The sequence below is a fragment of the Anser cygnoides genome, chromosome Z, assembly GCF_040182565.1.
Source record: "Anser cygnoides isolate HZ-2024a breed goose chromosome Z, Taihu_goose_T2T_genome, whole genome shotgun sequence".
NCBI classification, from domain to species: Eukaryota; Metazoa; Chordata; class Aves; order Anseriformes; family Anatidae; genus Anser; species Anser cygnoides.
The window spans coordinates 80061008-80349365 of NC_089912.1; the positions used below are offsets into that span (position 1 = coordinate 80061008).

The 288358-nt window shown below is 41.2% G+C and overlaps 5 protein-coding genes and 1 long non-coding RNA gene across 18 annotated transcripts; 4 read left to right on the forward strand and 2 right to left on the reverse strand.

The window, feature by feature from the left end:
* The first annotated feature begins 75991 nt into the window (after positions 1 to 75991).
* FAM169A (family with sequence similarity 169 member A) lies at positions 75992 to 113264 on the forward strand. 5 transcript variants are annotated; one of them, XM_048049862.2, is made up of 13 exons: positions 75992 to 76010; positions 92927 to 93064; positions 94507 to 94606; positions 95670 to 95755; positions 97136 to 97307; positions 99572 to 99751; positions 100905 to 101033; positions 101261 to 101370; positions 104840 to 104894; positions 105233 to 105371; positions 106987 to 107152; positions 108005 to 108211; positions 108954 to 113264. In XM_048049862.2, the coding sequence occupies exons 1-13, from the start codon at positions 76002 to 76004 to the stop codon at positions 109497 to 109499; spliced, it is 2037 nt and encodes a 678-aa protein (XP_047905819.1). In that variant the 5' UTR covers positions 75992 to 76001; the 3' UTR covers positions 109500 to 113264. The 5 variants fall into 5 exon arrangements, with proteins under 5 accessions (XP_047905819.1, XP_047905821.1, XP_047905820.1 ...); XM_048049864.2 differs by having other exon boundaries at positions 106987 to 107137; XM_048049863.2 differs by lacking the exon at positions 75992 to 76010 and adding an exon at positions 76076 to 76290.
* Positions 113265 to 115487: 2223 nt separating this feature from the next.
* On the reverse strand, positions 115488 to 119844 carry NSA2 (NSA2 ribosome biogenesis factor). Its single transcript, XM_048049865.2, has 6 exons — positions 119604 to 119844; positions 118916 to 119103; positions 118110 to 118260; positions 117610 to 117789; positions 116420 to 116612; positions 115488 to 115758 (listed from the first exon to the last, which is right to left on the reverse strand). Exons 1-6 carry the CDS (start codon positions 119604 to 119606, stop codon positions 115691 to 115693), a joined length of 783 nt encoding a protein of 260 aa, XP_047905822.1. The 5' UTR covers positions 119607 to 119844; the 3' UTR covers positions 115488 to 115690.
* Positions 119845 to 119938: 94 nt separating this feature from the next.
* On the forward strand, positions 119939 to 140448 carry GFM2 (GTP dependent ribosome recycling factor mitochondrial 2). Of its 5 annotated transcripts, none has more exons than XM_066988950.1 (21): positions 119939 to 119957; positions 120387 to 120476; positions 120988 to 121072; positions 122841 to 122886; positions 123865 to 123962; positions 125019 to 125144; positions 125523 to 125611; positions 126764 to 126852; positions 127100 to 127160; positions 127268 to 127453; positions 130683 to 130763; positions 132718 to 132866; positions 133399 to 133539; positions 133619 to 133718; positions 134496 to 134685; positions 135942 to 136018; positions 136532 to 136670; positions 136839 to 137024; positions 138494 to 138609; positions 138858 to 139040; positions 139527 to 140448. In XM_066988950.1, exons 2-21 carry the CDS (start codon positions 120414 to 120416, stop codon positions 139653 to 139655), a joined length of 2334 nt encoding a protein of 777 aa, XP_066845051.1. In that variant the 5' UTR covers positions 119939 to 119957; positions 120387 to 120413; the 3' UTR covers positions 139656 to 140448. The 5 variants fall into 5 exon arrangements, with proteins under 5 accessions (XP_066845051.1, XP_013047570.3, XP_013047569.3 ...); XM_013192116.3 differs by having other exon boundaries at positions 119946 to 120085; XM_013192115.3 differs by lacking the exon at positions 119939 to 119957 and adding an exon at positions 119964 to 120105.
* A 21-nt stretch (positions 140449 to 140469) lies between these two features.
* Positions 140470 to 157438, reverse strand: HEXB (hexosaminidase subunit beta). Its single transcript, XM_066988955.1, has 14 exons — positions 156945 to 157438; positions 156687 to 156838; positions 154325 to 154390; positions 153497 to 153543; positions 153175 to 153285; positions 150800 to 150901; positions 149305 to 149434; positions 147327 to 147507; positions 146138 to 146224; positions 145467 to 145539; positions 144715 to 144889; positions 143794 to 143884; positions 143506 to 143610; positions 140470 to 140825 (listed from the first exon to the last, which is right to left on the reverse strand). Exons 1-14 carry the CDS (start codon positions 157421 to 157423, stop codon positions 140762 to 140764), a joined length of 1863 nt encoding a protein of 620 aa, XP_066845056.1. The 5' UTR covers positions 157424 to 157438; the 3' UTR covers positions 140470 to 140761.
* An 83-nt stretch (positions 157439 to 157521) lies between these two features.
* Positions 157522 to 198804, forward strand: ENC1 (ectodermal-neural cortex 1). 5 transcript variants are annotated; one of them, XM_048049875.2, is made up of 9 exons: positions 157522 to 158220; positions 160613 to 160681; positions 162704 to 162924; positions 163417 to 163594; positions 175289 to 175348; positions 175788 to 175836; positions 176394 to 176534; positions 190155 to 191967; positions 195643 to 198804. In XM_048049875.2, the coding sequence occupies exon 8, from the start codon at positions 190167 to 190169 to the stop codon at positions 191934 to 191936; it is 1770 nt and encodes a 589-aa protein (XP_047905832.1). In that variant the 5' UTR covers positions 157522 to 158220; positions 160613 to 160681; positions 162704 to 162924; positions 163417 to 163594; positions 175289 to 175348; positions 175788 to 175836; positions 176394 to 176534; positions 190155 to 190166; the 3' UTR covers positions 191937 to 191967; positions 195643 to 198804. The 5 variants fall into 5 exon arrangements, with proteins under 5 accessions (XP_047905832.1, XP_047905830.1, XP_047905833.1 ...); XM_048049873.2 differs by lacking the exons at positions 157522 to 158220; positions 160613 to 160681; positions 162704 to 162924; positions 163417 to 163594 and adding an exon at positions 166118 to 166178; XM_048049876.2 differs by lacking the exons at positions 157522 to 158220; positions 160613 to 160681; positions 162704 to 162924; positions 163417 to 163594 and having other exon boundaries at positions 175035 to 175348.
* Positions 198805 to 280026: 81222 nt separating this feature from the next.
* LOC106042909 (uncharacterized) lies at positions 280027 to 284980 on the forward strand. Its single transcript, XR_007158778.2, has 3 exons — positions 280027 to 280953; positions 282437 to 282525; positions 283057 to 284980. It is a non-coding gene; the product is annotated as an uncharacterized lncRNA (long non-coding RNA).
* The last annotated feature ends 3378 nt before the right edge of the window (positions 284981 to 288358 follow it).

Below are 288358 nucleotides of genomic sequence, written 5' to 3' on the forward strand. Positions count from 1 at the left end.
TCCAGCAGCAATCATCAGAACGGCCATGCTGCAGAAACGAAGGCCCTGTGTAGAAGTGGCTTTTTGTGCAAGTCTTACAGCCTCACACTGCCACGACCCCAGGCTGACGTGTCCCTGCTTTAGAGCAGTTCAGAGTTACAGCAGCTGTACTCCAGGCCACCCATGCTTCCCAAGGCCCATGTCAGGCCTGCTGGTAGCAAAGGGGTTGGGTGGCTTCCTCTCAGCTGGGCCGCCACACCACAGGCTGAGGGAAACCTTGGTCAGTGCAGGACTCTTGTGGCTAAGAAATGCCCGTTGGCATTTTGGGGGATTCTCTGCAATGTTGCTGTGCCACCAGCTCCGTTTTGGTGGTTCCAGAGGACTCCGCAGTCTAGCTTTCTCTGTGTTACTGTCCCATTTCTATGCACCTGGCTCTTATGAGAGGCACCCTCTCATGGGTGGCTTCAGGATATCTGGTTTTACTGACCCACAAGCTGCCACAATAATCATCATGCCCTGCATCCACGAGAAAACTTTGGTTCTTCTTTGAGTTGAAGGGACCAAGTCATTCCTTGGTCGGGGATTTTGTTTCTAAGTGCAATCCTGGTCAGCTTGTTTGTGGCTTGAGGATGGGTTTGAGTCAATAGTTGTGGGCCTTTTCCCCCATTTGTGACACTGATTTCCTACGAGTCCTCAGACAAGTCATCTGATTTTTCTGTTCCAGCTGTAAAATGGGAACAACAATGCTCTACTACCTTGTTAAGCACTTACAAATGTATGGATGATGTCTGTGGTAGGTTGTTTGCACAATAGTAATTGCTGATCAAAACCATTTATGAAGTTTGTGTGTGTGCAGGTCAAGTATCTCTTTGATGTACTGTTTCTCAAATAAATGGGGATTATTTTTAAAGTGTGTGTTTGCTATTTTGGTGATTTGCCATGTCTGCCTAGAGCTGTTCTGACTTGACTGGAGTTATAGAAATTTTGTAGAATATGAGATATTGGCAGTATGTACAGATTCATATATCAGTTTATATATATATAAATGTAGAGAATTCCACATGGAAAAAGGTTAATAAAACAGGATGTTAGGATGCCAGAAGAACAGGTCTTAGCCTTCTATACACATACATTTATGTTTAATGATATATATATATATTTTATTTAGTTAAACTGATTTTTTATTTACATGTATGTACATACACGTATCCCAGTTTGTATTTGAGTGGTTTGCTCTGTCATAAGTTGATAAGCCAAACTGACCAGCATGTTAAACTTAGCTGAAGTAAATAATTTTAACCAATGTGCAACTTTGCACTACTTTTACTGAATTGGGTTGAGTGATATCTTTAATATAACCAGTCTGAAATAAGGCAGTGTGTGCTTCGCAGCTAATAAAGAAGTGGATGACACAGTATAAGGCAGCATCATCCAATACAGTGGTATGTTTGATAGCTGAAAAGGTACAAGTTTGCATAGTTGCAACTTCATGAAATGCAAATTTTCTACTGAATTATAAAGATGCCTGTTTTCTGAAGGCGACTTTAAAGGCCAACCAAGCCTGTAGAAAGGCAGTTCTCAAAATCACAGGATCGTTCAGGCTCGAAAATCATCTAATGCAGCCTCTGGCACAACATGTCCCAGTGTTTCCAGGTTCAAAAATTGACAAAATATAAGTTCCTTAACTTTTGAAAAATATTATCTAGTTTTTGTTGTTGGTGGTTTTGTTTTGTTTTGTTGTGTTTTGTTTTGTTGTGTTTTGTTTGACATTGCTTTTAGCAAGGTAGATACCGTGTTGATGCCTCTGTCTTTGTTTTGTTCAGGATGTCCCACACTGTCTTTCTTTCACTCATCCTGCCCAGTGCTGGTCACATGGAGCACCTGGACTATCAGTTAACCTGATTTTCCTGTGCAGCAAGGATGTATATGCAGGGCACTAGTGTTGCTCCTCACTGTCAGTACAGATCCAGCCCACTATTTTTATTTAGTGTCTGGAAACAGTGAAGATGCTAAATGTGTCCTAAAATGAAAAAGTTGAGGGGACAAGAAAAAGAACTAATGCACTGTGGGGACAACATTTGTACAGCTTCTCTCACTAATGAATTTATTAGGCTGGACATGGAATCAGGAAGATAATATATACAAACATAAATGCCTCACTACATGTTTTCTTTGATGTTGGAATAAAAGGATTGGAAAGGAAACACTAGAAACTAGACACCCAACCTATAACTGTAATTAAAATACACTTGGTCTGTTAAGCATTTCTTTGACTGCTGTGTCACTACCATGACATTGGAATCAGAATGTATAAACATGAGAAAAACATTTTTGGGTTAGCAAATATGGAGTTTAAGTGTCAGATAAATGCATCTTTACAGCATGACCTCAATTTTTAGTTCAGGTATAACATCTGTGTGTATTTGATATTTTTATAGAACGCGCTTATTTCTTGGTGTGGTAGTTTCCATTTATACAGAAATCCTATTGCAGAACAATGTGATCCATTAGTAATGTGGTGTAAATCTTCACTGGAAGTACCCCAGCACTGTTCGGTCTTTCAAGCCAACAGTTGAGTGCTATTCTGATCCTTTTTTTCAAGACTACCAGACTCCTGGAGTTTTCTATGGCTAAAGTACACTAATCCTTAGAGCAGCAATCCTCATTAGAAAGGGGAGAAAGGAAAAGCCATGACACCTTGGACTGGAAATTTTCTCAACTGAGACAGAAAGGAGTCAGAAGGTGTATTGAAAAGGGAGACAGGGAAAATACGTCTTTTTGCTACAGAGCTGCCACATAGATGTCTTAGCAGAGATTTGCTTAGGTGGAAATGCTTGCCTATAGCATGGTTTCTGCTGCCATCTCTGATCAAGGCATGAAAGACTTGCATTAGTATATTTTGAAAATGAAGGTAATTTAGGAGAAAATGCCCAGAGCTTGTATCAACTTCTATTCTTGTAAGACGTGTGCTTTGAAAAATCTTGAAAGTTTACTGCAGCTTGACTAGATTTTAACAAAATTACTCAGAATATTGTGGTATTTCATCAGAAAGGGCTGAAGAAAGAGCCTGCGATTTTTTTTGCTCAAGGCAGGTCAGTGGTTTTTAATGATGTTTTCTGCATTATCTGTAGAAATCAATTTAAACAATGTGCTAATGCGAAAAATTTGTGATGGACTTCAACCTTGCATCTCAAGTGTTTGCTATAACACTTTCGAGTTTATTTAAAAGCCTCTTCCCTGGGCTACTATTAGAGACTTCATTGTGATTTAATTAAAAACAGCAGCTTTTCTATTGCTGAGCCTTTTTTCACTGCCTGAGTTTGTTCTCTCAGACTGAAAAGATGGCAAGTCCAAGCTTTACCTGGGGCAATGAGAAGGAAACTAGAGAGTACAATGAGATGCGGCAGGTGGCATTATTACCACCACAGCTGGGAAATGAGAACAATTGCATCATAGACCATAGAGGTTCAAATCACCATTTATTCACAAACATGACAGGAATTGGAAATCATACAGTTGGAATGTCTACCTGCAAATATTTTAGCACTAAATTGCTAGTAGGTTTAGGAAGTTAGGACACACACCTCCCTCCTCAGTACAAGAGAGACCTGGACGTACTGGAGAGAGTCCAGCATAGGGCTGCCAAGATCATGAAGGGACTGGAGCACCTCTCCTGCGAGGACGGGAAGAGAGCTGGGACTGTTCAGCCTGGAGAAGAGAAGGCCCAGGGAGATCTTATCCATGTCTATAAACACTTGAAGGGATGGTGCAAAAAATATATGGCGCCCAGTGGCAGGACAAGAGACAATGGTCACAAACTGAAATGCAGGAGGTTCCCTCTGAATATCAGGAGGCACTGTACTGTGTGGGTGATGGAGTACTGGCACAGCTTGTAGAGTCTCCATCCTTGGAGATCTTCAAAAGCCACCAGGACATGATCCTGGACAACCTGCTCTGGGTGTCCCTGCTTGAGCAGGGGAGTTGGAACAGATGGCCTCCAGAGGTCCTCTGCCAGTCATCTATTCTGTGACTCTGTGATTCTGTGAAAAACATAGGCAGGTCTAATTTTTTTCTCTGATACATGGAAAAATTTGCTGTAGACAAAGAATTGTAAGACTATTCATTTAGCAGAAAAGTAGAAGCCATCATCCTGAAAGAGGTTTAAATGGCAGAATTGATGGCATCATGTTTTTATTTTCTACAAGAGATATTATACTTGCTTTTGTTTCCTACAGTATTTCCTTGCTGATTAATAATGCAACCCCAGGTCCTTTGTGGCCTTAAGAAAAGCATATCAATTAGTTTTTGCTTCTCATTTATTCTAATTTTCTTTGGAGTCCAGAACTTGCTTTCTGTCCAACAACAGGTCTAAGGGCTCTCAATAAAATCAACATGTGGCATGGCTGAATTTCCATTTAGTGGGCTTTGGCAGGATATATGCATGTGTTCAGCTACTCTGGGTCTGACCTGGTACAACACTTAGGAGCTTCCATCACCAGGAGATTGCCCAAATTTTATTCTGCTTGTCTTTCAAGAAAAAGTAATCCGTTGTTCATGTGCCAAACAACCTCTTTCTCTTGCCCCCGAATTCTGCTTGGTACAGGCAGAGCTACACGTAAGAAAACTGTGTCAAGAAGGTGCATCCAAAAGAGTATGATTATGTACATCATCAGAAAAGAAGGAAAAACAGTTGGTTTAAAAAATTTGTTCCAAGTTATTAAGAAATGGATGATGCTGGGACTGGACAAGGATAAAATACATGCAGCTGCATTATGTGCAGTTAGTTGGAGACTTACTTCTCTGACTGCTATATTTCTACTAATGTTTTCAAAAAGCATTCTTATTTCCAAGCTTTTGCTTGACTGGGATATAAATACCAGCACTTGATAAAGCTTCATCCCTCTTCTTCGCAGAACAGAGATGTTCTGCAAAACCATGAGCATATTTAGATGGTTTATTTCTTTGCTAGGGCAAATTCAATTCCAGCCTTGCTATATGGCGGAGAAAAATAACTAGAGAATTAAATAGAAAAGCCTCTGGCCATCTGCACACAAGAGATCAGACAACACACCTTCCCAAGGATGGGGCTGCCTCAACAGACCAGGCTGGAGCAGGAGTCAGCCCGCTCAGACAGTGGAGGAAACACTGCCTCTCTTTCAATTCCTTAGAGCATATCAGCATTTTAATTTTCAAAATCAGTCAGCTAATTGTATTACCTATGTGCTATTCATTGGCTGAAGTTTGTAATCCTGGAATTCTCCCTCACGGCTTTCTTAAATGAAGATTTACTTAAAATCTCTGTACATACATTTTGTGAATAGACACAGTAGGTCATCCTGTCCTCATTTGAAACCAAGTTTGTGGAGCTGCTGAATCCAGCCCTGTGTGATTAAAATTGTTTCACAACAAACTGGTCCCAAAGCCTTTCTACAAGTGTATTTGTTCTCGTTTTCTGTCTGCTGGGTAAAAGCTCCTGAAAAATCTTTGTGGTATATTTTCTATTGAGCCTGTTGTTGTGATCAACCATTTGATCATGTTCTTCCTTTTTGTGATTTCTGTGGAAACACAAATCCATGTGTGTCTCCTTGTTCATCGGTGCAGTTGACCCTGCTGATGCAGATGAACAGTGTGCTGAATGTTTAATAAAAAATGAGTTATGGATGAGTGACTTGACCAGATAAAAGTGAAACAACCCCTAAAGAGAAGGGAAGGCAGCCAAAAAGAAGTTATGTCAGTGCTGCTGGTAGATGGAGATACCTGCATTATTTTCTCTCTCTCCTTTTTTTTTTTTTTTTTTTCTTTTTACCCCTAGGCAAAAAGCAACTTGATCTTGGGCCATAAATGCAGAAAGTGAACAAATCAGCTACTACAACATTGCTTAATCTAGCAGACAGAAATTTAGTGAAGGTCCAGGGGCTGGAACACAATGCTAGACATTAGCAATAAAATTCAAATTATGATTCTTTTTCAGCAAGGGAATTTGGCTTTGGAACAAATTACTGAGGAGCATGTTTGATATGGTGTAATTTGGAGATATTGCTAGTTAAATAGTAATACTTACTTGAAGGCTTGAAGTAGGAATTACTCCAATTTTTCATGGTCTATACTGTGCAGCAGGCAGGTTTCATTCAATCAGACCTACAGATAAAGTCATAGAATCAACTTAATAAAAAGCACAGCTAAATTCAAGTGGGAGTATGAATTGCTCATGTTGACCATTGCAAACATAAAGGGCCCTCGCATTGATTAGCACCAGTGATGACGACCTACATGTAAAAATGGCTATCTTTAATTATTCTTCTCTTGTTGAAGCACCTGAAGACCCTACTCGTAGGAGCAGTTACACCTATTTAACACGGTTTATCTTTATGCAGTTTATTCTTGTTAGGAAGGAGGACAGGCAGTGGAGGGGAAGGTCATGTGTACGCCACAGATAGAAAGAGCTTCATCAGTAAGAAGTCATCAGCCTAATCAAAGATGTTATGCTGTCACATTGCACCGGCTCAGAGCCCTAGCATACAAGTTTACAAGCAAAGTTAATGGTCAGTGATGCAAACCCATCCTAAAAGTCAAGATGAAGATTTTAGTGGGACGTGCATTACTGAAAAACATCTGCAAGTGGAGGTTAATGAGAGGTGCCAGTGCTGCATGGTTGCACCATGAATGCTCCTTGGTGTACAGCAACTGCTGCTTCTCCCAGCTGACTCCTATGTCAGACTTCACAGCGTTTATCCTTGCTGCTCCTTGCCTCCACTGGAGTCCCATTCCTGCCACCAGGCTAATCTAAAAAAATTACAGAAAGGGGCTTCCTGAAAGGATTTCTGAGAAGCCTAATTCTTGACAGTCATGAAACAGTATTTTCTGTTCCCCAAATGAGATGTCTCCAGTCTCCTTGCAGCTCCTGAGACAGGCATATTTTCTGCAGACAGACAGTTTTCTCCTTGTTTTCCAATGTCAGGAAAGGCCTCTACAGCAAATCAGTGTTACACTTCTTCTAAAAATCTGAAATATTTAACGACTCCTTTATTATTATTATTATTGTTTTGTTTGTTTTATTAAAGCAACAGGAATGCTCATCAGTAGACCACGATCCTGCAGCTGCATTGGGCTGAACAACTTGGGAAAGAACTACATAACCCTACATCTATGAAATGTTTGTTTCATAATTAAACAGGCAAAAAGGAAACAACAACAACCAGTTTTTAGATGCTGTTCTGGGAGCAGGGCTACTTTATGAAGACAGCAGTATCTTCTGGGGCTGGTGGCAGAGCTGGAGGGCCAGGAGCTGGAGAGGGGTTATGGTAGGGAGGTCAGGAGGGACACGTACCCTGGGCACAGCCCTGACAGACCCAAACAGTGGGAGCTGGGAGGCCTTGGCTGGGAGGAGAGGAGGGCTGGAGAGGCCAGCTGGGGAGGCTGGGTGTAGCGAGGGACATGTGGGACTGCTGATATTGCAGGGTGAAAAGCGAGGGAAGGGGAGAGGTGGTGGGGAGCAGCTTGTAAATTACAGATAAGATCTGAAGGGCTAGAAGGCTTTCTTTTTTCATTACGCATTTTGTTGTTTCAGTTTCTGCCAGTATTTTTCCATTATAACTTCTATTGCTTTGAAAAGTTCGTGTTATCTAGGATAATCTCCAATTTAAGATCTCAGCCAGTGCAATAATCACATGCCTGAGGCCTTATCTCCTTCCTAGATATGTATGTAAAGAAATAGCAATGTCTGAGGGCCCAAATATAGCCAAAATTGTGCAATTTTGTGTACGAAGACTTCATGATGTTTATGAGCCACTCTTGAAGCAGTATTGCTTTCGTTGTTGTCCCATCCCATATCCAAACAAAGAAGTAAATTCATGCAGTTCTGTGTTTTGGATACTGCAAGCAACCAGGAGTGAGACCGAAATGTGAGTGATAACCATGACAAAGAAGAGACAAGGCATCAGAGATGTACAATATCTCTGGAAAAGAACTCTAAAGGTATGCAAAGTGAATTTTGTCTGGGTTCTGTTATGACAAAGACATTTAAATAATGACAGTTGGATTTAATTACATTTTGATTTGAAGCAAAGCTCTGAGCTTGATATTGAATTACTATGAGGCTTTGTGTGAGTTACTAGTAAACTTGTCAGAAAATATCTGCTGAAACTGCTTTTCTACAGAATACTGGACTTTTGATTAAGTTATTTGTTCTGCAACCATATTTACTTTCCTTTGGGGGGAAAAAAAAAAAACAAAAACTTCTTCTTGTTGACTGAATGTGAAATACTTTCAGATTAAACATTTTCCTAATTTTTCAGTGAGGATACTTCTAGTCACTGTAATATATAGCATACTATTGGAAGTGGTTAGTTAATGTTTGCAAAATGTTTAGAAGGACAGAAGTGCTAATGAAAGTTATGCAAACAAGTCTCAAGGCAGAGTTTCATCAAATGCTAGTAACTTGATGGCATATATAAAGTCTTCAAATAACTTCCAAAATATACTCTTTCTTCTGCTGTCTCTTCTTCTGTTCTTTCCCTTCATGCTTGTCTTCTGTGGCACTCTTTTCTGCATCTGCACCTAGGTAAGTTCTGCTTTGGAGCCTGTCTTTAACAACGCTTGACCCTGTAAAATCAACGATGAATGAATTACTCAGGTGTGTACTGCCTTTGATGGATAGAAGGAAAACCCCCTTGTCGTAGTCTTTAAACCTGTGGTCTAAGATGAATAAGAAAGCAATATAAATAGGAGCTAAGAGTTTGGACTTAACCACCCATCCAGCATGCACAGAACTGGAGTGTTCAGGGCACGTACTGAAATTCTGAGACTTGATGTCAGTTTTAGTATGAAACGTTTACATGATTCTTGTGGAGTAAGCTAGCAACAAATGATAAACAAGCATATTTCTAGTAGGAAGTAAGCTGCTGGTAAACAATTTTTAAGTCTGTATATGCGTGCATTTGTCCTTATTACCTCTGCCATAAGTAAATATTTGACTCACCGCTTGGCACATAGCTCTTCAATATGTAAGAATATGTATGGTGCATGATACAGCAGTTACCAATATGATACTTGCTTCTGGATGCAGAAAGTTGGTTTTGGTTCAATAATTTATAAAAATGAAATCATGCTTCCTCCATCAGCTTTGCAAATATCTGCAGCCCAGATAGGTCACTCTGAGAATCCTTCTCTGATTGCTTTATACCAACTTCCTCCCACAGTATTAAAGTAAAAAAACCTCTGATCAGTATGTTCATATGGTTAATATAGACGGGTATAAATAGATGGATATGGAAATCCCTCTGTATGTGCGCATCTGTGTGTGCACAGATCCTGATTAGGGGCTTTCTGTCCTTATTTGACCTGTCTATTGTTTATTTTGTGCTTTCCTTTCTAGCATACATAATTGTCATGCAACCACCAAGAAACCCACAGAGCAGTTCTTGTGCTGCTTGTGAGCACAGAGTGGCTGAATAGCAGACTTTACGAAGACTGAGCTTGGTTATAATAAACATTATTTTATGCTTCAGAATCTGGGGCCAGCAGGACTGGTGAACATGAGGTCAGTCAGGGAATGCAAGTAAGATAGCAAATGCATTAAAGCCTGCTACAGCTGTTTACACTGCACAGGCAGATCCTAGCAACTGTATTTAGACAACTAATGAAATTATAGCCAAAGTAATTTCCTAATGGTGATTTGCTCATCTTTTCATCAATTTACTTTCAGCTTACTCATCTGCACTTATACACATTAGCTGTGTTCTTATAACCTAAAAGGTACAAATCCTTTTCCTCATCCAAGGATCTGCTCACTGATTGAGGAACCCATTCTGCACCTGTCCAAGGATCTGCTCACTGATTGAGGAACCCGTTCTGCACCTCTGCAGATGCATGCTGTAATGACAGGGAGGTTGTTGCTCTTCTGCTGACAAACCAGCTGTGACTTATGTTTCTTTAGACCTTCCTTCCCTTAGGGGCCAGTAGTAAAAAAGGTATGTATTACAAAAAGGCATGGGGAAGAGCACTTGAAATTCCTGCATTTGTCCGACACATTTGGAGGAGCTGAACCATTATTATGTCCATTAACTGTTGTAATGGAAAGTGTTTACTTCTGAAATACAGTCTTTTCCAGAGTAAAGAAAAGAGATGTTTTGTAGTCCACTGGAACAAAGAAGAGCTATTTGGGATAGATAATAATTTAGAGAAGTGACAACTCTGTAGTTTAGAGCTTGTTGGGGAAAAAAAAAAAAAAAAAAAAGACAGTGCCCAAAGAAACTCAGTGCTGGTACCACAGCACAGAGGTAAAAGGCTTTTTACAGAGCAAGGGTTTCTGAGCCATCCTGATTTGTTATGCTAAAGCAATCCCCTCAGACCAAAGCTTACTCTCCCTTTCCCTATGGGTTATGTGTCTATATGCTGGTAAAGTCCCATTTGGGGAATACCATGACTGTGGGACTCCAGGATAAGAGCTATCTTTTAATTCCAACCTTTTCATGAGGCTAGTAGTTAGCAGAAGATAGCATAGGAATTAATGTATGCTAGTCATCAGTGGCAGAACAGATTAAGAGTTTAAAGAGTAGCTCAGCACATATGAATAAACCTTACAGGGAACCTAGATTGATTTAATGATAGGCTAATAAATGACGACCAAAAAATATTAGAGGTGAATGATAGATCTGAGCCTGGGCTTTCCACAAGTGGTAGGAAGCAGAAGCATAAGTACCAGGTTCCCAGGAAGCACAATTTTTATCTTACTAAGATGATGTGATCATATGCATTTACCTGAAATAGAATAATATATATTATTAATTAAGATAATAATAACTGGTATGGCACCATAATTGTATTCCTCTGTCTTTGAATATAAAGGTCCATGTTTACACACACTCAAACCTTTGTTGAAGCTTAGATAGATATAGTAAAACTTCTGTCCTAAAGGGAATTTCTGCAGTGTTTCTTTGTTATAATTTTTGCTCTTGATTTTAGGGATCTATATTCCGTCTTTTTTACATTTGCTGGTATTTTCATTCTGTTTACACATAACCATTAGCATATGTTTCCTACCACTGTAGCAGACTGATTTGTTGTGTCATATCCATGTTGGAATAGATTACTTGAGCTCTTGTGATTTTCCAGCTGACATCTGTGTGCAGCACTGTTTTTTCTCATGTACCAAATGATGTGCCTAGAAATCTTGGATGAGAAGATAGTGATCCCTTTCAAGACAATATAATATGTATCTTACTGAATGGATTTTTTTTAATTGCTGAATAAAATGTGTCTTGTCATGATGGTTTTACTCTGCTGGGTAGCCAAACTCCACCACAACTGCTCTCTCACTCCTCCTCCTCAAAAGAAGAGGGGGAGAAAAGTGTATGATGGAAAGTAAAAAAAAAAAGGCTCATGTGTTGAGCCTTTAATTTAATTTCGGATAATTTAATTAAAGGGAAAGGAAGGAGGGAAAAACAAGTAAAGGCTGCATGGAAACAAAGAAGGAAGGAAAAAAAAATTATTCTCTACTTCCCATCATCAAGCATGTTTGGCCAAGTCCTGGGAAGCATGTCCTCAATATGCATCGCGACTGTCCAGGAGGACAGACATCTTCATAACACAAGCCCCCTCACTCCTTCTCCTGTTATCAGTTATCTCTCCAATGTTTCACCAAGACTCATGAAAACTGTTATTTTAAGAGAGCATTTCTGCCATCATGTCAGGAGACCGGCTACATCTGAAGAGTGAATATTTCCTGGCATGGTGTACCTTTACCAAAAAATAGGAAACATCAAGTTTTCCACATCCACCTGCAGATGTCTGATCATCTTTTCCTACTCCAGAAATGTAGAGAAAGTGATGTGAATTCAAAAGTTACCTTGAGTCTGGGTAAAATTCACTCAGAGGGACTGGTAGCACAGAATCACAGAATGGTTAAGTTTGGAAGGGACCTCTGGAGATCATTCGGTCCAATCCCTTGACTCAAGCAGGATGACCTAGAGCACGTTGCACAGGATCACATCCAGGTGGGTTTTGAGTATCTCCAGAGGTCACTCCACATCCTCTCTGGGACCTGTTCTCATGCTCTGTCACCCTCACAGTAAAGAAGCATTTTCTCATGTTCAAACGGAGCTTTCTGTGTTTCGGTTGGTGCCCATTGCTTCTTATCTTATGGCTGGGTACCACCAAAAAGAGTCCAGCCCCATTGTCTTGATGCCCTCCCTTAAGATATTTCTATACATTGATTAGCTTCCCTCTCAGCCTTATCTTCTCCAGGCTGAACAGGCCCAACTCTCCCCACCTCTCCTCATGAGAGAGGTGATCCCTTCCCCTAGTCATCTTCGTAGCCCTCCGCAGGACTGTCTCCAGGAGCTCCATGTCCCTCTTACACTGGGGAGCCCAGAACTGGACACAGTACTCCAGGTGAGTTCTCACAAGGGCTGAGAAGAGGGGGAGGATCACCTCCCTTGACCTGCTGGGAATGCTCTTCCTAATGCACCCCAGGATACGTTGGCCTTCTCGGCCACAAGGGCACAGTGCTGGCTCATGGTCAGCCTGCTGCCCACCAGGACTCCCAGGTCTCTCTCTGCAGAGCTGCTCTCCAGCAGGTCAGCCCCCAGCCTGTACTGGTGCTTGGGGTTATTCTCCCCTAGGTGCAGGACCCTGCACTTGCCCTTGTTGAACTTCATGAGGTTCCTCTCTACCCAGCTCTCTGGCCTGTCCAGGTCTCTCTGAATGGCAGCACAGCCCTCTGGTGTACCACACCTCACAGTTTTGTGTCATCACCAAACATGCTGAGGATGCACTCTGTCCCTTCATCCAGGCCACTGATGAGTGAGTTGAACAGGTCTGGACCCAGTACTGACCCCCCTAGGGACACCGCTGGCTACAGGCCTCCAACCAGACTGCATCGCTGATCACAGCCCTCTGAGCTCTGCCATTCAGGTGGTTCTCAATCCATCTCACTGTCCACTCCCCTAACGCACAATTCCCAATCTTACCTATGAGTATGTTGTGAGAGACAGTGTCAAAAGCCTTGCTGAAGTCAAGGCAGACAACAGCCACCGCTCTCCCCTCATCTACCCAGCTAGTCATTCTGTCATAGAAGGCTCTCAGATTGGTTAAGCACGATTTGCCCTCGGGGAATGCATGCTGACTACTCCCGATCACCTTCTTTTTCTCCACATGATTAGAGATGACCTCCAGGATGAGCTGTTCCATCACATGTCCAGGGATGAAGGTGAGGCTGACTGGCCTGTAGTTTCCTGAGTCCTCCCTTCTTGCCCTTTTTGAAGGCTGGCATGACATTGGCTTTCTTCCAGACCTCAGGCACCTCCCCTGTTTTCCACAGCCTTTCAAAGCTGTTGGGTAGTGGCATAACGATAACATCTGCCAGCTCCCTCAGCGCTCGTGAGTGCGTCCCCTCCAGGCCCATGGATTTGCGGCTATGGTGTTTGCCTGAATGATCTCTAACCCGATCCTCCCCAGCCAAGAAAAAGTCTGCCTTTCTCCAGAGTTTCCCTCATGTCCCAGGGGTCTGGGATTGCTCAGGGCTGGCCTTAGCAGTAAAGACTGAAGCAAAGAAGGCATCTGGTAACTCTGCCTTCTCTGTATCCTATGTCACAAGGGCACCCTTCCGTTCAGCAACAGGCCCACATTTTCCCTAGTTCTCTTCTTGTTGCCAATGTATGGTAACAGCCAAAGAGTATGTTCCCAGCAAGGCAACACATCTTTAAACTGTCAAAGTACTTACACTGACAAATTACATTTTATTACTATTTAATAAAGAACACAAGCAAAATAGTAAATAGTACTTGATAAGTTATTTTATTGATCAAATGATTTTATTTTCTATCCTTTTATCACTTATTATTTCTGTTTTATTTTCTATTTTAATTTATTCATTGTATTAATGTCTCTGGAAGTATGTACTGCTTTCCAGCCAGCCACCCTGAGAATGTGCTCCCCAGACAGAATGTGTTCATGAAGTTCACACGGGCCCACCTCTCAAGCCTGTCCAGGTGCCGCTGGATGGAATCCCATCCCTCCAGCATGTTGACTGCACCACACTGCTTGGTGACATCGGCAAACTTGCTGAAGGTGCACTCAGTTATAGCTACATGCCAAAAACACCCAGTAAAAAAAAAACAAACAGAAGATTCACCATGGATTTTATTTTTATTTTTTTCTTTATTTGTAGAATTATGCCAGTTCTTATGTAGAAACTTCCAACTTATTATATTCTTGTATTTATTTAATGTTTAAAAAAAATAATAGTCAAGTGGCTGGACTTGCCCCAAACCTGTCACCTTCACTTTCCCAACCAGAAAGACAGCACATCTTTAAACTGTGAAACTACTTATATGGACAAATTTCATTTCATTACTATTTAATGAATAACATGAACAAAATATTAAATAGTATTTGATTTTTTACTTTATTGATCAAATGTTTTTATTTAATATCATAGTTATTATTTTTATTGTTTTATTTTATATTTTTTATTATATTTATTTATTCACTGTGTTCATCTACATTAAAGTATTTATTGCTCCTTAGCCAGCCAGCCAGAGAGTCTACTCCCCAGCCAGCCAGCCAGAGAATGTGCTCCCTGGCCAGTTATCCAGAGAGTTATTTAAATTATCCCTATTTCCCAGTACTATGGGCACACAAAGAGTCAAGTACCTGGGGTCCTGGCCACTTGTTACCCTGGTGCAGTCAGCACAGCGGTGCCTTGATGTACCAGGAGGCGATGGAGCACTTCCTTGTGTGGATTCAGTACTCACAGGATCCAGTAGGGCCGCATCGTCCCACCACACCTGCAGCACGTCACCACCGTGTCCCTCTGTGGCAGGAAGCAAAGGCAGTGCTTTCAGACCCCTTGGCACCCTCTACTCCTCCCCAGCACCCCTGCAGCACCCCCACTGCCCTCATCCACTCCATCCACATCCCTCCTCTCCTCCCCCCGCCATGGGCACCCCTTATATATGGAGGAGAAGTCCCACCCACTATTGTGAACGAGACAATGGAAAAACGGCTCACAGTCCCTCTGCGGCCAATCCAGCTGACAAGCGCCATGTCACAGGGGCCCCAAGGGTTGTAGAACCCAGCACCCACTGCTGCTCTCTACCACAGCAGTATTTCCTACCATTCACATAGTGTTTTTGATGAAAGTATATCTTCACAAGCATCTTCTTGTCCAAAAAGAGAAAGTGCACCACCAAACATTAAATTAAATTAAAGAGCCAGCATTCATATCATTACTACTGCCATCACGTTAATTTCAGGACTGATGCATATGCACAGAAGCAAACAGCATAGGTGTTCTATGTCAGGAAGGAAGGATGTGCTGGAAGTCACAAAGACAGTTGAGATGTTGTCCTGTAGAGAAAATGAATGAGCTGTTCGAAGTGTGCTATCTTGGCAGCCAAGCAAATGCTGTGGTTTAACCTGGCAGGCAGCTAATGGCTGGCACACAGCCATTTGCTCACTCTCCACCGCCCCCATTAGACTGGGGGGAGAACCAAAAAAAGGGTTAAAAAAACTCATGGGTTGGGATGAAGATAGTTTAATATGGCAGAAAACAAGGGACAATAACAACAACAGTAATAATAATGATAAAGATATATACGAAGCCAGTGATGCACAACCTTATAAAGTTCAACAAGGGAAGCTCAGGGTCCTGCACTCCAAGAACCAGTACAGGTTGGGGGCTGACCTGCTGGAGAGCAGCTCTGCAGAGAGAGACCTGGGAGTCCTGGTGGGCAGCAGGCTGACCGTGAGCCAGCAGTGTGCCCTTGTGGCCAAGAAGGCCAACGTATCCTGGGGTGCATTCGGAAGAGTGTTGCCAGCAGGCCGAGGGAAGTGATCTTCCTGTTCTACTCAGCCCTGGTGAGGCCACACCTGGAGTATTGTGTCCAGTTCTGGGCTTCTCAGAACAAGAGGGACATTGAGCTACTGGAGCGAATTCAGATGAGGTCTACAAAGATGATGAGAGGGCTGGAGCACCTGTCATACGAGGACAGGCTGAGAGAGCTGGGCCTGTTTAGCCTGGAAAAGAGAAGACTGAGGGGAGACTTCATTAAAGTGTGTATAAATATCCAACGGGAGGGTGTCGAGAGGATGGAGCCAGTCTCCTTCCAGTTGTGCCCAGCGACAGGACAAGAGGCAACGGGCACAGACAGAAGCACAGGAGGTTCTGGATGAATATGAGAGGACACTTCTTTACTGTGAGGGTGACAGAGCACTGGCAAAGGTTGCCCAGATAGGCTGTGGAGTCTCCTTCTCTGGAGATGTTCAAAACCCACCTGGATGCCATCCTGCACAATGTGCTTTAGGTGATCCTGCTCAGCAGGGGGGTTGGACTCAATGACCTTCAGAGGTCCCCTTCAACCTTGGCCATTCTGTGATTCTGTGATTCTGTGGAGAGGCAACATCTCGCATTTGAGTCATTACACTTAATCCAACTGCCGTTTGTGTGACAGACACAGGTGGCATTCAAGTGATTGGAACAATTTTTGGAGTACAGTTCCTGAGGGAACAGATCTTCTGGTGGACAGCATCCAATTACAAACACTTTTTCCTACAAATACCCCGTCCTTGCTAGTTCAATTTAGACAGTGTTCCCCTTTCTCTGGGAAGTGAATTCGCCAAACAGTAGCATCTGGCTGCCAGAATTCCATTCCATTATGTACCTCACTTCTGTTGCTAACCCACCACTTGGGCTGGATGGGCTTAGCCAGCCTTCATAGCCTTTTGGTCCATGTTGCTGGATCGCAACAAACATGCCAATCACCAAGGGAATTTTTGGTGAATTTAGTGGAATTTACCACTAAACCTCAACTATTAATTTCCTTAAAACAACCAGTAAGAGGGAGATCATGTTGATACTGCTACAGTAAGCCAACTCAGCAGACCTTGTGTTCAGCTGCACCTTCAGAAGACTGATCTCTGTCTTGGCCATAGTGCATGTAATTTGAAGTCTCTTTGTGTTGGCTTTCATGTAAACTTCAAGAACCAGGTCCTGGCTGATTGAGTCTTGCTAGCCATCATTCACCCACACAGGAATTCAGTTTTGTTCCCTCTTGTAAGTACCTCCTGTGCTCTGTAAGTCAGGATGAGAATAAAGCTGCTAATACACTGATGTTTCAGTTGTTGCTGAGTGGTGCTTACACTAAGTCAAAGATTTTTTGGCTTCTTATACTGCCCTGCCAGTGAGGAGGCTGGGGATGCACCAGGATCTGGGAGGGAACACAGCCAGGACAGCTGGCCCAAAGGGGAGAGAGGGATGTCCCATACCACATGGCATCATGCTGGACAATAGGAACAGGGGAGTTGGCCTGGGAAGGGGTGCCACTGATCAGGGTCTCACTGGGCATCAGTCAGCAGATGGTGAGCAATTGCATCGTGCATCACTTGCTCTGCATATCCTTTTATCTCTGTTATTATTACTATTATTATCCATTTGTTTTCTCTATTAAATGGTCTTTATCTCAATTCATGAGGTTTTTTACTCTTTTTTTTTATTTTGTCCCCCATTCCATTGTGTGGGGGGACGAGTGAGCAAATGACAGTGTGGTGCTTAGCTGCCTGCCAGGTTAAACCACAGCATTCCTTTTTGGCACCCTATGTGGGGTGCAAAGGATTGAGAAAATGATAGAAATGACCAGAGCATGTTAAAATAAATAAAAAATTATAAGCATTATATTAGTTCAATAGTTGCTGGTCACAGTGTTAATTTATGAGCTCTCGCAGTTGTGCCTGTTCTCAGAGTCGTCTTTTATAATATCTTACTTGCTGTCTGTGCTCCCGGTCATGCTGTTCGTCACTTCTGGGGGCTGGTTTAAGGTTACCATTTTGCTGTACTGTGTACCTCTGATTTATGATATGAAAAAATTACCAGTTGTGAGACTAATCTGATATTTGTATAGCATTGCTGTCATCTCTGTACTTCAGGAGCCATCTGGAACCCGACCCGGAATTCTGGGATGAGGAGCAGAAGAACACCCCCACGCTTCAAGTGGAAACAGTTAGAGACCTGCTGCTCCACTTGGACTGTCACAAGTCCATGGGACCAGATGGGATCCACCTGAAGGTGCTGAGGAAGTTGGTGGATGTGATTGCTGGGCTGCTTTTCATCATCTATCAGTAGTCATGGTCATCCAGATAGGTCCTAGATGACTGGAGACTTGCTAATGTGACGCCCATCTATAAGAAGGGTCGTAAGGAGGAACTGGGGAACTACAGGCCTGTCAGCCTGACCTCGGTGCCTTGAAAGGTGATGGAACAGGTCATCTTGAATGCAATCATGCAATGTATGTATATGTGGAACAACTAGAGGATCAGGCCCAGTCAGCATGGGTTCATGAAAGGCAAGTCCTGCATGACGAACATCATCTCCTTCTATGACCGGGTGACCCACCTGGTGGATGAGAGAAAGTCTGTTGACATAGTCTATCTAGCCTTCAGCAAGGCTGTTGACATGGTCTCCCACAGTATTCTCGTGGAGAAGCTGGCAGCCCTTGGCTTGGACATGTACACTCTTAGCTGGCTTAAAAACTGGCTGGACAGCTGAGCCCAGAGAGTGGTGGTGAATGGAGTGAAATCCAGCTGGCAACCAGTCACAAGTGGTGTTCCCCAGGGGTAGGTGTTGGGGCCCATCCTCTTTAATATCTTTATTGATCATTTGGATGAGGGAATTGAGTGCACCCTCAGTAAGTTTGCAGATGACACCAAGTTGGGGGGAAGTGTTGACCTGCAGGAGGGTAGGAAAGCCCTGCACAGTGACCTGGACAGATTGGATTGACGGGCAGAAGCCAATGGGATGAGGTTGAGTATGGCTAAGAGCTGGGTCCTGCACTTTGGCCACAGCAACCCCATGCAGTGCTACAGGCTTGGGGCAGAGTGGCTGGAAAGCTGTGCAGAGGAAAAGGATCTGGGAGTGCTAATCGATGCTCGCCTGAACGTGAGCCAGCAGTGTTCCCAGGTGGCCAAGAAGGCCAACGGCATCCTGGCTTGGATCAGGAATAGTGTAGCCAGCAGGACCAGGGAGGTGATCGTTCCCCTGTACTCAGCTCTGGTGAGGCCACACCTCGAGTACTGTGTTCAGCTTTGGGCCCCTCAGTACCAGAAGGACAGCGAGGCCCTGGAGCATGTCCAGAGAAGGGCTACGAAGCTGGTGAAGGGCCTGGAACACAAGTCCTCTGAGGAGTGTTTGAGGGCACTGGGGTTGTTTAGTCTGGAGTAGAGGAGGCTCAGGAGAGACCTTATTGTTCTCTACAACTACCTGAAAGGAAGTCATGGGGAGCTACAAGTTGGCCTCTTCTCACAGGTAACTAGTGATAGGACTAGAGAGAATGGCCTCAAGTTGTGCCAGGGGAGGTTTAGGTTTAAAAATTAGGAGACATTTCCCTCTGAAAACGTAGTCAGGCATTGGAACGGGTTGCCCAGGGAGGTGATGGTGTCACCATCCCTGGGGGTGCTTAAGGAAAGGTTGGACGTGGTGCTTAGGGACATGGTTTAGTGGGTGATATTGGTGGTAGGGTGATGGTTGGACCAGATGTCCTTGGAGGTCTCTTCCAACTTTAATGATTCTATCATTCTATGATCTTTCAGAGACTATTAATGATTGCACTCTCTACTTTTTCTCCTTGGGGAGCCAATCTAGGGGGAATACAAGAGGGGGCACTTTCCTCTGCTTTTCCCCCTTCCCTTTCATCTTTCCCTCCCTCTTCTCCTCCAAGCTAGCCACGATAGTCCTTGAGAATTATGAACATCCCTTGGATGTTCAAACCAGTGTGTTCATGTTGCCATTGTATCCAATGTTGTCATTGATTTTGAGTAGGATTTTACTTGTAATTTTAAATTATGACTCCAGTCCTTACTTTAAAAATAGATTCCTGTTTATTATATTCTCATATTTATGTCACGTTTTAAAAAAGCCCAAGTCAACCAGCCAGACATCACCCATACCTGTTACCTTCACATTCCCCAGTCAGCCAGCCACAAAACGTGCACCCCATCCACCATGTCCTTGAACTGACAAATTCCATTTTATTCCTATTTCATAAAGAACACACAGAAGTTGCTAGAGAGTACTTTATATAATTATGGTATTATTCAAAAGTTTTTATTTCCTTTTATTTTTTGTTAATATTTTATTAATTCATGGTATTGATTTTTCTGGAAATATTTAGTGCTCCTGAGCCAGCCAGCCAGAGAGTCTGCTCCCCCACGAGCCAGCCAGAGAAAGAGCTCCACGGCTAGTATATCTTAAACAGTGAACCTATCTACACCGACAAAATCATTTTATTCTGAGTAGCAAAGAAAACACAAAAAATACTAAAGAGTATGTGATTTATTATTAATTTTATTGATTAAATGTATTTATTTTATTTACTTATACTGTTTTCTTTTCTTTTCTTTTTTAACCATAGTTTATTTTTATTTAAACATTTATTGGTTTAACTGGAAATATTAAGTTCTCCCCAGCCAGCCAGCCAGAGAATCTGCTCCCTGGCCAGCCAGCCAGAGAGTTGGTCCCTGGCCGGCCAGCCAGCCAGAGAGTCTGCTCCCCAGCAAGCCAGACAGAGTGTGTTCCTTGGCCAGCCAGCCAGAGAATGTGCTCCTCGAACAGCCAGCCAGAGCGTCTGCTCCCTGGCAAGCCAACCAGAGAGTATGGTCCCCAGCCAGCCGGCCAGAGAATGTGCTGCCCAGCCAGCCAGCCAGAGAGTCTGCTCCCCTGCCAGCCAGCCGGAGCTGGTCCCCAGCCAGCCAGCCAGCAAGTCTGCTCCATGGCCAGTGAAGTACCTGGGGTCCTGGCCACTCCTTACCCTGGTGCAGTCAGCATAGTGGTGCCTTGATGTACCAGGAAGCGATGGAGCACTTCCTTGTGTGGATTCAGTACTCACAGGATCCAGTAGGGCTACATCTTCCCACCACACCTGCAGCACGTCACCACCGTGTCCCCCTGTGGCAGGAAGCAAAGGCAGTGCTTTCAGGCCCCTTGGCACCTTCTACTCCTCCCCAGCACCCCTGCAGCACCCCCACTGCCCTCATCCACTCCATCCACATCCCTCCTCTCCTCCCCCCGCCATGGGCACCCCTTATATATGGAGGAGCAGTCCCACCCACTATTGTGAACGAGACAATGGCAAAACGGCTCACAGTCCCTCTGCGGCCAATCCAGCTGACAAGCGACATGTCACAGGGGCCCCAAGGGTTGTAGAACCCAGTGCCCTGGGCCCGCCTGGTTCCAAATGGCGCCCAAGCCACGCGGAGCAGCCGGAGCACACGGCCAAACCCTGCCACAGAAGCCGCCTGCGCACACCCGGCCCCTCACAGCTCTCCCCGACTTCACTGGGTCAGATGGCGCCGATGGCACTGTGGCCTGTCAGGGGGCTGGCAGCGCAAGGTGTGCCTGGAAGGTCCTGCAGTGGCTACATGTGAACTCCAGCAAAAGCCCAGTCCCTCAGCCGCCCCTCAGGGCATCGTCTCATGCGGCCTCTGTCCTGGGGCTGGCATTTGGGCACAAGATGGGGGTGGGCAGGAGCAGCCGTGCTGAAGGGACATGAAACCCCAACGAGGCTTCCGCATCGCTTGCTGCTTAAATTGGAAAGTCTTCCTGACTTAGTGTAAAGAAACCCTTTGCAAACCCAGAGTACAAAACACCTCACCCTTTCAGATGAGCACATAAAGCTGGCTTTCCCAGAGGCACAAGGATGCTTGGGAAGCTGGGAAATGTCATCACTCAAGTCTAGAGCCACAATTACTCCATCCTTCACTGGTGCTGCACACCTCCGTCTGCTGCATGAGCACCACTGTAGCTCAACACCAGCTACCTGCACGTTTCTGTCCAATGCAAAGCCATCCCGTTCATGTAGATGATGCCACAAGCTGTCACCGACACATGAGCATGCCTACTGCTTGCCACAGATCTTCTCCATACTGATGCCTTTCAGATCCAGCTTGATCCAACAGAGTTAGCGTGCACTACTAAGGTGTCTCAAGAACTCCAAAAGTATTTTTTTGCCTGGCACAGAATTCATCCCTCCTCTCTACCACATCAGTATTTCCTACCATTCACATAGTGTTTTTGACGAAAGTAAATCTTCTTGGACATCTTCTTGTCCAAAAAGGAAAGTGCACCATGAATCATTACTTCACTTAAAGAGTCAGAATTCATATCGTTACTACTGCCATCACGTTAATTTCAGGACTGATGCACATGCAAAAAAGCAAACAGTGTAGGTGTTCTATGTCAGTGTTAGAAAAATCTCGATATTATTTTCTTCAGACAGGATCTTCTGTGAAGCTATTTCATTTGCGATTGCAATGGCGGCCGCAAGCAAGCAAGTGGAAGCAGGAGCACCCAGTAAATGTTTATCATAACCTTATATTGGCCAGGAGAGCCAACTGTATCCTGGGGTGCATCAAGCACGGCATTGCTAGTTGGTTGAGGGAAGTGATTGTCCCACTCCACTCTGAGCTGGTGCGGCCTCACCTCAAGTACTGTGTGCAGTTCTGGGCACCACAGTACAAAAAGGACATGAAAATTTTGGAGAGTGTACATGAGGGGTACATGATAAGGGGCATGATACGCCCCTTCAGTACCATGCTCCTTAGCCCAGGTGTCTACAAGTTTGTTTTTGAAATTGTGTCACTCAGCTGTTTCAGGAGTGCCATGTTACCAAAAGTCTTCATTTTCAAGGCCCAAGGTAGTGTTCTGGGTGGTGGCGTGGGGCATGGGATGCATTTCCAGCCATCCAGTGGTTGCTTCCACTATTATAAGCACATGGCACTTGCCATGGTAGTTTTTCTTGGAGTGTGACAGAGTCAATTCACCTCCTCCTTCAGCAGTTTCTTCCACTTGTCATGTAGGACTCCATACAGCAGCCTTCCACTCTGATGCTTTCCCACAATACGGCAGGACCCATAAAAATATCAAAAGAGAAGTGAGAGTTAAGAAAGGAGAAGTGATAGGAAAAGTATTGAAATATAAGCAAAGGTGTCTTATAGATTTCAAGAGATGGTCACCGCCATGGATCCAGTGGCAACCCACTGGTCCAGTGTCTTCAAAGATGTGGTAGGGAGGGTCCCTGGTGTCTTGAAAACGCACTGTCTTTTTATAGTGTCCCCTTGTGGTCTTTTTACCTGGTTTCCAAGGTAGTGGCACGTAGCCAGTTCATCACTGCGCATGTTCTTATTTCCAATTGGTCGAGACCACTGTCGCTGGGCAGGGAGAGCTCCAGTACCACACGCCTGCATGTGCAGCACTGGCATTTTTCTCCTGCCCATGCATTCTGGTCTGTTCTGGCACCGGCCAATGAAGGAGAAATGAGCTAGCCATAGGGCTGGGTAGGTCTGTGTTGCTAGGCAGGAAACTCTGCAAACAATGCTTGAGACAGAGCATAACAATGTTTAAGACAGAGCATAAACGCCATCTTCCACACGACCCCGTGGCTGAAATGTTTGTCATCTGGTCGCCTTCTCCCATGGTGGTGATATGAATGACAGAAATAGAGTGGGAAATTTCAAGCAACGGTTTTTATCATAGCCAATGCAAAGTAAGAACAGGACAACAGTAACAACAACACTGTACTTATCAAACAATTACCACAGTTGAGTTTTTTGGCTTATATACTGCTCAGATATGAGTTACACCATCCTCCATGGTCAGTGGTATAAATTGCATGCCAGAAACAACTTGCCTGATAAGCTGAATGAAACAAGGGATTAAACATGGAATAAACACTCATATAACAATTACACATAAAAGATAAAATACCGTTGATCCAGGGTCCCCTAGGAGCCAAGAAAACATGTCAAATTCCCAGCCTTTCCATGTTTGGCTAGGTACGTGGGCCAGTTTTTGCATTTCTTTTGTTATTTGCATCACTGGTTTCCCATTGTCGTCAATTTGCAAACAGCAGTTGAAATCATTAGACAGCCAACAATGTGGACATTCTGGTGGGGGTCTGTTATAGACCGCCAAACTAGGATGAAGAGACGGGTGAGGCATTCTGCAAGCAGCTGGTGGAAGTCATGCAATTGCCATCACTTGTTCTTATGGGGCATTTTAACTTCCCAGACATGCTGGAAATACAATACAGCCCTGAGGAAGTAGTCTAGGAGGTTCCTGGAGTGCGTGGAAGACAGCTTCCTGACTCAGATGGTTAGTGAGCCTACCATGGGGGGTGCCCCAGTAGACCTGCTGTTCACGAACAGAGAAGGACTGGTGGGAGATGTGGTGGTAGGGAGGTGTCTCAGGCAGAGTGACCACAAAATGACAGAGTTCTCTATTCTTGGTGAAGTCAAGAGGGGTTGTCAGTAAAACTGCTACCTTGGACTTCCAGAGGGCAGACTTTGAATTGGTCAGGACGCCAGTAGGGAGGGTCCCTTGGGAGGCAGTCCTGAAGGGCAAAGGGGTCCAGGAAGGCTGGATGTTCCTCAAGAAGGAAGTCTTAAAGGTGCAGGAGCAGGCTGTCCCTGTGTGCTGTAAGATGAGACAGTGGGTAAGACCAGCATGGCTGAACAGGGAACTTTTGTTGTGTATTCAGTAGAAAAAGAGAATCTATGTCCAGTGGAAGAAGGGACAGGCAATTCATGGAGAGTACAAGGAAGTTGCCAGCATATGCAAAGAAAAAATCAGGAAGGCTGAAGCCCAGCACGAGCTCAACCTGGCCACCATAACTAAGGATAACAAAAAATGTTTTTACAAATATATTATCAGTAAGAGGAGGGCCATAGAGAATCTCCATTCGTTACTGGATGCAGATGGAAACATGACTACTGAGGATAAGGAAAAGGCTGAGCTTTTAATGCCTCCTTTACATCTGTCTTTATTAGTCAGACCACTTATCCTTGGGGTACTCAGCCTCACAACCTGGAATTCTGGGATGGGGAGCAGAAGAACCCCCCCACAGTTCAGGTGGAAACAGTTAGAGACCTGCTGCTCCACCTACACTGTCACAAGTCCATGGGGCCAGATGGGATCCACCCGAGGGTGCAAAGGGAGCTGGCGGATGTGATTGCTGTGTAGTAATGTAGAGTAATGCTGAATGGAGTGAAATCCAGCTGGCAACCAGTCACGAGTGGTGTTCCCCAGGGGTAGGTGTTGGGGCCCATCCTCTTTAATATCTTTATTGATCATTTGGATGAGGGAATTGAGTGCACCCTCAGTAAGTTTGCAGATGACACCAAGCTGGGGGGAAGTGTTGACCTGCAGGAGGGTAGGAAAGCCCTGCACAGTGACCTGGACAGATTGCATTGGCGGGCAGAAGCCAATGGCATGAGGTTGAGTATGGCTAAGAGCTGGGTCCTGCACTTTGGCCACAGCAACCCCATGCAGTGCTACAGGCTTGGGGCAGAGTGGCTGGAAAGCTGTGCAGAGGAAAAGGATCTGGGAGTGCTGATTGATGCTCGCCTGAACATGAGGCGGCAGTGTGCCCAGGTGGCCAAGAAGGCCAATGGCATCCTGGCTTGGATCAGGAATAGTGTAGCCAGCAGGACCAGGGAGGTGATCGTCTGCCTGTACTCAGCTCTGGTGAGGCCACACCTCGAGTACTGTGTTCAGCTTTGGGCCCCTCAGTACCAGAAGGACAGCGAGGCCCTGGAGCATGTCCAGAGAAGGCCTACAAAGCTGGTGAAGGGCCTGGAACACAAGTCCTGTGAGGAGTGTTTGAGGGCACTGGGGTTGTTTAGTCTGGAGAAGAGGAGGCTCAGGAGAGACCTTATTGTTCTCTACAACTACCTGAAAGGAAGTCGTGGGGAGCTGCAAGTTGGCCTCTTCTCACAGATAACCAGCGATAGGACTAGAGAGAATGGTCTCAAGTTGTGCCAGGGGAGGTTTAGGTTGGAAACTAGGAGAAATTTCTTCTCAGAAACAGTAGTCAGGCATTGGAACGGGTTGCCCAGGGAGGTGATGGTGTCACCATCCCTGGGGGTGCTTAAGGAAAGGTTGGACGTGGTGCTTAGGGACATGGTTTAGTGGGTGATATTGGTGGTAGGGTGATGGTTGGACCAGATGATCTTGGAGGTCTTTTCCAACCTTAATGATTCTATGAAGGAAGCTCCTGAACAGCTGCAGTACATTGATGACTTCATCGTGTGGGGCCACACAGCAGAAGAAGTTTTTGAGAAAGGGAAGAAAATAGTCCAATTCCTTCTGAAAGTTGGTTTTGCCATAGAACAAAGTAAGATCAAGGAACCTGCACTAGAAATCCAGTTCTTGGGATTGGCAGGTAAAACGTTCTTGGTAAAATGGCAGGATGGACATTGTCAGATCCCCATGGATGTGATCAGCAATATAACAGCTTTGTCTCCACCAACTAGCCTAAAGAAAACACAAGCTTTCCTAGGTCTTGTGGAGTTCAGAATAATGCATGTTCCAGGCTACAGTCGGTTTGAGCCCTCTATATTGAGCAACTCAAAAGAGGAACTATTTCGAGCAGGGCTCTGAGCAACGACAACCTTTGAACAGCTCAAACAGGAAATAGGTCGTGCGGTAGCCCTTGGGCCCGCCCATACAGCACCAGCTGTGCAAAACATGCTTTACACTGCAGCTGGGAAGCATGGCCTCACCTGGAGCCTCTGGCAGAAAACCCCAGAAGAAACTCAAGGTCGACCTTTGGGGTTCTGGAGAGGGGGTATTGAGGGTCAGAAGCCCAGTACACCCGAACTGAAAAAGAAATACTAACAGTGTATGAGGGTGTTCAAGCTGCTTCAGAACTTGTTGGTACAAAAGCACAGCTCCTCTTAGCACCACGGCTACCTGTGTTACGTTGGGTGTTCAAAGTGACAATCCCTTCTATACATCATGCAACTGACACGATGTGGAGTAAGTCAGCAGCATTAGTTACACAGCAGGGAATGAGAAATGGGGAAACTCAACTGCCCAGGAATCCTGGAAGAGATCATGGACTGGCCAGGAGGGTGAGCTGTCCTTAGCTTGATGGGCCCATGAAACATCAGGACATCTGGAGAGAGATGCCACAATACAGATGGGCTCATGATCGAGGGTTGGACCTGACCATTGAGGCCATCACATAGGTCACCCATGAGTGTGAAACTGTGCTGCGATCAGGCAAGCTATGAGCGTAAAGTCTCCCTGGAATAGGGGGTGGTGGCTGGGATTTCAATATGGTGAGGCATGGCAAATTGACTATTATCTGACCACTCCCCACCAAGGCAAGCACTAAATACTCACCATGGTAGAAGCAACTACTGGGTGGCTGGATGCATACCCAGTAAATCATACCACTGCCCAAAGCACCATCTTGGGCCTGGAAAAGCAAGTTCTGTGGCATCATGGTACCCCAGAGAGAATTAAGTTCGACAATGGGAGTCAGTTCAAAACAATCTTGTCACCTCTAGGGCCAAGAGACATGGCACTGAATAGTTGTATCCCATCCCTATCACCCACAAGCTTCTGGAAAGGTTGAGAGGTATAAAAAGACTGTTAAAGCCTATGCTATGGGTATTGGATGCTGGGACATAGAAACACTAGGACATGAATTTATCAGAAGCCACTTGACTGGTTAACACCGGGCAATCTGACAACCATCTCATGGTGGAGTTCAGCTGCCCAGCATGGTAAAACCACCCCACCCTTGAGCACAATAATGCTGACTTTTAATAGCTGAGACACAGCTATTGGTGTGGAGACACATATTGGTGAGGAGGAAGAAGTATGTCCTTCAAGGTGGTGGACTGGTTGGGACAGTTTCTCCACAGTCAAGATGCAGGCCTGTAGGGTGACAGAGAGATTGTCTCCATATTGCCAGATCTGTCTGGACACAAGATCCACTGCTGGTCCCATCTTATCGCTCCAATTCATTGCTGTCAGCGTGCTGGTGTGTGATGATGGTGCACTCTGTACAAACTTCTGCCACAGGGACCATGTGCACTGGACTTCATTGGGATCTTTGGGTGTCTGGTCATTGTCCAAATCACTATAAGCCATCTCAAGCACAGCTAATTCCCTCACGTGTTGGGGACCTTTCTCCATGGTCCCCATGGTCTCCTTTCTCCACTTGTCTATTTGATATACAGTATCTTCCTTGAAGGGACAGCTTTCCTTCAAGCCTGACAGGACTCACCTCCAGAGGCTGAAAACCTGCACCTCTCTCCCCATTTCTCTGTCAATGAGCCTTTCTCTAGAGAGGGATCCCAGTTGCTTGGCTTCCCTGCTTTCTAATTCCTGGCTACTGGCCCCATTGTCCCAGCATCGAAGCAGCCAGGTGAGAATGTGCTCACCTGGGTGACGACTGAAATCCCTTAGTACATCTCGCAACTGACTCAGGGACAGGGATTGGGTGGTTTCTGATTCACTTATGATTTTTGTCTCTTCTTCCTCCTGTCTTTGTGATGGCTCTGCATTAGAGCTGCCTGCCTTTTCCACTTCTCCCTCATGGAACTTCCTAGCAGGAGCTTCTTCCCTTACTAAACAAGCTGACTTCCACTTCCATTGTTTTGCCTTGACTGTGGGGGTGACTGATACCATAGGTGGGTCCTCTGGTTTAGCTACAGTGCGTGTTATCTGGTCATTGGATTCAGAGACCTCCTTCTCCCCTTGAGGGTGCTGGGTAGTGTTAACTGCCTCTGATAGGCACAGGCTATCCATTGGAAAAGACAACTGTGACATTTATGTTTGCTGATATCAAGAGGTCTCTCATGCAGTGAAGTTGAAAAGCAAGCATTTGTTGTACCAAGAAGCAGGGCAACTGTGGTGAAAATGAATCTTGAAAAAATTATTGCACAAAAAGCAGACACAGTAGTAGGTATATATGGTAAGAGTAATGAGAAATATCAGATGGTTTTATTTCCTGAAAATTGCTGTCTTTTGTTTTGCACATAACGTTCCTGTGAATTTCATGCAAAGAGGAAGCTGTGTTACACTGTCTCCAGGGTAGTTTATCTAACCAGAAGCTGCCAGCAATAGAATTTAGAGTAAAAAATATGTAATTCAGTTAGTTTGCTGGCTTCTACAGCAGCAATAGAACAAATGCATCATAGAGCAGTTTACTGATTTAGCAAGCCTAATCCTCCACTTCACTTTTCATCTCAGACAGCCCTGGTATGAAAAGCTATTAGGAAAACTCCCTGAAAAACAATGTGTCATATTTTGTACAGATCACTTGAGAAAAGGGTACTTACCGTGCCTTCCTGAAAGGCACGGTAATGACCTGAAAGAGCTGCTGAAAGATTGTTTTAGGCTTGGCCTTATTGCAGAGAAGACAGATAGGGAAGGTCACTTACATTCTCTGTACTGTGGTGATGATTTTATTCTTTGCTGATGGTTCATGAGAGCTCCAGGAAGAGCTTTGGTGCCTAAATCTCATCTAGCAGTCTCTTCAGACACTGACTTTCAGAGCAGTGAGTCAGCCAGTTACAGACACAGTTCAGGAGTGCAGCTTTCCTTTTAACAAAATCACTGCCTTTGATTTTGTGAGTGTCAGTGCTTCACGAAGGACAAAAAAACTCTGGGACTGGGCACCTGAGGCATCACTTCCATGTGGTGAGCGTGTGACTTGCACAGAGCACCCGCATGGTTTGTGCAGTGACTCAGAAGGCAGGTCTGCAGCTGCAAGGCTTGTGACAGAGGGGGAAAGAGGTTTCCGCTACAGCAGCTTCTCCACAACATGCAGCAGAGGGGTATATTTGCCCATTTGAATGTCAGTCACCTTGGTGATTTATATGGGGTCATCTTTTTTTTTTTTTTTTTTTTTTTAAGTAAAGTTGAAATCCATCCCTTTGGGCTATTCCTTGTACAGAACATGAGCTAGACACTCAGATTGGCAAGCAATGCTGCTTTGCAGAACCCTCTACAGCTCACCTGATGTACCATCACTATTCATCCAGCTGCATTTATGGGTGTGGTAAAATGGAGGAAATGGGCAGCTGTGCTTGGCCAAGCTGCTCAAATTCAGAGACACTTGTTCTGCCAGGTCCTGTGCCTTTGTGTGTGAACCTAGCACAAGCTTTGCCTCTGTTGGAGCCATTCTATAGCATGCAGTGCTCTGTGCTGCTGCCCAGTGGTTCTGCAGCTGCAGCTCTATGCACTCCCAGGAGAAAAGGATATGGGATCTTTAAAGATCATGAGTGCTAACACCTCTGATTTTCTTACCTGCAACTGCTGCATCTTCTTTAGTAAGAAAGAGGTGCAGCCTCCTGAGTTCCCAACCACTGTTGTCATGGTACTTGGTGATTTCTAGGACATATTTGGTTCAAATCTGAGATTAACAGTCAGGCAAAATGGTTTCAGGAAGAAAAGAATCATGCAGTCTGCCTTGGTCAGTGATGCTGGGCATTTTATGTAGGCAAGATGAAGTGACCAGAGTCCTGGAAGCTGGAAGCAAGATGTGATCCCTGCTGTTCATTTGCATTAGACATTGCACAAACAAACAAACATTAAGCTCCAGCGTTTAATATCCATTTGTTTCATATACAAGCTATTAAGATATTGCTTAGAGCATTTCCAGGACACTTTGATATGCAGAGATAACTACTGACCTAGGAAAATCTTTCCATTCTGTGTAATCCAACCCCCAATAATTAGGTCTTCTAACAAATGAACCAGTTCATAATCCTGTCAGCGCAGAGGTAAGAAAGATATGATTAATTTAATGAAAAATTACATTAAAATTAGAACAGGGTGCTGCAATGTGGGGCAGCTAGTCATACGCATTTATAATCACTAAGATTTCTGCCAAATGACATGAGAATTCCACAGCTCTCCTCTTCTTCTCCAACACAGAAACCCATTCATTGTTTGAGGATGAATGATACAACACATTTTTCATGGAGATGGTTCTTAAAAGCAGTCTGCTGTCCTGTTGCCAGCATTTGTCTGACAGTGACAGGAAGTGACTTGTGTGATTCACCAAACTGAAAAAGAGGTGTGGTCTCTGGTGAAAGTAAAAATGCCAGGAAGGTGCTGCCCAGTTCAGCTAACCATGACACATTAATACTTGCCCATTAAAAGCAATGTAAATGATGGAAAATGGGGCTGTGCTCAACTGGATAACCAGGGGAATATGGGGAGTGGTTCATAGCTGGGAGATGACTGAGATTCAAGCAAGTCAGTATCTGTAAGAAAATGATTTAAAGCTCAGGACTGCGTTGGGCTGGGAAAGAGCAAGCCAGTCAAAGGCAGCAAAGTAATAGCAAAACCAGTGACAGAAATGGATAGCAATAGGATAAAGCTAGAGAATAGGGCAGTGCTTGCTATCTTGATTGCATGCACATAAGGAACATGTCAGAGAATGATTGATTCCTCTGTAGAAATTGAGGAAGCCCAATTTTCCACTATACAGTTGAGTTAGACTGGATTTTCTTAAATAAATTGGTGCCCAGCAGCCTGTGGTTTTGTCTCTTACAACCCTCAGCAATGAGTCATGTTTATTGCTACCCAGAAACCTGAATTGCTGGCAAGGGTTGCCTTTGTTGTATTGTAGACCATCATCTTTGCTTGTGGAAAGTGGAACAAAAGATTGTATTTCAATGGCACTCATCCACTGTCCCTGGGAGCAAGTGGCTCAGGTTCTGTATGGTGCCTGGGAATATCAAGAGACTCAAATGTTTACATGGTAACTTCATATATAAAAGTCCTTTAGGGTTTGTCACCTAAGAGGTCTTTCTGATGGGTGGCTGAAAGTATCCTATGCAATAAATATTAGAATATCCTGCTGTAAAACTTTTTTTTTTTTCCTAATATTCACAGAAATGCTACCATTGTCTGGGACAGAGTGTTGTCTGTAAGAAAAAATGTTCACTGTCTCTGTCTTGTCAGTAATCAAAGCACTTCCTTATTTTTGGCTGCGTTTTATGCCTCTTTTGCCTGGCTGTAAGCAAAGATAAAGCTCTGTAACAGCCACAGCAGAAAAGGCAGGCAGTAATGGTAAGGATGCTGCCCTCTGATGGGATGCCATCCATGGATCCACAAGCAAGTCCCATCGTGATATTGTTCTGGAGGGGACAGAGGCAAGCCTGCAGACTGGAGGGAATACTTCTGCATATTCCCCATGAGACTCGAGGTTACTCTGCTCCTTTAAGGGGTTGCTGATTGCTCGCAGCATCAAATGCTGTGCTTTTGATTCTCAAAATCAATGAAGGTGCTCAAAAGTACCTCAGCAGGATCTGTAGTGTTGCAGGATGCAGCCTTCTGTGCTTGGCTTGTATTTTCAGTTGTGAAGTGTTCATCCTTTCAGAGAAGCATCATTTTCATTTAGAGCTAGCAGTGGTAAGCAAGGGACTAAACTGTTTGTGTTTTACAGGGTGAAGAGCACTCTTTGAAGAAAGCAGCACAGACAGGAAAACAGAAAAGAGGAGGCAAAGGGGCTTTGGCTTGAACTTGGTGAGTTCATATTATTGTGAGCTGAGCAGCAAAATCACAGTGAATCCTGAGACCGTGTTGCCAAGACTGATCTCTCTTCTCAGCTGTGGATGAGAAAACTTAAGGATGATGTAGGGAATCTGTCTTGACAGACAGGAATGGTTTTTGAAGTCACATTCAGGTGGGTGCACAGGACTGAAAACTGTGTCCAGCTGGGGGGCTGTGAGAGGCCGACCCACAGTCTGTGGGATGAGGAGGGGAGGCTGCTGGAGCCCCTCCGTGACCCCCAGGCACAGCCCCCGGCAGACTGCCTGCTCCTCCCTGCAGCTGGCTGTTGCCTCGTGCTTATCCTGTGCTGCTGGGAGCTGGAGAACTGATAAGTGAGAAGTGGGGTCTGTGTCTTTCCTGTTGCTTTGCAGAACTTCCTTTTGCTCTAGGCCAGCTCTGCACATTGCAAAGCTTGGTGAAATCAGAGGCTGAAATCTGAGGAAAGAGATAAGGATGGGCGTTTGCATTGCAGCCCGAGGAAGAAGAGCTAATACAAAAGTATGTCTTCAAAGAAATCCCACAAACGGAAAAAAAAACTCTTGTTTTTTCAGAATTAACAGCAACCTGGGGAAGAAAAAAAAAAAAAGAAACTTGCAAAGGGATCTCTTGCAGGCTGACTCTTGAACAAACAGTGGAGCAGTCTGACATGATTTGGGTGGAGAAAGCACAAGGGAAACCATGAGGACTGCCATCTGTAACCAGATGCTTGTCCTCTTTCCTGATAGTAATGGTTAACCAAATTGCATCTGTGCTAATGAGATGTTCTCTGAGGAAGCCTGCCAGGAAAGGAGCTTTAGCAGGCTGGGGGGAAAAAAAGAAACTCTTTCAGAGAATAACCTGGTAGATGTCTGCACAGCAAAAGAAAAATCTGCCATCCCTCTTGCCTTACCAGGCTCAAGCACTTGGCAAGAGGTCCCAGGTGCCTAGTAGACAGGGTGTGGGTGGCTCCTCTGTGTTAGAGGCTGCAAGGAGGCCTTCAAGTTTCTGATCCAGCCAACTCTGGATCAAAGCAACTTGCATTTCTGCTGCAGGATTTTCTGCATCCAGGTGCTCGCTGGAAGGGACAGCTTAGTCAGGCTGCCTCTGGTCAGTCACCATGCCAGAGAGCATGTACCGTGTCCCTCTGTAAGCATTTATGTGTGTATTTATGTAGCATTATTGTGTGTATTTATGTACGTGCACATGTGTCAGTGCACAGCTGTCTGCAAGCACAGATATAAAATATATATATTCTAAATGCAAGGTCTTACAATGACCTGTGAATCAGCAGAGAAAATATGTTTGTACCTTTCAGAAAGAAAATACTACCGACAGCATGTACAATTTTTGCCTTTGGACTCTCCTTAAGCCTGTCTAGTTCTTCTCTGACCTTAGGTAGGTGTTTTCATGAGTATAAAGTGTGTTAATGACTCTGTCTGGCTGATTTCTTCTGTTTCACTGACTGGCCACTAAACCATTTTGTGGTAGTTTGCTCAGATAAGAATGAACTCGTCCTTTACGCTGTCCCCTTACTCCTGCTGGCTGTACTAGGGCATTGCCTAGATTTGATCTTTGGGATCTTCCTTTGCTACTTACCAGAGTTTTCACTGGCAATTTTGAAAATATGTGTTAAAAATAGAAGAACAGGGGTTGTGAATTTTCAGCATTCAGACTCCACTCCTTTGTGCTTTTGCTGGCCCTATACAACCTATATCCATAATCCCCATGCCCCTGTTGCCCTCCTCTGGTCTGTCAAAAAGACTCAACTATTTCTTCCCCTTCTTACTTCACATATGCTTTTCCTGTGTCCCAGATAGCAGAAACCTCCTCCTTCACAGAACATTTCTTCCATGAGGTCCTAATCATCTCCTAAGGCAATAAAAATAAATCTCCCAGAAACTTAAAAGGTTGTGATTGCCTGGCACATCTATAAGCTCTTGTTGCTGACTACTTCCTCTTGCCCTAGCAAATGCTTTCCTGCCGCAGCATTGGTTATTGCCACTCATTGAACAATAGTTTAATTTACAGTGTTGTGGGTCCTATGGACATGAGCTGGCTTTACTTGTGAATTAGCTGAAGAGAAATTGGTGATTCAGGTTGCATTTTACATCAAAGAAATCTACAGTAGCTCTTTTTACTCTAGTGGATCTCCCCTGTTTTAATACTAAAAGAAGTTAATTCTATGGAGAAAGATCATTCAGAAGACTGAGGAACACAAAACGCAGCTGTTTGATTGTAAGCTCATTGATAAATACCATATGCATAAATATCTACAAAATACCTTAGCAAATTCATCATTCCTTATGAGTACCAGAGGGTGAAAATTCACAAGACATTCTTTTCAGTGCTTCTAACAGTTTTGTTAGATATTAGAATATTTGTTAGAATATTAATAACTAAGCAGAATCAAGAAGGAACTATCTGATTATAATGGTATTATATATGAGAAAATGTAAGAGGGAAAAATCAATAGACTGGGTTATCACTGAGGCATTTCTAGCCTGTGTCCTATTAAAAGCCTAAGCTGCCCATTTGCAGAACACGAAACTTAAGCCTGTGTATGAATGTGAGCAGTCCATGGAAATGTAACTACAGGTTGCAATCAATCAGCTGTGAGTATGGCAAATTGTTTTCTAGAGAAATGTTTTACAAACTTGTCTGAATGCTGCATAGGAAACAATGTTTTTCCAAAGTCCTTTTGGACCTCTACAAAAAGGAATCACCAGCAATGTCAAGGGTCCAGAACCCCAGTCTTGGTGCATTGTTTAACGTTACAGATTATGCTGGCCATTTGGGAGACCCAAGAGAGTGCTGGAACTGGCCATGGAAATAGAAAATTAGGATATAGAAATTTTCAGCCTCCAGAATTTGCATATTTATCTGTCTAACTGCATAGTCATAAATTTCTGAAATACATTTTGATTATTCATTGGGAACAAAGTTCATTATCATACTCAGTCTCAGGCAATTTTCAATGGGGAAAATACTAATTACTTAAAATGCTTGAATATGCTGAGCTTTTTATTGAGGGCAGTTTTTGTTATGGCATTGAGCTTCATGCTCAGAGGAGTTCTGCATTTAGCTGCCTCCCAGAGGTCCTGTCTGACTTCTGCTGAAATCTATCATACTAACAGTTGGTCAAAGGAACACGTACAACAAAATCCTCCTCGATCAGCAGCTGTATTGGGTGGGAGGCCACAAAAGTGAGCAGAGTGCATTTGCTGGATTTCACCTTTTGCTGGCAGGCCTCTCTGTGTAGTACCATCCTGATCTGTGTGCATCTTGGTTTTGTGCAAGGCACAAGGCAGGCATAAAATGGACAGAAAGGTGAGAGAAGATTTTCCACACTTCAGCTTGAGGCACAGGGCACACACAATGACAACGGCAAAATTAGTCAGATGAAGTTCTGCAACACTGGAATCTCATATTTTGTAACACAACCACTGAACAAGATATATGGGAAAACAGGGATAGCTGTAGTCAAGTCAAAGAAAGAAATGGCCTAGGGCAGCAAAATGGCATGGATTTGGTTTTGCCTATGCCAGATAGTTGGAATGCTGGGCTGGTGGTGCTGCTTCTACCAATAAAGTGTTTGAGGTGTTCCGAGTTTGCTCCTCTAAGTGGCAGCACTTGTTTTTCCAAACTCTCCCATAGCTGATAGCAAAGGAACAGCAAAATTAATGCTCCACAGTTACTTTTCCACTACTTTTTCCCTTCCTGGGTGAGCAGCAGCATGACCTTGGTCTAGCTCTGGCCCTTATTTCTGACATGGCTAGGCAAGACTCGATGTAGTTCTACAGCAAAAATCTGCAGTGCTGGTTTACCTGGGCATGGGCAAGTTTGTGTCCTTGAAGGTAAAAATAAAATGAAATGTAGATCTGTTGTGCTTGGACAGGAAATAGAGTATTTTTCAGACTCTTTTGCACAAGAAGAGAAGCATCTCATCTGTGTAACTGCTGGTCAGCGAAGGCATGCAGAAAAGTCTTCACAGTTCATCAGATACTGGGTTAGTCAGGAACGCTGAATCCACCTATTATTAAGAATAATCTGTATTAATGAAGTGTGCAAGGCACTGGGCAATGCCTTCTGCAATCCAAACCTACCTATCTTAGCATAGTAGGCACAAAGAAATTCTGTAGCCAAAAAGATCACTGCATCCAGGAAAATGAGGGTGTGTTTGCTTCTGAGTTGTTCAGAGGTACCCAGCATTACACTGCAGTGCAAAACAGGGCAATCAGTTCAAGGACAATTCAGTGTTGCATTGTTCTATCACTACCCACAAATAAAACCCACCCTATAAACCTGGTCCTGTTTGGCTCTGTGGCCAAGTGAAAAAATGTGGCATTACTGGGCCCTGTTTAGACGGTTAGTCTTAGGGAGAATAGTCTTCCCATGTAGTTTGTTGCCCTCTCTATAGGGAACTTAGGTGTTCACTTTAGGATGATGGCTTTCTTACAGACCTAGAATTTAGGTATAACTTAAGGGTGTCAGTCAAGTAGTCCAAGCTTGGGATCCAAACTGTTTGACAGAGCTTCTGTATGGATTCATTGTAGAGAAGATGGTACTTGCTAACAACCAGGAACAAAAGGGTCTGATGAGAGACAGCAGTCTGGAACACAGGCGTTCAATTTTATCAGTAGAAATGTCCTGCATGCTAATTAGATTCCTCCTCAAATCATTTATAAGTAATCTTATTTTACCCACCCTTAGGTGAAAATTGTAAGCTCTTCAACACACTGTGACTGATACCATCATAACTTGGTTTGTGATCTATATACAAAAACCTGTGACCCTGTCTCATCAGATTATGCACCAGTTTTGTTATGTCTACCCCTTATACCCAGTAAGTCTTCACTGTTAACATCACATTGTGGTCTGATGTATGACCTGTTTCTTGAGGGAGCAGAGCAACATCCGCTGTGAGTGTTATCATAGGTTCTGGTGAGAAGTATGCTAGGGTGGTATTTCATAGCTGTTTTCTGTTGTTGTTGTTGTTTTTTTTTAATTCCGTCTTCTTCTTTTTATGTTCATGGCTGATTGAAGTGGTAACATATCTTGTAACCATGGTGTGGGCAAATTTGTTCAGAAGAGGTGGGGACAGAAGGAAACTAGAACATATGCAGGGCGTAACTTTCAGGTTTTCCTTTTTTTTTTTTTTTGTAAGTAGGAAGGCAGATTTCTGTGACTCTAGCTAAAGAAGTCACAAAGTTAGGTTACGCTAAAAGGTTTAGCAACATATAGAACACTGAATAACTTACGAAGGGACATCTTTTGACTGGCTGAGAGCCTACTGTTCCTTACTTAGGTAGCAGTGTTTGTTGCCATCCTTTCTATGATCCTGCTGCAAAAGAAGTTTATAAAAAGGCCCTTCAGGTTTCTTACCTCACTGCTGAGGCTGTGGATAAATATGAGCTTTAGACAACAAGTAACTTGATTAGGGAATATGATTCACCAAGCAAGTTTCATGTTTCTGCAGCAACGCAGACAAATCCAAACCAAAGCATGCTACCCGCCATGTTCACCCTCTGTTTTTCCCTTCTGAAGAAAACCAGGTGTTCATCTCTCCCTGAGGGTAGCAATGTAAAAAGGAAGGAATTGTCATCATTCATCAGGTTTCCTCTCCTCAGAAGATGGTTGCTCAGTTTTTTTCTTCCTCTGGGTCTTTCCTAGCCCTGGAAGGAACGTTACCCTGTAAGCTTATGGGTTTTAAGCTGTGTGTTTTGGGATTGACTAACAAAGGTAATTAACCCTAACCCTGCTGTAATCTACAAAATCCACACAGCTTGGTAGAACAGAACAAAGCTTGGGACTCTCCTGGATGGCTGTCTGGCTCTGCAGGCCCTCTGTGCTTCTGAAGTCAAATGAAGCACCTGAGTCCCAGCTGGTGTCCTCCTCCATTTGTTCAGCTTCCCTCAGCTACACTCTGAAGCCTGACACTGGCTGAAATGTGACAGGAGGTCTTGCTGGAAGGGAAAATCTGCCCTGGAGTCTCCTCAGTGACCCCTTTGCATGCCAATGTACACCTTGGGACTGGAGGGGTGCTGGGAGGGCTCCCCAGGGCCAGTCCTCATGGTGCTGGGACAGCACATCTCACATCCCCATGTGCCTGATGTGTCTTACACACAACTCTGAGGTTGCTCAGGGTGACAGCAGACAAGCGGGGCAGCTGACTTCAATCCTGTTTGGCATTTTTGTCTCTTATTATCTTGGTCTACTGGGTCCAACAATCTGATCAGACAATCATTTTCATTTACTTATGCTAAAAGAATAAACAGGAGTCAGGCTTAACATGGTGAGCAGCCACTGGCATTTAAGCAGCTCATTTGGTATGTGAAATCTTTTCCAGCAGTATATTTTTTTTCCTAAGGGGGAAAATACTCAAATATGTACACACTTAATTGATCTTCAATTCTAAAAAGACAACAGGAGTGTGCTTTATCAGCTCTCTTCTTTTTCTGTCTGCTGTCTGTGTCCCTCATCACCAGGAGATGGGTACAGTATTTTACCGGTGCTGAATATCTCTGCAAATCCTGCTTTTCATCTCATATCTCTGGGTAGGGAGCTGGGGACCAGATCTTGAACTTTGATTATTATTACTGTATGCGTGTTACTTGATCTCTGTATGCCTCTACTCTAACTATCTCCATGGCTAAATGAAAAAAAATATACTTTTCTCATAAAGTACAGCTCCCCACCTGCTTTTCTAACTTCCTGCCTACAGAAAAGCACATCAGCTGTGGGAGGAGATCAGCTTGAAAAGGCCAACATTTATCACTTGCTAGAAAGAGGGGAGCCATTAACTGCGAGTAGCAGAGTGCTACAGCTGCTAGGATCAGGCAAGACACAAGATCAAATACAAAGCCAGGATACATCACTTTCCAATCAGAAAATTTGGTGGTGGTTGTGAGTGTTGCGAAATGGACCTGTTGAATTTAGTGATTAGGCTTTCATTGAATTTGATGGAAGAGAGTTCTGGACAACCGTTGTGGTTCAACACTGGTAGGTAGCCGAGTACCACCATGCCACTCTCTCACTCCCCCTCTTCAGCAAGATGGAGAATAAAATATGATAAAAACACATGTGAGTTAAGGGCAAGGAGATCACTCTCAAATTACCATCATGAGCAAAACAGACTTTGCTCTTTGACATGAGCAAAACAAACATTAATGTAATGTATTGCCTATCACTATCAGCCTAGAAAAGTGAGAAACTCAAAGCAAACTACAAACACCTTCCCCCACATCCACCCTCTTCTACCTACCCCCCCAAGTGGAGCAGGGGAACAGGGAATGGGGGCTGCGGTCAGTCCCTAGTGCTTGGTCTCCACCGCTCCTTCACGGTCACTCTGCCCCTGCTCCACGCGGGGTCCCTCCCACGGGATGCCGTCCTTCCCGAACTGAGCCTGCGGGGGCTGCCCACAGGCAGCAGCTCTCCAAGAACTGCTCCCACACGGCTCCGTACCACGGGGTCCATCCCCCAGGAGCAAACTGCTCCAGCACGGGTCCCCCACGGGCGGCAGCTCCCCCCAGGCCCCCTGCTCCTGCGTGGGCTCCTCTCCACGGGCTGCAGCTCCGGCCCGGGGCCTGCTCCTGCGGGGGCTCTCCATGGGCCGCAGCCTCCTCCAGGCCACATCCACCTGCTCCACCGGGGGCTCCTCCACGGGCTGCAGCGTGGAGATCTGCTCCGTGTGGGACCCGTGGGCTGCAGGGGGACAGCCTGCTCCACCAGGGGCCTCTCCACAGGCCGCAGGGGAACTGCTGCTGCCTGCCTGGGGCACCTCCTGCCCTCCTGCTGCACTCACCTGGGGGGCTGCAAAGAGGGGCTTCTCATTCCTCTCTCCGGGCTGCTGTAGCACACTATTTTTCCCTTTCTTCAATCTGTTCTCCCAAAGGCCCAACCAGCATTGCTCCCTGGCTCAGCTCTGGCCAGCAGCAGGTCCCTTTTGGAGCTGTGTGGAGCTGGCTCTGATCTGACATGAGGCAGCTGCTGGGCTCTGCTCACAGAGGCCACGTGGCAGCCCCTCACTACAAAATCCTTGTCACATAAGCACAATACAACAAGGCAAGAAGTAAGCAAGAGTCCAAGAATGATTAAAATCAGTTTTAAAATATACATGAAAACTGATAAAATCAAATATGAAGTGAAAGGTGTCTTGTTCACCTTCCTTTGAAATAGTTACTCCTTGATTCTCTCTGGCGGGACTTTGAGGTTCTTGGACCCCACCAAGGCACAGCAGATCAGCTGTGTGTGCTGTGGGGCTGGTGTGCGCTGATGCTTTGCCCTGTCCTGTAGCCAGCCTGGGCACTGCATTGCGGCCAAACCTTGCAAGGCACTTCTGATAACCAGTGGCAAAGGTCCTCCGTCCTCCAGCTTATTCCAGGGTTACTGGCACTTCCACAAGGAGAGCTTCAAGTCTGCCAGGCCACTTCCATAGGCTCTGTAGGCAGAGACACAGTCTGTAATCTAGAGCTCAATACAGCTCAGCCCAGGAGTTGTTCTGACTGACGCTGGTGCCAGATAGGCCCAAGCTCAAGGCAGAAGAAGACAGGCTAAGGCTGTTCCTCTTGTAGAGTGCAGTGCAGAGTATAGGCGGACAAAGCCATAGATATTTATTGGTTTTGTTATCAGAAGTCACCTCTGAACCCTAGGAAGAAAACGATCTTTTACTTTCAATAATATTTTATCAAAGTTGCCTTTACATGTAAAAACATCACTTGTGTTGTGCCGGGACTTATTCAAAGCATGCTATATGCTCCAGTGGAAACTTCTGCTTGCCAACTTGCCATCAATATGCACAAGTAATTTTAGTATTAGGGCTTATATACACTTCTCTCTTAAAATTGTGTTTATATTTAGGTGCTGCAGCTTGTTGTAATTGGTTGGAAGATCCCCTCTAGTGTAGATGAAATACATTTCTACTTTTTCAGTTCATCTGATATTCACCTGGCACTTCTCAGAGCTCCAGGCTGGGAATTTTTAATTTCACTTTCCAAATATGAAACCTCAAATGCACATTTTAGGAGGTCAAATTCAACTGAAACAAGAAGGAATTAAGTTACCATTTAGATTTGTCAGTGGAACACTAGTGACTGGATGATCCATTGGGAAAGACTGGGTACAGAGAAAGGTGAAGTCACTGTCTGGAAGGCAGTATCAATTTTAGGAAGGGGCTAGCAAAGGGCTAGAACAAAGTCCTAATGGGAGAAATGGATAGAGCAGAGATAGCTTTATAGTCTAAATGCAATATCTTTTGCTCTTAGAAATATGGATAGGAGATATCAGCATGTCTGCTTTTGGTTTGAATCAAAGCAAACAAAGATACTGGTTGTAATTCTTGAACTGTAATTGCCTCACTTTCTAATCTCTTGGATTTTTAAGTAACTCTGGAGCACAGTGTGCTTCACATTATTGGACTTTTTTTGTTGTTGTTGTTTAACCATTTTAGGTATGTCTTTTTGGCCTGAGACCCACCATTTTTCCATTTTTGGGAATGCTAATTTTCTTTACACACAAGTCCTACATTTTCTTCACTTACATGTTCTGTGTTCCAATGAATGAGGAAAAACTTCACAGCTTGAAAACCACTCCTGTTGTTGGTAATGAAGCATGTCTACATGGATGAAGCATACCGTTGTGGCACTGTTTTCTGCTCTGTTTCTCTTACATTATACATTTCTACTTTCTGTCCCACAGCAAGCATGCAATGTTTCTCTGTGCTATTAAAACCTGCTGTATTCTACCCTAGAGGTGCCTGCCTGTGGAAACCAATGTGTGAATTGATTTTGTGCTGTTCTCTATGTACCTGGGGAACTCTCACATAGTCTGTGCAAGATTTTACATTTCCTTCCTTTTTGTAGTGTTTGGCACTTTTCTTTAATTTTGTGACACAATATGATTGGCTTTAGTCACATGAGGTTCCTTCATTTTCACTCTACACAGAAGATTTTGTGAGCTTATTCAGATGGATTTTTTTCTCTCACTTTCTGTCTCATGCCATGTACTTGGCTTGACTGGAAGTAGACGAGATTGAATTACTTGCAATTACATAGCATTTTGTGAAAGAAATGCATGTGGTCCTCTTGAGGGGTCTGCTCTTTTATATAAAGCTGTATTATATACTGTGAGTATATAGATACTTCTGACCTTATTAACTTACTGTTGTGTTCAGCCAAATCAAATCCTCCATAAACATCTGCAGAAGAGATGAACAAATTGTGAGCTATTTCAGTTTCCAGGCATCTTTCTGAATGTACTGAATATTTCAGCTACCTTGTCATGTTATTGCTGTTTGCCTTTCATTGGGCTCAGCAGAATGTATCCATTCCAGATTTACAGCAGTTTAATATTAAAGCATCTCTGTACCAACATAGTGATTTGCTGGCTGTATAAATTATTTAAGCATCTGGGTGCAGGGATATACTTCAGAGAATGCTTTGCAGGCCTCTGGCATTAGCAATACTATGACAAGATAATCAGGGAGGTTTTGGGTACCTTAAGAAATGCAACTTGCTTGCAGAACCCAGACTTGAGCATTGCCTGACCTGCAGTGAGCAAAAGCCCAGAAGGACATACAGGAATGAGGTGTGGAAACAATGTGGGATTTCCAAATTCATGTACCCATACTTGCAGAGCAAGTAGAGGAGTCCATGAAATCTTTAGGAGTGAGAGCTGCTGTGTGTGTCTCCACTGCTGAGTGTCCCTACATCCAGCCCCTCAGCCCCTGTGTTGACGGGGTCACCAGAGCCTGCTGCCCTGCTCAGCCACCTCGGGGCTGTGTGCTGAGTGTGCTGGTCACCACCTGTAGGGCAGGCAGGGATAAGGGTATCCAAGATCCAAGATCCCCAGGATCACCAGGATCTTGGTGAGGTGAAGAGGTCCTCCCAAAGCACGGAAATTTCCAACACAAGGAAGAAGACACAGGAGCATCCAGGGAAGGGGTCACAACAGGCAGCCATGAATGTTTCTAGTTCTTCGTGGAGTGATATAGTATCTTCTGTTATTTAATCCACTGTTTGTAGCAGACATTTGTGGAAGACCAAGTCCTCTTCAGCATCCAAGCAAAGAGCAAGTCTTCACAACAGAACTCAGATGTTCTGGGACATATTTGGATTTAAATCGGCATGGAGCAGCTCAGGGCAGGCAGCAACCTGCTGCTGTTAGTGTCTCCCTAGCTGATTTTCAGCCAGTGGGTTCCTGTGCCAGCTGTTGTAACTGCCAAAAGAGACATGGCAGTAGATCTTCAACTGGGTTGTAGCCAAACCTTCCCATGATTTAAAACTGCTTTGTCTGATAAGGTTTATGAAGGGAATTACAGGCACCTAAGCAAAAAATTGATACAAGCCCTAAGAGTCAGACTCCAGGGTGGAAAATATTGAACATTCTATTTTCTGTTTTATATTTTGAAATATGATCCCATTAGTTTACTGATTGAATGCCACATTAGGTATTTAATTTCAATATTAAAATTTTAATTTAATCTAGATTAACTGTGGAAGCTATTTAATTTCTATATTTAGTGTCTCTTGCAAGCCACATAACGCAGAAGGTCTTGTAGATGTGATGTGCAAGTTGAATTTCCATCTTGCTCTCATACAATTGGACTACATCTTTGAATGATGCATGTAGTCAAGAAATAAATTAGTACATTGGAGAGGGAATAGATTTTCCCTCTTATATTTAAAAAATAATGAAGCTAGATGAGATTTTAATAGAAGAGGCTGAATACCAGAAGGCCTGGAAAAGGGATATGAAAGAACGTGCCTGTTCACGGCAGGGTTATGAAAAAGGAGGACAGAATGCAAGTGAGAGATAATGTGTAATCAGACAAAAAAACAGAAAGCAGCCAACTGCAGAAAGGATGTTTTTGTGCTTTGGGGAGAAACTTCTCAGTTTAAGTGCTAGCCAGATAATTACAGAAATCCCCTTGAACCATGCACTGTGGAAGGCTTGCAGTCCTGTGCCTTTTCATAGTACATCTATTTTAGTACATCCTTCTTAATTGCTCATTTCCTTAAAAGTGATACTGGAAGGCACTTCACTACTCTGGCTCTTTTGAACTTTAATCTACTTGTACGTTGTAAGGAAGGCAACTACTGGCTCAGAATGGACCATCACAGTAATGTTAAGAAGTGCACTTGGTGGCAAACACTAAAAGGCAAGGTTCCCGGGTCTATTCCTGACTTTGTGACTTGAGCTGAAGCCCATTAAAGTCACTAAGGGCCTCTGACCTCACTAGAAATAGGAATGACAGGTTGGCCAGCCTCACCTTGATCCCTGGAATCTGCAATCCCTGGTTATGGAATAACTAATAAATAATAACTTATGGAATAATTAATCATGGTAAACATTTCCAGGCACATGAAGGACACAGATATCACTGGGAGTCACCAATATGGATTCAGCAAGAGAGGATTCACAAGCTGCAAAACAGGAGGTTTCATCTGTACAGAAGGAAACACTCATTTACTGTGAGGGTGAGTGACCAACCACTGACACAGGTTGCCCAGGGAGGTTATGCAGTCCCCCTTCCTGGAGACATTCAAAGGACATCTGAAAATGGTCACCTAGGTCAGCTAACTCTTGATGTCCCTGCTTGAGCAGGAGGGTTGGACCAGATGACCTCCAGAGATCCCTGCCAACCTCAACTGTGGTTCTCTGATTCTGTGAATTCTGACAGCCAGCATTCAATGACAAGCAAGAGACAAGCAGCTGGGTATCAGGAACTACGTAACTAAATCTGTTTGGGGCCTTAGTGCTGACCTGATTTTTTTATTTTTTAATTTTTTTTCCCGATGTTAAGACTATTCTGGACTAAGTGCATCGGTTCAATATTTCAGACATGGACAAAACGTGTGTTGGGAGACTCTCAGAAGCATCTAGAGGATTTATGATCAGCACGTAAGGTCTTCTGGAAGTCAATAGGGCTTCTGCCCCTAAATCTTTCATCTAATTTTTAAACTCACTACTGTAAACTGTAAATGGCCAGGGTGGAAGGAAGGAGCTTCTTGGCAGGTGTGTTAGGAAGTCAACAATTATGCCACTGAGCGGGAGAAGCTGCATTGATCTTCTGCACACAGAAACCTCTGCATATTTTGCAACTGTTTTATTGCAGATTGTATCTCAGGAATTCTTTCAGTAGTGACCCACTGACCCTGTTAATTATTCAAGAAGTTACATGACTGATGAAGACTGTATTTCTTTGATTGCTGTTACTTGCAAATTCCCCAAAGTCAGCCTCTGTTGAGACATAAGTTACCTGTCTCTTCTGTGTGAGCACCTGTGCTATGGTCATGTCCATGCTCATTGTAAGTAGAACCCAGAATGGCTATTATACATACTGTTTCATGGAGAAAAACAATTTCTGGGCTTAAAATTCATCTGCAACACAGCTTGTGGCAATCTCAGATGACTGACTGCAGGTGAGACAATCACACACAACTGTGGGTTAACTTGTGTCAGAACAGCCAGTGCAATATTACTGTCTGGGGTAGTAAAGACAAAAATCTTCTGAACCAAATCATCCGTAGTGAGTTTAAAGCTGCACTTAGCTTTCATTTAATTTGGAGCTACATTTTCTTCTCTGTTTTTCAAATCATTTTTATTAATTCAATTTCTCTTCATCACAGGTATGTTCAGAAGTGGTTCTTGAGCACAGGCAGTAACTAGCTGTTCTTCCTGAGCCTGGATAAACCCATTGTGATCACAATGACCTGTGTAGTTCAATTGAATAAGAACAAGCTTTATAATGAAGTAAGCCACAAGAAGACTTCAGGTCCATTTGAAATAGAGAAAAACTATTTAACAGTCCTTCCTTTTTAATTCTTAGAAATGAGCTATTTTCTCCATTTCACAAGACTGTTATTTACACATTGGGACAGGCTGACCTTTATTGAGCAATGATTCATGTTTTAAGGACATAAAAAAGTAATTTTGAAACTGTAAAAAAGCAGAAGATGAGTTACAAGTCTTTAAAGTTCCCACAACAGGTTTCTAGGTAAGTGAACTCTACATCAGGATAAGTATGTCTGTTTTGTTATAAAAAAGCTGCAGTACAGCCCTCTCATACAAATCATGCGGTAGAAAATGTGTTGGCATAGTCATATTTGTCATAGATTGTTAAATCAGGGTAGGGGTTTTACAGGTAACTCATACTAAGGCTGAAAAGTGGGGGTCGAGGAAGTTCTAAGTGTGGTGGAAGAAGAGAGAAGAATTGTTATTACCACTCAGAACAATTAACTATTGATCAACTTTATGAAATCTTTTTATCTCCCTGAGGATTTTTCTTCACATTTGTGGGCTTTGTACTGAGATGGAAAATGTTTTGAGAAAATATGCTATAAATGTATGAGGATTTTTTGCTTTTCTAACTACTTGTGGACTCATCTATTTTTTATTGTACAAGAAATCTTATGACAGTAATTTTTGAATCTATGAATTTGCTCAAAGTTTCTAACTAGAGTTTATAAAATGAGAGACTAAAATCAGTTTCCTTTATCTTGGATCTTGAACAAAATTCCCTCTGGTATGGTCTCCTGACAGAAGTTTCGTGATGAAGGTAAAAGATGAATTTGTTTAAAGAATTGGTCTGTTGGGAGTTTGGATGACTTGCAGACATCAGAAGAGAAGACAGGTAAATTGGAATTAGGTTTTGGAGGCAAATGCAGAAGAAAATATAGGAGGAATTAGGAATGAATAAACCACAGTGATATGGCTGACCGTATTATGTAGGTTCTGCCGCAATGCATGGGAAAGGTTTCCTGTCTCTTTATTTCCATTTCTGTAAATCAAATCAAAACCAGAAGGAAAGCATACCTGGGATTTACACTTTCTTTAATGCTAAAATTTCTTGAGATATTCCACTTAGTATTTTAAGTATTTCTCTATTATCATTCATACTATATTTCCTTTAAAGAAATGGGTGATAAGGGAAATAGGTAACTCCAATGTTAACTTGAAAGAAAGCTGAAATTTCACATTAGCTGAAAACTATGATGAATTTTATTTGTACAAGCATTGCGTTTAGGGTCTGCGCTTTTACGGCAATAGAGGTCATTTGTTAAGACCAGGGCCTAGTGGTTGACTCACAGCAGGTATAGTAATGCCTTAAATACTGTAACAAAAGAATGATGCTTCATTGCTTACATGAGACTGGTTGCTAGGAACTTTTAAGAGCGTCTTAAATAGAGATCATGATTGTGTCTGAAGGTAAACTAATTCTGAGCAGTTCAAAATTCAGTAGTGTTCAGATGTCAAATTATTGTCAACCATTAGAGATTTCCTCTGGGTTCTGTCATCTACGCATTTTCTTCTTCCGTTACAGGAAAAGCTCTGAGCAAAGATATCTGAAAAACACAAAGAATGCTGACACCATCCAAAATAGTCACCATTTTCTTAATTTGGCAGGGTAGTCTAGGACAGCCTGAGGTCTCATGCTCTGTAGGAGGAGCACATCCAAGACCTTTCATGCCCCTGGTCCCTTTTTCATCCCACTGACTCCATTTCTCCTCCCCAATATACATCCACATCTGCCAAATCCTCTGTGTATATACATTATACCCTCACTTCCTTCAGATGTCTGTGGCACCTTTCTTGTATTTCTACATCCCCTGCTCTGCATATAGGATGTCCAGTTGCTGCCCATGTCTCCAGGATTAGAACAAGAATGTGGAACAAAAAGAGAAGAGCTCGTGTTTGTGCTTTGCATGTAGCCTGCACATGGAAATGCCCATCATCTCTTCCAAATACAGTGAAATGAATCGATCTACTTATCTCAGAGTTAGATGATCTTCTTCCCATGCTTATTTTCAGGAGAATCAGGGAGCTCATTTCAGATGTTTTCTCATGGCATCTAATATTGCTGCACATTGTAGCAGCTTTATAGAAATACTGTGAGGACATACAGGAAGAGCAAAACCAAGAAATATTATTCATTTCCATCAGTCTGCATGTTTGTGGCACTAAAAATGGCAAATTCTGTGGCCTTTGTAGGGATGAAAAGTGGAATTAGTGAGAACTCACTTCCTACAGATTTCTGTCCCTTTCCTTCTCCAGTTCTCCTCATGTCCCCAGGACCCAATCCCCAGGAAAGTGTTAGGTCTTTCCCACACTCCTAGACCTTCTTACCTGCCCCATCACCTCCATTTCCTCCCAGAGCACCCCCAGCTACTTCGCGTCCTCCCACTGCACCACATTGTAACTTCTCAATTTTCTTACCATGTCCCTTACTGATTTGCCTAATGATGGTTTGAAAACCACTCCACAGATAGGCAGTACCTATGTACATGAATGATTAGTCAGTGGTTGGTGTTGTTTTGTTGTTGTTTTTAAATTCTGTTCATTTGGGAAGAATGTGTAAGAACTTCATGGACCTATGCACCTTTTTAAACCTTGGATGAACTTGGTATATGGAATTGAAAAAGAGTTAGAAGAGGACTTAAGGGGGCAAACAGACTATATGAAGTGGAGGTTTTCTAAAGCACAAGGGAATTTAGAAGCACTGTCTCCTTGTGGCGAACTATACATAAAAAGCCCAGACATTTGCCAGAATGAAATGTTGACTAGGGTAGTTAGTTTATTTTTAGACATTTTTACTCCAGTAAAAGTAAGTTCCATGGATACTGTTAGGCTATAATGGTCTGGCAGATATAATTTCTTTTATTCAGGATGGGTAGAAACAAAACAGGCACTGGCAATCTTTCATATTCTGCCATAGAAATTTTCTACAGTAGGAAATCTTACCTGTATTTCTATGCTGGCAAACCCTTTCTGGTATATGACTGTGTTCCCAAGTGTTTTCAGTATTTCTAGAACATTCCCTGTCTCTGTTTTTAGTATCATCTCAGGCCTCTGTGAAAGCATCAATGATCAATTGCTGTGGCTTCTAAGTTTCATTTTCAAGATCAAATATTTCACTAAGACAAGCCTGGTATCACAAGTAATAATAAGTTTTCAGAAACAGCAGCTCTTAGACGGGTGTGTGGGATTTACAGAGAACAAATTGCTGGGGAGCTGCTGAGACTGGAGCAAAGAAGGTGGCCAGGAAAATAACTGAGTATCATTTCTTGCATCTGCCAATTCCTTCAAAAACATCCTCAAAAACATAGTGTCATATGGTGATTACATCAGAGAGTCCCTGTTCATTAGCATTTATCTTATAAGGGTTAGCTCATAAGTATAACTGTATAAGAAAAGTCATCTTTTTAAGCATATTTAATACAAATTTTAAGATTTTGTTTAGATTACATATCTGCATGCACTCTGCACAGAAAGGCACTTTATAATTTTCAAAGAATTTTTGCAGTGTCATTAGTTTATAGTTAATCTGTCAGCAAAAGTCAACATCTGGTGCTTTCCTTAAAACCCCATCTGTGTGGAACATTATTGCTTGTAGTTGAGGGCTTGAAAAGCCCACAGACCAGGAAGCTGGCATAAATACACCTTGTTGTTGTTTTATGTCACGATTTTTTTAAGCATTTCTTCTTATGAGTAGGAGGGCACAGACAGGCTTTTTCTCTTGGATCAGTTGGTGGGCAATAGCGCTTTGGGCTTGTTCACTCTGTCTGATTGACATATTTGAATGCTGCCCGGTGGGTTTCCATAACAGTACCATTCATAACTACCCATTCAGGCTGACCTGTTAAGTTTTCTTGATACAAAAGGAAACCGTGGAGACCGGACCATTCCTGCTCCTTCGTTTAGCAGAGTAGTTCTTTCTTGGGGACTAAATAAATGGCTAGCAAGTCTAATGGGAAACCTTAAAAGCTATTAGGTTGCAAGCCAATATCTGATAACGGGAGTACCAATAGATTATTTATAGTCTGATGGTTTCAGACTCCGTTTGTGGTAGTGTCTTGGCATTGATCTTAGTGTGCAGTTGCAAAACACATTAGCAAAGGATTCATTGTTTAAACATCCATTAAAGGCCAATGAAATATTTCACCAATTAATGTGAGCCTTGGTCAAAGTATGTCTTTGGAACAAACACAGCCCAATGTCTTCCTAGAGGAAGAGGTCTATGTAGCAAAGGATGGGCAGGCTTATGGTTGCTGGAGAACGAGAGCTTGGGATGTAATACCACCCTCCGACAGCACTTGTGCCACATACCTGTGAGCTGTGTTCATAAACGTGCATGACCTTATCTGCTCTGGTGGAGAAAAATGCATCCCGGTTCTGAACAAAGAAAGAGCTGAACTGGTCAGAAATGTTTATCAGGAAATTATTATCTCTTCTGTATTCCACTAACAACAGCATGAAATTTAATTAAATATTTTTTTCTGGAAATCATTCTTCTAAAAACCGATTTAATGCACAAACATTTTCAGACTACTCTTTTTACAGCTATTCAAAATTTTCAGTCTCTCTGACCACTTTTAATTTATTTTTATAAATCTGACCCTAGTTCCCAAATCCAGGGACTTAGAGCACCAGACCAATTTGTCTGTTGATGTGGCACGGAAGGAAGCATTTTGTGTCTAACAGTATTAAGCACAGGACTGAACATTATTATTTTTAAGATTCTTAACATTTCTTATTGCATTTTTATTGCAATATCTTAAACAATTCCTGGTTATACCACCCGGCTAACTAAATTTGATGTGCTGCTCCCCAGTGAAAGCTGGGACACATCTCAGTTCAGGCAGATATCACAGCGCATTTGGTCTTGACATCTATTAGTGGCATTATAGCTGAATATTATTTATTATGGGTCATAATGGTAGGATTCTTGCTGTCCCCTAGTGGCTAGTTCATTTTCTGAGTTCTGTATGTCCATTACAATTTCTGTCATCCTATCATGAATTATAAACTGGCTTGCAGTTTGATTTACACCATGAACCAAACACAACCTTAAAAAGTCCATTAAAATATTTTCCAGCATAGAAACTGGCCTCCTGATAAAAGCCTCATGAAATAATCACCTATTGCATCTGTGCAGCTTAACTAGTCAAGAGCATTCCAGAGACTGAAAAAAAAAAAAAAAAAAAAAAAAGCTTAAGGTGAAAGAAAGAAGTTGTCAAACGTGATTTTATTGAGGCAGTTAGTGATGTTTTGACAGCGTGCTCAATTTGCCTAACCTGCTGATACAGTGAAATACACCAGACAGTGCTTTGAGGGGTCAGGAGTGGCACAGAGCAATTGCCATTCCTCTGCATCCTAATATCAGGCACAGCTCCTACACCTAGCCCCTGTTACCTGATGGTTTGGAAACATTTACACCAACATAGCTGAACAGATGCCAACATTGCCTTGCATGCAGCACGGAGACTGCAATAATTTCGTGAGATGAAATTAGAAGGAGCTTTCTGAGTAAGCTTCATGTCACATTACTGGTCCCAAACTACAGGATGAGTCCTCCTGCTGCTGCAGTGAGAGCAGGGCCCTGCCCAGCTTCAGCAGAAGCAGACTAAGGATGTGGATAATATGTGGAGTCTGGAAGATGACTGCAGTACAGAAATCGCTGTTGAAATGTGGTTCATAGAATCGTAGAATCATGGAATATCCCGAGTTGGAAGGGACCCATAAGGATCATCGAGTCCAACTCCTGGCACCGCACAGGTCTACCCAAAAGTTTAGAACATGTGACTAAGTGCACAGTCCAAACGCTTCTTAAATTCAGACAGGCTTGGTGCAGTGACTGCTTCACTGGGGAGCCTGTTCCAGTGTGCGACCACCCTCTCGGTGAAGAACCTCTTCCTCATGTCCAGCCTAAACCTCCCCTGCCTCAGCTTAACACCGTTCCCGTGGGTCCTATCACTGGTGATTACGGAGAATAGGTTACCTGCCTCTCCACTCCCCCTCACGAGGAAGTTGTAGACTGCGATGAGGTTCCCCCTCAGCCTCCTCTTCTCCAGGCTGAACAGGCCCAGTGCCCTCAGCCATTCCTCATATGTCTTCCCCTCTAGGCCCTTCACCATCTTCGTCGCCCTCCTCTGGACACTCTCCAACAGTTTCATGTCCTTTTTGTGCTGTGGTGCCCAGAACTGCACACAGTACTCGAGGTGAGGCCGCACCAGCACAGAGAAAATCATTTCAAAATGCTTATGTAGAATGAAGAAGTCCTACAAGACTCTGTAGAGTGAATCTGGGAGGAGTATGGAGTAGACCTCCTGTCTTTGCATGTTTCTTCTCAATCAGTTAATTGTAAGAATAACGAACACTCTACAGTGAAAAAGTTTCTTGATACCTCTACCCTGCATAAGTATCCTTTGAGGATCCTCAAATGTTTCTCAGGACTTCTGGCCTTTAGAAAGCACCCATAATATTCTGCTACACTTCCTCCAGTCAGGGGAGTGTTTCCAGGACTTAAAATATGCCTTGTTGGAGCTTCATTTCATGAGTGGAGATGGGAGTCTGCTAGGGCAGCTTTTCCTGTTAAGCTTACAGAGTAGAGCTTGGAGCCAGAGTGTCTCATGAGCTCTGCTCTGAGAAGCTGGAAGTAGTCAGTGCTGCCAACACTCAACATTTCAATGCAGGCCTGGCACTGTCTGGTGTTTTTCATGATGTCCTCACCTCCTGGCATCACATTGCACTGTTGGCCAGCACTGAAGAGAGCTGGCATCCATGCCCATGGACACGTAGGGCATCAAGGCCAGTAGGTGGCTCCACGTTGGTGAGAACTGAACTGGGACAATGAAGACTCACTGGATTTTATAGTCCCCTGGGAGTACACTTCTTTCTAGATGGTGAAAGGACCTCTTATCTCATACTCAACCCTGGACTCACGCTGGTCCCACAAGTTGGCATGGTGATTATGCATGAGGCATGTTCACCTGTGTCCAAAATTTGGAGCATAGGGAGGAGGATCTGATTGTTTTTCTCCTTAGCTTTGAATGGATTAAGCTGTGTGTTCAGGAATGAGAGTGTAGGTGGAATGAAGAAAGGTGTTTGGCTATGTGAGGGCATGTGAAGAATCTGACCGGCAGCACAGCAGCGGGAACAAACAGAGCAAAGATGGAAAATGTAAACAATTTGGCAGTTTTCACCTATTTGCTTGAGGTTAGAGCACGTGACATAGGAGGGGGCTGAGAGATCTAGATTTCTTCATACTCAGAAAGACCAGGCTAAGGGGACGGCTTCTTCCTGTGTTTAGCTACCTAAATGGGACCATGTGGGGACTTTTCTTGGGGGTGCACAGTGACAGGACAACAGGTAATGGACAGAAGTTAGGTATGGGAAATTCTGATTAGGTATAATGAAAAAAATTCCACCACAAGGGTGGTCAAGCACTGGGACAGATTGTCAACAGAGGGCTTAGAGTCACCATCCTTGGAGCCTTGCAAATAGGCGTGTCATATATGTTATATTTTTCATATGAAAATTTTCAGATTTTCATATGAACAATACATTATTAGTGGAAAGTCTTTGCTGACGCTTTCAAAGGAACTTAAATTGTATTCAAGTTCAATGGAAGTTGTACCCGAATCTCTGTGAAACTTCCCTGAAAACAGGGCTAGTTTTGCAAAGAGGTTCTAGTTTAAATGATAGTACTGGCACAAAAGGGAGTTAACTCTAGGCTTCCCACATCAATGTAAGTCCTGTTTATTTTAATGAAAGTCCTATGTAATTATTAAACCAATATGCATATTGATGTAAATTGGTATAAAATGCCCAGTCAGGAGGGGAGTGGTGGGGGCCATAATTTGGGCTGGGAGGCCCCGTGTCTTCCCTGTACCTCCACATTGCTCAGTGCAGAGGGCCCTGACAAGCCTGTGCAGGTGCAGTTGTTCTCGTTAGTGCTGTGTGTTGCAATACTGGAGCTTGCATATGAATGTGATACATATAATATTTAACAGATGTCTGCTGTGAATGCTTTTTTCATACAATTCCCATTCTTGCAGTTGGTTCTTTGTTACAGACCCTAGTTATTTTTTTGTTGTTGCTGTTATTTCTTAGCATCAAAAATGAACTTTGTGCAAGCTGGCTATAAAATTTTCCATCTGCTAGCCACATCAATAATAAACAACAAACTCATTTGTGCTTTAATTTTCCTACAACAGCACAGGGGAAAAAAAAAAAAAAAGGGAAAAAAATGCTTTGCTCATTTACCCACTGCTCTGTTGTTGATACAGAGCCAAATGCAGACCTTAGTTTTAAGTCAATGGAGCTATTGCGTGGATGCATTTGAGCATATTGAACAAATCACACAAAACAATCTCTTATTTTGTTTGCACATTTGCACATGGTGTAAGGAGCAATACAACAGAATAACAGATGCTTCTGTATTCTTTTTTTTTTTTTTCAGTAAGTCTTCAACCAAGCAGTGAAACTATTTTTACAGCACTAAAACCCAGTGCAACTAACATATTCATAATGGATTTTTACGATCCACTCTTGTATCCCCAGTGGCTCATTTGCAGAGCTTAATGCAATTTTCCAAAAGCTGAAAAATGTAATTCAGAGCAGCTTCCTGGTCTAAAATCACATTGATTCACTAATTCACTGTTTATAGCTTCTTGTTGCAGACAAGGGAGATTCTTTCAGACAAGACATTTCTTGGTAAGTAAAATATAAACCAGCTAAAGACCCCAATTCTTTAGCTGAAATAATCACAGAAGTGTTTAACCACAACTGCAATGAGCTTCAAGCACATTTTAAAACTAAGCATATGCTTAAATATTCTTACAGAACAAAGAGGCATTTCCAAATGAGCACCAAAGAAAGCTGAGAGGGGCTTGTCTACTTTGAAACCGAAGGAGACAAACTACAATGCACCTGAATTGGATCATGTTTAACTATTCAGTGAAAACTTTCAGAAGTAAAATGGCTGTAGTTTTCCATGTCTTGAGCTTTCCTGAGTGTCCCAAGGCAAACGTGGGCCAAGTCCCTGGTTATAATCTTTCCAACAAGTTAGCAAAGGGGGAATGAAGCATCTAAATTAATTATGAGAACAGAAGCCAAGAATGTCTACTGTACACACAAAAAAAAACAGCAGAAAAAAATACAGTGCATGTAATACAGAAGTGACCATGAGAACAACAGACTATCTGTTTAACTCATCCAAAAAATGCTCAGTCAGGGGACACTAAACATCCATGAAATACAGGTGTGTTTTGCAAAGCCTGTTCTAATGCTCAGGTTAAAAAAAAAAATGCTCAAATGAGGATTGTATGTATTTTAAAGGAAATTGTGAATTAAAATTCTGAGACTTTTGTAAAAAAAATAAAAATGTTAGTGTTTAATAGTCATGGAGATAAAATTATAGTTTTCTTCAAACAAGACTAAAGCTTGCGATTTTTCCTTTTTAGGTGAAACAACACACAGTCCTTCCTCCAGAGCCTGAATGCTGCTGGGAAAAGAAAGCTGCGGGGCTCTGCTTACCCCAGGCCCAGGATTTACATCCAGTCCTGCCACTGCATTTCCTGGAGCAGTCCAATGACTTTGGTAGGATTGGTAAATTATTCAAGCATGTTTTTCTCTCAGATAAACATCACTTTAATTTTTTTTTGACAGCTGGAAAAGCAAGTCTTAGAGAGATCAGAAGGCTTAGGTAGTGACATCTGAAATCTAGCTGAACCCTTGTCTGCTGTCTAAGCCTGCCAGCACCTGAGACTTTGAAATTTAAATTGCTCTGATGCCTGATGGACTTCTCCCCAGGCATGTCCAGAAGCACTCAGCTCCTGCTGCTGCATGGATCAGCTTGTACATCAAGCCTTAAGCTGTCAGGATTCACAAACCTGCTGTTTCCTCACCCCACCTTTTTAAGGAGCATTTCTCATGTGTGCCTGAAGACACCTGCTTCATCACCTTCCAGGTAAAATGCAGGTTCTTCCTGCTGGAGCAAGGTGGGGCAACACCTCTTCCTCATCGCTAGATGTGGGAGATTTGGTCTTAGTTCCCTCATTTGCTTGGTAGCTTTGCTCTACTCACTAAGCCAGAGACTCTTTGGCTTGAAGCACAAGTTCAGGAAAATGCACCAGCTCTCCACGTGAAGCCATGCCAGAGCCAAAAAAAAAATAAATTAGATGAAGACTGATGTAGGCTGAGAGCAGGAGCTTGACTACAGCCAAGTGGTTTGGGATCTTCTCCTGGAATGGCCATCAATACTCCAAGGCCTGCTTCTGCGTTTTTAATATCACATTTCCAGCTGACTACCCTAACCTTAAATTTTAGAGTAGCCTGTGACAGAATTATTGCTTAAGTTAAAAAGGAATAGAAAACCAGCTTCTGTCCTGAAAAACATCCTGTAGTAGGTATTTAGGGCACTTTTTGGAGAGATGTTTGTTGTAGTACCCTCAAGGAAAAGAGAGAATAGGAGTCAAGTCGTCTGCAGCCTGTGTAGTGGCTATTTCGCATTGAAGGGAAGCCTCCCAGCCTCCATGAGCTGTGTTGGAGACAGGAATGAACCACACCACAGCGTAGGCTGTGAAGGTTCAGCGGGGACAAGTATTTGAGATGCACCTCTGTACAGCATCGCCTTTCAGGCTGTTTTTGGCATCTCCCTGCCCAGCACGCTTACTGTTGTGCTTTCCAGTTGGAAGGATTTAATTCCCACAGCATTTAAGTTCCAGTGAGGACTCCTCTGCGGAGGTGAGCGGTTACAGCTTTGATGCTGTGAGAATGGTTATCCCTCTCCCATAAAGGATCTGGACTGAAATTTCTTGTTTAGAATAAGGCACAAGTGTTTGATTCTGGAAAAGAAAAGCAAAGAAAAACAAACAAACAAAAAAAACAAAAATCCACCACCCTCAGGTTTATTCACTTAAGTGTCCCTTTTCTGGTGGAGACTTGCAAGTGATTCTCCTCATGTAGATTCATGAAGTCTCCTTCTCCCTGAGCAAGAACCTCTGAAGGCTGACGGTGCAGGGCAGCTCTTCAGAGGAGCTCAGAGATGTGGGCCTATCAACATGCAGTTGTGTAATTCAGAAAAACAATCTAACTGGTTATTATTTTAATGATAAATGATGCAAAAATTGATCTTACCAGCGAACATTTTCCCAGAGAAGCTGCAAAAGGCTTGAGAACAGCTCCATCTCCTGGAAATGCCTCATGATCATACTGGGGAGAGCATAGATTTGCTTTGCTTTTATAAGTTGGTTGAATGTATGTTTTTTCTCCTAAAACTGCTGTCATTCAAATTGGTGGTAGCCGAACATCTTGGCTTTGGTTAAGGTATCCCTGTACTTCAGCAATATTTCCACAGCATGCATGCATGTTTTTTTTCAGTCTACCCCATGTAACTATGAACCAAATAAGATATATGCATAGCACAATTACATCAGTGTAAAAGCTGAGGACATTCTTTATTTTTTTATTTTTTTATTTTTTTTTCACGGAAGCTATTTGCATCTGAAACCTAAAGGAAACTTTTTGGGCTAGTAAGCTGTAATTCGAGACAAATTAGTGTTTTGGGTGCATGTGACAAGGTTTTGGTAGTGAGGGGCTGCAGGGGTGGCTGCTATGAGCAGAGCCCAGCAGCTGCCCCATGTCAGGTCAGGGCCAGCTCCAGTCAGCGCCAAAGTGACCCGCTGCTGGACAGAGCCAAGCCAGGGAGAGACACTGGTTGGGCCTCTGGGAGAGCAGGCTGAAGGAAGGGGGAAGAAAAACCTGCTGCAACACAGCAGCCCGGAGAGAGGAGTGAGAAGCAGCCCTGCAGCCCCCCAGGTGAGTGCAGCAGGAGGGCAGGAGGTGCTCCAGGCAGGCAGCAGCAGTTCCCCTGCGGCCTGTGGAGAGGCCCCTGGTGGAGCAGGCTGTCCCCCTGCAGCCCATGGGTCCCACACGGAGCAGATCTCCACGCTGCAGCCCGTGGAGGAGCCCCCGGTGGAGCAGGTGGATGTGGCCTGGAGGAGGCTGCGGCCCATGGAGAGCCCCCGCAGGAGCAGGCCCCGGGCCGGAGCTGCAGCCCGTGGAGAGGAGCCCACGCAGGAGCAGGGGGTCTGGGGGGAGCTGCCGCCCGTGGGGGACCCGTGCTGGAGCAGTTTGCTCCTGGGGGATGGACCCCGTGGTACGGAGCCATGTGGGAGCAGTTCTTGAAGAGCTGCTGCCTGTGGGCAGCCCCCACAGGCTCAGTTCGGGAAGGACGGCATCCCGTGGGAGGGACCCCACGTGGAGCAGGGGCAGAGTGACCGTGAAGGAGCGGTGGAGACCAAGCACTAGGGACTGACCACAGCCCCCATTCCCTGTTCCCCTGCTCCACTTGGGGGGGTAGGTAGAAGAGGGTGGATGTGGGGGAAGGTGTTTGTAGTTTGCTTTGAGTTTCTCACTTTTCTAGGCTGATAGTGATAGAGGGGAGGGAGGGAGAGAATTAACAGATGATGTGACCCTGCAGAGATCTCCTGGAATTGTCACAGTATAGGACAATCCATATTTCCTTACTTCTTCCTTGTATGTGCTTCTCATGGCACCGCCTAGCACAGTTCCATAATAAAGGCATTGCACTGCCGCTACCCCACATCACAGAAACAGCGCGTTCAATCTGCAGTAAAATGTTAGAGTATTAATTATGTCAAATGGCAAAATTACTTAACAAATATGTTTGCCACTTGCAAACTGAAAGGGAAGAGTGACTGTAGCGTTATGAAGTTTGTAGAATACTTGGCTGAAGGTAAATTGGAAATTAGACGTTTCCTGTTAGGAACAGATTTAGAATTCTGATAAGGTATTTCTTGCCATAAATACAGATGTAACATGTATTTTCTCTGTCTTCTCAAACTGCTGCATGAACATGCCCGTCTTGTATCACAGTAGTAGTTTTTCTTAAGGAGTATCAGTATTATCTCACTTGAACGAACATGGAAGTAAATAACATAATCTGGATAGTCATGTTTTTTAGATAAAGCCTCTGGCAAACTTTGTCATACCAGTGCTTTATCACATGTAGGTTAACATACAAAGATACACAAACCTCTTGGAAGTTGACTCGTAGCCAGTTAACTATGTGTAGGTATGTTGAATGTAGTTTGAATACAGATGGAAGTGTTATACCGGGCAATCCTAAGGATTTTACTATTAAAATCTAGAGTTCCCTATATTGTCCCTAGCAGCTATTGTATTGTATCTTTTTTGTTTTTATGGTCTTAGCTGAATGCTAGCTAAACACACACTGTACTCTCTACTAAAGAGTAATTTTCTTGGTAGTAAACTGATATGCTCTAGCCTTTTCTTTTGCAGATATCTTATGACTTTTACTTAACATCTTTACCTTCCCTCTAAGTCAAAGACCATTCCTTAAAATCACCCACAAGGCTTTTTAATGCTTGAGACTTGACTGAATCTTTTTCTCTCAAGACTAATCAGCTGGCTGCAGAGACAGAGCAAGTTGCTCTGCTTTGTTAGCTTTAATGCTTCAACCAGGCTGTGTTTCAGGTATTAAATCACATAAATCTGCATGTGGGCTTTGCAGGGGGTTGACAGGTATTTGCATGGCTCTAAATAGTACCTTGGGAAAAAACACAAAATCAGTGTCTTAAGGCCTATCATTTAAATACTGTCAACTCTGCTTCTTCTAAAATAGGTGAGAGAAGAGAGTGTAATTTCCATCCTAACCTTTTGCTATGAATCACTGGTGATGTGTGGGAACTAGCTCATTTGGGATCTTAGCTTATACCTACAACTTACAACCTCATAATCCGATACTGTGTCTTCTTTCTGTTTTCTCCTTATTCTATGATTCTTAGCCTGACCCTTCCCAGAACACTATTCTGTTCTCACATCTCTCCCACAAAATGTTAACAGTATAGAGATTGAACGAGGGACTTTCAACAAAACTCACTTTTGTTGTCATTCAGGAAAGGGGGGAGCAGCTTTGTTTAACAGAATAACACTCCAGTCAGTCTTAGCCTTTTTTTTTTTTTTTCTCCACTAAGCCAAGCTCAAACTATCTGTCTTTGTTAAATCTGGTTAAAACTAAATCCGAGGTAAATACATTTAGACCAATGCTTTCACTGCTGTAGGTCTTATGTGCTGCACTTGCTACTGCTCATAAGCCATGGCTTGCAGAATGAAAAATGGATTGTTTAATAAAGCAATACCCTTCACATTCCACTGCTAACGGATTATAATTTCTCACAATTTATGCGGTGGGATGAATGTGGAGTTCAGACTGCTGCCAGTGCAGGACTGTTGTGGTTTCACACCATCAGGCAGCTAACCACTACACATCTGCTTACTCAGCCTCCTCAGAAGGATGGGAGAAAGTGATATGGAAAAAAACTTGTGGGTTGCGATAAGAATCAGCTCAATGAAAGAAAAGCAAAGGCCGCTTGTGGAAGCAAAAGGAGAAAAATTATTCTCTACTTCCCATCAACAGACAATGTCCAGCCACTTTCAGGGAAGCAGGGGCTCAATACACATAGCAATTGCTTCAGAAGACAAACACCTTCATAATGAATGCCCCTTCCCCTCTCCTTTTTCTTAACGTTTTTTTCTTGCTGATACTGACATCACATGGCATGTCACATCCCCTTGGTCAGTTTGGGACAGCTCCCCTGGCTGTGTCCTCACAATTTGCTCACCCCAGCCTACCGGCTTTTGGGGGTGATGGGTTGGAGACCCCATCTTGATGCTGTGCCAGCACTGCCCAGCAGTAAACAAAACATCGGTGTGATATTGATGTTGTTCTAGCTACAACTGCAGAGCACAGCAGTGCGTGGCCTGCTGTGGGGAAAGTGAACTCCATCCCAGCCAGACACAAGGTACAAGAACTAAGCTGAGTTTCATTATAGGTGAAACAAAAGTATTTTAAAGATGTACCAAGTTGCTATGGTGAAATCCCTGCCTATGCCAGGGGGATTGGAACTAAGGTCCCTTCCAACCCAAGCCATTCTATGATAAAAATCTTTCTAGAAATGATTGTCCTTTTTTGAGGAGGCTAAATGTACAGTCATTGAGTAAACAACTGTATTTATTGAAAATAATAATAATAATAATATTTTTTTTTTTAAAAGAAGAAAATTCTGTAGCTGCAGAGCCATTGTTAAGTAGCAAAAAAATGACCCTTGTGGCCTCTGTGCCCTGGTGCCCAGAGGGAAGGGCAATCCCTCTGACTGCGTCTGTTCAGCATCTCCTCCTGTGTGGCATTTGAGGTTCTGCTGCCTCAGTATCCTGGGGGTTGTGTGTCCTGTTTGCACATAGAGAAGCCTGGAGTGGGTACAGTAGTCACCTCAACATATATCAAGATATTCAGGGTGCTAATGAGTGTTATCATCTGCTTCTTGTTATTGGTAGCCTCTTCCACCATTTTTCATTAATGATTAAGTCTGTCTCTTCTCAGTTAGTGACCCAATTAGGAAACTTTCAACGTGGATGACGGTGCATGGAGAGAAGTTCATTAGATGTTCCTAGATGATGAGCAAGCAGCTGGGTGCTGGGTGTGATGAGTGATGCTGGGGCTCCAAATTCTCTTCACATCATGAATCCTCTTGCAAAGTAGATGTGGTTTGCTTGCTTTGAACTGAGGGAGGCATGGAAAAAGCAGATTGAAGGTTGAAGATTCTTTTTTTTGCTACACTTTAACATTTTTTTTTTGAGATATGGTAGGTACACTAAAAGACACTGAGATATCTGTTCCTAGGAAACAGCAGCTTGTTTGCTCCCTGACCTTCCTAATCTAGGCCAACTGTAATGATATTAGAGAGAAAAATGATGTTTGTTTATTTACTTTTCTTCAGAATATTTTACAGTAACAGCAAAAACAGCATCTGTCTCTCTTCCTCCCTGCACTGTTCTGTTCACCCACAATCCTCTCCCTGCTGCTGCCCTTAGAGTCTGGCAGAAGAGACATGAGCTCTGGAAGGTTCCCTACTGAAAGAAAAATACAATTTAAAAAGTGTGGTGGTCAGATGGTTCAACAGAACATACTGATATGATTATTATTGGTTTGGGGTGGTTTTTTTTGTTGTTGTTTTGTTTTTTTTTAATGGGAGAACAGTATTTTGAAAGATTTTTGCTTCTTGGTCCATGCAATTTCAAGCAACTGGCTTCAGAAAATGATGTACAAGCAATTAAATTGTGATATTGCGATATTTTAAATATAATGGGGAAGTCTGTAAGCATTCACTTCTGTGTTCATGGCTTCTAGATTTTGCTGCAATCAGTGAAGAGATGTGGGCAGTACATCCAAAAGCAGAAATACCTGGTTTTCCCCTCTAAGAGGAGTGTATAGGAAGTAATTCAGGTATATATCTTTACACAGTAGACAGTTAAGGTTAGATGAGATGATTTAATGTAATCATAGAATGGTTTGGATTGGAAGAGACCTTACAAGTCATCTGCTTCTAACTCCGCTGTCACTACATCAGGCTGCCCAAAGCCCCATCCAGGCTGTCCTTGAACACTCCCAGGGATGGGGCATCCACAGCTTCTCTGGGCAACCTGTGCCAGTGCCTCACCAACCTCATAGTGAAGAATTTCTTCCTTATATCTAACCTAAATTTACCCTCTTTTCATTTTAAATGGGATATGGTTGGCTTTCTGGGCTGCAGGCGCAGATGGCCAGCTCATGTCAAGCTTCTCATGCATTAGTAACCTCCCCATGTCCTTCTGCTCAGGGCTGCTCTCAATCCACTCATCACCCAGCCTGTATTTGTGCATGGGATTGCCCTGACCCAGGTGCAGGACCTTGCACTTGACCTGGTTGAACCTCATGAGGTTCACATGGGTCCACCTCCCAGGCCTGTCCAGGTCCCTCTGGATGGCCACCCTTTTCTCCAGTGTGTCAACCAATAATATTCTTTTCCTGAGTGTAAGGAGTATCACTTCACAAATATGAACTCCAGTAATCTGAAATATTTATGACTTTGAGGAGGGGGAGGAAGGGATGTGATGTATATTGCTTTCGTGTAGGATTATTATGCTACAGGCAAGGCTATATCCTGATGCTTCTGACAATTTCTTGGGAGCCCAACTGAACTTGGGAATGATCAATGAATTACTGAAATCAACAAAAATATGTGCAGGCATTATTTCAGATTTTCTCATGTATATTTGAAAGCCTCCGTTTAGATTAAAGTTTGTAATGCTAAAGACAAATTTACTATTACGTTTGATTCATAAATACTGATTAACATAACATCGACCTACTCTAAAAGACCATGTGTGGACATGGTGTTAAACAAGGGTAATATTTTGTATTAATACTTACACTTCATTTTTTGAATTTGAGAATTAATTTTAGTTAACATTGAACTTTACTATTTGATTTTAAGTGTATAACAGAGCTTATCATTTACAAGGTGGTAGAGATCTGATTTGTAACACACTTTGTTCTGTTTAAGAAAACAATAATTATCTTCTCAAATCAGTCTCTTTAGACAACCCATTGTGACTTTCAAATATAGTATTAGATCATAAGCTAAGATTTGTAACTATTGTTTTACACTTGCATTCAAATAGCATCTCATAAATCTAGGAAACCCTTAGAAAAATCTAAAATATAAAAGCAGAAACACACTTTGAAATTTTTGGCAGTCTTCACAAAAGCTTTTAGATGCCTTCCTGGAAGAATATTTAAAAATTTTTTTAAAAGCTGTGTTTTTCTTGCTGGTCCACTCTGCTGCCAGTTTAGATAGCTGAATTCTGCCTGTTTAAATTCTGCCCCACAGCTTAAGGATGTTAGCCACTTTTTGTCCTAAATTGCTGCTTGTGTTCATGGTGTACTGTTCTCCCAGCTTCAGCAGCAGCAGGGTGTTGTACATTCCTCTGCGTATCAGTCCACGTTCAACAGAAATACAACATCAGAACAGCCCGTTCCTCATTTATTACAGGACACTAGGGGTGTTGTAATATGGGAAATTATCCCTGGGACTAATGAGCAGAGTCTTAATTGCAGTGGAACTAGAACAACAATATTTCATTTGCAGCATAACAGACTGAGGTAAAATGAGGATATTCTCCTCAGATCATCCCAGGCCTTTTGAAATGATCAGGGACTCGGATGCCAGTACTTCATAACTGTATTGTGAGTTTGTTTGCATCGTTCAATCTAAGACAATTCTTTCTGATTTCACGTGTAGCCTAATAAGCATATACAAATACAAAATTTCTAGCAATTTTTTTACCTTTTCTAGAATTTTTAGAGCCTCTCAGAGATATATTAGGAATTATTTTTGCTCATTAATAATTCCATATTTGGATTTCCTTTTTCTGAACTGGAAAGAGAAGACAAAAAGATTCTGAGATTGAGGTAAGATTTTATTTTTGCAAAAAACCTAAAAATTCTTTGTTTGCAATTCAATGAAAACACTGTTCATACTATGTCAAAAAATTGTAATGCAGATAATTCATTTAGTACTCCTATGTAGGTGAAGCTGTCAGAGCTCCACACTCCAACCAGGAGTGATGCTGAGCATGTAGTTCCCATAGGCACACATGCTGACAGATCTATACTATACACATACACATATATACTTAGTTGGTCACATGGATGAACACAGACAGAAAGCGCCGCACAGGCAAATGCAAACCACACCAATGGCCTCATTCTGCTGCACTCTCTACAAAGCTGCCTGAGAGGGAATTTGCTGCTTCCAGACATTGATCCAGCTGGATCTGTGCAAGCAGAGAGAAAAAGTAGAGGGGGATCACAACTCCAGAAGGGAAAGACAGTGTGCGTTGACAGCATCATAGGCTGCCACACAGGAGCACAGGGAAAGAGGAGCATGGGTCAGTGGGTATTGGCTGTGGATGTGGCACTAAGGGACATGATTTAGTGGTGGTTCTTGGTAGGCCAGGTTGATGGTTGGACTTGATGGCCTTGAAGGTCTTTTGCAACCCAGATGGTTCTATGATCCTAGGATTCTCTAACTGATTGGCATTAATATCTGCTGATGGGAAATATATGTATAAACAAAATCTGAGTTCCTCCAATAAATGTCCAGGACCCTTACGAGCTGTTCCTGGCACCTCAGTCTCCTCAGATGCTGTCACCAGTGTGTACAAGCCCCTGTGGCCTGCACCCCCACTCCTGCTGGTACAGACCCCCACCCCCAGGCGCACTCCCATGCACACTATGGTTGCATACCCTGGTCCCTCCAGTAGCCAGCTCCTGCTGTGGGCTCACTCAGGGACTCACATACCCTCCAGCTCCCCAGCCACCTCTGCTCACTGTTTGGCCCACCGTGACCTTCACAAACACACCAAAACTTTTACACCTGCACTTGCTCCAGTCACTGGCACCAGGGACGCGTGGGTCCCGGTGATGCCTGGTCCCTGCTCTGGGTGCTGGCACTCAGACAACCACACACACACGTGCACATGGAGCAGAGTCCCTCCCCCAGCAAACTGCTTAGAGATGAAGTTTAATGGGAAGACAAGACAGACTGTGGTAAGCAGTTGCAGGGCATGGTCAGAAAAGCATACTGAGCAGCAACATTTAGACATCACCACCCCTTTTATTCCCTTTTCCCTCTATTCTCAACACTTACTCCTCCACAAATCACCCTGATCCCTAGCTTTCCCCACCTTCGGTTCCTCTCTAAACTTCCTTTAATAAGTCTTAAACAATCCTGTATCCTCTAAGTCCTGTAGCCCTAGGCAGTAACCCTCAGCCCGAGAGCTGTCCTGCAGAGCCTGCGCATTGGCTCACAGCGGTGGGTGCCATCCCAGCCCACGGGGCTGCTGGCCCTCCTGGGACAGCCCTGGCAGGAGCTGGGACAGGGGCTCTCTTCCTCAGCCTGGTGCTCCTGCGTGTTTGTGGATATATGCCTTTTACTGAATAACCTAACAGTATGTACAGTAAATATCAACCAAAGAAAAACTCTAAGCGAATAAAGGATTATTTTAGCTCAGTTCAGGTGGGGCGGGGTGGGGGCACCTATAGATTCTGTTGAAAAATTATCCCATAAAATAAAGTGTTACCATTAGATATTTCAATTTCAACAAATACGCATTTATGAAAGTTCTGTTCAGACTTTTTTTTAGGGAGCAGCATCTCTTTTTTTTTTTTTTTTTTTTGCCTTGAATCACGTTTGGAATTCATCTGGGTGATAATTTTCACTGAAATATTTTGACTATTTTGTAACTGATAGTATGATAGTATGAATTAAAGTCAAACTGACAAATATGCAAAAAATAGCATTTGTAAGCTAAAATAATATCTTGCTGAAGAGACATTAATTTTCTATGTGGATAATATAACTGTTATTTGTACAATAAGTATAGCATAAAGGATTAAAACTAATTCCTAGTCCTGATCTTGCAGGAAGTACTTACTTATGTACTATTACCCACTCTGAACAAGTAGAATGCTAAACACAGGTGGTAAATCTCTACCTGCTCCTGGTAATCAAGAAAGTTAATTTTCTTTGGATTCCCATGAATACTGACAGAACAAATATCCCTAGGGATTATCAGTGGCCTCCTTTGTAGAAAGAGCCTTGTTTTAAGGAAATAGCTTTAATGCAGATGAACTGATTTCTTGGTCACAAATTCTCCAACACAGTTTCTTGCCGATCACTGTTTTCAGAGAGCTGAAAAATATTTCTTGGCATGTTGTGCTTTGTCTTTTTCCCAAGTGAGTGGATTCTATTCGAAATATCATTAAGAGCTTGTCCTCAAAAACAAAGACCTGAATTAAAGTTATGTGTATTATAGCATTATAAGGTAAGATGTGCTCAGAGTCAGTTACCCAGCAATTTAATTTCATTCCATATTTACATTTGCTCATCTTCTTGAATATTTGATATTGGGGTTAAAATCTCAGACTGATATTTGGAAATGTCAAAGGATGTGTGCAATTTGAAGAGAGCAGAACATGAAAATCAACCTGAGACTGGAATTCAAGTTGTTGCCATCAAAACTGGGTCACTGAGCCCACAGACCCTACCTGCCTGTGAAAGTGTTCCTGCCTCTCAGAAAACTCTGTAGGGTACCTCAGGCCGACATACCCCTCTGTCATCACGCTTCAAACACTTCCAGACCTGCTGAGCTGACTTAGAAAATGGCTTGCAAAGGTGTCAGAAGTAATGCAGTACTGAAAGCAGTTGCTTTGCAGTTTGGGAGAAAGCTCTTCCAAACTGGCAAGTGATTCTTAAAAGCAGAAGATACAGCAGCAGCAGGGTGGACCTCAGAAAAAAAGCAAATGTGAGCAAACCTCGGAGATGGGAGAGAGGAGCTCTTTGGGAGTGGTAGTAAAAAGAACAAGTAGATAACAAGGAGGAGTAAGAACATTTGTTACACAGCACAGTATTGCAAACATGACTGAAAATGACTCTTGGACACCTTTGAGGGTGATCCTTCTCACTGACCTTTACTGTCTTAGGTTGCTATAAAGAGGGCTGGCACGAGTTATCTTTCTCGATGGTCTAGTCTACACAGTAATGTTAGGGTATGTGGCTAAATTACGACAAAAGACACAGAAGAGACTGAAGTATTCAGTGCCTACTTTCTTCAGTCTTCATGAGACAGATAAATGTGATAAAATATTATGACTACCATTAACAACAACAAACAAAAGGAACAAAATAATTGAAAAAGACTTAATATTTAAGGAAACTGGTTGTGTTTGAGTTAGTGAGTTAGGTGAAAATTATTCCAGCATACTTTAAAAAATCATTGACCTGCCAGCATTTATCTTCAAGGATGGAGAATGTGGTAAGCTCCAAAAAGAGCACCAGTTTTCAACAGGAAGAAAAAGAGGGAAGTGGAGAGCTGTAAACTATCTCCTTGCTTTGCCACCCTATTACTGGAATAAAATCTTGTATGACCTGTTACTAAACAGCAAGTGATAAAGAATCACCCAGTCAGGATTTTTCAGGTACTACAAAGGTAATTCTTCTTTGGCATGATAGCTGTCTAGCAGATGAAGAGGAAACATTTGAAGTGATGGTTTTCCACTTTAGCAGGACTCACAAATTAGTTTTCACCTCATAATGCTGTAAAAAAAAAGTGTGGAAACATGTTTTGTATGAAATCTGAACATAGTGTTCCCACAGCTGGTAAAAAAAACCACCTCTGCTCAGAGAGTGTTTATCCACAGTCTGCTATCTAGCTGTAAACAGATTTCAAATAGGGCTCTTGAGAGAGCTGCCTTACCTCTGGTTGTATTTCATTATTTTCAATGGTAACTCATATGATGCAGTAGAGAGTATGATTATTGTATATGTGGGTGACATCTTGCTAGGAGGTAATTCAAGGGTAGGGTATGAAGACAGGAATTCAGAGTGAGCTCACAAATTGCAGAAGTTGCTCTGAATTTCCCTGTACTTGTTTTTGAAAACAAATAAACAACAAAAACAACAGTACAAGCACAGTATTTGGAAAAGAGAAGTCAAAGGCACACCTATAACATAGGGACTAATAGAGCACCTAACAGTCCCTAGAAAAGGACCTGAGTGTTACAGTACCTCACAAACTGAATATAGGTCATCAGCAGTATATTACTGACAGAGAAACAATTCTCCTCAAAAGACCATAGGATAATTCAGGTTGGACCTCAGTAGGTCTCTCTTTGAGCAGGAGGGCTTCCTGCTCAAAGTAAGGTCACCCACGAGGTCAGATCTGGTTGTTCCGGGCCTTATTCAGTCTGGTCGTGAAAACCTCCAAGCACTGAGATTACACAGACCCTCTGTTCCAAAGCTTGACAGTCTTCGTCATGAAAAAGTCTTTCCTTTGTATATTCTGACTAGAATATATCTAGTCAGAATCTCTCCTGTTTCGGTTTTCCAGGATGTATTAACAGAAGTAATGATGACTATGGCCATTGTTTTGAACTACTTGGGGAGGTGGAGTCAGTTTTCTGGCTTGTAGTTTTCCTACTATTTTTTCCAGCTTGGTGTACTGTACTTAAAAAGCATAGTGACAAGTTGCAGTGTCGGGACAACAGCAAAGGGTCAAAAAAAGATTAGAAACATCATCTTTGAGGCAAGCATGAAAGTATGGGGTGATTGGTGAAGAGAAGAGAAAAAAAAGTAAAGCACTGCATATGAAAATGTTCTTAGGCTGTAAGGGAACTGTGGTCAGTCATGATCATGGACACAATGACAAGGGACAAAAAATAATTGACATTTTGATGTGAAGCTTGGTAAGATATCAAAGAAGGCGTGTGGTTTGTGGGGTTTTTTTGTTTGCTTGTTTGTTTGTCTTTTTATACAAGGCCAATTTTGTGGATTCTTCACTAGAGGTTAAAAGAGCAAGTTTAGACAAGTATCTGCTAAAGTTGTGCCTAGGATCAGTCCTCCCTCAGTACAAAGGGATGGACTAGGAGTTTTCTTCTAGTTCCACATTTCTCAGAGAGGGCTTCCTGCTATTGGAGAAAAAGAAATTGTAAAAAATCATTCTAGATTGTCAGACAGCCTTTCTGCCCTTCTTATGCCTCCACAAAGGTCTGAAATATTCATCTCTGTGACCTTACTGCTCCCTGTCCATTATTAGAGCTGTGGTGGGTTCCTTCACACCCTTTGGTGACCTTCTGCCCATCCCATGAACCTGTGATGAGACATTACCATCTGCAAAACTGTCTTCTCTACCTGTTGCAACCTAAGTGACTCCTCTTTGTGGTGCTGCTGAGGAAAATCCCCCAGTTTTCCAGGCAGAACTTTAGAAGTTCTTCCTATTATCTCCCCATCAAATGCTCCTTCTTCTTCCCCACGCAGAATGCCCTTCAATAGTGACAGAAAGAAATCAAGACTTGACATTTGTATTCATCCACTTCAGAAACACACTACAGCACCTGCTCCTCACACGGACACTTCCTTTGGAGTGAGTGGGAGAGGGTCGGCATGGTCACACAGCAGTGAGTGCCGATGCCACCACTGTCCTGTGTGTCAGGACTAAGCCTCAGGAGGTACAGACAGGCCCTGTTCGGCTACAGGGGAATTAGGCTATAAAAAAAGAAAAAAAGAAAAAAAAAGAAAACAACAACAGCAACAACAAAACAGTATGTAGGGAGACCTGCGAGTGAGTTTTAAATACTTTTTTTTTTTTCCTCTGAGTTTTGGGAGTAGAAAAGCAGAAGATAAGAATTTACGCTTGAAAATGTGACTGGTAGGTGAGGTCACCACTTCTCAAGTAACAGAACAACCTGAGTAAATAAAGTAGAAAGAAATAATCAGAACAATTACTGGATTCATGTTTTGTGATAAGAAATACATACAGATATCTGTAGATGAAAGTTACCTCTTGTCTAAGTCATTGGCATTAAATGTGTTCGACTAGAACAACTGTTCTCAGTGTTTTCAACATTGCAGACCTCTGCTTCACAATGAATACTTTACTGTAAAATTATCCTAAGAACAGCAAACTTGCTTTTCATAATTACCTTTCAGAAAACCCTTTAAAAGCTGTCAGGAACCCACAGGGATGCATACCCATATGTTAAAGATCACTGTGTTGGACAAATGAAAAGATAAGAGACCTTTTTACCTGCAAAACCATAGGATAGGCAATGTTCCTGTTCACATACAAAAGGACCTGCGTGTCTTTTGTTGAGTTGAAGCTATGGGATGAAATCCTGGCTTCAGGATTACTGCTCATGTGTGGTAATTTGTGCATGGTATTTCAGGACAACGACTGTCTTTCCATTTTCTTCTCTGCTGTAAAATTTTAATCCTGCCTTAAATGGGGAATTGTGTAATCTATGACTGGAAGTTGATTCCTGTTCCAGAAACCTGGCAGTTCCATGATAAAAAAGGAAATATGTGGGTTTATGGGCTAGCAGAAGCAGCACAAGGTAGCAGGGACACAATAGTGACCAGCCTGAGATGGTGTGGTTCAAGTCCATCCAAAATCTGTACCTACCCTTCAGCTATCCAGCATTTCTAGCTACCACAGACCACCTATCCCCCCACACCCACCCCCCCAAAAAAAAAGAAAGATTTGAAGGAAGCCACTGAGAGTTACATTGGTATTTCCTGAAAAATTGTCTCTCTGTACTTCAGAGAATTATAAGGGAAGTGTACGTATTTCTGCCAGAAGTTAAAGTGCAGTAGAATTATTATTATTATTATCAATTGAAAGGGATAACTGTCTTGTAATTTTCTTTATACTCAGCACTGAATAAAGGTATTATTATGGGTAGCTACTGTAGATGATCTAACAATGTAAATACCATGAATTTCTTCGCACTAACTTGTCCTTGTCACTATGTGCTAAAATAAATCCAGCTTGCTGAACATAACCCTTTCTGCTCTTACCTGTTTGAGCAATGTCTTGCAAACTTTTTCAGTGCAATTTAGCCGCAAACTTTTCCATCTGTGTCTTTCCCTGCCTTACCGTGTGTGCCCTCCACATAGCCCAAAGACTGTGACTCGTGAGTGCCTGGCTGACTTTTTGCTGCACGGGGTTGAAGGGATTGCTGCAGTATTTCATTTCACACCAGGAAAGATGTGAAGGGCCATAAGCCTTGGGGCCAGCAAGAGGACGAAGGCCACAGGGCAAAGTTTAAAATTAACCGCATAATAAGGGCATTGTACAGGCAAATGGGGGATAGGGGATATGCACCCTGCAGAGGCCAGGCTACTGATTGCAGGCAGTCCTAATACTGGAAGATGTAGAGGGTGAAAACGTAAAGAGTATATTATATATTTGAGGAAGAAAATTTAAGAAGTCTCAGAATTGTTTAGAGATGTTTTTCATCCTTTGTGGAGTGTCCTCTTTTGGGTTACTCTGTGATGGCAGAGCATTCTTAGAGCACTTTCTAATCTAAAATTTCCACTCGACACCTCCTTCAAACACACAGTTTCCTGAGTTACTAATGCCCTTTTGCTACAAATAGCAATACTGACATGGTTAAAGGCCTGCACACTATGCACACTAATATGTCTGCCTGTGTGGACATCACGCCTCTGACTGCAGTATCAGCATAGCACAAGAGGAGGTCTACGCAATTCAGTTCTACTGGCATGAGGTAAAAATATCTCCAGCTATGTGATGTGACTCCTCAAAACAATGTAACTGAGGAATTATCTAGATTTAGTCTCATTTTCCCATTTTTTACAGGAGAAAGCTCTCTGTTTTTTTATCTATAGAACCTTTGGTTTATCTGTTTCATTATCTATTTATCTATATTTGGTTTATCTATACTATGAATAGCCCATTCTGTACTTGGGAAATATGAAGACTTTGTCAAGAAATGGAGGATGCAGATGAATGAAGCATATGAAATAATCTTGGACTGCTCCAAAAATCTTCATCCCAGTAAAACTTACTATAACTGCATAATTTTATTTTATTTATTTTTTTTTTTTACCAGAAAACAGAATATATGTCCGGAGTGTTTTAGAGAATAGGGGCCAGACAAATTAAATTCTGAGTGGGAAAATAGAAGCTATACATTACTTGGAGGAAAAAAGTAAAATTTCAGGCAAAAATGTAAATGGGAAATAGAAAAGGAGGTGTTCATGTAGGACATGTTATTTCTGTTACATACTGTTAGATAATGAAACTTCTGATGACGTATAAAATCATTTCGCATGTGGAATAAGTTGACCAGAAAGGAAGTTTTCTATCTTTACTACAGGAATATTAAGAAAGAAACACATTTTTGTTAGAGGATTGTGGAACACACAGAATTTTACTAGTAAGTCATGTGGATAGACCGAGTATCTCACAAATAGAGATGCTGAGATGACATCACTTTTACTAAAGTGAACACAGCTCTGCAAAGGATGCCACGGCTCTCTGTGTCCATAATGTGGAGATCAGTGGGGAAGGTTGAAAAGGAGAAAGCGGGACACATCTCTTTAATGTGCTCTTAAAGACTTTGTCAGAAAAGGGAATTGCAAGATGCACATTTCTGTCTTTACACCTTTCTTTCTGTACACCTAATTTAATAATACCCCTACTATTAAGGCTGACCTTTTCTAGGAGTGAAAAGAAAGAAACATAGCAAGATGTTGAGTGATTTTCATGTTATGTATGCTTGTTTTGTTATGTTTTCGTCCTGTTACATAAATCTTGCAAAGAGCAGATTGTTCCTTCTTCCAGATGGGTTAGGCACTCCTGATTCATTAGTGATAAACAATTAACTCCTTCTTGGCTGGCAGATCTTGCTGGCCTACCCGTGCACTTCAACAAGCTTGTAATCAAAGCTTCCCCAGGGATTTCTGCCACCACTCGTTTACATGTCAAACCTTTTCACTGGTACACCCCAGTACTTTGGCTGTTAAATTCTTGATTTTCTCTAGTGATCGGTGCTAGGATCACTAGCTGCAACATCTGCTAACAAGTACATTTCAAGTACATCATATGCTGCTGGAACATATGTTTGGAGTACAATTCACAGAAGCTGTTTGAAATACACGATCAGACATACATGCTGGATCTACACGGAAGGCTTGGTCATTTAACATAAGATATTCATGAATATAGTACCACAAGAAATTTTTACCTTTCCTTTGACTTTTTTATTGGAAAAATCTTTAATCTAGAAGTCTACCTAGACAGGCTGTGGGCATCTCCCTCATTGACTTTTTTTTTTTTTTATCAGCTTAGGCAAACATCTGCCAGGTTTGGTCTTGCCTCATTGCAAAATCGGCTAGACACTTCATTAAGGTTCCTTCCGATATGACATTTCTTGGAAAGTATCAGTTGCTCTACGACACTGGAGAGAGATGATGTGAAAATTGAGGGTAAGATGCTAGACCTTCTACATCACCTCTTCAATGCAAAGGTTCTGTGAGAATATTTAGTTCTGAGAGCATCTCCTTTGCCTGCGCACTACTACATCTGTGATGAGATACGATCTTTCCTCTACAATCATGGCAACCCAAAATGCCAAAGGAGAGATAAAGTCCTGCTGTGGGAGTGTAGTAATGTGTGTACAAGCTACTGCAAATCATCCCGATCCTATGGAATTTAATCTGTGAGATCCCCCACAACATATAGTTCACGCCACTGGTGTGAGTATTTGAATTAGTAAGGTTAAACATGCTTTTAAATTTTTGCAAGGTAAGCATGATATAGGAGAGAAAAAACAGACAGACAAACTCACAGTGAGATTTGTATGATTACCAGAAGAAGCACTAGCCATGACATAGCATCTTTTGTCAGCTGTTCTTTAAGACTCAAAATGTAAATTAGGTTGGAGAGAAAGCGGAAAGTGAACATTTCTTTGTGCATTTTGCAAAGAGGTTCCTCCACACATAAAAGATGACATAAAAGGAATAATAAACAAATGAAATGCAAATCTGTTTCTAAATACTAGTGGAGGTGACCTGGGAAGGCAATTATGTACTGGAGGATTTTTGTCTGAATTTATTTTTCTGCCTTAAGATCATATCTGTCTTCATATTTCTCAAAAGATTTTATGACCAGGATTTCAATAGCACATCCTTATCCTAAGCAACCGAGGGAATTATTTTATTATGTTGCATTGTGTATTGTTAAGGTCTCCTTATCTCCTTTGCAATATTATAATATCTAATAAATAGGTGTAAAAGATGGATGAAAAATTTTCCACCAAAAAGGGCTCAAGGGTTTCTGGTCCTTTCATGAAACTGTCAGCAAAAATGAGGAAACTCAGACCCAGTTTCTATGTTCATTTCTTCATTTATCTTGAAAGCAGAAGAAATGCAGGAGGTGGGTTACTAATTTTGAGAATTTCATGACAGGTTTAAACTGTCATGTCTTATTTTCTACTACTATATATATACTACATATACTGCGGAACAATTTTCACTATATAATACTGTGTAAATATTTTTTCTGTCTTTCTTTCAAACAGAAGTGCAAATTATAATCACTGTTACTTTAATTAGGAGAAAAAGGATGTAACAAAAACCTTGGTCCAACTATGTGGACCTGCAGGAGTTACCTTTGAGCTCACAAGGCTTACTGATGGAATAAGCGTATTGTAGTATGACCAAAACGGTATTCCCGTTTTAAACCCATTTTTCACAACCAACAGACCTTTGTCAAAGCTTGGCCATAAGTGGATTTATCAGGCAATCACTGCATTTACAAAGCACCATTCACGCCATCTCCCCAGGCTTGTCCTGTAACTTAACAGCTTCCCCGCAGTGCTGCAGGCATGCAGGTGGTGAGCAGTCACCAACAACACCCCACGACCCCTCTCCTCTGGCCCTGGGGCTGATGAAGAGCCAGCGGGATGGCTGCTGTCCCTCATGAGGGGCGGCCACACTGCCCTGACACCTCCCAGCAACCCATCCACCCACCCATCCATCCATCTGTCCATCCATCCATCCACCCTTCTATCCGTCTGTGCATCCATCCATCCTTCTGTCCATCTGTGCATCCATCTGTCCATCCATTCACCCATCCGTCCATCCGTCCATCTGTCCAGTCACCCACCTACTCAGTCACCCTTCTGCCTGTCCTTCCGTCCGTCTGTCCATCCATCCATCCATCCATCCTTCTGTCCATCTGTCCAACCACCCACCTATCCAGACACCCTTCTGCCTGTCCGACTGACCATCCATCCATCCATCCATCCATCCATCCATCCATCCACCCACCCACCCACCCATCCATCCACCCACCCATCCATCCATCCATCCACCCACCCGTCCACCTGTCCATTTGTCCATCCGTTTGTCCATCCGTCCACCCACCCGTCCACCTGTCCATTTGTCCATCCGTTTGTCCACCCATCCATCCATCTGTCCGTCCATCCGTCTGTCCACCCAGCCACTCACCCACCCATCCCCCCACCCACCCACCCACCCCACCGACCCTCCGGGTGCCAGGAGCCCACGCGTGGGCCCCGCTCCTTGCACCCCACCGCCACCCCCGAGCTGCGGGGCGGCGCCGGGCTCCCTTTGTGCCGGTGGGGGTGCGGGTACCGCCACCACCGCCACCACCACGGCGGGCGATGGCGCAGGTAGGGGCGGGCGGGGTGCGGCCATGTCGGGGCGAGCGGCGGCCGGCGGCGCAGCAGCGGGAGTGCGTCAGCGGCTGAGGGGCGGGGAGCGGCGGGGGAGCCGATATCAGGCGCCGGGCAGGGGCACCGGGGCAAGCGTGAGGCGAAGCCGGCGGGGTTCGAGAGCGCTGCCGGGGAGCCCGGCCGCCTCCACGCACCCACACACCCACCCACCCAGCGCCGCCTCCCTTCATTCCTCCCTCTCCCCTTGCCGCCGCGGGAGGCTGCGCGGCCGGCTGAGGTGAGGCGCGGTGGGGGAGCCCCGCAACACCCCGCATCGCCCCGCAGCCGGGCCGGGCGGCGGGGAAGGGCCGGGCGGAGGGAGGGAGGGAGGAGGAGGAGGAGGAGGAGGAGGAGGCAGGGCCCGGCTCCAGGTGCCCGGCTCCGGCCGCGGGGGCCGCCGAGGCCCGTGAGGGGGGCGCGGGGGGCGGCTCTGTCAGCGGGGGGCGGCTGGGCACGGGCCGGGACCCCCTCCGCTGGGCACGGATCCCCCGCCTCGCCCCGGCCGCCCCCAGCCCCGGCGGGGCCAAGTTGTGCGAGTTGTGAGGAGAAGGGCCGCCCTGCCGCGGGCTGGGGCCGGCGGAGCCAGCCATCTTTTGTGGAGGGCATCTATTGTAGCATGGCCATTTGCATATCGAGACACAGGGGCGTGTGGAAGGTCTGTCGCGGGTACGCACACATTTACATGTGTTTGGAAGTAAAAGATGGCCATGCTACAATAGGTGCTGTTCCACAAAAGATGGCTGTGCCTGTGCGTGTGTGAATTACATGTGGGGACACGCACGCGCTCCATCTCTTCTGTTTTCCCATACGCGATGTGTTGGGGTTTTAAAATTTCATCTTGAGGTAGGGCTGATTCCTCCATCATAGAACAAGGGGAAGCGTCCTGACTAAAATACGCATTCGTGTAGCATCGCTGTCGTGCTTATGGCGTGTTAAATCCAGCATGAGAAGGTGGTTACTCTTGAGAGCTTGGGTTAGGGAAGGGTTTTAAAGGGTTTTACTAGCATCAATGGAAAATAAAATATATTAACTTTTTTTTTTTTAATCCGTGTTAATATCCTATTTAGCAGAAGTGATAAAAGAGTGATCTTCAGGCTCTCCTGGGCTGTGGCATTTTCACGATTACTAATGAGAAATTTGGAAAAGCCTGTGGTGTGGAGACACAGTCCAGCTACTTGGCTTCATGTTTATGTGCATGTGCAAGAGGAAGGAACTCTTCCTTTTTCCTTAGGTGCAGGTACTTGTTTTGGGTGTTGGGCAGCACCGTTGGTCATCGTCTTGTAAATGAGCCAGTGGTTTTTAAGGGGAGTTGGTGTGGTGTCAGAGTGATCAGTGTAATGAAATCGATGCTGGAGGACCCCTAAAAGATTGCTGCAGATGAGTGATCGTGGTCTGTCTTCTTCAAACTCTTTCCTATAGGTATCAAGTGCATTTTCTCCCTGGTTCCTTAAAGACACCAGCATCTTTCTTGTTTAATTGATCCCTGTCTGATTTAAACGCTGAAGAACTTCTCACTTCTTGTCTTAATGTTGGGTAGTAAGAAAACATTTTAGCACCTATTCCATGGAGGAAAACATCAGGGCAGGAAGAGTTTTATACTATTAACACTTAAGTTCAGGTGTTGTTAACCTCAATTTCAACACCATTTAATGAATGAAAGCACAGCCTGTTGGGACTCTGATACAGCAGAGATGTTTAAGTTGCTTCCCCATTCTCCTTCCCCCAGTCTGATCTTACTTAGCGTCTGCTGGGTGCAGAAACAAATGTTTTACAATGTCTTTTTCTACTGTTGTGGAAGATGAGTAATTAAAATGGGATTCTACTGTAGCTTTCCAATGAACTGACTCCAGCAAAGCGTGATCAAGACACATGGTACCAAGTCTTTTGGAGCGTTTCATGACCCAGCTTCTTTACAGAGAGGCACCACTCTGACAAATGACTTGTAAAATATTACTGATTTCTTTCATATACATATCAACATAGACAATGACTCTTTGTTTGAATTATTAAAACATATTTTTATGTCTATAAGTGTTACAAAGATAACACAACTCGGAATGAAATTAAAACTTGCCTTACTTACCCAAACATCCAATCTGTGCAAGCCTGTTTAAATAGCTTTAATTGCACAGCTCTTGCAGTTCAGATTCTTTGCCAGTGCGTAGTGGTTGGACTTCATTTGGGTGCTAAGGCCGATGTTTAACAATGCTTCTCCATTTTTAACATTGAAAAATAAAAAATCCCAAATGCTTGACATGGAATTCCAGGGTAATAGAGAAACTTGGAGTAGAACAGTCTGTTACTTGTTTACTTTCTTAGGTATAAGACTTGGTATATCCATATCTCTAATTTGTATTAATTGATGAATATCAAGTAATGTTAATCATTTAAGGGTGATACCAATTATTATACTTTATAAACCTAATATTAGACCTGAAATGAAGTGTACATATGCTTGTTTTCACATTGATATCCCTCAAAACATTTTTTGTATTCAGGTTACTAATTTCTTATTTCCTGACTGAGAAATAAATATCTTCCTCCAGCCCCACCAGGTCCCTTCTCTGATTCGAGGTTTGTAACCTTGTCACTAATTGTATAAGCTATACATTCCAGAAAGCCTAAGCCATCCGTTGAACTGAGAAATGTAAAGTTTTGGGAAGCTATAGTAGGTCTGTATGCCCAACAACAAAAAAACTTTTTCATATCATAGAAGTAGGTATTTTTAAGACCAAACAATTGCCAGCCTTCCTCCTAAACTTCTAGTGGCTTCTGTATGGGCTAAGTAATTCTGAATGCGAAAGCCTGTTTTAATGTTGTTACCCCTGCCATTGTTTTAAGTATGACTGCAGTGGTGTGTGCAGGAGTGTCATGATAGCTGTTACCTCTGGCGTTCTTGAAGTTTTGTTTGCTATTAGTGACTTTTTTAGTGTTGGTGGGGGAACAATGGAATGTGACAGCATGTATTCATTTAGTCGTTATAAAGTTAGTTGGTGTTCTTCAGTGAGTCTGAGATTTAAAAGAATCTTTTAAATAGTTCCCTAAAATATGTAAAAATTCTTCCTCAAAAAAGTAACAAGCTTTCAAATCTCCCTTAAAATCTCACTAAAATTTACTGAGAATTATCAGGACTAACATGTCTTCCTTTGTTTTCAAAGTTGACTGGTAATCTAGTAGTGTTATTTTGACTTTTCTGTGTATATTTAAAGGATTTCTTGAGTTGCAAATCAGTGAGATTAATTTGTCTGAATTGTTTGAACTGTTTGTTGTACAGCTATTCAAAACAGCATTTTAGGCTTTTGATTTTTCAGGTGCAAGTTGTTCCTCTCTTAGTCCTGTACTTTATTTTTTTTAGTAAAACAATATCTTAGGATTTTATTATTACTGTAGAACAGGGGATCTACATATTACTTGTGTCTGTATCTCCCCTCTTATGGTTAGAGGTTGTTTATGGGCCATGGTGAATTCATTGTTACTCTTTTGTCTAGGTTTCATCAAAATATGTAAAGAAAGGGAAGTTAAATAGGTTTCTTACTTCTGTGGAATCAGCGGAGAGGAAGGATAATCAGGAAAGGTGTGGTCTCCATCAAATCAGCAGCCCCTGAGGCAGTGCGAGGAGAATATACCTGGTTCAGTAGTCCTGGCACAGCAGTGGCCTTCAGCCTGCTGCTGCACTGGCCAGTCCCAAACAGTGAACGTCAATAAACTTCAAATAGTTTGCAATGCTGCATTAGCCGTAGCTAAGTTCATATTTTTCATATACTGGACACAAAAATATAAAATATGTTTAGGTTAGCAAATGTATTGCTAGAAGACCAGTCTTTTGTCTAGCTCTTTTGCAGGTAGCAAGTCCTGCAACTGTGAAGGCTTGTTCACAGCTGTTGCAGAACGTGGTGGTTTTACTCGGGTGGGCGGCCGAGCTTCACCGCAACCGCTCTCTCACTCCCCCTCCTCAAAGAGGAACGGGGAGAAAATACAATGAAAAGGGCTCAAGGGTTGAGATAAGGACGAGGAGATCACGCAGTAATTATTGTGACGGGCAAAACAGACTCAGCATAGGGAGATAGTAAGATTTATTACCTATTAGTAACAAGCTAGAGAAGCGAAAAATGAAGGAAAGAAACCAAAAGCACCTCCCCCCCATCCACCCTCTTCCACCTCTTCCCCCTGAGCGGCGCAGGGGAACGGGGGAATGGGGGCTGTGGTCAGTCTATAGCGCTTCTTCTCCGCTGCTCCTTCTCGGTCACTCTCGTCCCCTGTGCTGTGGGGTCCCTCCCACGGGATGCAGTCCTTGCTGAACTGATCCGGCGTGGGCTGCCCACAGGCAGCAGCTCTTTAAGAACTGCTCCAGATATGGGTCCGTACCACGGGGTCCATCCCCCAGGAGCAAACTGCTCCAACCTGGATCCCCCACAGACAGCAGCTCCTGCCAGGTCACCTGCTCCTGCGTGGGCTCCTCTATACGGGCTGCAGCTCCGGCCTGGAATCTGCTCCAGCAGGGGTCTTCTGCAGGCCGCAGCCTCTGTCAGTGCAGGTCCACTTGCTCCACCGTGGTCTCCTCCACAGGCTGCAGCGTGGAACCCTGCTCCACCGTGGTACTCCATGGGCTGCAGGGGGACAGCCTGCTTCACCATGGTCCTCACCACAGGCCGCAGGGGACTTCTGCTCCGGCGCCTGGAGCACCTCTCCCCCTCCTTCTGCACAGACCTTGGTGCCTGCAAGGCTGTTCCTCACTCCTCTCACTCTCCCAGCTGCTGTGTGGCACAGCGTTTTTTTCCCCTGTCTTAAATCTGCTGTCACAGAGGCACAAAACAACCTCACTTATTGGCTCAGCTCTGGTCGGCAGTGGGGCCCTTACCAAACATGGGGCAGCTTCTAGATCCTTCTCACAGAAGCCACCCCTATGGCCCCCTGCTACCAAAACCTTGCCGCATAAACCCACTACACAGAATTAACCAGCAAAAATCATTTGAGGGAACTTGAATGAATGATTTTTGAATTGATGATGATAAAGTAGGATGTTAGCAATACCCACAACATTATAAATGTTGTTACAGTGCAGTAAGACAACTTAAAGGGTTTCAAAATATTGGTGTATTTTATTTCTTTTGATATGGCAGCATTGAGAGCTTATGCTCTCAGCCTTTACTCTGAAGCTGCTGAAGTGAGTTTGCTGAAGAAGCAGGAGGTAACAACCTGATTCCTGCAAACGAAGTTTGAATTGAGGCTTAAAGTTCCGCAAATTTGGGATTAATATGATTAGCAATGCTGATACTGTTCCAGTAGTTCATGCTGTACGATATGGTGATTTGTTCAGGGGTACGATTAACTAGCTTATCTTTGTTCAAAACCCATCTCTAAAAACAAGTAACATCTGTATTTTTAGAGAAGAACAGTTATTGATTTTGCTTCACAGGTGAGGCTGTTTGAAAAATTCGAGTACATCCAGAGCAGGGTAGCCTGGGTAATATCAGGTATGGCTTTGAGGTTTGAAGTACACAGATGTATTGCAGTGAGAAGTAGGGGAAATGCAGTATGTTCACAGAAGCATGTAAGTTCTTGGAAGGATGTCAGAACGGCTGATGATGGAGATAAGAGCAGGATGACACCAGGGAGGAGGTTGTATATGCATTCCTTTCTGCTATTAAAGACATTCTTGCTGACATTCTCAGATGCAGAAATTCAGTCCTGTGGTAACACGCTCGCTGATAGCTAGTGAATGCTTGTTAAATAATGGTTTTTGTAATACAGCTGTGGCAGGCTAACCTAAAACAAAGCAGTTATACCCAGACAATTGTGGGGAACCAAAACGAACTAGCTTCAAGTATGAGACCGCTGAAAGCAAAGACAAACACAAATGCTCAGGAATTTGAACTACGTGATGAGGAGTTTGCTTCATATTGGTTTTTGATAGCGATAGGTATGGACAGTAAGGAAAAGAGGGTAAGACTGTGTGCCGTGAGCTGCTGCTCATTTCTGTGGTCTCCTTGGAAAGCTTGGAGAAGAGGGATGTAAGTAGCTGATGTCTAAACAGATTCTTCAGAGCTTTGAGTGATGAAGTGCTCTTTTGATGTTTTATTCTTCCTTTGTTCTGGGAATAGGACTTTTACATAAACGAGAAATACCGGACCTTGCCACTTCTGCTTCTAGCTGGAACAGCCTACAAGATGCCTGACTTTCTGCTAGCTTCTCAGTCACATTGAAATGAGGTTTGAGTTTGTGTTTCTCAAATACTACATCAGACGATGGATTTAAAAACTTTTAGTTTGAGTTCATACTTGCTGTTTTTCCATCCTTTTGACGATGGGATGACGAAAGCAAACATTCACCACTGAATCCAGCTGTGAGCTGGATTAGAGGTGGGATGGTCTCTCTGTGTGGTGTTCGTAAAGGTGGGAAAGCATTGGTGCTGACATACTAAAATGCTTTTGCCTACATTTTTGCCAAAATGTATTTGCTAGAATGGTGTCTGTCACCTGTGGTGGTAACTTGAGATATGTTTTCACAAAATGACTGGGCTCAGGCATACGTTCAGTAATTACTTTCTCATCATGCCTGTGGCACAAGTGTGGTGGCTGGAAGCCCTGATAGTTTGCTTTGAACATTGCTCTTATTGTCTGTGGTGTTCGTGTCATCCGGATTTCATGCTGCCTTTCTCTTAAACTCTCTTTACAATGTCTTTCCAGTTGTCTTTGTCTGTAGTTCTTCTGGTTTTCTTGAATCCCACGGAGTTTTGGTAAGTGAAGGTCATTATTTTGTTTTACATCGTCAAGCCTTCAGCTGTGTGCAGCTGGAAAAATTTGCTACTGTAGAACACAGTGCAAGAGGCACTGAGGTGAAAATTCAGAATTCACTCTTATTCAGCAACATGTTTTTAGCCGTCTGTCATCTTCTGAAGGTAGTTGTAATAACGATTGGAAATACCTGCCTATTCCCTTTCTGGGGAAAAAAAAAAAGGTTTTAAAGTATACTGAGGTTTAAATTCTTACCACTCCAAATATGTTGTATCTATTGTAGTGTCAATATCCAGATCATGGTCCTCAATGTATGTATGGTAAGTGGGCCATAGAGTGGTATATGACCATATAGTCAGACTCTGAAAAGTCTCAATTGCATGTTGGTCTGTGAGAAAGCTTAAGGGTTGACTGACAGGAACCTGTTGTTGCAGACTTGTTTATCAGCTTTAACTGCCTCACATCCTGTGGATTCTTCCTACTCCTGGGAAGATCCCATGTTATTTCTGCCCCTTCCCTTCTGTATTTTCATTTGGATCACCTGTAAAACCAAAGCAAATCGTGCTCTCTGTTACAGGTGTCCTGCTGCTAACAACAAACAAAAATCAATTTTTTGCAATTCCCTTCTTCTTCAGAAACAACTTACAGACAATAATAAAAAAAAAAAAGACAACAGGAGGTGGGATACTACTAATTACTTGAATTTCATGCAGCTCCTCTGTTGAAAATGGGAGCATCCTCAGGCTTCATGAGACCTAGCAGTAGTAGCTCAGGCGACTGTTTTAGCAATTCCTTAGGTGTGGAGGAGTTAATGCACTGCTGCTCACCATTAGTAACCATGGCCACCATCACATCCGAATTTGCATTTGTAATACTCTCGAAGCACCCATAAAGAGAGTTGCTGTTGTTTAGCTGATGTGCACTAACTCATTAGACGGTGACAACGGGTATCTGCAATTGGCTGACCTAATCTGTACAGCTTTGAAGTCTGCCCCTGTTGTGGGGATAGGGAAGAAGACGGCAGAACCCTGTTAAAATCAAATGCCTAACATAGGGTTACTGCAATACCGGTCTCACTGCTGTGTTAGGTTGGTTATGTTAGGTTTGGAAGACTACCAGCTGCCTAGTGTTAAGTGTGTTTTTTCTAAGTATGTTCAAGAGGAGAACTTTATTGTTTTTATTTCTGAAATGACTGGGTGTATGTATGAGGTGGCCCATAAAAAAAATGGAGGGATAATCTTAGAGTATTAGAGTTTGCAAGCTGGCAAGGAACATGGGCAACACATGGGTGTGGGAGATGGTCTTCTGACAGTGAGTGGTAAATAATAACACAGAAAACTAGAGAGGAGGCATATCTTATGGATTTCTTATTTTAGAAAGGCATGTCTTACGGAACAGGCACCTGGAGAAGCAGGGGACATGGAGTCGTGGAGGATGAGCAAGCAGGGAAAGAGCAGCACAGCTGTCAGCCTCCCAGAGGGAGGCTGGACGTGGGTAGCAAGTGCTGAGCTATATAGGAGGGCTGTTAATTTCTTAATAACAGAAGCTGTAGGGTATAAAGTGCAGGAGCAACATCAGCAAGCTGAGGGTGAGAGCTGGACAGCGGCACAACAGTGGCTTGAGAGCGCTGAGGCATGGAAGGGAGAGAGAGGGGTGACTGGAGGGGAAAGGTGGGTCATCAGGGGTATCTGTGTGGTGTTTGGCGTTAATTTTTGAAAACAGTAAGCGTGTCTTGCAGCAAAGGGGTGATAGAGGAAAGTGGGAGATGAGAAAGACGACTGAGTGCTGAGCACCGAAGAGATCAGATACAACTCAGAGATGAGGATCTGGGAAGAAAAAAATACCACTTAGTCCCATCTTTCTGTCTTACAGGTGTCAATTACTTTCAAACACAGCTGGAATTGATTTCATTTTGTGTATGGATATATTCACTTCAAATTTGAGAGGCTGAAAGGAAAGGCATGAAAGGTTCCTCTAAGAAAAACTTATTTTTTAGATTTATTAAGTATTGCTATTTGAAATCGTCTCAAACAGAATGTGAACTATATCTCTGAAACAGTTTCCTTGTAGGAAACACTTGTACGTTTTAATTTCCCTAAAGTCTATGCTGAAGAAAGTGCTCTTCAAGCAGCCATATAATAGTCTCGTTAAATGTGAGGCTGTGGAAAGTGTAAAAAAAAAAAAAAGTTAGTATTTTGTGTACTGAAAAGCACAGTCCTTGATTAAATGGGCTACCTAATAAAATGCTTAATTTTAATCACTTGAAATAACTAGTAACATTACATAGGTTTTTAAATAGGCATCTGCTTAAGAACCTTACCACCACCTATGTTTTAGAGTGAACTGGCATAGCATGGTCTCCTAGTACTGCTCTGCCATATCATATTTAATCACTGGCAAGATTTCAGTCCTGTTTTCATTAAGGCCATAGAATTTTGTAGTTGTTAACAGAGATCATGTTTACTGCAACTGCCAATTAATTAAAGGCACCCTGTAATGTTGTAGTCAGTTTACTTTTACCAGGAGTATCTAGTTTTGTATCAGTACATTCTGTGGCTGTTTAGTCTTTCATAGCTACTGAAATTTAATATTATTTTAATTACATGCTAGAGCATCCTACATATATTTAATTGCAGAAATGGATTTTCAGATGCTTTTATTAAGATTGCAATTTGCTGTAATGAAGCTAGTAGGCTTTATTCAAACTCCGATAATTTTTAAAGTAAAAATAAGTAATATACTGATACTTTTTATGTGGAAAACTTTTTTTTTTTTCCCTATAGTGGTCAGAGTTTCAGTCCACAAGAGACTGTTTGAACACAGTCACATAGACCTCAACCATAATTCTCGCTGATCTCCACTGAAGTGTTTTATACTAGGACTGGAGAGTTGGGTCCTCTATGTAGATTTCATAATTGTGTGCTATACCATACAAGTAAATTAAAATAAATCATGGTGGCTAATTAATGAATGGAAAATACTGATTGTTTTTGTTTGTTTATTTGCATTCAGATCAACAGCTTTGATTTGTGTCTCTGATGGAAAACCAGAGCTGCATAAGCTGCTTCAAGCAGATTATGGATATTGTGGTTGACACATTAATCCGGAGTTCTTGGTGGATTTTGACAGCAATTTTTACATCAGTATCTTGTGCTTCTTTAAGAGATTTTTTTATCTGGGTCTTTGTAAGGTTTGAGTAGATGTCACTTCGTTTATATTCCTATTAAAAGCAAACAAACAAAACAGATTAAAATTTTTTTTTTCTTCTGTAGAGGGAAAACAAAACTAAAAATCAGAGCAAATTTATCTGAGTTGGCAAGCACTTATGCTTAAGACGAATGTGCCAGTGTTCTCTAAAAATGTGAACAAAACCCACACATCAGAAGACAGTATTTATATGCCTTAGTGGTATGATGCAGATAATGGTTTGAAACACACCTAGGGAATATAAAAAAAAACAAAACAACAAACGTTTTTGAATTAGAATCCAAGAAAACCTCCCTTCAGATATGTAGTTATTTGAATGGGGAGAGTTTTTAGTCTATTCAATGTGGCAGATCAAACAGTGTATTCTTCCAGCCTGTAAGGTTTTCAAGAAATACTAGTATATAATTTATTGTTTAAAAAACAACTTCCATTTCCTGAAATGTCTTCTTTACTTAGTCTACATACATTACATTACAAACTAAAGCAAACAGAGTTTTAAGAGATGGGGTTACTTAAAAAGCATGAAGACTTTGTTAAAATAGTGGTCTAAATTGGTAGTTGTGGTACAGATTTCCCCTGTGTATTTCAAACTTCAAAATTCCTAATAATCCAGATAGATGATTGATCATTTAAATATATATATAGGGGATACCTTAGCATAAGCTTGAAGTTTACTTTTCTTATATTATAAAAGGATGAATAACCTTTTAACCTATTTCCTTCAGATGGTTTGGATAGAAGTGAGATAAAACTTTAAATGCACAATATGTTACAAACGCCCTCCAACCTCCACTTAAAGTAATTGATCTTGAATAAAGAAGAAAAAAAAGATGAAAATGTTTTGAATATTTTACAGCTGGTAGTCTAAGCAAAGAAATACTTACGTAAGTAAGTTGTCTGTTAATAGAATTAATGTTAGTAGAACTTAACAGATTTCTTGATTTTAGAAGTGGCAGATGTCATGCTTTTGTTTTCTGTAGTTTAAGCTAGAATACTAAATATACTACTACTTTTCCTCCTTTTTATTCATCTTTCAACTTCTATGTGGTTTCTGGACTTCTGGATTGGACCTGCAGTGTATGTCCTGTGTGCTGCAACTGGATTAGTTGTTCTGGTTTAGCAGAAATGTACTGCAGGTCATAGCTTGAGCATCCTGGTTTGTGTTCTTGTAGTTTCAAAATTTTAATCTAAAGAAAAGCTAGTTAAACGTTTTCTAAACACAAATTTAAATCTGAACATTGATCACCAGCTATGTAGTTGATACAGTTTTGCACATATTTATTGTATCATGCATGTTTATCTGTGCCAATTATTTTATGTCTATGATTTTTAGAGGAAAATCAGCAGTGCAGTTAAGGTGTGTTGTATAAGTAATTGCATACTTCCAGTATTTGAAAGTTTCAAAATGATTCTGTTGGAGTATCTCATGGTCTTGCTGAAGTCTCATACTGGTCTCTCTGAGGTAGTGATTGTTCCCATTTTATAGGTGAGGACTTGAAGCAGATCAAGTAACATGTTCTTGCTCACATGAAGTCTCCCAGAGCTTGAAATTTATCCTGATTCCTCTACATCTTTTGCTAGAGCCTAACCACTTGGACTTCAGTTCCCTTAAGATAAAAGCACCCAAGACCAGTTTTAAAAGGTGTTTAAGCCCTGCCGTCAGACATGCTGTGAGAAACAGCATAGCTTTTGGCTTCTTATTTTTGCACAATTTCATGGCACTCGGTACTGAGGGTCTGCAGAGGGGTGACCACATCTCTTGATTCCCAGAGCCCGGTGAGATTCTCTCGTGGGCTAGAAGCTGCGTGGACTGAGCTTCCTTCCTTTGTGTGCTTCTAAGGTGAAATAGGGTTTGCAGCTATAATTTACAATAAAATCAATTGGCAAGGTTGCCCACTTAGAATTTTTTTTTCACTCTTAATGCTTACACTAGCAAAGATTTTATGAATTAAGAGCTATCTTGGTTGCACAGAAATGTGTTTGCTCATGCTGTTAAATCCTTTTTGTTGCTGTTCCTTGAACTGATCTGTTATCCTCTGTTACTGCAGATGTTCATAAAAACGACGTGCCGTTTCTAGCATAGTAACTTGCATAATGTTGAGAAAGGGGAACAGAATACAATTCCACATTAAAGCAAGTATCGCTTATGCGAGCTTGTTATGTACAATCTTTAATGCTAATATGTGAAGTGATGTGGTTATGAAGAGTCTAGAACTCACTTTCAGTTGAAACATGAAAAGCATAATATGCCCCATTTAAAAAAAAAAAAGTATTTTTTCCTCCCCTTTCTTTCATATGTGTTTTTTCTGCAAAGGGTTGTGATGAGTTTGGTTGCTTAAGGCTGTGTTGTGTATCCATAGTCATTGTGACCGCTCGATGGCCAATTGGAGCGGTTCCTCGTGAGCAGAGCACAGTCCCACAGCGTATGACAAGGATTTGACCTGACAGTTTTACAGTCATGCAACACATGGAGGCTTAGAGCAACAAAAAGGGCATGATGGATTTCATGGCTGAGACCTGTGCTGTTCCTGCTGCCTCTATGGAAAAATGTGTAATGCTCTCGTCAGGAAGAACTGGAAAGCTTTTTTTCTGTCATGCATCACTCAAGAGGGTCTAGATCTGGACCTGTCTGTATTTTTACCTTCTTTAAAGACACTGATAAACCAAGTTGTTTTTTTTTTTTTTGTGAGGAGAGTTTATTAATTTATTATTCTTAGGAGTCATTTAAACTGTCTTTCAGTTAATTTGCCGTTCAAAATTAAGATGCTTGCACTTGCTAGACTATTTTCATATGATCTGCTGTAGATTGGCATGGAGCAGTCTTCTACTATCAGCTATTAAGTGCTTTTAATGTGATTTGGTAACTCTGTATAGTTACTGATTTATTCGTGGATCTAGTGAATTTAGATGTTGTGAGTGTTTCTGATCTCATCAACACTAAGGTACAAATTACATCACAGAGAAGTTTGAGAGCTTGTAACCTGACATGTTTAATCTTTTGCACGGTAGAAAGGATAGGTTATTAATCAGGGATGCTGAACAGGTTTTCTGGTTCACTCTTGAAGACGGGCCTGCATTCTGTTTTCTGCATAACCCTTTCTCTGTAAATCATATTAGATGAAAAAGATATTAATATAATTGAGTTGGGAGTGGATAACATTAATGAAATATGAGCTATATGAAAATAGAAAATAACCCAACCAGCTGAACAGGAAGAAGGTCTTGACTTATTTTTGAGAGTAATTCTGTGAATTTATTGGTTAGCCGAAAACAGTTTTTGTCCTTTTTTTTTTTTTTGCATATAAGCAAAGATGTGATTGCTGCTTTAATTTTCTTTGTTTTGCAGTGACTGGAACTCAGATAATCGCTGAATTTCTTACTGCATGTTTTCTGGTTTGGTCCTGCATTATTTTATTCCAAAAATGTCAGGAATTGTTACCTAGAGGCTTTCATTTATAGCTTGTGGTTTTGCATGTCTTTGTCATGTAATAACAAAAGCTCAGCTCAAGTCATCTGTTATTCTTAGAGTTATCCAAGCACTTAGGCATTTCTTTAATCTTTTTCTCGTTCTTTTGCTGCCAGCATACATAAAATTAAAAATTATTTTTCTCAGGTGTCTGTATTCTCTTAAAGCAGAGTATAGCTGTTCTGCTGCAGCTGACCAGGTGCAAAATCTTCATCCTATTGTGGAAGCAGTGACCTGTAATCTCACGCCTCATATCAGTTCCTGTTCTGACTGTGGCTCTTGCAACAATACGTACTTAAGTTAGTACATTTATTAAGGGTCCTAAATGTCTTCAGATATTTGGTGAGGGATATTTGTTTGTCTTGTTTCTTGGTGTTACAGAACAGCATCTTTAAGTGCTGTTTCATCCTGAACAAATGTGAATTTAGGGTTGGATTCTCCCTGCCTTACCTTCAGTAGTTAAAGGTATCAAAGTTCGGAGCTGCAGTGTTTGTCGCCCATCCATTGGAAGATAAATTTAACCAGTATAGGGGCCTGTGTCTGCACGCATCTGTAAGAAAAGGAGCTGAGAAGTTACATACCTGACATGGAAGCCCCAGTTAAGAGTTTTATGTCAGTGGGATGGATCTGTACCTCAGCACAGAAGGAGCTAAAGCCAGAAAGTGGCTGCAAATTGAGGTGCTTAAGTCTGTCTGCCCTTGACATTTGACCATGTTAGAGTAAATTATGATAGAATGGAATAGTTCAGCTGGAACGGGCCTACAAAGATCATCTAGTCCATCAACCTGACCTCTTCAGGGCTAACCAAAAGATAAAGCACGTTAATGAGGGCATTGACCAAATGCTCCTTGAGCACTGATGGGCACGGGGCATCAGCCACCCCTCTAGGAAGGCTGTTCAGGGTTTGACCGCCCTCACAGTAAAGCAACTTTTCCCCATGCCCAGTCTGAACTGGACATCCTCCTGGCACAGCTTTGTGCTGTTCCCTTGTGTCTTGTCATCGGTGACCAGGAGCAGAGGCCAGCACCTCCCTCTGCACGCCCCCTCCTCAGGAGGTCACAGAGAGCAGTGAGGCCGCCTCTCGGCCTCCTCAGCTCCAGACTGGACAACCTGGGTGTCCTCAGCCTCTCCTCACAGGACAGGCCTTCCTGCCCTGTTACCAGCTTTGTTACCCTCCTCTGGATGCTTTCAAGTACCTTAACAGCCTTTTTATTTTGTGGAGCCCAGAACTGCATTCAATATTCGAGGTGAGGCCACCCCAACACTAAATACAGCAGGAGAATTGCCATGTCTGACTGGCTGGCCATGCTGTGTACATTGCACCCCAAAATTTTTTGCACTACTGGCTCATGCTGAGCCTGCTGTCAACCAGCACCCCCGGAGCCTTTTCAGCTGAGCTGCTCCACAGCCACTCATCTCCAAAATTTGCCTGTGTCCAGCATTACTGCATCCCGGGTGCAGAACCCAGCATTTTCCTTTGTTGAGCCTCCACTCTACCTTGCCTCTTCAAGGCCTCTTGTCCCTCCAGGGAGCCAACAGCACCTCACAGTTCAGTCTCCTCCGCAGACTTGCTGAGGGTGTATCCCACTCCTGCACCCAGATCACTGATAAAAATGTTGAACGGGACTGGCCCTAGAACTGGGCCCTGGAGAGCACCACTGGTGACTGGCTGCTAGTCAGATGTTAATTGTGAATTTATCACATGTACTACAACATTGCTAGTGCATTTCAGAACAGGTGAACTGTATTGCTGTCTGCTAGCGGTGAGGAGATCACTTGTGGATGAATTATATGGTGGCAGCAACTCCTCTCTGGCTGCTGTGTGTTACTGCTGCAGCCAAAGGTATGCACGCTCTTGAAGTGCCCTCATCTGCAAGCAGGGATGGCAGTGGAATTGGCTGGTGTCAGGTGTCCCTGGCCTGCTTCTGTCCTGTTTGCAAGGCTAGCATCTGGAGGGTGGAGGATTGAGAGGTGCAACTGAGCATCTGAAAGGGGTGGTGAGTACTAGTAGGAGCAATGGGAGGGCCTAGAAGAGAAGGCAAGGGAAAATCCAAATAACGTGTAAGTGAAAGGAATGAGCTGAATTTGAAAGGAAATCACTGTGGGGCATGTTTGTGTGTATCTAAACAATAACATTTGTGGAATGCATTAATGCTTCCATCAGCAAAAATGTTGAAGGTAGCAGTTTTAAATACCAATGAAACCATCTGAGACTGTTTTCTAGTTTTAACAAACTTCTTTGCGTGTGTGTAAGGAGCAACCTATCCAAAAAACTTTAGGGTAGTATATTATTGCCATTAAACTAAGTTCAGATGCAGACTTCTTAATTGCCATTTGGTGAGTTGCAGTGAAGGGGTTCACTAGCTTGTAGCATATCCTGTTCACAGCTGAAATACTTTTGGAAACAGCCAGCTGGTAGGCAGACTGGCTGGCCAGTTGTGTAGAGAACTTGTGAACAACACATCAGTTTCTCTAGAGAGATCTAGATGCAAGCTCTCCAAAATAAATGAACTCCTTCTTCCTGTTGTTATTTTTTGGGCTGTTTACTTTTTGTTTGACCGGCTACTTGTTGCTTAATCTGTGGCCTCAGAAACGTCAGCTGTGCAGCTCTGCCCATTGCTCTGAAAGCAGCTGGGCCACCCATCCATGTATTGCTCTTGCAGTAGGTCCAAACGGGTCTGTGGCTTGCAGCTGGAGTTACTTGCTTTGGGGGATGTAGCACAGAGTCAGGAAGGACTTCTGTGAGTGCTGGTGTGAGAAGAGACAGAAGCATTGCAGAAAGTTGCTTCTGGCACAAGCAGCAAAGCAATGAAATGAGTGGTCTGGTCAGTTGTGCCAGTAAACTTGTGAGATACTGGTGGATTTATCTGATATTTAGATTTGTTGCCTTGAACTTCCAGTCAGAAATGATGAATGTGAAGAGCTTGTGAATGAAGCAGGGTTTTGTGGTGAAGACATGCAGAATGAAAGTGGGAGCTTGCTGTGTTTCTGCCTGCTTGTCCCGTACAGAAACATAAATGTGTGTACACACATACACAGGCTGAAACCTTCCTTTTCTGCTTGAAAGCACAGTCTGGGTTCATATATTGTTACAGACTGGGTGTTAATAGACACCGTCCTAATGAAATGCTGGGAGCATTTCTCCTCTCTGGCTTAGATGTGTAGGACATGGTTCTACCTTGTGCCAGTTGCAAATGACACATAGGTAAGACAGGGCAAAGGAAGAAGAGATAAGAGTCTGTCTTTTAAAAACCAGACCTCAGTGTCCACATCACCTCAGCCTGTTTATGTCTGGAAAACCAAGCTGTGTAGCCAAGGCTGAGGGATGCGTTCAGCGTTGCTGTTTCACTTGAACAGCAGAAGGGGTTATTTAGAAGTTTTGGTTACAATTTTAGTAGGTGTATGTGATAGATTGTGCGTGGTATCCTTCAAACCATCTCCAGTAATAATATTGCTCATTTATCAAGATGATGGCGTTCCCCGTGGATATGTTGAGCGGCTACAGTCATGAGGACTTGGAGAGCTCTGCAGAGGACTACTTGTCTGACCTTCGGTGTGGGGATCCAAATCATCCGGAATACTTGTCCCTGCCAGACCACAGCAAAGTAAGAACCAGCAAATACCTCAGTCCCAGTTTTCTTGACACACTTGTGAATTTAAAATGTTTAGAAATAAATAGTTCCTAACTATTGAATTATATTACTATTTTAGCAAAGCTTTTATTTTTTTCCAAATTCCTGTTTGTGTATTAAGTTCTACTTTGTTTTATTCTGTGATTGCATTTAAATCTGGGCATTAGTGACTATTTGCTGCTTCTAGGCAATGTATCTGTATGCATTAAATAACTTTAAAAAATCGCAAATCTTCAAATCTAAGGTCACAAAAACCTAGCATCATAACTAAGGGGATCATGATTTGTTGAAGCTAACTGCCTCTATTTGTATCTTAGTCTTTCAGTGATCTTCGTGGCTGAGTTCAATTCCTGATACACTCAAGTTTCACTGATTTCAGAAGTGATTCTTTCTTTTTATGCAAAATACTCCATGCTGTTGTTGGGAGTTCTGGTAGAGGCTGGCTATCACATTTCATATTTCAAACACTTATCCATTGAGCGCTAAGTTGGCCAGTGTTGATGCTGTCTAGATGAACGCTTCTATTATCTATTATAACTAGTACAAATATAAACAGTGGTGTGTAGCTTTAATGAAAAATAAATTTCTGAGAGCATTCTGTGGGGGAATAAAAATCAATGCTGCAGACTCCATTGCAGAAGCAGTCTTGAATACTTCCCTGCATTTCTGCAGGTGTTGTATACCTAAATATCTGTCTGTGTTAACATCATTGTTAGTGGCATAGCATATCACAATCTTTTCAAATTGTTTTCTGGGTAAGCAAGTCTACTTACCGCACCATTAACTCCTGTCCATTTTTTTGTGCATTATTTAAATACTGAAAACGTGAATCTAACTAGCAAAACACGTTTTCAAAAAGGGCATCACCTCCAGAAAGGTGGATTGATTTGACCCTTCTTACATTGTTTGTGAAGGAAAATCAAGCAAACAAATATGGAATTGAAGTGTGTGAAGTTTCAGGGAAGAAGACCCTTTTGAATCCAGCTTTCCTATGTTGGCACATTAGGACTCATGCTAGCAATGAAGCTGTGCCAATTTGTTTCTGTGCCTGCCTGCCTGCCTCGTTCTTCCATTGGCAGCTGGTATAGCTGGGGCAGCTGAAGTACTGCTGGCTCTTTGCACACCTTACTTCAGTTGTGCACAATAATGCAAACTGCTGACAGCAGAGAGCTGTAACAGGAAAAATTACTGTAGCAAGGTCTGCCAGAGCTTGAGTCAGAGCTCTTTATAATGTACTCCCTTTAGGAAGAAACATCTAAAGTGAGGGCCAGGGTCTGATGCTTGTCTTTTACAATTAACCATTAAGCACTCTGTTTTCAGCACTCATCTTGCTTACCCTGCTAAACATTCTCTGTATATTTTACTAATGTTGTATTAGCAAGAGTCTATTGAAGTATTGTACGCTCTTGTTTCAGATTCCTATTAGCTTGTCAACTGTGGGCTTCGTTCCTCTTTATGGTGGAGAGCAGACACACAAAGTTCTTGCTTTGTTTGCACCAGAGGACTCGCTCACAGGTTTCATTTTAAGATTCTAATCTCTGTGTTGCTGTTTCTTTTTCTGTGATGAACACATGTAACCAGGCCCTTGCTCATTCCATGGTAGTGTAACTTTGCGACTTTTGTATTTGTTATTCACTGTCTTCTTGTTCCCATACTATTCTCTTTGATGTGAGTTCATGTACACAAGTGGTTGAACTTTGCACACTAATCAGAGTAGAACTGGACCCACTGAGTACAGGATATATGTAGCAAAACAGCACAGTGCTCATCTGAATCAAAGCACAACATGTCTCTTGATCACTTTAATATACACATCACCTTTCTAAAAGGAATTTGTTGAGCATTCATAGAATCTCTCTATTTGCCTATGGATTTAGATATTCTTTATTAGAAGTGATTGATCAGTATCAAGTGTAAATTTGTCTTTGCCTTCAGGTCCTTACATAGCTCTGGCCAAGGTGATGCCACACTGTTTTTTTCATTCTTCTCCCTTCCCCACCAGTCCTCAGTGTTTCCTTCCCTTTCATATAATGCTTCATATATGACTTCTAAGTGTGCCACAAATGCTAGTAGAGCAAACTCTTCCTGATCACTAATCACATGGCCACCAGCTGTTTTACATTCATGTGACTCCCTAAAACTTGCAGGTTTTGCTATTGATATCCATTAACAACCCAAAACTAAAATACACGTGCATGCGCACATGAGACTCCTCTTGGCAGGCCCAGTTTTTAGTGGAAGGAAGTACCAGAGCACAGTGATGAAGAATAGTGCTTATATCTGAAAAACAGTTCATGTATATCATACTACACAAAACCTTCATCTGGTGTTACTGGCTTCACTCTTCAAACAAGTTTTGGACCAGGGACTGTTGCGTATTGGGTGGGGGTTATGTAGCACCAGGTATGGTTGTACTAAGACAGTAAAAGCTGCATTTATCTAGTGCCAACTAGTAGACTCTTAACTTGGTTACTAGGTTACTATAGTGGTATTCCTAATTATTTATCAGCTATAATGAATATGTTCTTTTGAAATGGTGAGAATCACTAACTTTTTGTTTCCCATTGTTTCTCTCAAGCTGTAGCTCTGTATCTTGCTGAGCGGTGGTGGCCAATTGATGACATTTTGAGGACATCTGTCCCTTCTAGAGAGGGGCTTCAGCAGGTAAAGCTCTCCAACATTCACCTAGCAGCTGTTCTTATCATTCAACCTAATGCAATGTAATGGCAATACCTAGTGTATGAGATGCTCCGTGCCTTTATTTCATTTGGAAATGGGTTAGCTGCCTTGTGGAAAAAGCAAGGTCAGTGGGAATAAAGGAACAGGTACTTGAGGAAAGGGAAATTTCTTCTAAAAATATGTCCAGAGAAAGTGACTTTTGTACACTAGCTTCATATGCAAGATATAATTATATGTTAATGATGTTAAGATGTTAATTAAGTCCTTACTCCTTAGAACACAGTAAGTCTAGTTATACTGAAACATCTCAGTAGAGTGGTGAATTTTTTTAACAGGAATATATATCATTCTTACCAGGAGACTGGTAAACTAAAAATACTGAAAGGAACCTGTTAGATAGAAGAGAGCTGGAGTTGGTGCCCTGCAGGAGACAATATGTGGGGTTTGGGGAAAAATAGTTGTCTAGAATCTGCCTTTTTGTTCATCACTGAGCTTTGTTACTGATTGCTGACACCTGTGTAGTACGGAGTTTTGTTTTCTCCAAAACTGGAAACTTGTATTTTTCCAGGAACGTCATTCATATCTGGTCATGGAGTCTGGGCACTCTTCTTTGATTCTTGAATTAGATTTACTCTAGATAATTTGTCATGTTGCATTGTTTTCTGTGTGCTCCATAATGATAGGACGGTAAGTACTCAGAAAAGCTCAGTCTTCTACAAATAAGGTAGTTGAGACTTTTCCCTCGGGAAGGGAGAATGGTTCCTCCATTCCTACCTTTACAGTGGTTAGGATAGTGGTGAACTTAAACTTCATTTGTGAAAGGAGCCCTGCAGGACAGAGAAAAGGATACTGAATTCCTTGTTTCATGCCACAAACTGTTGTAACTGATTCTTCCACTGCATTGCATCCCATTGTCTGCTATTCTGTGAGCAGTGATTGAGCTTGATAAATACTACTGCCCAGTGAGATTTATCCTGCTAGGTTGGAAGCTCTGAGGCTGGCATACTATTATAGTATCAAAAAAAAAAAAAAAACAGCAGTTGTCAGTTAAAATCAAAACATTTCCTACCACCACACCTAGCACTTCTATCAGATTTTATCAATTGGATTGGAACTATCATTGAAAATATGAAAGATCATCTGTCTGTGGTAGTGCCTTGTACGTAACCAACTACTGTGGTTTCAGAGCATCTCCTTGGCCTGAAGCCTCAGAGCTTTATCCTGCTTTATACTTATTGCCTCTCTTGACTGTAGTTGTGCAGTCTGTAGTTGTGTTAGCATGTAACTTTGAAAATTGAGATCTCTGCAGTGTGAGGATCACCTAAACCGACCACCCTTCTAAAATGTTCTTCTCTGTTTCCTTAGGTGAAATCTGTGGGGGAGAGAGTGGTTCTCTATATTCTTAATCGAATTATCTATCGCAAGAAAGAAATAGAGAGAAATGAGGTCCCATTTCTTTGTCACAGCATCAATGACTATGCTAAGATCCTGTGGAGAAAAGGAGAAGCTATTGGATTCTATTCTGTTAAACCTAAAGGTAAAACACTTAAATGTAGTGGGATTTGGGGGAAGATGAAGGCTGGGGATAGGGAGCTTCCTTGAAAAATAATGCATTTAGTAGACCTTACAAGCCTTGCAGGCCTAGTGAGTTGATGTTTTCCTGAATTCATGAAAGGGCAAATTGCAGTTAAAATTTCTCACTTAAAAGCTTATGAGACTTAATTTAAAGCAGTAGTTGTTAGCTTTCATACTATACAAAATATATTCAAAGCCACAGAAATGAGATACACCTGAAAGCTTTATTTTCTTTGTAAAACATGACTTCCTGTTGGATTGGAATGTATGTAGTTTTTTTTTTCCTTATTTGAATTCTGGAGCTAGGTCAAAAAAAAAAAAGCACACAGAAATCCTGTTTATCTGAAATGATTGTGGAATATGATGTTACTTTCACTTAAACATTTTATAGCATTACAGCATAGAAACCTTGCTCGCAGGCACAAGGTTCATCTACACTTGGTGGTTTAAAAAAAAGAGATTCCCTTTCATTCTACACATGTATTTCCTCAGAGAATGCTATTTAGCTAGTAGGTTTGTGCCCTTTGTTACAGATTTCAATATTGTTTTTTTTCCTGTTTTTCAAAAACATTAGAATTTCATTTTGGTTATTTTGGGTTTTATTGTGTTTTTCAGTTTTCGCTGAATGACACTTGGTAATAGAAGAGACTTTAGCGTGTTGATAGTGCTTTATTAGAATATCATTTTTTTGATCAAAGAGGAACAATCAGGCATTTTTGTTTTATCTCTAGAAGGGAGTGAATGGATTCTGGATTAATCAGCAGTTCTGGAGGCTAGTTTCCCCATCTCTGACATACATGCATGCCTTTGCAAACTGTTAAAAATACTATAATAATCTGCCTGGGTCACTGACCTTTCTAGTCTGACCTTAAAGGTAGGAAAGCAGCCAGCTAATTTGTTCTGATTGTCTGTTACCTTCTTGTGATTTTTCTTATTATTTTCTTAAAGAATTGAAGCATTGCATAATTTGCATATGTCTCTTTTGTAATATGGTAGTCACAAAGAGGTATTTGCATTGCAATGTTTTTTATTGTGGTCTTATAAAGGTGGAAATGAGATTAGTGGATGTATTTTTAGTCTAGAATAGGGACAGTTGTTTGTGACACTGAAGTTTTGATAAGCTTGTACACATTTATTATATCTTTCGTGATCCTATGCCACTTATTTGTCCTAAGTTAGCAGACACTGAGAGCTAATCTTTCTAGGTGTTATCAATATTTCAACTGTGTTTGGTTGTGAATTGTACTCTCCAAATGAGTAGCTCATGTGAAGAAAGACTCCGGATACAGATGGTCAGGAAAGCGTTGGAGCTTGACTAGTATGCCAAAGGGTATCCAAGTAATGTAACTCTGCCTTCATTTTCTTCACTTTAAAAATGAGGTGTGTTCATTAGTCTCAAAAGAAAGTATATAGGCAACTAATATGCTTCTCTCTCCTTGTTAGAGGAAAGGGTTGTTTTTTTCTAAATGGTTCACACTAACTGGCAAAATGAGGGCCTGAAAATGGATTGGATAGTTGTAGTGCTGTCCTAATGGCATTATATGCCATCACTCTGTCACCACTGAGTTCACAGATGCCCTTTGAATCCTCTGATACTGAAGCACTTACGGGTTATGATAGTCTGTTTCACCTCAAGTATGGATAATGTGTTATTTAGGAGGGAACTTCTGTGTAAAGTGTCCTAGGATTTTTGTGGTTTCACTTAAAATTTGAAATTACTGTTTCAAATCTTAAATGAGATGAATTGTCATCCTTATATTTGTCCTGAGGAGTTAGGTATTCTACATAAAATTGTAGTTATTTTCTTTTCTCCTTCTCTCGTCTCTTTTTCATCTTCATTTTCAGTCTGGTTTCCTACTGGAATTGTATAGTGAGATTTCAAAGTGAGCGTTCCACTTCCTTCTCTCCACCTTCATGTTCTCCCCCATTTATTCTCTTTTGGTACAACCAAACTGCTTTAGAAGACTTTTCCTAACATATTTATCTATGAGATATCTTACCAACATTGTGGAGCTTGCCTAAAGAGCTAATAAATGGCTGATAGCAATTGCGTATTGTTAATAAATGTTATAAATTATTTTTATTATTCTAATATTGTATATGTGACTTTTAAAAATGTCAAATTACATAATTATTAAATCATTATTTGAATAAGCTGAAGTCTGTGCTGTAGCATGTCAGTGTTGATGTAATGATGTTGGTTTTTTTTCCCTTCTATTATTTCAGGAAGTGTTTGTAGCTCTTATATTAGTAAGTGTTACCAGCTTCCAGTGCTAGACACAATGTTTGTAAGAAAGAAGCATCGTGGGAAGGACTTAGGGCTAATGATGTTGGAAGACTTCGTGGATTCCTTTACTGAAGACACTCTTGGCCTACGGTACCCACTGTCAACCTTCATGTGCATAGGCAAGCTCTTTGATTTATTTGTCTGGTCTTCTTTGTTTTCTTTATGCATCCAAATTATTACTGTCATTGAAGCTACATATTTGTGGCTTCATCCTCAGTTTGTGTTTCTGCTTTTCAGTGAAGGTTGAAAATCTTGATTTGTTTAAGATGGTGAAGTATTTCCTGATTAGACCAATCCTCTGTGTGAGATTAAATTATTAGATCTTTGCTGGTTTTCTGCTACATCTGGACAGTTTACAGATTCATTTCTTCCACACTGGACTGAGTTGTTCCCATATGTGATCTTTCTACGTATTTAGCACCTTTTCCTTGTTCACTGCTAAGCCTCACAAAATCATTTAATTTTCTGGTCAGGTCAGCAAGTTTAAGAAGGAAAAATCTTAATACACAAAGAAACCAGTTCTGGCTCTTTCATTAACAACCCAAGAGGGTTTTGTCATCTAGGAAAGACAAACATTCTGGAAATGATGTTGCTTTGGGCTGTGCAGGTGAGAAGCATTTTCTTTCTCCAGCTGAAAGAAAGCAAGCTGGAGAGGGACTTTTTACAAGGACTTGTAATGGTAGAACGAGGGGTAATGGCTTTAAACTGAAAGAAGATATTGAGGTTATATATACAGAAGAAATTCTTGTCTATGGGAGTGATGAAGCACTGGCACAGGTTGCCCGGAGAAGCTGTGGATGCCCCATCCCTGGAAGTGTTCAAAGCCAGGCTGGATGGGGCTTTGGGCATCCTGATCTAGAGGGAGTTGTCCCTGCCCATGGCAGGGGGGTTGGAACCAGGTGGTGTTTAAGGTCCTTTCCAACCCAAGCCATTCTATGATACTGTTATTATGTGAGGCAGGGATTTTGTCCACTGGGACTATCCATTAGTAAGGAATCAGGTGAGAAATAAAAGGTTGAAGTTGTAAAACTTCAAAGTGAGTTTGCAGAGAAGAAGAAAAGTCCTTTCTAATTTTTATTTGCAGTTTAAGACAGTAATTGGAAAGTAAAGCAGTATTATGTTTATTTAGACTGAACTGATCTGATGAACAGTTCTTTCTCTGGTGGTTTGTGTATGATGGAAGATTGCAAAATAATTTATTTCAGAAGAAAAAAGAGGTACAGTTGAGTATATAGTATGCATAATAGGATGTTTTTTCTTATGTTTGCTCAGCTTGTAAGCAGTATTTTGAAAAGTACCCTGGGGATCATGACCTTTTGTGTGAAGCAGAAGGAGTTGGATTTTGGTTCCAGAGAACATCCATTGCCACTGTACTGCAAAGGGAAGAGCTCAAAATTGAAGGTATGGATGTTTTGTTTTGATGTTCTCTTACAGTCTGTAAAAGTTGTATTGTAGGGCATGTGTTTGACTGTCAAACTAACTGTGACTTTTATGAACTTTGCCCATGGAGACTAGTAGAAAAATCTTTGTTCTGAGATCTGTGAGATCTTATTAGGAACAGTTAATTCTTATTTAAAGATACTACATTTTTTTTTCCTGTTGCCTCTTTTAAATGTTCTTAACAACAGAAGCCTCTGAGAAAGAAAAAATGAGTTTCCAGACAGAGGATCATTTTTGGCAATCTGCAGCAGAATCTGAAGCAAGTGAACAGAAGACTGAGCTAGAACCACAGCTAACTGTAGGTACACAGACTGTTTTCCATATATTAAAAAAAAGCTTGAGAGCTTTTAAGAGCCTTCTGTAATCATATAATGTATTTTGTCCTATTTTTCTGACTGTAATTACCAGTTCTCTATGTTCAGTAAACATTTTTAAATTCTACAAAAGAACAACTTTCTGAACTTAACAAATGAAGGATTTTAGCACATCAGTGTATTTGATCCCAGTGTATTTTATGTACACTGTATATTTCTCTTTCAAATTCTTGAACAGTCCTTGATTATGTAGAGAACTTGTACTTCCATGTCTCACCACTATGTCTGTGGCAACCCGTCTGACACAACCTATGACATTTACCAGAAAGCGATGCTCCTCTTTTTGATTGGTATATTACTAAGTAAAGCATAAAAATAAAGTATAAGAAATTATTTTTGTCTGTGTCAGAATTGAATCAGCTCAAGTCTCCATTATAAAAGACGAGTGCTCCTGTTACTTTTTGGGTGGATGTAAAGTTTCCCACTGAATTGACAGACTAACCTAGGATTAAAAATACACCTTTTCATGGAGGGATGGGGAGAGAGGTCTCTACCTTTTTCCCCTGTGTGCAGAAGGTCTATGTCACCACTGTTAGTGTTTAATAATTTGTTCGCCAGCGGCATAGAGGAGGAAAGTGGCTCAGTTGGCTCTGAGATTGAACTGTCTAGAAAGGCTGTTGAACAGTAGAGTCATTGCAGGAGTGGAGGGAATGAGGAAAAGTGCTTATGGAAGTACACGTTCACATCACAGTTTAATACAATGGAGAGTGTTGGCATTCTAGGTTATGCACCACCTATATAGGAAGACTGCAGCTTTCTGCAGCAAAGTAGTCATGTTTTCAGTCTCTAACTGACCAAAAGCAGTAACGCTTAGTTGTCTTTGTTACGTACACTTCTTTAAATTATAACAGTCTTGACCATAAATCTAGAACTGAGTTTAAGATTCAGATTCCAGTAATGGTCATATCAGCAAAAAGATCTTGATTGCATATTTTAGTTGTAGAGCTATATTGATATACTTGGAGAAAATAGCAAAGGGATATTAGTAGTTCTTAAGACTCTTGTGGCTGTGAGTTAAGAATTCAAGCCCTGTCTCTTCTTTTCTTCAAGAAGAGTAGAATAATAGATTCCAAAGTGTTCCAACTCCTTCCAGCTTGGTAGAATCACTGGCATTCCTCTCCTTGGCACCTGTGCTGTCAGTAGGGAGCTCTGCAATGCTTTGAGAGCTGGTGGATCACTAAACAAAACAAAAATAAAAAGCCCACCTTCCCCCCAAACATGAAGAAAAACATTTTCCAAATACACACTTCCACATTTCACATCCTGTTTTGTGTGTTTTAATGTTATAATAATTTATCATTAGTCTATAAATTCTTATGTATTTAAAGCTTACTTGAAACTATTTCAAGGAGCAGAACCTGGACGTAGCCACTTGTTGCTAGCTTCCTTGGGTAGTGCTTAAAGTGAGGCTGAAAAGGCAGCAGAAAACCTGGATGCAGCTTATTGTGAGTCCTAGATTACTTGCAGCAGCTAAGAGAGCAATATATATACTTCTATTTCAATACGTATAGCTTGGATCCACTTCGGTTGCCAAGTGCTTCACCACTGAATTGTCTTCTGACTTTCAGAAAAAAATGGAAATATGGGGGCGGAGTGAGGCAAAAGAGCTCTAGAGAGAGAGCTCTGATATAAGCAGCATCTTGTGCTGATGCACTTGTAACCTGCATCACTGCTGCATCACTATGCTCTGTTTTTCCTTGTCTGATCTCTTTTTAATGATAACTTATGGGTTGCCATATTTTATTGTATGGCATGATAAAAATTAGACTACAAAACTCAATACAAGTATAAAGATAAGTGTCCTGTTACATTTTATCAACTATTCTAGTGTAGACCTTTCTGTTCATAGAGAAAAGAAGCAAAAGACTCCTAGCATACAGTGGACACCTTATATGAACTTAATGGTTAGGAAAAACTTGGTAGTGTTAATTATAATGTCAAATTATTTTCAATCTTGGGGCCAGAAGTAAAATTCAGGAAAAAAATCATGCTTGTAGTAAAGATGATTTAAAAAAAAAATCTGTTAAGATATACCCATAAACTACTTAAGAAGAAACTGTTTGTTAATTCCATCTCAGTCAGATCCATTACAGTTTTTGGCCAGTCGTTTGAGAAATGACTTTCTATTCTTGATTTGAAATACCTCTTCATGGACTCCACGCTGCCTGCCTGTTAGAGTGCAGTCTGTCACTGTGCTTTGGCAGGTTTCTTATTAAGCCATGTAGTATACTTGACCCTTCCTCTATCAAAGTGTGTTCTGAAGTGTGCTATTTCAGCGGTGAAGCACTTCTGTATGCCTTCCATGACAGATTTCCTGCCTTTGCTTGGTCATCCAGCTTATACCCTCAGGCTCTGCCAGGCCCTCTTCACACTCACTGCTGCTCTCACCGTACGCTTGCTTCCACTGTCCTGCTGCACAATTACCTTACCAAATGGGAAGGCCTTCAAAGCTGCCTTTGCATATGACTCTTGCTTTCTCAGCCTCTCCCTAACCTGTTCCATCTGTCTCAGTCCTGACATACACAGACACCTGTTATTCCCATTTCCATGTGACAGAGACAAGGGAATTATAGTTAATACACCTAAGGATAGACACGAGGCATAGGGGGCCTCTGTTGAAAGAGGCCAGTGCCATTATCTGAACATATCTGCGTTTTGTACCATAAGCAAGTGATATATCAAATTTCTTCCTAGTCAAAATAAAAAAATATTTAGAATAGGAAATTGATGTGTTTGAGAAGTCTTTTTAGGGCAGTATTTGCATCTGAGAATATTTTGCCTGCTGTCTGTTTTTGCTAATCCAGTTTAGACTTGGATTAACAGTGATTATATATAGATATATTTAAAAAAAAAAAAAAACCTTCCCTGTTGCATTAAAACCATTCTGGCCTTCAAGAAGTAAAACAATTACTATAACTAGTATGTATGCCTTGTTCACTTATTTTTTTGTCTTTTGAATCTGTTTTAGAAGTATGTCCTAACAGGGGTGGTAATTTATCTGCAATTCAGACCGTACCTTAATGTGGAAAGCTCTCACAGTTTATTAGGACAAGAAAGTAAATGTTCACATTCAAAAATTCTTGTTAGCTGCAGTCCTCTTCTCTGATCAAAATATGTTTGCTACGGCAATGCAAATTGCTTGCAGATTTGTCTTGAATATACTTTAAGGTGTATCCTTTGTGCTGCAAAAGGTTTGGGTACCTTTAAAGGAGATGCTTTTAGCACTGCAAATATGTAGATATATATTAAATTAAAGATGGTTGTAACCACTCTTCCATAGGGTCACTACCATAAAATTGTAGTTTAGAAACATGCAACCACAGCTGGGGAGGTGAAGGTATTTTGGTCAGTTCTTAAGTTTGTAGAGTAACATTGGTATTGCTTTTATTTTAGATTGACTCTCAAAAAGGCAGAGAATCATTCGATGTCCTTGCAAGCACATCTGAAGGTAAGAATAACTGATTATCAGTGTTGTGATTATTATGGATTAGTAGGTTATCAGGCTCTTCTACTGCTTTTCAGCTTAGTGTGCTCATCTGTAAAGTGTATGGAAACATGCCTTCCTCTAAGGTGTTCTCGCTCAACTCAATTTTCTCCAAAGACTTCCAAATGTTTATTATGAGTATTAATAACAAATCTATGCATGTATATTCAGAGAGTAAGTGTCAGTGAAATATTGGTTTACTTCCACTCAGTTGTTTTAATGAAATATTAGGGAAAAATTATTTGCAGATCTTAGACTGCATTTGTTTTTGTGTTTTTTTTACTTATTTGTTTTTTCTTAAGACCCTGATGTTGCACTCATTTCTATTCGGACACGAAGCAGTCATTTAAAACGTCCCAGGATAGGAAAAAATAGCCAGGATTCTGGACATGAAACTTCCCAAGGAGATGAGGAAAATGTTCATCATGTGCCAGACCGCAGGTAAGGGAGCCCATATTTTATTTTTTTTGTTCTGTTGCTTGGGTAGTCACACACTATAGCAGTCTCTCCCAGTGTGTTGATGTTTGATGTTTCTTCTCCTTTATTTCTACTTCTGCTTGCTTACTTGATTTTTAAAATTATTGAAAATAAAGCATGGTGTGAAAAAGGAAATTGAGACCTCACGTGAAGAGTGATTGCATCTGCTTCACTGAAATCTCAAAGGACATGGGAAATGGCAGTAGGAAAATAGCAAGGAATGAGGGTTTATTTACAAGTTCTATTATAGCTTAGCCTTCATAAGGGTAAAAACATCTCTACTCACACAGCATAGTTTCTTGCAATAATGTAACTGGACAAATATTCGCAACACTATGTGCAGTCCTGATTAGAGTTCCCTTTCTGACCTTATTATGGCGGCATATTGCTGTGAAATAGTCTGACTGGTTTGGGAGCTGGTTACTACTTGTCATTTAACAGAAGAGTTACAGGGAGCCACCCCTATTCAAAGGAAAGCTCTTGTTCAGACAAATCCTGATTTAAAACCTTCATAAAAGAAGAAAGTCATCTCCAGCTTAAAGAACATTCTCCTGTGTAATAACTGTGAAAATGTGCACAAGATGTAAATAAGTACTATTCACGTACTATAACAGTTCGTGTTAGACAGGGCCTGAAGTTCTAAATTGCAGTGATTTCTATCAAGAAAGCAGAGATATGGCTATTATTTAAAAACAAAACCAAAAACACTCCATCGTCCCCCTTTGTGTGTGTATATATATATATATATATATTCATAGTTACACACTGCTTTTCTCTCTCTTCCTCCTTCCTCTTCCCCTCCCTTCACCAAATCAAAACAAACAATGACAAAAAAACACCTCTTTTGAGCAACTGAAGATTTTTTCACTGTGAGATTGAGAAGCAGTCTCCTGAAAATCTATTAATGTACCTGTGTATATTGCGTGTACGGTTGTATATAATATTTTCAGTATGTCTAAGTTTCAGCATATCAGAAAAAAGAACTGAATACTTGGGATGGTGTTACTGCCTTGCAGGTGCATTAGAGTTTCATCTTTAGCTTTTGGCTAATTTAATATATAGTTCATTTGAATCTTCTTCAGCCATGATGTTTGTTACCTGAAATTCTTTTCCATTTGTGGTCTTTGTAGAAAATGTATATTTAGTAATGATACAAACATACTTGCTTACATAGCTCCATAAATTTAAACTGTTTCTGTAGTGAGGCTGTGTGAAATTGATTTCTTTTTTATCCCTTTATAGCTTTCAAATGTGTAATGCATTATTGCTTTCTAGATTTAAAGTAACAAACTTTGTTTAAAATAACATATTTCTGACTTTTCACATAAAATGGAAAAGAGATGACTTCATTCTATAACTGCTATAGCAACTTTGCCTAGTTGAGATATTTCTCCTAATTAGGAATTTGTCATTTTTAGATCTGTTTAGTTTTCCGGTTTCATACTTCCTATGGCAAGTATGTGATATAGAAATTCAAAATCAGTCATGACAGACTTTCCCTGCTGATTTATGTATTAATCTAAAATTATTGTGTATTAATCTAAAAGACTTAAGGGGCATATATTAATACCTGCTGCAGGCTAGAAGTTCGTGCCAACCTTTTCGAACGCTTTGAAGTCCTTGCAGAAGAACCTGAAGAGAATGCTGACGAAAGCGATGAGGAAATGATCACTGAAAATGAGGACCAGTCTATATCAGAAACTGAGTTACATATATCGCCATCTGAGAAAGTGAGTGAGAAGGAGGTGAGCTGGGTGTAACCGCCATAGAGGATGGGAAGTTTGGAACATAACTGCAGTTTCTGTTAAATATGGTCCTTGCTGCCTTGATGAATGTGGTTATTGACTCTTCAATTTCTGTACCAATGCTTTGTTGAGTAGTGTATCTGAGAACCTAGAGATAGTATAGAATTAGTGCCGAGGGAAAATTCCTTGCAACAATAGGGTTCATAGGATCTTCAGAAAGGTGAATAGCTTGTCTATCAATCTGGCTTTCTTAATTGATTTTTTCTATTTAAAAATTGGAGAGAAGTGGTGTAGGGTCAAGACTTGATCCCGTATTTCCAGTAAGAGGGGGGAAAAATGTTTCAATGAAGAATTTAGTAGCTGATAGGCTTCAGTGGCTACTGTCGGTTTTTTTTTTTTCTTCCTGTACAGCTTGTCTGACTTTGTTCAAATCCATCTTTGATCTACAAAGCCTTGTTGATTGATTTTTAGATCTGGGAGTGGTCTCTGTGCCTAGCAATACATCCAGGATTTTCAGTTCTTACTGATTTGTGAGAAAGTGGACCACAAACTATGTTGGGTTCACCAACCTGTATTTCAAGGAATGACTCTAGTATGTATGCTGCTTGGCTTGGCTGTTTATCATATAAGCCATGGTCAGATATTCAGTGCAGGTAACAGCACCAAGCTAATATGCTGGTTAGGTAATTGGATAGCTACTCTACGCTGAGTTCTGTCTTCTTGATGCACATTTCTAGGTACCCAAGTTAGCTGCTTTTCATATCTAAAATAAAAATTTAGATTACAGATATACCAACCAGTGTTTGGGAACGAGGGCTGGGCATAATCTTGACTTAGAAATGTGTTTTTTAGGAAACTCCATCTGAATCTCTTAATGGTGAGGTAGCAGAAGAAACTGGGAAGACCTCACTTAGGGCCGAAGAGGAAACAGCAAATGAAGCTCTAGGCAGTGAATCAAAATTGCAGTCTGAGAGTCAAGGAGAAGAACCTGTAACACTGCTTGTTCCATTAATCCTTGAATCTCCAGCAAAACCTGCAGAAGATACTGTATCAGATAAGGTAAGGGCATGGAAACAAAATGTTTTTTTCCTGAAGGACGTACATATCTTGCTGTTTTTTCTTTTGTTACATAAAAGATAGGAGGTGGCCCCCCTCATCATATGAAATTTTTGGGAGTAGCAATTCTTAGGCAAGATGTTGTAAATCCATTAACAGAATATACTAATATTTCTGTTATAATATGCATAAGTAGGACATATATTTGTGATACCAAAAAGAAAGCTCCTTTGCTCCAGTTTGCCATGGCAGTAATGAAACAGCTATTTCTCACCTAAAATTTTAGGTGGATATAATTGAAAGCCACATCTGTATTTTATCTAGTAAGTCTGCCCTGATGAAGTATACAAGCAATTAATTTCTAATAAAATACCCTTCTAGAACACAGATTTAACTTGTTGTTATTTATAGTACAAAAGTGGATTGTTATGCTAGTGAAATAAATGTCTGTCTAAAATAAAACACTTCCTTTTTTTCCCTGAGACTAATTTCAGAACATGTTTACTGAACAATTCTTTGAATAATTTGTGTATGAAAATAAAAGGGGGACTCTTAATATCAAATGCAGTTCACGAAGTAGCTTTTTGCAACGAGGAGGAGAGTATTGGTTTGACTATGCGTGCAGTACCAGGAACTGCTTAACACTAAAATATCCTATGTAGATGTTAGCTAGGGGTGGTAGTCATTCAGCCGCTTGTATCTTAAGTTAATTGTCCCTCTGTTTTGCTGCCCTCCCACCCCTCAGGCTGTAAATGCAAATGATTCAGAAGCACTAACTGAAGAAAGTAGATCAGTAGAGAAGAAGGGTTCAGAGGAAGACCAACAAGAATCTGAAAAGAAAAAATCATCCACTGAAAATGCAGTTGCTTCAGCACCAAAGGAAGAACCCTCAGACAATGGCCTACCAAACAATGTGATAACTGAAGCAGCAGAAGAATCTGTTTCTGAAAATGTGTCACCCAAAACAGCTTCCTCAGTGGAAGATCAAAATGAGGAAGCAGGGCACAACTCACAGGAGGCCCCTGATACCTTGGGTCAGAGCTCTTTGATAGTGGTGGAACTGGAGGGTGTTTCTTTTCAGCAGCCTTCTGGACAAGAAGGACAGAAGAACCAGTTGGAAGAGCACTTGGAAGAGTCTGCTGATCAGTACACACAGACAGCAGCAGAGCGGGCTGCTGACAGTAGCTCTGAGGAAGCAGAAGTTGAGGTACCCATTGTGGATCGGAGAAATTTGCGAAGAAAGGCCAAAGGTTACAAAGGTCCTCCCAAGAAAAAAGGAAAGCCAGCTTAAAAAATGAAGTATTGGTTGTTAATTCATATATTTGTAAGAAAGTTGTTATTTTGCGTAAAACACTAGGGTGTAACTAAACCATCTGGGACACAGGACACACATGTTTAAAATGCTGGGTTGGATGTCATTTGGGGATTCATCACCTTTGCTCAAATTCTCTTGAATTTTTAACCAGTAGACATTGAGCTTCATCAGAGTATGAAAGTAAACAGCCAGTCTCCTCCTTTTATAAAGGATACATGCAGAAAAAATACAGTTGTGCTAGTAAAGGAACAGTTTGCGTATTTGAGGTGGCAGTCTTGGAAGAAAAAACAAAGTGTGAAATCCTGGCTCTGTTAAGGTCACTAAAATTTCCATAAACTTCCACAAGGCCAGACATCACTAGCATTTTTTTCCTAAATCTTGCTTTCTCTACTGTGGAGAAGAGCAGAACAAGAAACATCTTTACTCTCTTCTTGTTCCCTTCCCATAGGCTTTCTCAGATGAGATTAAAAGAATGTAAGATTCTGTAATTCTAGATACCAATATACTAGAAGGTACATGTCATTAGATCAAAACATGAGCAGCATTTGTCTTTCACTAGAGTCAGACAGGAGGGAATGGCTCTACTTCTGATTCCCAACTATTTGCTAATCACTGGAGACAGCTGAGTCACCCATAACACCACCAACACAGCATCTACCATAGCACACAAAGATAATTAAGTTTTTAATGTGAAGATTTAGAGATGCCTATACAGTAAATTGTATTTGTAGCTTCCAAAGTGAGTGTCTTGCTAAGTGTAAGTTTCTCCAGAATGTATGGAGTGTAGACTCCAGTACACTTATGGAATTGTTTGACAGCCTTTCTACCTACTTGCATGTATTGAATGGCTACTTGATTACTTTGTTACATTACAGGACAAGGATATGACAGCTTTTGATCTAGTATCAGTCTGAATGGAAGTGATGGTTGTATTTTCCAAGTACTCAGCTGATGCTGTGGAGTAGCTGTTGAAATGTTGTCTCTGCCAGGTGTGTGACTCCTGTGAGCTCTGGCATTTCAGGTGGTTGTGACATTCATTAGTGTGAATATTAGTGGATGTTTCAGCAATTTTTTATTTTTTTTGCCAAACACTATGCCTTTAGGAGTTTTGAGGGGATAGCTGAAAATACTTATGATTCCCACTTTCTTTTTATAACTTGGGTATAATTCCTGGGGTAATATCTTCCCAGTTTATAGCTTTTATTAAAAGCAGGAATTAAACTTTGCTATATGCAAACAGAAATGTAAACAGGCTATTCATGCATGTTTCCCTTCAGAGGTTAAGTAATTTGCTATGTGCTTCTTTCAATAAATGAAGCTCCTCTTGTAATGGGTTAAAAACTCAGGAGTAAGAAAGAACAGTGGTTCTGATAACAGGAAATCACACGGCTATTTGCCCTGCTGTATACCTTTTCCAGGATTAGTGAACTAGTCTCCCACAGTGTCTTGAGAGTAGAGGGTTTCTGGAAATTGCTGTTCAGGACTTCTAAGGTTCACTTGAATAGTTGCAATGCTGTCTTAATTCTTGTCCCTCTGTGAAGCTAATTTAAGAATCTGTTTTTCGCATTTTGTGCTTATACAGTTTAACTGTATTTATAAAATATTTTAACTGTATAAGGTATATGCTTACTATTTATTTCAGCTGATGAAGTGCAATGCTTTTTATCTGTTCGAAGATTATTGGGGGGGGGGAGGTGTTTGTTTTGGTTGTTTTTTCCCCATTTTCCCCAGAAACAGGTATTACATAATCTTTAGATTCAGGGTGCATGGGATCAGAGTTAAATCTGGCTTTCTTGAACTGCTGAACACAGTTGTAACTTCCTGTCAATGTACATTTACTCCTTATGAACCCTGTGACTGATAAATATTCAAGATCTTACATGACTTTGTAAACATATTCAAGTGAACCTTAAGCTTTTCTGAAACTAATTAAACATTTTCTATGAAACACTTGAGACAGAACTTATCTATACTATGGTTTCTCCTTTAGTGCTAAGATTTATTGTAGAAAAAGGTGAGTAATAGTTAGAAAAGCATCTATTGCATTGCTAAGGATGGGATTTGTGAAACTTAAAGGTTGGTTGTATACAGTATATCATCACTCATGTTCTGTTTGTTAGACCAAACTTTACTAGACCTTAATCTGTTAAATACTTCAATTGATACAAATACGTTTGCTTTAAGTTAAGGATTCTGTTGTTCATGAACAGTGAATCCCAGTTACTTTTAGGTAGATTTTTAATGGATACGTAATCACTTGTATTCCCTGTAAGGTTGGAAAACACTGTGAGAAGGTCATTTCATTTACCAGGCTCTTTCTTTTCGTGGCCAAATTTGAACTAATTTCAATTAGTATCTTACTCCTAGGACATTTGCATATTAAATGTAGAAATACTACAACAAGACTATTAGATGTGGTCGGTCTTGGTTTCTACTGAGAACAGTTGGATTTCTGATCTTATTTCAGTGAGTCAGAGTCTTAAATATTGAGCTTAAATTCATATCTTTAAGTGTATTCTTGAGTAGCTACCTCTATATATCTGGGGTACCTGAGGTAGTAGCCAACGTCCAGATTATTACCTACCTAATGTGGGCAGTTCTGGTATCATAAACAGTTCTGGTAACAGCTGTCTTGAAAACTAGACATAGTTCTTAACTGTGATTGCAGCAGTACTTTGAACTAAAAGGCAGTTTACTTCTGTAATGACTTCTTTGGCATCAATCATCTTGCAGTAAATATTTAGTAGCTAAATTGAACTACTGACTTTAAATAGTAGTTTTCTTTGCTATACTGACTGTCCAGTAGGGGAACAGTAGCTTAATAGTCTGTAACTGTTAGGTTAACTTACCTGAAAACTGTATTGACTGAAATGTTTTACCTTGGGGAAAACCAGCGTTTTTTAGGCTCAGACAATACTTGTTAGATCTGTTAACTGTCTGGCTCATTACCATTGAACTGTTAAAGAATTTTTAGGATCGCACCAGCAACCAATGATTAAAACATCAACTTTATACATTTGTACCAAATACTATTACAACATGCTGTGGAACTACATGTGTATGGTGAAAGCGAACAGTATTTTTGAGCTTTATTTAGTCTAGGAATAAAGTTTAAAAAACCTTTTGTGTCTTCAACCTTACACTCAAAGAGTAAATGGTTTTGTATTTGAATCCAACATTTATTAAAATGTCTCTTGTCCTGCTTGTTAATTTTTAGTGGAATTTGCTTTGCTTATCCCACAGTTTCTTTCAGTCTCTTCATTTCAGACAATTCTTGTTTGCTGTTTTCATGTTTCGTAGCCCTTTACATGAAAATGTCTCATTATTCAAATGTGCTTTTAATTCTTCTAAATGATGTCTGATGCTAGCTTTTCTTTTTTAACCATCTAGCATTTGTAGATGTGACGAATCAAACTGATCATCTACAACTTATAAATACCACTAAGTTGAACATAGCAATAAAGAGCCCTAAGTTAGATCTTCTGTGCTTTGAGTGACCATTATAAAATTTTATTTCAAAGAGGATACACTTTGAAATTTATTTTCATAAATGTGGTGTGAGATGTTTTTAAACTAATGATAACCTGTTTATAAATCCTATGAAAGATGTGATGCTATTCTAGAGTACTGTACTTAAGTCTAGTTACAGTGTGTTTTAGGTTTTCCTTTTTTTTTGTATTGTCTTGACTGCTTTTGAAATGTTTTGAAGTAGTAATTAAACTTATTTTGTGATTTATTTTATTTTTTAGTATTTGATTTATTTCTGCTACGAGAGGCATCTTTTAAAGTTCACTAGAACAAAATTGTGTAATTATATTTAGCCTCATTTTACAATCTTATTTAAAAGCTCAAAGATTATAAATTGAAAAATCCTTTACCTTTATATTAAAAAAAAGCTGCATATAATTAGTTTATTCATCAGACTTTTTAAAGAGCTGTAGAATACGCTGTTCTGTATGTTTACCATATGCATTCTGCAGTTTGCACCATACTGCATGTTTGGTGTAAGGTTATCAACTCCCTATAGTGTTACATTAAAGTGCATTTTGAATTGCAACAATTGTATTATTCAGCCAACAAGTCATGTATTTACAACATAAAATGTAGTAGTGTTCTTGAGGTAGCTGTACTTTATATGGAGGGAGAGGGGGGCAGCAGTACAATGCAACAGAAAATTATTGTGTCCATGTTATTAACATGCAGTAAAGGGTAAAGCAACAAGAACTGCAGGCTTTTCTATTTTGACAACGTCCTCTCTCCAAGCAAATGACTACCTGGCTTGTAACCTTCTTTTAGTTCTGAATCACTTCACTGCACAAGTAAAAATGACAGTAAGTTACTAAGCCCAGACTAGGGCAATATGTTAAGCTGACAAAATAACCTGTAAGAGGAGAAAACTAAGGTATACTTAAAGTATTGTTTCTCCTAGATGGTGTAAAAGAAATCCCAAACCTAGTACAAAAACATCAAACTTGACTTCCTGGTGTGAGTTCCAGATGGAAATGGTGTTATGGTCATGAAGATGATTATGGGATTGGAGTATCCCTCATATATGAGGCTGAGAGAGCTGCAATTGTTTAACCTAGAGAAGAGAATGTGTGGGGTGGGGGGAGCAGGCATCTTACCCTTGTGTACAAATACCTGGCAGGAGGGCATAAAGAAGATGGAAATAGATTCTTAGTGTGCCCAGTACCAGGATGAGAAGCAGCGGCTACAAACTAGAATACAGAAAATTCTATTTAAACTTAAACTGGAAGAGTGGTCAAACACTGGATCAAGCTGCCTAGAGATGTTGAGTCTCCATCCCTAGAGACAGTAAAAACCTGACTGGACACAGTCCTCAGACACCTGCTGTAGTTGACCCTGCTTTAAGCAGGGGAGTTAGACTAGACAATCTCAAGCGGTCCCTTCCAACCTTAACTATTGTGTGATTCTATCATCTGCTATTCAGTCATTCTATCATTCTGCTATTCTGCCTTTCCCTGTGGCCTGTTGCATGTACGATAGGTGCAGACAGCCACCTTTGGTCTTAAACTTCCCTCTATGTTCAAAAACAAACCCCAAACTATTCACATTTGGGCTTCTGAAATACCTTATGAGCTCTGTTTGAAAGTTTTCCTCTTATGGTGCGGGGGAAATAAGATGGTCTTCATAAATCAGAAGTTTATAAGGCCTTGACTTTATGTTTGGGTTTAAAAGCTCCTTTGCTTTGAAGTGAAGTACTGTTTAAGAGTAGGACTATAAAATGCTGTGTGTCTGTAGTGAAAGGTGGTACTTAGTTCACCACCAGACTTGACTAGAAGACGACTGATGCAGTATACAGCATCAGAAGAAGTCAGTGTAAAAGCAGCTTGTTTCCTGTATTTTGAGGATGGAAGCTAAATATACCTTGATCAGGTGATGCTCGTGACTTTAAATCACCCATGATAGCTACAAGGAGCTGCAATAGCGGTGTTACCATGCTGTTTTCAAATATCACATTATCTTGAAAACCCTACAACTTCTTGAATTTTACCTTATGAAACTGTTAATCTCTTGCCTGCCTGCTCTACAGTCATTATCCTTTCCACAAACACAGTCAGGGATGCAAAGGGGAGAAATAATGGAGGTAATAAGAAAAAAGTCATTGCCCTTCTAGTAAACTTCCCACACCCTCACAATGCGGATATGATCCAACCCCATCCTTCTGTAGGAGCAAGTACCAAACTAGAGTGCTCAATTTCTGATGTCCATCTGCAGTAAGTCTGCATCCTTCCACCACTACTACTTTCCCAGTAGCTGAGTGCAAGTCCGCATGCTCCTCTGCAACTTTAGCTTTACAGTAGGCCATCATGGGAGATAATGGCTTTATTTCCTATTGATAGGAATGTGAGCTAAGAATTTATAGAATATTATCTAAGCCAGGCAACTGCTACTGTAGAGTTGACAAGATTTAGTTCAAATCCACACCATGTCAGCCAAGCATGAAAATCAAATTACTTTATTTAGACAACGTTCAGCAGAACAGGTTAGAAATCTGAACAGTCCTTTCTGGCACATTTAAATTCCTCACCAGCTTCTGGGGCCAAAGTTCCTGAATGGTTGAAGGTTCCAGAGATCTTCCAAACTTGTTGAAACTGCACTGATTTTGTAAGAGTCAGTGTCCACTGCTTAGTATCAAACACAGCTTAGACGAGCAGAACTGCGTTAATACAGCCATCATTTTCTGGATTGTTTGTTACTTGTGCGTATTTCCCTAAAGAGAAAAGGAAATGAAATGTCTACAAAAGCTTGAAGTAGCCCATACAGCAAGTAACAATTTTGCATGTTTGCAAGTTTAATCCACGAGTCTCCTTAGAAGGGGAAGAAATTCCTGTTCCCAAACTGAAAGCATTCTGAAATCTAAATGCGCTTTCTGATGAGCTGCAAACTTCCGTTCTCAATATACTACTCAGGCTGTTTTTATAAATGCATTCTTAGGAGTTCTAGGTGCATTTAAAAAAAAAAACATAAGTTCGGCTACACGTTCTGCTGTCCAAGTCAACCTCACTGTTAAAAGAAGTTAGCCTGATGGAATGAAGACACTTCTACATACAACTTTCACTGAAAACTTAGTTATTCATAGTCTACATGGTTAGGTCTTTATAGCCTTTTAACACTTCTTAATGCAAGACACAGGCAAGCAAGTTAATTCATTTTTCTGAACTTTGCCTAATTTGATGTTGAAAGTCTGAATTGAAAGCCTAATGTTAAATAAAACTAGTGTTTTTATAGCTGTCCAGCAATTGCTTCTGTTACAGCCAAAACCTAACATGGATAAATTACAATGATCTATTTTATAGGACAGAGCCTTCAGAATACACCAGGCAATAAAGACTTAAAAGTAGTTATTCAGTGCAGCTAGTTTAATTACTTACCCCAGATAACTTTGCCCCCTTGCGTCACCAGGCCGAGCTCGCTCACGTTCACTTCAATGACAGTACCTTTGGTAATTACCCCCAACGTTGTATACAAAGGAGAAGACGGATTCTTCTTTACACCAAGGATAGGCAGGCAAAAAGTAGCTTTAAGTTCAGGATGTGTCACATGTGCCTTCTTGAAACGTAAGCCCTGTTGCACAAAGAGTTGGAACAAATTAGTTTTTAAGTTCTCACATCTGATTTAGCACATTACATCCTCAGCTTTACGCATTTTAACAGACTGAAAAGAATGAAACAATCCATAATATAGAATGTCATCTGCCTAGTATAGAATGCCAGGATTGTTAAGAACCTGATAAAAAACAAGAGTAGCTCAAGAAGAATACTTGCTACCACAGGTTCCATGAAGAAATGAGGAGTTTACAGTAAAGCATTTAACAGTCCTACTGGTTTTTAGACTTGAAACGTTTCCTTTATTCCTGCAAACCTGAGAAAACCTTTCACATATTACAAAATATTAAACACCCATCTATTACACCTCTTTCTATCTAAGAACCCATGCTCTTTAAAGGGGGCTTTACCACTAAGTACCATAACCCTTTGTGTGTCAATAAAAACCTACTCAAGGCTTCTACTTTGTATTTATATAAAAACTCTGCTGCCTTACTAAATCTGATCTTCCCTCCTGTGCACTGCTAGGCAGGCAGAGCCTAGACACTGTTCTTTGCAGCTGTGTTAAGACAAGGCCAGGCAGGAACAGCATTTCCCTTGCATACTGTCACCACTGTGCTTCAAGCTTTGTTAGCAAACCAGGAGGACAGAGTACTTGAGTCCTACAACCAAGTCAGGCTCTGCAGCTGACAGAATCGCAGTAGCTTGAAAAAGACAGAGGTTTCCAAAGTACCGCTCCTACAGACCTTCCTGATTTGAGAGTTCATAGATTTAACTCATTCGTGTCATCCGAGTAAGAGTGGAAACATTCCAACGCAGGCAGTGGCTGTGACTGCAGGGGTATCTCCCCACCTGCCAGTTATTCTAAGTTGACATTTCTGCAGGAAACTACTAAGAACACTCTAAATCAGCAGTAATCAAGTGCATTATCACACAAGGAAGTTTCCTTGCCAAACTCAGAACAGCAAGTCAAGACAATTATTACTTAAACATTCTTTAAGTCTCAAGAACATTACCATTGGTCGAATGAATCGTTCATATTTAGGAGGTTTCCTAGTAAAGCCATCTCCAACAAAACAAACTTTTGTAACCATTCTCTTCCAGGCCTTCTTCTTTCTCTTCCCTGTACGAATAACTTTTAAAACTTCTGTTTCTCCCTGTGCACGGACCTTTGGCACAGGAACCTCCCATTTCCCCTGCAGAAAACATAATTGTCATTAAGTCATAGATGTGCCATTGCTAAATCAAAGGAGACAACCAAAGAATAAAATAAAATATAGTCTACAGGTACTCTCTTTGGTTATATTTTTTTATATACCTTATAGCTACTTATTTTAATTAGCATTTAAATTTATGAAAATCAAGACATTGCATGTGCTTTGTTCAAGACTGGTAAACTATTCAGTTTCAGCTTTCATATAGTATTGATATTTAGAGTTTGCTTGAGCATCAATGCCACAAGGTAATCATTGTCACAAAAAATACCAAGTATCTGGCTTTTTATACAGTTACTTACCGCTTTCTCTTTTCTCTTCTGTTTGATCATGTTAGAGAGAACCTTAGCCCGTGACTGGCCTTCTCTGTCCAGCAGGTATGCTGGTACAGCTCCTTTAGGTGTTTTTTCATCATTCTTTTCCTTTGTCTTTCTCTTTTCATGCATTTTAATGCTGCAAAGAAAGAAACACAGTATTTTTTAAAACCAACTCAGTACTAAGAATGGAAAAAAAAAAACACATTTTGAGATATGATAGCCTCCTACCTCAGGTAGTGCCTACTCAAATTTTTTTTTTTAAAGAGATATTTGTAAACAATGTAATGTAGTATGTATTTAGATTTAAGGAATAATCCTAAATATTTTTCATGGAAAACTAGTTATTTCTCTTAATATAACGGCTGACAGATTACAGAGTGCATCAAAGCCTGTCAATTCCTGACAAGACAGGAATACAAGGCATGGCTCTTACTAAGGAATTTCTGAATAGCTTAAAGCAAAGAGTCTAACTCTCAAAGCCAAGCACATCTGTGCAGTGCTAAAGCCAATACAGTATTTTTGTATTGTGTCACAGCTACACGATTGTCATTGCTACTGCTAATTAATGCTTATTTTAACGAATGTTTTTAGGAACAGAATCGTTAACTGCATTGGTAAACACATGAGTTGAGAAGGGGGGAGGTCAGGTAACGCCTTAACCATTCCATCCTAAAAATTAAGCGATATTTAAGTGCAACGTATGACCAAACAATAACTATCTCTTTATAGCTCTGTGAACTCCTCCAGCGCCAGGATGACCGGCCGATGCCAGGGGAGCAGTGGCTACTCACGTCTTCTTCATCTGGATCTTCTCGGCATGCCGCTGCTTGTGGTAGAGCTTGGCCTTCAGCCCGATCATCTTCTTGGCCTTCCTGGACCGCTCGTGGGCCTCCCGGCCCTCCTTCTTCCTCTTCTTCTCATGGTAGTCCAGGCGGTACCCATACCGCTTGCGGTGCAGCTCGATGTACTCGTTCTGCGGCTGTGGGTGCGGGGCAGCGGGGTCAAACCCAAACCCAACCCTGTCCCCATATCCCATACCCCAAACCCTGACCCCATCCCCACACCCCATGCCCCGTCCCCACACCCCATGCCCCGTCCCCACACCCCATGCCCCGTCCCCACACCCCATGCCCCGTCCCCACACCCCATGCCCCGTCCCCACACCCCATGCCCCGTCCCCACACCCCATGCCCCGTCCCCACACCCCATGCCCCGTCCCCACACCCCATGCCCCGTCCCCACACCCCATGCCCCGTCCCCACACCCCATGCTCCGTCCCCATACCCCATACCCCGTCCCCATACCCCATGCTCCGTCCCCACACCCCATGCTCCGTCCCCACACCCCATGCTCCGTCCCCACACCCCATGCCCCGTCCCCACACCCCATGCCCCGTCCCCACACCCCATGCCCCGTCCCCATACCCCATGCTCCGTCCCCGTCCCCGCTTTCCCCCGTCCCGTCCCGTCCCATGCCCACCATGGCGGCCTCCCCGCGGCCTCCCCGCGCTGCCAAAAGGGCGGTCCCCCCGCTCGGCCGCCCCGGCTGGAAACGCTCCCCCGGCGGCGGCTCTTTGGTTCTCCGCGGGGCCGGGCGGCCTCCTGCGCGTCCCTAGAGCCCGGCGCCCGGCTCGGCGGGGCGAAAAAGGGGCGAAGAAGGCGGCGGGCAGGGCCGGAGCCGCGGGCGGGGCCGCTGCGTCTGCTGAGGCCGGGGCGGGAGGCCGGGGCTCGGCGCGGTTCCGGGGAGCGGCGGGGAAGGGGATGAGGGGAGCGCCTTCCGCCGGCGCCTCAGGACGGGGGCGGACCCGGCCCGGCCCCGTCAGGAAGTACCGAGGTTGTCTGTGGTATTTTTTTTTTTATTTATTATTTTTTTTGTTGTTGTTGTTCAAGGAATGTACTTTTCCCTGCCTCTCGTCTTCAAGATCAGAAAACGGTTTGTGCTTCGCTGATCTGTAACCAGAGGTCTGGAGCTCGATTGTACCGTGAGTGCGGATTGTGCTATGGGTTGTTCTGCTTCGTTGGTTGTAAAATCATTTGGGAAATGTGCTTTGCGTTTGTGGACGCACAGTTATGCTGCTGCCTCATAAGGCCTCATAACTTGTCGTTACAGATCTGTTGATGGTTTAACCTGAAAAACAGTAACCTAACTTGAAAATGAACCCAGTTCCGTAATAGCTTTCTGTAGAAGTATAGTTACGGGTTTTCTGTTGTAAGCATTTGGTATGTTTATTTATTTATTTATTTATTTATTTATTTTTAACAGGGAACAGTGTGAGACACAGGAGCCAGGATGTTGAGAACTGTGAGGAAACTTCCGATGAGCGCGTTGAAGTTAACAAGTTTATGCAGTGAGGTAAACTTTTTTCCTAAATTTTGATACTTTTTTGGTGAACAAAAGAAAAAAAGTAAACGTTTTCTTTCACTTGGAGTTGGTATCTGAACAGCATGAATGAATTCATGTTGAAATTGGGCTTCTCATGAGTCAGAATGGGGAAGCTGTGTTTTTTTCTAAACCTTTTTTAGACACGTGGTTTGAATTACATAGTATTTTTAACTGTTAAATTTGAATTATTTAAACAAATACTTAGGCATATTTAAAATACTGTGGCTACTGTCAACTTGTTTTGATAATATCATAGATTTTTACAAGAATTCCCAAACGATACTGGATTTGGACTTGGTTTAAACAGTGACATTACTATCTTCATACTTTTGCTTCCAACTAGGTGGCAATCTGAGTTTATGTAAATATCTAGTGAATATCAGTTCCTGCAATATCTTATTTGTATTTAGATCTTAGTGTGTTTAGTCATTACTTATGCTGATGACTTTTTTTGTATTATTTGTTTTCCTTCCATTTTTAGCATGCCTGTTTCAGGAAGACAAAAATCAGAGTCCTAAGCCTGACATGGCAGAACACCGGTCAGAGAAACTACAGTTATTCACCAGGTATAAGTTTAAAATATTTTGTCATTTCTCTCAATTTAATTTACGACTTAGTAGTAGGAATTCATTTTAAAATGAGTAAGATAATTTCTAAGTTTTACTGTATTTTTGAGTCGTTATTTGTAAAATTCGTGTTTTCAAGTGCAGAGCAGTTACTAGGATCAAAGATTGAAAAGAAATGCTTTGTATTTCTTCTGTTTTCTCTGTAGGTGTACAGTATAAAGACCTTAGGAAATAAGAAAAATTAAACATAGAGATGGGTAAGAAATCAGGTCAGCTGTGAAGTGTGCTGGAACCCCTGTCCAACTGCCTGAAGTATTAATCGGTTATCAAGTCGCTGATGATAGCCAGCATGTTGAACAAGGGGTGGAAAAACAGGAATCTGTGATTAAAGAGAAGGAAGTTCTAAGTTATCATTAGTCTATTTTCTTCGCAGAGTTAGGGTAAAAGAGAATAAGAAGAATATGATACCTGGAAAACAAAATTTCAATTAAAAGGAGTTCTTACTGTTTTTTGAGTAGCAGCGCTGAGATAGAATGGAATTCAGTTGATACAAATTAGCATTAGGAGTCAGGCAGATATTTTTCTGCAGTGTTTTAGAAGAAAGTGGAGATGAAAATATTGGTCACTGGTGGGTAGCCAACTTCTATTTAAAAACAAAAATATAGTTAATGTATTTAGCCGCGTGTATGTTATTAAAAGTCTTAATCTTCAGTCGTGTACCTGAGGATTAGTCTTAACTCAGTTAAAAGTTGCTAATGGCAATAAAGTCTCTGTATTTTTTTTACTTGAAGTTGTCTGTGCGGTGTCCCTATTGCCTACTGTATTTATCCCCAGTTACACTGTGCCGAATACCTCGGTGTGTCATGTGGAGGCGGAGTTTTGCTCTCCACATAACTTCTTGTCATGACTTAGACAAGCAAGAAGACTCAGACATACTAATGTGTTATCATATGTGTTATTTTAGGAACTGGAGGGAGAAAGGCAGTGCTAGCTGAACTTACTTGGAGGTGTTTGTGTTGGTGTGTGTTTTCCTTCTTGTGCGTGTGTATTTATGTGAATGGCTAGCTTGCAACCTTGTTTCTTGTAAAATCAGTCTTTCTCTTCATCAAGATGCAAACTAATGGGTTGCCTTTTTAATGTTATCTCTAATAAAAAGGATGATATGTAGATGATGAAGAAATATTTAAATACACTTGAATTCTGTTTGGCGTATCTAAGATAAACTAGAAAAGTGAGTTACTGAAACAACTTGTATGGCTTGAGTAACTGAATTATATATCAGTTTCATAAAAATGTAGCTTTGCAGCTTATTTTCCAACTAAATAATGTGTGAGAGAGGAAGTATCTTTCAAGAAAATACAAATTTAAAACTCTTCTTAGTCTAGGTCAGTTTGCTTTCTCCCCAGGAAAGATGTTCAAATTAATTTCAGCATTGCAATTGTCTTGAACTGTGGCGTGTTTTGTTACGGCTTCTGCAGAGTAAGATTTTGCTGTTCTGATGATACTTTTCTGTGTTGGCTCTTTCATGTTGTTTCTAAGCTTTGAAGAGTTTTGTGTGTGAGAGAGAGCAAGAGAGTGAGAGGTTGGTTGCAATTTCTTTAGAAGTTTGAGATGGGTAGGGATTAGGGTTTGTCATGAGTTGTGGCTTTGTCTGAATAGTTTTTGGCAAGCTTTGTAGGAGTTTTCTTAAATATACCTGATTTTGTTAAAAATCTGTCATTTCTGTGTTGGTATCAGTCTGACAAATCTTGGTTTTGTTTGTTTCCAGAAGATGTTAAATCTCTACGTTCTGTCATTAATCCTCATATATCCAGGTATGTCATGCCAGTTTACTCTCCCTACGTAACTGAGAGGAAGGGGAATTGGTGTGGTACAATATCAAGGGTTGTTGCTATTCCTGTTAAGTGCATGCTCTAAATAACAGTTAATACTTCCTTGGTTTTAGATTTCTGACATTTTGGTGTAAAATGGTTGTTAGTGTCAGAAAGGTCTTGGATTGGTAAATACGTGAGTCTTTTGTTTATAATTGCAATCAAAATTGGCCTTTTAGTGAAGCTCAGAGTCCATGGTGGTCATTGGTACGTAAATGGGGGGGAAGGAATTTCTTGTAAACGGGACCACCACCGCGGGCAGGACTGCCTACTTTGTGTTTACAGGAGTGCTTGGCCATAGAGATAAGGGCCTTCGTAATGAGGGGCTGAGTTGTCAAAGGAATGGCAGAGGGATGAAGCTCTCATGGGAGACTACCTCTGTCATTCAGCTACCATTAATGGTGAATACGGGGGCTGACCACAAGCCTGTGATGTGCAGTCAGTGAAGTAGCTTTGGTAGCCTCCAGGCAAGGTACTTTGGAAAAGAAGATTTGACTGAACACAATCAGAGACAACTTCATGAGAAATTGGTTGCTAGATTTGGGGCATAAAGAGTATATATGCCACAGACTGCTTTAGTCACCAGGGCTTAGGGATAGGGATGGACAAGAAGGTAACAGGGCTGTTTCCCTCTGTGGAGAGGGGAGGTGGGTGTAGAATGAGATGAAACTACTAAAGAAGTGAAGCATGTTAAACTGTTCCTATACTCTCAAATATTACCAATCTGAAGAAAATTCGCCATTTCAGTGCTAAAATGCTTCAGAATCAGCATGTACGTTATATCAGTTAAGCAGTAGAGGAAAAATGTTATTCATCCTGTGTGATTCATCTTCATCATAATGGATATGAATTGTTTATGCAAGAGCCAACATCACTGGAAAAAAAATACCACAGTAAAGGTAATGTATTTGTTTTATGCAGAATCCGCAACATTGGCATCATGGCCCATATTGATGCAGGGAAAACTACAACAACAGAGAGAATGCTGTATTATTCTGGATACATAAGAACACTTGGAGGTTAGATTTTATTTTTTTTTTATTGTTTTGTTTCAGTGGCTTTGAGAGACTTAACATTAATAGCAATCATACACAATGCAGTTAGAAATTGCTGGTAGAATTTTTAGCGTAGAAATTCACTGTATCAAAATTATGTCACAATAAAGTGAAATTATAATGCATTTTCTATCATGTCCTAACATGGTTGCACTTACATTCTAAGGCAGTTAAGAGCTCACAGATTCAATTTTTTTCTTTTATTTTTAGTGCACTTTGATTTTCTTAAGATTTAATCAGAAGCTGTCCTTGTTTTACATATTGTTCATTGGCTGTTTTGGGAAAGCTGTTTCTACAGTTCCCTTTTGATGTGTCAGGGAACCAGATTACCAAAAAATAACCATTTATTTTGGAAGCCCTAACACAGGAAGAATTTCTTGCAGCATCAACTCTCTCAGAAATCGTCAATATTGAAAGTATCACAGCAGCCTTTATTTATTCTGCCTTTTGATCTTTTAAATTTAATTCTGTTTTCTCCACTGTATATGAGAGTGTTAGAAGATATTTGGCTAGTGGATCGATTGAACTTGGTTCAATCACAGGCTTGACTGCATCTTTTTCTATTAAAAATAAAAATAATAAATTGTAACTTTTTTTAACATGTCTACTTTTAACTTAATTAAGTTTTAACTATTAAATTTTAAAATATCAGGTCATATACAATGAGTGCAGCCAGTCTTTTCAAAAGTGTGGTTTGTTCATGGTTTTGGACTTTGCTTTATTTTCTTAAGCTTCTCACAGCGTCACTTTAATTTTTAAGTTTCTACATAGTGTTGTTTTTTGATTAATAACATCAAATGTTGTTGGAATTGTTGGTCTTCAACTTGCAAAGCATTTGTTGCTTAGACAGGGAGCCTGGGTATGAGCTGACATCATTCTATGAATTAGGGCAGTTTTCATGGCTTGTACATGTAGAAAAGGGAGAGTATTTCCAAATCTCTCTCACCATCTTTATTCCAAGACAACTTCAGCCTTTGAGTGATTTAAACACCCAACTGTAATCCTGCTTTCTGTTCACAGATGTTGATGATGGGGACACAGTGACAGATTTTATGGTACAGGAACGAGAACGTGGTATTACCATTCAGTCTGCTGCTGTTACTTTTGACTGGAAGGACTACAGAATCAATCTGATTGACACCCCAGGTACTATGCTTTAGTGATACTCATCTTACTAGGAGGGAGTAGATGAGGTGAGGTGTTGCTGTGCCTAGGTCCTAGTTTTGAATATGGTGCAATATTTAACTGGTTGAATTGATGCAGTAAATAAACCTGTACTGAGCTGTGTTGACCTTGATGAATTATTGCTTCCTGGAGCCTGATCTGGCTTGTTTAAAGTTAGCTCAGGTACAGTCTATGTGTTTCAAGGACTGGTGGGTATATTTCTATGAAAGTGGAGACAAGGTCATTTTGACATGTTTTTGAGCATTAAAAAAAACTGTAGTGACCTGTAGATGTTGCCTGTTCCAATTATGACAGTCATAATTCAAATTATGAGTTTAAATTCTTTCAATTGTTTTTTAGGTCATGTAGACTTTACACTGGAAGTTGAGCGTTGCTTGAGAGTGCTGGATGGAGCAGTAGCAGTGTTTGATGCTTCAGCTGGCGTTGAGGTAAAAATGACTGGTAATGTTTTGTTTTGTTTTCTTAATGACTTAAAAGATGCTGAAATAATAACAATAATACATAGATGTTTCTCTATGTTATCTATGTTCGTGCTTTGTTCAAAATTGAGCTTCAGAAAGCTGAACATTTTAATTTTAAGTTATATAAGTGTACAGGAATTTCTCTGCTACTGAGAAGAAAATAAGGAGGATTGCCACGTAAGTCTGTTTTTGATTTTTGTAGGTTTTTTGTTGCCTTTTTATTTTTTTTATATATAGATGCAGATTGATATGAATGCTTCTGGCTAGCTCTATCGCTAGAGAGAAATGAGTATCTCATTAGAGGATTCCATGTAAAGAAATGAATAATTTTCACCCAGAATTTCTCCCTCCTCAGTGACCTGTTTAAATATGCCCATTGGAGCATAGTGCCTAAAAGGTGTAGGCAGGCTGGAATTTGAATTTATAGCATGCATGGTTCAATTCTGTAGAACAGTTTCATGTTTTGAATTCAGTGTTCAGTTTACGTACCATCGTATACGAGCCTGAACCCTTCCACACCCAACAACAAAAAATGACAGCAGTGTTTTTTTTTAATTTATTTTTTATTTATTTTTTAATGTGTGGGAATTTCTTGCATTATTTCCATGTATTGATAGGAGACTGCTTCTGAACCGGAGCTGATTTTCATACATACCAGTTTTAACTTTTAAATAAAAATGACTGTCACAAATGGCTCAGCTGTACACAAATTACCAGTGTAACCACAGTAGTTTTTAGTGTTGTTTGTGTAGCAACAAATATGTTTGCTAATGTGTACTTAAGTCTTGGCAATAAAGTTTTAAGCCTAAACATTACTGAGTTTCTTTCGGCATAGATCCCCTGTAATGCCTATCTTCTCTCTGTGTTATCTTTGGTATGTTCCTTTGTGCCCTTAGTGGAGGAGGGGAAATGGTGACAGCTGAGGGAAGAGCTGTGACAAAGTTGCTTGTGAAGTTCATCTACTTTGCTAGATAAGGGGGTGTCATAATGCCTTCAGCGCAGTTCCCTTCTCTACTCTGAACTCAGTCCCTCAGCAGAGGCAGTATAAGATGAAAAGATATTGGGGAGTGTATAGTTCAACTCTTAGCGTTAATGTCGCTATTTTGTGTCTTTGTGTAGGCACAAACTCTGACAGTCTGGAGACAAGCAGACAAACATCAGATACCACGAATCTGCTTTTTAAACAAGATGGACAAAAACAGGGCAAGGTATTTATACAGTTATTTTAATCACTGTTAAAAACCTTGTAATAGAATGTATCTAATCAAGTTAAAGTTGTTCTGTTAAGTACAGAGATAGTAAATTATGTTAGTATATATTATACGTATCTTCAATTATGCACATGCATTTTTTTTGTAATCGTAGGAGTAATTTTTACAATAAATAAGGAAAAGTAAACCAATTTTACTGTATCATTAAATTTATTGTAACTTAATATCTGTTGTTTTGATACAGCTTTACGTACGCTGTTGAGAGTATCAAACAAAAGTTGAAGACAAAACCTTTGCTTTTACAGGTAAGCTTAGAAATTAAGTTTAGAAATTAAGCTTAGAAATTTATCTGCTTTTCTTTTGAATGGAACTTCCTTCTTAATTTTCTGCAACTCTCTAATTCTATTTGCAGTTGCCCATTGGGGAGGCCAAGACTTTCAGAGGACTGGTTGATGTTGTGACTAAGGAACAAATAATTTGGAAACCTACTTCTGATATGGATGACGGAAAACATTTTGAGCAAAAGCCGCTGCTAGAGACTGATGATCCCAACCTGTTCCAAGAAGTCCAGGATGCTAGAAATACCTTAATAGAACAAGTAAAGTTCTAAAGTAAATACATAATACATTTAAAACTGTTACTTAGAACAGTAGAAAAAATTAAGCTGAAAGGGACCTCTGGATGCATCTAGTGCAGTGGTCTGCTAAAAACAGGACTAACTTCAGCATTAGATCATGTTGTTATGGGCCTTGTTCAGCTTAGTTTTCAAGGTCTCTAGGGGTGGAAATTACAATCTGTCTAGGCAGCACATCCCAGTGTTTGATTGTCCTTGTAGTGAAGCGTTGTTTCTTTTTGACCAACAGGAATTTGCCATGTTGTGAACTACGGCAGTGCTTCTTGTCAGTTCCTTGCGTGCCCCTGTAAAGAATCTGGTTCTTTTCCCTGACACAGTCCCACCACCATTTCAGGTTGTAGGTAGTAGGAGGCAGCATTTAACATCCTTCGTTTTCCTCTTTAGATGAGCTTTTTAGATGGTCATCTCTCTGGGTCTCCAGCTGCAATCCAACATACCACCTTAGTAATATTCCCCTGGATTTCTCACCATTTATCACTCTCTCTTGTGCGAGGGAACCTAAAATCAATGTCTAAGATGTGGCTTCACAAGTGCAAAGTAGAGGGTGGTAAGTCCTTGCCTTGATCCACTGGGTGTACTCCTGCAGTATGCAGTTAGCATTTATCACTGCAAGGGGACACTGCTGACTTAAGCTTGCTGGTCCAGCAGGACCCTCAGGTTGTCTTCTGCAAAGCTATTTCCTAGGTAGTTCATCCCCATTCTGCATCAGTGCATGGATTTGTTTTGTCCCAGGTACAAAGTTCTGCATTTGTCCTTGTTGAATTGATTTCCCATTTTCTTCACTTAATTTACATCTGTCAAATGTGTGATGGCAAAACACGCTAGATATAGAGAGTCAGACTCCCTGGCTGCACAGTACATTTGCAAAATGGAAAATACTCCTTGCGTCTTAAAATTCATAAAAGCTAGATTTAGTATTAAGATGGCTAACATGCAATCTAAGATAGCAATCTTTTGCTGTCTTAGTTGTGAAAAGATACCTGGGACATTCACATGAGGCCTGACACATAGAACCCAGAACCTGTGGGCTATCTGTATCCTGGAGTGGCAGCTAGAAGCTGGATGGGATGTCACAGTCTGTTCAGAATGACACTAAATGCTGTGCTAGAGGCAGCTGAATAAAAAACCATAAACCTCACCATAAACCTTGTCCCAGATCCATCCAGAAAGTCCATGATGACTTATATGAGATAAGAAGAATATATTTCTTTTCCATAAATTGTCATACTGCAAAGCTAAGAAATTGCAATAGAAACATGAACTACTTGATACTAAGATCCTAACATGTTTCCCACAGATGAGACAGTGTAGAAGAGGTGAAGAATGGAAGAACAATAAAGTAGGAGTTAACTGCCTGTTAAACAGTGGAGAACATTTGAAATAGTCTGTCCAGATTGTTTTTCTTCTCTCAGCTGGCATAAAATCCCAAATTGTTCTGTGTGATTTATGTAATGATACAGAAATGTTGGTTGCACTTGAGAGACTCCAAGCAAGACTTCTCTCCAATTAAAATGAGTTATTTTGCATCCTGTTTGCTTTTATTCAGTCTAAAACTGCAGTTGCTTTTATATGGCCTACAAATGTAGTAGTGATTATATTTGACTCTATACTTCTATAAATGAAAATATGGGAAGTTTAACAATTACATTTGCCTGAGGCATTGATCCATTTTGCTGGAAGACCTGCCTTCCATGCAGCTTTGTAAAATGTTGTGCAAGTGCATAGACAGGGGATGCTGGACGTTCAATTTCCCTTTAAACATCAGTCAGAGGGATGCACTTAGTATTGCATCAAGTTCAGTAAAACACGTATACAATCTAGTTTTCTAAATACGCGGGTTTTAAATGGGAGTGTTATTACTCAGTCTGTCCTTTCAAAAAAAAATCTTCTTAGTTGGAAAGCTTCATAAAACAGTGTTGGTTTTGTTTGGTCCTGTCCCGCCCCTTTCCCCCTTTGGTTTCTAGTCCCTTCCTGAAGCAGGAAGAGGCAGGCCAGGAATGTTATAATTGAGATAACTTTGTGTTCCTAAGGTATTTTTTGTTCTGCTTTCTATTCTATTAATATTCTTTTTATCACAAATAATGTAAAATGTAGTAGTTTGACTACTAGTCATATTGTAAGCTTGCCTTTCATTTGACTAAATTAATGCTTTCCTTTATCTCTTAAGTATATACTATTGGCTTAATTAGACTTCAGAATGAATTAATTTCAGAAATCATTTCAGACTTCTGAAATGAATCATTTCAGTATTTGGTTAATAGCTGTCGTAGCCACTAGAAGGAGTGTAGTGCCTTAGGCTTGTAGCAAGTGTGTGGTAGTGCAAGGGTGTATTATTTTAAAGCTACTTGGAACAGCTTGAAAACACGAGAGATCCCTTGGACCTTTGAGCCTCTGACATGAAGTTCAAAATGCTCTGAAAGCTTGCCTATTTCTTTCCAGCTGTGTCTGGTCTCTCACAAAAGTTAATTGCTGGTTACTTCAGATTTTGCCTTGTTTACAGGTCTGAAATATATTCAGTTTTATCCTTGTGATGATACTGTATGGCTGCAGGCTTTTTCAGTTTCAGGGAGATGTACGAGCATTTTCTTTCCCGCTGATGTTTTGTCTGACAGCAGCTTTATGAAGTTGATAATCCTCTACCCACCCCATGCTTTCTTGAAACCTCTATTTGCATAGATTTCTTTGTAAAACTGATTCCCTAAAGGCTCTTGCTTTTTTCTTCTGGGGAGATTTATTTTGCAGAAGTAGTTTAAGAGCCCTGAAACACTGGAAAGGACTGTAAAAGCTTATCCTATCTAGCATATGCTGTCAAGCAGAATATAATTAAAATCTCACTTTTTTTTATTATTTAACAGACTTTACATAGCTATTACAATAGTTTCATTATTGTTGAGAGAAGGGTAAACTTTTATTGTTTAAAAGTAACATTCAGTAATATAAAGGAAGGATTTTATTTTTTCATGTGAAAAGGCTAATGACTTTTGTAAAACTGGGAAAAGGATCTATAATAGTTGGGTTGGAATCTGAGATATGGAATGCATCTTCAGTATTGCGTGGTTTGAGTTTGATATCCGGTGTCTTTAAAGTCTTGATTCCTGTTCTGTTTAGCTGCATTTTCTAAATAACTAAGACTGGTGACTTATCTGTGAAACTGATATATACTAAATAGTAAAGCAGAACTATTCTGTTGAAGGTTGCAGATCTGGATGATGAATTTGCTGAACTGGTTCTAGGAGAATACAGTGAAAATTTTGACCTACTACCAGCTGACAAGGTAACTTTTACCTTTCATTATCTATAAATAAGTTATTACTAGCTGCCTTTCTGAATATCAGGGCTATTTATCTTTATTTTTTGGCACATGCAGATTATGATTTTGCAGATGTGAAATTTTTAATCAACAAATCACTAGCTTTTATAGTACTTTGAATTTAAGACAAAGTACATTCAAAATTAGTATATCTGATAGTGAACTAACAGTGATTCTCAAACATGTTAGGCAAAACTACCAAAAAAATAGTTTAACCTTTGTTAAGGATGATTTTTATTGACAGTTAGGCTGGTGCAAAAGACTCTAGGGAAAGGTGAATGGAATTTCCAAGTGGAGTCAACCCAGTTTGTCTGAGCTCCTGATTCTTACTAACAAAAGTAGCACTTCAGTTGCTGTAAATTAGTTGGGCTTTCAGGCATTGCATGTTGAAACTGGTGAAGTAAAACTTTCCAAATAAAAAGGAATATTAGAAAAAGAACATGAGCAGATGTGCCTCGAATGTTTAGAAATCTTAAAACCAGTGTCTTCTATTTTAGCATCTAAACATTTGGATATGTTGTTCATTTGGAGTTGGGCAAGTGATGTTATGTTTGGAAACGTGCTTCTAAACTTTTGGGGTTTTATATTGTTAAATAAATATGGGACTGTACAGCAAGTACGGGAAGTGGCACACATGGGTAGTCTTGTTGACTCTAATAGGGCTTCTCATGATTCAGGCTGTGGTCCTGCCTTGCTGTTTACAGTAGCAGAGCTGAGCTACATTTCTATCCAAAACATTTACCCTTTTAGTGTAAAATCTGTTGTTTCAAAAGAAAATTTCTTGTGTTTGTGCTTTAAAATTAACTTTTAGGTACACAAAAACTTCAAATATTTTTATAATAAACAAGCACTAAAAATAAACAAACTAACTAAAAATTAAAAGCAAACAAATCCTGTTTTAGCAAACTGAACTATAATTTTACCTGCCCAGTATGGATTTAGAGCACAATGAAGGTGAATTTTTGTAGGCGAATTGAGGAACACAGTCTCACATGATCTGATTGGAAAAATGGTAACCTTGCTAAAACACTTTAATGGTAAAAGTGAATGAATGATTCTTTTTTTACTATTAATATCATATTTATGCTTGTCAAGGTTGTGTTGGAATACATGGCCTTTCACAGTAAGGTTGCTATGGAAGAGTGGCTTACATAAATAAAATGAGAACTTAAATATTGTCTGCACTAAAACAACAGAACATAGGAACTCCTACAAGTTGAGGAGTGGAAGCTGACAAAACTCATCCGCAGTGTGACAGTAACTTCTTTAAATGAAAAGACAGACAAAAATAACTTTTTTTTAAATCCTGACCTTGGGAAGCATTGGGCACTACTGTGTGTGCAAGAGGAGTTGCTGCAAGCAGTTCTTCCCCTTCCCATTGGAGGCAGAGAAGTAGCTTAGCTGTACATCACCTGCTCGTGTGCTGCAGGTTGCAGTGCCCTGAGAGGGCAGAATGTAGTCTGTTACTCAAGACCAATGCGGGTAGCTAGATTCATGTTTATGACCTGTTGTGCGCATTGCTTGCCATAGCCCAGTTATTCTCAAGCAGTTGCTGGAATCACTTTCTAAATGCTTATTGCTAGCTGCAAAGGCTGCTGATTACATGATAATGATTTATACGTCAGTGGAGTTTTAGTACACTGTTGAAGGTCCGTTGGTTTGTCCTTGTGCTTTTTTACACGCTGATAGACTCACTGATAGACAGACACACTGATTTAATGAAGTGAAAAGGCACTCTTTACCTATAGTAAACATTTTATTTTCTGTCTTTCCTTTTCTATAAATAAAAGGAAAAAAATAAATGAGCTTGTCATTTCCTAGGTGTGTGAACAATGAGCAATATCTAAGAGCTGGAATACCATTTAAGGTTAAAGTGTGGTTTGTATGTTAACAGATTTATTTATTTTTTTTTTTGCAGCTACAGTCTGCTATACGCAGGGTCACACTAGCTCAGAAAGCAGTACCTGTACTCTGTGGCAGTGCATTGAAGAACAAAGGAGTACAGCCTTTACTGGACGCTATTACTATGTACTTGCCTGCACCTAATGAGCGGTCATATGAGTTTCTGTGAGTACAATGAGAAGGGGAGGGTCAGCAAAAAGGAAAACAAGTAGGAGAGCATAAAAGCAGAAAATTAAAAAAAAAAATTAGGAAACCATTAATATCTTTAAAAATGCTTACTGCTGTTATATGTTAAATAACAGTAAAGATGTACAGACTTAATATACACAAGTACTGAACCTGCTCTGGCCAGTGCTACTAAAATTGCATGCATTTATCTCCAATTGCCAAACTTGCAATTTTAGAACTTAAAATCTATTTTTAATCTGAGGATACCAGCATTTTACAATGGGGGTCTAAGGATCATCTCTAATATTGGCTGAGTTATATGTCCTCTTACGTATTCTTCTGGAGGTGGAACTGCTTAGGTTAATATGTGTTGTATAAATTATTTTTTTGTTTATTTGTTTGTCTTTTAAAGAAAAATCTGCCTCTGCTAATACTGCAACTTCTTAAGTGAGTGGGTATTTATCTAAATGTCAGCCTGAAGAATATTAATCCTACAAGTACACTTTTTGTTGTGGTTTCTGTTTTGCAGGCAATGGTACAAAGATGACCTGTGTGCCCTAGCATTTAAAGTACTTCACGATAAATGTCGTGGACCACTGGTTTTCATTCGTGTTTATTCAGGTTCACTGAAACCTCAATCAGCTGTATATAATATTAACAAAAGCTGCACGTGAGTAAGAGTAAGATGTGGTTTAGTGTAACATCGTAATGCCTGGTAGTCATGAAATATTCAAGAATTTCATTTGCAGGGAGAGAATAAGCCGTCTGCTCCTGCCTTTTGCTGATCAGCAAATTGAAATACCATCACTAATGCCTGGCAACATTGCCCTTACTGTTGGGTTAAAACAGGTAATTGAAAATCCGTGATTCCGAAAGGAAGCTTGTTTCACTAGTGTGCTTTCTACTTCTGTGATACTGTATCTCAAATGTGTTCTTGTCTTGATTGTTGTGAAATATATAAGCTTGCTTTATTTGAAGTATACATGTACTTCCTCCTAAAATGAAAAATTACAGTGTGCAAATGTTGGTAATTGACCTGGGAGATGCAGGGCTGATTACATGGAAGGAATTGGACATTGAAGCTGTAGGGTTCTGACCTTGTGTTCGTATTGCAACTCTCGCAGTACCAACGCTGTGTAATGCCATGGAGAGACCTCAGTGGAAAACGGGAGTGATGTTGCAAATAAGTTAACCAAAATTAACAATTTAAGTATGGGTTTTTTTTCATACTTCTATTAGGTGGCTTACTAGTATAGTGTTTCAGTGTCTGAACAGGCTGCATAGGTATCATTTGCACAGATTTTCTAAAATGTAACCAATTTTAGCATGCATAAGCAAATTTCCTTTTACCAACACTGTCCTTTGTGGCTTTATATCTTGACTAATATGTTAGATTTAAAATCTAGTGAACAAGACAAAGAAACATCAGTCTAAGCTCAAGCATGTATTTTCTTCTTCCAGATCAGTCTAATTATTTGAGTAGAGAAGTTACAGTAATTGTTTATAAATCAGTGGAGTGTAGCATAGATGGTTTTGAGGAAGAGAAATGATCGGCTTTTGGTTTCATTTTCATGTTCCCTCCTCCCCCTTCCTGTCACTTCTGGGTTACTGGGGGTTGATATATAGAGTGCCACTGGAGATACCATAGTGTCATCGAAGGCTTCAGCTGTAGCTGCAGCACAACGAGCTGGAAGGGATACTGGGAGAGAGCGAAGGAGTAGCAGTGACGTGGAGAGCCTTCTGCTGGCAGGTGTTGAGATTCCTGAGCCTGTCTTCTTCTGTACCATTGAACCTCCTTCAATGGCCAAGCAACAAGGTACAATGTAGATATGTAAAAGTATTTTAGATTGTGGTTGTCAGTATCCTGATTTTATCATTACTTTAATGTTTTTTGTGTCAGGGAAAAGTATTAATTATTCATTTTGAAGGAAGACATGGGGGCATTTGTCTCCTCTTTCCTATCTTACTATCATGCTTAGTTTTGCTACAGTCATGCAGATTTGCTCTTCTTAGCGTCTCTGAGCACAGTTAACCTTGAACTGTCTTTTTCAGTCAGCGTTTGCTGTTATATGCTATAGTGTAAACTCTCCACTTAGCAAGACCTTTCTGAGTCTAATTAGGGTTCACCCATGCAGTGTGACCTTTAATCTTAACTGCCCTTCCCAGAGAATCTGTACCAGAAAACCTGGTTGCTTCACTCTTTGAAAATACACCCTCCAACACTCTGTATCTTCATTCCAACAAAGCTGAGCATGGTTGAGGGTGAAGGGAAGGGAAAACCAAGTCCTGCTGTAGCATAGTGGAATGGAGCGAGGCAGGATGTAGATTTGGAACCACCTGCCCACAGGCTGAGCCAATGGGTTGTAAGGTGTCTCAGTTGTTCTTTCCTCAAAGTCTGCAAAATGAATAAATGCAGTTTCATCTGTGAGTCTGTTATTTTGTCACTGCTTTTTTATAGCTACTTTCTTTTGCAGTTCAGCAACATAATGGGGAATCACAAAAAAGATTGGCATTTGAACCTTTTATTGTTGAGCTCTTCTAAATATGTAGATAAATCATGTAAGAGTTAGTGGACAATTTTTCTCATCTATAAAAAAGGAGCAGTACTTTTTACTGAGTTGTTGAAGCACTTATATGTTCAATCATGTCTTTATGCAAGTGCAAAATATGACTTGGAAAATTGTATTCTTATGATTAAATTTTAACAGTTCTTTTCAGTAAGCCAGTATTTTTTAGTGAGACTATAATTTTTTATTTGAAAAGCTCCTTTCTCTGAAAGTTGTACAGAGTGTTAAGCTCTTGCTTGGTGTCATTAAATTTTGCTATTTAAGAAGGTAAATCAGTCACGGAAGCTCTCTTTAGCATGCGATTAATTTATTGGAGAGAATAAGAAGTTACAAGTTGCTTGTAATTTCAGTTGTCTTTGTCTACAAAAGATATGCTTCTCCATGGTCCTTTTGGTTCCTTCTGAGAATAAAATATGACCCTAGGAGGAAAGTGATGTTTAGGCTTTATTCTGATTCTCAAATTACTGGAGTCTCTTCAGATACAATGTTTGATGTTTACGTACAGACTTGGATAATGCATTGAGCTGCCTTCAGCGTGAAGATCCAAGCTTGAAAGTGAAGCTAGATCCTGACACAGGACAAGTAAGATAAACCTCCTATTCATCATCTCATAGTCAAACTTCATTTTAGAACTGTCAAGACCACCCTGCGATTAGTTGTTTGTTTGTTCGTTTTTTAACATATTGAGATTCCCTTGAATGAGAAGGACTCTCTGAATGTCTTCATATCGTGTACAGAGCTGTGTGCCTCAAAACAAACTAAAATCGAGTCATGTGCACTTTACAGAATAAAGGAGGTCATCCTATGCTCTGCATGTTTTTGACAGTTCTTTATGAGTTCAGAAGAGTTTGAATTATGTACTCTCTAAGCTAATGTAATATGTTCTTTTTTTTGTAGTGGTCCTACAACAGTAATTGCTATTTCACTTAGGGTGTTTGGATGACTTAAAGTAGTCCTGTTTTCTTCTCTCTAGGCTCCTTAGAATTTGAAATACATTTAAGAAGCTATTAAAAGCCTGTGAGTCCTTGTTTAAACAGCACTTTAAAAACTTGAAAGGTTTGCAAGATTTTCCACCTCTCTCTTTCGTCTTACTAGACTATTCTTTGTGGCATGGGAGAACTACACATAGAGATCATTCATGACCGAATCAAACGTGAATATGGAATAGAAACTTACTTGGGACCTCTTCAAATAGCCTACAGAGAAACCATCCTGAATGCTGCACAAGCCACAGGTAAAAGGAGTGAATGAGTGAATGTAAGAAACATCTTGTACCTGGTTCTGTTTCTTGAAATGACCTTCAATTACGCTTAACTACATAACTTTCATCTGAAAGTTACTTACACGTATTAGTTTTTTCTAAATGTGTGTTTCTTTTTTTTTTTCTTTTTTTTCCCTGCAGATGTATTGGATAAAACAGTAGGAGATAAACGACACTTTGTAACCACAGAGCTTGAGGTGAGGCCCAGGTTAGGGGACAAAGCAATGACAAAACCTGCCATTGAGTATGCTGAAAGTGTCATTGAAGTGCTACCGAAAGAACTTCAGGGAGCTATAGAAAATGGAATCACAAATTCATGTATTCAAGGTAAAGGAAGTGCTATGACAGCAATACTGGTGTAACTTTTCAGCATGTTTCTGTAAGAAGCAATTCAGTATGTTTCTAAGAGGGGAAAAAACTCCTTGGTAGCTTGAAAACTAAAATTAATTACCTATTAATGCTGTTTGCAAAGGAATATTCCAGGATTACCTTAACTACAAAAATTAACAAAAAAAATTTTTTTGCCATGCTTGCAACTGAAGTCAGAATGTCTTTGGTTTTAAACTTGATTTCTTGTAATTCATTCAACAATGAGCTTCATTTAGTTTGATGTGTTTTTTTGATCTAGTTTTTTGATAACAAATAAGGCTTTTGCTTGATGGACATCAAACCACAGCAATGTGATCGGAACTGGTTTCAGAGGCCAACATGTAAATATCATACTTTTATTAGTTACTGATTTTTTTTCCTGATTTTCACTACGTTAAATCAGTGAAAGTATATGATAAATAGTCTTAACGTAATTGCAAAGTATTCTCTAAAGAGCTGTCTTTTACATTTAATTCAAAACAAGATGTGTTTAATAATTTCTGGCCTAAAAACCCTCCCTTACAGCAAAATTAACAGGTAGTGGATTAATAAATAAGAATTAATATAGAATAGGTAGCATGTGGTGTTTCTTTTCCATGTTGCTTTGAGCTGGAACGTGTTTCAGCTCTAGCTGTGGAGTGAGTCTTGGTTATGTGCTTTCTTCACACTCCTTGAAGACCCTTCAGAACTGTGTAGTCTTTGTAGTCTAGCGGTATAAAATTCATACCACTAAGGGCTTTCTTCCTTTTTAAATAAATAAATCTGGCCATGTTTTCTGTAGGAAAAAAAAGCTGTTTTAGTTTTCCTTAGATGCAGTTCAAGCCTTCCATCCTGTCTAACACAGTTTGTGATCTGCTTGAGAGCCCTCGTTTGGAGGGAAATAACCTACCTAGGTTACTAGAGAAGCAGTTCATCTTTTATGGAATTGAGTTAACCTTGCAGTGGGTTGGTATTAGGCATTTGCCGTGATCACATTCTGTTGAAAATAAAAGTACAGAAGATACTCTCGCTTTAGGTTAAACAAAAGATTTCCTTACTTTTTCAGATGAGGTCTTGTTTCAACAGACAAGTTTTAGATATTTTAATGTATTAAAAAAAAAATCATTTGGGAACAGCTGTGTGGATGAGTGCACTCAGGAACTTTCAATTCTGAAAACTGTTAACTGTTTTTGGTAAAGAGAATAAGAAAGTATAAGTCTACATTCCTTTTTCTCTTTTGGCAAAGCTAGGTAATGATAAAATCATGAAATGAGGAATAAGACAGAGTCATGCCCTTAGGCATAGCAAAGAGAAGGGGAAGGGAGGTAGAATTCACGAGAGACTCCAAATTAATCCTGATTTTTTTCCCCTCTGCGTGTCCTAATACTCTGAAAAAAAAATAAAAGCGTGTTTTTTTGTATGCTTTTTTTCTTTCTTTTCCTTGCCAGGACCTTTGCTAGGATTCCCAGTTCAGGATATAGATGTGACAGTGCAATCACTGACAATGCATCCTGACACCTCCCACACAATGGTATCAGCTTGTGTCTCCCGTTGCTTGCAAAAGGTACAGCAAAACCTTAAGTTGTTGTTGAACACAGTAGCATGAGGTATCACTGGGAAAATACGTGTATATCAATATCTGGTAATTGTTCTTCTTGGATGGTGTAAAGCCCTCGCTTGGGGATTTTATAGCTTTTGGAAGCAGAGACTCAGAGTGAGTGGCAGTATTAGCTTACATTATGTAAGCATTTCTTATGTCATTTTCTAAAAACAAAAAAAGATTCAGCATAATTCTCCTTGCCTTCCATGTAGGCTTTGAAAAAAGCTGGTATACAAGTACTGGAGCCCCTGATGAACCTAGAAATCACAGTAAGTGAAGATCATCTCAGTGCAGCACTCGCTGACCTTGCACAACGGAGGGGCAGTGTTCAGGAAATCCAGAGTCGTCAAGATAACAGGGTTGTGGTTGCTGCTGTTCCACTAGCAGAAATGATGGTATGTGGTTACCTTAATGCACAAAAATGCTTCATAGGCTTCAGATCACTTTCCTTTTTATGGATGACTGAATTTGGAATGGATTTTTTTATTATATTTCAGTTATTGAAAGACTAAAGGAAGTTATTTGGAGGGGTTGCAGGGAGGTACGGCCTATTTGGCTACTGCGCTTGCAAACCTCGCAGTATTTTGGGCCTGACTCAGTTTGTTAACCAGCATGTTTTCAATCTTAAGTCAGAGAAGTAGTAAAAAGTAAAAAATTGGTTTTAAAGAGAACAGTAGTTTTTTATAAAAAAATGAAATTACTAGGTTAATTTACTTGTGTGTGTTGCACTTTAATACTGTCATATTTAAAAATATAATATATATACTATGTTGCAGCATACTTATTACTGTTTCTTTTTTCTCTGGGACCATAACAATTCTGTGATAATTTATCTTCTGTTTATCCTAAATTAAATGACATATGTTCTCTATTTTGTCCAGGGCTACTCCACAGTTCTGCGTTCTCTAACATCAGGCTCGGCAACCTTCACTTTGGAGTTAGCCAGTTATCAAGCCCTGAACAGCCAAGAGCAAAGTGCCCTTCTGCAAAGGAAGATGGGGTTGGTGTGACCATTCTGCTCTGCGGAAGGAAGAAGACTGTCCGATCTTCCCTGTTAAATATTTTCAGGAGACTGTTTACTTAGACGAGTATGTTCTTCTGTGATGAACTCATTGTGATAAACAGTGAATTAGCTGCTGTACGAGTGGACTGTGCTTTTGACTGTCCGAGGGAAGGTTCAAGAGACTGTGTTCTTCTGGCACAGCCTTGTAATTGCAAAGCAGCTGAACCAGAGACGGGGCTACAGTCTGCTGCTTTGGCAGTCCTTATCTTACAGACATCTACAACGAGAAGTAATGGTCATTCCTATGAAGAGGATTTATATTATTAAGTGCTATAAAGATTGACTCTTACTTTACTAAGTAAAGTTTGTGAAGCTTATGGCTACAGATGAATACAGTTTTGCTAGGCGGTATTTGAGTTTTTTTCAGCTGACTACAAGAGTATGGTTAAGAAGCAATTTGAACTCTACAAATATAAATATTCCTGTAGTGTTAGAAACCAACTTGGAACAGAGTTCAGGACACTGAATGTAACTTTTGCCTGAGTTTTCTTTACCAAGTATGTGGAGTGCAGGCTTCTGCACGTTGAACAAGAGCTGTTCAAAACACTACAAGAAAGGCAGAGTTCTCCCCCAGCAGGAATCCCTACCTACCATCTTGGATATGTTCAGGGAGGATTTCTTTTGACCTTTAAGAATGATTGATATAAGCTTTAAATGGTTCTGATTTGCTGTGTATTACAATTACTTTGTGATTTGCAATTCTGCAATTACCTAGAAAAGTAGCAAATGACAAGACACTTTTAAATAAAAATGGTCTGCTCTTTATCTAAACAGTATCTTTATTTTTCCCCCACCTTTGGTATGTAAAGTATCAAGTTTCATGATTTCACAGTGAAGAATACCTCTCTCATGAAAGCATGCTATGGGATTAATCGCATTATCCCCAATTGAAAAACCAAAACACCAAAAACATTGTTTTTACTCCAACAAGAATGCCAAATAACTTTACTCAAAAGTGAAAATTTTAAGTCTTTGTTCAACAATCAAACCACGTGTACGCATGTTCACACTCCAGAGGCACTTCAGGTTGTTGAGGAGAAGGCTCTGAAGCAGTTACCACCCTCTTGCTTCATGGGCACAGTAGCCAACAAAGAGAGGTTCAGCTGCTATGCCACGTCTGTTAAAAAATAAAGTGGAATATGTATGATTAACCAAATAATGGACTAGTGATATAGGCAGGAAGAGAGATACCGGCAGTCTGCTTTAATCTGCTTTGTGTAAACAAAATGGATGGCCTACTTAGGGAGTCAGAAGGGCCCTGTTCGATGGCTGATTGTGCTGAAGTATCAAGCTAAGTACAGTTCTCTGTTTCAGTCAGTTGTACCAGAATACTAGAAGATGGGTTGAAAAGCTTAAATTCAGGGCCTGTGAGTTTTGCTATGCTGAAAAAGTTATTGCTTTTATTGAAGATGAGTAATGAATGTAAAAACACAAAAATTGTTTACATTTACACACTCCCCTCCCAACCTAACATTTCCTTCATATGCAGCTGTAACTGTCCTTTCATTCAATTTATGACTTTGGGCAGATAGTTTAATAAAAGGTCTCTTGCTGGACAGATGCACTTAAAACACACACACACACCAAATCCAAAAAATTAGTAAGATACTATGAAAGATGTTTCAGAATGAAAATAGTGGTAGTCAAAATTCTGCTAAAAGACGTCTAGGTCTCTGTTTCCCTTCTCCCATCACTACTCCTCTGTATTTTGTGCTTCTGTATCCTACTACAGGAAGCTGAGTTTAGATCTGAATAGCAGCTGTTTTTATAGTACTATTTCAGTAGCAGTAACTCTGCATTTAGATACGAAGAGTTACCATTCTTCCACTGACTTTGATCTAGATGTTAAAAAATTTCTACCTACTCTTTTCCTCTCTGTCTGGTATCCAGATGTACATAGTGAGCCACAGCTGCTTTACTTGGAAAGGCTCCTCAGCCTGCTAGAACTGCCACGTCTATGGCAGTATATACTGTCTGTATATACTTATGCTATGTACAAAAACGTTGGTAAACTCCAAACTCTTTCTAACAGCCTGACTGATAAAATCAGCTCTCTGGAATTCAAACAAAGCTCAGGAAGCCTTGTGGAGGGTCTGTATACATGAAAGACAATGTGCTTGCAGACCCAAGGAGGGCTCATTTAAGCAATGTAAAGGGGGTGGTTCCTCTAGTGTTCCTCTAGTTTAAAGCCTACATCAAACGAAGACTTTTAAGGGGGACAGGTCCTTTTATAAAGCTAGTCTTTTTATAACAGGAATTGTTCACCATGAGTTTATATGCCAGCAAATTGCCTGACAGTACCTTAAGGGAAACGTACAAGTGCAGGGAGCTGTCTTTATTTTGTCCCCAAGTTCCCCATCTCTCATGCTAGCACATGAGTAACTCGCCACAGCCATCTGGACCAGCTCCCTTTGCTGCAGGTACTGCACAAGTACCGGTGTTAAGGAAGAGGATGGAGAGGCTGCACTAACTAACCCAGGTACAGGAATAGCATGACTTAGTTCACTCTAAAACCCTAATCCTAGTAGCACAGCCGCCGCACTGTTCAGTTTTATCAGCATTCCCTCTGAGCCCCAGCAAGAGATATAAGATCCTGTTAACTGATAGGTGGATAGGATGTAAGTTTTTAATGCCCTTTAATCTTGTTTTTAACATGTGTTTGTTAACTTCCTCTTAATATATCTGTCTTTCTCAGGACTGAGGGAGATAATGCAATTCATGCCTAACAATATTTTCCTATAGCATTCTTTAAAGCCAGCTTGAAATAAACCCAAGAAGTCAAAATTACATTGAGACTTTCAGTTACTCTATAAAGTTAGTTTATACTCTAAGCTTAAAGTCGGTGATTGTGACAGATGATCTTGCTGATATATCTACAGGAACCTGAGCAGAATGCTTGACTTTTGGGTACTGCCATGCATCTTGTCCTTTAAAAGCCTCTCCCTCAAAATCCTGTTTCTCATGGTTGGTATTTTCTATGATTTGTCATAAACTACTGTAAAGCTAAATGGCATGTTGCATTCTTGCTGCAGTCCAACTTTGCAGCAACATTTGAGAAAATCTAAATGTCTCTCTGGCTGTGTACTTTTACGAGTGGAGTCGGACTTGGACTTCAGACCTGGAACTGACTCATTTCTACAGCCGTGAATATAGACAAGACAGCACTGGCAATAAAAAACTAACAACTCGTCTGGACACTTTTTGAGAATGAACTGCAGAAAACAATCTGTTACGAACTGACTTGGTTTACCGTAACCATAAATAAAGTTTAATTCTACAGGGTCTCCATATCTACCTCTCTCAGTCCCTACATTAAGGCAATACCTGAAATAATAGGACATTCAAGCTCACCTCTCGCACAAGAAACTCCATTGGAATGCCTGTGCCAACTCTTTAGTTTTTATTCCCAGCAATTAAAAAAAATGTATCAGTCTACTTTTTCTCCGGTCTGTGTATTCCTCTTGTATGCCCTTAAATATCCTTTGTAGTCTGAAATAAATCAATCTTGGGGTAGGTTTTTGTCTTTAGAGGAAAGAGGAACAAAGATGAGTTCTAATATTTCACTGCAGAGGGTTAATGGTTTTGAGAATGTTATTTGCAAAACTCTTTGAACTCCTGTCTTACTGCATCTGTTCTTCCCCTTCTGAAGATACAAAAAACACATGGGATGATATCTACGTAGACTAGACTGATAGGTCTCCTCCCTTCATTTCTGAGCCAGCAAGTTAGGCCTGTACTTCAGCACCACTGTCTCTAAGGCATGAAAACCACAGGTTTACTAGAGCTATTAATCTTACCTGAGCATGCGGCATCGATGATTAGACAGTCTTTTATAGGCATCCTGCAAGTCAGTCACGTTGCTGCTGCTCCAGAGTCTTTCCCCTACAGCACTTGCCCGAGGCCTGTAAAGGTAAGTTTTAGAGGAGATACTGTCTACAACCAAGAATGGATTAAAAGTTTTTTTATATCAGGTCTTATATCCAGAAGCACCAATTTTTATAGCTGCTCAAGGTCAGTATACAGTCCTGCTGGATTAGTTCGTGCTCCTCGTAGCTAGCTTTCTGAAATCTAAACAAAGTTCTTACCACAGTCTTGGTGTGAGGTTAGTTGCATCCACAAATTCTCCCCACAAGCAAGCTTCTCCACCTATTAGGAGCTTTTTCTGTTTTTCAGATCCTGAATTCAAAACAGAAAGATAGAATTTGCATTTGTCCAGAAGAGGGGCATGTATCAGAAATTTCTTTTTTCACTACTCGGATTGCTGTTCAGCTGATGTTCATTTTATCATATAACGTAGCTATCCTGAGCACAAACTTAACATTTTGCTAGTCCTGTTATTGAATGTGATAATGATTAGCCCATTTGACTGGAAAGCCTGTTTCCCTTCTCTGGCAGAAGAGATTTTAACTTTTAGCCTCTGAAGACACACCCCAGCCTCTAGACCTTCTTCAGGGATTCCAGTCCTGATGAAAATTGCTCCTTCTACTACACACAGAACATTTTTTGAAGAAGCTATAGAAGTCAGGTGTTCTCCCTAACACCTCACATAAAAAAAAAGCCCAGGGAAAACCCTAACATCTTTGTATCAGCTTCAGCCAGAGGGAGAGAACATACCTTTTCTAGAACAGTCTAACACTGTAGAAGGTTGCTTCAAAATCCGAATTCAGAGTCTGTCTACCAGCAGCCATTTTGCACAATTCTGTCCCTAATGCATGACACGTCTGTCCACACAGTCCAGCACACATACACCAGTGCCAGATGCAATTCCATTTCCAATTCCATTTGAATTCCAATTCAATTTCCATTTGAAAAATAGAAAGTTGATATTTTTTACTTAAGAGTTTTGCAGAGTTCTAGCTGGCAAACAAGTCCTTTGATTACAGAGTATCTGATCATACTGACTGCACGCATCGCTAAACAACTTTTCCTTCCCATTTTTACCTGATTACGAACCAAAGACTTTCACACAAAAAACATGCATATAAAAAAAGAGTAAGATAACAAACCAGGGAAGTTGAGTGGTTCTACGCTGTAGTATTTCTTCCAGTCTTGTCCATAACTAATGTAATCCAAATACCAGGGAGCTGCCAGGATAGCAGTGAACCCTGCTTTAGTGACACTGCTTAGTTCATGAGCATAGTTATTTGCCATCCACACTTCAACTACAGTATCTGGTTTCAGCTAAAAGGGAAAAATAAAGGAAATTTACATGAAAGACAATCCTAATTGCTGTTATCAGGAAAAGGATAATGGATTTCAAAACTTGGGGTGTGACATTCTGTTTTGAAGAGGAGTATTTTGGAAGCTACCTTTGGTTGTTTTCTTACATAGAAAATCTAAAGCTGATTATTTGTTTGTTTTAAACAGAGCTCACGCTAGAAGTTTAGTTTATAGACAGTTAATGCCCTGAGATGGGTCCTATATGCACCAGCTGTCTGACCGGCTTCTAAAAGCTGAGCACCAAGTGTTACTAGTCTAGGTGGACTGTTATGTCAGAAAACTTAGAATAGATGAAAAAAGAATAGAGACTTTCCTACTCTTTACTCTGTTGCTCTACATCATTATATTATCTGTCTTCACTTCAAAGAAAGTGCTGCAGTGCTGGTGTTCCTGTTTCACCTATTTTGCCTGTCCTGCTAAGGTCAGCAGATTTGCTTTCAATTCTTAAAAGACACAACCAAAATTACTTAATACTTTGGAAGCCTCCCACAATACCGTGCAGTTATGCAAAAGCACCTTACTTACTTCCCAATCTTACCTGTGCTTTGTTATCGAACACTTCCTGCCAGACCACGTATCCTTTGTTGTAAGAGGAAACAATATCCAAGATCCTAGAATTTGGGAATAAGATGATGTTTGTGAACATCAGGTAGCTCACGTACAGACACAACATAGCAATATTTCCTACTCTAATGCACGTCAGGCGTTTCCAATGCTGCATGAAGAACCAAACAAACCTTTTTTTTTTTTTTCTCTGGTTTTGGCTTTCAGAGCTCTGTCTAGAAGGGCACATGTATAAGGATATGCAAGTGCAGTAACACAAACTCAGGTAAAGAACATAACCGGTAACTCACAAAGGTGTTAAAATCTACATTATTTAAGAACAAATGAAATAAGTGGCCACAAAAGCCTTAGGACTTTCCCTCCCCACCTTGTGTATTGACATTTAAACAGATACCTAGCTTAAGATACTCGATACATTCAGACTGTGCTTAGAACTAGCCTACATATCCTTGTTGTGTCCCACATCTTAAAGCAGTAAACTTTATATTCAGTGCATTAATTGGAAAGTAGTAAGTGGGCAGTACCCCATACACGGGAATTTTTGAAAGCTATACAGTCTAAAATAGCTTCTGTATCTGCACCCCAACATTCCCCTCAGATAGTGGCTGTGATAAGCTGGGTAGGAAATAAAAACAAAAAACATACTTCTGAATGTAGTACGATTCCAGTTTAGCATAGTCAATGCCAAACCCTTGCTCCTTCATGAACTCTTTCACATCAGGGTTAGATTTCCTTAAACAGTAACAATAAAACAAGTTATAAAAGAAGAATAACTGTTTGTTTGTTTTAAACCTGATTTCCCAACTAGTTTCACCTATGCACAGTACACTAGATGATGCCTTAGACATGACATAGCCTGGAATGTACAAGAGAGCAGAAGCAGCAGGATAATATGATTTAGGTGTTTTGAAAGAAAATTTCATCCTGATTTGAAAGAAAGCCAACAGTCATCATTCTCTGGGAATGCTACTGAAGTCACTGTTTTAAAGCAGCCTCTGGCAGACTGCCTAAACTTCCTAAAATCTCTGGGGTTCCTGGTTTCTCAGTGGTTTTGTGGGAAGATTGCTAGCAGGTCTAGAAACTGAGCAGACAGGGAGTTTAGCAGTACCAGGAGATCTGTGGGAGTGACATCAAGAACCAAGCTTGAGAAAACTTCCCTAAAGCAATGCAACATGTTGTGATATGAAATTTGTCAGAACTTATCTTTATTTTAAAAATTAAACCAAGTCCTGAGCGTTCAGATTTGATACTTCAAGAAAAAGCACAATATTAACTAGATCAATCTAAATACTAATTCTATTAGATCATCTCCAAACCCTGTATTATTAGTTTCCTGATCAGAAAGACTCCCAAAACAGTAAAAATCTACAACTTGAAGAACTGTATTAATACATGCCATACTTGTAATACAAGCACACAAGAGTCAGTGTTCTAATTCTTAATGTTAGCAGATCTTCTGGAAGGCAGAACTCAACAGAAAGGACTGCTTTTCCTTTAACACAAAGCACTTAAATGTTAATTATCTTCTATAGTACTTTTCTCCCATAATTGTTCTCCCTTCTGCATGGTTTGTTTCCTTAAAGGATTCCTTTTTAATAGCTGAACGTTTGTGAAACTACTGGTCAAAATAAAATTCTGCACAACTCTAACTACTACAACACTTGCTTGTTGAAGATCACAAATGCTCTGCCTGTAAATTTTTACAGGAGTAGGAATGGTGAATATCTTTGGGTTAAGCAGTGAAAAACCATCTCACATAACTGAGTGCTGTAATTGATGTATTTAGGCAAGTTTAAGAGACACTAGCTATTTATTCTTTGAACTGTGACCGTACCAACAATCGAAGCTCACTTCATCTCCTCCTAGGTGAATGTAGGCATCAGGAAATACACTGCTGATTTCTTTGAAGAATTTAGTCATGAAGTCATAAGTTGAATTCAAAATGGGATTTACAGGTCCAAAGGACCCACTTGGCTGTTCTCCATTGTAACAAGGGGTGAGAAGATCTTTTTGACCTAATAAAAACAATTAATAGAGGATATTCATTTCCATGCTGGTGTGCTAACTCTTCTAGCAGGAAATAGTTTACCCTATTACAAAGGTTAATATTCGTGACTAAAGTGCTCATCTATTCCATGTACAGTGAAATAGAGAAAAGTTAAAATATAACAATTTTGCCCAAGGTTGAGCAACCCTCTAACTGGAAATCAGGACTCTGGCTTTTAGATTTGCAATTTAGAAACATAGATTTATAGAACATGTCCTGGAAAGCAGCTTCTGGACAACTACTTGAATAGGTAAGCTTTAAGGGATTTATGAAAGAAGCCAAATAAAATGAGTGTGCTCTGGAGGTCTCTGTTCTCTTTTTATTACTCTGTTCTGTTAGCACCTAAGTAGGTAGTTGTTGTTTGGCTCGAGGTAGATGTTCTGCCCTGTATGCTAGGAAGCTGCCTCTACTCAAGAAAGGAAGGCTAGACAAAAAAATAAAAATAAATAAATAAACAAAACTAATAACAATAAACTCAACCAAACAAAAAACAACCAAACAAAAAACTCCTAACCAGTGGTTCTTGAGTCAAGCCACGTGAAGCAACATGAGCTAGGAGAGCAAAACAGTATAAAGTTTTTATACGTAGGCTGGAGATTCCTAAGTTCAGTTTACTCTGTTTATCATGGTTGCAGCAGCAGCACCTTCCACCTGCATGTTTTCTATTCTATGCACGTTCACCCAAACAGGGCCGTGCTAGTACATTGCTTCACCTACCCTCCGTGCATGCCTTCAAGCCTCTCTCCAGCATCCTGAATTTAGAAGCAGGCAAAGCATAACTACAGTTCTCACATTAAAAAAGCTGTCATACACAAAGCTACTGGGACCAGCTAATTTCAGGCATGAGAGCTGAACCTTCCTCTCTTAGTATGAATGTAGATCAACCTATGTATCGCTAGGCATGCCACTGGCTTTTGTTAATACATCATAACAATAAAGACTATATGAGATGAAAGACTGAGAAAGAACGTTTACAAATTCAGCTTTTGTGTTGTTCCTTTCCTTCTCATTTAAGGTTAGTGAGACAGTCTGAAGCACTTCCAATGTTCCGGTCACGCTTCCCACAGGATGAATACAAGACAGCTCTAGCTTTAGCAACAACATAAGACGGACTAGAAAATCTATACTATTCCCAGTTTGGCCAAAAATATCTTACCCTAATTGCAGTGAAAACACAGTCTGTACATTTTGAATTAAAGTACAAGGTTCCCTGGTCCTTGAGCACAAGCAAACACCATCACTCAGGATTCAAGCATCACAATCAAGAATACTACTACTCTGAAATGCAGAAGATGGAGTGAAAGCATCCAAGTTCTCTGTATTTTGTATACCAGCAGAGTATCGCTTTACTAACAGACAGAAACATCAACCATTTTGAAAGAACCTTCTCAAAAGAGAACTCTCTACCCCAGAGACAGCAGCTCACTATTTCTAGCCACTGCCCTATTACTCTAAACTCAAGAGGACTGGATGGGGTGATAACATCAATATGAAGTCCAAGGCAGACAGAATATACCATGCCTTTGCACACGCATCCAGCACAGGAAACGACTGCTTGGTTCCAGCTTCCTCTATGCACTTTAGTTCCTCTAACATGTAACAGTCCTGATCATCATCGATTCTTTCCCTTGCTTATCTCATACCAATGGCCTTTCAAAATACTTCAAAGGCTGCCTTTAATAAGTCTATTTGCTTTTATACAGGAACATTATGCTGCACTTTACTTATCATAATCTTTTAACTATTAGTACTTTCTTGGACATACCTTTTCCCCAAGACTGCGTGTGTCCTGGGGTATCAAACTCTGGGATAACTCTAATGCCTCTTAACCGGGCGTACTCAATCACCAGACGGACGTCAGTAGGAGTATAGATGTGGTTATAGGAGTAAGCTCCCTGTGAAGTGTTCATATTTTGAGAAAGTTTACAAAATGTTATATCAGCAGCTCACAAAATCGGGATTAAAGTGTTATTTTTTTTAGACTGCAGAGCATTTTTTCAAGTTGGCCTTTTCTAGGTTATCACATGTGCAGCTGCCCTGACAGAACTTTTCGGCTGACTAGTGAGAAATATGAACCACATTTTCACCCTAAGATAAGTCTCCTGAGGAGATTCTCCTTTCTTCTTAGGTTCAGTTACTGAGGAAAATAAAAAAGTTGGATTCTATTCCATCAGGTTTTTGAAAGATATGTTTTTCACTTCTTCTGCTGAGAAGCAAGTTAGATTTTTCCTCCATCTCTGCATCACTGACTCTGAAACAGAGGGCCCTTGTTACTTGATGTGCAAGGCTAATGGAAAAGTTCTGCTGAGCCAGAAAGAATGGCGTTTTCTTCTGATACCTCCGCTTGGCTGTTTTGATACATTGCCCAATTTAGCATCGGCGTGTGTTTGTTTTGTGATGCTGTATTTGCGTATTATTCCACTTCCACACAGCCAACAAATGTCATGAGTGACCACATTTCTACAATTTGATAAAACACACACTTGTCAAAGAGCAAAACTACTTAAGAAAAGCATCGTGACTCCTCATGATTGATTGTGCCTTAAGCTTCCATTTATCTCAGACTGGTTTCCACAGCTGAGTGACTCAAAAAAAAGGTAATGGTAAGCATGCCTTCCGAAAGAAGATTATTCAGGCAAAGGACATCTCTCTCTCCCCAGCTGTTACTGGGGAATAGGACAGAACTCCACAGCCATTCCTAGGAAAACTAATCTGACTGCACCATCCAACATCTACAGTTTCTGAATTTTAAAATTCTTCATTGACATCTGCTCTAAGCACTGCCTGTGTAATTTTCATATGAAGGTCAGAGTCTATCAAGCATTTTAAAACAATCACAAATCTTATGCATTAGCTCAGTCTGCTTCAGCATACTTGATTTGGCTGCTACTGTACTGCTACTGAGCAAGAACCTCTTGATGGCTTTCATTAATTAGCAAAAGCTGCTGTGAGTCAGGGAGTAGAGACATACATCACCCTGTATTTTTTTTCAGAAAACTTTCACTTTTGGATCTCTTATAGAAGCAGAATGTCTTGCAAAGTTAACTAGATCTCTAAAAGAGCAAAAGTACTATTACAGTGGTTCCAAGCGTATAGATTTTTGGAATCTCTCGTACTGTTTCACAATCAGCCTAGGCAGGCGTATTCACCCATTCACAGGCTCTCACTTTTGTATTTTATTTTCACAAAAGATGTGCCAGAAATACCTGGCATGTATTCATTCCTGCCCGTTCACCCCTGCTCCAAAGATGTTTACTCACCTTGTTACTTAGCTCAGGAAAATAAATACTCTGGTAAGGAAATGACTGATCATCAACTATATGCCAGTGGAGGACATTGAACTTGTTAAAAGCCATGGCATCCTGTAACAAACAAAGCAATACAGTCCAGTTAAGCACTTTAGTTTCACAAAAAAATACGTAAAAGAAGGTGGTCTTCTCCTATTACATCCTGCATGCCTAAAGCAACAACTAAAATGAAGGAAAAGCATACTATTTTTCACTGAACTGTAGAATCATACGCTAAAACACACCAACCTCTTTATAACCTTCTCCTTTCCTCCATCATCTATTCTCTTCAGTCCTACACTGCAGAGTCAACAAGCACTTCATCTGATCAAGCTGTACTGGTTGGTAGACAAGGAACCACTATAAATTCTTATTAATTTCTTCCACTTCACAACACGTTTACGTGATTCTCTACACAGAATCAGCTATTTCACCTTACAGGAAAGCTTATACTTTTCTACCGAAATACTTTGGACTTGAAAAGTAAACAGCATGAGAGAGATTCCTACCACTGAGTACATCCTTACTTCCTAGTAACCCTTCCAGTACCCATTTCAAGTGCAGGCAAGATAACTATGCATTTTTCTGTCAATACAGTGTCAGTATTTCTATTTTGTACACTGTACATTATCAAGATAAATGTAAACACATTTATTATAGAATCATGACTCCAGCTGGGCAGTTACAAACGTATCATGAGTTATACAAGTTTGTCACAGTCACTTTAATTGTTGTGTGCTTGGAGTGGAAGGAATGTGTCCTCTGCATTCTTCTGCTCCAAGTAATTGCAACACAGTTGCTCCCAATCTCTTGCCACAATTCAATTTTTTCCCCTTTTTTCATCCAAGCTGTCTTTTCAGAAGCAACAAAAATCTCTTCAATGAACTACTGCCAAATCCAAAGAAGATTTATACTTTGTCCATTTGCCAAAGTTACTTCATCTCTTTTATCAGAGAGCAGTAGTTTTAATTATTGCTCGCCTTCATGCATTTCTACCAACTACCATCTTTCCACATAAAAATTATACTTCCTGGCCCTCCCCACGGTCTTTCCTTTCTCAAGGATGGTGTCGTTCCTGGAGATACAGTGCAGTAGCCAGACACAAACAGGAAATGTATTTAAACTGCTGTCTTAAGCATCTAATTACCACATGTCAGTGAAGGGATTACTGCTGCTTTTTATTAGGTTAGCCTGGATTCAAGCAGGCACACTTTTTCATAAGCCAGTAAAATGGCATGAAACATAGCTCTGGTGAAGTAGTTGTGCCACAGAGATAATTTAAGGAAAGAAAACAAAAGAGCAACAGTTATGAAAATACAATGATGGTTAGAAATACAAGTCTCAGAAGTCAAGTTACACTTTGGACATACATCTACCCTTTTAGAAAAGTCAACAAATACTGACAACAAATATTGACACAGGAACTACTTGAGTAGTTGAAGCATTCTCAGTTTCAAATGACTAGCTGCACGAACACTAGTAGCCAAGCTGGGACTGATCTTAAAGGTGAATACAAGTTGTAAATACTCATAGAAGGGCTAGTTCTGAGCACAGTTCAAGGATGACCTCAGAAATAAAGGCTGGTTTTACCTGTTCTCTTTTCCTGCCCATCACAAGCCTGCCCTGCAAAGTTCTGGAACATGGAGGGAAATATCTAAGAAAAATTTCTCTTGGAAAAGCAAGACAGAGATAAGATAGGAAACTGCATGTTCCTTCATTCAAAAGCTCCCCCACTTCAACCAAGTAAGCCCTGCTGCAAGTTTTTTTGACAGGGGAAAAGAACAGTATGAAATAAGAAAACCCACAGCTTTGGGTGCTGTAATTAGACAAATTCCTCACCTTTGCATCAAGGTGGGAGTATACATTTCTTACTGGGCTTGCGCTGTTTGAAGAGAGTTTACTCCTTTTTGAGTGAAAGCAGTGAAAGAAATCAGTAGCTCCCAATGAACCCCCCTTTGTATTTCATTACTGAATTGCTCTTAGCAACACAAGAATGGACTATGTGGCTATTCAAAAGCCTGTAGCTTTCCTGCAACCATTGACACTCAAATTAGACCTTGAAATACATGAGCATGAGCTGCTGTAAACAGAAAATACTGAAAACCCACAGTGCACAAATCCCAGCTTTCTTTACAGATTTACATGGCAACCGCACACTCAATTCATCACCAGCGTATGCTCTGACTGTAGGCTCTGATCTCCACTTAGAAAATTTCACTCTGTTCTTTTAGAAGTCAGACAGGTTTCATTCATTTCATTTCATATCAACACAAGTGCTATTTACTTCAGGGGACAATATACAACAACAGAAGGCCTTCCTTATTAATGATACATGACAGTCCACTTACCAGGTTTGTAAGAATAGATTTCAATGGCAAATAGTGCCTTGACGTGTCAAGTAAGATTCCTCTATGAGCAAATCTTGGGAAGTCGTAGATATCAGATTCGTTGACAAGAAACTACGAGAATGAGATTTTAAAATTAGAACTCTCATTTTGTGTTCATCACTACAAACAGGAAATACTTCTCAGTTTGTTAACTGCCCTCCAACCATTATTTTCTCAGAAAATACTTAATGAAACTCTTAGATCTGCTGTTTCTAGAAAAGCACCTAACACAGAATGTGGCTGTCTCATCAGAACTGTGGTTTTAGTTAATAGCTATACTTACACTTCCATAATCATCTTCATGAACCAACTGACTGAAGGTTTCCAAACCTGGAAAAATCCAAGAAAGAGATCTAGAGTACAACACAGTACTTGTCCTTAAACTTATAGTTAAAAACAGGACCAAAACTATTTCCAGGCATGAACATAGTTAGAAAGAATGCCTTGTGACAGAGTTTCTTTCTTGTTATCACATTTTCCTTAGTTGCTCAAGCACAACATTTAAGGAAGTAAGCTTAAACATGTAAGGACAAGAGAACTGTTCAAACTCTCCATTATATACGAGTATTGAATATTATCATTACAGCTCAGCTGTACCAAGTTAATCCTTGAATAGAACAGAAGCTACTGAGAGCAAGGTAGCAATGTCTGGTGTTGATATGCATATATTCCTGTCATTTCTGGAACAGGTGGACTTTCTAATTCAGCATAAAAAAAATTCTAATTTAGATAGTAAGCACAGAAGACCAAGACTTCAGCGTTATGGTCTTTTTGGTGATGTGTTCTGCATGTTCAGTTATTAGATGTAGTCAGAGAATAATTTGTTCACACTGTAGATGAAAGAGGTTTTTAGCACCCAGGATTTGTTTGGCTTGGATGATTTCAAACACAGCAAGAGTGGAGGTACAGTGTGCCACTGGATCTAGGATGCTGAACATACAGACTGAGGTGTCCAACGCACACCTTTGTACCCTTCTGGCCTCCACGACCAAGTTTACTTCCCATAAAAATCTGAATGAGGGCAGGCCTTAGTGGTCAGATGATTCCTACTCTGCAACGCAGTCTATATAACCTCAGAACAAACAGCTCTATATGGGAAGTATCGACTTACCTCTTAAAGCACCCCATACTTCATCTGCTTTCAGTATAGCCACAGGCTCAGTTATAGTTAAATGATCTAAAGAGAAGAAAAAAAAAAGTTTATTCCTCAAGAAAGCATGAATTGATATGACAGTATTAACAGGAGTTAAATGATTCTTCAGGTCCGCCTTTTTTTTGTAGATTTTTTTTTTTAATTCTAATAAATGCTATTGCTGTTTTTAATGGTGATACTGTGCAGCTATTTTTCATTTATGGGCTCCCAAAATTGAGCAAGCTACTAGTCAGACAGCAGTTAACCACTAAGATGTTAAACAAATACAGTTTTAATAATGGGAATGTTCAGTGTTGCACATGGGCCTGAATTTCAGACTAGTTTAGCTCATTTGATTGAAAACACAGCAAATGATGTTTTTGCATTTAATATGGAGACAACAAGGGTTAGGTAACTAAGCTGGACCTAACCACAGAATTTTACTTCTCCTTTTACATTCACTTTAGATACTTCATGCTTACATATTTTTAGAGGTATAATTTGTCAAGTAATATTGTTTGGTGCTTATCATAAAGATCTCATTAAAAAGGAAAAAAAATACCAAAACATCTAATGAGCACATGTAGGGCACCAGTAAGATGAAGCAAGGTAAGCAAAATGAAGAATACTATCTGAAGAGATCCATAATAATCCCCCCTTGTGTTTGAGGAAGTGTTACTGACCACAGAGTACTGGGGGAAAAAAAGCACAAGTCATTTCATTTTTCCATGTAAGATGGTTCAACAAATTCTAGTAAAGAAACAAGTATTAGAGGGGTAGATTGTTGCATCTGCCTCAGTCTGAAGGAAGAGTTGGTTACAAATTACATGGTTCAAACTTTTGACTAAACTACCAGAGAAAAGCAATTCAGGGACATGAAGAAAGTATCCCAGACTTCAATTTTTACCTAAACACAGACAATTCTGTGTACGTTGGAAGTTCTAGGTAAGAAACAGAAGACGACAACTGCAATCTCTCTTTTTTTTTTTTTTGTGGTAAACTGTAGGCCAGTCAGGGATTTGCTTCTGAGACAACATCTTTTTCTGAACGTATGTCTTAAATGAATGCAGAACAACAAGTTTTGTAAGTCTATATGGAATCTTTTACACAAAGAGGAAAGAAGCCAGCAGGGAGAAAGGCAGACAACCTGTACTTTGATTAGGTATACAATACTCTTGCTATGGGATTGCCACTGACTAATCCAAACTGTGTCTGTTAAGGAAAGGAACCAAATTGCTCCATCCAGCAACTGAGTAATTCCCTTACAGAAAAGAAGAATCAGCGTTGGTTCAGAACTCAAGTTCAGAAAGCAATTCAAAGTTCACCAAGTAGCAAAGCAATGTAATAACCTGACCATGGCAGAAAAAATCTGAAACATTAACAGTTTTGCTGCTGTATCCTGTCTGCATTGAAATGTGTGAAAAATTTGCACAGCAAAATTACGCTACTTGGCTGTGTGTACGAAAAGGTATAAGTAAATTTAAAATCAACACATTCTTTCACAAGTCAGGTAGAATTAGTCCTGCTGTTAATGTATGACTTAAGATTAAAAGGATCTTTTCCTAGGGATCTGTATCCTGGATACCAAACAACTGCCCAGACGATTACAGATTATCTCCAGACAGAACCAGATGAATTGAACGTGCTGAATTCTGCGCTGTTAAGAAACTCCTGTAGTGATTTTAGAGTATTTCTCCAATCTGGACTTCAGTCATGGAACTAAAGAATTGTTGCATACCAAATACAATATAATCGTTGTATTTTTAATTCTGTCTTGTATCTCTCAACAGAATGGAAGTGTATTTATAGTACCACAAGATGAATGACGAGTTTGCACGCTTTCTATTTTTCTTGGAGAAGAAGAAACATCAGGTACGTGAGCCAGTACAGGTAGCTTCCCTTCAGACTTAGATATCTCAAAGGAGAGCAGACGAACAAGCAAAGCCAGCCTTCATCCCACACCCCTTACTGAGAGAAAAGACGGTGCCTTGACTATGTATAGATCTCACCCCACGTAACTGGACATAGCACAGCATAGTACCTCTGACTGTTAATAGTTACTAGAAAGGACAGCAGCAGGTAAATGAGTTAAATGCCAGTCAAACTGAGGAAATCACAGATTATGCTTCTAACTAACTTCACAACTTGGTGTGGACTGAAGTTCACCACAGCGCTCACAGCGTCTTGTCCCCAAGACCCTCAGTGAGCCTTAGAAAAAAAAAAAATAATCGGTTGGCTTCTCCACTCGACGACAACGTGAGTGGAAGACGAGTGCTGAGGCTGCCCGCCCAGCCCGGGGCAGGAGCGGCGGCACGAGGTGGCTGCCGGGCGAGGTACTCACAGGCCTCGCTGGACGCCAGGCGCGGGTAGCTGTCACAGCCGGGCTCCGGCGCCGCGATCACCACCTGCAGCTGCGACAGCTCCCGACGGACGAACGGCCACCGCCGGCCGGGGCTCCGCCAGCGGGAGTGCCCGAACATGTACTCGTAGTACCTGCACGGGGGGGGAGAGAGCACAGGCACCCTGAGGCGGCCGCCGGCAACGGGCGCCCCCCGGCCGGCCCCACCTCCGCCCCAGAGCCCCCCCGCCCCCCGCTGACCTGCGGAAGGCATCCTGCAGGAGGCCGCAGCCCGGCCCCGCCGAGGAGCCGGCCCCGTGCACTACCTGGAAGCGGTCGGGGGCGAGCTGCAGCTGCCGGCGGGACGTGCGGAGCCACTGCGGCAGCGGCCACAGCGAGTCCTCGCCGGCGGCGACGCCGCCCGCGGCCGGCGGCCCCTCGGCCAGCTCCAGCTCGGGCTCTGGCGGCGGGTCGCCGCGGCCGGGGCTGGTGCTCAGCAGCACGGCGGGCACGAGGAGCAGCCCCAGCAGCAGCCCTGCGAGCCCCATGGCTCTGCCCATAGCACTGGGGAGCCGGCCCTCGGCTGGGCCACCACCGCCGCCTGCCGCCGCCGCCCCGCCTCCGCCATCACGGGACCGCCGCGGGCGGGCTGCGGCGCCGCCCCCCGCGGCCGCCTCATGGCGGGGCAGCGGAGCGCAACGGGCGCGGGCTGACGAGAGGAGTTGGGGGGGGGGTTTCATGCGTGTGTGTGTGGAGAGAGGTCGTGGCAACTTGGGTTGCGGCTTTCTGTAGTAAAATCTTAAGAATCGCTTGTGTTGTCGCAAAACAGTTGCAGTCCTGGGGGAATTTTTTAAAAGGGCTTTCTGCAGAATGCACCGTAAACTGGGCAGAGGGGTAAATGTAAGCACAGGTCTGACTTTCGGCAAAGTGTCTCAGGTTTTAAGCGAGCTAGGTGTTCTGGCAGATGCCAGTGTAAATTTTGGAAGTTGGCGTGAGGTGTTCAGGAGGCAAGTCATGCACCTGAAAGCTGGAAATTCCAGCGGAAAGCCACCCTGACTTTAAGCCACCACTAATTACATGGTGAATGCAAACAGTGGCGTGCCATCACTCGTGCTCAGGCGGATACGGCAGTTACACGACAGCAGTGGGGAGTTCACCATACCTGCATGCTGCTACTGCAGGGCATCTGCAGATTCAGTCAGCGAGTGCTCCCTCGGTCATCTTCCTGTTGCGGGAGGTCAGCTCTGGGGACACACTCTGTATCAAGAAGCAGACTCTTAAGGCAAAAAAATAAAAATAGCATTTCCATAATGAAGTTTATAGCTGTTTGCAAAGAACACAGGCATCTTGCTGTGGGATTATTAAGAAACAAAATCTCTCTTCTTTTCTAGGGCTTGTCCTCTTTTAGGCTGTGTCACTCAAGGTTTTGGAGAAGAAGCTTTTGCTGTTGTTGAGGTTGCTTGCCCGGAAAAGCGCTGAAGCCTCACCCATTTCGTGAATAATTACAGGGTGGGGTGGCACGGGTGTGTAAGAGGAGGTGAGTCCTCGCTGCTGTCCTCAGTACTGTGATATGGTCCTGCTGCCTTGCACTAAAACTGGCACAATGGCACAGTCAGCAAATCCAGGGAGCTGATTGAACACCTCCCTCATCAAAGAAAAAGTGATGGCATGTGGGAAGGAGCAGCATCAAGGAAAGGCTGAGACTATGCCAGGCCTGTTTAGACTGTGAAACTGCACCTGAAGGGAATAGATCACAAAATAACCCGTTCTTGTCATCTGCTGTGCCTGTTTATGCAATTGGAGTGTAATGCCTTGATGGAAGCTGTTTGATGCAGGTTGTCCATGGCAAAATGTTATGATGTGGTACCAAACTGGCACACAGCACCTAACACTTCCAAATCGCCCCACTGCATGCAGCAAGATCAATGTGGAAATGGCCTTGGGGTCCCTTCAGGCTGTCTCAGAGGCAGATTTTGCACACTGCTATTCAAGTTCTGTCACAGGTTTCAGGTTGATTGTTGCTCTCTTCCAATTTCCTAATCTGACTGTCTCAAGTGTGCTGACTGAACTGCTTGATTTATATACCTCTGTTTGTGTTTTTAAGCATATTTAGAAAATACAGATTATTTCATGTTTCCTCGGCACAACTGAGAGATCAATATACTCTACTTTCTCAGTAGAGTACTTACTTAGAGTAGTCAATGATGGAAGTTTGGAAAAGCTGGAAGTTTGTGGTCAGCTCTATGCTGCTAAACTAAGCCTACTGTTTGGAGATAAGTGTTCACCATCCTAATCATCCCTAAAGACTGGTTGGTGTAGATGCAGCTCGGCTTATTTTTGCTTTCAGTTTTGTTTTCTGTCATTGTAGCTTCAGTATAGCAAGGCTGTTCCACACCAAGTAAGTACATTTATTTATTGATGCCACTATTTAAACAAGCTGTTTTGTGCACAACTTTGTAATGAAATCAGATTTGCATTTTTTTCTTCACTGGGTGGATTTTCTGGTAATTAAGGACAACAGGTGATCTTTCCTCATGTAAGTGCATGAAGTGCACACTTCTTTCTTTTGCTTGTATGCTTTGAAGCAAATTCTAGGAACTTGGTATCCCTGAGACATCTACCTCTGCTCGTTTTGCTTGAAAATGACCACTGGAATTTAAAAGTTATTTGATGGAAGTGTGGAGTGGACAGATACAAACATGCTGTCATTTTCTGAGGAAATCTGTCTAAAAAGACCTGTAGTGTCTGTAATAACTACAAGCAACCTGAGTTTGCATTGGTATTTTTAGATGCAGTTGTGTTTGAAGTGCTGTAATATAAACCAGTTTTACGTTACATCTGGTGACTGCTTCAAAGTTCACAGGGAAGAAACAGAGGTTAGGTAAGGAGCTGTACTATTAAAAGTGCTTGACTGCAGGCTGCAGTCCCCTAGCGTGTCGGCTGGCTGACGAGCCGCCAGGGGCCTGCTGAGTTCACTGCAGTTTCCACTGAGCATAGGACACTGCAGAGCTGGGACTGTAATTGTTTGCAGCATGTGCACGAGGCATTGGAGGAGAACGCATAATTGTTATTCAAGACAACAAGCTCTTTAAAGAAAAAAAAAAAAGTCATTTCGAGGAACACATCAAGGGGAAACAACAAAAGAGGCTGGGTTGGTGCTGCAGAGATATGGGGTGTGAGGTTAGACAACAATAGGTTGATGAGTGCCCTTGCTTTTCCTCTGTACTTCGTTGGTAGGGAAAGGACATGAGATCTGTAAGATTGAATGGGTCCCAAACACACGCAGTTCCACCTTTCAGTTCCTTAAAGACAGCTAAAAAGGCAGACAAAACGTACGTGGCTTAATTCAGTTGTCAATATGACCTTGGAGGTCTCTTCCAACCTAGATGATTCTGTGATTCTGTGATCATGCAACTTTGTTAGGTTAATTAAACCCCAAATAAAATTCTTATTCAAAAGGGTACAGGGAAAATAGCCACACTTAAATTATTACTTGAGCCAAGGATGTGACGGACTCTCTGTCCAGACAGCACGTTTTCATTATTTTGTCTCTTACGAACTTCATAACTACACCCCATAACTATCCAAAAAGCTTCTTTCTGTTTTCCCCTCCCCAAATACATTACGCCAGCTCTGCAGCCTGAGTCACAAACCCTGGTATCAGTTGGTGGTAACGCATCCACATAACACCAGCAGAACAAATGGTCCCATATGTTCTTAGGGAAGGTAGGACACCAATATAAGGAATTTTATAAAGTATTGTATTATTTCCTATTAGTCTGTGGGAAGGAATCTGAGAGATAAGGAGTTTCTTAGTGAGATTTATTAATAGAACGTGCAAATGGCAAGATGTGTCACGATCATTTCTTTGGCATGAAGAATATGCACTGTTGGATTTAATTCTCAACTAACTTTTCTGTGTTTTGCAGAATCACCTTTTGTCTCTACTGTGCCTTTTTCAGAGAATCAAGTATGAATGTTGACAGTGGAGGAGAGAGGTAATATGAGATACAGTAAAAGGACTAACAGTGAATAAAGCAGGAGTCTGGGAAGGATGGAATTTTTTCTTCTATCTGTAGAAATGTCAAAATGGGGACATAACATTTGGGAATAGGGATGGAGAAAGCACCTCAATTAAGACATTTTAACCTCATTTGTGCAAGGAGGCTTTGACAATGGAAACACGTTTCAGGTAGGAGTTACACCTTATGTAGGCACTCATTGTAGTGGGGCAAGGAAGTGTCACAGTTAGAGAGAGAAATGTTCTGTTTTGGTTTTCTTTTTCAGCTTTGTAAGTAGGCTGATACATCCAGTGATAATCAAGGCCACCTTTAATGATGGCAGATGGTTATGCTTCCAGACTGTACTGCTGCTAGCAAATGCAGCTTTGAAGTATCAGTGAAGTGTTTATAGGACAGCCTGGGGGAGCAATGAAAGTATTTCTCAAAGATCACTGTGCTCCATTAGCTCCAAGTCTTGGGCGTAGAAAGCTGTCATGCTTTATCCTTATCCTGTTCTGTATATTTCATGTAATGCTTCTGAGAAGTACAGATTTTGATTATTGCTCAAAGTCTTCTCTTTTATTGTAGACATTTTGCTTAGATTGTAATTTGTTCTAAACAACCAGGAATGTACTTTTACCTATGTCTGTAAAGACTTACGTAATAATACAGCTCATAAATACCTACAAAATGAGTACTAGATGTACTACTATGTATTTTTGTGGAAATTTTAAAAAGAAGTGCAGAAGTGAATCATTTCTGAGGTAAGAAACCTGCATCCCCTATTCTATTAGCAATGCCTTTTGCATTCTGTAAGGTAAAAGTTAAGTGTTAATTAGTTTTAGTCTAACCCTGTCTCCTGGGAAGTCTTAAAAAGTGAAAAGATTGCTAAACATGACATGACATGACATGAATCTAGCTGGGCTTGACTTCTGCAACAGAATTGTTTGCAGAATTCAAGGAACAGATTCCTTCACACAAACACATACACACACTCATTAGATACGGAAAAAAATGTTTTTGACATTAAGGAATCTCAGATGTTCACCTTACAAAATGGTGGAATAGAGTTGGACAGAAATATCTTTTATGGGAGAAAATGGTAAGGGTGTTTTCAAGTTATTGAATCTGGCTTTCAGATCTTCCAATTGTACTGTGGCTATAGTTGGCACTTACAGTGATGAGAGTTCTCTCATCAGTGTTTCCAGGTGTGCAGAGGGTTTTACCATACAGTCTCTGCAGTTCACTCCCTTTCTTACTTGAGAAATAGCAAAGTTGCAGAGAGGAAATAGTGACTTATCACTGAGTAATATTCTGTGGCCACTGTAGTCTGGACAACATGAGGGGAAGTTATACCCGGGCTGTGAATTTACTATACTGATAATTGCACCCTGGTGTCTCTTGAAGATGTTTTTAGAGTATGTTAAAGGGCTGTCCAATAATTTTTGAAAGAAATTTTGTGGAAATTAGCAGAAAGTGTGACTTTCCTTTTATTTGGAAATCAAGTGATATTTTACTTGCTGCATTTCCAAGCTAAGCTAAATCTCTCAGTTAACTGAAACTGACTTAAATTACAAGTAAATGTTTTCACAGTGGCTGTAAGCAGTTCAGCTGTTCCATTGTATGAGCTAGATTGTTTTGCACGAGTCTGAATAGTACCTTCACGTGTGATAGCTTACTGTCTTGGTCAGTGGCATAGGGTACTTCAGCTGAAGTATTGCTGACATGGAGGTATTTTGGCAGAGTAAGTTAGAGTCATAATTTTGGAGTACAAAGAGCTGATCACATTAACTCCCTGCAGGGAAAGTTTGTGAAGATTCTGCAGTTTGGAAATGGGAGTAAACAACTACCAGGGTGTGACTTGCTGCACTGTGAATTCCTAACCTGCACTGAGATTTCCTAGCTCATACATGGTCTTTTGTATGATGTATGTCCAGTTTTTTCTGGACATATCTTCTGTTTCCTTCTGGTGACTTTTTGTAAAGATTGTCCTGTTTTGCTTTTTTTTTTTTTTTTAAGGACAACCTTTATATACCAGGGGTGTAAAATCTAGTAGGCTGGAAACACCCAGCAGCCTAGAAACTCTGCAAGTGACCACTGAGTGCTCACACTTCGTGTGCTTAGGACCGTCAGACTTCAAGTATGTTTATTGGCCAAGGAGAATCTCAAAATGGAAGGAGATTACATGCGACCTGTGTGTGAGCTACATGCTGAGAATGCTGGTACTGATGTTGACATACGTAAGTAATTAGGAATGAGAACTAACCAAAACAGGATGTTTAACTGATGTAACTTGATGTGAAGAAAACTCATAGGCCAAAGCTGCTTTGGATAATAGTGAGGACAGTTTGTGAATGAATGCAGATGCCAGAAGCATGAATTATGTAAGCATGTGAACTATCTACAAAGCAAAGTGTAGACACAGCATATGTAATATATATGTATTTTTTTGTAAAGGGAATTGTGGTTTAGGTTTCCAGCCTCTCTGTGTGTTACTGTCTGACTAGTGTTTCAGTGTTTGCTCTGTTACGTGAATACAAGAAAATCTGAATGACATGTCTGGTGCTGAGTCAAATCTGTGGCTTCAGTACTTAAGCCCCTGGAAGGTGTGAGAAACAGATGTTGGAAGAAATTGTCAGCATATGCCAGATGCAGGAACATTCTAGTTTACTGCATTTATTGGATGACTTTAAAACTCCTCATGGCCTTCTGTTGGTTTGTCTTTTTCACAGCTGTCTGGGAATTCTGAGGTCTAGAATAGTGCTGACTGCAGACATGAGGACTTTGGACTGATGGAGTCTGCTGTTCTGGTGCAGAACTACTGCTCCAGAGTCTTCAGTTTCATCAGTCCCGGTTCTCTGGTGTTCAGTGATTGCATGAGGTATCAGAAGAGGAAAAAGGCTGAATCAGGTAATCAAGTACAGGCTATTCTTTAGTAATGATTTGTGCCGGATCATTACCTGTTGTTGCTTGCTCAGGTCATTGTCCATCACCACACACATGTTTTAGCAAGGTAGGACAAGGGATGAGGATTTGCTGGAATAGAAGGCGTCACTATTTTTAGCAGACATGAATAAGGACTATTCAAGCAGAAGGAGAATTTCTCACACTTCTAGTACCCATACCTAGAGATCCCCAGATCTTTTAACACAGCCCAATTATGTAGTTCTGGCCTTCTACTAAATAAAGTTGTCCTTAAAAATAGCTCCAATTGTTCTCCATGACTCTCTTCTGGGCAGAATTCTTCACAAATATGAACAATAGACTCCAGCTTCTTATCTTTCTATCTTCTTGCATCTGCATTCCTTCAGTCAAAGAACTATGAGCTATTAAAAGGTCTTTTAGTGCAAAACTTATCATGTTGGAGCTTCTTTGTACATATACAGAGAGGGTGAGAGGAGAGAGGACTCTGAGAGGATGACTAGGTTGTACAAGACAGCTATGATAGCAGAGAAAGACAGTAATGACCTCAAAAGATTCCTGATGTTAAGTATTTAGGGCGTCCTGCCTCTTTGCTGCAACCTGGGAGAAATAAAATCTGCGGTCTCAGCACAGCTCCAGCTGTTAATATGACAAAGCAACATAGCACACAGACCAGGTGTTGAATTTGCTGGCTAGATGCTATATCTCCTGAGCTGGAAGATGGAATTGGACCAAATGTGGGTGCCTAGCAGCATTTAGTCAGGTGACATCAGGCTTCTGAGATCTCAGCACAGCAGAGCACTTCCACAGAAGCAGACTGGTGAATCAGGAAAGAGCTGCAGTACAGAAACGCACCTGCACAACTGCTAATCTATTATGAACAAAAGACAGATCCATACAAACGTAACTACTGTACATTTGAGGCTAAATTAATGTCAGAACATATTAGTCACATTGCTGTTGCATCACTGTAATAAATTACATATTGCAGATCCTTTTGCCTCCATTGTTTCGCATTAGTTTAAACTGCCTGTTTTTACAAGCTCTGAAAGATGTTTCCTTGAGAAGCAACTTGTCAGAGGAATGTGGTAGAGTTATAGAATTGGCCCAGAAACACCTAGTAGCAGTCTCCACACTGTGCTCAAAGCATAGAACTCTTGCAAGTTTTATGTTAGAGACGTCTTTAATAATCAAAGAGAGTGAGATCTATACAGAGAGGTAACATATTTTTTTCCCTTAGAAGTAGAAATATTAACTGGCGAGATGTGAAAAGCTGTTCTTCCCTGCTGAAACCTTCTCTTCAGCAGAAGGTGGTGCTGTGCTTTCACTGAATCAGCATTTGGCTGTCATGCCTGGGGGACAATACGTTTAAAGTGAAAATACAGCATGATGAAAATAGCAATTAATATCATCTGCATCTTTTGATAGCTGATTAGAAACTGCCCCTGAGTTCCATGTGCATAGTTTCTTTGATGAGTTCCTCTATGCTGTGTTGCAAAATAAATATTACTCTATTTTGTCATTGAGAAATGACAACGAGACGTATGCAACTCCAACAAGAAGTGTGCAGGGGTAGAATTGCTTTGTGCATCAATACAGGCTGATAAACTCTCTGGGGCAGCACTAGAGCAAGCTCTCTAGGGAGGTCATAGTATCTCATCTGGAGAGTTTTGAGGCTTGGCTAGGTAAGCCATGGATGACCTGCTGTGGTGTTAGTCTACCCTGCACAGAGGAAAACGTCTTTTCCTGCCAGTGCTCTATAATCAATGCCGCTGTAGCTTAGTGCCAACTACAGAAGAACTATTATTATATACTACAGTTAAATTAAATATATGTAATGATTAGTGAGGTAAATGGATGTGATATCACAAGTTAGTAGGTACAGTGCTCTAATGATACTGTCTTCTGTCCTCCTTGGATACCCTTAAGTAGGTTCAGCTGCTCTATGCCACCTATCTGTGTCATGCCTCTCCCTTCTGCCCTGCTACAGCTGGAGAGAGAGACCGTGCAGCTCCATTGTGACCGTGCCTTGCTGTGCTGGGACAGGTAGGATGCAGGAACAGCTGACCTGGACATGGAACAGAGCTTCTACTGCATTTTTGTCATCCTGGAAGGGGAGTAAATCTTGTACAGAGGGCAGAAGAGAAGAAAAAGGGTTTTTGTGTCACTCAGTACTCCAGATTTCCCAGTGAGTTAAAGTCACGTGAGCGAAATCCTGGCTCAAGACCAGGCAGGTCACCTAGATAGAAAGGGGTTAGCAAAAGGTGAAAGGCAGAGATGCTCCTGAAATTTGTTGTGACGCTTGTGTTATCTGTATGTCCAAAATCTCAGGTAGTGTAGCCTGCCACTAACATGTTCCAGTGCTTTGCTGAACTCGGTCTGGTGCATTTTTTAGTGCTGGCAAATTGTTACTGATTTTCCATATTTTAAAACAGGACCACAATCCTGAAAAGCAATGAGCTGCATGCAGAGTAGTCTATTAAGAAGAAAATAATCTAAAACCTTGTTTTGCAATGTTAAATGCAGACTCCTGAATGCAGGATGGAGTGGACAGTGGATATAGAAGAAAGAGGTAAAAATGAGCCTCCTTAAGCTCGTTTCTTTTTTATCACAAACTTTGATTACAGAAGAGGCATACTTTATGGAGCAGTAAAAAAGCCAGTGAATACAAACTCTTCCACTGGTCCTTATAAAATGAAACAAGAACATGTGTTAGGATTACAGCATGTATGCAAACTGGACCCAGAGTACATCAAGACAGACATATTTTCTAGTCCAGAAAATCAAAGATAGATGGATATTCTCTTTTCCTTGGATTTCTTGAGAACCACAAAAGGAATAACCTATGTTTTGGACAACAATATAGGTAACAGTATATTGAAAAAATCCCCAGAGGGGTAAAATGAGGATATCGCTTTGTTTTTAACAATGCTTTTCTTTCTCTTGGAAAAAAGAGCATTGTATTGAGAGCTTGCAGATGCTTTCAATAAAAAAATGATAGTGGGACACAGGTGAATGCATTACTGTAAAGCCTGAGGATGAGGCCTGTTTTACCTGCCATATAATTTGCAGCTGTTCTGTTTTAGCTTGGGGTTGTTCCATCTCTGTGACTTGGTTACCGTGTTTTTGGCTAGCATGTTATATATGGAGAGCCATCTCCTTTGCAAAGTATTTGGAGACCTCCTAACATAAACACTACTATTAGTTTTTATAGTCCTTATGTTCGTAGCTTTGGAAAAAAATCCATATTGAGCATAAAGATGTAGGTCTTGTGATGTTTGTAACAAAATGCTTGTTTTGGATTCTCTCACTATTATGTGTTTATATTGCTGTAGTCAGTTAAGTTTAATTTTATTCTGTTAGATACAGTACAGACATATTCTAAAGGGCAGATTTGATCCCTAGAGGATCAAATATTTAGCAGCACAGAGAAGCTGGGTTGTTTTTACTCTCAATAGCAGGAGTCATGTAGAGCCCCCAAGATTAATTTAACTGGTGTTTCTTTATGGGATCCAAACAGGAACAAGCACAGAATCATTGCATAAGACGTGCAGTGCTGCAAGAAAAATATCCTGTACAAGTGCATTGTCTCTCTCTTTTTGGTGTTGTTCACACACAGGAGGCTTTTATGTACTCTATCCTCTCTGAGCAATTGTACAGAGAATCAGATATGTTCTCTGTCGAGATTGCTTTCCATTTACTGTGAGAGAGCAAACAGTTGGAATGAGAAGGGGTGGAAATCATGCAGTAGTGATCAGATTAATGCATACATTGAGAAATATTAATTATCTCCTTAGCCTTACCACAGTAATCTCAATCATTGTACATAAACCTTTTGAGAAAGGAGGTGAGAAATATCCTGGCTTTGGCCACTTGGCACATTGAGAAGTCATTCAGCTGGCTATTCACTTCCACTGATGGATCTTCTGTTTACCAATGACAGTTTCCTGTGCACAGTTGCACAGACTCATTCCATAATTTAAGATGTCATGGTCTTATAGTTGAAAGTACACTGAACCACAAGCTGTCTGACTGGTCTAAGGGGCCTGCTGAAATCCTAATCAATAAGGCAGTCATTGGAGCTTGTCTTCAGAAAAGAGGGATAATGTCTGTAGCAGGCCAGGCCTTAACCTGAGAAGTTGGGTGTGTTATTGGTGATCATCCTAACTTGTGTCTGAGGAACTATCAGCGGTGGTGGAGTAACCATCATATTTTTTATGGACAGCATGATTAATACTTTCCCATTTTTTAATCCTATGTAAGCCTTGGGACATGTTAATAGTCAACGCTAGGTTTCAGATAAATACAGGATCATGGTATTCATAGGACTGAAATTGAATTTACAATCCTTTTTACGGCCTTTATGTATCTCAGATGATTTGGAAATGTTTTCTAAGTTTTTAGTGGATATAGTGTAAATCTGTTTGAAATGTTAGTATTTAGTAAATCTGAAGTGAGGTAATGAAATAAATCATTCAACTGGAATTATAGACTGGAATTATTAACTAAAATAATAGATTATAGCCTGTTGGTTTCTCTGAGAAACTATTAGGAATGTCTCTATTTAGCTTATCATTAAGACTATTTATTTATTTATTTTTACAGGGACATGTTACTGCTCAGGATTTACTAAGAAAGCAGTTAGGGTGTGAGAGGTAGTATATAATTTGAAACAGAATCCACAGTGAACTGTGGAGAGGAACACCTAGGTTGTCAATGATGGTATAGGAAATGTTGCAGGACAGAAAAAAATCTTGGGGTCAATGTTACTTCTTAGAAACAGAAGTTATGAGATTAAGTTATATGATGCTATTGTAAATGGGATTCCAAAGCAAATTTACTGTAAACATTCTAAGTTTTCTCAGAGATAAAATCAGAAATGTCCCACCGAAACTCTAAATATTCTAAAAATCAGTATGTTTTCATGGGTAGTTTTCACATATCAGTATAGTTTGTGCTTTGCTAAACCAAATTGTGCACTTAATGAGGTATATTTTCATTACAAAGAAAACCAGTGGTTACTGTCCAACCCTTGTGTTAGTGTGTACTTTCTAGTGGCGTTCTTACAACATGTTCATTTCTACAATGCTGTACTCAAGCTAACCTTAGTCCTGTCTCTTCTGACATCTTGGTGAAACACCATTTTTATGATATAGTGCCTGCTGCTTTTCCTTTACTTTATGTACTCACCTACATCTTTTCATCCCCTCCTTTACTTCATACTATGCATATCTTTACACAGCATTCACAGTTCTTACTGTTGCATTAGTCACCTCGCTCTTGTGGGTGATCCAAAAAAAGGTCCTCAGATGTCATGTGGTTCCTTGAGAAATGTCACTTGCATTTCAGATATAGTTTGGAAACACTTATCTGTTCCTTATGGAGGGGAAAAAAAAAAAAACAAGAAAAAACGGAAAAAGAAAAAAAAAAGCCCACAGCCCAATTCCACATTAGAGGAATTAAAGTATGTTCATTCTGAATATCCAGAATCTTTAGCCAACTGCTTGATATGTTGCCAGTTCCATATGTGGAAATGTTGCCAGTACCATTGTACTAACAGTTTCCATTTCATTTCCATTAGTTGCTTCTTCTGTTTTTTTGTAAATACTACCTGCAATTATGTGCCATTTACTGCTGGAGGAATAAGTGGCTATTTATAATGCAGTCTACTGAAATTTTAGTCTGAAATTGAATTTTTAAGTGCATCACTTTAAACATGATAGTACTGATGATTCAGTCACATGATTTGCCATTAACTGTATCGCAAACGTTTCCTGTAGCTTAAGTTGCTCTCCCTGTACCTTGCCCTCTTGCAATAAATGGACTTCCAGCAACAGTTTTGACAATACTCTTGTCTACAAGTAATAAAACATCTGGAAATTAGGCTAGATGGATAAAACAGTTCCATGTAATAATATGTATCTGGCATTCATACAACCTCTGTATAATGCATGTTTTTTATGGACCAGATGTGGTATTTATGTGTTATGAGGAACAGAGGCATGTTCAGTCATGCTTTTTATTGCATTTAAATGCAAGGTATATTTTAATAACTCTCAAAGGGAATTGTCTCCTATTGATTAGAAACTGTCAGTGTGTTAGACATAAACCTGAAAAAGCAAATGAATCTGTCAGAAAACTGTAGATATAATTTAAATTGACATTAAGCTGTATACTTATTGTGAGCTGGCTTCAAAAAAAAAAAAGAAAGAAAAAGAAAATGGTAACTAATAAATATCTACTTATTCCTCCAGTGAAGGTGATCTATGAATCCTTTGATCTAGGAGCTGTTTATTTCTTCTCTAGGACTGTGTTCTGTTAAATTTACAGGTCTATGAAATAATAATTCTTTTATGTTTATTCATCAGACTTTCACATTTTCTAATTAAGACAACAGCTTTGCATAAAAGCCAGCTGCACAGTCTCCACTTTTATGCTCTTGCATGGCATTTTCAAGTAAGGTAAATTTAATGTATAGTGGGTGGAGAAGGGCTTCCACCGAACTCTGTCCATCTTGCTTTTGTCATTGTTACTTTCTAAACAGCCTTGAAAAGTATGCAGCTGTGCTTTTACACCTTTTCTTCATCTAAGTTTTTTACTATTTTCAGGCTGAATTATCCCTGCTTTTTCAGGAATGGCACCCATGTTTTACTTTCATTTACCGTTCTGATTTCTATTGAGCCCATTAGAGTCTGTCTTCATGAGATGTTCCTACAATATTCTGCGTTTGCTGTAATCCTTCTGTTCCATGTCCTTTTCCATGATCATCACCTGTAAAAGAGCTGTCAATGTCAAATCATTTACAGTTTCTTTAGTTGTTCTTTTATTCTGCAATGTTTGTTTTATTCACAAACAAATTAATCATCTGCATGTGTATTTCCAAATATATATTACAGATTATTTTAAAGCAAGTATACTGAGTCCAGCCTTGAACAGGTATCAATACTAGAATACCACTGTAGTACTTCTAGTACATCTCCCCTTACCTTAACTTTTATTGAAGGGGAGGAAAAGATTGCAGGGATGCTAGCTTGACAACTATGATTTTTTTTTTCCACTTTGTAAGAGCAGTCCAACTAATGCAATAATTTACATAATTACCTTCTGCAGTATCGAAGGCCAGAAATCTTGAAATAATTCTTGAGCCTGAACTGAACTGATTTTTCAGCCCACAACACCTCTTACAGTTTGGTTGTGTGTCATTGATCTCTCACAATCTCTACAGCACTGCCAGGCTTCTTCCTTGCTTCAGTTCTGGCTCTGCTGAAATTCTTATTCATACTTGAATCATTTCCTGTCCTGACTATTTCAGCTTTTTCTTTTATAGTTCTTCTAAATCCCTGTACTCTTAAACTTCAGGAGGCCCAGAATACTGTGCTTAGATTACTTTTTTATCTATATTCTTCATCAGTCCTTCCAACCAGGCATCCTTCAATTTAGGTTTGACATCAGGCTTCTCCTTTTAAGAACTCTCCCTGGATTTGTGTCTCCTTCTTTTTTGATTTGGAGTCTGTAATGAGTGGGTATATATGCTTGTTCAGTAACATCATTGAGTCAGGCAAAAGAAAACCATGGCTTAGAGGAAAAGGCCTGATATTCAAGTCCAAGATTCACATAGTGCTTCTGTCCTTGACTGTAGTAATAAGTAAATGGTTGCATGTGGGCTTAGTATGAAATCTACAGCTCTGGCAAAGATGAGCTAAGGCATTAAAATGTCTCAGCCTTTATGTATTATTTAAATATGCAGGACAAGATGAAGTGGTTCCATCAGAAAAATAAAATTAATTCTAAGCCAAAATACTAGAGTCCTCTAAAAGCTCAGATCTGAATCTTTTTTTTTTCTTTTTTTTTTTTTGTGGAAAAATAAGACATGTTGACCCCCCCTGTTTTCAAGTAGACTCAGTCTGCTTGTGCCTGACGTTTATTGGTTGATTAGATTATCCCAATGTGCAAATCACACAGTAGGAAAGTAATGTAGTCAAACAGGGACCTTGTGACTGAGCTCAAACACAGGAAGGAAGCATACTGGAAGTGGAAGACAGGATATGCTGTCGAGGTGGAATACAGAAACATGCAGGGATGGCGTTATCAACACCAGCGTTTGGCTGGTATTGAAGTAGGTGAGGCATGTGAAGAGCAAAGAGGGCTTCTGCAGGTACACTGGCAGCAAAAGGAAGACCAAGGAAAATATGGACTGCTACTGAATCAGGCAGGTGACATGCTATTGAAAGACATGGAAGAGGCTGAGGCACCCAATGCTTGCTTCATTTCAGTCTTTACCAGCAGAATCTTCTTCCAAGCCTTCCATGTTTCTCTGATTACTAGCAACCTTTGGGGAGAGAGATACTATCCACAGCAGAGGAGGATCAAATTAGGAAATAAGTAAGCTGGCCGTATACAAATCCATAGAATCTTAAAAACATAGTCATTAAAGCTGGAAAAGACCTCTGAAGTCATCTAGTCCAACCATTACCCTACCACCAATATTGTCCACTATACCACATCCCTAAGTACCACACCTACCCTCTCAAACACCTCCAGGGATGGTGACTTCACCACTTCTGTGGGCAACGTGTTCCATGAAACCTTGAACCCATGGAACAAGCAGGAACATTCTGAATGTCAACAACAACAAACATGAAGTTCTGCACATGGCACAGAACCACCCTATACATTGGTACCACCTGGGTATTGACTAGTGAGAGATCAGCTTTGTCGACGAGGACTGGGTGTCTTGGCAAACAGCAGGTTGAACCCAAGTCAGCAAAGTGACCTTGTAGCTGTGAAGGCAAACAATATCCTCAGCTATACTAGCAAGACCATTATCAGTGGGTTGAGGAAAGTGAATATCCACCATTCGTGGCAATTTTCAAAATTTGCATGGAAAGGTCCCTGAGCAACCTGATCTAACTTCAAAAGTAACCCTCCTCTGAACAGGAGGTTAGACTAGATACCTTCAAAGACCCTTTGCAGCCAATATTCTATGATTTTGACACCAAAAAAAAGATAATTGAATGTACTATAGTCAGATGAATCTCAGCTCTCAAAATTAATCACTTTGATGAGAAAGTGCAGAGTAACATGGAATTTATGAATTTTATATTAAAAGTGCTGTGTGTATATAAGGAAAAACTTTAGCTTTGAAATACTTAAACTTTTTGTGTGTTGATGAAATTAATAAATGATCCTTTAATGCATAATCAGTGTAGCTATTGATACACCCCAAAAACTAATGTGTACTGTGAATGTTTCATTTATTGCACTAGTTTCACTTACGGTACAATGTGAAACATGAGCGTTATGATCTGAATGCTGTGACTATGGAGTCTCTCAAAGACAGGTTTAAGTAAACATTGAATCATGACTGAAAGAGCTACCACAACATCACTAAAAGGCATTTATGAACAGTATTGCTCCATGTACAGAGTAAGACCTGTTGAAAGAATTTCAAGATTTATTGTGATTTCAAGATTTATTGTATTTTGGAGAAAAGGTTTTTCTTTAAGTGATAAAGAAAACCTTACAAAATATCAAGTTTCAAATAAAATACAATACATTTTAAATGAACTGTGGATTTTAAGAGCTGTGGAATGGTTTTGATTGCAGTTAAACAGTAATATTTTCTCTGTATGGACCCCTGTAACAGATGTTGCTTTCTCTTTTGGCAGTCTGTAAGTAATCTCTTTTGTTCAGTGAGCTGTAATGCAGCGTGTATTGTATTTGTAGTTTAATTTGTCAGCAGAAGTGGTCACATCATGTTATTTAGCTCCTGCTTCTTGTACTAATTAGTAACTCTCATTACCCAGGATGCTTTGTGTAAATGTTCTTCATGCTATTTCTATGAAAGAATTGTGTTTACTCATTTAATACCTCTTTCTATCATCATTTCCAACACTGTGCATGGTCAGATGAAGAATGATCAAAAAGCCAGCTTCGTTCAAGTCAATTGTGTGGTTAGTGGTTAGGGGGAACGTGCAATCAGATCGGACCTAGTGCTTAGAACTGTAATCCTTCAACCCGTGCTGATAGTGCAAAATAGCTTTGAAGCAAACCCCTTCGTGAAGGAGACCTGTGCCACTCACATGTTGTGTTGCTGAAGTTCAGCCATTTTCCTGCTTTCTCCTCCTAAGAGCTCTGAAGTATAAACACTGCAGAAAGAAGTTTAGAGGTGGCTTTTGCCTTGGCTGTACTCCTTGGAAATGGTAAAGGCAAAGAGAGGAAGAAGCTTGAAACCATTACCCTGTCTACTGCTTTCAGTTCTGCCAAGAGCTGCTGTGCCAAGGTGCCAATACTTAAGGAGATTGCCTAATTTGATTAGTCATATGTTTTGTCATGTGTAGATTTATTATTTGTTTAAAAAATAGTCAGACAAAAAAGACACCTCAGTCAAAAATACATACCTCTAGGCAAAGAGTCTGAAGTAATAACTACACATTTTTTATAAAGCCCAAGTTGATTTTCTGATGAAAATAAGATCTGGATTTTTTATTTATTATCTTATATTTTCTTGACACTCCATATTAGTTGTGCAGAATAATATAACATGGAATCTATCATTGTCTGGTGTACAGGCTTTGCTGTTCAGAAGGAAACTCAAATACTGAGCTCCTGAAAGAAGCAGAAAATGGGCTTGCTGACAGGAGTTTGAAGCTACGTGTACTTGATGGCATAATGTTTTAGTGTATCACTACAGAAGTCATTGTTTGAAGTCAAGTTATTTAGAAATGAGTCTTCCAACAAAAGAAACATGTAGGGAATTTGGTGGTTTGCTGAAGGCGCCTGATTCTGTTGCCGGCAAAGGATAACTTGTCTCTACTTTGTGGAAATTATGATTGGATGCCTAATAATTTTACTGTGTAATACAGCATGATTGGCAGTTCCTGCTTAGGAAGCCAAGGAATAAAATAGCAGAGGCATCGGCATTCACTGGCAAGGCTCCCATTGACTTCACAGTAGCTGGATTTTAGCCTTAAATTAATAATGTTGAGAAAATGTACTTCAGAAACTTTGAGTTAATCTGTTGGTTCAGATCGGGGTAGAGTGGACAACCGTGCCTGCGGGCATTAACAGGTCAGACCTATCTTTGCATGGTTGTCGGATTTACTGAAATAAGTGGATCAGATAGGGGGTGTGGTACCAAAACCTATCGGGGTGGAATCTGCAGTCATTCCAAAGTCAGTCCGTTACCAGGGCGTGACTGAGTGTATTTTGGCTGTGCAATTGGCAGGCTCCCCTCTCTGCAGCTCCTTTTACCTTCGTGGACAAGTACTGCTAAGCAAGGAGGGCAGCAGTGAGAAATATGTTATTAATAGCTAGGATATGGTCTGAATGCACCATCCCAAGAAGGAGCAAGATAAGAATGTGCACAGATAAATAAATATATGCAGAAAACAAGAAGGGAAAAGGTACCACTGTCATGAGTTCCTTAAGAATGTGTTTAGCTATGAAGAATAAGTAATTGTATAATAAGTAATAATAAAGGAGTGAGGAGGGAAGTATTTAAAGAGGGAAGGGCAGAGTTAGTTTTACAGCCGTGAGCCTGGGATATATAAATGCATATCTGCTTCACTGAACATAATTGTGCTGCTCTATATTAAATGCTGAGACAAAACTATGTTTTCATTTCAATTTTCAATTCATTCATTCATTCATTTCAATTCATTCATTCTCCATTGTTTTCAGCAAAGCCAGAATTTAGCCAATACCTCCTGAGTTATGTCGATAACAAGTGATTGCCTAACGGTGAGTTTAAGATTATTTCTCACAAGCTCTCGGCAGTTTCTTGCGTTGAATGGTGCCAATGTGTTCGTCTTCCAGCTGGAGCCACGAGAGGGTGTCCGTGTCCCACCCAGCCTGCCGAGGCTGTGACTTGAGGCAGGCATCTGCCACCTCACTGCAAGGGAGAGGGAGAACAGGGAGGGTTGGCTGCAGAACAGCTCAGGCTTTATGACTGCCACAGTTTAAAAAGCAGCGTCTAAAGCATTACATCTTGGAAGTACATGTGTGAATGTAATGGTAATTCCACAATAGTAGTTGTGGGGCAGTACCCGTGACCATCTAATGCTTGGAGAAGCATGAAGGTTTGAAGAGATTTCCTCTTCTTATAAACCTTGTTGTGGTAAGAAATTATTCATGGATTTATTTTATTTTATTTTGTTTTATTTTATTTTATTTTATTTAGGTCCCTTAAAAAAACAGACTGGATCTTTTTCATACAGAAATACATTAAGGTATGATAAAACATATTGAATATATATAGAGATAATATTCAGAATACACTAAAAGCAAAAAAAACAGTTAAGAAGTCTAAAGATTAGTCTTTGTTTTAAGTTTATTCTGAAGATCAATGACAAAAATTTTATGGTTTATATTTGGATGGGCAGGGAGCCCTGTATTTTAAATGTATTTTCATTTCTATAGCCTATTTTTTGAGATGCATTAGCACAGAAAAACTAAATCACACCTCATTACTTAATGCACCTTTCAGAACTTCACACTTTAATGTCATTTGTAGGGAAATAAAAAGTAGGAACTCTAGAAAATTTAAAACTGTTTCTTTTTGACAACACTGCTCTCTTGCAGAAGTATATCTTCACTAGAACTTCTCTGAGAGGCAGCCTAAAATAATTTATTAATTTTAAAAGAACTGTATGGAATATGCTGTGTCAATAGTAACGGAAAATTCTATGCATATTTTTCTTAGAGTCTTTTCTTTCTTTCCTTTTGATCAGATTTTGATCTGGGAAAATCAATGATATCTCTTAAAATTACTTATGATTTTTTTCAGATATTTTGTACCTCAGCAATTTCTCCTCATTTAGCATACTGGAATCTCAGTGACCCCAGCAGAAAGAAATCTGTTTGAAGTGTACTTGAGTGGAAGAAAAACAGAAGGTGTGTCCGAAGTATCTTAGTCATAGGAGCTCAGGTAATCCTCTAGGCAAATTTTAGGACTCTGTTTGCATATTCACAAAGCTTTCATTTGCATGAAAATCTGGCAGTCATGTTAGCAGTTATTGAGGTTTTGAGATGTCCAATCTTCATATGAACAACGAATATCTAAAATTTGCTTGAGAAATTTTGAAGCCAGATTTCCAAATCTGATGAATTTTCATAAAAGTGATAATCTAAGGTACTTACATAATTTTCATTTTTATGCTTCTAGCAGAGAAAATGAGACTACACATGTACAAACACTACACATGTACAAACACAAGTTCTGGCTGGGCTTTGTGCATACCATTGTAGGTATACTGACATTTTACACAACCTATTGGGCACTTAGAGACGTCTGGTTAGATACTTTGAACCAATACTTTTGAACTACAAAATCCATTTATGGGTGCTTGACAACTGCTATGTGAGGAACACTGTCGTAAAGCTGTTTTCCCCTGCCTCCTTCTGTTTGTTGTGATATGACAAAGCTTTTCAAGTATTTTTCGATCCTATTCTATAATATCTATTAAGATATGTGCAGTTTATTGCATTAAGCAATGAATTTAAAAGCCATCTAGAAAATGTACTAGTAGGCATATTCTAATCTTATAGCCAGGATAAAATTGCTTCCACAGCTGAGTTTGCATTCATCCTTTAAAGAGACCCCAATGTTTCTTCCAATCAATTATTTGGATGTGGTTAATCACCAGGCTTTGTTAGTCTATGTGAGCAAAATTCCAAGTTTACATACAGAGGAAAGTAAATTCTGAAGAGGAAATTGCCTGTTAACTAAAACCCTAAATACATTTCTTTAAGAAAGCCCAAGTGATCAGTTAGCTATCTTGCAACTATGCACTTCAAATTCTTCGTAATTTAACGTATTACCTCTTTTACATATTAACACACGACCTATTACAAAAGGCAGAAGCTGTCTTTTGTATTTCCAAACTACTGTCTTTTCTTAAAGCCAAAATATACATATGTTGACATGCCAAGTGTTCCTTCTTCAGGTAGGAAAATAGAAACATGTTCAGACATGTCCTGGAGGTTGGGAAAAATGCCAGAAAATGTTTAGCTCGAATAAAGCACCAACAGTTTCATTTTTACTACTTTCAGCAGCAATCAGATCTCTAATTAAACTCCATTAGCCTAAAATAAAGCAGAGCTTTGAAGATGCAAATCAATAACCAGAGTAAATGCCGCATTGTATTAAGAAGGTTTTGAAGCTTTGCCCACGCTAAGCATCCTTCCAAGTTTAAGCCCTCCGAATTGTTTCAGGCTTAACTAAATCATCCAAATTAATATTTAGAGTGGAGAGGTAATAGGCCTTTTTGGAAAACAAGTCAGCTAAGAAACCAGGTTTTCCCCTCACTGTTGAACATGGAACTTTCAAGGTTTTGCCTATTACGATGCAGGTTTTTCTTCACTCTTAAGTTTTCCCTTTTTAAAAAAAGGTTTTTCTGCAAATCTAAATGTACCACCATTGCATTGCACCAACAGGAAATTCATCTTCTACAAAGACTTGCTTAAAAAAAAAAAACAGACCAGCACCATGAAGGATTTAAACCTCACAAAGAAACTATAAGTGTTTGTATAATACATGGGCTCTGTGGCAGCATACAATTCACTGGTTTCCTTTGTACACAAGAACAATAAAGTCTCATATAAATGCTTTGAGAGAGTACATAAACAAGTCTTTTAAAACAAGTAAATGTGTCCTTTTAAGTCCTTCTCATTAAACAGACATAGGCTGATGAGGATACTGAGGCTGCTTGTGCATATAAGAATGCCTGGGAAACAACCCCTGCTGTAGGCAACATGTTCAAAAGTTTGATCTAAACCACAGAAATACCAGCTCAATGGGACACATTTCATCCTGTTAAAATGTATGGAATCAGATTACTTAGTCCTCACAATCATCAAGCTTCACAGAATAAGACTAGGTAACAGATTATTTTAACCTTTTCATGTTCTGCCAACAGCCTTCAAAAGTGTTCCTTTCTTAAGTGTTCTTAAGTAAAAAATGCTATTTAAGAACATCCAGAATTAATGCGGCCTCAAAACTACTAATAAGGCTGTTCCAGATGTTTGTGGTGAATTGTTCAGCAGGAAAATTAATAAAGCCATACTTACACAAACAAGCTTGCTTTAAAATACATGTCTGGATCTGTCCTAAACTCATAAAAATCAGGAAATTCTGTACTCTCTGTCTCTTTAAAGCAGTGGTCCCCGACAAACCACGTTAAGCTTCCAAATTTCTCGTGTATTCTTATCATCAACCTTTTTGAATAGGAAACACTATAAACTTTACATTTTACTATGGTTCTGTGGACCACTTCCCATGACCTCACAGCCTGTAGTTTGGAAACTAGTGCTTTAAGATGTATGTATATGATAATGGAAAACATGACTACAAGACATGAGCCAGCAGTTACATGAGCCAGCAATATGTCCTTGCTGCAAAGAAGGCTAATGGTGTCCTGGGCTGCATTAGGCAAAATGTTGCCAGCAGGCTGAGGGAAGTGATCCTTTCCCTCTACTCAGCACTGGTGAGGCCACACCTGGAGTGCTGTGTCCAGTTCTGGGCCCCCCAGTAGAAGAGAGACATGGGCATACTGTACAGAGCCCAAGGAAAGGCCATGGAAATGATGAAGGAACTGGAGCACCTCTCCCATGAGGAGAGGCTGAGAGAGCTGGGACTGTTCAGCCTGGAGAAGAGGGAGCTCAGGGGGGATCTTATCCATGTCTATAAATACCTGAAGGGAGGGTGCAAAGAGGATGGAGCCAGGCTCTTTTCAGTGCTGCCCAGTGACAGAACAAGAGGCAATGGGCACAAGAGTTTTCTCCTGAACATCAGGAAGCACTTTTTTACTCTGTGGGTGACTGAACACTAGCAGAGGTTGCCCAGAGTGTTTGTGGAGTCTCCTCCATCCTTGGGGATCTCCAAAAGCCCCTTGGACATGGTCCTGGGCAACGTGTTATGGGTGTCCCTGCATGATCAGGGGGGTTGGCCCATATGGCCTCCAGAGGTCCCTTCCAATCTCAACCATTCTGTGATTCTGTGAAAACGTGTGTTGGCCTTCACTTTGATTTGGTACAGTGGATGCTAGCAGCAGTGATACATAGGTTGAGCAACCTGAGCTTCTACCCAAAGTTCTAATCTATTTACATATCCATAAGGACGGTTTAGCTTAATGTCTCCTAGGGACTGAGAAAGAGAAGAAGTAAAAAGTTTTCTTCTCTCATGCTTTCTCTTACCTACCTGACAAAGGCTGAAACTCTTTCCTAAATTTGTGACAGAAAGCATTCGGCTTCTATGCATTGTCTGTTTTTGTTTGTTTGTTTGTTTTGGTGCTGTCTGTCAGTATCTGGCTCGACAGTTCAGCAGGCCTGAAGAGTTCAAGAGAGCGTTCCCTTCTAATTTTCAGGCAAAATAGTATGTAAGTGAGGGGAACGGTGTAACAAGTCCCCAAGCTAAAACGTAAATTTTTGGATGCACAGATGTCTGTGTTTTCAAACTTCAGTGACTAAAAGTTTCAGCACCAAAAATATATGTATTTCCGTATGAAGTCAATAGTCCTTATCCTTACATACCTTGAATAAAAGACCTTAAATGGTCCTCAAGTATTAAAAGACCTTAAATACCTTGTATTTCAATGTGTACTGCTACTTAGGAATGTAAGCATAGCTGCTTAGATGTGTACTGCTGTCCTTACAAAGCCAAATGTATTCATTGTCTTCCTGCTTTTAATGCTAGTGTAAAAGGTGAAAACAAGTAAAATACTCAGTCGTTTAGGGGTTTCCCTCGATGACACACTGTTCTCTGTTTGAATCACCTAGTCCCTTCTAAAAGCCTAAACATTTTAACGGATAATGTAAGAAACAGCCACGTTCTCAGAGACTGATCAGCACTGGTTGTTTCCAAGTTTAGGCGTGTAGGGGTTGGAAGGGATGCGAAGGAACTGGCCCGTAGTCCCAGCAGAACTGGAAGATGTGGGGAACTCGCTAGTCCTTAGGCCACGTTCCTGTTAGAGCATGGAGGCTGTTCAGTACAGACTGGAATAACCAGAAATGGGAAGCCGGCGTAGCTGTCACCACTGGGGGCCACTGCTACTTAGGAAGAGAGAAGCAGAGGGAGGCTGCTGCAAGCCTGGAGTCTGCACTGAGACCGGAGATAGCTCCTGAAAGGAAGCGAGGAACTACCTACCTACGTGGATTCACTGTGCAGAGGGGGGAATAGGCAGCAAGGATATGCACAGAAATCTCCTGAATGTATGGATAAGACGCTAAGACTTTTGCTGAATGTGACAGTGATGATGCTGAATGTCACAAGTGGTGACAGAAGTGGCATCAACCTCTCTTTGCAGCGGTACTCCCAGTCCTGCTCTAGGCCACATGTCTGTGGGAAGTAGCTTGCATACCAGAAATAATTGGGACCCCTTGCTAATCCAACTCGGTCAAAAGTGGGTCATTATCACTGTTGTCTTCACTGACCAAGAGTGATTTTTCTTGCTAAGAGAGAGCACAGGCAATACGGAGTAGACAAAATATAAAAGTTAGGTAGCAGAGACTCTTTTGGGGGTATCTAGAGAGCAATAAGAACTGGAAAATGATGAGATGCATAAAGGGACTTTACAAAAAGCTGAACTGGAAGGCTTTTCCTCATAGCCTAAGACATATTTTCTCTCAATAGTGATATTCTGTATATACGTACTGCTGGAATAGCACAGAGTTGTGAATTCTGGACTAGCTGCAACAGTAAGACTTTTCCCAGGGTTTCTGCTAAGGATTAAGAAATCTTAAAAATCTTTGTAGTTTTCACCCAGTCCACACATTATCCACATCTATAACATTATTTGAAAGTCACAATGACCCTTTATGAAAACATTTTGTGCAAAACATACTTACTTTTAAATCGAAACCAAGACCTGACGTGTCCTCTCTCTTATACATTATATAATGCCATAGCTCACTGTCTACAAATGTTCTGGTGTTCATATTCTTTCCAAGAGAGAAGGGACTCACACCTTACAACCATTTGTCACCGCAAGGCAGTATAATTGTTTTGGAGAGTAGCAGTTACATGTCATATACACAAAAATTTGCCCCTTAGCGGTGCTAGTTTCTAGACAGCAGTAGACGTTTTCTTTTCACGCTGAGCTGCCATGCCATGGAGGAATGACATCTAAGGGATGGTCTGAATGTAATCCTTTAGAAGAAAGCAGCATACAGAGAAGTGAGGAGAACAAGGCAAAGAAGGATTTCTCCTCTCAAAACGAATGGAAAAGCTGGCATAATTGCTGCTAAGAATTGTTGGATGTTGACCTCACGTCAGACACTTCAGATAGTCTCTGGGACTAAGCAAGCACAATGCCACGTTGGGCTGTATCAACCAAACCTCTGTTTCCAGGCCAGGCTGGAGAAGCTCATCAAAGACAAATGATAAGAAAAGCAGGTGTGGGTCACTGAGGGGTGTTCCTGGCCACATCCCCCTGAGAGATCTCTGGCACTGGTACTGCTATTGTACAGTGTTAATTAGATCATTCTAATTAATTCATTCGAAGTGTAAATTAGGAAGGAATGAAGATAAATTACACTAATACATTTAACCCCATGCTGTTTATTTAGCAGTTGAACAAAATAATGTGGTTAAAATAGTCTAACAAGGCAAAAGCCCAAGACACAGCTGTTTAATAGCATTAAAAATGAGATCTCAGTCTGTGCTGCGGGCGCATACAGCTTGTTTGCATTTAAAAGGGTTGCCAAGATAGCTGTACTGGCAAACCCTGCTAGTGTAGATGCAGCTGATACTAACAAAACAAAACAAAAATTTCGATCTCCTGAAAGTAATAGGCTGCACTGGTAAATGTATTATTTTGCTGGTAGAGCTCTGTCTGCGTTAGAACTCTTGCTGGTGTGGCTAGGGTAGTCTGGAAGATGTTTTAGCTACAAAGGCATGCCTGCAAAACTTTTAAGTGTCAATAAAGCCATATTATAAAGTTTGCTATACATTCAAGAATCCAAGAACTTGTCTCAACACAGAAGCCAAGCCAATTTAAATAAAGTGTGAGGTGAAACTCATTTAGTTAAACCAGCAGTGCTTCTAAGCATAGCAAGCTGGATTTGAGCTGAACAAAGAAGTTTTTGCTACCCCAATTGTTTTGGAGTCAAACATGGCACTTAAAATTCCAGAGATTAAAACAGAAAATATTTGGGGTTTTGTACGCCTTCTGTTTTTGAAGGCCACACTTCCACTCCACATAGTCATTGTTAAATCTTTTTTATTAAAACAAATAAATAAATAAATGCAAACCCTAAGAGATTATCAATTTCACATGACTCTAGAAGCTGAGGCTTTGAGAAAAATGCCAGTTATATTGTGATTTGTGATAAAATCATGATATTTAGCAACACTTCAAAGATCGTGGCATACAAATACTGGGAGAAACATGTTTAAACTAGTCCAGTGGGCATGTTAAACTATGTCCTGGGATAGGCTAGGCCAACGTTGTTTTCAGCGGTGTCAAAATACAGATTGGCCCATCTACAAACTGGCTCAACCGGAACCATGTTTAAATGTGACCTGACTTAGACCAATTTAAACTGGGCCAAAGATTTGCTTTGGACCTGGTTAATTTGTTGAGCATTTCTCCCATGCTAACCAGGCAAGCATTCTTGTTATAAATGTGCTTTAAGCTGCATTTACAACCAGAGCTGCCTGGTGTTAACCCCTGTGCAGGGAGGAGCAGAGGTGGTATGGATGCTCTTTGTCACCTGGTATGAAAAGGAGCTCGTGGAAAGACAGTCAGGAGAACCACTGTTGTGGCCTGTAAGCCTTTCAGGTGTGGAACTGGCAGAGGACTACAGGGTTACTTTTTGTTCTCCTCCTCTTTCTGCTCCCACCAGCAGCCCTGTTTCACACAGTGCATGTGCACTGACTTACATGCATGCAGAAGGGGCTGTCTGGCCGTGTAGCTGTTTCCCCAACAGATGATGTCTTGCCTCATCCAATTATTCTGCCCTGATTAACTTCAACAGGTTCCTTGTTTTATGGAGGACAAGGAAGACCAGTACTTCATCTGGTCCCTCTGTTACAGGATTACTAACTCATTCTAGTCACCCAGAGTATTGCTCAAGTATGTGAGCTGTGAGCAGCTGTGTAAGCCTTGTATGTTGTCCTCTCTACAGACTTCATTTTTCACTGACCGTTCCTCATCATGATGAGCAAAATCAGTCCTATGGCACAGATGTTGTCGCTGAGCAATAGATCAGTAATGTTGCCATTTCTGTTTTTCACTCATGGTGATCGTGTGCCTGTTTGAAGGGAGGAGAACAGATCTGACACTGCAGGAAGTGATGCATCCCTTGTTTTTTTGTTGTATTGGATGATAAAATCTGACTTTCTGATACCAGACTATGGAGAATTCACCATAGTGGAATTAGCACTACTAGGGCAGGATTTGGGTGGAATCCCTGCAGGCTTTGCTGGGGAAAACTGGGAGAAAACAGGATCAAAATATTTTATGGGAAATGTTATGATGAAAGGAAGAACCCAGACTCGTGATATGGACAATCCATGGTGCAAGAAAGGTCAAACATTCACAGACTAATTCAAAATCCACTGGACCTGCTTGACTCGAGTGAGCACGGAGTCCATGAGTACTCCTTGTGTAGGGTCATTTACAGTTTCCAAGAGCTTCTCACACCTAGATAGCTTTGAAATACACTTTATTACATAGTGATACGCAACATTTTCAGACCTTGCAAGCTCCAGTTCTTAATGTCATAATCAAACAGTACTGTAAAAAGAAGTACCCTATGAAACAAATTACTCTTTCGTCTGCTCTCTGCTTAGCCATGCTCTCTGTGCTTGCATACATCCCCTGGCCCTCTGGAATTTCAGATGTGTCCCGCTATACGCTGAGTGCATGCTTATCTGCAGTCTTTGGAGTCCAGCAGCAGGAATACAAGTAACCGCCTGCAAGTTGGTGAATTGCTTACAGGGCTTCTTTCCAACAGGAGAGATGTAGGTGACATATCTTTATGAGGAACAAATGAATTCTCCAGACTGTTACGTACAGCTAGGAGTTTCCTGCTGGTGGGTGCAAATAACTGCGCTTATCTTCCTTGAAGGCTCTTTAGACTAATGCTGTTGCTGTAAGTTGTGTTAGCAAATGGTAAATCAGCATTGTTCACAATGTGTGGAAGGGTGTCCTGCATTTTTAATTTTGTTGTTGTTGAGAGCTGCACAACACCACTGTGTAAACACCGCTAGAAGATGTTTATTTCCGAAATCGGCCTTTTTGCACAAGAGCCTTTTTTCTCGTACTTGGTTAATCGGCAAATAATTAGAGCCAGGCTCCAGCTTCCAGGCGGCGCGGTGCAGGGCCCGGCGGGGCGAGGGGCAGCGCGGCGCTCGCAGCCCTCGGGACCCTTCGGCGCCGGGCTCCGCGCATCCTCCGCGGGGCTCCGCGCACATCGGGAGCCCGGCTTCTCGTCCCACACCCCGCCCGGTTATTTTCCCGGTCTGCCGAGCGGAGCGCTCCCCCTCGGCCGCTGCGGGACCCGCGGGAGCCCCGCGCCTTTCCCCGCCGCCCCATGCGGGATGCGGGCTTACGTGACAGCGCTGCTGCTGCTGCTGGTGTTGGTGCTGGCGGTGCTGGCGGTGGTGCTGCCGCCCGCTTTCCCCACGTCCCTCCCCCGGGTGTCACCCAGCCACTTTGCATGCGCTGTCCGCCCGCCCCCCGCCCATATACCCCTTCCCCGCTCCGCCGCCGGGGCAGAGCCGCGGCCCGGCGGTGCCAGCAGCAGCAGCAGCAGCAGCAGAAGCAGCAGCGGCCGCCCCTTTCTTCTTTTTTCCTCCTTCTCCTTCCCGTCCTTCTCCCCTCCTTCCCTCCTCGGCCCGCCTCCCTCCGGCGGCACCACCTCCGCCCGGCAGCGCAGCCCGCCCGGCCGCCCCTCCGCGCCCCTCCGCGCCCCGCTGCCCTCCCATGCGCGGCGCTGCGCCGGCCGCGGAGGCACAGGGGACGCCGCGGAGCCGCCGCCGCTGTAAGTCGGTGCCCGGCGACCTGTTGCGCGGCCGCGGAAGGGAGGCGGGAGGGCTCCGCACCGCTCCGCACCGCTCCGGGACGGGGGGATTGGGGTAGGGGGCTCCGCGGCCGCGCTGCGCCCCGGGCACGGCCTGTCCCCGGGATGCCGGTGATGGGCCGGTGTCGGGCACCGGGGGTCTCCGCCGTCCCCGGGGAGCCCTGCCGGGGGTCGCGGCACCGCCCGGCGGCGGTGGGGAAGGACCGTGAGCCGCGGGGCTGGCTGCGGAGCGGCTCCGCCTGCCCCCGAGCAGAAAGTTTTGCACGTGGTGGTGGCTCGGTAAAGGACAGCGCAAGGCGGCCGGGCTCCTCGCGCTGTTTCTGGGGAGGAAACCTGAAGTTTTGGTTTCAGAGGGGGAGTCGCTTGGGCATCGCGACCGGGTGAGCTGCGGGGAATCCGGAGCCGGGTTTCTTTGTCTGCGTGCGGTGAGCAGCGCTGCATTCCTTGCGGGAGCAGCGTGCTCTGCTTTCCGTCTCGCTGCAGGTCCCAGGAAGCCGCCAAGGTCCTCCTGGAGGAGCTGGGGCAGGATCAGGGTTCGGCTCTGCGGGGCTGGTGGCAGCGCTGCGGGGTTAGCGGCTGAAAGCAGGACCGGTTAAATCAATGGGACGTACAGCAGACCGCCTCCCCTCCAGCCGCTTCACTGATCCTGCACAAAATTCAACCAGCCCCAAGTAATTACAGGGTCGTAGTAAAATGACTCTGCACCGTGGCTGTGTCAGTAATTTGAAAATACCTATTTTCACACTTGATTTAGGCTGAGAGCTGCATGCTGCAGAGCTCCAAAGAAGTAGGGCAGGGAGTCTGTTGTTTAGCCTTAAAGTAGTGTTTACTACTGGGCTGCTGTGACAAGTAGCCTGTTGAAGTGTAATTATAAATCAAAGTCTTGGTTGAACCTCTGTTCCTAGATAAAATCTATATCTGTAATTTGCTGACCACTTCTTGTCTTTTACATACAAATATTATTATTTCTAAGGAAAAGTTGCCTGAAGGGAGTTGACTCATTTTATTCAAGATGAACATTTGCTCACTGACTGTAAATTACCTCCGCTGAAGAATTTGAGGCTTGCATAATTTCCAGCAGCAAATAGAGAAATCAGAGATGTCATTTATGCCGTCTAATATTCTAGTGAGATTCTGGACCAAGCTAATTGTTAGAACCTGCTAAAGGACGCGTACAGAAACCCTGCTTGTCAGTAAATTGTGATAATTGCCTTTAAGGGTGTTTGACTAGTCCATGTGTGAGCTAATCTCAGCAACCACAGCGGAGGAAAGAGATGCGTATAGATATGTATCTTTGTTCTGTTTGGGGAAATATGTTAGCTTATCTTAAATGTGAATTGGCATACTTTGAATTCTTCTCAATAGATGACATTGTGATGATAAAAGCGATGTTACTGGCACAGTTAAAGACCAGGGTATGTGAAAGGGGCAAGTGGTTCATAAGACATGACATCGCTCGCTGAAAGACACAGTCTTCTGTTTTAGTGGGGTGAAATGCTGAATGCCTTTCTCAGGAGCAGTTTGAGAGCGTATCTCGCTGTTTTTTAAAAGTAGGGTTTGTTACTGTGGCTGTGGGTGGGCTTGGGAAACGCGCAGTGATCTGTTCCTCCCCTCTGCATACGGTCTGTAGCTCACTAGCCTCCAACGTGTGCTTAGCTGCAGGGTGGGTTTTTTAAGTTTGCATCTATTTTGTTGTGGTTGTGGGCTCATTCTGAGCGATCCTTCACAACTGGTGCTTGCAGGAGTGCAGAGCCCCGTGAAAGACCTGAACGCCTGGGTTTGCAGCCTTTGACGTGAACTTTACTAGCCCTGTTTCTGAGCCCTGTGTGCATGGTATAAGAAAGTTTTCAGTGTACTCTGAGTTCCTCCAGCATATAGGGGTACAGGAGGAGAATCGTGTTTCCTGGCATGCTGTAGAGATCGTGGCACGCTTAGGCTGTGGTGTCTACACAATCACTTAACTGGGAGAGAGAGGAAGGGGGCAGTGAGCATCTTCAGTCTTCAGATCCTGGCAACGCTATTGTCTCTGATCAGTAGGTGTTTAGCTCCCGTTCTGCTCCCTGGCAAAGGAGACCTTGCAGGATTAGTTCCTCAGAGTGAGGAAAGCCAAACTGCAGAGATCTAGGAAATGCTGTGCATTGCATGGTGGTGGCATTTAAAAAGGTAAAGTCTGTGGAAGTTCTAAAAACTTGCAGGGGATTCTTTGCTGGTGAAGGGTTCCCCTTCCCATCTGTGTCTCCCCACAGTTTGTGTGCTAATGTTTCGAGCCATGACCCTTTCTGTAATCCTTCAGTTCCAGCAGGTTTCAACCTGAGAGGGTATGGTCAGTGTAATCTTTTTGGCTATAGATTAAGTGAGTAATTTTAGCCCAAGATTAGTGCTCAGGATCCTTGAATGGCATCTCAGTCTTTATTTGTCAGACTCTCTGCCAGTTAATACAATTGCATTAAAGATGATTTCATTTTTCTTTTAAAAGGATTTGTGCTGTGAGGTTGTGCCATCCTCCCTAAGTTGTTCTGTGCTGAGTGTTAATGCATTGCATAGGCTGGTCTAGGGAACATTGTTTTAAAACACCTTTCCAAACTTTTGCATGGTAGAGTGAGCCAGATACTCTGCCATGTGGCTCTGATGGGAAGTGTTCCTTGCAGTTTTGGAGGAGTTTGGATTGAGTACTGTTTACTGAGCTGTATTGCTTGCTCTTTTCAATCCCAGTTAAACTGCACCAGGGAAGTCGTTTTGCGGATTAAAGGAAATGGGTTATGGTAGTTTTGCAGTAAGGTGTCTCTTTGTTTCTTAATTGGTGTTGGCTTGAGGGTGGTTCATTTTTTTTCCCTGTGACTGAAGTGAAAGGTATATCAAAAACTTGCTGTTGTATCTGACAAATTGATTATTCTGTATATTATTTAGGGAGGAGGATGGTGCTGACTATGCTGCATCTAATCTGCATTTGTTGAAGAGTGTGTGTATATTCCATATGCACGAACAGGATATTCTGAAATAGAGTCTGTTGGCCAAATGAATCATCTATGGTGTTGATTTTGTTGAAGGTTCTGGTCATCTGAACCTAGAAAAACAAATGTATTTAGTAAAGTTTTTTGAGGGTTTTCAACCTCTTGTGTCATCTGTAAGTGTGAAATGCAGGAATAGAGTTGTACAGTACTGTACTGCTTAAACATCCTCAGGAATATAAAAATGTTTGAGTCTGTGAGAGAGGGAAGTGTATCCACGTTAAACACCTCCACAGGCAGCCCCGGGTCATGCTCTGACTTTGAGCACTGGGAGCTTCCCAGGTAGGCTCTCGCCCCATTCCTTATTTGAAAGTGCAGTAAAAGAGACTCTGAGCATAAGAATATCATAGTTATTAGGGAAGTCTGGTTTTCTTCTTTCTCCAAGCTTCCTCTGCAGAGAGAAGTGAGACGATTACAGTAGCAATCACAGCCATAGCTTGCACTGGGCTCCATATGCTTCATCTCTTATTTGCACTGTGGCTTTTTGGCCATTGTCTTTTAATGGTTGCCAGTATTCCTCCGTTTCCATGTACTCCTCTCTGTTTTGGCTCAACTCTTAATTAAATCTGGAATCTTGCTCCTTTAATCACACGTAAGCCTACATATCATGGCAGATAACAGGAATACTCATCTCCAGAGAGAGACTGAACAGCACTGTGTTAGTGAGGAGTAGAACAGTATGGGGTATGCCTTGTGTTTTATGTCTCCTCCACACCTCAAAAGTAACCAGCAGCTGTCAATGGCTTGTGCTCTGAGTACCCGACTCTTAATCTTAAAGTAGCTCCATCACGGCGATGCCTCAGTGGCTTCAGCTGGCAATGAAAACACGTCTTTTTGCTGACTCTGGCCACATAAATGCTGTATCACTACAGCAGGCAGCTGCTGTCGGAGTTCAAGATGTAATCTCTGAAATACAATCATAATATATTTTTTTAAGGGTTTTGCAAGTTTAAACCTATGATCCTTGCTAGGTTTTCCTTTTAAGGTTACCCTTTTTCATTCTCTGCTCTTGCATATGGAATCGTTATACCGAAGCGAAGCTTCCTAATGGGATTAGTAGTTTTTTTGTTCCCCATACAGCTTTTGACATTCCTTAGGTATTCTGTCTGGTAGCTCTTCCTGCTATGATTCAGTACAGGAGAATGTTTCAAGCATGTGCATGTGTACATATGTAATGAATCAGCTGGTCTCGGCTGGGGAAGGGTGAGAAAATCAGTCCTGGTTCCTTTTCTTTCTCCTCCGACTTACATGCTTACACTATATTGCTATGAAAGTTGGAGATCAGGTTTCCCAAGATAAACCTGCTCTTGGGCAACAAATTTGGAGTATGTCATTTATGAAACTCATCTAACAAAAAATAAACACATGCCAAAGGTAGATGCAATTCTCTGACCACTCATCTATAAATTAGGGCTTTTTCCCATCTTATAGTAAATAATAGATACGCTTTTTGATTTTGAACAATGAAATTATTTGTCTCATTAATCGTATTAATTTTTTTGTTTGTTTGTTTGTAGGTGTAGAAGAAAATGTCAGTCAGCATGCATGAAAATCGCAAATCTAGGGCCAGTACTGGCTCCATAAACATATACTTATTCCACAAGTCATCCTATGCTGATAGTGTCCTTACTCACCTGAACCTTCTGCGTCAACAGCGTCTCTTTACAGATGTACTTCTCCATGCTGGAAACAGGTCATTCCCCTGCCACAGAGCCGTTCTGGCCGCTTGCAGCCGCTATTTTGAAGCAATGTTCAGTGGGGGGCTGAAAGAGAGCCAGGACAGTGAAGTCAACTTCCATAACTCCATTCACCCAGAAGTCCTGGAGCTGCTTCTGGACTATGCGTATTCCTCCAGGGTTATCATCAACGAGGAGAACGCGGAGTCGCTGCTGGAGGCCGGCGACATGCTGGAGTTCCAGGACATTAGGGATGCTTGTGCAGAGTTTCTGGAGAAAAACCTACATCCCACCAACTGTCTCGGCATGCTGCTGCTGTCAGATGCTCACCAGTGCACCAAGCTTTATGAACTCTCTTGGAGGATGTGCCTTAGCAACTTCCAGAGTATTAGTAAAAGCGAAGACTTCCTCCAGCTGCCCAAAGACATGGTAGTGCAGCTCCTTTCCAGTGAAGAATTAGAAACAGAAGATGAAAGGCTGGTATATGAATCAGCTATCAACTGGGTCAACTACGACCTGAGTAAGCGTCACTGCTATCTGCCCGAGCTCTTGCAGACGGTGAGGCTGGCCCTCTTGCCAGCCATATACCTCATGGAGAATGTGGCAATGGAAGAACTTATCACCAAGCAAAGGAAAAGCAAAGAGATAGTAGAAGAGTCGATACGATGCAAGTTAAAGATCTTGCAGAATGACGGAGTAGTCACTAGTCTGTGTGCCAGGCCCCGTAAAACTGGCCATTCGCTTTTTCTTTTGGGTGGCCAAACCTTTATGTGTGACAAGCTGTACCTGGTGGACCAAAAGGCAAAGGAGATCATTCCGAAGGCTGACATACCGAGTCCGCGGAAAGAGTTCAGCGCTTGTGCCATAGGCTGCAAAGTGTATATCACTGGGGGACGGGGATCAGAAAATGGAGTCTCCAAAGATGTGTGGGTGTATGACACTCTTCACGAGGAGTGGTCGAAGGCTGCTCCCATGCTGGTAGCTCGGTTTGGGCATGGCTCTGCCGAGCTGAAGCACTGCTTGTATGTCGTAGGAGGACACACCGCAGCAACGGGTTGCCTTCCAGCTTCCCCTTCAGTATCCTTAAAGCAAGTCGAACAATATGACCCTGTCACCAACAAATGGACCATGGTTGCCCCGCTGCGAGAGGGAGTGAGCAACGCAGCTGTAGTCAGTGCGAAGCTTAAGCTGTTTGCTTTCGGAGGTACCAGTGTTAGCCACGACAAGCTGCCCAAGGTTCAGTGCTATGATCAGTGTGAAAACAGATGGACAGTACCAGCCACCTGCCCCCAGCCCTGGCGCTACACAGCTGCAGCTGTTCTGGGTAACCAGATTTTTATTATGGGTGGAGATACCGAATTCTCTGCGTGCTCCGCTTACAAATTCAACAGCGAGACGTACCAGTGGACTAAGGTGGGAGATGTGACAGCCAAGCGAATGAGCTGCCATGCAGTGGCATCTGGAAACAAGCTGTACGTTGTTGGAGGCTACTTCGGCATTCAGCGATGCAAAACGTTGGACTGCTACGATCCCACGTTAGACGTATGGAACAGCATAACAACCGTGCCCTATTCGCTAATTCCCACGGCGTTTGTCAGCACGTGGAAGCACCTCCCCTCATAATTGTGTGTGTGTTGCAATTAGAAATTATCAGGTAAGAAACAGCACCTTTAAATTCCACAGTAATAATGTTTTTCACAAAGCTTTTCAGCCGCAGCTCTGGGGAGGGTGAGTATATGCAATCCACGGGCGCAGCCGGAGCGATGAGGAACATACGTTCACGGGCTGCTGTAAGCCAGACACTGAGGCTGTGACAAAGCCAGGTGCTGCAAGTAGTTTGCTACATTCTCTGCATCCACTGCTCTTTATGGAGCCTTTTGCTGCATGATTTAGATGTTGAAAAATGTTATTTTTGCTAGATCCTGTGCTAGTGGGGAAATGCAGAGAATCTTTTGAACCCTGAATCCCGCTCTGCATTTAAATACCAAATGCATGCTAAGCAAGGGTTCCGTGCTATTTTCCTGACTGCACAAGCCAGGTCGCTGTATATCCAGTAGCAGGGATTGTAAATCCTGATCTGAAGCATGATAGTGAATTCACTTGCATTTCCAGGCAAGCAGCGTGCTTTCCCCTTTGGGGAAACTTGCTGACTTACATCCATGAAAGGTGTTTTACGAGCACTTCAGGCCTGGATTTCTGTCTCACCTAGACAGCAAGGTCGCACCTGCCTGGACTAAGGTTGAATTTGGCCCACTGATACACTTTAAAGTACATATTTTTCAAAATATTTATGGACATATATGTTGGACTAGATGTAGTGTCAGGAAGACATATAATTAATATTGCTGGCTGAAATAATTACCAGTCTATAGCACACACTGTTCCAAAACAATTTAATTATACATAATGGGCCAAGCTCTTACCAGATGCAAGTTCAGCATTGTGCCTTCTCACAAGTTAAGTCTCTATTTGGCCTCGCTTGTTTGGTTCTTGTAAATTTCTGATTTTTAGGAGGAAGGGAGAAAATATTCATTAAATAAATAAATAAATCTGGGTACCTACACATATTGCCAACATCTTTTAAAACTTTTTCTCGTTGTAGACTGCTACCTGTTTCAACTATTTCCCGCTTTTCCTAATTTTTATCCTTCCAAGTGTTGCATCACATAAAATTATGTTACTGACATTTTCCAGAACTGTTAGTCCATGTATTTTGCAACAGATCTGGCAGACTCCTGCTAGTGTTGATGTATTGCTTTTCTCCCCCCGAGAGACTTCAGGACAGAATCGCAGTTACCACCAGCCAACCAAAGAAGCGTAGTGGCGTTCTTAATCCTAAATAATCTGTGTGCCCTGTGAGTGGTAACTTGGTTTTGGATTTGAACTGTGTGCAATGGGACCATGAAGGCAGGCTGGTTAGAATGTACAAGACAAATAAATGCAGCTGAAATAATTACATGAGTTTTGCATTTGCATCTAAGTTACCTAGAGGTGCAAATGAAATAGGTTCTCCAGAAATTAGGAAGAACAGCTCATGTTTAGAGACTCCCTGGGTTCAGACCACGGTGGTGTGTTTTTTTTTTTTTTTTTTCCTGTTAAGTTTTGCAGCTGGAGACTTTTGCCCAAGTCTTGCAATAAATGTCAAGCCCAAATGTCTTTGAAGCAGTGTAGATAAAAGAATACACTCAGGAATTTAATGGTAGCTGTGAAGTCCCTTTCACTCTGTAATATTCCAGGTAAACTGAGGATTTGCCTTGCAGTTGTCTTTCAGCTGACTGGGAGCTTTGAGTAGAGAATACAGGCCTGCGAAGCAGCAGGTCAGCACAGAAATCTCATGTGAAATTGGGCTGTTTTATCTCCTTTGTTTTTCCCAGACCTAGTCTTGAGAAGGCAGGGCAAACCATTGAGGCTCACCACATCCGAGGTGCTGGGGTAACCGCACCGCCTGACGGAGAGCAGGCAGAAGGCTTGATTTCTGTGCAGTGGCTTCCCCGCTACCTGGGAACAACATCCTTGGTCAATTCCTACTACTACTCACTTCCAGCAGTTCTCAGTGTTATCAGAACAGTAGTATTGTATGCCCGGACTCACGTCTGTGCCAAGAAAAATATTGACTTATTCTTCAGAGACTGACTTAATTGTTCTAACATTTACAGTGCATGAGATGGCGTGTTTTATTTTGAAAGCACGTCCTCAGAATATAGCGGTGCAAAAAGCTTTCATTTGCTTTGCAATATCTTGTTAAAAGCCATTACTTTAGCTTCACTAACACACAAGATAACTGAATGAATGCAACTGCAGACTGAAATCTCTCCAATTCTGTGTGCTCATCCAGCAAGTAGTTTTTTTCTTTTTTTTTTTTTCCTCCACTGACTCCTGCTGCTTTGTCAGTGGGTGGGAGGGACAAAAAGGAAATTACTTCTGATTACCCTCTGTTTTCATGGCGCTGTGTGGCCCCAGTCTGACAGCTTTTAGGAAGACTTTAGTCTGCTTTGTCCCTTTCCTCAAACTTGGGGCTTTTGAGTAGGTTGGGGATATTTTTTCTTTGTTTCTGAATCATTTTATATATATATATATATATATATATATATATGTATAAAGTTCATCCCATAACAGGAAAGGTTGTTTTAGCTTCAGTGTTTGTGTGTGTGTTTCAATGGGAAGAATGACATGTTACCTTGAAGAAAGTCTAGAAAGCACTAATCAACACTAAATGCAGAGACTTTTTTCTTTTTTTTTTTTTTTGATGTAATAAAGATAGTCTGTTTCAAGCCCCAAACTGCAAAAAGGCATGATTCTTGGGGTTGTTACATGGGCTGCTATGTTTCCTGTAAGTGTTCCCTTTTGTGCCTTAAACATAACAGCTTGAGAGATTTGGTACGTTGAAATGAACTGTGAGTTCACTGGGGCTTCTTTGCATTGTAGCGATGGAGGATTTGACTCTGAAAATGCTAGCAGTGCTGTCAGAAATGACTGTTAACGAGCTGATGATGGTTTGGAAGCTGGCATTTTAATATGGCTTCAAAGTGAAAAAGGAAAGCACAATCTCAGCATCCAAAGGCTGAATTTTTCATTGAACAATCAATTTTTATAAAAGACTCCAGGATAGAATTATTGATGCATGGTGCGTTGCTGTGTGAAAAGAGATGAAGCAGATTTCTGCTGTAATGAATAGCAGAATTGTTTTAAGTAGGGGGATTAATATGACCCTTTCTATACAGTGAATAAATTCAATTCAGAGTTCTTCATGGTAAAAAGGAGGCATTGGGGTGAGACACCTTCACCTCTCCTTCTGCTTTATTCCAGCCAGGTTTGCTGTGGCCCAGTGACAGAAAAGCTTTGTGTGCAGCTGAGCTTCTGTAGAAGAGAAATGCACAAGCTTATTTCACTTAAAACAAATCCACAGACCCTGGACGCTGAAGTGTTAATCCTGGGGTAACATGGAAATGTTAAAGTATGCAGGACGCAGAGCCCATCGTGTGAAGCAGCATTAGGCCAGTTTGATTTAGCTTTCCAATGGCTGGATTTATAGCCAAAAAATTAACTGACCCCTTTCTGGGGGTCAGTGGGATGGTTTGCTAAGTAGGTCTAATAAGGCAGAATCTGACCCTAAATAATTGTGTCATGGCTGGTTTATTTATCAGTAGTTGGCTATTACACATGAACACTAAGGTGGCAGGGGGCGGGGAAGCCCATCAACTGGATTGTGTCCTAAGCCTAGCTTTTAGATTTTCTTTGACATCTAACAAAAACCTTATGGTACATTGTCTCAGCAAAACCTTTTAAGCCTCCTCTCAATCTCTCTCTCTCTTTGTCCCCATGCTTTTAGTTTACTCCATTATTTGGAGAAGAGAATTGGAACCTCAGATCTGGAGAAATGGTTTTAATGAAGAAGAATCGTTCAGCGCCTCTTGCATTTGAAGAAAATCATCTGCACCTTGTAAATTACCTAACCTAGACATGAAGGAATGGGAGGAAAAAACTGTCTTCAGTGCTTCAGCACGTGGTTTAAGTATGAATGAATGAACCTCTGATCTGGTCCTTGTGCTAGTAATTGTGGATTAATGCCACTATTAATCAGTCCTTCAAAAGAGACAGGACTTCTCTGAGCTGTGCAGCACACAACTCTTGATTTCCGTGGACTCCGCTGTTTGTATGTGAAATTTGAAATGGTTGTCACCTCCCTTTGTGACGGCTTGAAGTGCCAGCTCCAGCTGCAGGGGAAGCAGGCCAGGTCTGAAGCAGTGCGATGCCGCTGTGGGTGAAGAGACAGCGGTACGGCTGGAGAACTCCGCTTGCTGGAGTGTGCTGGTCTGTGGGCAGCGCCTACAGCATCTCCTGGACCCCATGCTGCAACGTGCAGCGAGCGACCTCCCACTAGATAAGGAAGAACACAGTGGTGAAATGTTCTTGCAACAGTGGCGAACAAAAGTGACATCCCCCAAATGCTCATTGTTCCCTTTCCTCCCTGTATTTATAAGTAATTCAGACTGTCCCATTCCTGTTATGTTACTTGTTGTAGATATAGTTATTTATTGTTCTGTGCTTGCATGCTGAAACAATGCCTGCAATTGTCTTCATGTTAAGGGCTTGTGTGAATTGTCGTATGTTTTGCACATTTTGTGATCGCTGACTTGCTCTGCTGCACAAAGAAAGAAAACTGCTGGGTAATGGTTGGAGGTGGGAGAGAGGGAGGGAGGGAGAGGTGGCTTCCTGGTCGGAAATGGAAGGATTACAAGGCAGGATCTTAAATTACACCCATACTAAAGGAAGAAGCCATGGAGGTCACTTTCTCAGGCCACCAGCTCCCCAGGTTGCTTGCGGTGTGTCTTGTAGATGGTGTCCTTGCTACGTGCCGTTTGCTGGTCATGCCTTTCAATTTCTAATCTGGAAATAGCCAAAATCACTTGCAGCTCTCTCTTTGTGCAGCTACCTGATTGCAACGCAAATACTGTGGAATAGCTTCTGGATACCAAGCCCAGGTGAAGTTGTTGTCCAAAGTTATTTATTTATTTATTGGATTAGCAAAGGGGATACTTTCAATATTAGCCACATCAACCTGAGTAAGTGGAGTGTGGCTGATTCAAGAATAAAAGCAAAAAACCTCAAGATGTCTTAGTGATGAAGTCTTTTTTTTTTTTTTAAATAAAAAAATAAGGAAAAAAGAGCAGCAATTTTGCACTGACCAGATTGCCTCATCAACTTGGATTTCAGATGATCATCTGAGTGGGCAGGTGTGAAAGACCCAAGTGCTTTAGCAAAACTCTCATGGGGATAGAAAATGAATTTCAAAACTCCTAGTCTTAAAAACAACCCTCAGACTCTTCTGCCTTTTATTTTCCATAGTCAGGTATGTATGTAAACACTTGGTTGCTCAGGAGCATCAGGTACAGTCCTGAGAAACTAAACTTTTACCTTTAAATATATTTTTTTTTCTGTCTGCTCTTGAGATAGACACAAACCTACTCTTTTCCTTCTGGACTTCAGAAGCTTATTTTTCACAGGTGCTTTCTTTGCCAGATTCTGTTATGAAGCATGTATTGTACCGTGTTTTTTTCTAAATGTTTCTGGAGCCCAACTTAACTGGCACATTCAGTAACATGGTTGGTGTGTGCTGCATTATAAGTAAACAGCTGCATGCGTGCATGCAAAACAAAAATAGTCACATTGGTGATGCTTGCCTTTCTCTGTGTGACAGTGATGTAGCTGTAGTTGTGAAAGCTTTGTCATCTGAAAGTAGTTACACTGGTCACTGGAAGTTTCTCTGTGCTGCCTTAAGTTTGACTTGGTGTTTGGAGTAGACCCTTACATTTCAGAAATAGAGTACTTGGAGTTCTGTGAATACTGAGACAATATAAATTAGCAAAGGCATTAGCAGCTTTTTTTTTTTTTTTTTTTTTAAGGGTGAGGCCCAGCTAGATGCAAACAGTTATAGTTCCTCTGGTTAAATTGGTTTGTTGAAATGATAGAATAAAAAAGCGTGTAAACCCACAACCTCCCTCTGCCCATCATTGGTTCCTTTCTCCTAGCTGGCTTTCAAGCAATAGGAAAACATCTTATGTAGGGTAGATCTTCCCTCTGTATCCATCTTAGCTTGCACAGGTTGCCCTGCTGAAGGCTTGAACTGCTGGTGCCTCGCATCTTGTGGGTTGCTCCCGCGAGTGCAAAGTGAGCTATCACATCAGACATCCCGTGTTTTGCATGTCCTCTCCCCGGGTGCTAGTGACTACATGAGATACAAGGAAGTGAAGAACCAGGTCCCCCAGGGCCCCCTTCCTTGAATAAGGGCGTACAGGTTCAAGACCTGTTTTTCCCCGTCAAACTGATTAGAGTACAGACGTGGAGCTGCCCTGCACCTCTCTGCTTAGCTTGTAGCACAGATGCTCCGTGGCACCGTGCAGCTTCTGAAAGCAGGATGAGTTTTCTGCAGCTGTTTCCAAAGTTGTGGTCTGCTTTCAAGCCCTCGATACTAATTCCTGTGTGTAGGCTGAAGGAAGCTGGAGCCAGGGTGGGCCTCTGGCTCTGCAGGGAATAAATACGCTGGGCTCTTGCTCTGAACTGGTGTGGGAATCCTGGCTGGCTGCTGGACCGTTCCCGTCCTGCTGAACACCCCGCGCTTTGAAGTGAGTGCAGTTCACAGCGGAGTGCACACAAAAACCTTGGCATAAGACGAGAAGGTTCCTCTTATTTTGCAGGCTGGTTGCTGTAGAAACATGTAACAAAGGACAGCCTTCCTCTTCTGGTATAATTGTGCAGCCCCTTTTCTCTAGGTCTGACACCTGTCTGAATAAGAGTGATTAGAGCAGAATAATGTTCCCTTTCCTGGCTATTGAAGATGTGGTTCATGTACTAAAAGAAAACTGTACAAGTGAAGAAGTAAAATGTTTATGTTGTGTCTTTTTGTTTGCTACTATGTCTTAAGGTTTTGTAAAACTTGCATTTTTTTTTTCACAATGTGAAACTGAAGGTCAATAAATTATTTGAGATTTTCTCTCCATGGAAGTATGATTCTATGACTTGTTTAAAGTGTTGTCTCTTCCCCCTTCCCCTCACGCCCCCCTTTCCTCTCCATCCCCCAATGTTTTGAATCCATTATAATGTTCTTTTCATGTCCTCTTAATAAAAGGACGTCAACAACATGCAGTTTACTGCTTTGGTTTAAGCTTCTGCTTCAGTTGCATTTCCCCTCCCTTTGTTCTGTTCTGCTGCTGTTACTATGATCTGTATCTCAAAGTTCAGCAGCTAAACCTCCGAGAGCCTCAAAATATTTAAGAACAGGAAATGCAAGTTTGCTGGTGCTTGCTGTACAGTTCGGCTAGTGCTTGATATGACTTGGAAGCAGTATTAAGGATCTCGAATCCTTCGTAATTATTTGCCAGGAAAAAAAATATGCTGGCTGTGTATAAAACATTCCAGTTGTTATATATAATATACACACAGAACCAAAGTCTTTGATCTATTAAGCTCATTTACATGTTTTTTATATATATATATATTTATGCTATTGATCTTCTATGTTGGCTTGGCACCTCTCTGGCCATAAGATGTCCCTTACCTTTGTCCAGATCTAAAATAACATTTTACTGTAATAACGTACCCTGGAAGTTCAGTTCCTCAGGTCTGCTAACTACCGGCCTGCTTTCCTGCCTAGAAGAGGGTTTTTCTCCAGTACATTGCTTTGGTGTGAAGGGGCAAGACCTTTCTTACCTGCTTTTTTATCCCCCCCCCCCCCCCCCCCCCCCCCCCCCCCCCCCCCGCTACCTGCTCTCCAGTTCCTTTCCTTCTACAGCCCTAAAGAAGGAAAAAGAAAAGGAGGCCTCCACAGGCCACAGCGCAGAGCAAAGAAGACACTGGTGCTTCAGTTGCTGTCATCAGCCTGTATGGCCTGGATTCTGGCCCTGAAAGTAAACTTGCTGTGCTTATTCAGCATATGTAAAGAAAGGTAAAGAAGTAGCAGGAAGTATAGCTTTCTGCAGGAATTAACTTTTCTGAAATCTTCTAATTTTATTTATATCAAAATTCCTGTAGCTACCCCCTGAAAGTCACAGAATTCTTCAGGGTGTTTTTCATCACCAAAAAGTCAGGATCACAATACTAAGTGGCTTACAAGGCCTAGGCACTGCTCACTTTCCCTGTGTTTGAGGTATCCACAATCAGTCTTGGCTGGGGGAGTGGATGCTTGCCTTAGGGAATCTTGAGATACGAAGGGTATTGGAAGAAATCAGCCATCTCACGGAATAGGGAAAAGTTACATTGATTACTGTGTTCATTGGAAGCTCTTTGCTGGACAATAAACTGTGCATTTTTTGGATTTACATTTTGCCAGGGTCTGGGCTAAGCAGCCTTGGGCATGAACAGACTGATGTGCCCTGACTCGCTGGTGTCATTTTAGGGTGTGTGGGTCCTTCCTGGGGAGCTTTCATACCACCGTGGTTTCAAACTCCCTTTGCTTGGTTCTGAATGGAGAAGACTCACACTGGACATCCAATACGTATGGTGAGAATTTGAAACAGATAATTTGCATTTAAATTTGAAATATAGCTGATAATCTGGAAACTAGACACCTGCAGGGCATCAGCACCTGCAGGGCATGATGAGTACGGACAATAAAAGTCTTGAGTGAGCAGAAAGGTATCAATCTACCAGCACTGCGCAAGGCTCCATCAGGCACACCTGGATGGTCAGCCCTGACCTGGACAAGCCCCAAAGGCCCTGTCTGTGCTGGCTGTGCCTGGCATCAGTCTCTGGCCCAGGGCTGGCTGGTGTGCAGCAGCCCACAGCTCTTCCAGCAGCCCCTCATGCTGGCAGTGGCTCAGGTGGCTGCTGGAGCGCTCTGGCTCCCGAAATCTACTCAGAAAGCTCAGGAGTGCAAGTTTGCATGGGCCAGAAACATGCTGGGGGTCATTCAAGCACTTAGCAGGCAGGTGATGGTGTTCCAGTGCCTGGGAATGTTCCTGAGCATGGTTTAATACATTGCCGCAGTCATGGCCAGCGCATCCGGGTGGCATCATGTTAAGGGAAAAACGGGTCCAGGAGAGGTGGAGACATGCTGCTCCTCCAAATGTTGTGTCATCAGAAGTGCCAGGAGGAGAGAGCACAGCCACCCGTGAGTGTGTGAAGAACAGTTTGTGCTCCTGAAGGCAGGAGATGGGAGTACCCTGCGGGCTTTGTGGCACCAGGCACAGTGTCTTCTCATTCTGATTTCCAAAAATGAAAATGGAGTGAAAACTTGTCACAAAGAGACACCTTAAGTGTCCAAGCAAGAACATATATCCGCGTCCTTATCCTCAACTAGCAAATACCAAATGAGACAAAGTTACGGCTCTTTGCTTTAATGGACCACCAATGCCTAGCTCTACTGGCACAGCTTTCATTTCTGCCCTTACACCTCTAAGAGGCAGTGACCTGTGATGATAAGCTGGCCTATCATGAGCATGTATATGTGCATGAACCATACAGGAAGACGCATAAATATCATAGAGAAATGTACAGTTTATTCAAATCCTTACATTTGTACATAGGCATGGCATGAAACAAAATACAAGCTCCCTCAGTGGATAACATATGCACATACACAACAGGACCATCTGCCCTGTGTGTGCCTTTAATAATGGCCCATGAATTTTGAAGTATTCGTACGTGTTAGAAACTGTGCATTTGAATATGAGAATCACCCTTAAGACTGAAAAAGTGCATAAGGCAATGACTGAGAATTAAAATGTGTGATTAAATAAACTACAAATCTCTTTTATAATCATTTTTAGGCTATGCTTCTGGCCAAGCAGTCCTCTGACAGTCTCAGAAAACCAAATTAGACAATGCGTCCTTTTTTGTGTGTGTCCATCCAGTTACCCTGGAAACCATCATCTTTATCTCTGAAGCGATGGGGAGCGGTGAAGGAGGCAAAGCCATAGGAATTTCTGCCAGGACCCCTCCTAATCCTACTCTTACGTTATCAGACGTTTAGTAAAATACTTCATGCTTGTGTAGATGAAATGAAGTTCATTTGACATTTTGTAATTGCTGTGCCAAATTTTTCAGTCACATCCCATGCTCTGATCCAGAGGCAAAGTTTATGGTTGGTTGTGCTATTCAATTGCAACTGAACATTTATATAAGCCAGGGTCACAAATACAAACTAATACTTTACATATCTGCAGATATTTCAGATATTTCACAGCATTTCAGGCTGCTGTATAAGACCGGCTGTGGCAACCTGCATTTGTATTCATGTTGCTGATCAACTGGCTTGTGAAGTGTTTAAATTATTTACAGGGATGTTGTCTCCCAGGGCTAACAGAAATAGAGGGGGCTTGCCACAAGGTAAAGATAAGTGGTCTGGTGTTTTAGATAGTGGTCTCCTGTAAGGAACAATAGCTCTTCCAGGAAGAAGGTTACTGTTTAGCTAAAGAGAGCTGATAGAAAGCAGACATGTTTAGAGCACTCTCAGCAGCAGTTGAATCAAGGTGTTATCCTGCTCTGCAGTGTTGAGAGGTACTGAGCAAAAGAAAGAAATATGTAGGTCTGACTTTAAAAAGCATTACATTTTCTTTTCAGATCCCAAAGTAGAACCGCCTTGCCTCACAAGTACTTTAAAGAGTAGTTCAAAGCCTGGCAATCACTGCAAAAGGCCTCATGCAGTACAGATTTTCTTCTGGGGCAAACTGCTGGCTGGGACAGCCTGGCTTGGCCTGTGGAAAGTGGCAGAATAAGCAAAAGTTAGTGAATGGGCTGGAAAATGTGTGCCTGTGCAGGCAGAATATTGTCAAGGTGTTCATTTCCACACCAGCTTAGTCCTCACTTTCTTCCACTTCCATCTTTGTTCTCACAGACCCTTCCTGCCTCTTAGATCTGTTGCCCCATCCCATCTGAAGAAGTGGAGAGCACTGAGTCAAGCAAACATGAGGAGGACAAAGGGAGATAACAGAGTTGGAAAGCAAACCAGGCTGAATTCAGGGTGTTTGTGCTGCCCGGTGGCCCTAAGACCACCCTTTGGATGTATGAGGATATATAAGTAAATTTAAGAAGTGAGGCTGGGTCAGTGGTCTGCTCCAGCTCCCACCTGCAAGCCCTGCCAGCTGTGTGAAAGCTGGTGCAGGACATGCAGGGATTTCATCCCAGTGGGACAAAACTAAGGCAGGGAGAAGCCATCTCCTACAAACTGCTGTGCTAGCACAACTTGGGTTCACAGGTGATTGCTGTTGATGGCATTTACTTACAAACTGCTGTTGAATGTGGCCCAGGGCCTGTATCCCCCAGCCTGACAATCCCACAGAGGATCTGCCTCTGTCTCACTCTACCTGAATAGAAGAGCTTTAGCCCCTTTTTCACGTGGTGATCAGCTGTTTGAAGCTGTGTTTGGCACTGGCCTGTGTCTAGCTGTTTCTGGTTAACTTTGCAAAACCCTGGAAATACTCGTGTCATAAGGTGAGATCGGATGTGTTGCGTTAGCTAGTGTTTTGTCAGCTTTAAAAGGGTTAGTCATCAGTGCTGATGCGTGTCCTCCTCTGTTTAGCTGAACCATGCCTTTCATCTGTGATCCTGAATAAAAGGCTCTGGGACAGCTGGGTGCATACACTCTTGGTAAAAGTGGCAGGAGCTGCCCTGTGCAGTTTGCAGCCTCAAAACTCCATCTGTGTTGCTGCAGGTGTTTTGTACCAGAAATTATTTGTGACTGCATTTTCAGCAAATCAACTCAGGTTGACAGAAACACCTCCCTCCTCCCTGCCTCCTACCTGTATGAAAATACCACTCCTTTAGTCACAGAATATTTTTAGCACCAAAGTGACAAAAGACAAGCCACAGTTCCAGCCAGTGATGCTGTTTCCCACCCATTTTGTTCTTTCCTCCCATCTATTTTTCCTCACATGATGTGTATCTGCAGGTACTTTTTGCAAATCCCCTTGTGATGGACACTTGTTTTGCTTGGTCTGCTGTACAAACAGGGAACATTTTTCAGGGTGTGACAGGAAAGCCACCTGCCTATGTCCCAGCTGCAGCATGACAGCGAGGGAGGCACTGCTGTAAGGAGGGAACTGCTCGGGTTCAAAGCCACTTATCATGGGAGATGTTCTGGGTAAGCAGCATGGGCTGTGTGGACAGAGGCTTTTATAGCACAGGCGGTGACCGTGACACCTTGAGAAAAACAGGAGGTTTTTTTGCAGCTTGAAGGTAGAGCGAAGCCTCCAAGCTGCTGAAGAAAGGGACTTTCCTGGGGACCTGGAAGACGTTTTTTAATTTTTTTTTAGCACTTACAGATGTTTGACTATAGAGCAAGCCTGAAGAAAAAAATGAGTATTTCTCTACCTCTTGCTCTTTCTTCAAGAAAATCCACTATTTGTTTCCAAGCATCTTCACTTTGTTCACCTAACACAATTCATTTGAGTATTTCTATTTAAATGTTTACCTTATCTGATGTTTTTATAGCATACAACTTTAGTGATCAAAAGCCTGTGGATATCTATGGTCCATCTCACTCTCAGAGAAGGGTTAGGCATACTTGCCTCAAGGCTCTGCCTCAATCAAGATCGTGTTGAACTGTTCCTTGGACAAAAAGTGGGGAGAAATGGCATTGTTTAATTGCCAGTCTTGGTAGACAGACAACTCAGAACAGCTCCCTGATACTGTCTGGGATTTCCCAGTTCCTGTGGGCTCTAGGAAAGCCCAACCACCAGGATGACACGCTAGAGGGAAGAGATGCCATTCAACATGCTGGAGGGAAGGGATGCCATCCAGAGGGACCTGGGCAGACTTGAGAGGTGGGCCTGTGTGGACCTCATGAGGTTCAGCAAGGCCAAGTGCCAGGTCCTGGCCCTGGGTCAGAGCAATCCCAAGCACAAATTACAGGCTGGGCAGAAAATGGATTGAGAGCAGCCCTGAGGAGAAGGACCTGGGGGTGCTGGTTGATGAGAAGCTCCACATGGGCTGGCAATGTTCATTCACAGCCCAGAAAGCCAACCATACCCTGGGCTGCATCAAAAGCAGTGTGGTCAGCAGGGCGAGGGAGTTGATTCTCCCCCTCTGCTCTGTTCTTATGAGGCTTCACCTGGAGTGCTGCATTCAGCTCTGGGGTCCCCCGCATAGGAAAGACATGGATATATTAGAATGAGCCCAGAGGAGGGCCATGAGGATGATCAAGGGGCTGGAGCACCTCTCCCACAAGGACATGCTGAGGGAGTTGGGGCTGTTCAGCCTGGAGAAGAGAAGGCTCCAGGGAGACCTCAGAGTGGCCTTTCAGTACCTAAAGGGGGCCTACAGAAGAGATGGGGAGGGACTCTTTGTTAGGGAGTGTAGGGATAGGACAAGGAGTAATGGCTTTAAACTAAAAGAGGGTAGATATAAGGGGGAAATATAAGAGGGGAGGTATAAGGAGGAAATTCTTTACTGTGAGGGTGCTGAGGCACTGGAACAGGTTTCCCAGAGAAACAGTGGATGCTCCACATCCTTGGAAGTGTTTCAAGGCCAGCTTGGATGGGTCTCTGAGCAATTTGGTCTAGTGGGAGGTGTCCCTGCCCATGGCAGGGGGGTGGAACCGGGTGATTGTTAAGGTCCCTTCCAACCCAAACCATTCTGTGATTCTGTGATGACCTGCAGCTGTGGCCAAAGGCAACCCTGGCAAACACTCCCAGAAAATGTCTCAGTCTGCTGGAGTTTCATCCCTCACTTCTTGCTTCTTCTATGGTCCTTGGAAGAACAAGTCATCCCTTCCTGTTGTTCTAAATCGTTTCAAAGTGGTATTGAAAAAAAAATATATATATGGCTAAAAAAAAAAAACATCAAACCTGGGATATTTGTACTTATGTGGGCTTTAAAAGTTTGGAGGTAAATAAGCTGGATGTTTAGACAATTGTACAGTCAAAAAAACATAAAAAGATTTTTTAAATAAAAATACATAAAAATGTTTTTTAACTTACTTGGAATAACAATAATAAAAAGATATGTTTTGATTTCTAAAGTAAAGATTTTTTTTCCTATTTTTTGTTGAGCTATTCTGATTAATAACTGTTAATTATTTGGCCATATAAAATGCCTTAGATTTCCTCTTCCACCTCAGCTATGGATTTTACCTTGCAGACACATCTGCACATGTTTCACTTCACACAGTCTGAGTACTCCTTTTAAATTCAGTGGATTCATTCAGAGTGCATAAGGTTAACGTGTGACTTGCAGGACTGTGGTCACACTAATAAGAAGCAATTTAATGATGTAGCAGGGCAGGGTACTGATATTAAGGTTTAGGAGGTGGCCAAACTGTTTAATCTTATTATCAAGGGCATCAAAAATTACTCATGTGGAAAGTGGAGATTACTTGCTCCTAATGGCACTTGAACTGCAATAGAAAAAGAGAAACAAAGATGGCTTGGAAAATCCTAATACCAAGCATGTAAACGTTACAATTTTAATAGTTTTAGATTGCTGTTACAGGGAAAGTTAATTCCATCCCAGTCAGACCCAGTACACACACATAGAATTTATTTAGAATTATATATTAGTTTCTATACAGGATAAAAAGCAGAAACGTAATGTGTTCACTCAAACTTACCTTATCTAAATAGACATGTGTGCATTAAAAAAATTTATAAAATACTTTCCAGCAGGTTGCAAAGAATTGTACTGGCAGATGGAGAAATTATGGAACTTTTTCTTCTCTGAATAAATAGGAATAGAGTAGCTACTTAGTGATTTTGACAGCCAAGTCTGAAACTTCATAATATTTTTGAATAATTAAATGCAAAAAACTTAAATTTATTTCTTTCCATTCTTATAGCCATGACAATCAGTGACTCACCCATTCTCTGGTTCTCTTGAACACCAGCAGCACCTCTGAAGTGCTTGGTGAACACTCTGTCAGCACTAATCATGGCTCAGGATCTGGTTTGTGGATGAAGGCTATGGTCAGGATGGGGCACACAAATACTCCTTTGGTTCATGCTTCCTGTATTTCAGGTTGTGCCTATTGCCTCTTGTCTTGTCTCTGGGCACCACTATGAAGGGTCTGCCTGTCCCCAAACGATCCCATCAGGTTGTTGACTACATCTTTTCCATTACCTCTGCTTTAAAAATAGAAAAAAAAAAACTCTTTAAAAAAATCTGCTGGAATGGCATTATAGCAGAAAGGATGTTGTTTTATTGAAGTTGTTTACAATGACAGGGTATGGTTTCCACATACGAGCAGAGGATAGATATGATCCAGGTAACAAGATTTAGTACTAATCTGAAATGAGAATGATGCTTTTTAAAACAGTTACTGAATTTATGGTTTCTTGTGGAACAGGCAGAATCTATTAAATTACAAACTCCATGTATTGTGTTTTCTTTCACCAGGATTTTTGCTGTCTGAACCCTGAGTATGTTAATCATGTATATGGGCTTCAGAGATATACTCTGCTGTTCCTCCCCTTACAATATATTTCCAGAATGTTGTAAAATAAAGGTCATCCTTTTTTATGATTGTGGAGATATCCACAAATCAGTATTATTTCATAGACAGGTTGTATGTTCCATGGACATGGTAGATAATGCACTTTTATTATTGTATTGTATTGTATTGTATTAATTTTAGTGGTGGGGCTAGCAAATACATTAAAGTATGTAAGGTTGTATTGGGTTTGTGTGATAAGGTTTGGGTAGCAGGGAGCTCCAGGGTGGCCTCTGAGCAGAGCCCAGCAGCTGCCCCATGTTAGATCAGAGCCAGCTCCAGATGGCTCCAAAAGGGACCCACTGCTGGCCAGAGCCGAGCCAGGGAGCAGCGCTGGTTGGGCCTCTGGGAGAGCAGATTTAAGGAAGGGAAAAAAAACTGCTGTCCAACAGCAGCTGGGAGAGAGGCGTGAGAAGCCCCTCTTTGCAGCCCCCCAGGTGAGTGCAGCAGGAGGTGCTCCAGGCAGGCAGCAGCAGTTCCCCTGCAGCCTGTGAAGGGAGAGGCCCCTGGTGGAGCAGGCTGTCCCCCTGCAGCCCATGGGTCCCACACGGAGCAGATCTCCACGCTGCAGCCCGTGGAGGAGCCCCCGGTGGAGCAGGTGGATGTGGCCTGGAGGAGGCTGCGGCCCATGGAGAGCCCCCGCAGGAGCAGGCCCCAGGCCAGAGCTGCCACCCACATGTGGGGGACCCGTGCTGGAGCAGTTTGCTCCTGGGGGAGGGACCCCGTGGTACGGACCCATATCTGGAGCAGTTCTTGAAGAGCTGCTGCCTGTGGGCAGCCCCCGCAGGCTCAGTTCGGGAAGGACGGCATCCCGTGGGAGGGACCCCGCGTGGAGCAGGGGCAGAGTGACCGTGAAGGAGCGGCAGAGTTGAAGCATCATGGACTGACTGCAGCCACCATTCCCTGTTCCCCTGCACTGCTCAGGATGAGGAGGTGGAAGAGAGTGGATGTGGGGGAAGGTGTTTGTAGTTTGCTTTTAATTTCTCACTGCTCTAGTCTGTCAGTGGTAGGCAATAAATTAATCTCCCTAAAGTAGTCTATTTTGCCCATGAAGGTAATTGGTGAGCCATCTCCTTGTCCTTGTCTGTACCCTTGAGCCCTTTTTCATCGTATTTTCACCCTCTGTTCCTTTGAGAAGGTGGAGAGAGAGAGCAGTTGTGGTGGAGTTCAGCTGCCCAGCTGGGTAAAACCAGCACAAAGTTCTGGAATGAAAATATTTTTTGTCATTAATTGTTACGGGTCCTTTTCTGTCAGTAGCTGATTCTGTGTATTTTTGGAAACCTAGTGCTCCAAAAGAAATTGGGTGATACTGGTGGTAGGGGGATCGTTGGACCAGATGATCCTGGAGGTCTTTTCCAACCTTAATGATTCTATGATTTGCTGACTTGGGTGTGTGAAACAGAGCAGGACTTACACAGGCCTATAGTCAACAACAGTGCATTGTTATGGTACTGATGTATTATAGGCAGAGAAGGTGTTGCCTACAAGTTATAAAATGACAATATGAGAGACTTTGTTACGAAGAGTAAGTATACAAGCAGGTGAGTAAATAATGTATTGTGTTTGACACAGAAAGTAAGAGATGGTTTACTCACCAGACCAATACGTAGAGATAAAATGCAAATCATCAAGGAACACGTCAGCTTTTTTGCAAACAATGATCTCAGACATAAACCTTCCTGTTGTGTTTTAAATCTCCATAGCTCTTCTTTGGAATCACTCTCAAAACAAAACAAAACAAAAAAACAACAGGCACACTGCTGTAGATGGAGGGAGACAAAGCAGATTCCTAGAATTTGCAAGAGCCCTCTTCTGGGGAAACTGAAATAATGGTGCTGGGATTTTTGGGATTTTTAAGGTTGAAAGACTGTTTTTATTTAACTGCATAATTGTAGCCAAGTACCTTGTATTTCTCTAAGGATCTGGATTAAGTGCTGTTCAGCCTCCACATGTTATTAGTTAAATCATCAAACCAAAGCTACAAAAGCAATTTGCCACGAAGGCAAGACAGGCTGTCAGATGGTTAACCACTGGTTTACTGGTAAATTAAAGAGTGGATTAGTTAACCTGTGTTATAGATCAGAAAGAGAGAAGTAGTTGTGTTTGCTCTTGACTATGCTGCTGGCACTGAATTACTATGATGAAAAAAAAAAAAAACCAACAACAACAACAAACAGGAAAAATGTGGAACTTGCTCTGATTATGTCCGTTTTCTACAAACAATCTTTCAAACAAACTCTGTCTGGGTAAAGGATATCATCCAGAGCATGGAGAATTTTCTAGGGAACAGCCTTTGCAGATTCAAGTCTCAGATTTATCCTCTTTCATAAACTGTGGCCACAACCTTACATTTTTTTTTTTTCCCAATGATAGTTTTGCTCAATAATTATTTTTCTCCAAAAATGTGAATGTTGTTTTTTCAAGGTATCTACCATTCCACGAAAGTGATAAAAATAGTCTTAGAGTCTCAGATTTAACTCTTTGCATTAAAAACATCACAATGCCATAGGCAGTTGCTTCAAAGGGGTTAACGAGCTGCAGAGAGATACTAGGAGTATCTCATTGCTGCACATCCAATCCCACTTTGCTCTGATCATACATATCCTCTCTGTGGTCTTCACAACAAGGTTTATTTTGCATAAAAGCCACGCTGGAGATGTTCAGGAACTGGAATCTCTCTGCTTGCAATGGAACAATCTCTAACTTGCTAGAGACATTGAATTTGACAATTAAATTAGTTTGAGAACAACTCTTTATTAGATTGAGAAACTTCAAATCCTCTTAAGCTGATAACTTCCCCAAGCTTTGTTGTTTTAAAATCTGTAGGTATTTGCACTCTGTGAAAATGAAGCATTACACAAAGTTGTGTCCACTGGTCGGGTGCCTGACTGGTGCCTGACTGCAAAGCCAGTGAGCTTCAAGGTCTAAATGTTATCATTAGAAATCTTAAGTACACACCCAGTAGAATCAAGTGAAACCTGTTCATTTTGGTTATGAAAACTGAATGACTGGAAGTAACTGACTCTTCTTGTACAATCTCTAAAGGACAAGAAATAGGTCTCTCCCGTCTGGAGGCAGTCTTAACTCTATAAAATTTAGTCTCATTATCTTGTTTGTATCATACAATGCCTTTAAATGTTAGTTGTTGTGAGTGTTACACATCTCACTCATCTTCCTCTGTGCTTCCAGGGCAATGGATTTACTTGGGAAACAGCAAGTGATGGATGAATGTGTCTGGGAACCGAAATTCAGAGTTTGAGAGATCCACCCAAAGATGTGCAACCAGTTAGATGTGGAGCTGACTTGAAAGGTTACACTGACACATAAGAAAAAACCAAAAGCCTAAAGAAGGCTTTTTCTTTTCTTTGGACCTCTTTCTGTAAGTTTTAGAGGCATTTTTCAGTAGTAGCCTTCATGCTATATACTCCCTTTTCCACGAAAAACAATTTTTATTTAGCAGATGCCTCATACTTGAATTTTCTAAATGCTCAAGACATTGAGTAGGTGAGATTTTATTCCTAGTTCATGACAGAGTGTTGAATAGTTGTGGTGAAAGAGTGGCTAGTACTTCTTGGCTATACCTGCTGTCAGCAAGGAGGCGTTCAGGCAGTGTCTGACTGCGTCTGCAGGACAGCACTTGGTCACACAGAGGGGACACTGTGATCTCTTTGTGCCCCATCCTGTGAAAAATGGAAGGAAAGAAGTTCCATAACTTTCTGACTGTTTTGGCCACCAGTTGATGATGGCCAACTATGATGTGCTCCAAAAGGAAGGACTTTGTTAGAAACTGCTGGGAAATGTACTTTGGGAGAGAACTTGGGACAAAAGCAAAAGGGCTGCTTTGTTTCCCAGAGGAGAAAGAAAGGACTGAGAAAGTAGTGGGATGAGGAAAGGTTATGAAAGGTGGCCTTCATTGGTATCTTTCACCTCTTGATTGATGCTGGGCGTTGGAGTGACTTACACAAACAGAGCAGGCTGCCTCCCATGAAGGAGCTGCATGGCATAGCACTTCACTAGCTTTAACCACAGTAGGATTTGCTTTTTGCAGGTTGTGACCAGATTTTGATCAATGAATTGCAATAGATCATTACCATAGTAAAGTATGCAGCAAACGTCCTGTTCCAAGAACAGAACCTGCTAATCAATCAGTAATGTAAATAATTATGTAATATTTAGGAGAGTGCTAACTAGCTCCTGCAGAAAGTATGGCAAGACCTGTTGTAACAGTTAAACAGTAGAGATTAGTGGTTCAATGTACTGGCAAACGCGTAGCCCATAGGTTGTAGTTTGCTTTGCCGTGGGAAAAGGACAGGTTGTCAGTCCTTCTTCTCACCAGGGAAGAAGCGATGACAGCTGAAGATTTACTTGTCTGTCACACTTCCCTGCTATGGATGAGAAAGGAGTCCAAAGGGAGGATTAAATAAGCAGAATGACTGAAAGGAGATATGTGGGGAGGAGGCTGAGGTAGAACTTTCCTAAATCTAACCTAGCTGGAAGAGAAAGAAATTCCCTGACAGTCAGGACCATGCAGAGGACAGGAGCATGTGCAAGTGTGAGGAAGAAGATAGGAGACTAGGTATGCTGGAAAAGCAGATGTCTATGAGATGGCAAGAGCCAGAAACAATGCAGAGGGCCTGCTGAAGACAAGGAATTTAGTTTTGGGCAGAATTTACGAGTCTGAATGCAGCCAGCACAGACAGCACCACCATACAAGCTGCTATAAGTCTCTGGAGCACTCTTAAGCAGCATCTATTCCAATATGCTCAGCAAGATTTAAGCTATGAACAAAAAGCAGCTGATCCAGGTACACAATGAAAGTTATTAAGATGCTTTTGAATCATGTTATCCTGGCTTCATGGCTATCTGCTAGTCTATTGCAGTAGTCAAAGGCTGTCCTCCTGAAGCTGCATTGTAGCTTGTGGCTCTTGCAGTGCACCATGTTTATCAGTGTGTGCAGGTTCCGAGCAGCAGCCTACATTGCTTCTAGGGCTCTATCCAGAGGAAAGTTAGGACAACACAGGCAGGAGAGGGCACTTGTGGGAAGGGGTAACTGGCATGTGTGGGGGGAATAAGTGGGAATGTTTTTTTGATTCAGACTTCATTTGAATCAAAGACTCATTATACTGCTTTTATGCTCTCATTTCCTCACGTTCTCTAAACCAAAATATGGCATATGTACACAGCCTGTGTGTACATGTGCATGTGTAAATACAGGTGTATAACTGCAAAACACCCTTTGCTGTCGTACTCAGCTCTCCACCACAACACTCTTGCTCAGAACAGTGCTTGAATTCACTTGGTCTTATGCTGATAAAGGTGCTGTGAGAATCTGCATAGGACAGGGCAGATGTATTGGAACTGATTAAATCTTTCTAATCCTGGCATTGAGGTAGAGAAATAGTATCAAAATAAATATTCTATGATGCAGAAAACTATTACAAACCTCCAGAGTCCCACATTTACAAAGAAGGATGCTGGGTTTTTTTGTTTTGTTTTGTTTTCTTTTTGTTTTTTTGTTTTTTTTTTTAAACAGTAAACTGGAGAGAATTGCCAAGTCTCTACAACATATTGTGGCTAGACTGTAACTTCTTTTCATGGCCTGAACTGACTGAAAGCTGTGTGGGAGTCAATAACATGACACTAAATCTGAGGCATTATGTCTTGCAGAGGATCACAGAATCACAGAATCATTAGGGTTGGAAAAGACCTCCAAGATCATCTGGTCCAACCATCCCCCTACCACCAATGTCACCCACTAACCCATGTCCCTAAGCACCACATCCTTCCTTTCCTTGAACACCCCCAGGGACGGTGACTCCACCACCTCCCTGGGCAACCCATTCCAATGCCTGACTGCTCTTTCTGAGAAGAAATGTCTCCTGATTTCCAATCTGAAAGGATCAGAGCACATTAGCTGAAGCCGTAGTAGCTTGTGCTTGAACTGTATTAACATGTGCACGGTGCTGTTTGTTGGCTTGGGGCAGGTTTTCTTGCTCCACAACAGACTCACTTCTGTCTGACTGAATGACATCCAGAAGACAACTCAGCACAAAGTCTGCAAGAACTTACTTTTAACAGATTAGATACATTAGCAAAATATTTTAAGAAAGTGGCTTTGGAAAGTGTGATTTTGCACTTAATGCTAGGATCTAAGAAAGGCCCGAGTCTGTTCCTCTGGCTGAAATACCTGTGCAGTGTCCGCTGGAATGGTTCCCAGAAACCTAATGGTTTCTAGTGTATTTGTTCTTACAAGAGGTCCATGAAGGAAGGCTTCGTGCTATGCAATAGCAAAAAGGGACAGAGAGTCTTGTGTATGCAAGGTAATTCTGCTGAGCAATGGCTTCAGTATAGGGAGTCACATGAGTGTAAGTATGTAAGCTGTAATTTGTACTGTGCCTTACACTGTGATAAGAAGGGGCTACAAAAGAAGTTTGTAGCATAGGAAGGAAATAAATCCTGATCTTCCAGAGCTTTAAACAACACCCAGATTGCTGGACCGCCCTTACTCAATGGCTAGAATGAAACTTGGAAAGTTTGTTTAAAGTGAAATAATGCTGACACTTAAAGATACCACATAAGTATTTTTTTCCTTTATCACTCTGACAGTTATAAAGTTTTGCTAATACTGTAAATGTGTGAATCTGCTCCTTATAATTCTTACTCCCTCTCTCATACAATAGGTCCCTAGAGATCTGGAGTATGCTCAGGGTCCCCTACCTCACTGATAATGAAGTGACGTGCTGTGCAGCCCACACACCATAGCCGAGGAGGGGGCTCTGGTAAGCTCAGTTGTACCCATGTAACCATTAGAAAACATGCACTTTCTTTCTCACCCTCAGCTATATCAAAGGAGAGAAGACATTTCAAAAACACAGACACACATGAGCTGGTGGAATAATGTAAAACTTTGTTCTTGCTTAGAGCCTAACCAGTAATTTTAGCCCTATATTCTCAGTCTTTTTTTTAATGTCTGTTCTGAAAGAGCTTAAGAAACAGTCTTTAATTAACTAGTAAATAGAGTCTCTTGACACTGAGGAGGAGATTTAGATGATCCCTTTAATTACTGGAACCAGATTTAAGTTTGATTGCAAATACCAGTTTGCTCCCTGTTTAAGTGATGTGAGGTGCTGGTAAAGAGTTACGAAAAACTTTAATTTGCATCATCCTTCCATTCCAACTGAAGCTGCTATTACTAAAGGGAAAACTTGTTTAAATCCACATATCCATGTAGTACTGTTGTTTGAACTGGAAATGCAAGTGAAATTGGATTCACATGATGGCTCGAGAAATTTAAAGCGGTCTTCATTTTATGGTTGATTTCTCCTTGTTATGCGATTAATGCCTGGCGGTTTGCCTTTACAGTCCAACCATACAAGCAGAAAGTTGACCAAGAACCTTATTATTTTAAATGGTAGCTCTGGGTAAATATCTGTAAGTAGTTCCAAAAACTTCCTAAGAACATCTGTCTAGGACTCCAGGTGGTGAGCTCCTTGTATTGTCTTTCAAGTGAGCACTGAAGGTTGTCAATGTATTGTTACCTTCCTGCCATGCTTTGAGCCCCTACTTAGATTTATAAAATTATGTTAATCCTGCTTCTCTCAGTGCCCCTCCTTGTTGGAACCATCTGTTTTAAATTTTGCTTACCTGCTTAGTGTGAAACAAGTCTTCTCTGCCTGACTGCATAAGGAAGTCACAACTCATTAACAGCTTATGTTAAAATACCTAGTGGGAATATGCACTCTGCTTACACTGATATGTTTTCCTAAGGTGAGAAAAAAATTGCATTGAATGCTACAAACTGAGAATGATGACTGAGTTGGGAAGATAGCTGTAGGACTTTGCCCTGTCCCCCAAATCATTTATACTTGCCTGGAGAAAGTCCAAATTGGTGTAAAATAAATCCATTTGAAACACTGGATCCCCTCCAGCAGCAGCTTCTCTGGTTTGAGTTGCTTGCTCTCAAAGCCAGAAGCTGTTGTTAGAACAGGTTTGACCAGTTGCTGCAATTCAGAGAACAGTTTAAATAGTTATATGCTAGCATTGTTGGATGATCTGTGTGAAAATACCCCTATTGCTCCAGTCACCGCCACAGTGCACTAGGATGAACCTTTACTTCTGTTTCAAGAGTTATTGAGCAGCACTGGTGCCTGGGATTAGACCAGTGGGCTAATGGTCATTTGCAGCACTGTCAGAATCCCCAATCCTACAAGCAAGGGATAGAGAAGAGCTAAGAGTGGAGGAAGAAAATGTGCAACTCAAACAGCTGTGGAGAAACACTATGAGGTCCTTTGGATCTTTCCTTAGGGGAGTGGTCTCCAGCTTTTTCTCTTTCTGCTGCTTCAGGGTATCTCTCAGCCAGCTCTGCTTTCAGATGCAGCTTGAAGACAGCTAGTAAATAATAAAATGTGGAGGATAAGGATTTCAGCTCTTACTGATGGCCAAATTATGGGAGGGAAAAAGAGGATCCATGGGTGTTGTGGGACAGGAAGGGAACAGAGTGTGGCATTCAATACTAAATGGTGAGGAACAATACAAATAGAGGAGATCCAGGCCTGTTGGCTTCACATCGTAGCTAGGATTAATGTTTGCAGTATCTTTCACTATTATGAAATACAACAAAAGCAAAATTAATTTCTTATTGTTGTAATACCATATGTCTAGATATCCCACCCCACAGAACAAAATCTGCCTGGTGCATGGAGATGTTCCAACATGGAAAAAAAGATGATTCCTATGCCCCAAGGAAGATGTTCAGCACAGAGAAACAATGAGTATTGTCAGAGTGTAAAGAAATAATGCAAAAATCAGATGGAGATACATTTTGGTTACTGCTTTTACTCTACTGCAGAGTAGTTATGGTCATCAGGCCAGGGCTGTTGATTCTTAAATACTCATTCTGAGGTCTCCTTACACATTTCCAGTTGTGGTAGTTCTTGTATTCTCCTTGGTGGGACATAATCAGGGTGTCCTATTTTCCCTTCTTCTTCAAAATCAGCTCAAACCCAGCTGCTAAAAGCAGGTCACAGAATATGTCAGCATCTGCTACAATGGTGTGTGATTGACTTTGTATCAGACCTCTATAACAGCTCCCAATGTTTTAATATTTTGTTCCATGCTTCATATCACAAATGTTGATATGAACTTTGATTTCAAAGGAATTATGATCAAGTATTCTCTGAAGGAAGAAAAAGAGATAACAACTGAAACTGATTTCCTTAGCAGAAATCAATAGCAGAAAGGTTGATGGCTTAGGCTAAGGAGTCATATGTTCCTGGTTAGAACTAGCTGAAGGCTTTTGCTTCTCACATGTGAGCTGAAAATAAATTTCTGGTAGGCTAGTGTCCATGCTGCAAAACCACATGAAAGTTCTCGAACTGAGGGTATGTGAAGAAGTCACTGGAGATAACAGGTTGCTCCGCATCATCTGGTCTGCATGTTCCCAGACCTGTTCCTCCTCTATGCTAAGAGTGAGGTATTTTGAAATTGTGTCCTTTGATGAAAAATGAATGAACCAGTTCACATTAACCAAGGGATATTGTGGGATGGAAACACATAAAGGGACAGTTTCTCTAGGGAAAAATGGTGACCGCTAGCTTGTTATTCAGTGGTTAATTGTTACTTGCCCTTGTCCTCAGTATCCACAGACGTATAAAGTTGAATGGAGGAAGTGTTAATGGCTATGGCAGCTACATTGTGTTGTGTTGCATTGCATTTCTCTCTCACATGAAAGAATCCATAGTAGTAGGACCTAAACTAATTAGTGCTTCAGATATATCTTCTCTTGGCTAGGAGGAAGATGAGTACTTCTAAGGTTATTGATCCAACTTACTTTGAGAATATCATAAAAACAGCAGTCAAAACAATGCCTGCTTCTCTCTCATAAATATATTAGCTGCTAATGGCCTTAAAAAAAATAAGCTTTGTATGGAGAAAAACACGAAGGATTCCTCAGCTCCTTGAATCTTTTAAAAGATCGCAACTATTTCCATTTAAGAAATTTGCTCCTGCTCAGCTCTATTCTAATAGTCATAAGGCTGGCTAGATAAGCTATTAGTCTTTCATCTGTGTAATACGCTTTTGGCCTGAAGCAAAATTTGAGTTGCTCAGTAATGTCAGGAGAACCACACTAAAACAAACATTCACGTCTGATGTCATTCTCTAAGGCTTTCCTTTGTGTGTGAAGTATTCAAAGTCCATCTGAAAGTTGAAGTAACTTCTTCAGGCAGTGGCCTTTGCCTTCCTGTTTGGAAAAGATGATTACAAGGATTTTCACTTGAAGGGACAAGATGCTGATTCTCTTTCCGTTTCCACCAACATGGATCGGGACTAATTCTACTGACTTCAAGGATTTAGTCACTGTGATGGAAGAATCTGGGTGAAGAGGGGCTCATACAACTGTGGCAGCATTTTGATGCCGATTAGCACTGTTAAACACCAGAAATCTGCTGTTGCCAGCGAGTGGCTTTCTAGAATTAGCGAGGGTGCTTTGAGCACAGCAACAATCAACAGTTCACTTGCACCATGCCCAGGCTTTTAAAGAGATATTTAATAAAATTCATACCAGACTCTTTTCCTGTCCATTCTGTATTGCCCTTTGAAAATACACTTCTTTTGTTCTGTTTTCCTTACGTGTTCTTAAAGCATTGATCTTTATAGTAGAGTTTAACTTTTCACTTCCTATCTTACTTCCATCCTGTCAAATACAGTTTCAAATAACTGGAGCCACTTGTCTTTCATGATCAAAGTGATACAGACTTGTGTTCTCAAACTTTCTTGGCGACATGTCAAGAACAAACCCTTTTTGTGTGTAATGTACAATAATATGATTTGTTGTATGGACTGTATTTGTTTGAAGAGAGGGTAACAGCACAGGTTTCCAGGATCTCTTCAGAGATACAGTTTAAAGGATATAGGGAAAACTAAAATAAGACACAGAGCATTTTACCTCACTATAGGGAAGCAACAGATTCATAGATTGTAGGGTCAGGTAGGACATTTATGATCTTATAATTTGACTGGTTATATAACTTAGGTCACAGAATGTCCTCAGTATTTTTTCCAGTGAGGAAAATTACTTGTGCCCTTCAGGAGCTTTGCCAATTAGTGATAATTGTTTAGTAATTTATTTAAATTCAATGGCAATCAAATAAAATGCAGACTAAATTTACCGGTCATTTTCCTGATTTCATATGCTGTGTGGTCAGTGACCTGCAAACTCCTTTGTGATCCCTGTGTTGTGAGAAGAACTCCAGGGCTGAAGTCATGGTGCCCTCTGAGTCTCAAGAAACTCTACAGGTCAGTAACCTTTTATTTCTGACCTTTTAACTGGCTCTAGTGGGCCATGAAGGCCTAAATGCCAACTCTTTCAGATTCCAGGGAAGTTTCATGCTTCTTGAATCTAATTCTGTCTCAGAGTTTTGCTCTCATATATTCAGGTCACTGATATTGCAAAAGCAACTCACAGCCATGCATGAGGGGGAAGCTCTGGGGCTTTGAGTGTTATGCAGCTAGTGTGACAGGATGAATTCAGGGCAGTCGTACAACTCAGAATTTACACCTCTCCCAGGAGTAACTCACCGCTATGTCCCACCTAACTATGCCTTTCCAAGGATAAGAAATGGGAAGCAAATTCCTGATTTGTTTTACCTGGATGAGGCCAGAGAATCCAACAGGCACAGAAGAACTTCTCTCTCACTCTTCTCTGTCCTCCATTATAAAATCTGCTACGGCTTTTTAGTCACCTTGTCTTTCCCCTTCTTTCCAAAAATGGCCTGGCTTGTTACACTAAGATCCGTTGACTATTCTCTTAACTGTTGTGTTAGTTTCTAATCTGCAGGCTTCCAAAAATGTTACAAATTGCCTTGGGACCATTTTGAAGAAAATATCTAACTCGTGTTGACTTTGAGGGAAGGAGGGTGAAACTCTAATTGCATTCAATGCTACCAGTATTGGGGACTTATTAGTGAGGATGAAGGTGACATGAAGGAATGAAAGTTATCCTTTTTTTTGGCAAGTATATCAAAGAAGAACTCTTCTTTTTCAGAAACCTGTCTTGAAATCATGTGGGAACTGCGTTTCATGGTCTCCTCCACTCCAGCAATGGCAGTCAGAAGCTATTGAAAAGGCTGAAAATGGGCCTTGACCTTTATGAGATTTGTCTCCTGTTCACTTTTTGAACACATGCATACAAGTGTGCATAAACACACACCTGTGCCAAGTGGGAAAATACAGAGTCATATTCTTTTACTCCGCCTTTTTTTCCCCACCATCCGTCAGTTAAAGCAACCATTAGCCTACCATTGACCTCCTGTCTCCCCATAATTTCTCCTAGTGACTTTCCAAGAGAGAGTCGGGAGGAGTGTCCCACTGGGGCCGCTTCAGGGACCTTCCTCAAGACCAAGCCTGAAAGGCAGTGAGGATATGAACCCCATTGGTGTTGCATATGAAGGTTGCTCTACAAAGCACAAAGGGGCCAATGCAGTTGAGTGCACTCAGGTGGATCACAGGTACTAAGTGGCTGCAAAGGCTCAGTGTTGGTGTGGAGGGAAAGGCATTTTCCAGAGTTATGGCTGTTAGTTTACAGCAGATCAGTTGCTGGCTTACACTCCTTTGTCAGCTACTCTGGAAGTCCTCTTTCTCTTGCAGTAAAAGTGTGTGTGAGATACTGTGCCATCAGCCTTGCATTCATGAGGGCTTTCCTTAACATTGAGAAGTTACATCACATTTGCGTATTTAAAAGTTGCCTCCTTCATCTTTATACTTTTAGTAAGGTGGTACACATATAGAGCTGAGTTCTGGAAGATTGGAAGAAGTTATTACTTTTATCACCTAAGTAGGCTGTGGGATATTTGTCATTGGATGTTTCTAAGAACAGATTAGGAAAACAACTGTCAGGAATGGTTTAGGTAGAGCTGAGCCTGTCTTGGGGCAAGGAGGCGGATGAGGTGACCCCTTGCAGTCCCTTCTAGCCCTAATTTGTATGGTCCTCTCCATCTTTTCTGGAATGCAGGCAATGTCCAGTTTGTGCAGAACAATTCACAAGCTCAGTGTGGCAGAAAAGTCTGAATTCCCTGACTACTGGGCAGCAGTACGTGTTTTGGTGCACTGTGAAACTCCATGCTTGATACTGCTCTGGCAAGAGGTTCATTCAGCGTAATTATTGCATTTAGTACAGTTGTTCCTGATAGCTTTTAAGGAAAAAGGCAGTCAGCTTCCCTAGAGCTGTTAGGAGCTTGGAGTCAGTTTGACAATTCCACATACTGTGAAATTGCCTCTTGTGGTTATTCACAGAATCATAGAATCACAGAATATCCTGAGTTGGAAGAGACCCACAAGGATCATCCAGTCCAACTCCTGGCTTCACACAGGACCACCCAAAAATCAAACCATATGTCTGAGAGTGTTGTCCAAACACTTCTTGAACTCCAGCAGTCTCAGTGCCATGACCACTGACTGTCCTGGGGAGCCTGTCCCAGTGCCCGAGCACCCTCTGGGTGCAGAACCTTTCCCTCACACCCAGCCTGACCCTCCCCTGTCCCAGCTCCATGCCGTTCCCTCGGGTCCTGTCGCTGTCCCCAGAGAGCAGAGCTCAGCGCCTGCCCCTCCGCTCCCCTCGTGAGGGAGCTGCAGGCCGCCATGAGGCCTCCCCTCAGCCTGCTCTGCTCTGGGCTGAACAAACCAAGGGGCCTCAGCCGCTCCTCATATGTCTTGCCCTCTAGACTCTTCATCATCTTCGTAGCATTTCTTTGGACACTCTAATAGTTTTATGTCCTTCTTATATTGTGGTGCCCAAAACAGCCCACAGTACTTGAGGCCACACCAGCGCAAAGTGGGATAATCCCTTCCCCCATCTGGCTAGCAATGCTGTACCTGATGCACACGAGGGTATAGTTGACCCTTTTGACTGCCAGGGCACACTGCTGGCTCATGTTCAACTTGCCATCAACCAGAACCCCCATATCCCTTTCTTTGGGGCTGCTCTCCAGCCTCTTGTCCCCCAGTCTGTATGTACAGGCAGGTTTGCCTCACCCAGGGGGAAAATCTGGCACTTGCTCTCTTGCTAAACTTCATATGTTTGGTGATTGCCCAGCCCTCTAATTTATCAAAATCTGTCTGCAAGACCTCTCTGCCTTCAGGGGAGTCAACAGCTCCTCCCAATCTGTCATCTGCAAACTTACTTGGCATATTTTAAAGTCCTGCATCGAAGTCATTTATGAAAACACTGGAAAGAATTGGCCCTAAAATGGAGCCCTGGGGAACCCCACTAGTGACTGGCCACTAACCTGATGTAATCCCATTTAATAAAACCCTTTGAGCCTGAGTCATCAGCCAACTGTTCACCCATTGCATTATGTTTTTTTCTAGCTGTATGACAGAAGGATACTGTGAGAAAAAGTATTGAATGCTTTGCTGAAATCCAAACAGATTACATCAAATGGTTTCTCTTGGTCAAGTAGGTGGGTAACCTTGTCATAAAAGGTAATTAAATTAATTTAACAGAACCTTCCCCTCATGAATGAACATTGGCTGTGACCAATGACTGCATTGTCTTTCAGGTGTTTTTCAATAACTCCCAGAATAATCTTCTCCATAATTTTACCAGGCACTGAAGTGAGACTGACAGGCCTGTAATTACCAGGGTCTTCTTTCTTGCCTTTCTTGAAAATTGGAACGTTTGCCAGCTTCCAGTCAACTGGGACCTCTCCAGATTCCCAAGGCTGTTGAAATAATTGAGAGAGATCTCACGATGGCATTAATCAGCTCTTTGAGTACCCTGGGATGAATCCCATTGGGTCTCACAGACTTATGTGCATCCATCTGGAGCCACAAATCCCACACAACTTTGGAGTTTGCTGGGAGTTTATCATTTCCGCAGTCATGGTCCTCCATCTCACCAGATGTGACACCCAGAGCCCATCGTAATGTTGAAGATAGAGGCATAGAAGGCATTAAACTTTTCTGCTTTGTGTATGTCTCTGTTTGGGATGTGACAAACCTCATAAAGTAATGGAAAAATATTATCTCTGGTATTCCTTTTGCTGTTTACATTTTTTTTAAAAAAAAAAAAATCTTTTTATTGTCCCTCACAATATTGGCCAGCTTAAATTTTAATTGAGAATTTTCTCCCTACAATGGCAAACAGCATCTGTGTAGTCCTCCCATATTACCTGACTTACGTTCCAGTGGCCATACACTTTCTTTTTCTGCCTAAGATCTAGCAGATCCCTACTCAGCCAAGCCAACCTTCTGTCCTGCATGCTTGACTTCTGACATTTTGGAATTGGCTGTTCATGTGCTTTTAAGAGGTAGTACTTAAAAAGTAAAGAGGAGTCTCTGGTCATGAGGTTCAAGCAGACAAAGTTTCTAGGGTCACAGTTCTGGGTTCTGGGTCACCAGAGACTGTAGTAGAGTAATTAATTGATCTTTTCAGTTTTGGCTATTTGAGTCACTGGAAACCAGTTAGTGTCTAGAGAGTGTTTCAGGGCCATGGGACTCCAAAGCATCTGTGGCCCTTTTGTGAAGGTCCTTGCACGAAAAGCCTGAGGGAGTGTCAGCTATGATAGCTCTACCCTATCTTTCCTCTTTGTTCTGAACACGGGACATGCTGGTACAGGCTAGAATGGGCAGCAGTCTGCCCATTGCTGTCCAGACTTATGTTTGTGGTTCTTTGGCCAGCTCCAGGATCAGAGGATGGTGGAAGCTTGGCATCTTTATCTATCCTCTCCTTATAGATGCACAGACCACCACATTTTGTTCCCATGAGGAACAAGTCTATCTTGCTTTCAATGTTGTCTGAAGGGATGGGTCTTCTTGGGAACACTCCTGAAATAAGCTGAATCTTGTCAAGGGAACCACATAGGTGTCAAAGCAGAATAATCACTTAAGTGCTATTTGGTTTTGATTTATTATTATTATTATTGTTACTACTACTACTACTACTACTAGTAGCAGTAGTAGTAGTAGTATGGATAGATATATCTTACACTGGTCTTGTCTGATGGTTATGCACAGACAGTTTAAACCAAAGCCTGCTGAAATTTACAGTAATCTTTCCATGGATTTGGTGGAATGCCAGGAATATTGCTGCCTGAGACAGACTGCTGCTACATAGGAAAAAAACAGAGTTTTAATTTCAGGGGCTTGCACACACAGTCAAGAGACTTTATTTGCATGACAGGCTGAATGGTATCAGCAAAGTGTAAGGATAAACTTCTGCCTTTCTCAGAGGACTTTCTTACTAAGCTGAGTTGGAAAATTTTCCTGTCATGAGAAACATTATTGTAAAACACTGATTTGCTGAAAAAGATTTTTTTTCTAAGAAACTTATCAGCTGTCTTGAATGTATAGCTGGGAAATGTTTCCCATGAGGCCTGAGACTTCACAAGAGGGTGACAGAGAAAGGTGGAGGATGGAATGGGGGAGACCATAAATCTGGCTTTACTGGACCAGACCAAAGATCTTATTTTCTGCCAGTGGTTGGAACTAGATGCCCACAGAAAGACTTTAAGAACAGAGTATGTGTATGATGATGCCTTTCTTTGCGTAACTCCTCAGTGCAAGGTAACAGGAAGAGAGAGAATTTGTGCGTTATTAAGCCAGCCAGCAGCTCAGTGGTAAGGGCTCTCACTTGGAGGTCCTGAGTCCGGCCTCCGATCAGGTATAATAAAAGATGCAGACTGTGAGTGCCCTGAAGAGTGTCAATGGCAGTGTGCAGCTCTGGCTTTTCATCAAACGCTTGTTCTGATTTTAAAAGAAAATATTTTCCAAAACCATGCAGTTTCCCAGGAAGCAGAATTTGCATGCTTTGGCTAGCTCTGGGCTTGTTTCACCTCTGCTGTCACATGCTGTCTGGTTGTCAGTCAGTGGTATCTTTCCTACTCTGGTGGCAGAGAGCATTGTATAGCAGTGCTGTCTTCACTTCTCCCTCTTTACTCTTCTCATCAGATCATCAGATAAGATTCTTCCTCATTGCTTCTGGGTGTGGTGGTACCATATCAAAAGTGACTATTAGCGCCTTTGATACAAAGGCAGTGCAGCAGTGTGCCCTACCTAGGTAAAAAAGAAAAAAAAAAGAGAGCATCAGTTAATAACAAGCAAGAGTTAAGAGCAACATCTCTCACAGTTTGGGCAAACGAGCTGCATAGCTATTTGATAAGTGGGAACATACTAAGACTGAAAAATCTCAGATTCTCTCCCAAGCTGTGAGGTGAGTGCACTTCTGTAGCTACCTGCTGGCCCACTGAGCTCTTTGCTTCCCATCTCAGACTTTGGTCCCTTCTCCACAGGGTCAGGGAAGACATTTCACTGGCCTGGTGACATATGCCAGGTGTGAAGACAAGAAACAAAAGCTTTTGGAACAAAGAATGTATCTGAAATTACAGCCATGTCTTTTTATTATGACAGCCTAATTATCTGATATCCTTCAGTATATATGATCCTTGTTAAAATGTTTGTGCTACATTTTATGTAACTGAAGGACACAGCAAGAACAAAGATATACGTTTTTCTATCCTAAATAGCACTATATTTATATATATATATGTTATCAATTTGCATGAAAATCTGATGTGTATTCAGCAGCAGTAAAGCAGTTTAGAGTGCAGATCTGAAAAGTGATGTGTTGCTAATCACACAACAGCGTGGATCAATGTGTTTGATTTCTAGCTAGCTTTATAGTGACACCTTGAAACACAATATCGATGGACCTAAATGTAATGATGTACACTCCCCCAGTGCATTTTTTTTTCTGATATCAAATAATACAGTAAAAATTGTAATAGGGATGGTAACAGTCAAAGATATCCTTGGCATGTTTCTGCATGTTTCTCTTCTTGATAAAATACTTTTTGTTGCCCAGGAGACTTCTCCTTCACTTCAGAAATGTAATACTCAGGTTTAACATAAAATGACAGGCAAAATGTCACGAAGAAAACACAGGCTCAGCAATACAAGAAAAGCCATGAGAAATGCACATTCTTGTGTGAGAGAGCTTGTGTGTGGTACACGCGTTCACACCATGTAGATGACTTTCCAGAGAATTGAAGGTCTGCAGTGTGTGGGACTTAATACAGGATCAGAAGAACTGATGCTTGGGTCAGGCATTTTGACAGTTTAATATGACCAGGTTAGAAATTTAACCGCAGATTAAGTCCCACAAATGCTATTGGCTAAATTGTGTTCAAATGAGAGTGGAAATAGAATATGCATGAAATAAGATGACGTGAATTAGGAAAAAAAGGAAATTGCTTGCTTAGGTCTCTGAGCCATGGTTCCTGTCCACTTTGATTGTAGTAGGTGAAGAGATTAATGTTCCACACCTCTAGCCACTTGCTTGTCAAAGGGAAACACATTTCACGATCCTGACTACTAATTTAAAGCCACTGTCCACTTGGGCAAGTTGTCAGGCAGACTGTGTGATCTTCTGCCCCTTCTAAAGGGATAACATTTGAGTGAGGACTTGCAGACAGAGGGGTTTTAACCCATCTCAACTACTGCCTTTAAAATCAGCAGGAAATGCAAGTTAAATTTCTGTATGCCTTCAGGCAGTCAAAAAATAAACTACCCTGTTTCTAAACAAAAAAGCATAAAATTCTATAGTTTTCCTCATGACTTTGAGTAATCAAAATTGGCAAAATGGAGCTCTACCCGGCTCCAAAACTGTTTCTTTTATTCTCTGCAGGTAAATTTGAGAAATTCCAACCCATCTTACTTACTCACAGACTCACTTGTATTCCAGACATGTACTATAGAGTAACCAGAAGTGATGTTAAATGACAAACTATTTCAGTTGTTCTTGTAAAAATCCGGTATATTACACAGGGTGCACATTCTTCCAAATTATCTGATACAGTTTATTTTTAGTGATGAGTTTAGTAACTTGTCATTATCTGTGGAATGCAGGAAACACAATGCCTAATCCTTCAGCCAGTTGTTCTTTTACAAATTCTTCAAACCTGTAACAATTTCCCATTATGTCATTCTTACTAAGACAGATGTGGCTGAGAGATAAGCCTTGGGGAAGAAGGTAAAGTTGCAATATGAACAATCTTAAATGCACAGAGTAACCTGTAGCCGTTGCTTCTTACTCATAGTTTCTCTGATTTATAATAATGGATTTTATCCATTAGATCCTATATCCTTAAGACATGAGGAATGAAAGAAATGAAAATGTCATTTGTTTCATATGCTGCTGAGTTATGTACTTTTAAGTGGGTTCTGCTGCTCAGAGAAACAAGTTTTCTTTGACAGATTGCTCTGCTACTGTATTTGATTTCAATTTCCCACTGAATAGTGCCAAGTGAAATCTGTTATGCTTTAAGTTGTAATATGACTTTCTCTAACACTATCATCGTATCAATTACCCCAGGTCTTTTTTTTTTTTTTTTTTTTCAGCTATATGTTAAGAATGAAATGAATACAGGGCACATATTTCAATTAGTTGCAGGCCAAGTTCTGGGCAAGTAGCCTTCTGCCCTTCATGAGCACCAACAAGGAGAAATCAGAGAATGTGAACTGAAGTAATTTCACCAGAGAGACCCATCATTTTTTTTGTGTCACAGAGATACCCTGTTTGCTCCCAGTGAAATAGCTTGTGAGGCAACCATTCACCATTACCTCATTGCAATTGGGATCATCCTGTCTTCAAAAAAGAAACCTACTCTCTGGAAGAACGTGTCCTGTAGATTGCCAGAATTTTTATTTGTTCTCTTCAGATTTGTTTGTGCATCATTTTGGAGAAAGTTCAGATAACTTTTTACTAGTAGAAAGCAGCAGGAAACCATCTCAATTTCAGAGAACACAGCCTGGGGACTGCTGGAAAGGCTTGTTGTGTCACAGCTTGAGTGCTGTGGAAGTGAGTGATCATACAAGGCATAGATTGTTCTTGGCTGCTGTCTGGCTTTGTTCACAATGGGAGATGGATGGGGGAGAGCTGCCAGATGACTGTAGCAGGGTCGGCCCTGCAGATTTCCTTAGTGCATGATGGGAACAAAACCTGAGGAAGATGCATAAATCTGGAGTCATCAGATGACACAATGAGAAAGGATCATTCTAAAATACAGAGCTAGAGGGGTGATATTTTCCTAAGCTCAGATGGACTCTAATTACTGCAGCTCATCAGGGTAATCCTGGAGAGGAATATCTCACACCAATGCTCTCTGTCTGTCCTCTGACTTTTAGTGACCCATGGTGAGTCAGGCTGGGATTCCTTCCCTCTCCTGGGCTACAAAAGAAGTGCTCCAGGAGTGTATTGCTCATATTAGTAGCTATCTGGCTTCCCTGAATGCTTTCCTGTGAGAGGGGTCTCTCTCTTAATATGGGTATACAGATGCAGAAATGGGCATTGGAGAGATTGTTTTCTCAGATGCAGAGATGGTATTGTTGGGCTAGTCAGAGTGGAATTGGAGTTTTGTTTAATGGTATTCATTCTGCTAAAATTTGCCCGTAAGTTGCTTCATGAGCATACTGAAACAAATGATTAAAATCTCCTCCATTTGTCAAAAATCACTCTGATGATCTTTGTTTTTCTTGTTAGAATACTTTATCATTTCAAAGTGCCTTGAAATAGCTAAGGTAGAGCAAAAAAATCTGTTGTGTTTATTTTAAGGCATTTTGCTCCCCCTATTTCCCTTCACCCTTCACCTATCATGGACTTTGCAATTTTTAATCTATGGAGTATTCTAAAGCTGCCACAAGGATGTTTTGAAATGCTTCCTGTAAATGGCTTATCTGTTCAACAGTCATTATTTTCAGCCATGTTTTCTTTTCCTATACTCTCATATACTCTATACTATTCTTTACACGCATACAAAATGGACTTTTTTTTGTGGGATTTCAGGACTCTGGCTGAGTAAGACCTACCGTTCTGGCAAGGCTGATGGACATGCAGGGGGTTTGGACAGAAGCACCATGCCCGGTGTTCAGTCAGTTCTAGTCTGCCATTAGCCAATTCTGCATAGATCTGGTGATACTATCTGAGTGGTTTTTGCTGTGTTGGTGTAATTTCTTTGCACAGAACACAGCTGGTGTATCACCTGAGTCTTTGTGGCAGAGGGGTACAGCTTGAAGGTAGATATAAAAGCCCTTTGACATAAAAAGTCAGACAGTGTTCAAGCTGGATCCTTGGCAATTGTAGCCTTGCAAGAACTGTATAATCTCTCCTCTTATCAAACAGATTTCCTGAGAACAAATCTGATCTGAGGCCTCTAGCTGTAGTTAAAATGATTATTCTGCGATCTCCTACATGTTTGTGTAGCTGTGCTGGCTCATGTTATGGGTATGGGAGGGGTGATAATCGGCAGGAGAGCAGATAAGAAAAATATTTCCTATCTGAGCAAGTCATTCCATGTTTTCTTCAACAACAAAGTCAGCTTGAGAAATCTCTTTTCCTCCTCATTGATTCATTCGTTCATTCATTCATTCATTCTTGCCCACCCTACTCCGCACCCTTATAATGGTGATGATGGAACTGCTCATGGGTTATGCTGCAAACCAGGTCACTGAAATGGCTCCATGCACTCCTGTGCAGCATGACTGAGGGCATGCAAGACTGTGGTACGGCAGAGAAATGAGCAGTTCCTGGGAGGGGCAAGTGAGAGTTTCAAAACAACCTTTTCCAAAGAGAAAATATGTTATGAACTACATCCTTCATCACTGCTTACACAACCATTTCCATGGGTAATTGGCTGCAAGAGCCACAAAAAAGATAGATTTTGCCCAATAAGCACACAGTGTACAAGAGAGATGTTTTGAGAGGATAAGGAAAGTGAAGCAAGTTGCATGTAGACTTGGAGAAGATGGCAAAGCAGAACTTCGACTAGTTATCTGTTTGGCTGTTGTGGGCTAGGACTTGGAATTTTTTTTGTGTGAAAAAAAAAAGAGTACTTGTAAGGGATTTGATTCATTAGAAAGACGTGTCTGGTGTCTTTTCTATACGTAGAGAATCATGGCAAAGAGACTGAAAGGAGTCAATGAATTGTTAAGGTCATTTGGCATCATTAACTATTCCAAATGGGAGTTGTTATATGACCTGGGCTGTGCAGAAGATCATCACGGTCCTGAAATACTTGCCCATTGAGGCACAAGTTCTAGTGCAGATGTGTTGGGCCATACAGAGCCTTGAAGATGAAAAATGTGAAGAGAATTGCACACTGATGCTATCCCAGTAACAAAAACTTCATGGTATTCACTGTAAATGTCTCCTTTTCAGGGAGCTCAAACATCGGAGGTGTGAGTGCTTTCTTTCCATCTAGCTCGTAGATGCGTATTGGGCAATAGCCTCTCCAGCTTACTCAGGGTTTGGCAGGTAACTTCTTTCTCATGAGTACCTGAGCTATTTTTAGATAATGCAGCTGGCACACTTCTACAGGCCCATTAATGAGTTAGGAATGCTCATCTCAAGAATGTGTATTTGTTCCTTCTTTGAGGCAAGCAAAACCGTTGGAGATCAACAGAGAGATTTATGAGCCGCCATGAAAGTGGTTGGTTTCCCTGGCATTGTTCTCAGTAGGGATGGTATAGGAAGGGACATGATCCTCCCCCCTTGTGTGAACCCCGAGGATAAGTCTTTTACAGATAGCAGCTATGGGAACCAGTGCTTTAGTACTTGCCTGTCAATAAAATATTCAATATTCCCTTTGGAATGTGCCTGCAGACTGTTCCTTGGGATTTAGAAATGCAGAAGATGATAACAGGAAATCAAAAAAGCCACCACATTTTGGCAAGGGCAGTGCATGCATTCACCTCTGAGGAGACGGGGGGTTTTCCCACATGCTTTATGGAAAGTTCTGAATTAAAACTTCTTAATTGTGAAGAGAGCTCACTGACCATTCTCACTGCATGATCTTTCTTCCCTATAAGCAATTCACTCAAAGGAAGTGTAAATCCAAGTTGAGTGTACAATGGCAAAGTTTCAGCTTTCTAATTTCAAGCACTCATATGTTTGTAGAGTGAATGTCTGGCAAGACTTTACTGGATTGTTTACTAAACTATTCTGATGGCTGTGATACTGAGCAAGAGATCATGATCTCACTGTGTTTGATGCTTTAGAAGAACAGAATGAAAAGGCAATGCCTGTCCCCATAAAGCATGCACTCCAAGTATTAGACAGCAGACACATGTAAAGGTACAAGTGAGGACAACAGACATCTTGTGGAAGCACGTTCAGAATGAGACAGGGAACTTGACCTCTGCACATACTAACCCTTGGGTTGAGATTTCTGTTTTCATCTTGTCAAGCAAGACTTTTTCAAAGAGAAAGAAGAGGGAGCTCTGCAGCTGTGTATGGGGTGTCTTCTAAGTGTGAGGGTTACCAGGGGAGAGTGGGAATGAGGTGGTGATAAAACTGTGGTCAGAGCCTGGGAAGAGGCATCATAGGAGAGGGATGCTGGCACCTACACTGCTCTTCAGGATCTGATCCCGCTATCATGCAAACAGGTGGCAAAACTCCTAGTGAGCTGAGCAATGCCCGGTGGGAGCAGCAGAGGCCTGGGGACCAGATGCCATCCTTGAAGCCATTTGTTGGACCTGCCAGGCATCTGGTAGGCAGAGTGTCAGTCTGCTTGCCTGAGAGGCAGGAAGCAGCAGCTGGCAGGCTCCTTAGTATACACCTCACTCCCATTCAAAAATTCCTGGGTGGTCGGGCCTACTTCTGTGTGCGGAGCAGCTTGTACCTGGGTGCCTCCATGCTAGCTATGGCACATAAGTGCTTCTTGTGGCACTGGAGAAGGGAGATAAGGTTTTAGGACAGTGGGGAAGGATGTTGTAGGGAGCCCAGGAGAGAGAGGGATAGCTGAGGGAGGCAGGAGAGGAACTGAGTGGGTGATGGAGTTTAGTGGGTGGGCTGTTGGGGGACCCCGACGTGCTGTACTGGTGGTAGAGGTGGGATGGGTCTACTGCAGTACTGCAGTCCAGCACAGCCTGTATTCGAGACGTATAGTATAGTGTGGGAAGAATCAGTGAAAAGAGAGGGACACCCCAAGAACATTGCAATGAAAGGGTGGCTTGAAAGAGTTGTTTCTTCATTTGAGGAAGATAACAGAGGTGTGGGGGGGATAACAGGCAGTGCTCTATTTCCTGAGATATCTGCTGTGCCTTTCGTTGCTGTTTCTAAGTGACATGTAGTGCACTAGCACTGCTAGGAATTTGAATGCGCTGCCACCACCTTCATAACTGGTTATGCCCTGGTTTAATGCTGACTCTGATCAGCAGTTTTGCTCTGGATTGGCTTAGAATACTGAGCTTCAATTAGTAAAAATAAGGTTAGAAAAAAAATGCTTTGCTGCAAAGAAACATCAGTGCTGGTAAAACTAGACCTGCAAAGAATGGTGAGTCTGATTCAAGTGTATGTTTGATCCCGAGCATATTTTGTACAAGGACTGTTTTCCCACAGTCTTTGTGACAAAGTGACACTAAACTATTGTTTACACTCTTTGGGGTTTAGTTTCCTGCTTCAAATTTCTATCTCTGTACATATTAAAGATGGCAAAGTTCTTTATTATGTTACAGGCAGTCATATAATATATGAGTCCCTTGGATTACTTTTTTTTTTTTTTTTAATCAATTAGAGTAAATCAAGCAAACAGACTGAGGATGGAGCATTGCTATCAGAAGTTCTATTCTTCAGCAAAGAAAACCCTTTGGTCCCAAGCTCCAGACACAAACGAAATTCTGTGTTAACTTCGACTTTGATAGAGTAATAAAAATTGAGAACCTGTCTCAGTCTCTTCCACTCTAGTCCAAATAATCACATAGTTTTAATGCCCGTCCTGCATGTTCAAGCTGTAATATGAGCTGCAGGCTTCAAGCACATAGCTTGAAGTGCCCAGGTAAGAAAAAAAAGCCGTAACTGACTTTTTGTAGACACTTAGCTTGCAAGGGGTTGTTTATGTAAGATACAGTAGCAACCTGTTTTCCTAGCAAAGAATTGCGCTTTGAAATCAAAGGTGTTAAATTTTGGCTTGTTATATGTCATAGCAAGATCTTACTCTTTTTTAACACCAGAGACATTGCTAAACCTACATAATCCTGAAAAGTAAATTTTAAATGTGATTTACGATTATGATTAAATTTATTGTATCAAGTTGCTCTTTTAAAACCCTTTGTTTTCCAGTGAAGGTGGGGCCGTAAATATCCTGGGAATAGGATAAATGGGATGACATTGCATAGTTTATTCTAAAAGCTTTTTCATTTCAAAGACAGTTAGAAGGAATAACACACACACACATAAAAAGCAAACAACAACAACAAAAAAACTGTCACACAAACAAATCCCATGTAAAGTTTAGTTATCTAATGTCAGTAGATAAAAACACACACACACATACACACACAGCCTCCAAACAAACAACAACAACAAAAGAGAAAACAAAGTTAAGCACAAAACAGCCTGTATGAGTCAGAAAAAGAAGGCACAGATTTAAGTTTTAACTGTGAGAACAAAAAGCTTTCAGAGAGACTGTCATCTTCCTAGATGCAAAATGCATGGACTCTAAACTGTAACATTGCTGGGAACTCAAATGAATCTTTCTCCCCTTCCCCTTACTCACAGGGGGCATTGTGATAAAATGAGAATACTGTGTATGCTTTACAAAATAAATTTATCAACACCTCATATCATGGTTTGCAGCTGCTGAAGGTCTGGATTATATTCAAGAGATTGTAGGAAGTCATGCAAAACAAATGTGAAAAAGTAAAACAAATGTTTTTTCCAGTGTTACCCATCATAGCAGTGTTTTCATTTCAGTGCTGCCGTCTTGCTATAACCCTGGATATGAACTTGCAATCAAATGTGTGCACATGTGTGCAGCAACTTGCTAAAGCCTTTGCTGATAGACAAGCACCAGTAAATGTTCCTGGGCTGGTTGTGTAGAGTGCTGCTTGAGCAAACTCCCTGCTTGTGGCTGAGGAAGAAAAAATGTTGCATTTCTCCCAGACTGGCTCCTCTACACTGGTCACCCCATTCCCTTCAAGCTTCCTCAGTTCCATCCTGGACATCTCTTCCTCTCCTATAACTGATATTCCTTTTCTGATTCCCCATGCTTACATGCCATTTTGAAGCATGTCAAGATATTGTAAAATATCATAAAATAATCTGTGCCAGATAAAAACACAACTCATGCACAACAATTTGTGCATGGAATTTTGTCTGCTCTTCAATAGACTTAGAGGTATTTTGAGTGCACTGGGGAGGCATTGTGTAGTATGGGCTGTCTACAGAGACAGTTCGGAGAATAAAGATTTAGCTTTATTCTCTCAGGGAGAGAGAAGAGGAGCCCTGGGCTTCGGGAAGATTGTTCCTGGGGAGAGTGGCCCCACCACTTATGTTTGGATGGGGAGAATAGACGGTGCAGGTCTCCACAGACTCCCAGGAGTGCTCTTTGCAGGCACGGACCTTGACAGTGATCATGCTGCAGTAAATTAACTGCTGGGTTCACCCAGAGAAATCAGGAGTTCAGTCAAAGTTCAAGAGTTGTCCTCAGTCAGCCAGGGTTCTCCTGGCATTTTCAACAGGATTTTGAAGTGTATGACTCTGAAGTGCTCTAATCACAGGAACAGGACAACAGGAAACCTCCTCTCAGGAGAACTGGTCAGTGGGAAGGGCTGGCTTAACAGAAGTAAACAAAAATGCTCTAATTGTCTGAGCGGGAAAGTGGGAGGGAGAGCTGGCAGTTCCGTGCTCATTGAGACTGCTGAATGTCCCTAGGAGGTCAGAAGAGTGTGATGGGATCTTGGTGTCCTGCACCATTTTCATGTTTATCTCGTGAGTAATCTTTTGTTGAACTGCTGGATCCTCTGCACTCCAGGAATATGTAAGCTGAGCAACAAAATTACAGCTCTGTCTGGTCCTTTTGTCATCGCACTGAGAGACAGCCCAAGGGCCTGACAAAATTGGTTCCAGTGTCTTTTCTCAAATACTCAGATATATAATTTCTCCTTTTCTGTCCTTTTTTTTTTTTTTTTTTTTTTTTTAAGATGGATATAGTACATTTGACTGTGACCAGAATTCAGCACTTATATTAAAAGTAGGGACTATATTTGTGTAAGACAAAAAGCAAACAAGCCTAATTTTCCATTGGGTAATGCCATAAATGTGTTTGCACAGTGAGTGCTTAAAAGTACACTGTGTTCCATACAGACAAATAAAATACATGGCCATGCCTGAAGGAGTAGAGACCATAGCTTGGTTTTATGCTGGGCAGGTGTTTTCTATCCTGGCTGCATTTTAACACCAGCCAATTTAGCAATAAAAAGCTCTTGAAAACTCAACAGCACAGTCCAAAATGATGAGCAATTTTCATTAGTTTGAGCTTAAGCATTTTTTTCAGTATAAATTTCTTGGACTGCTGAGTAGGAGATAGATCCAAAAATGAAACAGAATAACGCTTCTCTCCAGCTCTACGAAATCTCTGTCGGGGCCAAAGGTTTGAGTGAATGTATTATATGAAAAAACAGCTTTCATCTAGTACAGAAGCTCTATTGTGCTTCAGAAAGAGTTTTGGAGTCATCTAAATTTTTACTTCTTACCCATGAGTACATAGCCTCAAACAGCTTGTTTTGAAGCTTGAAGTCTGTAATCACAACAGGTCAGGCCAGAATTGTTCCACCGGTATGGATATATGTTTATTTTTGCTTTAAATTGTAACATCAGCCGAAAAATGAGAAGCCTGCCTAAAAGGTTATCAGATCTAATGCACTTTTACTGGGATAAGGAGGAAATACAGCAGTGGTAAACAAATATAAGAACCTATTGTGACTGCGGCTTAGAATCACCAGGAGACCAATTAACACCTTTTTGTTAGGATTAACCATTATGATGTTTGCTGCAAGAGCCTTAAATTGGTACTTTCTTGTAGTTCAAAGTGTGACTACATTGCAGTTACAAGGGAAGTAGAGATCAAAGCTCCCAGAACAAATAATTACATGAAGGTAAATTCCATCTGATGTAGGAAGCTGCAGAAGTCTCCAAAGAATAGCAAATAGTCTGGCAGGGAGCAGCGTGTAGGAGTGTGAGCAATACAAAAGGGAGGCTTTCAAAGGGAAAACGCCTCCCCTCAAAATGATGGAGTGAATCGGCTGGTCTGAAACCATTTCGTTGTACGGGGCTGCTCTTTGCTGTGTCAGCAGTTCCATTAAGAAGCTTTATTTTCGGAGGTTCATCACTCAGATGAACCAGTGCTAATACGTGGCATAGAAAGTCTGTGTGGGGTCTCTTTCTTTGGCTGGGAATTTTAAAGGTAATTAAGAAGGAAAAAGCCCATTGTGCTATATTTGGTGACTGTTTTATTTTCTTGATGTTGGTCCTATGCCCAGGAGGGGAGGTTGGAGGGTGGGAATAATGGAATTCCCCTCGTTGCCTCCATGTTCCTCTTGAGGCCTTTCAGTGGTGGTTTGCCAATGAGAAACTTGTATTTAAATAAATAACTCTGGAATTAATTGAAGTCTCAGCTTTGATGTACCATGTGTCTAGATGATACTGTCTCTAATTTAGACTCTGGGCCTAAAGTAGAGGGGAATTTCTTTTTTTTCACCTAAAATACGTGAAAAAAACCTCAAGCCTCCAGGCCATAAGTAAACAGTTATGCTGTTTTAGTGGTTTTCTGAATGAGTCATTGTTTTATTTATTTATTGAATTTTGCTGAAAAACAGCAATGAAATGGGTAAGTGACAGCTGAAGAAGTCAGCTCAAGTTAGTATAGCCTCAAAGAATTATGGGTTATATACGGAAAAAAAAAAAAAAAAGGCAAAATTTCAGGGAAGCTCAGACTTTCTATTCTATCACTTTCAGAGCTTACTATTTCTGTGTTATTTATTTTTCCCAGCATGAAGGGTGCCAAAATCTACCTTTAAAGTAAAGGGTTAAAGTGGAGGGAAATGTGTAGTGGAAGGAAAAATATTTTGAATTTTTATGTGTATGAGTGAAAATTATACAGCATAAATGTACCTGTCCTGAAAATGAAATAAATTATTAAGACCTCTATAAATGACACTGCAATTACTCTCCTTCTAATTAGAGGCTAGGAACCTGTAATTCCATAAGCAGCCTCCTCCTTATTCTCTTAGGTTATAAAAGATGTATTCCTTCAAAGGCTGGGCGTCATGGAATAATAAGTTAACATTTCAGTATGGCATTGACTCACCTGTTTTCTCTCAGCTTGCATTCAGCTGACCCCCTGTATTCCTGTCAGCTCCTAAGGCAGATAAAATATTTGTCATACAATTAAATATTTATTGTGTCCTGAGGGTATTCTGAGTGAAATCTGCACTGGTTTAGAAAAAGGTGTGTGTTAGCTGAACTGGGCCAAAAAGCTGCACTGACAGCCTTCTTGCAGCTCAGTTCAACCTCTCTTCAATTTAATTTAAACTGCCAGGCATCAGTATAAATACTACTACATACAGTGCATTTTTAATGCCAGAGGTTTGAAGCTATTTGAATAGTACACTAGTAAAGATGTTGCTACATTTTCCCAATGCATTGTTTAAAAGAAAAGGATCTAGGCCTAGCTATTTTTCTTCCCCTCCCACAGGCAACACAGGGATTAACTGCCACCTTCTTCGTCAAGAGACAGATACCTTCTCTCCCTCCCCAAATTCTTTTTTTCCTAGTGGAAAACTGTAACTACAATACTGACTGTAAAGTTAGCATTCATCAGAATGATTTTATTATTAGAATGAAATGAACATTTTTCTCTATTTACTTCATTTCTCTCCTTGAGCTGCTGGTGTGTCCCTGGGGTTATGCGGGTGCCGCTTGCCTGGGGGATGCTGCTGAGGGAAGGACAGCACCTGAGTGTGAGGAATGGCATGTGCCCAAGTCCCTCCTAGGGAAAAACAGGCATGTCTTCTTCCCTCTGCCATCTACAAATCGAAGTGAAAGGAGAGTGTGAGGCTGTGTGCTGAGGCCAGCCGCAGCACCCCTTCCACCTTGTCAAGCCTCTTGTCCCATGGCCATTCTGGTGAGGACATAGCATCATCCTTAAAAACTAGCGTATAGACCCACCCAAAAATGCTTGTGATGCTCATGAGGTGAAGGCCCAGCCTCCCTGTGCCCAGCATCACACGACCTCGCCGCGGAGCCTCCAGCCCCACCATGGGGACACAGCTGACTGGGGTGAGAGAAGAGCTTCCCAGCAGCTAGTTGGCACCAGCAGTGAGCAGAGGGCTCCTGCTTCTTTCCCTCGTCTCCGAGTGCAAGGCCATTTCTAAAACCAGCAAATCTGGTGTTTAGGTAAGTCTGATGTTTTGACACCGGCTGACAAAAGCCAGGAAACGAGCACTTTGCACTGACCCTGGGCACCTTGCTAACTCCACCGTGTTTGTTTTCACAACAGCCTGAGCCAGGGACTGAATTTAACTTACGAATTTCCTGGCTTTTGTCAGTTTGCCTTACAGCCATAACCTGGTTTGAACGTATTTCTTTCTGTATTTAATATTAATGTTGGAAGTGCTATTTACAATAGCCATCTTCTAATGAGTGGGAAACAGTACAAAGCCTTTCTGGAGGGGGAACATAAAGTGTTTGAAATTGGTAACAGGCATGGGGGCTGTTGGCAGAGGATCACTTACAATAAGTGATCTTTTTGTTTTTACTCATTAAGAGGTCAGTTTCACTAAAAAGAATAGTTTTTACCCTTTTAGATGCTCTTATCACACAAAAAAAAGGCTATTATTTTACTTGCTGTCTTGCAGAAGCAGAAAGGAAATTATTTGTATCAAAGCAATTGTGAAGAATGTCTTGAAAGACCATTTGGAAATAAAGAGTACAGTTGTTAGAACATGTAAAGGAGAAACTCTTGCTTGGTTCACTTTGATGAATCTGACCATAGCATCTCTTGATGTCTCTTTTTCCCTCTGTTTGAGGTCTGAATATAAAAGCCTGCAATCCTCTTGGCAGTTAACAGGAGACTCATTCTCACATGAGTTGTGCAAAATTCATGCTTCCCTTGAAGCCAGTAACATTACTCACAGGAGATGATTTCCCAACAGTGTATTATCACAGAACTCAAGCTTCATCTAGAACAACATTTATATAGTCAGTGAAACGGTCTCACTTCATTACTCATTCTAGAACAATTCTCTGTAGTTACAAGTGTGGTTGTCTAAGAATTTGAAAAATTAAAGGGAGCAGGCAGAAAAAAATTTATATGTCATCAGAAAAAGTCTGGAAGAAGACAACTCGGAATGACTCTGAGTTATGGTTTCTCAGAAAGAGTGCTGAATGCCATGGGTGCTGAGTCACAGGCACTGTGACCTTTCCCTGTGCTTCTGAACCAGGTCCTGGCATGCTATATCAAGTACAGTGTATTCACTTCTGTATGATCTTTTTTTTCTCCTGTGATGCATCCATAGGGCACGTGTGTGTGTAAGAAGTGCTCCCTGTGCAGTTCTTCCACCTTGTGATTGAACTAGGTGTTTTTTGTTTGTTTTTATTGTTTTTTAATCTATATCTGTTTACAGCTGGAGAAGAACCCTTCTGCCCTTTGCTGAGGTAGTTATAACGGAGATGCTTTGCAGAGAAGTGATTTCTCCCCTCTTTTCCCAGTTAACATAAAGCTCTTGCCTAAAAAGCTTAGTGAAAGAACCCCCTGCAGCTGGCTCAGTTTCCCAGTGCTAAGTGACCTGCCTCAGCACAGTCATCCAGCCCCGTGGCCTTTCTTCTCAGGGCTTGTTATGCGCCGCACAAATTCAACTCATGTTTTCATCTGGCACAGATTATTTCACGGTATTTTACAATATAGCGACTGTTATTGCAGGACACGGAATGGTCGATGGAGCCCCCATGTCTCTGCTTCTGCTGTTATCGGTGCTCGCATGCAGCAGCAGCTTGGCTTTATCTGGGCCCAGCGGTGCGGGGGGCACCATGCCGCAGGCCCTGTGTGAGGCAGCGCTGGGCCTGGGAGCTGGCTGGGCCAATTTCCCAAGGGATGGAGGGTTTTGTTCTCCCAAACAGGCATCCCGAGGCATTGTGGAAGCCTGGCAGGGCAGCGAGCTGACACAGGTCTTGACACTGCCTGGAGAGATTGTGCTCAGACCCTGGAGATAGAAATTGTCATTTGCTTGTTAGCCTCCTGCTGGCAGAAGCTCTATCCCCCTTTGTTTTGAGCTAAGGGTTCCCTTTCTCTCTCGCAGCTCTTAAAGGTTTCTCCATAAGAACAAAATCAGGGGTTGCTCCGCAGAAGAAAAGGGTTTTTGAACAATGGGTAGATGTACAAAGGGGTGAATGACAGGCTTCGGCTGCCTGACAAGCAGCTGGAGTGAGGGTCCTTTGAGCGTGCAAATAGAAATCATTGTACTGGGTGTTTGCGGAGTTACTTATTCATTAGGTCTCTTTTCACTAAGTTAATGAACTTACGCAGCCTGATCCTAGTTCTAATTTAGCTGGTGTCAGTCATAGTCCTGCAGAGTCTGGGACAGATCTCTGGATTTCTAAACTAACCCCGAGTGTTACTCAGGCCACTACATTTTACTTGCACACTGGCATTTGGCTGAGGTGAATGTCTTCCATTCTTCTTTTCTTCAGAAAGGCTTCTGGGCTTGACTTGAAAGCAGAGAGAGAGGAGGATCTACTTGTCCTCCGATAGCTTGTTGAAGTTAACAGCCCACCTTTTTTAGACTTATCTTCTTTAAGAGTATCTGGCTTCACCTTTTAGCTATTGTTTCTTGCAGTGCTTTATCCAACCAGCTAAAAAGTGCTTTAGCATCCAGCACTGCTCAGACTGTATCAGAACCTTTCACAGTTGTATTTTTTAAACAGATTTGTGATTCTTTCCAGCTTCTTCTTCAGTTTTCCAATGTCCCTTTCAAACAGAGATAGCTGAACGCTGCACAGTATTCCAGGGTGTTGCTACTGGCAGTGCTTCATACCCAAGGAAATTTTGTAAAATTTTATTTACTCACCCAATTAGGGTGAGTAAATAAAAAAGTAAAAGGGTGAGTAATAAAAAAGTAAAAATTGTACATTCACAATTCACAATAGTATTAAATTAACCAGGATACTGAGGTACCTCTGCACAAAAGGCTTATGTGATTTCAAAGTGCTGTTGATTTTGAATAGGAAAAAAAATAACAGCCTTATTAGTCTAATTTTCTTTAGGGTTCAGGCATGTTCACCTAGGGTTTCTACTTCAAAATGTGTAGGTAATGTGAAATTTGTGTCCAAACCAAGAGCCAAGAGTTGGAAAAGCTTTGAAACAAGCAAAAGAAATTGTGCACATTCAAGCAGAACCCTGTAGAACTGCTCAGTACACAGTTTACAGCTTCATCTCTCTGTGTCTCCGTCTTTGTTTTCCTCTTGCAGGTTTGATTTTTTTTTTTTTTTCCTTGTTCTGTCAGTTTATGACAAACCTGTATAGTTCCTGGTATGCAGGGCATCCTAGTCAGTCAAGAACTATCTGTAATGGCAACATGGACATGTGGGGTCAGATCATGGGTTCACTCTGACCTTGAGACTGTCCACAGGGCTATTGCATATGGGAGCTGTGGGGCTGGATGCATCCGAAGAGTGTGTTGAGGAGATGTTGTGGGGTTCTGCTGCACTGTTCCCCCTCCAGAATGGTACCAGAGGAGAAAGTTGCCAGGTCAGCTTAGGCTTTGCATGCACTTTGCGTGCGGCTTACTAATCACACTTTGGTTGTTAAATTAATGTAGTCATAAAGGTTTAAGGAATACTTTCCCTAGTTCTAACCATTATTGATATTACTGGAAGGATGTTATATTTCCAAAATTACACAAACTTAAATGAGAAGAAAGATGTTCATATGAGAATTGGACTGTCCAGGAGGAGACTGCATCTGTCTGTATTCAAATTCAGCTTATATTGATAAGTATTTCCAGTGTTAACAAGCCAAGTGAATTGTACAAAAGCTGCTGCAAAATGATCATCAGAGCTGATAATAAGTTCATCATTCTATTTTCTTAATATTTCAAATTGGAAGAAATACAACAAAATATTAATTTTGTAATTGGAGGAAACACAAAAAATCCTCTGCTGACTTGACAGCAATTGTCTCACCACTCTGTGTGTGAAGATTCCTTAGTACTAGAAATATCCTACTGGTAATTGCTTCAGCTCCTGTACTTTGTAATGTCAATTAATCCATTAAATGGAGTATGTAGGTTTGGTCCCTGTGGTGTCATAGGGGAATGATTATAAAGTGTAGATGATAGAAGGATTGTAGCATCTGAACAATGCATACAAAACTGGTGCTGGACAGGGAAGAGTTAGTGAAAGCACATAATTGAGGTGGGAATGCTGCTCAGCTGAGGGCTAATTGAAATGGCTTCTGCTGGGAGGAACAGGTATTGGTTGAGAAGTGGAGGCAACTTGTGACTTACCAGGGCCTTTCTGTGACAATGTAGTCATGGAGAGAAAGAATCTTGTTTGCTCTACCTTGCCTGTTGGTACTGTGAGATATTGATGTAACTCATGCTGAGTGTTACAGGTGACTCAATGTGAGAGCTACTTGTGTCTGGAAGGAGGAAGACTTTCTTCCTCTTTGTCTCCCTCATGGCTACATACTTTCTGTTCTTGTTTTATTTTTGTCCCTGAGAGTCAGTTTAGTGCACTCATCCTGTAGAACATTAACTTAGTCATCCCTCACGCACTCCAGAAAGAAAAAAAGTAAAGAGTTCTCCACTGGGTTAGCAATGTGAATCAACTCAGGAGGGACTCTAACAAAGTGCCAAGGAAGTGGAAACTAGTGGACAAAAGCAGGATGAGAGAAGGGAGGAGAAAGAAAGTGGGGGTGACAGGTGGTTCGGCATCTCAGTATGCTCTAATACCTATTTGAGAATCCCGATGAGTGCAGTATGACAAACAGAGATGCTGAGCAAAAGAAGAGGGTCCAGCTCTGATTTTAGTTGTGTTTTAGTTATTTCAGATGTTAGCATTGAAGTTCTCAGCCAGAGATTTGCATCCGTGGACATGGTTGCTGGTGGCTGTGTGGAGAAAAATTGAGGTAAGGTGACTAAAGATGTCGAATTACCATGGGACTTTGTAGAGGCTGAACTTGTGTATAGGTGCCTGAGCTCTCTTACCAGATGCTTGATGTATGTGTTAACTCTCCAAGAGATGAATTGATTGGTTCTGGTGAGGCCCTTGTATGTGGCTGAAGCCTTCTTCTGTATAGAATGTTAACTTTGTCAAAAATCCTACTCTTCCTCTCATTTAAGTAGTAAATATAGCTGAATAACTTTTTCAAATATTTTAAAGTGTGCATATAGGGTCTCTTCTAATGACTATTTTAGTAAGTGTCGTGATGAATTGCATAGAGTGTACTGAAATAACTGGTGCTGAAGAGCAGCATCTACACTATGTGCATTTTGTATTATCTGTCTATGTATCTACTATCTATCCATTTATCAACTATTTGTCTGTTTATATTACACTTCTGAGAAGATCCACTCTGGTCCTGTGAGCTGAAAGCCCATTTTTGCTTAAAGAGTACTAGGTATGCTCTCATAGTATAGCCTCTAATTTAGTTTCATCAAAAGGGATCCAGTTCTCATGCCATGAGACCACCTGAAGTGCAAATCAAAATACCGTTGGTGGGGACTATCAGGAGATTTGTTTCTGACATGTGTCTTGTGCACACTAAATTGCTAACGTAGCTTCTTGATGATGTTACTTTGGAAGTTAACATCAGTAAATATAGTTAAAATTACTTTCTTTTTCTGATGCATTACAATGTCTTGTTTTAGAGACAGTCAGGAGCCCTGGATCTGTTTTGCAAAGTATGTCAGTTGTGGCTATGGAGAATTAACATTTGCTACTGCAAGACTTCAGGCAACATTTGGGATTTGTTGTAGTACATGGTAACCAACAACATATGAAAAGGTCTCCAGACTTGGCTCCCAAAAGATAGGCTTCACTGAGAGGAGTCAAGATGGAGTTTAAATATAAGAAACAGAAATACAGCCCTGAAGGAACTTCTCTGAAGTCTCCAGCAAAGCTGGTGAATTGTCTTAAGAATCCAGAGCAACTGCCTTTTTACTGAGCAGTATTTTATAATGACATAATTACACAATTCTTGCTGGAATACAGTGGGATGTTCTGCCATGATTTGGATCACAGTGTGAGCTGACTAATGAACCAGGAGTCAGAAGGGATCTGCTGGTCAAGGAGTTTCAGTAGAAGAGCCCTATTTATTTTCAATAAAAACAAGTATTGGTTTTCTTTTTGAGGTCCTCAAGGAAGGAAAAGAAGGGATCACACAAGCCTTTATGAAGTTACTACAGTCTTTATGTAGGGTGTTCATTCTTAGTTATAGCTCTCTGGACTTTACTACATGTACAACAGATACATTTGAATCATTAATTTCAATGTGATCCTTAATGTATTTTTTGTCTAAAAGAGCAGCACAAGAATACATTGATATAATCTGCCTATCATCTTGGTACAAATGGTTGGCTTTTTGTGTGTCTAGATTTTTTTTTGTTTGTTTTGTTTTGTAGTATGACATGCTATTGATGTCTTCAGGGTATCTCATAAATACATCATCATTGGCATTAGTGCAACTAACTGAGTTTCATTTTGTTATTTTCTATTCTAATTCTAAGTGTTACACTGTTTTCTCTCCTCTTGGGCTGACATTAATCACTTCAGGAAACACTTTGCTTTGTAGCCGGAGGCCCTCCGTATTGCAAGTGTTTAGCCAGTAGTGATCTGATAAGCTTAGTGCTGAAAGTGAAAAGAGGTTTAATTTATCTTGAATATTGGCTAACAAACTGTTAAGATTTCTTTTCTTTTTAATACATAATTTCTATACAGCTTAAACATCATATAGAACAAATATTCAGACCAAAATGTGACAAGATACAGTTAAATTAAATGTTAAATGAAATACATTACTGAAGTCTTTTTTTTTTTTTCTTTTCCCTGCAAAATGCAAAGGAAATCTTGTATAATTAGATCATCATGTTTGCGTCATACTATCCAGTTTTCATATCAAACCATCCAAACTGTGTATTAATACACTATTTCTTTAGCTTGACATTCTATGCAACAGCATATGCTTAGAACTAAACTTAAGTGTCAGTTATGATATTGAAGTATGGGGACAAATGTATAAAAAAAAGATGAATGGCTTGAATTCAAGCATTGCTTTGATTCAGGTAAAACAAACAAGGCCCAAGGAAAGTTGAAGTGGAAAGCTAATTACAAGCACAGGCAGCCCTTGTCAACCTGACATATAAAAGTCTATGAATTTTCATGAGTCCTGTTTTTTAAAGCTTTTGATGATTTGTGTTCCTAAACCTTGAAAGTATTTAAAATGCTCAGATTTTGAGACAGCGTATCTTATGTTATGTTATTTTTAATTTTTTTAAAGATCTCCAAATCAAGCACCCAAAGCTTTGGTTCTGTTCATTCCAATGACCAACCTGTTTTTGTTATGGTTGTTGTTGTTTGGTTTGTTTTTTGATTCACGTTTATGTTAAATGTACTCACTGGCAGATGCCTGACTCATTTCTGGAACCCTGTCCTTGCCCAACAGAAACCTTACTGGGTATGGGTAGAAGAACTGTTGTGTGACTCAACATAGAGGAGTGGGGAACCCAGGGCTGTAATCCTGCCTTAGTCAGAGGTGTTCCCATGAAGCCTAGTTTCATTAATTGACTAGACTGGTCTTTAAATGGGATTAATTATATGGACCTAACTTCTAAAGCTTGCTGAATGTGAGAAGTAATAAGGTGGGTTATGGGAAATGCATTGGTGGGCAGTGGTTTAGGATGTTTATGAACCTTTCTCTGGGCTACAAAGTGGCTCTCATCTAAGAAGTTTTAACACAGCACTGCGCAGCTCCTTTTATGTCTATTTGTCAATAAATGGGCTGGCTTGCTCTGCCCTTTATTTTCAGCCTGCAGTCTGATGCCTCATATGTGTATCAGTAGGACAGTAAGAATCATACTAATTGTGGAATTGGCAGCTATGTAGGTGAAAATCATGAAAATACAAAAGGGAGGCACAAAATTACAGCAACATGGTGTATTTCTAAAATAAAACCTCGAGTTCTGTGGAAGGGATGAATTTGGTAGAGTTTGGATTTCTATGTTAACAGGGTTCCAGATCTTGACAAATTCAATTCACTCGCTGGAAATTTATTATGAAAAGCATCTGGATAATGAGGCTATCTCATTAAGTCAAGCATAAATCAAGGTGTGCTATGAGGCGTCCTTAGTTTTTTTTTTTTTTTTTTTTTTTACCCTGTAATGTTAAACATTTAGAGTCATTGGATTTGAAAAAAAAACTCATTTTATCGTACATGTTCCCTGTGGTGTCCTATTCTCAACTTGTATTGTAGCATTTTCCTAGTAGTTGTGCAATTAGCATTCACTTCCTGCATTGATTGTAGTCATTTATAAGCTGTGAATCAAGAGGAACCTTAACCAAACGGCATCATAAATCTGACCATCACATTCTCATTTAGCCTTTTGGTAGTAGGCTTCAGTGCTGGTTGCAACAGATGTTGACAAGCTACAGTTCAGCCCTCTGATGACAGTCAGTGAACAAAGTGGGACCTATGATGTGTATGCTGATGGTAGTATGTTACGCTAGAGAGAGGAGGAGGAAACTGAAAGAGTCTATTGGGATTTTCTGAGTAAAATAACTTACTTGGGAAAAGGAACCTTCTAATTAGTGGTATATTGTCATTCTGTTTCAGTTTTAATTCTGCAATTGCTTTTGATGTTAGGCAACTACATAGACAACTTAGAAGAGGTGTGAGAATCTTCTTATTTATGGATCTCTGCTTCTAGTTTCCTCTACATTAAGATGTGTGGCTATAAATTCCTGCTGTTTCTTAAAAGACCTACCTCTCTTCCTCATGCATGAGAAAATACAGCATTTAGAAAAACAGCTCCTATTCCCTAGCTGGTACTTCTAAGTGTTACTGCAGTACAAACAAACAATACCGCTGGGTGTACAGCTTACAAATCTTGCTCTCAGCTGGTCCAGCTGAGGGATTACTCGCCTACTGATGCTATGCATTGCAGAGTTTTATTGAAAGCTTTCTTCACTTTGTAGCAGCCTCTGTGCAACTGGTTCATGATCTTGCAGAGCAGGCAGCTGGCTGACAGTGTTTCATTGAGCTTTAATTGAGAAAATCCAAGTCTGAGGAAAATTAGTGTAGTAGTCTCAAATGTTTTAATGAGATAGAGTCTTTCTATGAGCTTAGTCTTATTAGGTTTAAAATTTATTTTGCTAAAGAAAAAGAAAATACTCAACAGGCTGGAAAAAACAAAACAAAACAAAACAAAAACAAACTCTTGAGTAAAGCAGGCTGTGATCTTGTTTTAGTCTAAACTCAAATACGCCATAGTTTAGGAAGTTATTTACTAGGGGTAAATGGCCACAATGCTAAATATCATGGAATATGCAACCTTCATATTGGTTTAAGAGACTAAAAATACATATTCCCCTAATATTTGGTTTGAGCTAAGGGAAACTGATTTGCCACAAGTTGTCTATCAAGAAGCTGCTAGTTCTAAACAGACAGACCACCATGACAAAACTTTGAAAATGAAGACAAATCTTGTTGCTGTAGGGAAAGTTGCTTTTCTCAGGAGTGCCATGCTATGCTTTATTTTGTTCACTGTGTGAGAAAGAAGTGAACAGATGGATTGGAATATTTCTTAGTTCAGGGGCTTAGCTGGACTGCAGTGTAGATGCATTTTTGTATATTTTGAACCATTAGAAATCTTCTCAGCTTGCAAGTCAGAGAATACCAGGAATACACTCTGAATGACATTGGCTCCTGCGTGTATTTGTTTCTAAGTTTAAAAGCTGTAGTTTATCAATACAACTATTTCCAGCTGAGGAAACCACTCTTTAGTTTATGAAGTTTTATTGGCTGACACAGCCTGACAGTGTTGGAAGCCAGAGGCTGGCATGTCTCCCTGCGATGCAGAGATGAGACACAGGCAGCAGAGGGTCAGTCTGTCTCAGGAAGGAAGATGCCAAAAATGTGATGTGCATGAAATTGCTGGTTAGGACAAAGAAATACATCCATCAGTAAAATGATGGGTGGGATGGTTTTATAGGGAATGTTTACGGAACAGCACACATGTAAATTGCAAGCCATCTTAATTTCCCTAATCTGTTTACATACTCTTGTAGAGCCCAGCTCAACTTGGTGTCAGCCAAAGGCAATCTGAGTGACACCTCCCAGAATTCTTCATCCTGGGAAGGATGTCTGTAAGAGAGAGACCAGAACAACTTGTTGGAGCTCAAATGGCCTTTGTACATAGTTCAGGTTGTCTTGGCTTTACTGGGATGCTGTCTTGCATAGCTTATACTTTTAACTGAATTATGTTTGTATTATATAGGGATATATTTCATCTTGCTTTTCTGGGTCTCTATTGGCACCTTAACTATTAAAGATTTCATAGGAAAAAGTCTCTTAAATAGACATAAAATTCCCAATCAGCCTGTTTTTATGTTTCAGTAGGGTAGCACAATGCTTATTTTTCTCATGTAGCAGGTAAGAACACTAGGGTCAAAGAGTAAGTGATTTGCCCAGGGTCATTCACAGTGGTGTAACATTGTGAATCCATGTTTTTCAAGTGCTAGGCAGATCCACATATCACTGAACAGCTTTCACATTTACTGCTGCTTTTAGCTGCCAGCAATAACTCAGATCAGCTAGATTTCACCGTGTTGAGTTTATAGTATAAGCAAGAGAATACCTACTCCTTTTCATGCTCTGAACCAGTCCTTTTAATTCTTTAATCCTATTCACATTAGACCCAATGGACAAGGTGCTAGAAACAGTTCTCAGAATCAGAAATTTGGCTATGGAAAGAGATCCCTCTATGCAATAGAGAAAATTGGACTTGGTCATTGTGAACAGTGGAATAAGATATTTCTCCTCTCACTTTCCATGATACTTGCATTACATTATTTGGGGTATAAGCCAGGTACTCAGCTCTGTCATTTGGCCTACCTATGTGTATTAGGTTGTATTTTGCCTCTGTAGACTGTGCTATGACTTAATTCTATTATCTGTGTTACTACAGGTTGTTGTTTATAGTGAGCAGGCAAGAAACAACTTGGTCGTTGAATGTGTAATCATGAATAAAAAATATTCTCGAAAGCCATTGCCCACAGTGACAAATGAAGAGCTGGTTGCAGAATGCAAAAGTATAAAGGTTTTCTTTAATGAAGACTGCTTGGATTTTTAACAGTATGTTTCCATAATGCTACAGGACAGCTCTACGTTGTTGCTGAATATAATTTAGGATTTGACTAAAGGCATGTGTATTCCAGGAGAGGGAGAGGAAGGGAGAGGGAGAGGGAGAGGGAGAGGAGCGGAGAGGAAAAGGGAGAGGAGAGGAGAGGAAAACGAAAGGGAGAGGAGAGGAAAAGGAAAGGAAAAGGGAAAGGAGAGGAGAGGAAAAGGAAAGGGAGAGGAGAGGAAAAGGAAAGGAAAAGGGAAAGGAGAGGAGAGGAAAAGGAAAGGGAGAGGAAAGGAAAAGGAAAGGAAAAGGGAAAGGAGAGGAGAGGAAAAGGGAAAGGAGAGGAAAAGGGAAAGGAGAGGAGAGGAAAAGGAAAGGGAGAGGAAAGGAAAAGGAAAGGAGAGGAAAAGGGAAAGGAGAGGAGACGAAAAGGGAAAGGAGAGGAAAAGGGAAAGGAGAGGAGAGGAAAAGGAAAGGGGAAGGGAAGGGAAGGGAAGGGAAGGGAAGGGAAGGGAAGGGAAGGGAAGGGAAGGGAAGGGAAGGGAAGGGAAGGGAAGGGAAGGGAAGGGAAGGGAAGGGAAGGGAAGGGAAGGGAAGGGAAGGGAAGGGAAGGGAAGGGAAGGGAAGGGAAGGGAAGGGAAGGGAAGGGAAGGGAAGGGAAGGGAAGGGAAGGGAAGGGAAGGGGGCAAAAAACACACAACCATCTGCTTTGTTTGAAACATTGAACTATCAAGCCAGATCATTGTCAGGTAAACCTGGTTGGGATGATGGCTCTCCTTTGAAAATTGAAGTTGGATGCAAAATTTGTATTCAGAAAGAGCTTTTCCAAAGTTGCCAGGTCCACCGTTTTACTACAGAAAAGGCGAAAATTATATAGATAAAAGTATGTCCAGATTTCAGGAGACAATAATATTTTGAATTATGTCAATATGCCAAGAAGAAGCAGCAAGCTTCACAGAGGTTAGTTTTAGTAGAGCTATACTAACATTTGGAATTTCATAAAATTTTATCTTATTAACCATTGTTTGCCTGATATTTTTTGACACTGGTTACATACTCCTCAAATTAAACAGCTTGAAATAGAAAAATATAAAGTTCTCTTGAATAAGTTATTTAAAGGCACCTTAAGGGAGGGGGAAGAGGGAGTAGTCCTTTAAGTCTTAAGTGACGTATGAAAGTTTGGCAGTGTTAGATGATATGGATGAGGTGCCAAACTTTTAACTCTTTTATATACTAAAGCTCTTCTCAAATCTCTCTAGGATAAGGTTGCTGAAATAATGGACTCTGATCTACATCCAGACCATGTGTAAACTTTGTTTGCAAATGACATGACATTGTGTACTGTATCCTTGGTGGAGATCCTCAATTTCTTAGCAGTCTGTTGGGGGACAACAGTAGGCTGCTGATGCTTGTCTGCTTTAATGGTTGGCTTCTGAATAAGCAAACTTTGATAAAAAATAACTGGCTGACTTCTACTTTGATTGAGGTCAGTGGTTCTGCTCACTTGGTGTTCAATTTATGTCTTCTCTAGTCAACAAAAGTACAGTGATTGGGAGCTCACAGTCCGGTAGAAAAATTTAACAAAAAATCATGCTCCAGAGACCCTGAGTTCTTGCTAATTTCCAAGATAAAATCCACTTCCAGTTGCAGAGAACAGAGCACTGTTCACTATCAATGCAGACATTTATATGTTCCAGTTAGGATGTTTGCCTGAGTGTTGTGAAAGTCCTCATTAAATTCTTGGCTGAGGGTGGTGTCTTCTTTAATGAGCTGAGTCTGCTCAGACTGTCTAGACCAACACTATTTCCATAGGATGGCATGATTTTGTGCTTTGATCAGTATTCATAGTGTCACTTCTTTTTAATATGGCACAAATTTAAATGTGTTTCTATTGCATCAGTGTACCACAAAGCATGTATGTATTATGAGTCCCTTCCCACTGTCTATGCTTATGTGTGCAGCATAATTCAACAGGTCATACCATAATCCTTGAAACAAATGAAGCCTGATTTCTCAAAGGATTTATGCTGTGTATGACATAAATGCTACTCACCTTCTCTTTGTATCACCTCAGCTTCTTTCCATGGCCTTGATGTTACTCTCTGCCACCCCATTCCACCTCCCCAGTGCCTTCCCAGGTACCCTCATGGTGGTCTGTACAAGTACTGGTATATTTTACTGCTGATTGAAGCTGGGCATGTGCAGATTAGCTGGCCATAACTCGTACATGTCTTGGGCAATTGGCTGAAGCTTCTCAGGGCAGAAGAGGGAAGGGTAGCTTTAATTCATCCCCTCAGATGGTGATTTAGTCAGTCTTCTATCCAAATGTGAATTCTTGCAACTATGACACTAGGCATAAGGTAATGACTGTGTCCTCCCAGGCTATTGCAGGCACTCTTTGTGTGTGTATGTGTGTGTTTTTGGCATAATCCGTAGCATGCTCTGGACTGGAGAACTTTTGAGTTGATTCTGAAGATTCAGAATTACCCCTGGTAAAGTGACTGGCATTCACCTAGCAAAGGATGCTGCCTAACCCTGGGGGTGCTTGAAGATCAGACTTGACTGAGAAGCCAAAATCTGACAAGAAGAGACCTGAAGCAGAAAGGCCTGTGGCTTCTGCAGCTGCTCCTTTTCTCTGGAGTTTCTGGCTCCTTCCTCTCTTTTCAGTCTTTCCCCAAGGTGATAATCTTGTGCAGCAGATTGAATCCCTGCCCTGCCCTGAATGGAATCTACCTATGTCTATTGGGCTGAACTCCAGCAATTCACAGTTGAAATCAAGGTAAATATCAGCTGAAAATATGGTTTCACATTTATCCTGGGCAGCTGAGTCCCACCTGTATATGCAATGTGCAGCTGTAACTGCAATAAAAATTGCAGTCATAACAGACCAGCTATGCTCATATCTGAGAGGCCTCTGATGGCTTCACCCAACCTTTCAGACTTCTAACAGAATTCTCACAGTGAATGCACATTGAAATCTATGCTCAAGATCTCTGTCTTTTTTTTTTTTTTTTTCTTTTTTCCCCTCACGTGCTAGATTGCACTGCCAGGATGCCCAGAGAAGCTGTGGATGCCCCATCCCTGGAGGTGTTCAAGGCCAGGCTGGATGGGGCTTTGAGCAACCTGGTCTGGTGGGAGGTGTCCCTGCCCATGGCAGGGGGGTGTTGGAGCTGGATGATCTTTAAGATCCCTTCCAACCCAAGCCATTCTATGGTTCTATGATGAGCAATATTTTAGCCTACTTATTTATTTATCTACAAGGACAAAAGCTGTATGTTTACACTCTTGGACAGATATGATCTTCAGGGAGACAGGAACACAGCCTCTATCTATAGACTGAATTAAGATGTTAGACCGATTTTGTGACAGGATGTTTTTTCTGTACAGACTATAGGTCAGGATAGTTTTGACGTAACTTTAAAATGTCTTAGAGAATCTCTTAGAGAAATGTAGTGCCATGTCCAAGTGTTTAAATGCATCAGAATAAATCCTGCTTGAACTGAAGTTATTAAAAAAAAAAAAAAAGGAAAAAAGTCCTGGTGATTATTAAGCACTGGTGGCCAATCAGAAATTAGCATCATATAATTATAAGATTACAGGAATTTGCATTCTAGAAAAAATGTTAGTTAATTTTACAGACAGCATTTTCTTTTGTTCTTTAAGACAGTGACTTAGCAGTTAAAAGGGTATAGAACCTGGTACAAATATAGTTTTCTCAAACCACTGCTTAGCTCATCAGTAGTATTCTTATAATTGCTGATGTCATTTCAAGCTCATGCCACAGTTTTTTTTTTATTTTATTTTTATTTTACAGTGTTCGTATATCATACAAAATACCATACAATTTATGGCATACTCTTGTGTAAGACATAAGTGCAAGCATAACTAGAACTAATTGTTCTAATAATAAAAAAGAAAATAATTTTCCATATTATAAAAATGCCATTTTCTACTGCTGAATAAGATTTAAAGCCTTTAAGATAGGAAACACTGAAACTTACTAGTGCTTTTCCTGAGGAAGATATATTTTTTCTAAAAAAGCTGTTTAATCTTAAATGCTGAGTGTCTCTCTAGAATGACATACTTGTGCAGCAAGTCTGATTTTTAAACACGGTGATTCATAATACACTGAACAAAACTTCATAATTAATATTTCAACGTCTTTTTGAGTGGCAGGTTAATAAACATTATTCCCATCAATGCAGCACCTGACTAGCTCCAACAGTAAAGGCAAAAAAAAAAAAAAGAGAAAAGAAAAGAAAAGCCGAACCACGATGTATCTTTTCTTTTCCTGCCAAAAAAGAGAAAAGACCAGTATGTAAACCTAGAATACTGGAAGATTTAATATTAAAATACCATTGCATGAGCTTTTACCCAAACTGGGTGGAGATGTGTATTTATTTCTAAAGATAGCAATGCTAATTGGTAAAAAGGCAAACTTGATTTTTTTTTTAAATTTAATATTATTTTTTTAATTGCCAAAGCTTGTCTTGACAGTAGAGCTTATGTGGGTTTCACAGAGTAGGATCACACTCTCTGGTTATAAGCAATGCCCAGAACGGGACAAAGAATTGGTTGGCACATGCTCAAACTGCAAAACATGGTGATGGCTACAGATACATAGTCCTGTGAAAGCAGCAGTCTGTGAAACTGTGTCACCACTGAAACTGCTGTGACAAGATGACAGCAAACTCCCAAAATTATCGTGCTAGCGTCGTGCAACAGAAGCAGCCCTGACGGATTTGAGGCTTACTTCATTTATTTATTTATATATTTATCTATCTATTTTTTAATGTTCTGGAGAACTTACCTGAATTTATCTGTCTTGCTGTGACCTGGACAAATGCTGGTGGTGGGGAAGGTTTCCAGGAGCCTGGTAGGCTGTGTCAGCCTGGTATATTGATGAGGTGGGGACAATGGAAAACAGGTCTGGGGATGTGCCATAAGAAAACCATTTCTTTTATGAAGAAGAGAAGGCCCTTTTCTAATTCATTCATTCTGATTTCTATGCCTCACACTCCCTTAAGGCAACAGACAGTGCTGCACATTTATCTGAGGTTGGTGAAATGTAAGACCTTTTAAATATTAATGTTTCTTGGGGCCTCTGAGTAGGTTCACCACCTGCTATCTCCTATAGCAACTGTCTGGAGCAGTTTTAGTCACTTCTTTTATTTACAAACATTCATTTTCCTCAACGCCTCTTCACAGACCAACAGGACTTTCAGAGACTAAAAATTGTGCAGCTGCCTCACTGCAGGTCTTGTGGCCCCTGGCCTGGAGGAGTGGATAGGCTTCATATGTCATCAAACTGTACAGTGAAACACCATAAATCTGCACAAGGGCATTGAAGTCCCAGATTATGTGGCAGTGGCATACAAAATCCACTTCTATCTCTCTGTATCTACTAATATTTTCAAAACATCCAGGTACGTGATGGTGTTTTCTTTTTGAAACAGAGGTAATGGGGTCTGGCCATTTACAGCTTACAGTGAAGAGCAGCCTGAGGCCACAGAACGAGTCTCTGAGAGGCCATAGCTTTGAACTCAGACCTTGAGTCCTGGGCTAGTGCTCTAGCCATCCTGCCTGTGAAATCTGGGGTGATGAACATGACACAAGATAATATGCAATAAAGGAAAGCAAAGTCAAGAGCTGTGATGCAGTTTCTCCTGCTGTCATTTGCCCAGAAGAAATTTTCTAAACATGTTAAGTGCATTCTAGCTTTGCTGCTGGCATCACAGTAAAGCAGAAATTCTAACATGGATTGTAACTGCTGTATTTGCTACAAGAAATATCTTCCACTTTAACTACTTACTGCATAAGCCTTGGCTTAATGATGGTTGTTACATTAGTGGTGAGATCTCTGTAAGCCCCATAAAGATTGGCAATAAACCTGTGTAATGGACTAAGCAACACTGTCTGAAATATCAAGATGCTAGTTCATCTATTGCTTCCCACTGTTTCTCTCAGTATATAAAGTCATTTACTATTGCATGCATAGCTATCCTTTTTAAATGGCATGCTTGGCTCTTAAAGTCATCATGAGGATGGAAATTTTTCTTGGGCATAAGCTTTTGACTTGCTGAAGATCATGTAAGAAGAGCAGAGAATTAAAGGGAAGTCCACAGCCTTCCTCTTAAAGGAGACCGGGTGGTTGTGTGGTTATAGAAAACAGTACTGAGGGTGTGTGCATCACAGCACGGCTTTTAAATACTGAGGGTGGTCTGGAGAGAGACTCTCATCAATGCCCAGCTTTCCTTCCATGCGTCAGCAACTTATCACCAGCATTACTGAGTTAAAAACAGGCTTCCCTTCATAGTGAGAGGTATAAAAGCAAAACCACTTATGGAAAGACCAACAAAAAGGACAAATAACTAGATAAACATGACTATACTCTGAAAGTTCATGTCAATGGAGCCTTTCAGAGCACCATGTGAAACCACAGATGAGTCTTTCTAAAATAATGCAGGCAGTACTTCCCTAAGAGCCTGCAAAACCTTGTCACCCCTATAGTATTCCTTACTCCCCTCAAGAAAACAAAACCTGGCACTTCTAATGCCACAGGATATTAACACCTTTTGACAAAACAACAACAAAAAACAAACAAACAAACAAAAACAAACAAACAAAGCATCAGAATGCTTTGCAATTTGGGGATTTACCAAAATTAGTCAAAAGTATTTAGTCATCTTTTTTAATACTGAGTAAAACTTTACTTTGCTGGGTAAGTGGCTTTTTCTGTGGCCTCAAGGTCTGGTGCTAATGAAGCAAGTTGGAGCTATTGACTGAGAAGCCCATAAATGAAACTATAGCTTTATTTTATGGAATGTCACTGCTCTTGCTCAATAATGACAGTGAGTGGATGTGTGATAGCCTAAAGCATCATTTGCTCTTTCTTATGATAGATCCCCCCAAAATTCTTAATATCCCTGCTTATGGGAATCTGACTTATTAATATGCACCGGATGGTTCTTATCCATGTTTCAAATTACTGCTTTGCTTATCTTAAGCAGATTAAAAGCATATACCTTATTCGTGACTAAAATGTGTATTTGTGAAAGGTAAAAGCCATCCTTTTGAGCTGAGTACAATGCAGCCTTCTCTAAACGGCTGTGGATATATTTTTATTTTATTTCCATACTGTCTCTGTGCTGGGATTTTGTTGAAAGTTTTAAAATACAACCGTGTTTCAAACTGACAGCTTCCAGCACAAATGAAAATGCTGGGGAAGAGAGGGAACTAAATTTTCTGCCTGTTTTTATAATGCGAGTTTAACATAACCCTAAAATGCCTTGGAACGTAGAGTCAGTTACAACTTAACTATTTAATACAGCATAGATGCTGTGATATTTGGATTGAGATCAAACTCCAAATTCCATGTTTCAGGGGAATGTTCAGAGACTTCAGTTTTGGTCTGGGGTCTTGACTTTTAAATGTATATATTTCTATTTCATGCACATTATTCTTTTAGAGTCCCTTGTAGAAGTTGATGGCTTTTTCAATATATTTTTTATATCTGTTGTTATTGGAAGAAAAGCTGTATTCTTGAACAGCCAACTACCTGGGGATGGTGATGTATCTATTTATATTGTAATTTGATTGACTAAAAGAGAATTTTATGTATTCCAGACACATCTTGAAATCTCCTTTCTCTCCATTACTTTTGACCTAGAGAACTAACAAGACGATGGCACAAGTCCATAACCAAACAAGTCCAAGAACACCAGAAACAGCTAGACAAGGCAAAAACAGCTCTTGTACCTGGGGATCTCTGTCGAAGTTGTTCATAGCCAATTCACTTCCCCAGATGTTCTCCAGCATTGATTTAATCTGTTTTCCAAGCTTCTGAATAACAATTGTACTTAAGGACAAAGTAAGATACATGCTGAACAGTTGCAGGGTAGTAAATTGAAACTGGCTGTTGAGTTGACACCCAGGATAGGTTAAATGATATCTCTTTTTACTGTTACTTGTCTAAAAAGATAGTATCCCTTTCAGAGCTAGCTCTTCTGCAATACTGAAGAGAAGGTCTGTTCTGAGTTGGTTTTAGATGATTTTTTTTCCCTTTATCAGTTAAAACAGATTGTATACCTACCAAGCCTATATACTGCTGCAAGAGGGAAACAAGATGAAAGCCAAGGATTACAAAATTGGGACTTTCAAACTTGTTTTGCCATATGAGGAGGTCCAAGCACATTGCCAGTCTGACCGGCTGGGATGATTGATACGTTTTGCAAAATAGAAAAGTCAGATGAAGATGAAATGAAGGAAAATAAACAGTGAACTGTACTATGTTATACATCGTGGGTGGGACTCTGGGGTTTTATGTGGACTTGAGAAGATAAGATTATTTCCATGTGCCTGAGCCCATTTTTATGCTAAGGTCTTTTCCCAGCAGGGTCTCAGTATGCAGCAGGGTACATGCATCAGACCCTTTATATATCAGCATGCATCCTCACCCTGCTCCCCCCGGCCACACTGTCTCAGTCCCACAGCAGTCTATGGAGGTGCCTCAAGCAGCAGCCTGGTGTGGTCCAAAGGGACCCCTCTCTGGGGAGCTAGGGAGGCAGGGTGCTGTGATGGGCTGTGGTGTATCTGGGAGGGGAGAGCCTCTGTGAGGGAAGGCAGGCAGGATGCTGTCCCCCCTCAGCACAGCTGGGAGGGGTCACTGCGGTTGTTTCTGAATCAGGACGGTTATTTCTGGGCAGGGGTTCATGGAGCTGCTGATTTTACACGGAGCTGCTGATTTTACAACTATAAACATACTTTGTGCAGAAGATCCAGAATGAGCAGACTCAGGATTTCTACCAGAAAGCTTTCTCTAGCTGTGCTGCAGGAGGGAATATGAAAAATGCTTTCAGTGGATGATTAATAGGAGGGGGGGGGGGGGGCAGCAGAAATAGATGTGAGTTAAGTAAGCAGTAAGCACAGCAGAATGGGCTGTTACTAGCAGATCATTAACAGCCCACAGTGATGCTGAGGACTCTTTAATAAACCCATTTAGTGAGGATTACTGCTATTAGGAATAATGATCAGCGGCAACACTGTGTTTTATATGAATAATGGGGGCTATAGCCACCAGTGACAATCTCTGCTGAAGCCATTTTATGTTTGCTGAAACACAGGATTTTTTTCTTGATCAGAACATAGCAAGTAGTTTGATACTTATATTTTCATGGCTGAAAAATCAACAACAATAAAACTATTAGAACTCTGCAAATTAGGGTTGCAGAAAAGCTGGGCAAATATCCAAGGTCAGAAAATATTTGAAATGTGGCAGAAAACTGTGAAGATATAGTTCTAAAAATGCTCATTTTTTTATTCTACTGACCTGCTTCTGTCTGCTAGGATTCAAGGCTAAGAATTTCTGCACCAAGTCTTTCCTGCTTGCTTACAAGTCACAGCAGATGGCAGTGAGCTGAATTACATATCTTCTTGCAGGCTCTTTGCAGGCATGCTCCAGCCCCAGTCTGCTGCTAGGGGTCTAGTACAATGTCATCTGAGCTTGCCCCTTTGTCATGGAGAGCTGCTTCAAATGATGGGGAAGATTACTTCTGCACGTGATGATTTTACAGTGGTAGAGTTTCATTGGTAGGGAGGTCATCTCCCATCTCTCCTTTTCCTGGTGTGCTTCAGTTCCTATGGCAGGCAGCATGTTCCAGCTGTTAAATCTTTGTCTAGCAAAGCAGCCACCCAGAAAAAGTTTCCAAGAAATGTGAAAGGGGAACAAAATGGCTTTATATTTAATTTATATTCATTTATACTTCAAAGGTCTTTCTGCAGGATCACTTGTTCAATGAACCTGTGTGGAGCCAACAAACTATATAAACAGTAGTAAGTAATTGGCCTCTGGCATCTTGCATGAACAGTGAGGATCTGACATTTACTCAAAGAAAATATGCAAACTTGTCAATGCAAAGCAGTGACAAAAGCTAATCAGGAACTGTTGTGTATCCTGAGGACTGTTCTGCATAGACAGGCATTGTTATTTTCATTTTCCCATGAATCTCACTGGCCTAACTCTGCTGCCACTGAGAATTATGTTTACTGATTTGATAACCTGCTGTGTTAAGGCAGTGGTTTGGAGATCCCACCTCTGTCTCTAGTTGCAGTTTAGTACCTACCTGGGTGGAGAGGGTGTCTCCCTTCGAAGCCCTGTTGGGAGGAGGAGAGCCCTGTGGCAGCATCCCCTGGAGCCCAGGCCGTCCTGGAGTTTGGCACAGTAACATATGCTAACCTGGAACAGACATTGCAGATTTAAGCTGGACATCTGAAAGGCCTTACAGTACAGCACACTGAGGTCCAACATGTGCTGTTCCAACACCTAATCCCCTTTTGTCATCACCAGACACAAGCAGTATTGTAAAAGCTAGAGTCTACTCTTGTGAGTGGAGAAGTAGAGGTTTCTTGTTGGGTTACATTAGGACACAAGAATGTCATAAAAAAGCCTTCAGGAGCCAGACGGCATGCCAAGTTGTTATTAACTTATGACTGTTCCAGTTAGAATTGCAGCTTCTCCTTAGTGAGTTTGTCGTTTTTAACTCATTTATTGTGCTGGTATGAAGCACTGTGAAGTCTTATAACATGCCTTTGTCCTGGGAGTAACGATGTTCCAGCAACATCTAGCTTCTGGAAATAAGATGTCAGGAGCACCGATCTAGTAGACTTCCTAGCTACCACAGGATTGGGCCTCAGTTGCTTGTAAATATGTCCTAGTTTCATGGGGGCATGTTTTTATCTGAATTGTTGATATAAATGTAGCTGGAAAGAGCTTGTTTATGCTTGTTTTTCCTGTCATTTTGACTGATGATTATATCTTTCCATGCCTGTCACAGTATGCCATTGTTGTGACCCCTGGACAACTCATATTTTGCTGAGCTTCATACTCATCCTGTTACCAAGCAACCAGGGAGGAAACTGTTTGCAGAGCTGAATTTAGGTGCTTGTAGCGGAGAGTTCACACCTGAAATAACATGCAAATTGCCATGCCATCAAATAAACAATGTAGGAAAAAAGCAAAAATATTGTTATAATGTAGAATCTTGTTTTGTTTTAGAAATTATCTGTGCTGTTGATAGATCCCTTCTGTCATCTCTTCTCTGTTATCTGACATGATATGGTATAAACCTGTTGATTCTACTTATAGCTTCACATTCCAAAGCGTACTCAAATGGAAAACAAATCTGGGTTATGAGCAATCAAAGCTCTGTCTTATCTTTTTCTCCAGCTTGTAGGCCAAGAAAATAGCTAATTTCTTTATGTGTGGTGTTCTATGTTATAATAGTCTACCTACTGTAATATGAAATGAGTGCCAGTAGTCATGGGAAAAAGTTATATTTTAACTTGCCTTTATGCAATCCAGGAATTCACTATTCAATACCTACTGCAGGTTGCTTATGAGAAATAATTGGGAGACCTTTATTTATTTATTTATTTATTTTGGTCTGGGAGTGAAATTCATGTCTGCATAACTAGAATCAATAGAAGTCAATAGCTTGTTATCAGTGAAATGGTCTGGTTACTCAGAAAACACTTTTCAGTTCTTTGATACAGAAGGTCAGGACTCACCTGGATAGCTTTTCTACCTCTCCAGCCTCAGTCTGAAAAGATAGTGCTAATTATCTGGTAAAACCAGATATCTGGATTTCTCCGGTGTTCTTTTTGGGATGGTGACAGTGAGGCCTTGAAGGAGCAGCAGCCTGAGCCCCCTTGTACATGGGGCTGTCATTGCCAGGTCACTGCTCTGGGAAGCTCAACCTGCCAGTGAGATTTCAATGCAGGATGATGGGAGGTCTGCCATTGTCAAAAACTGATGGTCCTTGTCTCTCTAAAGTTGGTTTATACTGAATGAATGTCTCTCTCTGCTCCCAGAGGGGACACAAAGCACTGTGGCTGCTGTGACACTGGGTTTGGTTGGGAAAAATGGAGACTGGTTTGGTTTAATATGCACTGTCTATGCATATTAAACCTGGAGCCTGCTGGGTTTCCCTTTGTCTTACATTGACAAGTCCTACACTTGGTGAAATTAATGGGAGTTTTGGCATTGACGTCAAATATCAGAGGTAAAAAAAATACATTGTAGAAAAATTAGACTGTTTGGGGGACAGAATAAATATCTCTGGCTTGGAAGAAAGAATAGTCTTTGGCTATGGTAGAAAAGGTGGTTGTAAATCATACTTGTTCTCTGGTGCTGCTGGCCAGAGACAGATTAGACCTTGAAATAAATAAAAGCAACTCCAAGGCAGCTCTTGGATTTATCCCAGCTGTTCATGGCCTCAACCAGGGACCACTGGGTCTAAGCCTTTTTACCAGGCTCAGAATGTCATTAGCTTCCAGCAGTGGAGCGAGCAAGTCTTCTCTCTTCCCTGTCTTTGGAAAAGCAAAATTCTTTTGTGGTGGTAATGACCGGGCCATTTGTGGGAAGAAGCAAAGTGAAGATTGAGAAGAAGTACAGGGGACTATGGCTGAGGAAGAGGAATGAGGAAAAACCAGTGGAGGCTGGGAGGGGAGGGAGGGCGACAGTGATGGCTCCTGAGTCTCTTCTACCAAGCCTTCCTTCATGTGAGCTAATCTTAACTTCTGTAACTTCCAGGCTCTCTCAGTACACAGACAAAAACAAACAAACAAACAAACAAACAAACAAAAAAACCTAAAGGATTTGTTCCACCATTCTTGTAGCTCTTTTGTGTTGTGTGTAGATAACTGTGCAGGTCAGACTGGGCATCTCGCTGTCTCCTGCTAACAGATCTGAGATGGAATTACTATCCTGGAGTTAGCAAAACTTTACTACCCACATAATGGATTTCCTGAGGAGCTTTAAAACCTCATCCATAAGGGACCTCTATAAGACCTTGGAGCTCAGAATTTTGAACCTGCAATCACGGTGTCTCCTGGTGCACAAATACTTACATACATACATACATACACACACATATATACAAAATATATATATATGCATATTTATATACACAAAGTGTCTGTCACCATAGAGTGTACGAAGTCCAACAATACCTCCCCACCCCATATGGAAATTCTTGGGATGTGTTTCAGGGATGTCTCCAGGCAGTCCTGAGGCAGTAGCATGTATCCTAACAAAACTGTGACCATAAGCCAGCTAAATAAAGGTAGGCAAGGCATACAACTCGGAAGCGTATTACCTGTAGAAAGTGTGTGTTGGATCTTTTCCCACGCAAGTTTTCAACAAGCATTGTATTTCAGAGAGACAGTTATAGTTGTTACAGGCATGTAAAAACTTTGTTATTATTTCTTTTTAACTTTCTTTGAAGACTGCATGAAAGTGCCAAGGGGAGGGAATTGTGTGTCATAATCTATTTTAATGGTTTCTCCTTATTTATCACCTAGCAGCAAGGATGCTGTGATGAATGAGAATGGATATACTAGGGTCATCCTCAAGAGAATCTTTCTCTCTGACTTTATATTACTCAATTGTAATTTTCCAGAGACGTTTTAGGAAACTAAGATCTATGTATTTCTTTCAAATACAGTGTACTGAGACCAGAGGTACAGAAATTCAGAGTCACCATCGGTTGATGGATTACCAGAGCAAACAGTAACAGTAAAGCCAAGGAAGAGTATTTTCAACATATCTGAAAATACATAGAACATATATGAAATGTGTGAAAAAGCTTAAAACACAAGTAGGCATGGCTGGCCTGGATTCTGCATTAGGATATCATTATCAGAACCATTGCTGACTTTTCATGCACATATCAAAGTGGAAAAGAAAATTAGGGAACCTGAACAGCGGAGAAATAAAAGGAGAGTAACACATACAGGAGGGGGACTGGGTGTGCTGTGTGTGCTCCAGGGCTCTGTGCTGGTAAGGGAGGGCACAGAGGTCTGTGCTTGCAGACCTCCACTGCTGCCAGTGGAGAAGCATCAGCTACAGCCCTATCCCATGGTGCCTGGCACGTGCCCTTGCTGTGGTGTTTGCCAGCCTGTGACGGGGACAACAGGATGTGGTGCAGGTGGCTGGCAGGGGAGGAGAGAGGAACAATGCAGCCATTCATTTCCTGCCTTTCAGAGGTATTCTCACAGCCTCATTTTAGGGTACAAATCAGAATGGCTGGTGCACACTGTATTTTCTGTCTGGAAATGCCCTCTTTGTGTCTCTTCTACCTCTAGGGTCTGACATGCTGAAGGGTTACACCAGTGCCAGCCAGCTCCTTGCTAAAGTAGGCTGAGTGTCCAGGATCCCTGCTGAATTTCAGGGGACATGGATTGAATGGCCCTGGTTTTAAAACAAGTGGGGGCAAATCTGAAACACAACCATTACCAACTTTAAAAAAAAAATCCTTTTGAAAAATCCTTTTAAATCTTGTCAGGCTTCTATGTCCCTATTTGTCTAACTAGTTCTCTCAGTAAAAAAATGTGTCACATAGAAATAAATGTAACGGGAGGAAATAATTAACAGGATCTAGGGAGACTGCCCATGGGAATTACTCTTTTTGTGGAGAATGATGGATCCAGTTAACAAGAGAGATGCTCTCAAATGCAATTACATGTTATAAATGTTTCTTCTGTCTGTTCTTAAATGTTATTTTATTAAGCTCAAAAATACATTATTTTTTGTTGTTCTTCTTCTTTACACTGTGGAAGAGACACATTAGGACTGAACTAAGACAGCTTAGAAATATTAATAATTGAATATATAGCTAAGGAAATTAGCTTCTTAATACCAGAAACTTCCATGCAATTACAGTGTCCATAAATGAATAATCTGCTCAGCTGGACAAATGGGATTCTCTAAAGTAGATGCTATTTAGCATTTAAAGAAAAGTAACACCTGCGTTTAGGAAGGGGGACATAATGTGACTTGTCAGGATGTAGTGATTGAAGTTCTGGGATATGCAATTTCAAATTCTGCAGCAGCTTTCAATTTATTTTGGCCTTAATACTAAAGGTGACTTAGTGGTTCACCACACCATACTCTCTGAATTACTTGAACAACAGTACAATTCCAGATCTGGTTTCACTAAAGTATATGTTTGATGAAAATATACATAATTTCAGCACATTGTTTCAAATAAGGAAAAAAAGTTCCTTAAGGTATTCTGGAAGAAAAGTGGAAAACTTCCTCTGACACTTAAAAATAAAGACATTTTGAAATACATTGTTTCATTTTGGATCAAAAGAAATATTCAGACCTGTAATATTCTTTCTTTCTTTTTTTCATTTTTTTAAGCTCATCAAGAATAAAAAATAACACAAATTTTTGTTTCCTTCAGAACACCTCAGTAAGAAGTTATGGACCTACATGTCCATATCAAATCATGTATCAATATAACATTTATACTCACCTTTTCTGGCTTTCTTCATTCTGGAAACAACGCTCATGAAATCTATCACAGTCTTCACCAAATATCCTGTTGGCTATTTTGTTTGTATTTGGAACCTTCTTCCTTTCCCATTGCTTTTTTGCTTCATTAACTCTTCAGTGTGAGATCTCTGCCTTGCTCCTTCACACTACCTCTAAAGGCTCTCCCATTTGTACACATCTCTAACTCTAGTGAAAGTCACTGAATTTGGTCTACTTCTGCTCTAGCGAGTTTATTTCATAAAATAAAAATAACCTCTTGAAAGTTACATCTTTTTGTTATTTTTCTTTTCTCTTCTCATACCTTAAGATGTTTTAAAATACCTTAAGTTGAAAGATATTCCTTTGCCTGAAGAACAAGACTGTGTCAGAAATCTGATTTTTGGGTAGTGATATTGTAGCAGATCTCTTGTGCTGCTTCCTTCAAGGGAGAAGATTAAAGACGTCCTTCTCTTTAGTTTCTTGGTGGCTCTATCCCAGTGAAGAAAATCTTAAGTAAGTTAAATTTCTCACTCTGTAAAATAGCTTGATATGTATAAATACAATGCTGAACTTGAAAGAGAGAAAAAAGAAGAGATATACATCTATTGCCAAATACTGCTCTTGGCTATAGACCTGCACTCCTAAATTTAGAGACATTTCACTTTTGGAATTGTGGTAGAGCTGATGTCATGGCATTTCTCAGGATGGTCCTTGACTGTAGGAGGCAATTTTTATAAACCTGTCACTCTTATCTTGAATCATAGTTTAGATTTTTCCAGTTTCTTCTCTGGCTTCCAGATTGCTTTTGTATTTGGAAGCCCAGGCACATTATTCTGTTCTGAAAGCCATTAGTTGTCAGGCACTACAGACCGCAGTGAACAGTACTCAGGGAAAATAATTGGGATAGATAGTGTGACAGTCTGTGTGAACACTCATACTTTCTGACAGCTCCATTTTTTCCTGCCATATGTGTCCTCAGTACTTCTGGAAATTGTGGTTCATCAGCCGTTCTGTTATATTACCCAAAACTAAATCAGTTCAGAAGGATATTTGATATGGCAGCAATTTATTGAGTTTCCACAGAAAACCTAGAATATTTAACATTTAAATAAGAGAAATTATACACTGTGGGCTCAGGCTTACTGGTGCATATATATTTAGAATCAGAAAATACGTTCCACATTTCTGAGCCTTCAAATCTTTTGCCAAATTACTCTGAGCTTTTAAATGCACTTTTAGGAAAAAAAAAGAAAAAAAAAACAGAAACAAAATGAAAACAAAAACAAAAACAAAAACAAACAAACAAACAAACAAAACAAAACAGAAATTCTAAGAGTAAAAACAGCATCATGTTTAAGTCTTGAAGTCTCCTGGGAAAATCCTTGGTACTCCTTGCAAAATCCTGGGGGAGTAACTTCTGTGGTACTACTTCTTGCCACGACAGGCTGTGCTGACAACACCTCCTGCCAAGCTGTAGGATTATCCCATCGTCTGGTCCCACAGATTTTCTACCTGAGTCAGGACGTACCTAACCTGCCTCAGTAGGCAGGTCAGAGATAAATACAGCAATATTTGTGGACAGTGCTCTTCCATTGGGATATGCAGGCCATTGTTTATTCAATAAATGCCTTTCCTGGCTAAGTCCTATGTATGATAATGCAAGTTCTTGTGTATCTCATGCAGGGATTTTTTGTTTGGAGTAGTTCAGAATATGACTGCATTCAAATCAGTGGGAGATTTCTTCACTGATTTCAGTGGGGCCACCTCAAACAAGCTGTGTGTTTGTTGTAACATCCATGGTGATGTTTCCTATATTCCCAAGCTCCCTTCCAAAGGATATCTGTACTTGTTTCATCTCTGTGGTTTCATAATCTTTCCATTAAACCTTACCTTCTTCTCAAGTGATCATGTTTTTCCTGTTATGGGGCTATAAGGTGGAAAACTCATCTCCCATTTGTCTTTATTTAGTTAAAAACAATGTGGAACACCCTCTGGCACAATGTTCTTAGACCATCTGCAGACAAATTCTTTGTTACTGTTCCTCCCTTTGTTTCTTTTTACTGGACATTTTCCTTTATTCTTTGTGGATGTCAAGATGTTGTCAGAGGTACCTGAATAAAAGCAACATTGATGGTGGACTCCAGTACTTAAAAAATGTGGATGACATCCTCAGAGTTTACATATCAACATAAAGACACGGGCATTCTCTACTTGTAGAGATGATTCAGGAACAAGTAAGGCAAAATTAGTAAACTATTTTTTTTTCAATTTTTTTGTTTGTTTATGAAATATAGTGAGATGTAAATAAAAGAAATGTGCAACTATGTCTCATTTTTTCCAACTTTTTTTTTTTCTCTCTTCTTTATTATTTTCATACAACTCTTAAATATTAATTGACTTATTTCTAGGTATTATAATTTTTTGTGAGAGCCTCCAACCAAAGCTATATCCAAACATATTGTAACCACATGAAATGAGAATAAACTGTAGTCCATCCTCCCACTTATTTACACTTTTTATATCTGGTTTCAGCTACTGCTGATAACACACCCTCATGATAGAAGTGGGACGATGTTGTAGCACATGTGTACCACCAGGCTGGCTCTGCTGACGGAATATGTAACATATGCTGAAACCTGTGTTGATGTGAGTCATCAGTCTGTTCCCATGGATGATTTGGCTATCCAAAAGGTGCTTGCATCTCTTAGCCCAGTGACAGGGATCTGGGCGTGGGAAAGCAAAGGTTACAGGCCTTCTTCAACTACGACAGGTGAAAACTAGCCCCAGGGAGTCAAGTGGGAAGGTCCTGTAGACTTTGTGAGGCTAGGTGATAACTAACTCAGTGTTGATAGATTCATTTGGGATTTCAAAGCATGGTATTTTTCTGTGGGATCCACAAGAAGTCTGGTGGACTGCAGTCCAGAAGTGGATTCTCTCCCTGAGAGCACTCCTTGTTTCTGCTAACTTTTCCTAGGTCCTCCTCTGGGATCTGGAATCAGCCTTCCAAATAAGTCAGGGGCCAAAAAACAGAGTCCCAAGGGGATCATTTTGCAAGACCCTTCCTCTTGCTCCAGTTCTCTCTTCTGGCTTGTAAGTTACCTTCCTTCTACCATGCTTTCCCTTTACCACTGCTGTGCAGATGATACAGTCCCCTAGGCCCCCAGACAGAATTTGCTGCTATCATGTTATGGACCATGTTTGTTGGAAGTAGCTTCCACAGTCCCAAGTTCCCTAGCAATATGCTTTTTTTGTGTGTGTCTGCGGTGTCATATTAAGATTTCCCTGATAACAACTCTCTTTTGGGCTGATTGTCTCATTCTGGAAAATCTTTCTCCTCCTTGGCTTTGCTTTGATCCCTGGCTTTCACAGAACTGAGGAAAAACAGGTCGACCAGCCTGAGGAAAGACTTGGAGCAGGAACTGGACTGAATGAGAACCACCTTTAAAATGCTTGGGAGCAAGAAAAAAATTCTACAATTTCTACATGAAATTTCTGCAAGTCATAGGTAATGAAGGATATAGCACATACTTTATAGAGAATATAATTGAAATTTAATTTTTTTCTCCCAGACAGACAAATCTGAGAAAGGGTTGGCTTTGCAGTAAAAGCAGCTAAGTATTCTTTTTATTGGTGTTTTTATAGTAAATAATAGAAGACTTTAAAAGGTGCAGCCTTTAGGAATGCCTGAACAGTTGCAGGGTGAATTTTGTGTTTTATATTGAATGATGAACTGCTGCATAAAATTCAGTTCATTTGCATAAAATACAAAAACATGGTTGTAGAACAGAGGAAGAAAGAGGACATTAGGTACATATATATATATATATATATACACATCATAGGAAGTTCTGAAAATATCAGTCCAAGAATTGGCTATTGCTAAAGGGTCAAACAGAGCACTTGGAAGTATTACAGAATCCATAAAGAAAAAAACCAGAAAATGTCATTACTGTGTGACCTAAATCTCTAGTGCACCCATTTTTGAACACTGAGGGCAGTTTTGGTCTCTTCACCCCAAGAAGAACAAGCAGGACTGGAAATGTCACAGAAAAGGGAAACAATAACAAAATGTTCACAAATACAAGGAAAACTAAAGAGTAAAGAGAAGCCTGCAGTTTGGAGGATGATGACCTGGGAAAATTTGAAAAGAAGTGTAAAATATCTAGGGAAAGATTATTCCTTTGCTCCTCAGAAAGCAAAAAGTAATTGCCACCTGATGAACCTAGAAGGATGTATATTCAGACACAATTTAGATTTTTCAGTGGAGGAGTAACATAGGGGAGGAAATCATTGATGTTGGACATGGTAGATTCTAAAACAGATCTATACAAATTTCTGGAGGTCAAGTTTGTCTGTTCCTATTAAATCCAGAGGTGTGGATCTGATCTCTGCCTCTGTATACTCCTGTGTAGCTAGTGTATTGATGATGGATGGAAAGATATGATGGGACACGTTATAGTCTACATTTTTCCTGTATTTCTTTTATCCTTTCCCTACGCATATGCTACTGGCCATGACAGTGGATGAGATACACTTTTTGTCTGACCCAGAAAGGCACTTTTTTATGTCATGACTTTGAAGCTTTGAAGTGGCTGCCAATTCATACTGAATCTGACCTTAAAACACAAAGTGGTGCATAGTACAGAGTGGGAAGGTATTCTCTTGCCAAAAATGCAGCAGGCAGACCAACCCAGAGGTCTGCCCTACATGTGAAGTCACCAGGGAGGGAGGCAGCACGCTGCGGGAGCTGTTCATATTTTTTCATCACGGATTTTGTTGATCTCCACTCCCTCAGCCCCTTATGAGTTTGTTTTTTTTTTTTCTTTTCTTTTTTTTTTCTGGAGGCAAGGATCCTGCTCTGGCAAACACTGCAAATGTCTCAGTACTTGTCTTAGAGTGGGCTTTGGAGGTCTCCAGATGGTCTCTTCAGACTATATTTTGGAATAGCTTTATTCACTCTAGGGACCCTGGTGATCTCTAATCTTATAAAGACACATAAGATATGCGGCATGACTGTCTTGTAATATTTGCTGTGAGGTTTTGCAGCAGACATCTAAGTGCAATTTGAGAAAAAACTTGAGTAAATTAAATAAAAGTATTCACCCTACTGAAAGCTACCTTCTAATGCTGACAAATTGTTGTGTAGCTGCTTGTTTTTGTTAACCTTTTAACATCCAGATACAACATCATCCATCAAGGAACAAAGAACATACATCCTGCTTGTACCACACAGCTCAGAGACTGCATTTTGCAGAGCATTGACTCTGACAGGCTTGGGGGTTATGGTGGATAATCAACAGAGCATGAACTTACAATGTCAGCATGCATGAAAGGGAGCTTGTTTCTTGAATATGTGAGCAGAACGACAGAGAGCAGGAACAGGGAAGCTGAACAGACCTTGTGTATGGCATTAGTCAGGGCATTTGGAAAGTGCTCTGTCCGATCTTAAAAAAAAATAAATAAAAAAATAGGCAGACAATTGGAAATGAACCCAATGAATAATAGTGTTCTGGAAAAGCTCTTGCCTTGTGAGGCATTTAAATGCACTGATGACTGCACCATTATTAAACAGGTGAGATGACAGTATGGATGCCATTGTTTCAGGCCATCACTTGTGGCCACAGGCTGTTCTCAGGCAGAGGCTCTATCTAGTACCATCCAGCCACAGGTAGACAAGTTGTTCAGCAGCCACAGCCTTCTTTTCACATATTTTCCCTTTTCTCCCTCTAGATCTGAGCAGAAGGTGGGCATCACTGGAGCATTTGCAGATTTTAAGCATGCTGTAAAACCATCACAGGCAGGACTCACTCTGCCTTGTTAATTTTATATCCTGTGCATTCAGCCAAGAGGTGAGATACAGCCAGAGATTTTCTGTGCAACTTGCCACAGCAAGGAGATCCAGCCCATGAGATCTAAAAGCATGGAAGTGAGTATATGTGATGTCAGAGGGCTCTATAGTGCAGCAAATAAGTGGCTAGAGGCTAAGGCTAGTTTAGAAATTTCTGTGATTATATGATGGTGTGGATTTTGTGTCACTTGATATTTTCAAATCAAGCCTGGATATCTTTCCACAGAACAATACTCTAGCCCAACCAGGAAGCACTTGACTTGACAAAGGAACTGCTTTATGACATTAAATGGTCTGTGTTTTGCACAAAGTCAGGCTGGATGATTACAGCAGTTCTTAAAATCTGGGACTCTAATGAGATGCTTTGTCTTCACAGTCAATTATTTTAGTTATTCATGCACTAGAACAAAATAAGATATCCTTGAGACACTTCAAAGGAAATTGCATCCTTTCTTTGCTATGTAATTTTGATATGCAGTATGCAAAACTTGTGCTGCTTCTTGTCATGTGTGTTACAAGACCATGCCAATAGCAGTAACAGCTTTCTGTTCCACCAGCCTTCATTTGATTATGAATTGCTTATGGCCAGACTTTGCTTCTGTTTGACTGGCAGCAGCAGCAACGACTTATCTCTTTATCCAAAGAAATACTAAAGTTTCATGCTTAGCTGCTTTCTCTTTACATTAGAGTACACAGAGTGAAGTCCATCTACCAAATTCAGCAGAATTACCCATGTACAGAATGATTTTGACAAGCACCCACATTGACATTTTACAGTTCGTATTTTTAAATTATTTTTACACACAGCTAAATGGACTGCTTTAGTTTGATTCCAGAAGAAAGCTGGCTTTTGGATGAAGTGTAATTTAATGGTGTTTTGATGTAATGATCTGTTTTTCAGCAGAGCCCACAATTTTGCATAAAGAAGTCTATGCAACTCTGCCTATAGAATAGTCATTTGGGGTCCAATGTATGAACTAGCTGCTCTTCAGCATAAATGTTTTGGTATTGACTTCTGATCTAAATCACAGCTGATTCAGACTTATCTAGAGACAGAAGTGAAAGAAGTCTGGCCACTATGGTAAAGGATAACAAAACATGTTTTTAAAAATATATTAACAGTAAGAGGAGGGCCAAAGAGAATTTCCATCCATTACTGGATGCGGGGGGGAACATGACTACTGAGGATAAGGAAAAATAATACCAAATAGAACATGCAATTAAATTTAAGATCAAAGACCTCTTGTTTTAATTTCCTAACTTTTCCAGAAAGGCTTGAGAATAAACCACTAAGACTTTGCCAGAAATCTCAAGGGAAAATCTTTCAAGCTTTTAGAATACGTGAGTGTACATACATCCTTTATACAGGATTGTTTTGTAACCTTCTGACATATTTGAAATTCAGAATATTTCAAACAGGTAAAGTAATTTATTATTATTATTAAATTTATTACAAAATAGTACTTTATTATAAAAATCTAGAGTAAACTGGGAATAATGTGCTTTCGGCATCATTTTAAACAAGTTACTTTTTTTTTTTTTTTGTACATAACTGTGCCACTGGTAACAAACGTCATGATTTCATTAAAATGCTGTATAAAGTCTGTAATGTACAACTCCTTCAAACAGACCACAGGGATAACAATGCTAAGCTTTAGTTACATGATCCACACATTTTATTTGATTCATTTTGGGACCTCTTCTTATACATTTTGCTGCATTACAGTGGTCAGATCTATGCTTTGGATCACTACATCAGGTTATTGTATAGACTTATGTGAAATGTCTCTCATGGCCTATTGAAAAGAACATTTACACGGGTGCCCTTCCTGTTTTTGTCCTTGCAATTGTAGACTGCTCTCCTTGACTAGATCTGGAGAGTGAGATCATACTTTGAAAACAGGGAAGAGAATTACAGCTCTGTCTTTGTTAAAGAAAATTGTCATGGGAATGTAACACAAGCCATTGTTTCACAACTTGGACTTGGGAGAATTTAGTTTTTGTAACACTTATTTTGTAGAAGTTTCTACAGAACAGCTCTAGCTTAAGTGTTAGGCTTTTTTTTTTTCTTTCTTTCTTTCTTTTCTTTTTCTTTTACATATTTTTTCCCTCTCCTTGACCTAACAAAGTGCTCTACTGGGGAAATTTAGCAACAGCTGGATTGCTCATTAATCAGTGGTGAATTAAGAAAATGACCTAGGACTGATTATCAGCTGGATTTTGTAGTATGTTGAAAAAGTTACATCAGGCTCCAGACAGCGTAACATAAGGTAGTATAACACAGACATCCCCAATTAGGGATCTCCTGGGAAGAAGAACAGAATGGAAAAGAGAGATTGATTGCACCATGTTTTGTTGAATGTCATTGGTGAGGAGTTTATATAGTAGCAGTCTAATTTATGGTGAGATAGCTGTGAATTTAATCCCCATGTTAGCACCTGAGTATCTGTACTATGTTGACGTCGTGATCTTATGCTGGTAGCAAGAATCTAGCATTGTTTGCTAGAGTGATAAAAACCCGAACTTACAGAACACACTGGGAGATAATGTGCCTCTCACCAGTTTTTGCAGAATGTAAATGAACAATTCTCTCCATCAAACTTACAATGACAGCTATCCTTCTGACTCAAAATACCTGAAACAGGTGGCAGACCCTTTCCTATAAATTCTTTGTAGAGGTGCCTACATCAGAATGGCTATAAATATTTTACAGTATCAATACATACAGATTTATCATTTTTCGCTTAAGCTTTAGCTGTGGATTGCTCAATTTAATATTGTTATTATATTTTTAAAAAATCTTTTCAGTAACCATAATGCTTGTATATTAACTTTTAGCCATGTTTCCTAAGGAACTGAGGATTGTGGTATCAGACTGTATCTCTAATTGTGTATCAGTTCCCTCTACCCTGGTAACTGCAGCCTGCTGGCCAAATTCAACTGAATTTGAAGGAGATGATAGAAGTCTTAACAAGAAATATGTCATCTCTCCCTTTCCACCCCTCCCCCCACCCCTCCCCTTTCTTTTTTTTCTTTTTTGAAAATCAGTATCTGGAGAGAGAAAATAGATCTGAATTATTGCTGCAGAGAATAAGGCAGGTATAACTCAGTTGTCTGACAGTCTGTTTGGTAGCAGCAAGCCAGTCTTCATGCATGTAAATGACTGGTCATGGCATATTAGTGATGTGAAGGAACAGGGTAGTCAAGGTTACTATGTTAGTAAAGTAGAAGAGGACACAAATCTGGAAGAAAACCATCTTTTGTTACTTTTGCTGTTCACTGAAGAATGTGTTGTTTTTATACCATAGTGTGCTTTCAGCTGCAATACAACAACAGCCCCTGGAACTTAAATTCACACAGAATAGGAAGGTTCTGCAATTTTCATTTTAGATCTAATCAGTATATTAATCACCAGTAGATTTCATTGTTGGAAGCTTTTCTCCCGTTATCATCTTAAGAATTACTTTTTAAAACAAGAAAGCAAAAATATGACAGGATTTATTAGGGTATTGCATCAATGGACTGAGGTCTTCACCACTTCACTCAGATCTGAGTGTCTCTGTAAAAGACACAGACTTTGGGTTTCTGACTTTCGACCCATTTTTGATCTGCACATCCCTGAACATTTTGCCAGTGGAGAGGTAGTCATGAATTTAAGCATAATATGATAGGTTTTGTTGTTATTGCTTAGCTCTGTGGGCCTTTTAGAAGTGGTCTGTGGATCTCCAGAAGTATATGCACAGAAGGTTGCAAATCTGTACTTATGTCAGCAGCCAGTATTAGGGCAGAGCAGAGTTACTGGATGAGGTGGTATGGCCAGTGTCACCTGTGCACCCTGAGGAGGACTGCAACAGTCCCCAGGGCTTATACCTCGTGCATTTACTTTTCTTCCTTATCTCCAAATCCAAAGTTGCTGTAACCCTTGAACAGCACATTCCTTCCTGTTTATTTTTGATATCTGAATGACATTTGAGGGAACATCAAATAATCACCAGCTGATGAGGCTCTTCTGCTGCTCTCGTATCTTTCTCGTGCCAGTCCACATGGACACAGGAAAAGGAGCTCTAGAGCAAGATCACCGGAGGCACTGGGTCTTAAGGAAAAATAGATAGTCAGTCTCCTCTGCTTGGTGTAGGTGGCTGATAAGGCATTTGCTCCTGCCTGACAGCGGAGGACTTGGAAAAGGCTCCAGCGCTTCTCTGGCAGCTGTAGCCAGCAGAGGTGCTTGGTGGACCTACCGTGCATCAGGGCCCAGGAGCAGGCAGGAAACCCTGCACAGCATAGGCAGGGAAAAAACAAGCTCTGAAAACAGACCCCAGTGCCAGCAGCTGTGCTAGTTTGGGCTCAGGTAGGTCAGCAGCCTGTGTCAGGTCTGGGGAGCCCAGGGGCTGGCAGGACAGTGTGGCTGGAGAGCAATGGCAGGGCACACATAACCCTCATACACTGCGGAGCTAGAAAGCAGCCTGAGAGCCCATGGCCTCTAGTTTGGCCCTGGTTAGATTGCACAATGTTGAATAAATAAGCCCTGTTCCCTGAGGAAGAGCTCAAAAACTTGTGTGAAGCTTTGTGACAGTAAAGAATGCAATTGGAAGGAAAAATAACGCTGTGTGATTTGCTTGTTCATCCAAATTCAATAAATCCCTTTGTATGCAGCCATTGCCTTTATGCAAACTAAACATCTCTAACAAAGAAACAGGTTACTGGAGACTAATCTATTTTCTTGGATGGTTTCTTAGTAACTACAGCAGTGAGTTGCCAAGGAGCCCAGCTCAATGCTTTGCAATGAAGCAAGGAGCAAGAAAAATAAGTGAAATAAAAGAGTGCAAGACCGAGTTGTAAAGTTAAGTGCAGGCTAACAAGCAAATATTTGTTGTTTGTTTTGTAAGGTCATCAACGATTAGTTTTTTTCAGCTTTTCTTAAAATACACGCGTTTGTGTTTGAAAGTTTCGCTGTCGTGTCCCAGACGTGTCTTCAGGCTTGTGCTGTCTGTCACGGCTGTGCTGCCAGGCTGTGAGCTTTGCCTGGATGGGCAGGGGCAGTGTCCTGACGAGGAGGGAGCTGGGACACAGGGCATCCTCTGGAAGTGCTGTTCCAGGCAGCATGGGCTGAAGGTGCCACCAGAGGTTATTGATGTTGCTTCCACAGTGGTGACAGCCAGCATTTACATCCTGGACACTGTCAAAAATAGACTAGAGGCAAAGGTTCTGCATTTCTCCAGGGTGAAAATATTTCATCTGTATTCATCCTCTCGTTCTTGCTGGAGCAGAGGTTATTTTTCTGGCAGTTGAGGGAAAGAAGTGATGCAGGGCTCAGTCCCTGGAGAAACAGTGGGGATCAAGACCTGGGAGGGGAAAGGCAGGAGTATAACTGAGGCTAAGAGACTCTGGAGTTAAACTGGGTTGTTCAAAGAAAGAGAGAGGATATGAAAGGAAAAGGGCTCTTAGCCACTTGTTTGACTCTGACACCTTGGTCAAGACCATCCTTACCTGGATGAGGCAGTGCTGCAAGAAAATGCTAGGTGGCTTCAAGATGGGTGACCAGGACCTTTTCGGCTATGTGATGGAGCCAGGAAGTGACAAAGCTATCAGGGACTTGGTAATCCATCCTCATTTGCTGGGGCCAGCTGTATGGCCATGCTGATACCATATGTCTACGATCTGAGTCTTAATATAAATTGGTTTATGTCAATGTCTTCCTCAGGGCATTAGGCTCAACACTCCAGATGGCAGAGTGCTCCTGGTACAGAAACCATATGGTAGCGTATAGTCAAAGTTCAGAAAGGAGAAGAAATACATTGCACTGCTTGTTTCTCATAACAATAGGGTCAATAACATTTAAGTCAGCATTAGTTAATGGCAGAAATGATACCAGCATTATGGGCTGGCATAATTAATGATGACAAAGCATAGGTACAGCACACCCACAGATTACCAAAATTGTGCAGTATCATAAGATTTTAACTGGACCCAAATTTTAAAGGAGTCTAAATCTCAAAGGCTTTAGCAAGACTAAGGTTTTAAAAGCTTCTTGAGCACGGTTCCCAGTAACTGCAGAGTATATGTATAGCATTTTAAACATGGCAGGTTTTGGAGCTGGAAAGCCTAGGACTGCTTGGTATCAGACCTGAGTCTGCACTGGGTACAGCAATGTCTCTGTGGTTGTGCAAAAACAGACAAAGGGAATGTGTGTCTGTATATTGGGAAAGGGGGGCCATGGGAAGTAGATACTGTCAGCCCAGTACTATGTTTTTCTCTTCCTGTATTAAACTCTAATATGTTAAATAGTGTCTTAAAACTCAGTCTACAGAATGTGTTTTTGTCTTACCACTACCACCAAAAAAAAAAAAAAAAAGCATTTTTGTTATCTGACCTCACCAGAGCTGCATCCTTTTGCTGCTGCTGGTTTTTAATGATCATTTTAAAGTGATTAACAGTGCCTGGAGCCATGACAGACTGACTTCCTGTGCTGAACTTCTACATGTCTGGATTTGCAGGAGGGAGTTCCTGACAAGAGAGTTCCTATAAAACAAGGACACTTGGGTCATTGTTTAGAAAAACTGACTGCATGGAAGAGATATAAGTCATGGACTAGGACAGATGCTCTGGCAGAGAGATTTTTACTTGTTTAGGGTTTCTTTTTTTAGCACCGGAAACACATTTGTTTGCAATTTCTAAAGGCATCAGAGCAGCAGAGTGACTGGTTGTCACTGTCTGCATTAATCTAATCTTTAGTTCCATCTTTAATAATAACAATAATAATAATAATAAAAAGTAAAGTGATGGGAAAGATTTTAAGATCAGGTGGGTTTACTGAAAGATTTCATTCAGGGAGAGGCATGACAAAAGCTCACTTATATCACGGGGAAGTGGAGATTTCGAAGGGTTTAGTTTCTGAAACAGTGTCCTCAGTATGTGGTTAACTACTAAACAAAAACTCCAGTGTTTACTGTTTATTGCTACCAGTAGAGACTAATTTTCGGCTGATTGCAGGATTCCTGAACTGTCTGGATCTCTTTTGGTCCCTGGTCATGTCAGGGGTTTCTTAAAGCTTATTTCAAGGAGGAGGTTAAGGCCTGGTCTTTTAGGTTTGTTTCTAAATGAACTTGCTCATCTTGGAAATGAATGTGGCTAATATCAGCCAGTAAATTTTTATTTTGAACAGAAAGTTATATGGGAAAAAATAGAAAAATAGATTAAAAATTCAGAAAAAAATCAGATTACAGTTTTTATTTAGTTATTTTCACCCCTAGGTCTGCAATCCATATTCAAGGCTTACAATGTTAGTTTTTCACATGCTAAAAAATCTTCATGTTAAATACTTATATTTCTTATATTTTCAAAGTATCTGTCCATCATTTCATTATCTTTGACGGGATCTAGTGTGCCCAGTTTTAGATGCTGGTTGAATTTAGGACTTAAAGTACATAAGGACTTCCTCTGAAATCAAAGGGAGAAGCTCTGTGTTAATTTAGTGTCTTAAGAAGAGTTAGACTGTTTTACATTGTGGACTGTCTCAAACTGAACCGGGCCGCTAGAAAGATCATGCTGGTCAGTAACATGAGCTATTGGCCAGGTAGCAAGGCCCAACCCTATGTAAATCAATACCTATCTGTATCATATGCAAAGGTGCTTTTTATGAAACCAGAAAGCAAAGTCCCTGAGAGAAGTGGCTACTGGTGAAATCTGACTTAGATAGGCCTACTGGTGTTATTTAAAGGTCTTTTCATATGGTAGTCTTTCTATGGTAGTCTTTTTGCATGACTTGGTTTTGTGAGAGGGTTGCTGGAATAAAAACTGAATGCCGTCACATCAGTTTTGTGTCTACATCTGTCAGTGCTGCTCCTATTTACATGGCACTGATAGATCTCTGTAAGTCCCGTCATACAAGCTTTTAGATTAGATTTAGTTTTGAATCAGAAGTGTCATGTCTACTGAAGGAAATGGAAAAGGACAGAGGTAGTCAACACCCTCCAAAGTGGTCAGGGAAGATGTACACCATTCCTACAATTAGTGTCACTTCACGAAGGGGAGTCAAGCATATCCTTCTGACTGCCTCGACCTGCATCTTCCTGTTCTGGGTGGGCCCTAAAATCTTCATTCAATATCAGCAGAAAGGCCTTGGGAAGTTCACTGTGAAAAACCATGAATGATATTGTGTCAAAACCAGAAAGCTGCAGTGTCTCTGACAAGGGAGAAACTACCACACAATCTGTCAGAGTGGCTGCAAGGGGATTATCTGTATGAGATGGAGTACCTCTTCGATCTGAATTAAAATGGAAAAGAAACGGTGTGGAGGACTGGTTGGTGCAGTACGCTACGTGCAGAAGCACAAGTGGGAATTGTTTCAGTAATATGGTAGATAACAGAATCCCCTCCAATTTCTGTAGAGATATTAGCATTGCCAAAACTCTTACTGAATTCCACTAAACCTGAAGTTACAAAACAGGTAAAAGAGGTTATAGGACTGATGATCCAGAATTTGAGCATGTTACATAAAGAACGTATGCCAAGAACTGTTTGTGTCCATTAGATTTAATATGTCTGTTAATCTGGAGGTGATGACAAGGACTGATTTCAAAACAAGACTGGTAGCATCTGCAAAATCACACAGAAGTCAGCAAAAAGTTCTGAGCAAGGAGTAACTCTGTGGTAAACTAGGAACTGAGTTTTGAAGAGTATTACACATTATTCTTGATGACAAAGGCATTTCTCATGTAAAGTCAATTTGCTGATGACAAAACTTAACACTGAAAATCTAGTGCTACTGAAGATGGAAAGGAAAACAGCCAATCCAGCAGAAACACATCTCCCAGCAAGTTTCAGTAGAATATTTTTACAGTTGGGACAGACCATACCAGTGAATATATGAATCAGTCACAGGCTCTATAGCCTTCAGAGTTGAACTGAAGCTCCATCATATATGTCTTTCAGTTGCACATTTCATCCATTGCTGGTTTTAAATTTATCTACCAGATTAGAACAACCGATAGACTTCTACAGCTGAAACCTCTATTTCCGCCTTCACACATTGAGAAAAGACAAACCGTCTAACTATCACTGAAAACTATGGTTAAAAAGATAATGAGGAAGGAAGTCAGGCAAGGCTGAGAGATTTATTTGGAAACTAGTTAATTGTTGTACAGAGCTCAGGTTTGGGTATTACAGAAGTACAGGTGTGACTGCTGTTAAACTTCCTATGCTGACAACACAGGGTAGATCGCCATAAAAAACAAGTAAACCTTTAGAGAGAGAATAAACAATGTAAGCATAGCTGAAACCAGTCCTCCCAGAGTTTCTGTTTCTTTGATTAGTGAAAACAATCCAGACCAAAGAATGGGTGGTGTCAAGATATTAGCAGAACTTGCAGAAAGAAGGCAGTTAATAGTGCATATCCACGATGGATGGTGTGACTTTCTTATGTCATGTAAGAGTTCCTCTGCTTCAGGCTATTCAAAGGCAAGAATAAGGAGATCAGATTTTGTAAATAATTTCACAAGGAGGCAAATGTGTGATGTTTTTGTGAAGACTGTATCTCAAATAACAAATACAACTCAATCTATCGTTCACATTGTATCAGAAGGTTGGGCCAGACGCTCTGGCATAACATGGCATGTTCTGTTCTGTTGCATTTAATGTATGTAGAATATTCATTGTCCCACAACCAGGATGTGACATAAGGGCACTTTTTCTAGATTTTTCAGGAATTGCAGGAGTTCTCATATCCTATATTAATCTCTAAAACTGCAGTCAAGATGAAAAAACTCCATTATTGGTTTTTCTGTGCAAGAAAAAGGTCAAAATGGCTCCATCAACTTTCATCATGCAAAATATTTCTATTTTGGTACGTAATATATGCAAACTACCTACCTGAAACAGGGACACCATCACTGCAATGTGAATCCACTGTGCTGGGCCTTGGTACTTGTTATTTGCAATGGGCATTTGGTCATCCATCCACTGACCAGGACAATGAAGTTACCTTGAAGCCTATAAAGTGCTCAGCACATTCCTGCTGTATTTATCACCTGGAGATGCATGACATTCTCAGAAATGCGCAATATTCAGATTTATATTGACCAAAACATTGGTGACAAAGACGGTTTTTTATCTCTGAAACTCTGAAAGAAAGGATAAGAAATATGATGATTTTAGAAATCTATTTCTAGAGTTTTTGGAAGCATCCTACAGCACATTTAAACTGCTTTCATAAGGAAAAGATTGGATTTTTTATGGCACACTTGAACTGTGAGTATAATACTTAATTCCTCATTTGCATTAAGAATCTCATTTTTTGATCAATAAATAGATAAAATGTGTGTGTTATCATACAAAAAATATTTCTCAGCAGATGGAGAAGTGTCATTATGACAAATATAACTGCTGCTGCAATGCTGCACTTCAGCAAAGATTTTAGTAACTAAACAAAGTCTATAAATGTAAAAGTCTTGAAAACACCATTAAATTTTGCTTGCTGATACGAACAGCTGAAACTTCTGAGTCTGGCTCACTGATGATAGGGATATCGTTCTGTATCTTTCTCTCTTTTTCTGAAGTGTTTCATAGCTTAGATAACAACAGCTGAAGCTCACCTGCGTGGTTTGCAGCCAGCACAAGTAAGGGTAGCTGGCCAAAAAGGAAATGTTCCCAGTTCTTGTATGCACCTGGTAAATGGATTCCCAGGAGATAAAATTAGAAATTGAGCTGGTTGGGAATTTCCCTTTAAAAAAGATTTTTTTATATTAAAAAAAGTATGTTTTGTTGAGATGAAAACTTTGTGTGAGGTTACATTCTACTGTTGACAGGCAAGGTATCTGTAAGAGAAACAAATTTTTCTCATGTCAGTTCTCCCACAATCCATACGAGTGGCTTGATTACTGGGCTATAATGTATTTGGTGTTGGGGTTCTTGCTGTTGCCCCTGCAAGAGGTGTTCCATTTTGTATCAATACAATTTTTATGGATCATGGACTTAATCTCTCAATCCATGTGACTGCTCTCAAATAATTTTCTCTGATCCAGTGAACAACATCTCCTCTAAAAATATATATATAATAAAAATGTTTTCAATAGCCTTGGCTTTGGTCCAAAAGGAACAGAAAAATTGGATTTCTTCACAGTATTCATTCTCTGACTCTCTGCCACAGGACATGGGAACCATTTCACAAGCATTCACAATTTAGCTGTAGAGCATTAAGCTGATGGCTGAGATACCCTGGTGACATGCCTTTCAGCAACTAGTAGCAGGAACCCACAGCACACACAGGAATTCAATGAGAAGCTAATGTGGTATCTTTTTTTTTTTCTTTTTTCTTTTTTCTTATAAGAGTCACCTGTGCCCTATCTGTGGTGTGGTTTATCTTCCCAGCTGGTCAGAGTAAGTCCTGGACCATATGGTAAGTATAGAGACATAAAGTGAGGCTTATGAGATACAGGGGCTGCCTGAGTTTAGGGAGCAGGGTCCAAAGAGAAGGGGATCAGAGCAATTGCCCATTACTTTTAGGCAGATGGCCTGGGACTACCATCCCCTGGAGAACAGGGAGGGAGAAAGGGAAGTCTCCAGAGGAGGGAGCAGAGCTCCTCCTCAATCCTAGGCAGAGGCAAGGAGAATGGGGTGGGAGGAGAGACTTACAGGGAGCAGGTTACAGGCTTCATGTGAAACTGGTGTTCACCTGTTTTTAAGCAGCTTTCAAGTACTGAAGCGAAGGTGCAGCACACCAGCAAGCACTGGGAGTACTTGGGTACTTCAGCCAGGATGCTGGCTTACAAGCTCAACTACATGCATCTTGTTCTGGTTCATTTTTATCTGGGATGCATGTCTGAAATCAACCAACCACACCTCTTTTGTCCATGTTTTTTTTCCTGAGCAAGTTTTTCTTGGGATTTTTCCACCTTCTTCTCTGGACAAACCATATACAAAGCCTTTTCTTCTGGCAGAACCAGAAAATGCAGAAAGGTGTGAAAATGCAATGAGTTTGCAGAAAACTCCATTGCATTTCCAGTTCCAAGGCTGACTGACAATTTCTGTAGATTTCTATCACATATTAATCTTTTCTTTTAATGTTTTATCAAAATTGGTTAAGGAGAAAAATCAATAATGCTTTTCATATAAAATGGCGTTTTGCTTCTGGACAGAACAGCTGTCACACATGCTTTCAGAGCAGGAAAAATGGATTACATTTATAGGAGGATACGTGTGCAGTGTAGCATATTGTCCTTATTCAACAAATGAAGGTTTTCCCATAGGATATGTAACTGATTCTCAGTGACACCATCACTTCTGCTTATACATCTGTTCTGCTTTTAACTGCAATATAACTCAATCATTCCGGACAGATCTTCCTTTCAGATATATATTTCCTCTAAACCTATCAAGTCACAGGCATGACAACATCTGAACCTATGCCAAGGCCTCTTAATTAGAGAGACCCGCTTCCTCCGTGCTGAACGTCAGCGTGCTTTGTCGCTGCAGAGCAGGCAGCCTGCTCCTGCCCTGGCAGGCGTCTGTGCAGAGCTTCTCCGGATGGTCTCCAGGAGGTAGCTCATAGGCCATGAAAAGGCTTGCTTCTCTCCACCCACTTCGTTAGGGATTTTCACTCGAGGCCTTCAGCCTGACGCTAGAAAGAGACAATTCTCAAGTCTGCTTTTTTTAAAAACCTAAATCATGTACTTGCCAAATTTAGCATTGAGATGGTAGTGCCTGGGACATAGAGCCTAAGCTCAGCTTAGGTAGGAAAGGGTGAAGTATGAACACAGAAAGTTAATGTTTGTGGATTTATTTATTTATGTATTTTCCTGAATATCACCAGCAGCACTGCTGGGCTCCAAATTACTTTTAAAGACCTGATCCTTGTTCATTTGATTTTATGTTAATTCCAGGGGGACCAGAGACACCATAAAGAATAAATACCTGACTACAGAGAGCTGGATTTCTGGAGGAGACGACAATTAATATACATAAAATCATGGTAATGACTGACAGAAGGCATAGTATGGATTATGGTATTTTGACTTCTTTACAACAGACACTTGCTGTTGAAAACAAGTCTTTCTCATATGCAGAGATCTCATTTGCAGAGAACCCAAAATGGACAAACATGGCCTTTTTACAATGCTCTGAAGAGGGAACAAGGGAAAATATTGTTGCTGGATATAAATTTAACCACAGGCATAGAAAATGTACTGAGAATAAAAGTGAACTCCTGTGGTCTGTGATTACCAAAAATAAAAAATTAAGGATTGAAATACCTATGTTAATGGTTGTTAGAGTACTGCTCCTATTAACAAATGCAGTACAGAGTTAAAGATTTTTCTTCTCTGTGGAAAGGTGTACTTTGCAAGGGAGCAATGAATGATTTTCTTCACTGATTCAGTTGTGAAGTATTCTGAAGTATGAAACTCACACCTGTCCACTAAAATGTGCCTTAGTGTGCCCAATCTTTGATGTCTCCAGTGTATATGTCTTCATCTCAGCTAGCTGTTCTGGCTTCCCTTTATAGTCACAGAGCGCAACAAATATACGTGTCAGGATAGCAAGCAGCCTACTTCTTGCCTCTTGCCAAAGATGATACATTAGAGGACATCTCATCAAAACCTGAACTGTCTGAGAACTGATGCCATTCTCCACGTGTTGGCTGTATCACGACAAGATACAAAGCGTGTCCACATGCACACGTGCAGGTGAGCACATGTTCTCGTTCCAGCAGTACGTAGGGTTGGGTCGACTCCAGCCCCTCCAACGTGGGTGGCAGAGAGCATTCATGCAGCTGATTACCTGGCTCTGCAGACCTACCCCAGCAGCCGTCTTGTTCAGTAACAGGGGATTTTCACAGCACTGCCTACACAGTGCTGCTTCTGTGACTGTGAAAAATTACAAGTATTGCTACAAATAGAGGGCTTCAGATGTCAGGGCTGTTTCTTCAGTATGTTTTTGGAGCAACAAAGTGTACGGGCCCCTTTAAAAGGGTTAAAGTCACAGCATTATAAAGGCCATCTGAAATCTAGGCAATTCTGTCTGGAGACACAATCTCCTGTTGCCTTGTGTGACCAACAAGAATCATCAAGGTAAAGAGCTCTCCACAAAAAGGACAAGGAGCAAGCTGCTCACTAACGCAAAGCAAAAATTTACCAAATTTTTAGAAACAAAGAGACAATCATGTAAAATATATGTGATCTCAGCAAATTAGGGGGAGGGAGAGGTGAAAGTATTCAGCATCTCTCAGGCTCAAGATCTGTTCTATATTTGGTTGGATTGTTAATTGTACAAAACACTGAGATCTAAGCACAAAAAGTGCATTGACTTTGCAAAAGCATCCCTCTTGTTCAACAATTAAAAACGAAAGCAAAGAGTGATTTATTCACCATTTTAAACCAGTCTTTAGAATGTAACTCTCATTCTTTTTGTTTATAGCTCTCTTTTGTAAGAGGAGGTAATAAATATTTTGGAAAGGACTGATATTTTATGTGTTGTCGATTTATATAATGGTCTTAAAAGTGAGGAATTTGGAGTGCTGAATAATAACTCTTCCTAGCATGAGTGAGCAATAAAGCTGACTGGCACTGGGACTTTGATGTGCATCTCTGGGGAAAGTCAATAATACAAATTCAACTAACATTTCTAAAATGCATTTTGGGTGTACTGTTGTAAAGTCTAATTTCAAATGTTTATTTCTGGCTTCATACATATGCAAATTAATATTAATATACTGCAAGTCTGCACAAACAATATGTGTCCTACTGAGGTCAGTGGGAGTTTTGTCAATAGTTTCTATGAATGCAAAATTTCATGTTAGCTGAAGCACAGCTGTCCTGGTTTAATAGGATTAAGCTGGAAGTTAAAAGGTTTTTAGCTAGCAAAAAAGTGAGGTCTTTTAACAGCCTTTCAAGTGAACTGATGGGGGGAGGGAGGGGAACAACAGAAAAACAACAACAACAACAACAATAAAAAAACACGAAAAAACCACCACCACCACCACAAAAACATAAACTAGCTGTTTTTAGGGTAGAACTTAAGTTTATAAATCAGATCTCATATGGTTCCTGTATATGTTCCCAATTCTAAGTCAATTCTAAGTTCAATTTGAACCCTCACTGTCCTTAGCTAAAGGAAAATCAAGGAAAATCAATAAGCATTTGAAAGCGCTCTGCCTTGTGGCATAGGAGCTGGTACTGAGAGTCTCTTTTGGGTGAAGTTAAATTTCCACTGTTTGTTCTGTCAGTTCATCCTTTTGAAAGGCACTCTTCTTTCTCTCATTTAGATTACCCAGACCGCTTATGCCCAGGGCTTATCTGTAATTAGCTAACACATTATGCTAAAATTTGTTAAGATACTTGTTAACAAGATGTTGCCTTCAGCAACAAGAACAGTTGTACTCAACATGTTATCTGGGCCAGACTGATTCTCTAGTCCTTCTGGATTTTACACTTGAAAAGCACCAAAAGAAAATACATTCAGGCCCATAGAGGAAAATCAATTTCTTATTAATTGGCATCTTCTGTTAGCTGCTATCTTCATGTGTGCCTAATAACCTGAGAGGCTGAGTGTTGCAGAAAGCAGCATACAAATAAGCACTGCATACCTCTTTCTTCTCAGCATTTGTAGAGCTAAAGTCATATTTAGTTGAAGGGAACACTTATTCTGCCAACTGTAATGCCAGGGGAGTTGCATTACACCATTTTGAGACAGCCTCCTGAGGACTGTTATAGGCTTGGTATGACAAAATAGAAAGTGTCCTGAAAACAGAAAACAACTCAGCTACTGAATTGGTAATTTTACAACTGTAACTGTCTGAAAAAAGCAATTTTCCAAACTATCAAAACTGAAAAAAACAATTTTCCAAACTTTCCTATCAAAATTTGGAGGTGCTTAGTTGTGGTTCTGAACTATTTCTTGGACACAAAACACCAAGCTGAAACCAGTCTACATTGCAATGCTCTGAGCACAGGGCTGCTAGTTTCAGGACTGGAAGTTTCTGCATATGATGGTCTGCCATATGGGTTGAAGAATGGTCCTAAGATTCACATTTCCTACAGCATGGTTGTGGGGTACTGAGATGCCAGATGTAGGGGAAGTCAGGTTATTAAAAAAGGTTTGTGGATCTTCTTTGACTTGACTTGCAGACCTGGACTAGAATACACCGAGAGGGGTGGACCTGTTGTTCATGCATGTATTACAGAAAACTTGTTGTCTTGGTACAGTAATGCAAAGCGTGGTCCTAGTAATGATTCAAACAGGATGCCAATAATTATACCTACTAAACTGCATGGAGATGGTTTGTCAAGGCCTGCTGTGGGTCATTCTGTAAATTGTAGCCTGAAAAAAGAGGACATGGTTTCAAGCCCAGTGATGAGGTTTGTAGAAATCTTCAGTCCTTTGGAGCAGAATCGCAGAATCATAGAATCATTAAGGTTAGAAAAGACCTCCAAGATCATCTGGTCCAACCATCGTCCTACTGCCAACGTCACCCACTAAACCATGTCCCTAAGCACCACATCCAAACTTTCCTTAAACACCCTCAGCGACAGTGACTCCACCACTTCCCTGGGCAACCTGTTCCAATAGGGGAAGGCATATTTAATGAGAGGAAAGAGAAATATGGTATCATTCTCATTCTTCATTCTCTGCTTAAAAACTAATTTAATTAAAAATGTCCAAGAATTTCTTCAGTGTCCTAGTTCCTTGTAGACAAGCAGTAATTGTTTACAAATGTGGCCAACAACCAGCTCACAAGCTTCAAAGGGAGCTCATTACCAGACTGAAAAGTCTTCAAATGACTTTTCCATCCATCTGAATTATATTTATAATCAGTTCATAATGATGTTCGCATATTATCCTTTAGATCACTAAAGAAGCATACAGTGGATGAACCATGATAAAATTATTCAAATCTGGTGTGATTATCTTTTGATTAATCTTCCTCATAACAGCTTACCTACTGACTTAATGAGTTTTTGATTAAGAAGGAAAACCAGCAATGAATAATAGAAATAATTAATTTGTCAATAAGGACTATCTTATCTGATACTCCAAGTCACAGCTGAGTATTTTTTCAGCTTTCCTCAAAGTGCACAGTGCTCCTCTGTTTTAATCTAAGTGTAAGGTGCTGCACCTGGGTTGGGCAATCCCAGACATGAGGACAGACTGGGAGAAGAATTCATTGACAGCAGCCCTGTGGAGAGAGACTTGGGGGTTCTGGTTGACGAAGTGCTCACCGTGAACCATCAGTGCGCGTTTGCAGCCCAGAAGGCCAGCTGCATCCTGGGCTGCATCAAATAGATGAGTGGCCAGCATGTGGAGGGAGGAGATTGTCCCCCTCTGCTCTGCCCTTGTGAGGCCCCACTTGGAGTGCTGCATCCAGGTCCGGGGCCCCAAGCACAAGAAGGATGTGGGGCTGTTACAGTTGGTCCAGAGGAGGGCCATGAAGTTGATCAGAAGGCTGGAGCACCTCTCCTATGAAGAAAGGCTGAGAGAGCTGGGGCTGTTCAGCCTGAAGAATAGAAGGCTCCAGGGAGACCTCACTGCAGCTTTTCAATACTTAAAGGGGGCTCATATATACTTAAAGGGAGAGCAACCTTTTGCGCAGGCAGACAATGACAGTACAAGGGGAATGGTTTTAAACTAAAAGAGGGGAGATTTAGATTAAAGTTTATGAGGAAATTCTTCACTCAGAGGGTGTTGAGTCACTGGAACAGGTTGCCCAGAGAAGTTATGGATATTCCATCCTTGGGGGTGTTCAAGACCAGGTTGAATGATGCCCTGGGCAATCTGATTTAGTGAGTGGCATCCCTCCCCTTGGCAGTGGGGTTGGAACTAGATGATCTTTAAGGTCCCTTACTTCAAGCAAGACATTAATCAAAATCATCTTTAGAAAGTTCTTGGAATAAATCACTTCAAAGTATTTTAGCCAAGTGAGATGCTCAAGGTTGTGGTTAAGTAGGGTTACTTCCCCTGTTCTGTAAGGAGATACAAAGGAGTTTTCACTTGGCAAGCAAGCAGTTAGATGAGCAGTTGCTGGGATGGTGCTTCCATGTAATATTGGCAGGTTGGCAACGCTAGTCCATATGAGAGGCCCTTCAAGATGTTCGCCTGTAAAGGACATGGCTTGGTTTCCAGAAAGACATCCTTCCTGCCTTCATACCCCTTTTTTATTTTATTTTATTTTATTTTATTTTATTTTATTTTATTTTATTTTATTTTATTTTATTTTATTTTATTTTATTTTATTTTATTTTATTTTATTATTTTATTATTATTTTATTTTATTTTATTTTATTTTATTTTATTTTTTTTTTCTGTGGGGATTGGGTGAAGTGGGATTTCAAGATAAAGTGGTTTTGACTTTTAGTTCTGACAATTCTGGAAAGTCAGAGCAAGTAAGGGGCTGCTCTTATTTATCACAGGGCTATGATTCAGCCATACAGATAGACTCAGGTCCTGTCTGTAGCACAGATCCCTCATATGACCTTGGCAAGTGACCGAATCTCTGTGCTGTGGTGACTTACTCTCTCTGTCTTGCTTCAGTGTTTGCAAAATGTGAATAACAGTACTGCCTTTGTCTTGTCTGTTCATATTGAAAATTCTTTGGTGCAGGAATCATCTCTGTGTCTAGTGAGGTTCTTGGCATGCACCTCTAGGTGCTATTTTAATAACAGTACATAATTGCTGCTAGTTTTATTTCTAACATTTTTGGAACAGAGCTGGATTTAGAAAATCCTTTCTTTTAACCCCATTCTCACTTAGGGAGATCCAAAGGCTGAAGGAGACCTCGGTTAAAGTCACCCTTGCACTGCAAGACAAAACAA

Bases quoted from the DNA above. Each gene is read 5' to 3' on its own strand.
- ENC1 (XM_048049875.2), top strand. From the start codon at position 190,167: ATGTCAGTCAGCATGCATGAAAATCGCAAATCTAGGGCCAGTACTGGC.
- NSA2 (XM_048049865.2), bottom strand. The intron at 116,613-117,609 runs GTAATGTTCTTG...TTTGTGCAACAG, and splicing joins AACGATTCATTCGACCAATG to GGCTTACGTTTCAAGAAGGC. The intron at 115,759-116,419 runs GTAAGTAATTAA...TTTTCTCTTTAG, and splicing joins AGGGGGCAAAGTTATCTGGG to GGAAATACGCACAAGTAACA.
- HEXB (XM_066988955.1), bottom strand. From the start codon at position 157,423: ATGAAACCCCCCCCCCAACTCCTCTCGTCAGCCCGCGCCCGTTGCGCT. The intron at 153,544-154,324 runs GTAAGTCGATAC...GGATTTTTCCAG, and splicing joins AGTATGGGGTGCTTTAAGAG to GTTTGGAAACCTTCAGTCAG. The intron at 143,885-144,714 runs GTTTGTTATCTT...TTTTGAATTCAG, and splicing joins AGAACCACTCAACTTCCCTG to GATCTGAAAAACAGAAAAAG.
- FAM169A (XM_048049862.2), top strand. The intron at 95,756-97,135 runs GTAAAGCTCTCC...CTGTTTCCTTAG, and splicing joins CTAGAGAGGGGCTTCAGCAG to GTGAAATCTGTGGGGGAGAG. The intron at 107,153-108,004 runs GTGAGCTGGGTG...TGTGTTTTTTAG, and splicing joins AGAAAGTGAGTGAGAAGGAG to GAAACTCCATCTGAATCTCT.
- GFM2 (XM_066988950.1), top strand. From the start codon at position 120,414: ATGTTGAGAACTGTGAGGAAACTTCCGATGAGCGCGTTGAAGTTAACA. The intron at 121,073-122,840 runs GTATAAGTTTAA...GTTTGTTTCCAG, and splicing joins AAACTACAGTTATTCACCAG to AAGATGTTAAATCTCTACGT. The intron at 138,610-138,857 runs GTACAGCAAAAC...CCTTCCATGTAG, and splicing joins TCTCCCGTTGCTTGCAAAAG to GCTTTGAAAAAAGCTGGTAT.